This window comes from Pinus tabuliformis, chromosome 4_2, assembly GCF_031772625.1.
Source record: "Pinus tabuliformis cultivar Carrire ecotype Pingquan chromosome 4_2, CPIR1, whole genome shotgun sequence".
In the NCBI taxonomy this organism is placed as follows: Eukaryota; Viridiplantae; Streptophyta; class Pinopsida; order Pinales; family Pinaceae; genus Pinus; species Pinus tabuliformis.
This window is the reverse complement of record NC_142304.1, coordinates 1,055,057,730-1,055,346,087: the sequence shown is the minus strand read 5'-3', so window position 1 is coordinate 1,055,346,087 and position 288,358 is coordinate 1,055,057,730.

Genomic DNA, 288,358 nt, shown 5'->3' with positions numbered 1-288,358 from the left:
CACAGACTTGACCAAAACTTCCCCACAAATCGGGTTTCTCGATCAGATACAATGGAAGTGGGTAATCCAAAATGAACCCATACATGTTCAAAGAATAGTTTTGCAGTTTGTTTAGCTGTAATCTGTTTATTACAAGGTATCAAAATACACATTTTGTTGAACCTATCCACAACAACATATAGATAATAATGACCTTTCCTAGATTTAGGCAGTCCTCCAACAAAATCCATGGAAATACTTTCCCAAGGGTGAGAAGGAACTAGTAATGGAGTGTACAAGCCTAATTTTCTATTGTTGGGCTTGCTTTTAGCACACATAGTACACCCTCTTACATATATAGAAACTGTCTCATTCATTTTTGGCCAATAACAAAATCTTTGCAGCTATGTAACTGTTACTTACCCCAAAGTGACCTGATATTAGAGAAGTGTGCTTATCGAATTATCTTTACTCTCTCAGTTTGTGGAATGCATAACTTCCCACAATGATATAGGAGTCAATCCTTTACATGATAGTCCAATTCTTCTACTCATTTGCCTTCACTTAAAGTTGCATATACATCTTTAAATTCTATATCTTGAGCATATTGTTCAATGTAGCTCTCATGTAACACAGAATTATGCTTAAGTATAGTAGATGCATTTATAATGGGTCTAGATAACATGTCTGCAACTTTATTATGTATGCCCTTTTTATATCTGATGACTAAAAGAAATTGTTGTAGAAAACCCATCCATCTATAGTGTCTCGATTGCTAAAACTTAGTTTGGGAGTGTAGATATTGAAATGGTTGATGATCAGTATGTATTACTGTCTCTTTTCCCATTAAGTAATGTTTCCACTTTTTCACACTCTGTACTAATGCATACAATTCTTTATCATATGTAGGATAGTTAACTATTGTAGAATTAAATGTCTCAAAATGATAACATATGGTTTTACCGTGCTGTGTTAACACTTCTCCCATGGTATAGTTACTATCATCTGTTTGGATCTCAAATGGTCTTTGAAGATCAGGCAGTGCTAGTACAGGTGTTGTACTAATCTTTTCTTTCAAGGTATCGAAGGCTTTCTGCTGTTTGCCTCCCCACTGAGACACCTTGTTCAATCCTATTAAAGCATGTAAGGGAGTTGCAATTAAGGAAAAGTTAGAAATAAACTTCCTCCAATATTTTGCTGCTCCTAAGAAGCTTCTAACTTCTGTAGCAAATTTTGGTTTAGCCCAGTTCACAATAACTACCACTTTAGAGGGATATATCTTCAGTTCACCACCCACTACTATATGACCCAAATAATTCAAAGATTTTTTGCCAAATTCACATTTTGATATTTTAACATAAAGTTTTTCTCTTTTCAAAACATCTAGTGTCTGCTTAACATGCTTTAAGTGTTCTTCCCACGTTTTGCTAAATATCAGACTGTCATCCAGACACACAATAAAAAAATCATCAATAAAAGGTCTGAGTACAGCATTCATTAATCTCATGAAAGTAGCCAGAGAATTAGTTCAGCTAAAAGGCATAACCAGCCACTCATACAATCCCTGCTTTGTTTTGAAAGAAGTCTTCCATGCATCTTGTTCTACAACTCTGACCTAATGGTATCCACTGTGAAAGTGTAACTTGGAGAAATAAATAGCTTCCTTCAATTGATCTAAAAGATCATCTATGCGAGGAAGGGGATAACAATTTTTTATTGTTATCTTATTTATTGCACGGTAATCAATGCACGTTCTCCTCGAGCCATCTTTCTTTCTCACCAATAAGATTGGTGACCCACATGGTGATGTGCTAGGTCTAATGAACCCTTTCTCGAGCAACTCCTGCACCTACTTCTTGATTTCAACATTCTCTAAAGCAGACAACCTATACATTCCAATGTTAGGCATTGGAGCATCTTGCTGCAAAATAATATCATGTACTATTTCCTTTTTGGGTGGTAGACCTTTAGGTTCTTGAAACAAGATATCATACTCTGAATGAACCTTTTCTAAATCAGCTTACTATTTAGCATTATAGCCCTCAAATACATTGGTTTTATCAGGTTTCTTTTCCTTTACAACCATCAGTAAGAATTGTTTGCATGAATTTATCATTCTTTTCATTTGCCCTGAGTTTATGAGAGTATAATTATTCTTGAGCTTATGAGTTCTTACAAAGTATTTGATTCCATATTTAACAAGTAGATACTTGTTCTCAACTCTATAGAAAATAGCTTTTCTTTCATACAAGTAAGGACTTACTAAAACAATTCCACATATATCCAAAGGAATTATGTCTAACTCAACCTCATCTACAAATGATGACCCAAAAGAAAACTTGAGTTTGCACTATCTAGTCACTTGTAGTTGTGCTTTATCATTTAACCATCCTAATGGGTATGGTTTCTTGTGAGGTGTAGCTACTAATCCCAACTTCTTTACAATTTCTTCAGAAATTAAATTTACTTGTGAGACACTATCAAACAAAGTATCAATCTTTTGATGTTTGGAAATAACTCAAATATGAAAAATCTCATGTCTTTTTCTCTCATTTTCTTCATCAATAGATTGTGCAGAGTTACTAGTAGATGCTTCAGAATTCTTACCTTTTATACCTATGGCTGCAACAGTTGTTTCATCTCCTGAGTCTGACCCCAAATCTTTCTAAGTAGCTGCAGCAATATTCTTCTTCTTGCCCTCAAACTTCTTATGTCTCAGCTCTGGATGCAGAATCCAACAGTGCTCAGGATCATTCCCATCCTTTTTACAGTGAGTGCATGAAGCTTTGCTCTTCTACGTAGTGTTAGCCTTCCTTGCTTTCCATTTCTACTTTCTTTTCTCCTTATTCTTGCTTGCAGTGGGTTGGGATTCTCCCCCAACTTCTGGACTTCCATTCTTTCCTCTAGCTTCTAGATGAGTAGATTGTATAGATACCTCATCTATACTAGTGGGATTAAACATGAGGATAGTGTGCATCATGTAGCTGTGTAGACCACCAATGTACTTCAACAGAGTCTCAGGTGAGTCTAATGAGATTCCTAGAGTCAATGCTCTCTTTCTAAATTCTTGAGTGTACCCTTGCACACTTTGCCCTTTCAACTGTTGAAGAGTTTGCCAACTTATCATGGCTTGCTGCATGTAGGCCAATGGATAGAATTGCTTTTTGATTGCAGAAACAAATTCACTCCAAACAGAGATTGTCTTACCATGTCTTTTCATGTCAGCTTGGGTTCTTCCTTCCCACCAAACCAAGGCAATGCCTCCAAGGCGTAGGCTTGCCAGCTAAATCTTGTTCTTGTCTGAGTCAATATTATGCACTCTGCAATACACATTAATTTGCCTAATCCAATTGTCCAACTTGTCTGAATTCAACTCTCCATCATATATAGGTAAATCAAATTTAACGTCTAGTTTGATCAAATATGATTTATTTTTGTGTTTAGGGTTGTTAGGAGGTGTGAGAAAGCTTTCCTCTTTCCCTTTTCCTTTTGAGTGGTCATGGAAGTGAGACTTATCTTCTCCTTTGTCTTGTTTAGAGCCTGATGAATCTTAATTGTTATGGTTTCTAAAGTCCCTATACATTTCTTCTACCATGGACTTTATGGCTAGGAAACTATCGATGAATTGAGGGTCTGGTCCCATAGAACCTTCCTCTGACATTGTCTTCTGAGGATAGACTCTCCCAATTTCAGGATTAGTTTCGACCAACTCTCCTTCTCCTAATTTGAGCTTTGATCTAGTTAGCATTCAACACCTAAACCAACACAAGCTTGTCTAACCTTAACAGCCTAAAGCTCTAATACCACTTGATCTGAAAATCACTCATCAGTGACCACAGTTAACTAATTAATTAATGAAGGTATTACAGACTCATGTGCTCGTGTGTGTCTATGTTATTTTAGGCAATGGATCAATCAGATTGAAAAATACACACACACTGGAAAATGGAAAACAGTAAGGAAAACACAGTAAGAAAATGCAAAAACACAACAATTAATAAGGAGTTCACCCTATTCTCCAGGGCTATCTCCGGTCCAGCTTTCAATGGTGGCCTTCTTTTATTGTGTCTTTAAAGCAGATATTTACAATGAAGAGCTCAAATTGAGTCTCCTGAAACAGATAATGTTTGGTAGGGTGGTTCTTGGATCCCCTAAGCCACTAGAGTGCACAGACTCTTTTCCTTACCAAATCTTGACCTCTCTGGTATTTAATTGGAGGAGCCCAATGTGGTACTCAATTCCCGATAGATCCACTCAGGGATTGCTTGGACCTCTCAAGCTTTCTGTCTACTCGATGCTGCCTAAGGTCAACTCGACTCTCTATTTTCTGCTTCTTGCTTCACTATCTTTTCTTTGCTCTCGCCCTCCCTGTCTTCATTCTCTTCTCTGTCCTGTTCTCTATTTGTTCATGGATTAAAGCCAATTTGTCTTTGACTGTTTGCTTCCTCTTTTGCCCCTTCGGTTCACCCGTTGTTGTTTGCTTGGAGTTCCATGCCTCTGCGTCATTGCCAACATCCACAAGGAAGTTTCCACTCGTCCTCTCACAAACTGCGCCAGCTATTCCTCGACGATTTGGTATTTTTTGTTATGTTGTGCAATGACTCATCCACCAACTCAGCAGTCAAATTGGACCTTAGACTTTTATGTTCCGTGGCTCAATTCGCCTGTCAAATCTGGTTCCTCCATCAGGCGTAATCTCTGCCATCAGATCTGGAGCCCCCAAATCCTACGGTGTTCGCTCATTTCGTGCAGTTGACTTGCTCGACCATTAGCACGCGATTAGAGGTAGTTTTCTCTCTCATCTACTGGACACATGTCATGCGCTGAATGGAATCGCTCATTTTCTACCAAATCCACTTACCGCCCAAAGATGTCTCCAATATACCGTCTGTTTTGGAGTACGGGACTTGCCTTTTGCCTTAACACTTTCCCCATAGTTTCCTGGCTTCCCATGTGACTGAGTGCTTTGGGGATTTTCCTTCTCGAGGGGTTTTTCCCAGCGATGCACGATTAGTGCATTAGAAATGGCCTCCGTTTCCCGATCTGGGCTTCCCAGTTGCTAGTTTTGCCTCGTGTGCGGTCTCCATGGGCCTTGGTCAGCGTGCTTTGACTGAGGTTCTCATCATTCCTTGCTGGCTGCAAACTGCCACTGTCCAGAGGTCTTCCTGATCACTTTGTGTTCATAAATTCGAAGTTTTTCTTGTTTTGATACAGTCATGGCACTTCGATAATCTTCATGGATCCAATTCGGATCAAAATACTTCAAGTACTTACCTCGCCGACCTTTGAAAAAGCGTCGCTCTACCTCGGTGTAACTGACTGAGGTATTGGCTACAAATCCCCTTATGATACAATCGAGCCAATGTTCAGCAACATGGGCGATCTTATCCTCAAATGCTTCTAGTCTCTGTACTAACTACGGGGTTTAGACAATAGGACTGTCAAGCCTCCACCTTCCTTGACTATCCGCTAGCTCCGTGATCCACTTGTATAACTCAACTAGAAAGGAACAGAAAAAGATCTCATGGATTTATGTATACAGGTATCTGTCTAACCACTGTTCGTTCGTCAGCCATGGATTTCTATTCTCTTGTGCTGCGAATTCGTGGATCTTCCTATCCAACCAGTCTCTAATCTATTTCATAGTTGGATTCCAGTGATACGGCATCACACATCTCTCATGCAGATTTTGGGTCTTCGCAATGGAACCATTTGGTGGCTTAGGGGGCCTTGACCCAAGTTTAACATTAGTCAGCCAAACAAATCCCTACACTACTAGCCCTTTCGGCATTAGCCCGTGAAGCGCAGACCAAAGTCTCATCCGAAGCAGTATGAGGGGATGTTGAAACTAAGTTTCCGAACCCTGAGATGGTCGTGATGTCGATATGTACCCCTTGCCCTACCTTCACCCAGGTTGCTAAGTATTAGTTCTTGATCAATCTACCCTTTATTCCACCCTTTAGTACCTCTGTGAAGGTGTATGATTGACCTTCGTGCAGCCCTAACCCACGGTTCAAGTACTTTTGCGCAGCTATGACAATGTATTATATAGGTTCCCAATTTATCTCAAGTGTTCTACTTATCTTACCAATCAATTACAGTTAGTGTCGTGTAAACTGATATATTTACTTGCAGTCAATTAACATATATAATTACATACATTCGCACAATAAATAAACATTGTAAAATAAACACAAAATGCAATATAATTGTATGCATTAACGGAGACTAAATACACTATAATTGCAAAATACTTATCTTTGTTGATATCTTCCAGTTTAATATAGACTCCATCCACCCTGCGCACACAGTTGCAGGGGTCCGCGCACTCAGCTGTGGACTTCCACCCTATGCCCCTGTGCACTCAGCTGCAGAGCCTCTACCTATGCTAAGACCCGAAACACTTAGACTTCTCTAGCAAACTTCCAAGGCTTAATTGTTCTCTAACTACCTAGATCTTACTTACTTAGCTCCTTTTTATACAATCCCATGGTCTGACGACCATGGGTAGATCTTTCTAGTCGACTTGACACTTTACAAAAATAAGGGCGGACAACCCTTTATGACTCTTGTCACCTTCGCTCTCCGAGACCACAAAATGCAGAGACTTTACAACTTTATTACAAAATTGTCCCAAGAAATGGGCTTTTAGCCCCAAAATTGCTCTTGGGGGAACCCATTCCCAACATGTCCCTTCATTTCATGAATGGTATACCTATTTTCCTAGATTCGGTGGGAGCACAGCTAGAAGGCCTTACCAACACCTCAAAGAATTTCATGAATGCATGGAACAACGGGGTATTTTCCTTGAAGATGTACAAATGAAATTGTTCATGTATTCTTTAGAGGAGGGTGCTAGAGTCTAGTACAGAACAATACCTTGTGGTAGTATATCATCCCTAAGAAGTTTTCATATAGCATTCAATCACTATCGTAAAGGAATATATCCACCGAATGCTCTATTTGAATATTGTTGCATGAATTTTAATGGTGAAGACATTATTGAGGTCGAAGAGCCTACTGAAGATGTTTGTGGAGCTTTGCTCCATGAAAACATCCACTCGCATCAAGAAGCATCATCCACTGAGTGAGAAAATGAAGGAAACATCATTGAGCTGCCAAAAAACCCTCAGGGGTCAGATTCGGTCGAACTAGATGTTTCTCCTTCCTCTGATGAAAATGACTCTCGTGAAGAGTCAAGTGATGCAGAGCCAAAATCCTTCCAGTTATCGGAAGCAGCACAAGAATATGAGGCCCATGAGGAATTTAGTGAAGAGCCTCCAATACACAATGACAATCTTTTGCCTACAGAACAAGACCAAGACCCTCCTCCAATTCATGATTCGTATTATTCAGAGGAGGATGAGATGGTCCTAGATATTTAGAAGGATTTTTTTACCTGCAAGTGGGTACAAAAATCCCAACAACATGTTTCTCAAGAATATCCCAAAGATAAAAGACCACGCGGATTCTGTTGTTGCCTACTATAGAAAGATTCCTGCTAAGAATTCTCAACAAATTCTCAAATATATGACTCTTACAGTTCATACAAGGAATAATCTGTTGCAAATTTCCAAGAGGGTTGGCCCTTCGAAGAATACATAGTGAAAGATTAGCAGCAAGCTTTTCTTGAAAAAGTTAGAGTTGAGGAGTTGGACAATGTTTATGGCTGCCCTGGCCAAGAGGATATTGGGCAGCAGACTTCTCATGAAAAGGAGGCAGATGCAAACTTCCTTTTTCATTCCATGACCCTGTAGCTAAGTACATGGGCATATTCTTTGATCAGCAATAGAGGTTGTGTCTAGAGATGCATCAAGCTTTTCATTGGCAGACTTTTTATGGTGCAGGTCTGCTTTAATTTTTAAATTTCGGTAGCATGAAGGCATAAGGCCCAATACACTAATGCTAGCCTGGCTCTATTGGAGGGTTGAATGAACCTAGGTGAATTAAACTCTAGTTCAAAAGTAGGAATGTACGTAAATAAGCTCACGAGCTGAGCATTTTGTTTTCAACTATTATAATTTTTATTTCTGCATTTTTATATTGATGAGCAAAGTCCCGTGGAGATTTTTCTAGTTACAAAGTTCATATATTTCTGACTCCATGCCCAATGGTGAAGGATACTAGTCTATAGGTTCTCAACACCTTGCCAGCAAGGCACTGTCCCCAATAGGAGCCAATGTTGTCACTCACTGCTAAATATGCTTGCAACTGTGAAAATAGTGCAAAAGAGTAGTGATGTTGAAGCCATTTCCTAAGCCACAAAAGTTATCAGAGCTTAATCAGACCCTCTCCACTCCATAGTTCTCTGGAAAATATTTTCAAAGGCATATGGAAGTCCAAAAAGGGATTTGTGGAGCATAAGATATGTCATGATGACATTACCCATGGAAATCCATAAGATAAGGAGAAGAGAACTAAAGAAAATTGAAAATAGGAGGTCTAGGAGCTAATCTCATCACATATCATCCATTCTGAATTGCGCATATCATCCATCCCGTGTTCCACATATCGACCATCCCGCGATCCCGCATCTCGCAACATCACAGTAAATCCCGCATACTGGCAAATCAGCCATCAGCGTGGTAGTAGAGTTCTAACTTTAAAAACCTTGTGATATCGTTGATTTGCAATACAATGTTAAATCATCGCGGAGGGGCCAATTCTCTTTAACAAAGGAATTCACATAAAAACCAAGGCAAGGTAGACCCTTTCTCTCTCCTCCACATGGCAGTATGGAAGGTGATGTGGCCATACGGGGGACACGTGTCACACAATTTCAGAATTTTCAAGGGCCCTACAGGGGAATTTTTGAGTGAGATGTGTCAACACTCATAAGGTGACACATGGTAGTAATGGCGTCACCCGCCGCAGATCAGTCATCGACAATCACATAGGTTAAGGCACTCCTACACCTCAGTCTCTTTCGGCGTGCGATTTTGATATGTGGGAAATCCCCTCTGATGCGGTATATTATTTGATTTGGCCTATAAATCTCCTGCGTCTAGACAATTGACCAATGTTGAGAAAGATGGTAAAAGGTCCTCCTCTCTATGGTTGCGATTGCGATATCTTTGGTGGGCCTGATCCTGCAGATCGATGATCGCAAGTGTAAAGGGAAATTCCATAAGAAAAACACTACAACCCGCCTGGATGCGAGATTTTTCATTACAAAGAAACTAGTCTCAAGGTCTCAGCGCCCAATGGCTAATCCCCTCGTCGTAGCCCCTAGTCATATAAATAAAACAACGGTATAAGGGGCTAAACTCAGGGGGGCTAAGAAACTTTGAAACTTGTCGTTCTACAACGTCTCCAAGAGTGAAGGTCATGATTACAGCAAGGCTCTGAGAGCACAGTACAAGGCAGTAAAGGCTTATGGGTCAACACCTGGAGCATTGAATAAGAGTATGGTGCGGTGATGAACCAGTGTGGGAGGCTCAAGAAGACTTAATGGCTCGGCATGGAGCCTCACTCCTCTACATAGCTAAGGACTGCCGAGACAGGAACTTACAGTGACCCACTCCCTATTCCACAAAACTAGTCGTTCACATAGTAAAGGAATAAATGACAAAAAACGACTTCATAGTAGAGGAACACATCACATCAAGGGCCTCCACTTGAACAATAGAGGGACACCTCCTCCTTCATCTTTCCATTTTCTTCCTTATTTCATTATTTCTGCAATTTCCATTTATTTCCAAGAAAGGAAGCATATCCCTATTGTAATATTTTTGGGAAATAGTGTCATCGCAGGCCCATGCAGCTAGTCCATTGTACAGCTAACCCTGGACTGAGATATTTTGTAAACTATAATTCTAGCTCCCCCTCTTCTTATAAAAAGGGGGAAGCAACACTTTAACAGGGGTTGGCTGGTTTTGGAATTTCTCACCCGAGCGGTCTGAATTCTGAGATGCCATTTTGGTTCTATTTGCTTATTCATGGGGGACTTGACTGATGTTGTGCTGGATGTTAAGGACTGGTATGTTGGACTCATATTGGATGAATGAAACTCTCTGATGATTCCAAGCAGGATCGACATGTAGTATGTTTTCTCTTCTGTAACCTCGTATCATAAGTTGTTTTTCCTTCTCTAAAATAGTGTAATGAGATTGTTGGTTTCTTCTTGATTCATGGATTTACCTTGGCTACTAAATAGAGAACAATGTCTTTGTGTATTACAGATTTACTTGTGTTGTTCAATAGCCTATAATACCTGTAGTAACTACATATTTACTTGTGTTATTAGATTAAGTTGCAGTACCTATATGAGCACAACCTTTCTCACACTATTTGGTGATAGAGGTACCCATGTTATAGGCATCAAACCTCAATTAGTACTTTGTTGTTTCTATCACTCCACCTCCTTCCTATTCCATATTTTTGCTAGAAAATTTTTGCTGAAGATTCTGCTGCCCACAACCCTAAGCATCTATTTCCATCCTTCCTCTCTTCCTCTCCACCATTACTACAACTTTAGTACTGAGTTGTCTCATTATTGTGTGCCGGCCACCAGGAGAAGCCATTTCTCTTTGAAATTGCCCCAATATACTCCCTGCATTTGGATCCATCTATTAGCTTGAGTCTACCGTAATGAAGGCTTATTGAACCAAGCCCCTCTTATTTTTATTATGTGACAATTAGAGTGCACAAGAAACCCCACTTATAATCTTCGATGCACTCCTCTACTTAAGATGCCCTAGGCACTGGTCTACAATCAACCCATAGGCTGTCTATATGGAGCTTTCTATCTCTCTTGCAACACTTATGCTATTGGTGTGATCTGAAGCAACAACAGCTTCTATGACACCATATTGATTGATAATACTTATGTTCACATATTCGCAACCCTCTCGTGGTAGTATTACTTCTAAATATTCCAATATTTGAAGGATGCTTATGCCAATATCTTTTTGGTTTACTATCTTTCTCCGACCTCTTCTTCCCCAATACATGTATAATCTTTTTTAAGCCATCTTTTAATATAATACTAACATATTGTCCCTACTAAACGAAATTTAAAACTTTATAAAAATTATTACACTAAATAGTATTCTACATAAAAACTAAATAACTATATACCCTACTAAACGAAATTTAAAACTTTATAAAAATTATTACATTAAATAGTATTCTACATAAAAACTAAATAACTATATACACTTACACTCTATAAGCAAACCTTAAACATATATCTTTAAACTTTATTAACATAAAAGGCTTTTTGTAACAGAAAATAATTCGAAAATTAAACTACCAATACCTTTATCTCTTGCATGTTGCCATCTATCCCAAAAATAACATATAAATCAAATAAACAATTTTAATAACGCAACAAAATTCACTTTTATATATATATATATATATATATATATATATCCCCACTTATTAACAAAATTTTTATAAAATCAAATAAACAAAAACAATTATCATCTTCGTATAACCATAACCTCCCCTTTTTTTCCACAATAACAACACCATCCTAAGTAAAATCTTTAAATTTTTCTCTTAAAATTCGGTCATGTTAATGTTGAGTCACAAGTTACCATAATTTTATGATTATAGTAAGTTGGGCCCCCTATTTAAACCCTAAGATGCAACCATAACTAAAGGAGCAATCCAATGTATAACATACTTGGATGGATAGATTTCCAAATAAACGCAATCATATCTATGGTTATGAAGCAAAAGTTGTATCTATTTTATGTCTCTTATGCCACTTAATAAGATGCCTAAAATCATACACTTTACACTTGAAAAATATCTATGGTTATATACACAATCATGCACTTTACACTTCAAAAGGCTTCCACATAGACACAATCATATCTATGGTTATAAAGTACGATTTGTAGATCTTTATGTTTCATATGCCACATGACAAGATGTACACAATAATGCACTTTACACTTCAAAAGTTTAATAATAATGCATATGTTTTCATGTGTGAACATGAAGAATGGTGGACCTTGGTGGACCTAATAACCTTGTGAAGGAATCAAGTCCTTTAAAGATGTAATTTTATATCCATATTGAAAATGGCATGGTTTTGGGCCCCGAGGATATCAAAAGGCTTATCTTGATTATTCGGGTGGGTGGGGTACCAATGTAGCCCTGAGAGCTTAGTTGTATATTGTACTTACGTTTGTATGGCCCAGTGTACTTATGTTTGTATAACTATTTAAAATGAGAAAATAAGAAATGGATTTTAGTGTGATTTTTTAGATTTTTAGTGTTAGAATATAGTGGAAAAATTTGAGGTGGAATTTTGATTTGGGTTATTTAAACTAATTTTTTTTATTGTATATATGGATTCAGCGCTTTAAAAGATTTTTAAGGTATTTTGATTATGTAGGAGTTACCCATCAAAGTTGTGATTTTAATAAATTTATGTTGGATTTTAGAGAAATTAGACCAGAAAAAACCCACTAGAGAAACTTCCAAAAAAAATCACTAAAAAAAAACTCAAATTTTATTTATTTTTAAATGTATTATTATTTTTAATCCAAAATAATACTATATTTTTAATAATGATAAATATATTCAAAATTTAAATATTTTCTTAATTATATTCGTAAAAATTATTTTTAAATAAATATGTTTTTCAAATTTTGTAAAACTTAAATTAATTTTTTTATAAATATAATCTATATTTAAAAATAATTTTAAATTCTAAATGAAATATTTAAAAATTAATTCTCATGAATTTTTTAGTGAAATTGTGTATTAGTTTATCTCCAAAACATTTTGGGATGAGAAAATCTATTTTTTTGTGATATTAAGAGAGTTGAAGATGAAAATCACTTTCTCTTAAGATTGTTGAGCCTTTCCCTCCTTTATTTTTTATCATAAAAAACAAACATTAATTATGTTGATCTTTATGGAAATTAACCAATATCATCATCATTATCATATAAAAATTAATATAAATTTTTTTCCTATTATAAATTATTTATGTATTTAAATTAATCAAAATATTAATCATATAATAAATAAATAAAACAAAACTTTAAACTCCATAAAGTATAAATATAATTAAACTCTTGGAAAAAAGATGAAATTGAACCTTGTAAATGTAAATCCGTAGCCTCTTCCACCAAAATTTTTTTTTTACTTATTGTAATTATTTATTTATATGTATTAGTTAGAGAGTGAATTATATTAAATTTTATAGAAAATATATTTAAAGATTATATATATATATATATATATATATATATATATATATATATATATATATATATATTTATATATTTTTGTAAGAATATGAAAAAATAAACATTAAATATTCTATGTTTTTTATATTTTCAATTTTGTTATTATTATTTTTAGTTGATTAATTTTTATTAATATTGTAATTTTGTATTTTTTGGATTAATAAAATTATTTTATAATTTTTTGATAGTTTATTGGAAAATGTGTAAAAATATAAAGTAAATGTGAATACAAGGTTTTATGTTCAAAATTTTCGATTATCTAATATGTGGTTGTCTGTCGGGAAAAAGGACAACTTATCTAGATGTTATATTGGTAGCTATTAGAATCAATTTTATGGCATACTAGTATGAACCGCCTAGGTACCAATTCCTCTATCAAAACAAAAAATAAATACTACATTTAATCAAAAAATTAATTTAATAGTTTCATATTGTGATGAGATTATACCAATATAGATCCATCTTGACCATTGATGTAGCGAGATTGGAGAAGGATCAAACCTCCTTAGGTGCAAACCTTAAAGTTTTCACCTCAACATATTTGATTCCTTTGAAAGCTTGATAAATGTGTAATTAAGATTGATCTATACTAGTTATATCCACACACACCCCATGTGTAGTTTTTAATTATTTAAATTGCATTTTTGAATGTGAAAAATGGATTTAAAATGTCTTCAAAATTTACTTCAGCAATTGGATTGTGTACACTACAAAACTTAAACTTGTAATTCCAACACATATTTTCTCTATTTCAAATAAAACTAACGTAAAAATATACTTTTTTTTGTTATCTCAAACAAAATTGTGAGGAAAATAAACTTAAAACTAGACACAATGTAAAATAATGAGACTACTGAAAATGTTTTAACTATAAAAAAATAATTTTTTTCAACTGCTTTAAACAATGTATATATAGTTTGTTTAATCATCTATAATATATACATACTTTATATTTAAATATTTTAGTTGGAATATTTTATTTATGGACTACATTGTCCAGGTTAAAATGTTTTTTTATGTTATTAATATATTTTTAAATACACTTAAATATTATTTAATTCTCCATAATAAAATATTTTATTTATGATCTATATTTAATTTTTAATTCATAATCGATATTTAACGTTTTATTCTAATAATATTTATAAGAATATTTTTTAATGTTAATAATATTTCATTTTTATTTTAAAAGAGACATGTGTCAATTCAAGGTTGAGTATAGATGGAATAACACATCTCCCTCATATTAGGTTGTAAAATAGGCGATTCGTCTCAATAATATTAATGTAATATGCCATGATACTATTTAAATTTCTTGTTTATTCCAGACTATGGTAAATAAGGAGGCTTATGGAAGCCCAATGACATTTTGATAATAATTAAGTAGTATGCTATGATTAATTAAATCTTAGAATTCAAAAAGGGAAGACTCGAAACGAATTCCAACTTCTAGGAAGTTAGGAACACTTAGAGACAATTGCTCCTTCTTTTCTAGACATAAAAGGGAATCTCAGTGAAAGGAAGGGGGTTCAGCTAGTGATGAAAGAAAAAGGTTTGTCCGATTGAAAGAAGATTGCCAAGTGAGGATATCTTGAGCTGGTTTTGAGCCAGTGGATGACTTTGGTGCAGAAAGGAATCAGGGGTACACTAGACTGGACTGTAGTCCTAAGGTCTATTGCCTATTCTAAAAAACAAGTAAAGAAATGGTTACCTAATTTCTTGGAGTGGAAGCTCGGGGGAAGGAAGCAGACGTCATTTCCCTTCCTAAGGTTGGGTGGAGAAGGTCTCACCCTTGTTGAATTCAAATATTAAACATAGACAGATAAGTATTTTTTATTTTGTTTTAAAGTTTAAGTCTGGATTTCTGAATGAGAATCTATACTTACTGTATCTAGTCATTGAGTATGGATTTCAAGTTTAGATAATATCATGAACTTGTAGTTTAGGTAAATAAATTATCTACTAGAATTATATTAGAAACATAGAGTGAACTCTAATCGTATATTACTGTACTCAATATTTTATTTTAGAATTAGAAATAAGTACTTTCTCTTAACCAAGTATTTCATGAATTTGACTAAATATTGTGTTGCGTAAAGCAGAAAATTAAGAGTAGTTAAATCTCTAGCTTCATGCACTGATGCATAGTTTTAAAATAAAACAAAATTAAACCCTATGTTTAATACATTTATCTATGTTATTTAGAGACTAGGTATTAAATCCGAATAGAGGAAATGGAAAATGAACCTGTATGCATTGTATTAAAAGAATATATATATATATATACATATATAGCATGGACTTTGTACGCATAAGGAAGCTCGAATTCACAACGAAACAATGGTAGTCTTGGAGACACCTTGCTATTTCCATAGGAAATTGTAGTAAGAGGGTTGGAAGGGTTAGGGTGAGGTTGTCATTTACCAACTACCGAGCCCAGTCCCTCTCAAAGGTAATAATTAAAATTAGAGTCTCAACTGTGGGTTCATTCCTTGTAGCAACGAGAAATAAATATATAACTGCAGATTCAATGAAATTAATAAAAGTCAGGAACTCTTTAATAAGTTTTTCAAGAATAGTTGCATGCTAAAATAACCAAACAATCCAGCATAGAAAACCTTTACCATGCTCACAAAAAGAATATGTCCATATTATCAGAGACAATTAATTCTAAAACTTGTTATCTTGTTCAACTGGGAACTGATAGTATATTAGTTCAAAAAAATTTGTGGATAATTCAATAAACAATTAATGGGAAATAGAGAAAATAGCTGAGCCGATAGCCTTGTCGGGGCTGGTGTAACTGAGTGGAAAATTAAAAAAAAATGACAAAGTCTGTAACAAAACTGACACGTCCAGGGTTCGGTCGAGTACTAAATAAACGAAACAAGTTTTCATTACAGAAAATTATATTACTTGCTTGGGGAATGAATCATTTAAAAACCCTCGAAGGTCAAACCCTAGCTTTGTGGGTGCCAAGAGGGAAACCCTATTCAATTACATCATCATCGGTGGAATGATCGAAGGAATAGAACCTAACCTGTGTGTAGGATATAAGAAGAACCCTGCCACTTTCACTTGAGAATTCTTGTGAGACTTTGCCTACCAAATATAGCAATTCAAGTGACTAATTAATCACTTTATGTACACATGATGGAGGACAATGGAAAGCAAGTATAATACTGGGTTAATGGAGTCTTTACCCTTTTGAAAATATCCCGACCTCGGTGTCTGGGAATTGGGCTTTCCAGCCTCTGTGACCCTAAAGGAGGAACCTATAGAAAGAGAAGTAATTGATCCGGATTTAAACAGGAACGCAATAAAGTATAGAAATAAACACAAATATAGAGATACAGAAGAAATAATGCTTCATTTCATTAATGGAGAATACTTAAATATGCTTACAAACAAAAATGAAAATAAACTACCTCGAGCGATGGTAGCTTATCTCTGAGAAGAGATGTTGCAGCTACATGCCTTTGAACTGCCTTACAATGAGGCTCAAGGGAATTTTTATTTTTTAAAAATAAGAGCAAACCCTAAACAACCAAAACCCTAACTCGAGGAGATGTAACACCAAGAGTTTATGGGCCCCATTGGGGTGAGTTGGACAACCAACTTCCCGGGGTCGCAACTTGGTCAAGATTTTTCTTTGGTACAAGCAGTTTCTCACTTTAAACCCTATATTATCTTAGCACATATTATTTATTATGGCATTTTAGACCCGATATGGTTATTTTAGACCCGATTTTTAGACCCTATATGGTTATTTTAGACCCGATTTTTTTTTCTAAAATTATCGTCCTCGGAGAGATATTTCCAATGATAACTCATTGGAAAGATCTCTCCTATGACTACGATAGAAAAGATTATTCTAGACAAAAAATCGCTCGCAGTAAATTTCCAAAAAAACGTCGTTTAGGGCCTCAAAACGGCTCCGGAAGTTTAGGACCCAAAAAACAACTAAAAATAGTAAATTGTGCTACAATTAAGGAAACTAAAAAACTGAAAGAAGCAATGGTGGGAGTCCAAGTGGAATTGGCGGGTGGCCACCAATATCCACCTGGATCATTCCTCCCCCCTTAGGAATCAATGGTCCCCATTGGGTTGAGTTCCTCCATGAGATGAGGAAACTTCTGTGGACTTGGTCCCTAGTGAGCCACTTGCCCTGGTGAAGGAGTTGGCATGCTTTGACAACTCGATACAGTTGGATCTTATACTAGCGAGTGTGCTTGACCTGTGTGTCCATGATCTGATCAATTGGAGTTTGTTCCATGCAATTCGGATTTAACTCTATTTGTGTGAGTTGTTCTATAATTTCGAATGTGTCTAGTAATGGTGGAAAGTATGGCTGAAGGTGGTCCACATTGAACACTGGGTGCAGGCCAAGGAATGGGGGAATGCTGAGCTCAAATGCATTGTCCCCCACAACCTTGGTAATGGTGTAAGGACCATATCGAAGTGGTCTGAGTTTTCTATAGGCTCCAGTAAGGCATTCCTTTTGCAAATGCAACTAGACTTTGTCGCCCACCTCAAAGTTGTTTGGCACCCGATGTTGATCATGTTGCTGCTTGTACTTGGCATTTGATTTCTCTAGAATGTCGTGGACCTACTAGAGGATATGTTGGATTTGCTTAATGAAGTTATTTGCCTTATCTGTTTCAGACTAGACATGAGCCGAATCTGCCGAGTAGCTACAAATGACATGGCCACATCAATGGGACATAGTGGCTGGAATCCCAAGCCCACCTAAAAAGGGCTATGGCCAATCAAGCTATGGAGAGCCTGGTTATAGTTGTGTTGAACATAGGGAAGGCTCTCATCCCATGTGCATGGATTCTTTGAGTTGTACATTCACAGAGTATGTACGATCATCCTGTTGACAACCTCTGTCTGGCCATCAGTTTGGGGATGGAAGGTTGTGGACTTAGTGAGTTTGGTGTCCAGCATCGACCAGAGACTGGACCAAAATTTAATAAGGAACTTGTTGTCCCAATTTAAGATGATAGACTGTGGGATCCCAAAGTGTACACACACGCGTTCAAAGACGAGTTTAGCAGTGGTTTCTGCTATGATATTCTTCTTGTAGGCCGCCATAATGGCCATCTTCGAGAACTTATCGATGACCACAAAAACACAGTCGTTTCCATGCTTAGTAGAAGGAAGGCCCGACATGTAATCCATGGAGATGGATTCCCAAGGTCGACTAGGGGTAGGTAGTGAGGTATATAGGCCTTGCTTCTTGATGGTCAGTTTGGCAATGGCACAGGTAGGCCTTGCTTCTTAATGGTCAGTTTGGAAATGGCACAAGTAGGCCTTGCTTCTTGATGGTCGGTTTGGCAATGGCGTAGGTAGTGCAGGATCCGATGTAATTCTTGACATCCTATCAAAGATTCGGCTAGTAGAAATACTTCTGTAGTTCTCCCACCTTTATCTCGACCCTGAAATGCCCAACAACCCAACTGTAGTGTGCTTCCCAAATCATCTTAGCGCGGTCGCTTGAAGGAACACAAAGGTGACCCAAGTGGCATAACAGGGCATCCTGGAGGTGAAAATATGGAACATGCTGACCCTCTAAGAGTGTCTGGTATGTGTGGCCGAATTTTGGGTCGCTTTCATAGAGAAATTGCCAACCAGAAGTCTCGTGCCCACAAGAGTTGAGCACGGTGGTTAACGCCATGATCGGTGGCCGACTGAGGCAATCTGCAACATTATTGGTGCTGCCCTTCTTATACTTGATATTCAAATGGATCTGTTGTAGGTATGTTGACCACTTCTGATGGTGATCATTCTGAAGCTTCCCTTGGATCTGTATGAACTGCAGAGGTCAGTGGTCCCTTCCCCAAAATGTAATGCTTCCATTGTCGAGAGGCCTACATAATGGAATACATCTCTTTGTCATAAGTGGGATACTTCCAGACTGTTTCTGAAAGTGTCACTCTGATATGCCACTCGATACCTGTGTTGAGTAAGGACTGCCCCAATAGCATAGTCAGAGGAATTTGTCTCAATCTCAAATGGTTGTTGCAAGTCTAGCAATGCGAGAATTGGTGCCGAGAAGAGGCGATGTTTCAACTCAGTGAATGCCTTCTGTTGAGGTTCAGACCAAAATATTTTTTCTTTCGCTCCTCCCTTGGTGACTTGAATCATGGCCCAAGTGATATGAGAAAATCCCAACAAGAACTTGTGGTAGAAGTTGGGAGACCCAGAAATTTGTGGAGCTCTATCAAAGTGGTTGGAGATGGCAAATCCTGAATGACTTAGATCTTGGCTGGATCCACATGCACCCCCCTTTAATCAATAATGTATCCTAGATACTGAACCTGTGTCATGCCAAAAGTGCATTTCTCCAAATTGGCACATAACTTGTGTTGTCGCAGTGTTTGGAGAACCTGTCAAATGTGGTGGAGGTGCTCTTTCCAACTCTGGCTGAAGATCAGGATGTCATCCAAGTATACCACTACAAATGAGTTGGTGAATGGCCACATGATGTCATCCATTAGCCTCATTAAGGTTGCAGGAGCATTCGTCAAACCGAAAGGCATAACCAACCATTTGAATAGGCCCTCCTTGGTTTTAAAGGCAGTCTTCCACACATCGGAGGGTTTGATTGGTACTTGGTGATATCCTGACTTCAAATCGATCTTGCTGAAATATTTTTCCCCCTTTAGTTGGTCCAGAAGGTCATCAATTTGTAGGATCGGGTACCTATTCTAGACAGTGATATTGTTCAGTGCCCAATAATCAATACAGAGTCTCTAAGTCTCATCCTTCTTCTGTACCAACATGATCAAGCTCCCATAGGGTGATGAACTTAGTCGGATGTGACCTTTCTGCAGAAGCTCCCGAATCTTCCTGTTGATTTCATCGTTCTCCAGAACAGAGCATTGATAGATTGGTCCATTAGGCAGCATCGCACCTGGGGTCAGGTCAATGGAGTGCTTGACCTAACAGTGCAGAGGAACCCCAGCAGGGGAGGTGAAGATGTCCTCGTAGTCCTCCATGACTTTGTCCATCTGTAGTTGTCTTGCGAAGGGGCCCTATCTAAAGGTCATGGCCACCATCTTCTTCTTTCCTTGAGGGCATATCACCAGGAAAACAAATTTACCTATTTTGGAAATGAGCTTACTGGATTGTTTTGCAATAACCAAAGAGATGGCGGTAGGTGGTGCTACCTCTGGTATCTTGTACAACTTATTTCCCAAAGTAACAATAATAGCACGAGGCCTTGATTCATACATGGCATGTCACTTCCACAAGTATGGTTGGCCTAATAATACATCACAAACATCAAGGGGAGCAACGTCACACAATACCTCATCCGTGAAGGGCTTGATTTTGTATGGAAGGTGACACTACTGGCTCACGCGAAGATCCCGTCCTTGGTGAAGCCACCCGATAGTGTATGGTTATGGATGTGTTGTGGTCAGTAAGCCTAGCCTCTTCATGACCTATGCCGAAATGAGGTTCTTTTGGCTCTGGCTGACAACAATGAACTGTATCGGGGACCCCTTTACCCACATATGGGAGTGGAAGAGGCGCTTCTCCTCCTCTAGATATTCGGGTTCCTCCTTTTGGATCTTTGTGGTGGAAATGGTGGCGTTGGGCTTCGCATCAATAATCTGATTCCCTTTGTCATTCCCCTTGTTAAGTTCTGACTCAGAGTTGGAACATGCATCTGATTCTGATGCCTTTAGCTTGGCCACCAGTGACTGCTTGGCCCGACACTCACTTGTGTTGTGAGTGGAGCTCTTATGGAACTCACACCACTTTCCCATGTCCTTTTTCAGCTTCGCAGTGCTATTCTTTACTTGCAGCTTTGGCAGGTTGTCCTAGGCCACCCTACCTTGGCTTTGTCCTTTGTTATGCAGTTTGGGGTCACCTTTCCACTGCTTCAGATTCGTAGATCCAATGTCTCGCTTCTTATGTTTAAACTTTTGCTCGATCTTGATGGCATATTGGTATGGCGTGCCGAGTGAGGAGATGTTTAGGAATTCTATTTCAACCTGGATGTACCTGTGTAGGCAGTCATGGTATTTGAGTACCAAATGCTGCTCTGAATCCTTGATACCCAACTTTGTGCAAAGGGTATGAAAAATATTGGTAAACTCCAGAACATCTTGGTCCCTTCCCTACCGCAACGTGGTCCACTTTATGTACTGATCCTCATAGCTCCTGATAGGGTAGTACTGCTCCTTGATAGCAGCCTGGAATGAATTCCAAGTGGGTGCTGCTGAAAACAGTGAGGTCGTAGTTTCATCCTTCTACTTGCAGTAGGTTTCCCACTAATCCTTGATGTGCGGGGCGACTTTTAGAAGAGCGAAAGTAATCTTTTCCTGACCGGAAAAATCATGAACATAAAAATACCCTTATAGCAGATTTAACCATTTATCTACATCGTTTGCATCTATATGACCCTCAAATATGGGAATGTCAAAGTTAACTTGTACCTTAAAGGGTTTGGCGCTTCTAGAGTAGTTAGTGGAAGTTGATGTGTCACCCCTAGGTGGTTGCTAAAGGATTTGGGCAAAGTTGTCCATCATTGCATTCCTTTGTCACTCAAGGGCCTCTTCGAGCAAGATTTTGATAGGAGCTCTTGTCCCCTTGTCTTTCTTTTCATCTTCCATGGGAGGCCATCAGGATTTGCGAGATTGGTCATGCAAAGGTTCGACCAGTTCAAGCCCTAACTCCTTATATCTTGACCTCATTGGGGACATGCAAGGAAAAACAAAGAAAGAGCAGACTGCTCTAATACCACTGATCCAGATTTAAACAAGAACGCAATAAAGTACAGAAATAAACACAAATACAGAGATACAGCATAAATAATACTTCATTTCATTAATGGAGAATACTGAAATATGCTTACAAACAGAAATGGAAATAAAATAGCTCGGGCGATGGTAGCTTATCTCTAAGAAGAGATGTGGCAGCTACATACCTCTGAACTGCCTTACAATGAGGCTCAAGGGACTTTTTATTATTGACCAATAAGAGAAAACCCTAAACAACCAAAAACCTAACCTGAGGAGATGTGACACCAGGAGTTTATGGGCCCCGTTGGGGTGAGTTGGACAGCCAACTTCCCGGGTTGCGAGTTGGTCATATTATCTCCGTTTGAAATGCCTGATAACCCATTGGAAAGATATCTCCGAGGACTACGACAGAAAAGATGGTTTTAGACATAAAATCATTCACGGCAGATTTCCAAAAAAGACGTCATTTAGGGCCTCAAAATAGCTCCGGAAGTTTAGGACCTCAAAAACTGCTAAAATTAGTAAACTGTGCTACAATTAAGGAAACTGAAAAACTGAAAGAAGAAATGGTGGGGGTCCAAGTGGAATTGTTGGGTAGCCACCAATATCCACCTGAATCGGTAATTTAATTAACTGAATGGGAATTAAAGCAACCTGGAGGGTACAAAAACTAAATCAAACAATATGGAGAAATACCTCAGGGAACAATGTTACCGAGAAAGCGGCAATTAATGTTGTTTTGAAAATATTGATCAAACCTAGGATGACAACAGCCACATACCTGTGGAAAATTTTAAGGGGCTTGTTAAAACCTGTGTATGTTGGAAAAGCCCTGCTATAACCAAAAATTGCAGGTAATGGGAACTCATGGTCTTAAATTCTTCCTAAAGGTACTAAGATACCTGATTATTGAAGGCAAAAAACCCTCCAATGAGTTTTCATCGCTCATTTTCCAAGCGCTTCTCAATAGAACAACAATGAGTGAATGAACCCTACTAGAGGTGGAGTGACCAGGGTTTGGTACCCTAACAGAGTTGTGAGTCGATCTGACCGTCAGATTTACCTGGGGAATCACAACGGCTATGATGAGCCCATCTATCGCCCTAATGATTACCATTTGTAATCCAAAAAATCTTCCCGAATTTTCGAATGGGTCTGTAGTATTTGCATTAAGGGTATAGTTTTTGAAAAAATAAAAAAATAAAATAATAAAAAAAAATAAAAAAAAATAGAAAAATTTGCATGTTGATGATAGACATAGGATTAAGGTCCAAGGATGATGGACTGCAACCTTCCAAATTCTATTTAATCATGATAACATTTGATTCAATATACATATGGTAAGAATGTAGTAGAAGCCTAAGTTTAAAGCATAAATAACAGCAAATTTTTTTTTTCGGTGTTAAGAGTATGGTTAATTGTAGTTACATGTTACAAGTGGTATCAGAGCCACAGGTTCAAGCTTTGTGGCCTTGGGAAAGAAAATTGTTAATAACCAAATGTGTAAATGCACAAAGTGGAGAAAATGGAACAATATGAGAAGGGGACAAGGAACTACCCCACCTAACCCAGAAATGTGGGTTCAGCTAGGGGAAAACACGAAAAATGAGAATGATGTGTTGCTAGAGATTATTTAGCAATTACGAGCATAAATGATGAACTTGTGTGCTGATAATGAGAGATTGTGATTAGAACAAGAGAGAATTCTGAAAAGTCTCTCGAATCGATAGAATATGAGGGATCCAAATCCTAATGTAGACAATGGACATAGACAGGAGACAAGGTAGAAGTAGAGAGGTGTTCTATAAATAGAGGAAACTCAAATGAATAATAATGAGGCAAATCTAGAAATACTTCCGGAGGTAGAGGGACTAAGAAGCCAAGAATTGAGTTACAGGGAATTTAAGAAAATAAAACCTCCATTATTTGATGGTGAATCAGAAGAAGCAACAGAAGCTTGGTTGATTAATATGAACCAATATTTTTAGATATACAAATATGATGATCATTTAAGGGCCCAACTAGCTATTTATCAGTTGCGAGGTAAAGCCACCCTTTGGTGGGAAGAGATTAAAACGGTTTGAAACGTGGATGAGTAGGGGGTGACTTGGGATGCCTTCCAGAAATATTTCAAGGATAAATATTTGACAAAAAGGTTCTATGACAAGAAGGCGAATCAATTCCATGAATTGAGGTTGGGACAACAATCTATGGATGAATTTAAAGCCAAGTTCACTTCCCTGATGCACTACGTTCCGTACATGAGAGACAAAAAATCGAAAGTGCATTGCTTCTTAAGAAATTTTCCTACTCATATGAAGGAATGAATAGAATTTGACAATCCGAAAATAATGGATGAAACTATTCAGAATGCTCACATCTTCTACCAATAGATGCGGCAGAAAGGAGAAGGCAATAAAAGTTGGCCAAGCAATAAGGGACAGAGGGGATTTGCAAGAAATTATAAGGGAAATAAATTAGGTGGAATGAAATCTACAACCAGAAAATCAATGGGATAAAGTCTGGGAGAGAATCATCAGTGGAATAGAAATTCTTCTGAAGTAAAAATAATTGAAAACACCAAAACTGCCCCTGCTATGTTGGGTTATGGGGAACCACACTATTACAATAATTTTCCTCATCATTACAAGACCAGAATTACAACAAGTATTCAAGAAGCTTCCACGGTTGGTGATGTGGCTCGAAGTGTACTAAGGATAAATGCGGCCCTAGAGGATCACCAGGTATAATATCGGCTAGTTATGGTGGAATTTGAAGGTAAGATAGATAACCAGACTATGTCCATTTTAATTGATCCAGGAGCAAGTATTAGTTATGTTAGTCCAAAAACAGTTGAAATATGCCACTTAACAAGTATGAAATTTAAAAATTCATGGTTGGTGCAATTAGCCACAGGGGAAAAGTGTAGAGTATCATCCTAGGTAGAAAATTTCCCTTTGGTGATTATAGGTCAACCTACTAAAATTAATTTAAATATACTACCTTTGGGTTCGTACGATGTGTTAGTTGGAATAGACTGGCTAGAAAGGCATTGGTCTCTGGTAAATTGCAAGGACATAACCATTATTTTCCTCACAGAAGAAGCGAACAAACAAGAGATTCAGGGTATTACAAGAGATATCAACTTGCAATCCACTACTGCTATTCAGTTAAAGAAATGTGTACGAAAAGGTTTTCAAATCTATGTAGTACAGGTTGGATATGCCCACTCGAAGGATAAATTGTCATCTTTGGGAGATAAATCTGTTGTCCAAGAGTTTATTGATGTATTTCTGGAGACATACCTGGGTTACCTCCAAAAAGAAGCGTTAACTTCACCATAGAACTTATTCCTAGAGTTGCCCAAGTGTTAAAGACACCTTTCCATATGAGTACTTCTGAGTTGACTTAACTCAAAATGCAACTACAGGAATTACTTGATAAAGGGTACATCCGACCAAGTGTATCTCCTTGGGGAGTGTTTGTGTTTTTTTTTTAAGAATAAAGACGAAACGTTGAGACTTTGTATTGACTATATGCAATTAAACAAGCTAACCATAACAAACAAATATCCTTTACCTCAAATAGATGACTTGTTTGATTAGGTCAAAGGTGCCATCGCATGCTCTAAAATTGATCTGCGATCGAGGTATCATCAAATTCACATTAAGGATGAGGATATTTGTAACACAACATTTAGGACACGCTATGGCCACTATGAGTTTATTGTGTTACTATTTGGGTTGACTAACACTCTTACAACAGGCTTTATGAGTTTGATGAATGAGATTTTCCATTCCTACTTGGACAAGTTTGTTCCAATTTTTATTGATGATATTCTGATTTAATCAAAGAATGTAGAAAAACATAAGGAGCATCTAAGGATTGTTCTCCAAACCTTAAGAGAAAATCAACTCTATGCCAAATTCAGAAAATGTGACTTTTTTAAGGAACAGATACAATATTTGGGGCATGTGATATCTTCCGAACGTATTGTTGTCAACCCCGAAAAGATTAAACCCATTTAGATTGGCATATTCCTAAAAATGTAGCAGACATTTGGTCATTTATGGGTTTGGCAGGTTATTATCGTCAATTTATCGAGAAGTTTTCTAGAATTGCATACCCCATGACATCCCTACAGAAAAAGGGGAGAGATTTTAAGCAGATAATAGAATGTGAACTCAATTTTGAACGATTAAAGCATTTGTTAAAATCCGCCCCAATTTTGAAAGTAGTTGATCCGGAAAAGGACTTTACAATTTGTACGGATGCTTGACAATAAGGAGTTGGAGGAGTTCTGATGCAGGACAGTAAAGTGGTTGGTTATGAGTCAAGGAAGCTTAAAGAGCATGAGAAATGATATTCATCTTACAATCTAGAACTTAGTGTAGTAGTGCATGCATTAAAGGTATGGCGCCATTACTTGTTGGGAAAGAAATTTGTACTTATGACAGACCATAGTAGTCTAACTAACTTCGTTAAGTAGCCCAATTTAAATGTGCACCAAGCTTGGTGGACAACATTCCTTAGTGAGTTTGAATTTGATATAAGACACATTAAGGCAAGGAAAACCGAGTAGCTAATGCTTTAAGAAGAAATTTTTTGTGTGTGTACGAAATTTGATATCATCGTGTGAATTTTGATGTGATAGAACAACTCAAGGAAGTTTCCCTTAAGAATCCTAAATATAAATTCTTATGGCAGAAAACTATGCAAATGAAGGACTCAGGAGAACCAACTGATTATGGCATTGATGATCAGAAATTGTTGAATTTTAAAGGAAGGTGTATGTCCCCAATCAGGTAAGCTTCAAACAAATTTTGTTAGATGAGTTTCACCGCAATCCTTATGCTCTGCACCCAAGTTATCAGAAGTTATTCTCTGCAATCAAGAAAATATATTTTTGGCCTAGGATGAGGAAGGGAATCATGTTGTACTTGGAAAAGTGTTTGGAGTGCCAACAGGTTAAAGTTGAGCATCAACACCCTGCTGGACTACTCCAACCACTGCCTATACCTGAGTGTAGGTGGGAAATGATTACATTGGATTTCATAACTAGACTTCCAAGAACTAGAAAGCAACATGACTCCATCATGGTGGTGGTGGACAAGTTGAGCAAATTTTCTCATTTTATTCTTGTTAAGTCCACCTATAAAGCTATGGAAATAGCAAACATCTTTATGAAAGAAATATTTTGATTGCACGGTATGCCAAAAGTAGTAATTTTAGATAGAGATGTAAAATTCACATTTTCATTATGGAAAGCCCTTTTTACAGGGCTAGGCACTTAGATTCAATTTAGTACCGCTTATCACCCTCAGAAAGATGGGCAGAAAGAGCGGGTAAACTAGGTGTTGGAAGACATGTTATGGATGTACATGATTCAACAACCAAATAAATGGGAAAAGTACCTTCATTTAGTCGAATTCTTTTATAATAACATCTACCATGAATCATTGAAGTTGAGCCCTTATGAAGTATTGTATGGGAGAAGGCATAGGACCCCTAATAATTGGTGCAATCCAGAAGATAAGATGATCTTAGGATTGGAAACATTAGTAGAAATGGAACAAGAAGTGAAGAAAGATTGATAGAACTTGAAATCGGCTCAAGACAAACAAAAAATTTATGCAGGGAAAAATCAAAGTTTCAAGGAATACCAAGTCAGGGGTCATGTTTATGTCTGGATAAAACCTAAGAAAAGAACTTTACAGTGGGGTACTTGTGATAAATTGGCACCCCTTTACTATGGCCCTTTCCAAGTCTTGGGAAGGGTAGGACCAGTGGCTTATTAGCTTGCTCTTCCTCAACACATAAAAGTACATAATGTGTTTCATGTGTCACTACTCAAAAAATATGTGTATGACCCCAGGCACATTATTAGCTGGAAAGATGTACAAGTAAGTATGAATGAATTGAGTTAGGTAATTTTAAACCAAGATAAATGAACTAAAATGATAATGATGTGTTGGAAGGTCGAACCGGATGGGGAATTTCTGGTAGAACCACTACATATTCTCGATCGGAGAGAAACCACGTTGCGAAAGAGAGTTATCATCCAGGTTAAAGTGCAATGGAAGCACTTTAGCCCAGAACAAGGCACTTGGGAGGATGAAAGCCTTATGTGACAACCTTATCCTACCTTATTCAGTGCGCTATAGTAAACATCGAGGATAGTGTTTAACCAAGGGGGAAAGATGTAACACCCCAGGATACTATTTAAATTTCTTGTTTATTCGAGACTATGGTAAATAAGGAGGATCATGGAAGCCCAATGACATTTTGATAATAATTAAGTAGTATGTTATGATTAATTAAATCTTAGGATTCAAAAAGGGAAGACTGGAAATGAATTCCAACCTCCAGGCAGTTAGGAACAATTAGAGACAGTTGCACCTTATTTTCTAGAGATAAAAGGGAATCTTGGTGAAAGGAAGGGGGTTCATCTAGTGTTGAAAAAAATGTTTGTTCAATTAATAGAAGATTTTCAAAGAGGATATCTTGAGATGGTTTTGAGTCAGTGGATGACCTTGGTGCAGAAAGGAATCTGGGGTACACTAGATTGGACTGTAGTCCTGAGTTCTACTACCTATTCTGAAAAACAAGTAAAGAAATTGTTACCTACTGTCCTAGAGTGGAAGCTCGGGGGAAGGAAGCGGGCGTCATTGCTCTTCCTAAGGTTGGGTGGATAAGGTCTCACCCTCATTGAATTAAGAGATTAAACAAAGACAAATACGTAATTTTGATTTTGTTTTAAAGTTTAAGTCTGAATATCTAAATGAGAATCTATACTTACTATATCTAGTCATTGAGTATAAATTTCTAGTTTAGATAATATAGTGAACTTGTAGTTAAGGTAAATGATTATCTACTGGCACTGTATTGGAAACATAGAGTGAATTGTAATCGTATATTATTGTACTGAGTATTTTATTTTAGAATTAGAAATAAGTACTCTCTTAACAAAGTAGTTCATGAATTTGACTAAATTCTGTGTTGCGTAAAGAAGAAAATTAAGAGTAGTTAAATCTCTAGCTTCTTGCATCGATGCATAGTTTTAAAATAAATTAAGTAATTAAACCCTCTATTTAATACAATTATCTATGTTATTTAGAGATTGGGTATTAAATCTGAATAGAGGAAATGGAAAAAGACCCTGCATGCATTATATTAAAAGTATATATATATATATATATATATATATATATATATATATATATATATATATTATATATATATATATATATATATATATATAGCACAGACTCTGTATATGTAAGGAAACTCAAATTCACACCGAAACAATGGTAGTCTTGGAGACACCTTTCTATTTCCATAGGAAATTGTAGTAAGAGTGTTGGAAGGGTTAGGGCCAAGTTGTCGTTTACCAACTATCGAGCCCAGACCCTCTCAAAGGTAATAATTAAAATTAGAGTCACAAATGTGGGTTCATTCCTTGTAGTAACGAGTAAATAAATCTATAACTGCAGGGTCAAGGGAATTAATAAAAGACATCAACTCTTTAATAATTTTTTCAAGAACAATTTCATGCTAAAATAACCAAACAATATAGCAAATAAAACTTTTACCATGCTAAAAAAAAAGAATATGTCCATATATCAGAGACAGTTAATTCTAAAACATGTTATCTTGTTCCGTTGGGAACCGATAGTATATTAGTTAACAAAATTTCATGGATAATTCAATAAACAATGAACTGATAACAGAGAAAATAGGTGGCTTGATAGCCTTGTCAGTGCCAGTGTAAGTCAGTGGAAACTAAAGAAAAAAAAAACAAAGTCTATAACAAAACCAACACGTCCAAGGTTTGTTCGGCTACTAAATAAACCAAGTATTAAATAAACGAAACAAGTTTTGATTACAAAAAATTATAACCATTGCTTGGGGAATGAAGCATTTAAAAACTCTTGGAGGTCAAAACCCAATTTTGTGGGTGTTGAGAGGGAAACCCTATTCAATTGCATCATCATCAGTTGAATGGCCGAAGTGATAGAACCTGACCTATGTGTAGGATATAAGAGGAATGTTATGAAACCAGCTCACAAAAAGATAGAAAAGAGAGATCAACGCCTTATAATTCAGCCTCTTCGAGGGGGCAACCTCCTTTATATTACACAAATGAACAATTCTTCGATGATACAAATGAAAAGATCTCCTTTCTATATATAGGAGTCTAAGGGGTCATAGCATAATCAGAGCCGACATAACAATAATAATATAAGGGCACAATAATAACAATAGTGGGCTTCTATGGGGCACAATACTAATAACAAGAGTCTTCCCCTTCGGTAAGGTCGCCATTTTTTAAGTGCATGTAGTATTGCCAACATTTCCTTCTCATAAATAGCTTGCTTGAGATGTAGCAGTAAAAATACCCAACCACCTACATCAAAAACATTTTTCACTACGATGTTGATTTACCTGTTGTTTCATTTGATTTTGCACCAAAGTGGCGTTATCCTTTAAAAGTTGGAGAACTTGTTGTTGATACTCGATGTGATCTTTCACTGCTTGAACCTTTTTCTTCTTGATATGTCCTTCTATCTCTAGAGTTTGAGGAGTGGTAATTTCTTACAATCCTTTAGAAGATATGGTCAGATTCATTTCTTGATGCTCGATGTGATATTTCACTTCTTGAACATTTTTCTTCTTGATATGTCCTTCTATCTTGATAGTTTGAGGAGTGGTAATTTCGACCAATGAATTAAAAGATATGGTTCGATTCATTTCTTCTTTCTCAATGTGATCTTTCACTTCTTGCACCTTTTTCTTCTTGATATGTCCTTCTATTTTGAGAGTTTGGGGAGTGGTAATTCTTGCCAATGCTTTACAAGATATGGTCTGATTCATTTTTTCTTTCTCTGGGTGGGGTCCTGGCATATATCTTCTTCTTTTGATGTTTCTTGATCCTTTTCTTCCTCCTCTTCATATTCTATGTAAAATAATTTCTCCTCAGCACACTTATGACCTTTAGTGCATTTGTTATCACAATTGTAACAAAGCCATTTTTCTCTTTTTTCTTCCAATTGTTGTGGTGTAACCCTTGTAGGTTGTGGAAGGTTGGGAGAAACAACACTTCCATCTTTATAGTTGTGAGGGGTATGCTTCCTGGTTTCCATAATTTTTCTTTCCACTATGTCACAAAGCCCTTTTACTCTTTCCAATTGTTTTGGTGCTGCTCCAAAGAAGGTGTTGCTCTTTGTATCCTCATAATGTGCTATCATTTCCTCCGTGAAAATTGACCACGTAACAAGTTGTTTACGAGAACAAAGCCCTTCATACCATGAAAATTGATCCGATTCTAAATATGAAGATGCAATACATACCTTTTGTAACATTGGTACACCATGTAGATCAAAATATTACTCCATCTGAAGTATCCAATTTATCGGATCCTTGCCATCAAACTTCCTCATCTTGCTTTTTCTTGATTTTAGGAGCTTGATCTTGAAATGACTGTAACTTTGTACTTTCAGATCTTTAAGTTCTGAAATTGCGACCTGTAGTAGCCCTATGTGTCCTCTTTCCAATGCCACCAGTCTGATCCAAATTGGATTCTCCAAGAAAGAGTTATGCACAATCTTCCAAGATGACCTGATTATAGACCTTTCTAGAAGAGCGAACTTGTATGAAGTGCCACATGTCATTGTTTTCACATTTGGCTCTAAAAAATATATACAAGAAACTACAGTCCGTCCTCTTTCTGTACCTTCTTATGAAATTTCAATTTGATGCTCAAAGAGAAAGTTATGACGATTTTCCCCAGGTCACCTATTTGGAATGTAATTAAGGAGTCTACAAAAATACCAAGCTCCTTAGATCATATCTCCACAAATATAGCACGAAAAGCTCTGAAATTCGAACCTGAGATTCAACGCGAATTCTTATCAAATGGGTTTTTTTTTTGTTTCTGAAACGTCGCAGAAAAGAAGTTATAGCGACAATGCCACGATGACCTATTTGGAGCAGCGAAACCCTAGAATCCAAAGCTCTGATACCAAATGTTATGAAACCAGCTCACAAAAAGATAGAAAAGAGAGATCAACGCCTTAGAATTTAGCCTCTTCGAGGGGGCAACCTCCTTTACATTACACAAATGAACAATTCTTCGATGATATAAATGAAAAGACCTCCTTTCTATATATAGGAGTCTAAGGGGTCATAACATAATCAGAGCCGACATAACAATAATAATATAAGGGCACAATAATAACAATAGTGGGCTTCTATGGGGCAAAATACTAACAATATTGGCACTACATGGGTACATCAATATAATAAGTGGGTTGTACTAATAACAATAAGGGGTTACACTAGTAGTATAGGGGCCTAACAAGGAACCCTTCCACTTTCGCTTGAGAATTCTTGTGAGGCTCTGCCTGTCAAACATAGCAATTCAAGTGAGTCATTAATCACTTTATGTACGCACGATGGAGGAAAATGCAAAGGGAGTATAACCACAACTAATACTGGGTTAATGGAGTCGTTACCCTTTCAAAAAGTTCCCAACCTCGGTGTCTGGGAATTGGGTGTTCCAGCCTCCATGACCTTGAAGGAGGAACCTATAGCAAGAGAAGTAATTTGATTAACTGAACGAGAATTAAAGCAACCTGGAGGGTATGAAAACCAAATTAAACAATATGTAGAAATACATGAGGGGACAATGTTGCCGAGAAAATGACCATTAACGATGTTTCAAAAATATTGATCAAATCCAGGATGACAACGGTCACATACCTGTGGAAAGAGTTAAGGGGCTTGTTAAATCTTGCATATGCCAGAAAAGCCTTGCCATAACCAAAATTTGCATCTAATGGGAACTCGTGGTCTTAAATTCATCCTTAAGGTACTGAGATACCTGATTATTGAAGGCCAAAAACCCTCCAACGAGTCGTTATCGCTCAGTTGCAGAGCGCGGCTCAGTAGAACAACGATGAATGAACCCTAGCGGAGGTGGAGTGACCAGGGTCTGGTACCCTAACAGAATTGTGAGTCAAGCTAGCTATTGGATTTTCCTGGGGATTCGCAACGGCTATGATGAGCCCATCTGTCACCCTAATGCTTGCTAGTTGTAATCCATGAACTCTTCCCGAAATTTCGAATGGGTATGGAGTATTTAGGTTAAGAGTATAGTTTTCGAAAAAAATAAATAAAAAAATAAAAAAATGAATTACATGTTGATGAGAGACTTAGGATTAAGGTCCAAAGTGTGATGGACTTCAACCTTTCAAATTCTATTTAATCATGATAACAATTCATTCAATATACATATGGTAAGAATGTAGTAAAAGCCTAAATTTAAAGCATAAATAATAATAATTAATTTTTTAATGTTAAAAATATAGTTAATTATAGTTACATCTTACGATTAACATCTAAAAACCACAACATAATTAATTTGAAATTATTTTATAAATTAAACTAAAAATATTTATTTCATTTTTATTATTTTAAATAACTACGATATGATGATTCATAATACATTTAGTTTACAAATAGGAATCATTTTCCAATTTATATATAAACAAAAGTTAATTAGTTTTTCATTTTCAAAATATATTTAAACAATTAAGTAGTGCAATACATATTTTTAATTTACGATATGATGATTCATAATACATTTAGTTTACAAATAGGAATCATTTTCCAATTTATATATAAACAAAAGTTAATTAGTTTTTCATTTTCAAAATATATTTAAACAATTAAGTAGTGCAATACATATTTTTAATTTAAATGTTATAACATTTAAATAATATGTATTTTTTTATAATATTTTTTATTTTTTTAATTATGAAAAAAAAGACATTGTTTACTTTACCCACGCATTTAATAATTAGCTCACAAATAATGATCGGGATATTTATTTCCGCATAGATAGAACAACTTAAATTAAAACTAATTAACAAAATTCATCTTAACCTACATCTTACATTTAACCTTACCCTTATATTATAACACACTTTTTTTAATAAAAATAAGACTTCTATTTAATAAAAATAAGACTTTTGTAAGCCATGATGTAAAATAACTTTAATAAATACATTAAAACATTGCTTAAAAACAATATATAACTTAACTTAAAAACAAAATTATATATATATATATATATATATAGTTTTTGAAGTTATATATATATATATATATATATATATATATATATATATTACAAAACGATTAAATAGGATCATTCAAGTTCGTTGCCGAACCTTTATAAAATTGACATATTTATATATAAAAGGTTGAAAAGAAAATTACTAATTGCAAGGTGCCCATGATGATGGGATTTTTGATTGCATGTATACCCATGGTTGGCTTGGCTTGGCTTGCAACATAATGATGTTTCTCTTCCTTAAATGTAGAAATAAGGCTAACCTCACATGTGACTTCCACGAGACTTCCACGAGTATATCATTCTGAGAGAATAGTGTATCACTATGATCCTTCAATCTTTATATATTGAAAAAACTGGGTATAGGAAGAAGGTTCTTTAGATGGACTTGAGTCAATAAATAAGGGAAATGAAATGAATTCTTCGATATTGAAAATGGGGTAGAGGAAGAAGGTTTTAACCGGGTATAGGAGGAAGGTTTTAATTGAGTATAGGAGGAAGGTTGTTTTAGATGGATTTGAATTAACAAATGAGGGAAATTAAATCAATTCTTCTATATTGAAAATAGTAAGGTATAGGAGGAAGGCTTTAACTGGGTATAAGAGGAAGGTCCCTTAAATGGACTTGACTTAGTGAAGGAAGGAAATTAAATGAAATTTTCTATATTGAAAACATGATATAAAAGGAAGTTTTTTTAGACGGACTTGTCAACAAATGAAGGAAATTAAATGAATTTTTCTATATTGAAAACAAGGTATTGGAGGAAGGTTCGAACTCAGTATAGGAGGAAAGTTCTTGAGTCAACAAATAAGGGAAATTAAATGAATTCTTCTATATTGAAAACAAGGTTAGAGGAAGAAAGTTCTAACTGGGTATAGGAGGAAGGTTCCTTAGATGAACTTGAGTCAATAAATGAAAAAAAGAAATGAATTATTCTAAATTGAAAACAAGAATTATTCTAAATTGAAAACAAGGTATAGGGAAAAGGTTCTAACTAGGTATAGGAGAAAGGTTCCTTAGATGGACTTGAGTTAACAAATGAGGAAAATTAAATGAATTGAATTGAGGAAGATGAACTGAATTTTGGAACTAGGTCAAGATGATGGGTTATAATTCTAACAACCAATAACTACTTTTTAAAATGGGCTATTTTTAAAATTATTAATGTCCCCACCATGGTAGCTTTTCCGACTATTCCCTGTTTTAAAATTAAACAAACAAATTGTCAAAGTTTTTGGTAAACAAACTCACTGTTAGTTTCTTCCCTCTAATTTTAACGTTACTTGAATAAAGCGCACAAATGATGACATGGCAATATAAACACTGACATTTTTAACGTAAAAACATTCTTCAATCATTTTGTCGATATGTTTTCTTTACAGTGCATGCATCTTCCCTCTATGTGTAAAATTAAATCACTTAAATCAGAAATGTGGCATGGTACATAACGTGTGTCTGCTGAGTGTATGTTAGTCTAGTACTTGAATATAGATTTACGAGGTTAGAAATAATTGAACAACTTTTTTAAAATTTAGAAAGTTTATAGGTGAAGTATAAATATTTTGGTTTTTTTATTTTACTAAAAATGCGATAATACAATATTTTAATTGTATTTTTAAATATATAGATGATTTTAATGTCTTAAAAAAAATTGGGTTTATTGTTTTATAAATTTAATAATTTTAAGTTGAAATGTGAGCAAAATTTTTAAGAAAATATTTTTGGAAAAAAAGTCAAACATAGAACATCTAGATTACCTTATTTTTTGTGTTACCATTGGTGGATCAATTGAACATTTTATTGTAGAGATGGTGGTTACTTATTGAAACACTCTTTAGTGAATTGGGTTTTTCTCTTAGGTGGTTAGGGAGAATGATTGTTATCATTTCGATTTATGTTCAATGCCCACAAATGACATGACGAGCTCATATCAAGTATATTGTTGTAATGACTTCAAGCCGTGTTTTTAAATGACCTTCAACCCTAAAGAATATCCTACACTTACCTATGGGCTAGAAAGTGAGGTGCTTTGCTATATTTAAAAAGTAAGTTTATTTCAAGATTTCATGTTATAATATTTCATTATTCACCTTGGATGGGGTTTTTGGCACGATCCACATATATGAACTAGTCTTTGAACAACTACACTTACCTATGGGCTAGAAAGTGAGGTGCTTTGCTATATTTAAAAATTAAGTTTATTTCAAGATTTCATGTTATAATGTTTCATTATTCACCTTGGATGGGGTTTTTGGCACGATCCACATATATGAACTAGTCTTTGAACAACTGGTAGCTCCTAGTTGTTGTTGGGAAAAGTATCTACTCAGAACGCCCCTATCCCACTCTAAGGTGTGATAGTGCCTTAGCAACAAACAAGGAAAACTATTTTCGTATTCTTCTTTATGAAATGTAAACGAAGAGGAAGGATGAACTAACCTGTGTCTTGCGCTAGTTTGTTGATCCAATCGCTCTCCTCTTTGTTTGCTTCCCGCTACCTGCTCCCTTACTCACCCAGCTTCACCAAGTTCCTGCAAGATCACAGAAGAGGAAAACTACACAAAGACATAGATTTACATTCATAAATAGCTTAGGATCAGATTTAAGCTAAACATGCAAATATAACAAAACATCATTGATACACAAGCATGTAGGAGAAACTCAAATAGTTTTATTGATATAGTAAGAAGATCCAAGAGGAGATACAACCAAGTGAGTCCCGATCCAGCATCTACCTCCCAGCAAAGGAATCCCTTCTTCACCTCCAACAAAGCATAAATCACCCAATGCACTAATCTCAATCTCAAAACCAACAACAATTCTCTGCAAAGTACAAAATTCCAGCCTCTGGATCTCTGGGATGAGGGATCCATATATAGATGTATGCAAAGAGGATGAGTGAGCTTATGTTTTGACTTGTGGCTTCTCTCTGTCAGTTCTTGCTTCCACTTGGAGACTGAGAGCCTCTTACTCATCACTGGTCGAATTCAGTGAGGCAAGTGTCATTGGAGAAGATTCTGGAAGCTTCCATTGTCTTTCCACCTCGTTGAATGAATTTGCCATTTGTCATTTCCCGCTCAATGCACCCTGGTAGTGCATTCAAGTGCATTGCAACGCACCTAGCTAGTGTATTTGGGTGCTTTGCAATGCAGGTAGCTAGTGGAGCATCTGAATTGATCCTGATTTGACTAGTTTTGAGCAGTTTCTGGTGGAGAACTTCTGGGAGAAGCTGTCATTGGTTGACCTTATTCCTTTAGGGGCAGGAACAACACTTTTACAGACTTTGGATCCCTTGGATTATGGACATTTCATGCTTAAAGTTGTAAGGCACAAAAATGTCTATAACAGTTGCCCCCTAAAGTATGAGGCCGTTTATCGGGTGAAATGCTTTATTAGGAGGATCCAAAGTTCTTTCAATGCTGGGAGGAGACCTGTAATAAGATACAATACAATACATCATCTTCATACTATTTTCATGATCTAGCTGAGGCGGGCATTCCCATGCTCAGCTTTATAAATTCATTTTTATGTACATAGGGTAGACAATCGTCTGATGGTAGACTGATGATTCTGATGAAATCATCATCCTTTTGGTAGGATGATTATCTGTGCTGCAATGCTGTACATGTCAATGTTTTTATTTTTCCTGAATATATATCGCAGCCCGGATGGATGAAACTAGATCCAGGGTCTTCAATCTCGTCCAATCTTCACTCGAAGTACAAGTCGATCCATGTGAGAAATGTTTTGAAGTCAAACATGGAAAGACATCGCTTGATTACCAGTCGATGATGTAAACTGTTAACAAGCGCGAGAGGAATCACTGATAATGATAATGACCCTCAAGGTACTGCAGTACAATTCATGTGGTGTGAATAAAGGACTTGGCGTCGAACACCACAAAAAATCTTTCGGTCGAAGGTCATTGATGTATACCTGTCGCCGGAAGTGAGAAACTTGCCATTGAGGCATGCAAGCTTCAAAGTACTGAAGGGGTGTTCCTAGATCAACTTCTTGGATAATGAGCTGATGTCGACAAGAAGCGATCCGTCAAAGGAGGGCCTTGATGTATCCCACATCAATGACACGGAATAGAGCAAATGATTTTGATGGAGGTGAAAACGATCTGATGATATATGGTTCAGGGTGGCGGTCATGAAAGAATGAAGTATAATGTATGGTAGTGGATGGGACACGGGTGACTTCTCTGGATGACTTCTCTTGAACATGTCGGCGACACTTATATGATGGATTGGTAGGATTTACCCCAAAAGTGGATGGTATGGCAAGACCATGGTGATGTGACCGGTGAATGAAACAACCCAACCCGACTCAGGCACGGAGTGGAAGTGTCATGTTCAAGAGCGACTTGCTACCAATAAAGATTCTTTGAGTTTCTTCCCAATTTTTCCCCAGTCATTGCTGACCAGTACCTCTTTATTTTTGTCAAGCTTGAGGAGGATAACATATGCTTGTTCTATTTTCCCTTCGGACAAACCCATCGCTATGTTTTAACGAGCCTAGCGATAGTGAAACTCGTTCTCGTCTAAAGACAAGTTTGTCGCTATTAATGTTTTTAACGAGTTTAACGACAAAGATAACTCGATCCTTTTCATTTTTAGAGAGTCTAAAAAGGAACGTAAAGGTAACTCCGGAAGTCCTTTTTCGTCATCTAATCCCTTAAGTCCGAAAAAGTATAAAACAATATAGAAGGGATGAATTTTCGATAGTTTTAACGAGCCGAACAATACAAGCGCTTGATCTTTTTGTGCAATAATCCCTTAGGTCCAAAAAGATTAAAATCTAGAGGAGGGATAGTACTTCCGGTCGCTTTAACGAGTTGGAAGGCCAAAACTCGGCAATCTTTTCATATTTTACGAGTCAGATGAAAAGAGCTTAAAGAAGACTCGTCTTTTGAGGAACGAGTGATAAAATGGGTAGCATCTGATTCCAGGTAAGGGTTGGAATTTTCCAAGCACGACAGTGTCACAAGGATGGCTAGTGAAATCACTCTTCGTAGCTGTTCCTCAAAATGGGTAAACAATCAAATGGAGGTGAATGATCGGCCAATGGAAAAGTGGAGGTGACGGTGCAAACACGACCAAGGCTTTAATGGCTGATAATGTTACATTCACGGTGGTTATTTACCGGAGGATAGTTCATTTTTTAACGAGCTTAAACGCGGATTGAAACACTTGCTCGGTCTTATGTTTATTTTTTAACGAGCATGAACTATGTGCTAAAACTGCTTGATCTTATGTTTAGTTTTTAACGAGCATGAACTATGTGCTAAAACTGCTCGATTAATCCAGTCATATGATAAGAATGTCTCATATAAAACGGAAACTTTTAGATTTTTGCCCCACATCCTTTCTTTATGCAAGTTAGGTGACGACTAATCCTACGAGTTTAAAGGGTTAGCCTACGGGTTTAAAGGGAGGACCTAAAAATTTAAAAAATAAATAGTCGCCCTTTGCTTGCACTCCAAAAGGTTTGCATGCCCCCAGGTATAAAACAGAGTTTCGAGGTCTCCCTCTATTCGAGCTGACAAAACATTCATTTTATTAGGAAGGGTCATGCTTTATTCGAGCTGGCAAAACATTTGTTTTACCAGGAAGGGTACTACCTCTTACAGGTTACCCAAAGATTGTTCTATTCGCGGTGCAAAAAAAACACTTCCTCGGCGATGCCTACCGAAGCAGACAAAGGTGAGTGACAACGAGCGCCACACACATAACTTTGACAAGAGAATCTTATTCTAGAACAACCCCTCTTCCAATCACGGACGGGGTATGGACTAGTCATATTCTCCCGCGGAAACCTACTCTATACCCGAAGTTTTCCTGCCGAAGCAGACCAAGACGCATGCCCCCTGGGTTTTAGTCAGGGAAAATTTTAAGAACCCCCCTAAATTTATAAATATAATAAATGGGCGAATATCCATGGTATATAGGAAAAATGGAAGGCGATTTTATCAATAATATAATATGTATATACAATTTTTTTGTGAATCTCTCACCAGGCATGGCGAATATTTTACTCAATTATAAAATCTTGTAAGATCTTGGCAAGTCTTTCACTAAATAATAAAACTTTGTAAAGTCCTAGTGAATCTTAGCATAGGCTACATGCTCGTTTAATTCCCCCATTTAAATAGGCTACATTCCACGTGAATACCATGGGTCAATACCATGTTCCATTTTGGTGAATACCATGGGTCAATACCATGTGCCATTTTTATTTTTATTAATTCTAATATTAGGGTTAATAATGGTTTTTTGCATGGTATTAATAACAATCTTGTCCATGGTATTTGTCCCATAGTATTTTGGCCATAGGTTTCACCTAAATATAACCCATTTTTTGATTGTTTGTAAATATAAGGTGACTTATGGAGTAAATATAAAAAAATGTTTTATTTGTTTACCATACCTCTCGTTTATTTATATTTTTTATTAATTTACCATACCTCTTTTACAAATATGGTATTTGGCCCATAGGATTCACTTAAATAAAACCTCTTTCTTGAGCCTTCATAAATAGAACGAGGGTTATGGACTAAATATAAAAAGAGGTTTTATTTATTTACGCTACGTCTAGTTTATTTATATTTTTATTTATTTACCATACCTTTTGAGTAAGTATAAAAAGACGTTTTATTTATTTACCATACCTCCACTTTACTTATATTTTTATTTGTTTACACCCTTACATGTATATAAGGTGACTTATGGAATAAATATAAAAAATGTTTTATTTATTTACTATACCTCTCATTTATTTATATTTTTATTAATTTACCATACCTCTTTTATAAATATGGTATTTGGCCCATAGGATTCACTTAAATAAAACCTATTCTTGAAAATGGGCGAATGGAAGGTTGTAAGTCCTAATTTCAAGGGCTAAATTTACCTTTTTTACCCTCTCCCTTAAAATAAGGTGGGCTATTTGAGGTGATTTGTAAAAATTTACTATGATACAAAATATTCGCCCACTAAAAATTTAAAACCCCTTAATTTCGCCAAAGGGCGAACATTCGCCCCTAAAATTATCCTTGGTTTCAGTGATATCCTTCCGGATTAATCGCGCTCATCGGGAGGACGGACTGGGACTTGAGACATTTCTTGCGTGAAGAGACCATTTAGGGACGGTATATGACTATTTGCGATGCGTGATCCGGGAAATGAAAGCTAGTCCACGAGCTTGACCACTCTTCCTTCGTGCGGAAAACACATTACTCTAAAGAGTGAGGAGACGACGGCTCCCATGCAATAAATACAGTCTCGTCCAAGGAGTAGGTTATAATCCAAGGGTCCTTGAACGACCATGACATTCATTTGAACTGTCTTCCCTTTCAATGTTATGGGCACATTGGGGAGGATCCCTAAAGGTCGACTGGTTCCTTTATCGAAGCCTGTCAGATTTCTCATTTCAGGCAAAAGCGATGGCGAACCAAGTGCTTTCCAAGCAATAGAGGAAAGGATACTCACACAAGCCCCCTCATCAATGATGGTACTAGCCATGACCATTCTGTATATTTGGACGATAATTCTGAATGGTATGCTTGCCAGCAAATGGGGTCTGCCTAGTTGGTTCCAGTCGAAGGATACAACTAGGTTGCTTGGAGGTGGGACCGAGTAGACGACCAGGTATGGCTCTGATGAACTTCCTTCCTGCGATAAAGGAATGGGTGGATTGCCCCCGTGTTCGTCGGAGTCTGTGTTTATGAAGAGAATTTGGACGATGTCATCCTTATCCTCTTCAGTGACTGTATCATTCGAAGATAAAACCTCTGAAGGCAAGACCGGGTCAACTGCCGCCTCTACCTTTTGACTTTCGTCTAGTATGGATTCAGTCGGTTTATATTCAATGATAGGTGCTTAAGCCGACCACCTGAGTGGGCCAGCTGGGTTCTCAACTAGTGACGGACTCGGCAAGAGTTTTTTATATCCAGGAGGAAGTCGTAACGGTGAAACCGGACGATCATCCAAAACTCTTTTAGCCTCATCTAAGAAGGGACAACAGTGGAGGGCATGGTCGCCTTCGCACAATTTACAGGGAAATCTAGCTTTCCCTTTTTGTCCTGGGGCTTCACTTTCACTAGTTGACGGTGTGCTTTCAACATGGCCATCAGAGGTTGATGACACCGGATTGTGCAAACGAGGAGACCAGTCCCTTAGTATCCGGGGGATGCAAGGACAATCTCTGTGAAAGTGGTCTCCTCTACAAATGACACATGGCGATTTAGGCCTGGTCGGTGCTGTGTGTGGATTTTCATTAGACGACACTTGTTTTCCCTTATTTGCCTTTGGCTCCTTCTTCTTTTTCTCTTTCTTCTTCTTTTCCTTCTTCTCCTTAGGAACTTGGTTCTTAGCTTTACCAGTTCCGTTAAGCGAAGAGGAAGGAAGAGAGGAAGAATTAGAGGAAGTAGAAGGTTGGTGGGAAACTCTGGACTCGTCTAACTGCTGATTCGACTGTTCAGGAATAGTGGTGTTCTGAACGACATTGGTTGAGAAGAGCCAAACTGGCAAGCCAATTGTCAGTCCTGGAAGCGACAATGTGGCCATATGGGGCGCACCAACATCTCCCCAAGAGGAGAAGGGACTAGTATTTCTACCAAGGGGAATTCCTTAGTTGGTAGGCTCCATTTCTCAACCTAAAGATCAACGCAGGAAAAAGGGTATGAATATTCCGTTTAAAATAAATTTTAACACGCTTTGACACAAATTTGTTTTTTTAGTTTTAAAGAGTCGCGAAAAAACAAAAGATGACTCTAGTCTCCTTCAATTTTTAATGAGCCTGAAGTGACAAGTGCTCAGATGGACCTTTTCTGTTAAGGAGTCTGAAAAGGAACGAAAGGGACTGCTCTGGAGATCTAGGTAGAGGGTGTGCCAAACCAATCGCAAAACCACAAAATAATTTTTAGGGTACGGGCGGTCAATCTTCCTGAATGCTGTGTTTAGTGCATTGCGATCAGTAAGGCGGCCGACACGGCTTCCTATGGATAAAGGTTTTATGCCTATAGGGGTCTCCCAATATATACTCGACGGTACGTGGGAGCACAATCCGTACTTGCACTTATCGTCCCACAGTGGAGGAATCACCCAACCAACAATGAGGAGAACAGTTACCAGGCTTTACGACGTCGGAACATGTCTCTAGCCTAGACCTCTATGTTGTGCGTTAAGTTACAAAGCGTTGTTAAGTTCATTCAGTTTATTTTAGGTTGATCTTTCTTAGAAGTTTGCCTTTTTGGATCACCACGAGATGTAGATGTAATTCCTAAATGCAGTCTAAAGATGATAAGCAAGCTTTTATCTCTTTTCAACAATGAAAATCCTAGCTACAAGGGGAAAAGAAAGACACAATCTTTTCTCAAAGAGCAAAGAGCACACTGTAAATGCACTTTTCCTAAATCAAGCCATACAAACTTTCAATATGCAAATGCACTTGTGCATGTATTTGATTTTCACTTTCTTAATATTGATGCCTAAAAAGAAAGTTGTTGTACAAATTTGAATTCGATTTCAAGTGAAAAACACAAACAAGCTTCTTTTCGAAATCAAAAAGTAGAGACGATTAAGACACTTTATGATTTTGAAGTAAACACTTGTTTCGACACTAGAAATTCACAAATTCAAACCAAAGGCAAAAGTAAAAGTGCAATCAACTATCAACAACAAATAAACTTTCTCCTAAGATCAAAACGACACTTACGACAGATCTAGATCTAAGGGCGACAATATGATCAGTTTACTTTTGCAATGGGAAACTGTAAATGACGTAACAAATACACAAAAACAAATACAGTTTCTTTTATACAACTGAGGTGGGATTAAGGCATAGAAAAGGGGTTTTCAGATAGGTACACACACTGATAACAGGCTGCAAAAATCAGAGGTAAAACTGGAAAAAGTGAGCAAAGAACCTCAGCTAGGCAAGGCTAGGCTGATCAACGCACCTGCTACACAAAGAAACTGAATTGCAACACAGGTAGCCCTCTCGGGAACTGCGCTAAAATGCAGAGTCTCTTCACAGAGCCTGCGCTGAAGCAAAAACGAGAATTTCTTCTGGGTTCTGGGTCATGGTTTGCAGTTTAATCTATGGTTTTTGGCCGGATAAAAGCAATCATTAAGGTACAATCAAAGGGATGATTTAAAGGAGGACTAAGAGCTATCACAAAGGGCAATTAGAGCATTTTTGGATCAATTGTTCAGATCATAAACAGGCCCAGTGAATGGACTAGAGTAGCAGATCTCTACTTTGCATTTGTAAATGGAAAATGCAGTTCGATTCGCCACTCCTGAGTTTATGAGATGAAAAACAATAGAAACACAAATAAACTAACTAGACACGATCCCCAGCGGAGTCGCCATTTTGTTGTTGGGAAAAGTATCTACTCAGAACGCCCCTATCCCACTCTAAGGTGTGACAGTGCCTTAGCAACAAACAAGGAAAACTATTTTCGTATTCTTCTTTATGAAATGTAAACGAAGAGGAGGGATGAACTAACATGTGTCTTGCGCTAGTTTGTTGATCCAATCACTCTCCTCTTTGTTTGCTTCCCGCTACCTGCTCCCTTACTCACCCAGCTTCACCAAGTTCCTGCAAGATCACAGAAGAGGAAAACTACACAAAGACATAGATTTACATTCATAAATAGCTTAGGATCAGATTTAAGCTAAACATGCAAATATAACAAAACATCATTGACACACAAGCATGTAGGAGAAACTCAAATAGTTTTATTGATATAGTAAGAAGATCCAAGAGGAGATACAACCAAATGATTCCCGATCCAGCATCTACCTCCCAGCAAAGGAATCCCTTCTTCACCTCCAACAAAGCATAAATCACCCACTGCACTAATCTCAATCTCAAAACCAACAACAATTCTCTGCAAAGTACAAAATTCCAGCCTCTGGATCTCTGGGATGAGGGATCCATATATAGATGTATGCAAAGAGGATGAGTGAGCTTATGTTTTGACTTGTGGCTTCTCTCTGTCAGTTCTTGCTTCCACTTGGAGACTGAGAGCCTCTTACTCATCACTGGTCGAATTCAGTGAGGCAAGTGTCATTGGAGAAGATTCTGGAAGCTTCCATTGTCTTTCCACCTCGTTGAATGACTTTGCCATTTTTCATTTCCCTCTCAACGCACCCTGGTAGTGCATTCAAGTGCGTTGCAACGCACCTAGCCTGTGTATTTGGGTGCTTTGCAACGCAGGCAGCTAGTGGAGCATCTGAATTGATCCTGATTTGACTAGTTTTGAGCAGTTTCTGGTGGAGAACTTATGGGAGAAGCTGTCATTGGTTGACCTTGTTCCTTTAGGGGCAGGAACAACACTTTTAAGGACTTTGGATCCCTTGGATTATGGACATTTCATGCTTAAAGCTGTAAGGCACAAAAATGTCTATAACACTAGTCCTTCTCTAGATGCTAGGGCATGTGGTGCAATGATAACATCCCCATAACCTATAGTGAGTTAAGTTTATGAATTGGAAACCTTGAACTATTATGTTTATTCGAGTGTTGTTTCCTTCTAATTTGGGGCATGATTTCATGCTTCCCGATGAGCCTCATAAATGGCTAATTATATGGGATCATTTTACCTCCTAACCTAGTCAAATCAACCATTCTCTTAGCTTATTGTATGATTTTCTAATTATATTTATGCTTATAGGGTGAGTTGAGTTAGATATTATGCCATGTGGTCTAACATGTATTTAATGTAGATTATTGATGGATTTCGAGGTCAAAGTCAAGGATCCAGTGGTCAAATTGTAGCAATAACTCGAAGTAGACAAAGGAGAGGACTTATAGGAGGGAATCCCCCTCATTTATTACTCCTCACTTCGAATTCCCCTTCATTCAGCTCAGAGTACAAGCAACTGAATCATGCACTAGAAGGCAGCCGAGCAAAGTGGAGGATGACTGATAGTTATCTCGAGTTTTGGGAGCCAAGCCTCCCTGATTTTAAGGAAGCTATTGGTAGCTTCAGATGTATAAGTAGAGAGGCCTAGGGCCTCACTAGGGTTGACTTTTTGCTTATGTAAACTCTGCTCAAATTTCGAGCTTATTTTTGTGTGACAGTTTTATGTAATCTTGCTATTTTTTGATAATAAAGATGGAATCCTTTTTGAGCTAGCACTGAGTTACCTCAGAGGGCTAAAGCTCTTGGGTTAGGGCCCAATCCAAGCAGCCAAGCTTCTCTTCAATTGTATTTGTATGCTTTACTTCAGTTGTAGATTAGTTTTTTGTTAGACATATTTCTTTTATGGTTAAGAATAGGTTGCTTTTGATGATTTAGTCGCTTGCTTCCATTTGTACTTTCTGTAGCAGGTTAAGCAGTGATCAGAAAAGATTCAAAAGGCTAGCAGTAGTGCCTTGGCCTCTCTTCCTCCCTCTGGGACCATGATTTGAGGCAAAGACTCTCTTGCTGCCCCAAAAACACAGATTTTCCTCATTCATAGGACTTCTAGTGTTTGCAACTCTCTAGTAGATTGATAGTCTAGTTTTGCTTTGCTTTAGATCTTACTCATCATGTTCACTTCCTAATTTGCAATAGTCCTTTTGCATGCTTTCCTTACTTACATCATTTCCCAACATCTCCTTCTATGCATCATAGTCTAGGCCATTTTAATCCAAAACTCTGTTTTTCCTAGTATGCACTCATTTCATTGGTTACTTGATTTTCTTGGTTGACTGTCAGTTTCTATGTAGCAAATATCTTCCAGCAGTAGGCCAACTTACCAGCAATCATACCCTCCATTTTATCCATGCCCTATAGGTCTCCCAAACCTCACCTCAATTCTACCCTAGATTCCTTCATTTTTCATAGAACTTCTTCCTCTCCCCTTGAGTAAATCCAATCATCTTTTTGTCTCTTGGTGATTCATGGTAGACCTTAGGCACCCTAACACCTCATTCCAACCTTCATCCATCTTTTCCACCCACTCTCACACCCTCAAAATAGCGAAAATTGATCTTGGCCTCCTCCTGTAGGCTTCCTATAGTTTCCCTATTTTCCTCCTGTAGTTTTCATGTGTCCTCCTGTAGTTTTTCTTGTAGGCTTTATTTTGAAGGCCGAGTGTGGGAAAAGCCTCCCGAAGGCCACCTAAGACCTCCTAGGACCCATCCACACCATCCTACATCCTCCCAAGCTCCAAAACTTCCCTCTAACGCCACCTCTTCGCTGCCGCACTCACACACAATAAATTAGATGCATGTTAAATTCACATAAAAAAACATGAAAATCCAAAAATATGTTTTTTTCTTATTTACTTCCAGAAATAGCATGGTTAGATGTTGTTTATTTCCTTGAGTAGGTAATGGCATTTCTTTCATGGTTTTCGTAATGTTTTTGGCAAAAAGTAGAATTAGCTTTTTAATTAGGGTTTACTAGGTTTTGCTTTACATTCCAGTTTTTCTCCTTTCTGTAGTTAGAATAGCATCTGTAGAGTAATCTTTCTTTCCCTTCATCACACATAGAGATTCTTCTGAATTCTATAGAAGTTGGCTTGAGCTCTTAGTGATCTCGTGCCAGCTGACCAAGTGAAAACCTGTAGTGAGAACTAGTACTTGTGCATATAGCACCGACGCTTCCAAGTTTGTTACGAACTACCGGGTTGATAAAAGTAAAGTTGGCAGCCCAGGAGTTGTAGCATTCTTGCTGCAATACTGGAACTCACCACTTTTTGGCGACGTTGCTGGGGAAGCGTCAAAGTATTCTGTGATTTTTTTTTTTTTTACAAGATCGTCTACTCATATATTATAAAACTGCGCTATGAAAAAGCTATTACATCAGATTTAAGGAGAGAAAGTAGAGGAGAAGTCCAAAACCGGGACGCAGCCCTTGACTTCTGCAAGTTTAACTTGAGGAGAAAATGTTGAAATAGATATCTACTGTACTGTCTGACGAACAAGCCATCTATAAGACTTACTTTGTTATTCATAAGATTAACACCAGAATTGGTTTACTGTGTCTTCCATCTGATCATCCTTCTGCTGATCCTTTTGGCTTGCCTTTGTAGAGGCCTCCGCCTGCATGCTCTCCGTGAGGTTCTTGATATGGCTGATGGCCTCCTCCAAATGCTGACACTTCTCCTTAAGATCCTCGATTTCCTTCTTTTGTTTTTCAAGCTTTTTTCGTTTGGAACGACTGTCGGCTTGAAAATCTTCTTTGAGAGCATTATGGTGCTTTACAAACCGAGCAATTAGGAAACAGTGTTCCTTGCAGAGGGTACAGGTGTCATTTCCTAGCACCCTATCCAGAGGATTCCCTTGAGGCTCTGCTCCCTCCTGCACCGCTGGCTGCTGTCTGTTCTCTGCCATGACTGAGAAGAAGCTGGTTAGCAAACAAAGAGTTGAGTGAAAACTTGAGTTATACCTGAGGACTGCTTGGATGGCCTGCTGATCGAGGTAGCTCTGCTTTTTGCCTTGCTTGTTGCTGTAGAGGAGATCAGAGGAAAGGAACCGCAGTGGTATGAGGATGCTCTGATTGCTTTCTCTGTGGTGAACTGCGTTACAACACTCAGGACGCCCGACTCTTCCACTCTGAGACTGAAAATGCAATGTGTTTCTGATGAAGTCGGGGAAGGGAGAGGGGATATAAAGGGAAGGGGGGGACGATTCATGATGAGAGGGTGGGATATTTTCTTCAGCGAGAACTGGGATCGGATCCTGCTGCAGATTTGAAGTGCACTCTCCGGTTGGACGGAAGTGATGTTTACCTGAAAAGTCAGTGGGGAGATCACGAGAGGATTGAGGGTGCATTGCTTTGGGATCGAAGGGAGGGAAGAATGACGGCGGTGAGGAGGGGAAAGGAGAATCAAAGGGTAAGAGACCGATGAGATGATTGTTGATATGACAGAATTCTGAGGGGCTGTTCTGATGAGTTTTCTGACCATTTGATTCCTTATGGTATCGCCTTTTCATAAATTTTTTCATTCTCACGGACCTGACCATGCTGCCTGTTGACTGCCTTACTTGCTAAGGAGTCCACCTCTGTGTTATTTTCTCTTAGCACGTGCCTAAAGGTTACTTCACCCATACTTCTGATGTAATCATTAATCCTTATCCTTATGTTGTTGAGGCTTGCTTTACTGAATTCTTTGCCTGTGCTCATAGCTGAGATGATGATAGACGAGTCCCCAATAATGATGGCGTTCCTTAATCCCAATCTAGAAAGAATTGCGGAGCCTAGAAGTAAGCTGTAAGCTTCTGCTGCGTTATCCGATGCCTTTCCAAGTCCCCATTCGTAGCTACAAATGAGATTCCCCTTATGATATTTAATTATGCCTCTTGCTCTCGCTTCTCCGGGATTTTTCTTTGAAGCGCCATCGAAGAAGAGCAGGGGGCGATTTTGATTGGAGATCCATTGACTTATCTCTACTTTTGATCCCCTGAGTTTCCAGTTGGAATGCTTCTGAGGTGCTTTGCTCTGGGGGGGAGGACTCTGGGAGTGGGTGATGTTGAAGTTACTATACCAATCCATTTCTTCTTGAACCCAGCTTGACTGATCTGGGGAGGCAATGAAGTTTGCGCTGACAGCTTCAGAAATGTTAGCAATTGTTTTTTCTATGACATTGTCTAGTTTAGGCATTTTGTTGTTAAAAACGTGGTTATTCCTTGCTAGCCAGAGGTTCCAGCAAAGGGATGCAGGGATGCACTTCCACACCCTGATTAAATTATTTTTTCCTTTTCTAGGGTATGGGAAATCTTTCTTCCAGTTCTTCTGAAGATTGTGCATATGTTCGTGGGTTCCTCGGGTCTCCAAAGGGCTTGTTAACTGATTCCAACATCTTTTGGCGAAGGGGCAAAGAAGGAAGGAGTGCTGAATAGACTCCTCCTCTGCTCGACAAAAACAGCAGATCGATGGGCCTTGTATTCCTCTCTTTCTCAGATTCTCAGCTGTGAGAATTTTTCCTTTTAAGAGGGTCCAATTGAAGTGTTTTACCTTTGGAAGGCATTTTGTCTTCCAGGCAGCTGAGTGAAGGTTCCAATTTGCTACATGAGTTGTATTTTGTAATGATTTATATCCTTCTTTTACTGAGAAGAACCCTCCACTAGTGTTCCTTGCAGAGGGTACAGGTGTCATTTCCTAGCACCCTATCCAGAGGATTCCCTTGAGGCTCTGCTCCCTCCTGCACCGCTAGCTGCTGTCTGTTCTCTGCCATGACTGAGAAGAAGCTGGTTAGCAAACAAAGAGTTGAGTGAAAACTTGAGTTATACCTGAGGACTGCTTGGATGGCCTGCTGATCGAGGTAGCTTTGCTTTTTTCCTTGCTTGTTGCTGTAGAGGAGATCAGAGGAAAGGAACCGCAGTGGTATGAGGATTCTCTGATTGCTTTCTCTATGGTGAACTGCGTTACAGCACTCAGGACGCCCGACTCTTCCACTCTGAGACTGAAAATGCAATGTGTTTCTGATGAAGTCGGGGAAGGGAGAGGGGATATAAAGGGAAGGGGGGGACGATTCATGATGAGAGGGCGGGATATTTTCTTCAGCGAGAACTGGGATCGGATCCTGCTGCAGATTCGAAGTGCACTCTCCGGTTGGACGGAAGTGATGTTTACCTGAAAAGTCAGTGGGGAGATCACGAGAGGATTGAGGGTGCATTGCTTTGGGATCGAAGGGAGGGAAGAATGACGGCGGTGAGGAGGGGAAAGGAGAATCAAAGGGTAAGAGACCGATGAGATGATTGTTGATATGACAGAATTCTGAGGGGCTGTTCTGATGAGTTTTCTGACCATTTGATTCCTTATGGTATCGCCTTTTCATAAATTGTTTCATTCTCACGGACCTAACCATGCTGCCTGTTGACTACCTTACTTGCTAAGGAGTCCGCCTCTATGTTATTTTCTCTTAGCACGTGCCTAAGGGTTACTTCACCCATACTTCTGATGTAATCATTAATCCTTATCCTTATGTTGTTGAGGCTTGCTTTACTGAATTCTTTGCCTGTGCTCATAGCTGAGATGATGATAGACGAGTCCCCAATAATGATGGCGTTCCTTAATCCCAATCTAGAAAGAATTGCGGAGCCTAGAAGTAAGCTGTAAGCTTCTGCTGCGTTATCCGATGCCTTTCCAAGTCCCCATTCGTAGCTGCAAATGAGATTCCCCTTATGATATTTAATTATGCCTCCTGCTCTCGCTTCTCCGGGATTTTTCTTTGAAGCACCATCGAAGAAGAGCAGGGGGCGATTTTGATTGGAGATCCATTGACTTATCTCTACTTTTGATCCCCTGAGTTTCCAGTTGGAATGCTTCTGAGGTGCTTTGCTCTGGGGGGGAGGACTCTGGGAGTGGGTGATGTTGAAGTTACTGTACCAATCCCTTTCTTCTTGAACCCAGCTCGACTGATCTGGGGAGGCAATGAAGTTTGCGCTGACAGCTTCAGAAATGTTAGCAATTGTTTTTGCTATGACATTGTCTAGTTTAGGCATTTTGTTGTTAAAAACGTGGTTATTCCTTGCTAGCCAGAGGTTCCAGCAAAGGGATGCAGGGATGCACTTCCACACCCTGATTAAATTATTTTTTCCTTTTCTAGGGTATGGGAAATCTTTCTTCCAGTTCTTCTGAAGATTGTGCATCTGTTCGTGGGTTCCTCGGGTCTCCAAAGGGCTTGTTAACTGATTCCAACATCTTTTGGCGAAGGGGCAAAGAAGGAAGGAGTGCTGAATAGACTCCTCCTCTGCTCGACAAAAACAACAGATCGATGGGCCTTGTATTCCTCTCTTTCTCAGATTCTCAGCTGTGAGAATTTTTCCTTTTAAGAGGGTCCAATTGAAGTGTTTTACCTTTGGAAGGCATTCTGTCTTCCAGGCAGCTGAGTGAAGGTTCCAATTTGCTACAGGAGTTGTATTTTGTAATGATTTATATCCTTCTTTTACTGAGAAGAACCCTCCACTAGTGTCCCAGATGTATCTATCCTCGGTCTCCTTCTGTCGGACCATACCTTGGTGTTCTTTCCGTTGCCTGGGAGCTTGGAGACATTTTCTCTGAAGTGAGCCAAAACGTTTTTGATGAGGCGCCGCATTGGAGTGCAAGGCCTGTCTGCTATAGGTTCATTGAGGATGTTGGATTTTGGACCTCTGAGGTATTTTCTTTTGATTGTCTCCACCCACCACGAGCCACTTTCTGTGAGAATCCTCCAGATCAGCTTGAGCCCCAGCACCTGGTTGGAAAGGCTTGGAATTTTTATGGCAAGGCCTCCTTTTTCATATGGGAGAGTGACTTGGTCCCATTTGACGAGGCTGAATTTCTTTGTGTCCTGTTTACCTCCCTGCCAGAGGAAACTTCTCATCATGATTTCCATGTGTTTGTGGATGCTAGCAGGAGCCATAATAACCGCATATTGATAAATAGGGAGGCCTGAGAGGACAACCTTTATAAGGATGGTTCTGCCAGCTAGGTTTAGCCAGGAGGCGCCCCAGCTCTGGAGTAGTCCTCTCATCTTTTCAATGTGGTTTGTCCAGACCTCTGCTTTAATGTGTTCCTTTGCCAGAGGCAGACCCAAGTAAGAGAATGAGTTCCAGTTTTTTTGAAGTGGAATGTCGAGAATTTGGGCTATTCTTTGCTGAGTCTGATATGGCACATTCCAAGTATACAGTTTACATTTCCTGTTATTCAGTTTACCTCCGGAAGCTTGGAGGAATGCTTCCAGAACTCTTTTGAACCTCCTTGCCATCAAACTGGATGCTCCCCCAATTAATAAGGTGTCATCCGCGAATAACGAGTGATTTATCTCTTTTATTCCTCTTTCAATGCGTATGCCTGTGATTTCTTTTTTGTTGCGAAGATTTTCTAGATGAACACTGAGAGTCTCCGCCATGATAATGTAAAGGAAAGGGGAGAGGGGGCAGCCTTGCCTTAGCCCCCTAGAACTTCTGAAGGATTTGCTGGGACGGCCATTGATCAGTGGGGCAGTCCATGGGTTGGAGATACACCCGCTGATAATGTTGATAAAGTTGGAGGCGAAACCGAATTTTTTTAGGACTGCACATAAGAAGGAGTGTTCCACTCGGTCAAATGCGTTGGCCATGTCTAGTTTGATGATCATTCCACGATCTCCTCTGTTGTTACTGCTATGGATGGCTTCCTGTATTAAGATAACATTATCTGTGATCTGCCTCTTTGGGACAAAGCCACCCTGATTCTCTGAAATTAGAAGAGGGAGGAATTTCTTTAACCTGTTGGCAATTATTTTGGTTATGATCTTATATGAAACATTGCAGAGCGAGATGGGCCGGAACCTATCAAAAGATTTGGGGTTTGTTTCCTTGGGAATCAAAGCTATGTGTGAAGACTTTGTGTTGTCCCCCAACTTGTGATTTCTAAATGCATTTTTAACCATTCTCACAAAGTCCTTCTTTATGGTTTCCCAATGCTGCCTGTAGAATGCAACTGTGAATCCGTCCGGCCCCGGGGCCTTGTCTTGCTGCATGCTGAAGGTGGCTTCTTTGATTTCTTCTACTGTGGGTTCTTGCTCCAAGTTGTTGTTGTGGTCCTCTGTTATTCTGGTATCTATTACATTTAGAAAGGCATCGCTGTCATATTGTTGGGGGTCTGCCGAGAGCAGTGCCTTGAAATGGTTAAATGCTGCGTTTTTTATGTCTTCTTGGTCCTTCAGTTCTCTCCCTTCCACTTCGATTTTGACTATCTGATTGTTAGCTCTTCTGATCTTAACATTATTGTGGAAGAAAGAAGTGTTTTTGTCCCCAGCTTTCAACCATAGGCAGCGGGATTTCATTCTTTGCTCCTCTTCCTCCATTCGATTTTGCCGATATAGTTCTTTGTACATATTTTTTTCCTTCTCTAAGTCCTCTGCTGTATATTGCATCTGTTCTTTTTCTTTGTGCCAGCATTCCATCTCTGCTATCAGCTCCGTTTTCTTTTTCCTTTCCAATGTTGCCTTGTCCCTTGCCCATTGCTTTATAACTGTCCTGAGATTTTTTAGCTTTGATTCCCATACAAAGTGTGGAGAGCCTAATACTTCGTTAGCCCACTGTTTTCGTACAAGAGTTCGAAAATCTTCATAGGAGTCCCAGGCTTTGTTGTATTTGAAAGGAAGGGGACCTAAGTTTATTCCTTTGTCCAAGGTGAGGACCACGGCCTTATGATCCGAAGCTGTGCCGTGAATTATATGACTCCTGATTGCTTGGAAATTACCTGCTACACCTTCCTGGATGAGGAACCTGTCCAGCCTCTCTTTTATATTGTGTGATCCTGTTCTCTTATTGGTCCATGTGTATTTGCCATTCGACAAGGGAGTGTCGATCAGATTGAAGAGCTGAATGATGGCTTCTAACTTGTCTCTCGATGGATCTGCATGGTAGTTTCCACCGTATTTTTCTTCCACCTGCCTAATTAGATTCAAATCTCCCCCAAGAATTATCAAACTGCTGTTGATAGTGGTGAGATCCGCTTCTATGGAGTTCCAACAGCTGGCTTTGTCTCTGTAGTGGTTTGGTGCATATATATTATAAATGTAATAAACTTCTTGGGTGCTCTTGTTCTTTAGATCTGTTCTGATCCACCAGTTACTTAGCTGTGAGTTGATGATTTCCCACTTATTTTTGCTCCATAATGTTCCTATACCTCCTGAAGCCCCCTCTGAGCCTTTTGATATGCCTGTGTAGTTTTTGAATCTTTGAGTTTGGAGCAGGAAATCCTGCTCGGTGGTTTTGGTCTCCTGGATTAGAAGTATATCTGGCTGTTCCTGATTTATAAGGTCCTTGATTGCTTTCAGCTTTAAGGAAGAGTCGATCCCCCTACAGTTCCAAGAGACCAAGTTCATTATTTACTAGTTGTGGGGTGGAATCCTGATTTCTCCTTGGCTTTTTCGCCACTACCTTTTAGCTTGCCTAGGAATGAGTCCATGGGTTGTTGAGTACCAGTTGCCATCTCCTTTGCTGCTGTTTCATCCCTTAGCTCTTTGTTCGATTTTCGACCTACTTTTCTCGGGGGGTCGGATGGCTGATTTGCTTCTTTAGCTTTGTTTCTAGTGAGAATTCTTTCAATGGTGGGAGGAGGGGAGGGAGGAGGGTTGGAGCACGGAGAGGCTGGGCGAGGAGATTGAGGAGGGGAGGGCGGAACTTCAGCTGTCAGGGATTCGAAGGGGTTGGGGGAGGAGGGGAAAGCTGAGCCGGGAGGGGGAGGAGGGGGAGGATGACTGGTTGCCGGAGGGGCTGAGGAGCTATTGCCCGGGTTGGAGGAGGACTTTTTCCTTTTAACTTGTTCCCATGGAACTTCAGCATTTTCCTCATTATGTTCCACTTCATTTACTTTTAACTTGCTACATCTATTGGCAAAATGACCGTACTCATGACATACCTTGCATTTGAAGGGCAGCTGTTCGTAGTCCAGCTGCTGAATGTGCATCCATTGATCCACCTTTAACTTAATGGCTTCTGGCAGTCCTTTCCCAAGATCAACTTCAACGCAGATCCTTGCGCATGCGTGCATATTCTCCCTTGGTTCTGATCTGTCTATATATTTTCCAACTGCATTGCCGATCGCTTTGACCGATTCGTCCCCCCAGCAGTGCAGGGGCAAATGGGGGAGGCGCACCCAAACAGGGACCGCGTTGGGAATGTCCATTTCCGGGTCGAAGTCCGGGGTCCATCTGTTCAGATAAAGACCTCTTGTATCCATGAAGTAAGGTCCATTGCGGAAGATGAGGTGCTTGTCTTCTTTAGTCTCGAACAGGAAGGTGTAGTATCCTCGCCCGCAGAATCTGATGGCGATCTTCCCTTGGATCATTGTGCTCCAGTTGCGTTCCACCCATTTTTGGACCGTTCTTGGAGATGGCCAGAGGCCCGTGAACTGTCCAACAAGACCTCTTTCTGATAACGCTATTGCCGATTTCCTTGGGAGGGAAGGAGGTAGGTTTACCTCAGGGATCTCATCAAGCTTTTTTATGAACTTTGTTAAAGAGGGTCTAGGTCTGACTTCTGAAGGTTCTGACAGAAGAGAGGCAAAGATTTGTTCTGGACTCTCTGAAGCTGGAGGAGGGGAAGCGGATCCTGCCATTGCAGGCCCGCTGAAAACGACAGGGAGGGCAAACCGTCAAGCCGCAAGAGCCCCGTGAGAGGGGTCCGCGCTAAACGACGAGAACGCAGCGGGGGCCCGACCAGGCAGGGCCTGGGGGCGAGGGCAGAGGCGCAGGGCGATCGATCAGGGCACCATCGCAGCGTCGCAGTCTGTGACCAACGTCCTTCCGTCAAAGTATTATGTGATTACTACTTTCTTTTATTTCCTATTGCAACATTCTGCTAATAGTTTATTTCGGCAAAAGTAGACTAGTCATTTATTTTCTTTCAGTTTTGCATTTCTTTGCTTTCCTTTTCAATTCTGCAAATTTCCATTCAGCAAGTTCATTTCAGCTAGTTGCAATTTGTTTTGTTCAGTTCACAATTTCAGTTTTTGCAAGTACTTCCAGTGTGGGGAAAAAGAAAAAAAACCAACCAAAAATATTTCCTTTCATGCCTCGTAGGAATAGAGATAACTTAGGAAAAAAATTTCCCAACACCCCCACTGCTTCACACAGCGAACCTTCTCTCTTCTTTAGTGGCTGCAATCAAGAAGAACCTTTAGGTGAACAACCAGACATATTTGAAGAACCTATAGGGGAAGAAGAAGAATAAGAAGAAGAAAACATTCCTTCGGAGCTAATGGCTGAAAAAGGAAATGCTAGGGGAAATGGAGAAAGAATAGAGGGTACCTTCCCCATTCAGGAAACCAATGGGGACACCAAAATGAAGAATCTAAGTCCTTCAGCCCTACCTCACTTACACGGTCTGCCTACAGAAGATCCTGACACCTTCTTGTTCGAGTTTGTTGTCATCTGTCGAACCTATGACTATGTAGAAGACGAGCAAAAGTTGAGATTGTTCACTTCTACTCTCAAGGATGCAGCATTGTGCTGGTTCATGGGATTACCTAGCAACAACATCACAACCTGGGCTCAGATGCAGCAGGGCTTTAATGAAAAGTATCGAGACTATTGTAGGTCAAAAGATATTAAAGAACAAATCTTCTGAATGACCATAGGAAGTGATGAGTCCCTAGAAGATTATGAAGAGAGGTTCCAGCTTAGTTACAAAAGGGCCAGGTGTACACTTGACCCTGATTCTCTGAAGTTGGTCCTGCTCAGGGGAATTTGGGAAGACCTTTCTGACACCCTCCATCTATTAGCTAGGGAGACATCTACCAACTATCCTATGAGGACATAAAGAATGCTTTTAGAAACCATTCTAGGGCAGCCAGAAAGAAAGGTAGGGGGAGTCAACCCATAGCCAGTACCTCTTCTTCCAATTCATCCATTAAAGGTGAAATTGGAAGCATGATGGAAGACTTCAAGAGTGAGATGTTGCAGACTCTTGCCACACAAATGGATACCTTACATATCAAAAGAAAAAAAGAGGAAGCAGAGAGGGCTTTGGCCATTTTTTTCCCTAGATGCACCAGGAGGCATCCTAGGAATGAATGCCCGTTGAATTCTATAGAGGTTTGTTTAGTCTGTGAAGAAAATAATTTTACAGATAAGTGCCCTTCCTTGCCATGACTTAAAGCTGTATACCAAGGGGCTGAAGGAGTCACTGAACAAATCTATTACATAAACCAAAGGAGGCCGCATGGACCTAGACCATACTAGCAGCGGATGCAAGGGACATCTCAGGCATACTACAACCCCAACCAAGTCACCTCCATACCTTCTTGGGGTCCCCTTGCTCATCCTTCCTAGTCCATGCCTCCTCCTTGGTCCTTCACATCTCAATATCATGCCCAACCAGCCACCCATTCATTTTAATGCTATGCTCAGTCGCACCCTCAATAGAATGCATCTCATTAGAGGTGGAGGCCCCAATACAACTCTCTTCCCGCTCTTTTACCTCCACCACCTACCCAACCACAACCGTTACCTTCTGCTCCACCAAGGCAACCCCAAATGCCTGCCCAGCCAAATCTGAACCTGAACAACAGACAGGCTCAACAAGTGTATAGTGGGGAACCATCATGCCCAACTTATGTTGTGGAGATTCAAGAAATTAACTTGCAATCCAAGAAAGTTCTCCCAGATAGCCAGCCTCCACCCAGGGAGGTTGAGGAAGATAAAGAGGAAAGTGAACCTAAAGCAAATCCACCCTTTCCTGAGAGACTATCCATGACAACCTAGCCTACCCCAGAAGAGACTAAACTCCTGGGAGAATTGAAACATTTATGTGTGAAGATACCACTTCTCAAAGCCATAAAAGATGTGCCTATATATAATAGGTTGATCAAAGAGAAGTGCTTTATACATCCATGAAGGTGCAAGAGAGATGCCCCAACCATCAATGTTATAGGACAATTGTCCGACCCGATGTTAGGGCAGATAATCTATCCAAAGTATCTGGACCCTGGAAGCCTAGTAGTTGATGTCCACATCAATGGCACAATGGTCCTCATACCTTGACTGATCTGGGAGCTACCATTAATGTGATGAAAAAGGACACAATGCTCAAACTTAACCTCCAGGGCTCCTTGAGGAAGACCACGACAGTGCTGTAGTTAGTAGACCACTCCACAGTGACCCCTGAGGGGATTGTGGAAGATGTGATGGCTTCCATCGATTCTTGGGAGTACCCTGCTGATTTCTTAGTTCTCCAGCCAAAGGCAAAGCTTCACTAGGTATCCTCTCATTCTGGGAAGACTCTGATTGGCTACAGTCGATGCCTACACCAGCTTCCGAGCTGGGAACATGACCATAAAGAATGGGCACATGTCCAAGCAGTTAACCCTATATCCTCCTACCCAACCTTTGCTAGAACATGATCTACCTCTTTGGTTGGAGGAGGAGGATGAGGATGAAGTTTATTCTACACCACTTTGTACATTAGAAATCACCATGGGGGGAAACCGCAAGATGAGGATGATATGATTGAAAATTTGATTCAGAATCCACCTCCCAGTGTATCACCATTAGAAGAAATAATAAGAGAAACCCAAAACAACCCCTCAACTGATCTCTGTGTGGATGATCCCACTTCTCTCCTTATTAAAAATATAGATTTCGGCCTAGAAAGAACATTGAAAATCAATCCATCCCTATCTGCTTCCCAGGAGAAAGAGTTATGCAGCATACTGAGAAAACAGCTAGATGCCTTCACCTAGAGTTATAAGGAGATGAAGGGAGTGCACCCTTCGGTATGTACTCATCATATATACATCAAGGAAGAGTGCAAGCCAGTCAGGCAGCCTTAAAGGAGGATGAACCCAGCACTCAAAGATATTGTTAAGGAAGAACTGCAGAAATTGCTTGATGCAAGATTCATCTATCCCATCTCTGATAGTGAATGGGTCTCTCCTTTGGTTCTAGTGCCAAAGAAAAATGGTAAGTGGAGAACCTGTGTTGACTATTGGGAATTGAACAAAGTCATTAAAAAGGACCGTTTTCCTTTATCTTTCATAGATCAAGTGTTAGACGGTCTGGCAGGGAAAAAGTTTTTCTCCTTCCTAGATGGGTTTAGTGGGTACAATTAGATTCAAATCAGCCTGGAAGACCAAGATAAGACCACTTTCACTTGTCCTTGGGGTACCTTTGCATATTGGGTCCTTCCTTTTGGTTTGTGCAATGCTCCAGCCACTTTCCAAAGAGTGGTATTGAGTATATTTTCTGAACTGGTTCATGATGCAGTAGAAATATACATGGATGATTTTACTCCTTATGGCTCTGACTTTCAGGAAGCTTTATCTAACCTAGGAAAAGTTCTAGATAAGTTTATTGAGATGAACCTGTCCCTCAGTCCAGAAAAATGTGAATTTTTTATGACTAAAGGGACCGTCCTGGGTCATGCAATATCTCAACAAGGACTGCAAGTGGACCCCAACAAAATTGCCATCATCCAAAGGGTCCCACCTCCTAAAAAGGTGAGAGATGTCAGAAGTTTCCTAGGCTTAGCTGGATATTACAGGAGATTCACTAAAGACTTCAGCAAGTTAGCCTCTCCTTTGTTTGGCCTCCTAGGCAAAGACGTTGAGTTCATATGGTCGGAAAACTATCAAGAAGCCCTAGATACCTTGAAGAGTAAGCTAGTGACTACCCCAATTCTCAAAGGCCCAAACTGGGCCCTACCCTTTCACATTCACACAGGTGCCTCGAAAAAAGCAATAGGAGCAGCTTTAGGACAGATTGATGAAAAGTTACCTTATGCCATATACTTTATAAGCAAAAGCTTGTCAAAGGTAGAGTTAAACTATACAGTGACCGAGAAGGAACACCTAGCTGTCATGTATTCCTTAAAAAAATTCAAACATTATATCACAGGCTATCAAACCTTTGTGCACACTAATCATGCTGCAATTAGATATTTAATGAACAAACTAGATGTAAATGCTCGCATTATTAGATGGTTTCTTTTACTACAGTAGTTTGATCTGACCATTATTGATAAGTTTGGTAAAGAGAATGTTGTTGCTAACGTTTTGTCTAGAGTAAATTTGCCTGCAGGTGATGAAGGAATGGTGGATGACCAAATGCCAGTTGAGCACCTATTTGCCATATTCGTACTCTCTCCATGGTTTGCTGATATAGAAAACTACTTGGTTTTAGCATAGTTCCCACCACACCTATCCTCAAAAGAGAAGAGCAAGATAGTAAGGAAAAGTGCCCCTTTCACCTGGATTGGAGGCAATCTCTTTAAACTTGGCTGAGATCAGATATTGAGAAGATGCGTCGGGGAGGAAGAAGTCTTTGACATCCTCCTGACCTATCATGACGAGCCTTGTGGAGGTCATTTTGTAGAAAAAAGAACCGCCTTCAAGATAGTGCAAGCAGGCTACTACTGGCCCACTCTTCATTAGGATGTGAGGAGATACACAAGCCAGTGTGATCGGTGTCAGAGGATGGGGAAACCCATTCCAAAGGATGAAATGCCCATGCAGCCTCAAGTGACCTTTGAGCCATTTGAGAAGTGGGGCATGGACTTTGTGGGGCCTATCAAGCCACCTTCAAAGTAGAAGCAGTACATCATTGTGTGCACCAACTACCTGACAAAGTGGGCGGAGACAAAATCAATCAAAGCAGTGACAGAGGAAAATGTAGCTGAGTTTTTGAGGGAAAACATATTCTACAAGTTCGGGTATCCGAGAGAGTTGGTCATAAACCAAGGCAGTCAGTTCACTTCCAACTTGATTGAAGACCTGCTCACACATCATAAGATCAAGCACAGGACTTCCACCCCTTACCATCTACAAGCAAATGGGCAAGTGGAGGTCACTAATAGAGCATTGGAAGGGATCCTAACCAAGGTAGTGAGCAATAGAAGAAAAGATTGGGCGGACAGGTTAGTTGAGGCCACTTGGGCCTACAACACAACATGGAAGACCACCACCAGGTTCACACCCTATGAACTAGTCTATGGGAAGAAGGCTTTGCTATCAATAGAGTTTGAATTCAATACCCTAAGGATGGCAGATCAACTGGACTTAGACCTTAGCCATGCACAGAAGGAGAGATTACTTCAGCTCAATGGATTGGATGAATACAGATTGCAAGCCCTTCTCCACACAGAGGTAGTTCAGCTTCAGAGAAAGATATGGCATGACATAAACATCAGGGAGAAGTAATTATAAGAGGGAGATTTGACACTACTCTATGATTCAAGATATAAGGATTTCAAAGGCAAGCTGAGGACAAGATGGCTTGGACCCTACATTGTGGAGAAATGCAATGACAATGGTTTAGTTCTGATCAGAACCATTGATGATGAAGCCATCCCCATGCTTGTCAATGGACATTGGTTGAAAGTCTACAAGAAACCCCTCCAAATAAGAGTTTATTGAAGATTTGACTAAAACAATGATGGTAGTGGAGCATGTCTTAGCTTCCACTTCACCCACTCAGTGAAGAAAAAAGAAAAATAAGGACTCAAGTGAAAACCTCCATGAGGCACTTGAGTCCTAGCATTGGGTTGAAAACCTCTTCTGAGGCAGCCCAATGATGTCAAAAAAACAAAGAGGAAAAAATAAGATCTCTAGGTGAAAACCTGCCTTGGAGGTGCCCAGGGCAAGCAATTAAGGTGAAAACCTCTCTGAGGCGCCCTAGTTGGTTTCAAAATAATAATAATAATAATAATAATAATAATTTTGATTGCATTGCAGGTTTGCAGGAGGACTACAGGGAACAAAAGAAGGTGCCAAGGGAACCCTGACACTTATACCAGCACCCATCTCATCTTCTGCACACCTTCCTCCATAATTTTTGGCATCTCTTTCACCCCACTGTACCTTTTTCTTCCAAAATTGTGTTTTCTACAGGAGGCTCCTATAGGAATTACAGAGAGCCAAAAGTGTCTACAGGAGGAAGTTTGAGGGACCAGGAAAGTTGCATGAGGAACCTATAATCCCTATTACCATCTCCAAACCTCCTTGCCATCATTTCCAAGCTTGCATCACACTCCAAGCATCATTATTATTTTTTTCCTTCCCAAGAAAAGAACACAGAAAAATAGTTTTTCCTTTTTGAAAAAAAAACAAACATAAAAGGAGAAAAGGCACCATCAACTTCACCTGAAGCTTACCTACTATCCCTCCATATTTATCTCCACCTCTGGCATCATTCTCGAGCTCCAAGAAATGGAAATAACTGAAGTTTCAGAGGGAGAAGCAGTTACAGGAGCTGCTGTCGGAATTCCTGTAGCAGTTGATCCCATAGAAGTCCAGCACCAACAGCAAAAGAGTGCACATCTGTAGGTTGAAAAGGCACATGATGATCAGCTCTAGCAAAATAAGAACCTACAACAGTACACAACAACACATTAGATAGCAGAGATAGCATGCATGAAGGAAAATAAAGGCATGCAACAGAGAAAGCCACAACACCTCACAACAAATACACTTGGATCACAGGTAAGTAACTAAATCACTCCTCTATCTGCATCTGTGTAATTAGAAATCATACGAAGGCAATGAGATGGTTGAAATTGAAAGGTGGCCAGTTAACTTGGCCACCTTCATTTAGTTGACTCCACTTAATTGAGATGTCACCCACACGTGCGCACAGTCAACTCAAGCACAAGATGCCAAGGATAGGTAGTGGGAGGAAGAGTTAAATCTGATGCAATAATGAGGGATGATTACGAGGATGGGCCATGATGACCAAGCAGGTGGGGACCAACGGTCCTAATTTGGGCAACATACACCTTGCTAGCTCAGCACTCATAACTTAAAATATCCATAAAGGGTAATGAACACTCCTCCCCGCACATTCTCACCACCTTTTCTTCAAGTTTTCTCCTCGTAACTTAGCCACAACAGTATCCTTATGCCCCTACAGCCTCGTATACATCATCCTCCATTGATTACCTCCATATTCTTGCTCTCGGCATTTTCTATAGGAGCACCTACATCTCCCTTGTTATCTCATCTTGTTGTTATCACTATGGTTGCAGAAGGAATGTTTCATGGCTATAACAAGCGTATTTTCTCACCTCGAAGATAGGGTGCATCTCTTCTCTTTGCAAGTTCATTTTTATGGTTTATTTCAACTTAATTTTTTGTGTATGTATGTCTTTTTATCTTCATTGGTGGCCTAATGTCGGGTGTTCTTTGTCCCTAACTACTCTATCCTCTTTTCATGTCAACTTCCTTTCCTTAATCTACTCTGTCTAAAACCTCCTCTTATTGAGTCTAGATCACTTACCTCAACATTTTTTTCTCCTTCATGTACTCGGCCACTCCTTTCCTTCCTACTCTGCCATGTTTTCCATTATGCTTTGCGCTGATTTTATTCACGGTCTTCAAGGTCATTGAGGGTGTTTCAAACAACCCATTTTGCAAGCCCAACTAGGCGTAGAGGTATGTGTCACCCTATAATGGGAGAATAACCCTATAGAAACTAGACTAGAGATCAAATTCCAAAGGCCGAAGCTCAGGTGAAGAGGAACTACATTCACAACGACAATGTAGAGGAAAATGTGAGACATTGGGTCCCAAACATAAGAAACACTCACAACAAAAATTTTGGATACTTACAAGCGATGGATGTCTACCATAAATAAAAATGAGAAGTGGGGAAGTGCTTATGGAGAGAAGTGAATCACAATAGGAAATTATTCTTTATCTGGAAACCCTTTATCTATAGGTCAAAATGTTTGAGTACAAGGTTCCCTCCTGGACAAGAGGATTGTTGGTTTGAAGTTTCCTTCTTTGAGACATTTTTTCATTATTATTGTTAATGTAGGAAGGGTGTTGTTGGTTTGTGAAATTGCCCTTCCTCTATCATGCTTTCTTCCATGTCCTATAGTTGGTGTTGTTTTGTTTCCATTGTTAATTTGGCCACCTCCACATGTGGGAAGGATTGGGATTTCTTTGCTTATGTTATACTTTCCCAATTGAATTGATAGTTGGGGCTTCTTGCAAGCTTTGAGATAGGTAGGAATTGATTTACCTTTCCGTGGAGTATATTATTTGATAAGGTATTTAAATTCACTTGGGAAGGGAGTCTTTAAAGATCTCCATGGTGCTTTTTTTAGGGATTTCATTAAAGGAGAGGACCTCTCCTTTGCCACAAACTTGGGAACTATTGCATCATCAAAGACTAAAGGAGTTTCTAAGTTTTTTTATTTAGGGATATAAGCATGGCATTCTTTGTTAATTATGGAGTGTTGCTAGATGCTCCTACCCACTAGATATGGTTTTCATTTACTTCTTCCTACAGAAAATAGGATACAATGTGTTTAATACCAAAGCATGATATGAATCAAAATGCCACATACTCATCATCCAAAGGAGACATCCATGAATAGTATATGGCCACTAGGATGATCTTTATTGGGAAATCCTTGTAGAATTCCATTTCCATACAAATATGGGCATAGGTTGTGATATTCCATTAATATGTTTCTTCACTCTTAGGATAAAACTTACCAAAAGTATTTTCTATATATTTTAGTGACCCAAAACCTTCAAATTGGAGGAGGAGGTTAGTAAGCCTTACCTAAACTAACACTAATGAGAGATAACCTTGAGTTAGGTTGAAAGTTTGAAACCATAATTTCATGTAGTGCCTAGTGTTGGCCTAGAAATGATTTGGGATGATATTGAGGATAAGATCTCTTTTTTTTTTGTCAAACTCCACAATGAATAACCACTTCACATAGGGATATATGCAAGATTCCTCTTGGATTTCTAGTTGTAGAGATCACTTAATGGAGATCCACAATTTTAGGCCAAAGACCATTGAACATCCATATTAACACATGTATGTGAAGATACTTGGCCTTGGTGTTGGCCTCCTCATATATCACTCTGGATGGTGATGGGGCCTCTTGGATCATGTGAACCTATTTGGGATATGTTGAGGGTTTCCAAAACAACCAAGATTCATTTTGGAACCAACGATAGCCAGTATTGGAGCGGAGGGAACCATTCTTTTCCCAATGGATCTTCAGGTAGAGGCCACCTTTAGTAACACTTGAGGAAACAAGGTTGATTTTTTTTATATAGAGGTCAAGGAGTGAATAGGGGTGATCCTAGAATGGGTGGAGGGAATCCTCATCATGAAAGAGGAGGTGATTTATAATTGAGGTGTAGAGGTGTTGAACCCAAAAATAGTATAGGCTCGTGCAAAGGAAAATTTCATCTAAAATGTTTACATATAATATTTATCCACACTCCTTTCTCCATGTCTAAAACTTAGTTGATTTTCAAATATGATGAGAAATTACACACACCCCCTCTCCGAAAACTTTCCTTCCACACACCCACCTCCACACATAATAGTCTTGGACTTACTCATATCCCGCATAACATGAACCTCCACACAATTTATTCATCCATACTTTTTGACGTCACTTAGCATAAATTATGTAAACCACATGTCAAAGAGTCACTTCATTGCCTTTACTCTACTGCTTTGTATTTTTTCTCACTTTAAGGTCACTTAAAGCATAAATAAAGGAAATTTATCTCAAAGTAAAGGGGACACGATGGTTATCGTACTACAAGGTTTGTTCTCCATCACCCCTTGTAAAATGCGGTCATGAGTTATTAACTTCCACTTATTATTTTCCCTCGTCCAATGGAATGGAACAAGAGGAGATGATATATTAGAAATTTTATCGAAGAAAGAGGAGTTAAATACTAAGGGTCACTAAAATCTTAAAGGCTTCATTGATCAGTCATATATTTCTACGTAGAACAAACAAATGGCTACTAAAAGGAAGAAAGAGTCAGTTTGTAGTGACATGGTCAATTCATTTGCTCATCTAGATAGAAAATTCCACTAGTCCACTGTGTATGAGTGGTATTTGAATTAATATCATGACAAGAAGAAAAACAATAGGATTTGGACCATAAAATTGGAAAACATTGCATGTGTTCCTAAATTGTTTGATTTTAGTGAGATGGTTTATTTATGTGCACGACATTTCGATCCAAAGACCATAACTATTAAGCTTGGAGTGAAAAAGAACCCAGTCCCCCTAGCTCCAAAGGCATTTAGAAAACTACTAAAGCTACTAGAACTAACCAGATTACTTGAGTTATTTGAAGTTGATACCTTTTTGTATTTGTTATGGTATTTAAGGTAAACTTGAGTTGGTCAAGTTACCAATGGTTTTTGAGATTTAGGTTTATGAGAACCCATGGTATTGACCCATGTTATTCATGTGGAATGTAGCCTATTTAAAGGTGGAAATATTCAATGTTAATTTTTCCTCATGCCCATTGGCATCCCAAGCAATGATGTCTTTAGACACCACAACTTCTTTTGGCTTCATGGTTCTAACAACCGATATTAGAGCTCGGTGAATATTAGAGCAGTAGTTGAGCATAGATAATCTAGTGGAATATATGTGTAGATTAATCAAAGGTATCACATGATCCAAAGGTACTAGAGTGTGAGAGAGGCACATAAGTGTGGAAATAAGAAAAATAAAAGGATTCTTGTGTGAGTGTTAAGAAAGGATGAAGATTAAAGGTTATGGAGAAGTTTCTACGAAAATATTATGTATTGCTATGATGGTCATCATAAAGGAGAATGATGCCCATTAAACGGACATGATTTGTATTGATGAGATATCACATGGATTTAATGAGTGAAAATAATGTTGGAAGGTTAGGTCAAGGCATGGATTGACACAAGTAGAGGATATGGTAAGAGAGAGAGAGATGGCATAAACAAGAGAAATAATGAAGATGGAGTCAGTGGTTTTGAATTTTAGTGAAGAAGCCAACATGTGATACAATCCAAAGTGATGTGTGAACACCCTAAGGGTTTTTGGTCCAAGTTATGAAATATTTCCATAGGAAGGTGTATTCCCCAAGGAAGTTTTAAGACCTAGTGTTCAAGCATACATGTTGCACATGAGCAGGTGTTGTTGTAAGACCTTAAGCCTTTGATCAGGTAGTGGAAAATGGAGTTATCAAGTTTTGGAATGGACCACTTGGATAGGCATAGGGATGGAAGGGGTATTGGTATGCTATACTGGGGGGTTCGGGGTTGTGAGATGGTTGATTAACCATGTACATGAGAACATCTCCTAGGTAACTGGAAAATACAACCACTATTTAAATATGTATTTGGATCGACGGTAACTTTTTTATATGAGCATCAACAAAATGTGAGTGGGACCATGTTAATCTCCCCAAGTCAAGTTTAAGGGGGGAATTGTTAGGGTAGTTCAAGTACACTTGAATCGGTCAAGTTACCAATAATTTTTCAGCTCTAGGTTTATGATAACCAATGGTATTGACCTATGGTATTCATGTTAATTTGTGCTCATGGCCATTAGGATCCCAAGTAGTGGTGCCTTTAGACATCACCACATCTCTCAGTTTCATGATCCTAACAACATGATTCTCAAGTTGGTGGAATGAGCATCATCCATGAGTTCTTGTTGAAATTTTTACATGTTCCATCTAATATTTCTTTGTTGCACATTTCAATATTTATTGAACCCTACATATATTTCTCCTATAATTTTTCTCATATAATGGGGTAGGAAACTACCTCAAAAATCCCTAACTCAATCCTCTATGCATTATATTATTCTTTCGGAAGAGACACTTTTCTTAATTGGGCATACCTTATTTCTAGTGAAATATCCTTCCAACTAGAGAAATTATCTATGACTCATATATTTTTAATGACAACCTACTTAGTAATAACCCTGGTCTCATATCATACCTTCCATGGTCTGCCTCAAATAAATATTTTGAATCCAGAAACATAACCAGTATTTTCGTACCAAATATTATGGAAATATAAGGCCCCTTTCCATTTTTTTCAAGTGAAAGACTCCTTTGTCATAGGAATTAATTATGTGGTGACTAGGAGAGAGCCCAATAAAATCTCAGCCAAAGCACAATATTTCCTTTAGGGAAAGGGAATACATGAGGTGTTAACATAAAAGGTTGTCTAGGCTTGTGTGACAAAAAAGTTCATCTAAAGATGAAATTAAATATTTCTTCAAACTCCTCTCTTCGTGGATAATTCTTAGTTGATTTTCCAATGTACAGAGAAATTACACACATCACCTTTCCACACATCCCCCCAACACATATTTCTTCCACACACCAACCCTCTACATAATTCCCATCTATGCACCCATCTCAACACATTATATTCTCACACATGTTTTTGACACAAGATGGCCCTCTGGATAATATATTCATCAACATTTCATGTTGTTACTTCACATTACTTGCAAAAATCACGTGTCAAGAAAGTCACTTTTCCACCTTTACTCTGTTGCTTCCTCTTGATTCTTGCTTCGAGATCACTTAAAGGACCAATAAGGGAAATTTATCTCCATGTAAAAGGGACATTATGGGAATCATACTTTGAGATATGTTGTCCATCACCCCTCATAAAGCATGGTGATGAGTTAGTCAATTCTACTTATTTTTTTCCTCCTCCAATGGAATGGCATAAGAGGAGATGATATCTTATTAATTGTACCAAAGAATGGGGAGTTAATAGCTAAGAATCACTAAAGGAATTTATTTATTAATCATAAATTTCTAAGTACAATGAACAAATGGTCACTAGAAGGAAGAAAGAGTTGATTTACGATGACACATTCAATTCACTTTCTTGCTTAGATTAAAAAAATCACTCGTCGAATGTGTACCAATGGTATTTGAATTTTTCTATGGATGAGAAGAAAAACAACAAGATTTGGACCATTAGAATAGAAAACATTTCACGTGTTCCTAATTTTTTTTATTTAAGAGAGATAGTTTATTTATGTGTAGGGGATCTTGATACAGAACAAAACTATTAAAATTGGAGTAAAGAAGAAGCCAGTCCCTCTAACTCCAAATTCTTTTAGAAAAATTCTCATTCCAAAAACCACCAAGTTACTTAAGTTATTTGAATTTGGTACCGTCTTGTATTCTCAAGTTGACGGAATGAACATCATCTAGAAGTTCAAGTTTCCTTCTGTATAGGTTCCATTTGATATTTCTTTTCTAGATATTTCAATATTTTTTTAACCTTATAGAGATTTTTCTTAGCTCTTTTCCCATATAATAGGGTGGAAAACTACTTCAAATGTCCCTAATTCAATCCTCTATGCATTATATTATTCTTTCAAAAGAGATGTCCTTTTCAATTAGGAAAACCTTATTTATAGTGAATTATCCTTCTAGCTAGCCAATTCCAAGACAAATTTTTCATGACGATCTACTTAGTCATAGACCTGGTCTATCATACCTTCCACGACATAACCCACAAAAGTAACTTGAATTTAGACATATAAATAGTACAATTTTGGCACCCAGTGTTATGGAAACATAAAGTCCCTTTCCATTTTTTTCAAGTGCAAAATTTCTTTGTTAGTGAAGCTAATCATCTAGTGATTGGGCGAGATTTGAAAAAAATATCAAATGAAGCAAAATATTTCCTTTGGGAAAAGGGGATACATGAGAAAAGATAAGAAAACACCTCAGTTTGAATCTACAAATTCTAAGAGAAACCTCTTCTACTTCCAAATTTTGTATTGGACAGGTACTTCACTGCCGAGGTATGTAGATAGTACCTTCATTTGAAAGAAAGAAATATAAATAATTTATTTCTTTACCCTTTACTGTGGGAGAATTAATTGTGAGAAACAAATTCCACCTAGCTAAATTTTCTAAATCATTAAATCTTTCCAATTTAATAGAAGACGAGGCCATTTAAAGATTTGACCTAGAGGATATCTTTTCCATGCACCTGAACATAGTGAGATGGAAATTTATTGACAATAATTATTGAGGAAAGTGGAGAAAGCCACATTGACCAATCAAGAGAAAACTAAATTCATACCCTTTTTAAATAAGTTAAAAGTTCAGGAGGACACAACAAAGAAATAGGCAGAAATACTAGAAAAGCCCCACTAGCTTTGATACCTTAGGTTCATCCAATATTTTTCTTCAATTCACAATATGAAAGACACTAATGTGATTGGGAGAATGAGTAATGATAGGCCCTCGGGTGGGGTATATGGGGAGGAGCCATGTTCCCATGTGATCCTAGAAATATCAGACATTGTTGATTCATCATAGAGTAAAAATTATAAGGAAGCTCAACCTACAAAATATCCAACTAACATGGAATTTGATAGCACCAAACTACCTGAATGGTTTGCAACTCAAATAACAGAAACCCAATGAATGATTGAATAAATTACAGAGGATTTAGTCACCTTTGATGACCACTCACTAACTATGCAAGATGCACACTATGATAGGAGAAATAAAAATATGTGGGTGGAAAAGGTAAAGGTTCAAAACAAAGGGGTTACTAATCAATCAAGAATAGAAGTGGACATTTCTAAAGTAGGAGCTATTGGACTCCTAAAGTTGCACCAAACTACTTGTGAAACAATGACACACTCTTTTATGGAACACAAGGGAGAAAATATGATATTGAAGAAAATATAAATGAGCTTGAAGAATCTCTCAATATGACTCCTTTGTTCATGACCCCATTGGTCATCCAAGCACCCAAAGAAATGTTAACTACACCCCACAAATCTTTGAGTACAAAAAGTGACACACGTTATAACTAGAATCAAGTCTTATATTATAACTAATATCAATAAAGAATGGAAATTGTTGAGGAAATATGGGAAATTTCCATACACTTAAGAAATTTGGTGCAAAGAGTTCACTCATTTGTTGAGTATCTCAAAATGAAAATGATTGACAATTTGTTGATAATGAATTATCAACTTTTGTACATAAAATCAACTCAATCAACAAATTTTAGAGGACACAAGAAAGTCTCTTGGGGCCTAAGAGACTTAAGTAGATCAAAGTTGGTCGGTCTTCCATAATCAAAACATTTGAAGAGGCTATTGTTGATTGTTCAAGTATTGATGATAAAATATGTAGTGCTTTCATTAAGGTTTTTAAAATTGTCAAGGACCTTTAGGGTCGAGGAATGATTAGAGACTCTATGCTCATTCCTAATTATATACTAAAAGAAGATCTAGAGATTATCAAGGCATTGATGCCTAAATTCGACAACTTAATAGATTTCCATGAAGCTAAAATTAAAAAATGGTTAGTTCCGTTTGTGAACAATAATGAAAATTAATCATCCACAACGGCACAACTACAAGTGGTTGCCCAAGGTATTAGGATAAATTATTCCATCTATGTATTAGATATGATTTATCAATTCCCCCAATGTAATAATAATTTAGAAATCACAAAAAGATATTGTTAATCCTTAATAAATTCTAAATCGTTAGATTAAAAACCATTATTTTCAACCATAAAACAACAAACTTATTCAACATCTAGAGAGGTACTTCCACATAATTTATGTGAGTATTCAAATCCTTTGAAACAACTCCCCTCTTTCTTCCTAGTCTTTGGTCATCCAACTTTCTTGTTTGTTCTATATGTCATTTAAGTTGATCGCTGACTGAAGTTATTTCTTTCTTCTAGGTAGCTTAATATTTACTTGTCCAAGGGATCCCAATATTAGTCCCTATGGGATGAATAGATTTACTTTTACAATTTTAAGTATCAGGATTTTGAGGAGTACTTTAGGAACTTGAATTTTCCAAAACTTTAAATTTGTAAACTATTTATTAACTCTCGCAAAGAGCTACCTTTTGGGAAAGAAAATCATTTGTGATTTCAAGAAGTATTTTAAGGAAATGTGAATCTCGTGGATGTTTTCCTATGCCCTTTATCAATTAGATGAATGGAATTATTCTATCTCTTTGAATGTCTAGACCATTATGCATTTATATATCTATTGTATTGCTTCAATGATGCTTACTTCACAATAATGAATGGAATAAACATGATCAATTGAAATTCATATATATATATATATATGTATATATATATATATATGTATATATATATATATATATATATCTATATATATATATATATATATATATATATATATATATATATATATATATACATATACATATATATATATATATACATATATACATATGTATATATATATACATATCTACATATATACATATATATATATATACATATATATATATATATATACATATATATATATATATATATATATATATATATATATACATATATATATACATACATATATATATATATATATATACATATATATATACATATATACATATATATATACATATATACATATATATATACATATACATATATATATATATATATATATATATATATATATATATATATATATATATATATATATATATATATATATATTATGAATTCATTTTTTCCACATTTGGCCCACTCATAGGTGCATGTTATGAATTTTATGGTATTTCTTAAAATGTATTGAAAATCTGAGTTTACATTAAAAAAGGAGTACCACCTTTTTAAAAATGTTAGGCGACTTGTATCCAAGCCCTAAGAGGATGATTTTTTTCTTGATGGGAAAAAATATCAACATGATGAAAGGGAAGAAAACACCTTGGTTTGAATCTATGGGTTATAGGAGAAAACACTAATATTGCCAAAATTTGTGTTTGACAGATAGTTTGTTGCCAAAATATGCAGGAAGTACCATCCATCGTTAATATTGTTCGAAAGAAAGAAAAATAAACAATTCATTTCCTTACCTTCTACCATGGAAGAAGTAATTGTGAGAAACACGACTCATCTAGTTAATTTTTTTGAATACTGAAATCCTTTCAATTTAGCTGCAGTTGAGGCCATTCAAGGATTTGAGATAGAAAACATCTTTTCAAAACACTTGGTCCTAATCATATATGGAAAAATATTTACAATAATTATTTAGGAAAGTGGAGAAATCCACATTAACCCATCAAGAGAAAAAGGAATACCTACCCTTGTTGAAGAAGTTGTTATAGAAACTAGTGCTAGTTCAGGAGGATAGAACAAAGAAATAGGAGAAATGACAATAAATGCCCCACCAACTTGTACACCTTACAATTTCCCAAGTTCATCTTCTAGTCACCAAAGCAAGCATACCAATGTTATTGGGAGACTGAATAATGATATGCCCTAAAGTGGAGGAGATGGAGAGGATCCACCTCCCCACATGATCCTATAAGTTCATATTCAAGTCAGGAGAGGAAGGATAATAATGTGATTCGGAGAATGAATAATGATATGCCCTCAAGTGGACAAGATGGAGAGGATCCAGCTACCCACATGATCCTATAAATATAGGACTCTATCAATTGATCAAAGAGAAGGGGTTCTAAGGAGGCTCAACCTATGAAGGAGCTCATCAACATGGAATTCAACAACACCATGATACTTGACTAGGTTGCAACTGACATAGTTGAAACCCAAAGAATGATTCAAGAAATTGCAAAGGAGTCGATCACCTTTGATGAAAACTCACTAACCATGTAAGTTGAATTTTATGAGAGGATTAATAAAAATTTGTGGGTGGAATAGTTAAAGATTCAAAATAAAAGGGTTACTAATTAGTCAAGGACAAAAGTTTACATTTATGAAGTAGGAGCTATTAGATTCCTAAAGTGGCACCAAACTATTGTTGAATCCATGACACATTATATTATAGAACAAAAATTACGGAACACAATAGTGAATAAAAGAATAAATGAGCCTGAAGAATTTCTCGGTCTAACTCCTTTGTTCATGACCCCTTTGGCCATCTAAGCACTTGAGGCAATGGTAACTACACTCAACTATCCCCATCAAGTATAGAAAGTGCCACACCTTTTAACTAAATTTCAGCCTTATATTGTATTTAATATCAACAAAATAATAGAAGTTATTGAATACATATGGGAACCCACCTTACACTTGAGAAAAATTATCATAATGAATTCGCTCATTCATTGAGTATCTGAAAAAGGATATTGAAAATCATCGATGATTTGTCGATGATGAATTATCAAATTTTTTATATAAAGGTGGCTCACTTAGTGAGTTTCAAAGAAACTAACAAAGTCTCCTGGGACCTAAGAGAATTATGTATATCAAAGCTAGTTTGTATGCATGGATCAAAATGTTGGAAGAGGCTATTGTTGATTGTTCAAGTATCGATGATGAAAGAAGCAGCGATTTCTAAAGGATATTAAATCTTTTTAGGACCTCCAAGGACCAAAAATTATTGGAGAATCTATGTTGATCCCAAAACATATATTAAAAGAAGAGTTATAGCTTATTAAGACATCGATCGGTTCTAAATTTGATCACTTAACATATTTCTGTGAAGCCAAAATTAGGAAATGGTTAGTCATATTTGTCAAAGAAAACGAGGATAAGTCAATTACAACTAAATAGGTACGAGTGTATTCTCGAGACATTTTGGATGAAATTTTCAATCTACATGTAAAACAAAATATAATTGTTCATCCAATGAAAGAGTACATTGAAGATTGGTTGAAGAAATCATTGCAAGAAATCGTTAATCATTAATAACTATGAAAAAATTAGATTAACAACCATCCTTTCTAGCTATATAAATAGGAATTTCTTCAATGTCGTGCATAGATAGGTCCTTACGCAACATTTTCTGATTATTCTAATCCTTTGAAGAAATTCCCCTCTTTCTTCCCAGTCTGTTGTCATCCATGTTTCTTGATTGTTCTAGATGTCATTTAAGTTGATTTGTGGTTGATCCTTGAATTCAACTCTTTATTTCTTCCAAGAAACTTCAATATTTACTTGACCATGGGAGCCAAATTGCAGTCCATATGGGATAAATTCATTTTATTTAATAAAATAAGTAAATAAATTTGTAAAACTCTTTTTTTACCCTTGCAGAGAGTTCCCTTTTAGGAAAGCACTTCATTTGTGATTCTAAGACTTGTTTTAAAGTAGTGTGAATCTCATGGACATTTTCCTATTCTCTTTATGAATTATATGCTGGAAACATTATTAATACGGGGGGGTGAATAAGTACTAAGGTTAATTTAAACTTTTATGCCAATTTATCTTTACTCATTCAAATTTGGAATCCATTATATGAGAGAAACCATTAAAAAACCATAAAAATAATGGATTGTAGATTTCTGTGGTTCGATTTTTTAGAATTTACACTCAGATATTCCACAGTTTTCATATTTGCTTTGTCGACGTTTCGAGTCTAGACCAAGACTCATCATCAAGACTTGATTTACAACGGAGAGAGACAGTAGTGATATAAGGTTATGGTAGTGAAGATCCGACTCTTTCCTTTGTATTTTAACCCTTGTCTTTTCGGGATTACGTATCTCGTTCCATGTTTCCCCTCTGTACAGGGTCAAGATAATGGATTGTAGATTTCTGTGGTTCGGTTTTTTAGAATTTACACTCAGCTTTTTATGAAAACTATGGAATAATACAAAGGAAAGAGTCGGATCTTCACTACCATAACCTTATATCACTACTAGCTCTCTCCATTGTAAATCAAGTCCTGATGATGAGTCTTGGTCTAGACTCGAAACGTCGACAAAGCAAATACGAAAATTGTGTAATAATACAAAGGAAAGAGTCGGATCTTCACTACCATAACCTTATATCACTACTGTCTCTCTCCGTTGTAAATCAAGTCCTGATCATGAGTCTTGTCCTAGACTCAAAACGTCGACAAAGCAAATATGAAAACTATGGAATAATACAAAGGAAAGAGTTGGATCTTCACTACCATAACCTTATATCACTACTGTCTCTCTCCATTGTAAATCAAGTTCTAATGATGAGTCTTGGTTTAGACTCGAAATTTCGACAAAGCAAATATGAAAATTGTGGAATAATACAAAGGAAAGAGTTGGATCTTCACTACCATAACCTTATATCACTACTGTCTCTCTCTGTTGTAAATAAAGTCCTGATGATGAGTCTTGGTCTAGAATCGAAAAGTCTTGGTCTAGAATCGAAACGTCAACAAAGAAAATATGAAAAATATGGAATAATATAAAGGAAAGAGTCGGATCTTCACTACCATAACCTTATATCACTACTATCTCTCTTCGTTGTAAATCAAGTCCTGATGATGAGTCTTGGTCTAGACTCGAAACGTCGACAAAGCAAATATGAAAACTATGGAATAATACAAAGGAAAGAGTCAGATCTTCACTACCATAACCTTATATCACTACTGTCTCTCTCCGTTGTAAATCAAGTCCTGATGATGAGTCTTGGTCTAGACTCGAAACGTCGACAAGGCAAAAATGAAAAATGTGGAATAATACAAAGGAAAGAGTCGGATCTTCACTACCATAACCTTATATCACTACTGTCTCTCTCCATTGTAAATCAAGTCCTGATGATGAGTCTTGGTCTAGACTCGAAACATCGATAGAGAAAATATGAAAACTATGGAATAATACAAAGGAAAGAGTCGGATGTTCACTACCATAACCTTATATCACTACTATCTCTCTCCATTGTAAATCAAGTCCTGATGATGAGTCTTGGTCTAGACTCGAAACGTCGACAAAGCAAATATGAAAACTATGGAATAATACAAAGGAAAGAGTCAGATCTTCACTACCATAACCTTATATCACTACTGTCTCTCTCCGTTGTAAATCAAGTCCTGATGACGAGTCTTGGTCTAGACTCGAAACGTCGGCAAAGCAAATATGAAAACTGTGGAATAATACAAAGGAAAGAGTCGGATCTTCAATACCATAACCTTATATCACTATTGTCTCTCTCCGTTGTAAATCAAGTCCTGATGATGAGTCTTGGTCTAGACTCATAATGTCGACAAAGAAAATATGAAAACTGTGGAATATCCGAGTGTAAATTCTAAAAAACCGAACCACAAAAATCTACAATCCATTATCTTGACCTTGTACAGAGGGGAAACATGGAACGAGATACGTAATCTCGAAAAGACAAGGGTTAACATACAAAGGAAAGAGTCAGATCTTCACTACCATAACCTTATATCACTACTGTCTCTCTCCGTTGTAAATCAAGTCCTGATGATGAGTCTTGATCTAGACTCGAAATGTCGACAAAGCAAATATGAAAACTGTGGAATATCCGAGTGTAAATTCTAAAAAACCATAAAAATAGCCATGTCAACTAATACAAGCATACACATCATGAGAAACAAACAAATAATACATGGAGATTTAATGTGGAAACCCTTTCTGGGAAAAACCATGAAAGCGTGTTGTTGTTATTGATGTAAAAATGAGAGCACCTACTCTATTAGATCAATACGTTTGTGAGCCACCACTAACAGGAAGCACCAAATCCCTTTGATTTTTTGCTAGCACCCACTAGAAGGAAGCATCAATGATGTAGGAGCATGAGACTTGGAGGGAAAATCTTCAAATTTATTCCAAAAATACAAAAAAAATCTACAAGCAAACGAGTGGGATCCTTTAGCCATCAATTTTCATGTTTCTCTAGTTTAGCATAGAGATAGAATCTAAGACTAAATTATGTTGTAATAAATGTTAAATAGATAAGTTGTAGTGGAGGTTCTTGAGGAGAATACCTCGCTGAACTGATAGGATTAGTTAAGCATAGTGGAGGTTCTCGAGCAGGATGTTCCGCTGAACTGATAGTTGTATTAAATTAAGCCTCTGTTTTAGGGATCTGGCTGTTAAACGAACCAGTACAAATGTAATTTGGATGCTATTGTAATAGGATTTGGACCATGTGATTTTATCGCATATTTTTCAAAGGAAGAGGGATTTTCTCTGTGCATTTGGTCGATCCCGGCAAAGAGGAAACCCTTTCTGTGCATCTGAATTGATATTTACCTATTGACAAGTATTTATGTGTATATTCAGGTTTGTTTCCTTTCATCTGAGTTTTATTAATGGTGATTCGGCTTTGTTTTTCAATTAACATTTTGCTTAAAGCTTGTGGAGTGGTTTCCTTTATATCAGCGTGCATGTTTCCCTTATAAGCATGGTTGAGTTTTGCAGGCGGAAACTTTGTTTTACACTGGAAAACTGTGAAAAACCTTAGTCAGAACTAAGTTCCAGACTTGAAACTTTATTAAATATGGTCGATACCCTTTAGGGTCCGTAACCATTATCGCATCGCTGTATTGAAGTGAGGAGGGACTAACCTTTTGGAGCGCTGAAATCCGATAGTGCGATACTACCAAATCCGAAATATTATAGAGGAGAGTTGATAAGCTGTCGGGTCCACGAAGCTTATCGCATCGCAAGCTCGGAGCTGGAGGAACTTGGCATTGGATTGTTGGAATAGCCAATTGCGATTTCCGATAGCACTACGTCTTATTGCATCGGGGAAGGAGCATTGGAAGGGCCGATAGTTAAAGCACAGATAATGTTATTTGCATATAGCGCATTCCTTTGAAAATTTGTGCTGATAGTGTATCTTTGTATTAATGTTTCCTTTTGTAAAAAACCACCGATAGTATAATTTCTTGAGAAATAGCACTACGACCATTAATAATTTCCGATAGTGTATTTTTTTTTTTTTTTGTAAGCTGAGGTGGTACTCTTTCTATTACTGGATAGAAATTAAAACATTACATCATATCAAAAAACTTGCAGACCCGCCCACATGGGGAAACCGGGTGACTAATCCATCTATAGTTTTTTATAGCCGCCCAAAAGTAAAAGGCCCAAAGTCTAAAAATCTTAGCCAAATAAACAAGGCAGTCTTGAGAATTCCTAATGCTACTAGTCTGCAGAAAATACATATCTCTATTTACGTCATACAAAAAACTATAATCAAAAAGACTGTTAGATCTTCTAAACATATCTTATGTCAAACAGTGTCCATTGCCGGTTGCTGACTTGCTCCTTTCTCTGCATCTTGTTGGTCTCCCTTCAGCAGCTGATGAATTGCGTCCAGCTTCTCCTCTTGCCTCTCCATTGCAATGCGGATAAAGCTTAATTCCCTGTGCATGTCCGGGTTTCCCTGGGCCAGCTCAACCATCTCCTTAGCCACTTGCTCTAGAGACTTTGCCAGCAGCCCCTTCATAACCCAATATATGTGCAAAGATTGTTTAAACAGTGACATTCTCCCCCTTGTATGCCATGGATCATGAAGCAGGAACTCCCACTCCTCCATGTCCTCTTCAGATTGATCTTGAAGAGACTCCTCCTCCAAATACTACATAATTCTCCTCACTGCTGGGTTGGAGTTACGCTGGTAGGCCCTTTCTGCCCGCCGAACCCTGTGATTCACCGTCCTCCTTGCCTTTTTAGCCGGAATCTTGTCCTGCCTGGAGTTCTCTTCTTCTTCCCGCGTCCTCCTATTCTGTCCCCGACCCCTTTTCCTGTTCAAGTCCATGCCTCTGCTGGGGCCCCTCTCTCGTTTTCTCATACCATAACGTCGAAACTTAACCTCCCACGGAGCAGGGTAATTCTCTTCCGTCTGTTGGTGCTTGTCGTTTGCTGCCCTGCCCTGAGAGAAAGACCGCACATTCCCCTCGCCCTGTGGAAGCTCTTCCTCCGACTCATCCTCGATGTCCCAGAACTTGATTGGCTGGTCATCCTTCATAATTCTGTTTCCTTTCCTACCCTTATTCTCATGAGCTGCATTATACTGCTCCTCTGTCTCCTTAGCTTTCTGTCTTGTTTCCATACTGCCCGCGGGACTGGCGCAGAGAGATCTCGGGTTCTCGGAAGCTTTTACCTTTAGATGCTGTTTCTCAGCAACAATGTCCGCACTTCTCCAAATTGGGAAACAGCTTAGTAAGTGATCTCCCATCCCCGTTTGGGTATATATCGATTTCCTATCCTTATCGTACCTCCTTGGTTCAGTTTTCGTTTGCCGCCGGTAGCTTTCCGGGATGACGATTCCCCCGGCCATCATTCCCTGATTAATTCCCGCTGTCAAAGGATCTGACAGACCGCTCCGACCTCCTCTAATGTCTTGCTCATTTATTATTTCACCTCGGATGTCTTCCTGGGCCGTTCTCCACGCCCGCCGCCACTATACTAGCCTGTGTCTTATGATCATATCTTTTCTCTGTCCCATCTGATTTGGGATCATTACTCAGGACCTCCACGTCCTCTCATTGCTCCAGCTCATTGATCCTCGTGTTCCCGCTTGTGGCTTTATCATAGTCAGATTTAATTATTTCTGACAGGTCCTTCCACTCCCTGTGCCCGCAGACTGCTCTCCATTGATTATCCACCGTGCTGCCCCGACCTTTACAGCCCCAGTTTGCCATGAAATCGGTGTTGAGATTGCAACAAGATGATGGATCTTAGTGAAAAGAGTCGCCTTCACTAAGTGGGCCCGCAGGCTATTTTTGGCGCAAGTCTATTTTTAGACTATGTCTATTTTTAGACATATGGATCATGTCTATGTTTATGGATGATTGATCAAGTTGGGAAAAATAGATGGAATTCTATTTTTGATGAAAGTGTGAGTGATCAAGTCTATTTTTAGACTTGCTGTCAAAAATAGAAAAGTCAAATATTATTATCTCACAATAATATTTGGACTATAAACTTAATCTTATTCTCTTGGAGCACTTCAGTTTGAGCTACGGAAGTGGCACATGCAGCTGTCAGAAGGAAATTCGTTTTTCTTATGAGTCAGTTGAGTTGGTGCATGCATGACTTCAGTTAGAACTCAAGTGAGTTGAGTTTAGTGGACTGGAGGTACAATTGATGGAGTTGTGTTCAGTTTGACTTAGTTAAACTGGTTGTAGTTAGTCTAACTGCAGATACACTAATGATGAGTTGTTAAACTAATTATTAACTCATAATACAACTAAAGAATACATCAGTTAACTCAGTTGCATGTCAGTGCATGTTCAGTTCAACAGGGACAGGTGGTAGAGAATCAGATTGCTATCAGTTGTGACTATAGTTCTGCACCAGATCTTGCACAATCAAGGGATTGAGTATGCCAATGAGTTTGCTCACGTATTTGGCCCGCATTTCAGCCTTTGCTCACGTCCACAAAGAGTGAGTGACTATTTTGCAGGTGAAAATCGAGTTTGGGAAGCCATTTCTCATCAGTTCTTGAGCAGGTATTGAGCAGTGGAGGCAGGCAAGCAGTGGAAGAGATTTGGAGATCAGATCTGAGCTGTATTGTGTGTAACAGAGGTGGAGATACTTGTGAGAAGTATTATGTTGTGTAATGTTACATGACTCAATCATTAATATACAGATAGTGTGGGGTTTTTAGCGAGATGCTTTCCCCGTGATACATACTGTGTTAATGTGTGAATGCTCTTGATGTTTTATTGTTATTGATGCTGCTATATTCTTGATCAACGTAGAGGAGCTTATGTATTGTGTATGTTTTCCGCATTAGTACATGATCAGGATAATCTCCATTGAATATGTGTTAAATTATTCAAAATTTCTACATGGTATCAGAGCTAGATGATTTGTAGAAAAAATTTCTACATGGTATCAGAGCTAGATAATTGTAGAAAAAGTTTCTACATGGTATCGGAGCAGCTTGATTTGTAGAAGAGATTTTTACAGGATATCAAGTGAGGGTTGATCGGAAGCAGTTGAGTTTGGAGCTGGTGGAAAATCGAATTTGCAGCAGTGTTGTTGAAATGTCTTTCAACAGATTGCAAATGTTATTCCAAAGCAAGAGCGACCTGGCGCTCAAGGATAAACTGAGTAACAATAAAGGTGAGAATGGATCTTCATCAAAGGTATCTGATAAAGAGAATTGTGCTTTGGCTACCAAAGCAAAGAAGGGGAAGAACAGGAAAGCTTCTCATTCTGGTGCGAAAGGCAAGAAGCAGGATATGTCCAAGGTAAAGTGTTTTCACTGTCACCAGCATGGACACTATGCCACAAATTGTCCGCAGAAGAAGAAGAACAAGCAAGCTGTTGGATCTGCAGGGGGAGAGGCTTTAGCTTCTCAGTTTGAGCTTGATTTTTCATTGATCGCATGCTTGGTTTCAAGTGTGATGGGATCAGTGTGGTTCTTGGACAGTGGTGCGTCTTTTCACATGACGGGAGATAGAGATTTGTTCTCTGATCTGGAGGACAAAGATCTTGGAGTGCACATCGAGATGGGCGATGATGGTAGATACAGTGCGACCGGTATCGGTACCATTTCCTTTGAGAGGGAGTCTGGTAAACCCTTTGTATTGAAGGAAGTCATGCATGTTCCAGGATTGAAAAAGAATCTCATCTTAGTGGCGATGTTAGAAGACAAGGGGTATGCTGTTGTTTTCAGCGAGGGAAAGGCCTTCCTGCGCAGCAAGACAACTGGTGAGACCCAGAAGATAGGGGTTCGAGTGAGGAACCTTTATCAGTTGCATGTAGATGGATGCGCAGCAATGGCAGGCAAGGCAGAAGGATTGGTGAGCCGGGATGATGGCGAGTTGTGGCACAGGAGATTGGGTCACCTTCACCATGGAGCCTTGAAGATACTGCAGCAGATCACTACAGGGCTTCCTAAAGGCACACTTGCGCAGTCAGATCAATGCAAGGGGTGTACTTTGGGGAAGTTTGTGAAAGCCACCTTTCACGAGAAGGATAGTCGCGCCACGACGATCCTTGAGAGAATTCACACAGACGTGTGTGGACCTTTCTCAGTTGCTTCGACAGCAAAACACAGGTATTATGTGATTTTTGTTGATGATTTCTCTCGTAAGTGCTGGATCTTCTTCATGCAGAAGAAGAGCGAGACATATTCAAAGTTCTGTGAATTCAAAGCACTGGTCGAGAAGGAGTCGGGGAAGAAGGTAAAGGCTCTTAGGAGCGATAATGGTGGTGAATACATCTCGGACGAGTTCAAGGATTTCTGCAAGGCAGAAGGGATTCGTAGAGAGCTCATAGCTCCCCACAACCCACAACAGAACGGGGTAGCTGAGCGGAAGAACAGAACGATTGTGGGTGCTGCACGGGCAATGTTGCATGATCAGGGCCTACCCCTTCACTTATGGGCGGAAGCATGCAATACAGCAGTTTATGTGCAGAACCGTTGTCCTCATAGGATACTTGGCATGAGTACACCCGAGGAGGCTTATTCTGGTAAGAAGCCTGATCTTTCTCATTTGAGGATTTTTGGTGCTAAAGTTTACATGCATGTGACGAAGGATGCCAAAAAGAAGTTGGAGCCGACTGCAGAGGTTGGGATATTTGTGGGGTACACTGATACGCCCCACAACTATCGTGTGTACTTGCCAGACAGTGGTAAAACTGTTGTGCGACGGGATATAAAATTTCAGGAGGAGAAAGCCATGGAGTTTTCGCTTGAGAGGGAGCTACACTTGCATGCAAATGAGGAGCTATTAGTTCCTAAGGATGAGCTTCAGGACGTGGATCAGCCACAGGACGAGGTTCATGGAGTGGAAGAGACCACTCATGCAGCGCCAACCATCAGAGGGTGAAAGCGCTTGACAGAAGCTGAGCGACTGGCTCAAGATGCAGAGAAAGTTGTAGGACCACCTACAGCCCAACGCAGGCAGAGACAGTCACCTGATCGGTACACTGGATACATGGCTCTTATGAGCAAGTGTGTTGTGACTGAGCCATCCTCTTTCGAGGAAGCTGTGGAGGATCCCGCATGGGTAGACGCCATGGTGGAAGAGTATGATTCTATTGTCAGAAACAGTGCATGGGAGATTGTTCCTAGACCGGAAGGGAAATCAGTGGTAGGTTCGAGATGGATCTACAAAGTTAAGCAGGCAGCTGACGAGAGTGTGGAGAAGTACAAGGCAAGATTTGTTGCCCGAGGCTTTTCATAGATTGAGGGGATCGATTATGAGGAGACCTTTGCACCTGTCGCAAGGTATTCTTCCATACGGACGATTCTTGCTCTCTCAGCGCAGATGGGATGGCACATTCATCAGATGGATGTGAAGACTGCGTTCCTCAACGGAGTCATTGAGGAGGAGGTGTACATTGAGCAACCCGAAGGCTTTGAAGTCTTCAACAGCGAGTCGCATGTGTGCAGGCTCAAGAGAGCACTGTATGGGTTGAAGCAAGCACCACGTGCTTGGTACACACGGATAGACAGCTATTTTACAGGACTTGGATTCTCCAAGAGCGAGGCGGATCCGAACCTATACCAGATTGTGGTGGAGGGTAAGTTGCTTATCATTGTACTGTATGTTGATGATTTGATTCTAATGGGTGATGAGTTGTTGATACTGCCATGCAAGAAGGATCTTGCTACAGAGTTTGAGATGAAGGATTTGGGCCTCCTTCACTATTTCCTAGGATTGGAAATATGGCAGCGCAGTGGTGGACTGTTTGTTTCTCAGGGCAAGTATGCTCGGGAGATACTGGAGAAGTTCAACATGCATGGCTGCAAGCCTGTTGATACTCCTCTTCCTGGAGGTTGGAGGAAGGAGGATGCCACTTCGGGAGAAGAAGTGGATGCCACTGTTTATCGACAGTTGGTGGGGTCGCTGATGTATTTGGTCAATACAGGACTTGATATATGCTATGCAGTTAACCAACTTTCACAAGCTATGGTTAAGCCTACCAAGCTCTTCTGGAAGGCGGGCAAGCATGTATTGAGCCACTTGAGAGGCACATCAGAATATGGATCTTGGTACAAGCAGGAGGATGCAGAGTGGGTAGGGAGCCCAACGGACAGAAAGAGAACATCAGGAGGGGTCTTCAGTATCGGATCGACAGTAGTTTCTTGGTACAGCAGGAAGCAGAGATCTGTGTGGATGAGGATGATCTTGGTCGGGTTTTTCGGGTCCAAGCACATCAGGTACCATCATTTCAGAGATTGTGTGCAGCGGAGGATCATGTTACTTTCGTACATTCCAACGGAGGATCAGGATGTTGATATTCTGACGAAGGCTCTCACCAGGAGCAAATTCGAGTACCACCGAGGCAGGATAGGGGTTTCTGATAATCCATATCTTGTCGAGAGGGAGTGTTGAGATTGCAACAAGATGATGGAGCTTAGTGAAAAGAGTCGCCTTCACTAAGTGGGCCCGCAGGCTATTTTTGGCGCAAGTCTATTTTTAGACTATGTCTATTTTTAGACATATGGATCATGTCTATGTTTATGGATGATTGATCAAGTTGGGAAAAATAGATGGACTTCTATTTTTGATGAAAGTGTGAGTGATCACAGTGTGAGTGATCAAGTCTATTTTTAGACTGGCTGTCAAAAATAGAAAAGTCAAATATTATTATCTCACAATAATATTTGGACTATAAACTTAATCTTATTCTCTTGGAGCACTTCAGTTTGAGCTACGGAAGTGGCACATGCAGCTGTCAGAAGGAAATTCGTTTTTCTTATGAGTCAGTTGAGTTGTTGCATGCATGACTTCAGTTAGAACTCAAGTGAGTTGAGTTTAGTGGACTGGAGGTACAGTTGATGGAGTTGTGTTCAGTTTGACTTAGTTAAACTGGTTGTAGTTAGTCTAACTACAGATACACTAATGATGAGTTGTTAAACTAATTATTAACTCATAATACAACTAAAGAATACATCAGTTAACTCAGTTGCATGTTAGTGCATGTTCAGTTCAACAGGGACAGGTGGTAGAGAATCAGATTGCTCTCAGTTGTGACTATAGTTGTGCACCAGATCTTGCACAATCAAGGGATTGAGTATGCAAATGAGTTTTCTCACGTATTTGGCCCGCATTTCAGCCTTTGCTCACGTCCACAAAGAGTGAGTGACTATTTTGCAGGTGAAAATCGAGTTTGGGAAGCCATTTCTCATCAGTTCTTGAGCAGGTATTGAGCAGTGGAGGCAGGCAAGCAGTGGAAGAGATTTGGAGATCAGATCTGAGCTGTATTGTGTGTAACAGAGGTGGAGATACTTGTGAGAAGTATTATGCTGTGTAATGTTACATGACTCAATCATTAATATACAGATAGTGTGGGGTTTTTAGCGAGATGTTTTCCCCGTGATACATACTGTGTTAATGTGTGAATGCTCTTGATGTTTTATTGTTATTGATGCTGCTATATTCTTGATCAACGTAGAGGAGCTTATGTATTGTGTATGTTTTCCACATTAGTACATGATCAGGATAATCTCCATTGAATATGTGTTAAATTATTCAAAATTTCTACAATCGGCCGCCTGGTTACCTTTCCTTCTAACGTGGTTTATAATTTTGTAATTAATTCTTTTCAGAAGATCTGCAATTTCCTGGATAATTCCTGTTGTACGCCAACTATTCGTGACCTTCTCCCAATCCCGACCATTGCTAAGCTTTTTCAGAGTCTCGACCGCAATCTGAGAGTCTCCAACAATTTCTAAATTGGTGTAACCGTTTCTTACAGCAATTCGCAATCCCTGGTGGAGAGCCCAGAATTCTGCCTCGTTATTAGTCATTTATCCACCCCAGTCTGCGAAGATCCATCTTACCTGCTTGTTACTATCCCGGAAAATGCCCCCAAAACCATCTTCTCCTCGGTTCCCCTTCGAGGCCCCGTCGAAGTTTAATTTGATAAAATTTCCACTAGGGAAGCTAAATTTATCAGGGCTTTGAGTCCGCATATCCAATTGAGAATTCTTCTTGAAGTGAACCATCTCATACTTGAGGTTTAACTTGTTCAGAATTCCCTCCTCAACCGGGTTGGCCTTCCAATCCTCTCCATCCCACTTTTCAACCAAGATTGTTTCCCGCATTAACTTGACTGCTCTTTCCCAGATTACTTCAGGTTCTTTTTCTGTATTTTGAAATACCCTGCGATTCCTCTCCTTTCATATCATCCACATTACAAACCCTAAGATGAGACTCCACGCTCTTTTGACCACTCTACACTAGAAAACCTCCTTATTCCATTGAAATATCGTTTCAGGGAATTCGATAGGAACTATCTCAGATTTACCAAATGCTCGCTTGGTGTTCATCCACAGCTTCTTTGCGAACGGACACTTAAGCAGAAGATGATTTCTGGTCTCTGTATCAGTGTTACATAGACATCACCTCGAAGGACCATTGAAGCCTTTCTTCTGAAGTTGATCCCAGGTTAAAATCTTTTTCTTAGTTGCCAGCCAGATAAATATGGAGACTTTAGGCCACCAGTTACTTTCCCATATCATTTTCCAGTCTAGATCCTCTTCACCTCTGGTTTGGGTATCAGTTAATAAATAAGCTTCTTTGGTGGTAAAAGAGCCCTTCATAGAATTCCCCCACCTAAGGATATCCTTACCTGTGCGGGCTCTAATTTTCCTAGATTCAACCTCCTTCCTGTAAGCTTCTTGATGATCTTGACTGAGCTCTCTATCCCAGTCAGTCGGGTCAGTCCAAACTCTCCAACTTCCATCTGGGTCATTAGCTTTCCAGTAGTCTCTAACACATATTCTATCTCCTGCTATTCTATCCCGAATTTGATGGAGCCTCTAAATTTGATTCATTCTTTCTTTCTGTTGCCACCTATCTTCCCAGAAGTTGGCTTCTTCTCCCCCTCAGATCTCCTAGAAGGTATGCTTTTCCACCAGACCTCTGTTTTGACGCGCAAGGTCCCATATTGCTGACCCTTTAGGAGTATCTCTCTGATGTAAAATCTCAACTGTGGAGTTAGGCATATTGTATTTGGTTTTCCATATGACTTTCCAAAGATCATTGCCTCCCCTAAGCCAGCGCCACCAGAGCTTAGCTCCCAAAACTCTATTAAGAGTTTCAGGGTCCCTCAACCCTAAACCTCCTCCCTCTTTTCTCTTAGTTACCTGGTTCCAAGAAACTAAGGCCCACTTTTTCTTCTGGTTAGTCCCTCCCCATATAAAAGTTCTAATGATCTCTCGGATCTTAGCACATACTCCTAAAGGGGCAGCCATTATCGACAAGGGATAAATGGGGATAGCTTGAAGGACCGCTTTTGCCAGAACTATCCTTCCTGCTATATTTAAGACTCTGAAGGCCCAATTTGCTACTCTGTTTCTCAGCTTATCCAGAACTCCTTGCCAGTTTCTCATCTTTTTGGAGGTAAAGTCCAATAGATTACCCAAGTATTTCGTAGGCAGTTCTCCCCTCTTGAAGCCTAATAATCTTATAAGATGAGTTTTGACCTGCTCCACTGTATTAAATATGAATATACAGGATTTATCTCTGTTAATTTCCAGACCCGAAGCCTCAGCAAATAAGTCCAGAATTTTTTTAAGCTGTCTTACTTCTTTAACCGTTGGTTCCCCGAATAGCATTATATCATCAACAAATTGTTGATGAGTTAAAGGCAGATTATTTCCCCAGAGCTGTAAACCTTTGATTCTGTTTGCTTCTCTTTCTTTTTTAATAAATCGACCCAGACCTTCGGCTGCTAGGATGAACAGAAACGGGGATAATGGATCTCCTTGTCTAATCCCTCTAGAAGCATTAAAAGTTTTTGAGGGAGTACCATTAACCAAAATAGAAAAATTTGGAGAGGAAATCAAGCTATGTATCCATCGAATCCATCTCCTGCTAAAACCAAAACTTCCCAACACTTCTTCCAAATAATTCCAATTAAGCCGGTCATAAGCCTTCGAAAAGTCCAACTTGATCATCATACCCTTTTGTTTCTTTGTTTTTAAAGAGTGAATAACTTCTTGAGTTACAACCAGCCCATCAAGGATCTGTCTACCTTCAACAAAACCTGTTTGTTCAGCAGATATTAACTTGCCCAGAAGGGGTTTTAATCTCTTGGCGATCAGGGATGTTATAATCTTGTAAATAACATTACACAAGGCTATGGGTCTAAAACCATTAGCATCTTCTAAATTATCCCCCTTTGGAATTAAAGCATAAAAAGTAGAGTTAATGGCAGGCCATACCTTTTGGTTCATCCTGGACTCTTCAATCAGATCAAGGATCTCTTTTCCCAGGAAGTGCCATCCCGCCTGGTAGAAATCAACTGTGAAGCCATCCGGGCCTGGAGCAGTGCCTTTCTTCATTGCTTTCACCATTTCCTCTACCTCCTCTAAGGTCACTGCTCTCATTAACGCCATATTTTGGTCCTCTGTGACTAAACGAGGAATAGCTGAGCAGATCTCCTGAATTGCTCTCGATCTATCCATTTGAGGCTCAGTTAGAATTCCTTTATGGTGATCGATTAGGACTTGTTCTATCTCAGCTTGTTCCACCACTCGATTCCCATTCCTATCTTTGATGGATAGAATCCTATTGCTCTGTCTGTGTTTGATCATAGCCTGATGGAAGAATTTAGTATTCCTCTCCCCCTCATTTCCGATAGTGTATTTTATACACAATAGTGTTAATTCCATTTAAAAACCCCTCTGATAGTTTATTTTATAATTCCTATGGAATTATAGTCCCGATAGAGGAAAAGAGGCTCTATGATATAAATTGTGCCAATAACAAGGGTTGGGGCGATTAAGGGGGAGAGAGTGATGATTTTGATGAAAAGAAGGGAGACTTATGAATAGTCTATCTAAAATAGATGATTGATACTCCAGTGTAGGAATAAGAAGGAACTCCACCAGAATTAGAGGAAATTATATCAAGATTTGGGTGTTTGTCTATATTGCCTGCACCTAGGCCACCATTAGTGGTATCAGAGCAACCTTTTGACACTGAATTGAATCTCAGAAGCGGAAGAAGGAAAGTTAATATGGCTTTCAGATTTGGATGAGGACGTGGTAGAAGAGGACAACCAATTGAAAATGCTGAAGTGATGGAAGCTGTGCAACCGATGCAAGCAAGATTAGAGGCATTAACAGTAGGGAGAAATATAGATGATGGGGATGTTAGTGAGCCTGAGGTTGAAGCTAAAGGAGAGGAGGAAGTTGTATCAGTTACTTCTGAGATGAGATTCTTCTAGTTAGTGTTGAGATTCATAGCTAGGCCGAAGACTGAGGTTTCAATATATGAAGGAGGACTGAATCTAGAAGAATTGATAGACTGGATTAATGGCATGGAGAAATTATTTGACTATGAAGAAACAGAAGATGAGAAGAAAGTAAAGTTTGTTGTCACCAAGTTAAAAGGCCATGCAGCGCTTTGGTAGGATGGAGTGTAGGCAGAAAGAAAGAGACTTGGCAAGCAACCTATCAAAAATTGGAAGAAGATGGTAGCAAAGTTAAGAGGTAAGTTTCTACCAAGTAATTGTCAACAAATCTTGTTCAGACAAATGCAGAATCTTAGACAGAGGTCTATGACAATGAAAGAATACACATAGGAATTCTATAAGGTAAGCATAAGAGTTGGACAAACTCATGATACAGATGAGAAGGTGGCTAGATATGTGAATGGTGTTAGGATGGACATTCAAGATGAAATAAGCATAATGTCTCCTAAAACAGTAAAGGAAGCTTATCAGATGGTACTGAAAGCTAAAGAAAAACTCATGAGGAAGCAATTTTCTAGAGGGAGAGGTACTTTCCGAGGAAGGGGAAGTCAAGGTGGTAGAGGAAGATCTATAGCACCCAAAGATGGAGCTAGCAGTAACTCAACCCAGCATGGTGATGCGAGTGGGAGAGGGATTTTTTCTAGAGGTAGAGGAGGTAGAGGAAGAGGAAAAGAAGTAAGATGTTACAAATGTAACAAATTGGGACACAGAGCTTTTGAGTGCCCAAAGAATGTAGGAACAAGCTAGAGGAATGCAATTGTTGCTCCAGTTGAGGGAGAAGCAACAACAACAACAGTGGCAGAAGAAGAAAATATACCAGAGAGAGGAGAATCTTTGGTAATCAATAAAGTTTTGCTCAAGCCAGCAAAGGAGATAGTTGAACCATCACAAAGAAATAATTTGTTCAGAAGAGTGTGTAAGGTTCAAGGGAAATGTTGTCAGATGATCATTGATAGTGGCAGCACTGATAATTTGGTCTCCACAGAAGTCGTGGAGAAATTGAAGCTGAAGACAATGAAACATCCAATACCTTACAAGGTGTCATGGCTACAAAAGGGACGTCAGCTGTTAGTGAATGAATAGTGTGAAATGGAATTGCAGTTGGGCAAATATAAGGAAAAAAATGTATGTGATGTGATTCCAATGGATGTGTGTCACATATTTCTTGGAAGACCTTGGAAATATGACAGAGGAGCTATGCGTTATGGGAAAAGAAGCACTTACAATTTTGGTAAAGATGGTATCAATCATACGTTGTTGCCTATGGAAGAAGAAGATGCATTAGGAAAGAAGACTGATCCAAAAACTCTGTTATTGGGAGGAAAGGAATACTTGTAGCAGATTGAAGAGAATGAGGTAAATTTTGTTGTAATATGAAAGCCCAAGGTAATAATGACTTCCACTAAAGTTTCTTATTTACCCATTGAAATTCAAGAAATGTTGGACAACTATTGTGATATCATTGTTGATGATTTTCCTAATGAGTTTCCACCCATTAGAAGAATCATCCATCATATAGATTTGATTCCTGGAGCAAGTCTACCTAACAAAGTACCTTACAGAATGACTCGTACAAAAAATGAAGAGGTTAGGAAGCAGGTGCAGGAACTGCTTGACAAAGGGCTAATAAGAGAAAGCTTGAGTCCTTGTGCAGTACCAACAGTGTAAAGTCCAAAGAAAGATGGAGGCTAGAGAATGTGTACAGATTCAAGAGCCATTAATAAAATCACAATCAGGTATAGATTTCCTTTACCTAGAATTGAAGATTTAATGGATTGCTTGAGTGGTGCAAAGGATTTTACAAAACTAGATCTTAAAAGTGGGTATCATCAGATAAGGATAAGAGAAGGGGATGAATGGAAAATTGCCTTTAAGACAAATGAGGGATTGTATGAGTGGAGAGTAATTCCTTTTGGGTTATCAAATGCACCAAGTACGTTTATGAGACTCATGAATGAAGTTCTTAAAGAATTCATTGGTAAATTTGTGATAGTATATCTGGACGATATATTAGCTTACAACAGACATCTAAATTATGTCTTACAAAGGCTACAACAAGAGAAATTATTGTTGAATTTGAAGAAGTATTAATTCATGAAAGAAGAGCTATTGTACTTGGGTTTTTTTATTTCTGCTGAAGGGCTGAAGATGGATCCAGAAAATATCAAGGCAATCATGGAGTGGCCTTCACCTAAAAGTGTCTTTGAGGTAAGAATTTTTCATGGTCTTGCTAGTTTTTATAGAAAATTCATAAAGAATTTTAGTAAGATCAATGCACCTATTATTGAGACCATAAAGAAGGATAAACAACCATTTAGATGGATTGCTGAAGCAGAAAGGAATTTTCAGCTGTTAAAGAAGAAAATCACTGAAAAGCCTATTTTGGTTCTACTTGATTTTAGTAAACCTTTCCAAGTTAATTGTGATGCTAGCGAAGAAGCTATTGGAGGTGTTTTAAGTTAGGAAGACAGACCTATAGCTTATTTTAGTGAAAAGCTGAATGATTCCAAAAAGAAGTATTCTTCATATGATAAGGAGTTCTACGCAGTTGTGCAGTCATTAAAGAAGTGGAGGCATTATCTAATGTCAAAGGAATTCATACTTTATTCATATAACCATGCACTACAATATATTATGTAGCAACCAAAGCTTAGCCAGAAACATGCTAAATGGGTAGAGTATCTTCAAGGTTTCCATTTTGTCTTGAAACATATAAATGGCCAATCAAATAAAGTTGCAGATGCCTTAAGTAGGAGAAATATATTACTTCAAGAAAGTCAAATTCAAGTGTTAGGTTTTGATTTTCTTAAAGAATTATATGAGACAGATTCATATTTTAAAGAGGCATTTGAAACTTGTAAGAATCATGTTTTGATGGATAGGAGTAAATGGTTGGATTATTTCTTACAAGATGGATTGTTGTTTAAGAGAAATTAGTTGTGCTTACCAAACTATTCTATGAGGGAGATTTTAATCAAAGAAAAACATAGTGGAGGACTTGTAGGACATTTTGGCATAGAGAAGACTTATGAACAGTTGAACAGATTTTATTTCTGGCCAAAAATGAGATCTGATGTGGAAAATTATGCGAGAAATTATAAAATCTATCAATATGCAAAGGGAAGAAGCCAAAACACAGGTTTGTATGTTCCATTACCAATTCCAGATAGACCTTGTGATATGGTAAGTATGGATTTTGTTTTGGGCTTACCAAAGACTCAAAGGGGTAATGATTCGATTTTTGTTGTAGTGGATAGATTTTCAAAAATGGTACATTTTATTCCATGTTATAAAACTAGTGATGCTACTCACATTGCTTATTTGTTTTTCAAGGAGATAGTAAGATTGCATGGGTTTCCTAAGAGTATTGTCTCGGGCAAAGATTCCAAATATGTTTGACATTTCTGGAGAACACTATGGAAGAAATTGGGAACTAAACTAAGTTTCAGTTTTGCCTATCATCCACAAACTGATGGATAGACTGAAGTTGTGAACAGGAGTTTGGGTAATCTTTTGAGAAGTCTTACTGCAGAACATCCAAAATAGTGGGATCAAGTGTTGGCACAAGCTGAATATGCATATAATGACTCACCTAATAGGAGTACAGGACAGAGTCTATTCCATATTGTTTATGGAATGCACCCAAGAGGAGTATTTGAGTTGAGGAACTTGGGAAAAGATGAGATGAGAAGTGCAGAGGGAGAACATTTTGCTTCAGAAATGCAAGCAAAACATGAAAAAGTGAAACAAAAGCTACAGGATAGCAACATCAAGTACAAGACCAGAGCAGACATGAGAAGAAAAGAGGTAAACTTTGAAGTCAGATATTTGGTATTAGCACACCTCATAAAGGAAAGATTTCCAAAGAAGGAGTATAATAAATTAAAGGTCAAGAAAATTGGACCATGCAGAGTATTAAGGAAGTTTTCTACAAATGCATATGAGATTGAATTACGCCCTGATGTTGGAATATCCCAAATTTTCAATGTTGCTGACTTGTACAAGTATGAGGGTGAAAATGCATATGATACAGCGCAAGATCAAGAGATAAAAGAGATTGACTGGGTAAAACAGTTACCTACAACAAAAGAGTTACAACCAGAAAGGATTTTGGACAAGAAGTTGTTCAAGAAGACTAGAGGACATGAGTACTTTCAATATTTGGTAAAAAGGAAGGATTAATCAACTGCTGAAGCTACTTGGGTAATAGAAAGCAAGCTACAGAATCTGGCCAGTTCTGTAGAAGAGCTCATGGACATGAGTCCATGAGGAATTTTGTCCTCAAGAGTCTGATGCAGGAGCATGAGACTTGTAGGGGAAATCTTCAAATTTATTCTAAAAATACAAAAAAAATCTGCAAGCAAAGGAGTGGGATCCTTTAGCCATCAATTTCCATGTTTTTCTAGTTTAGCATAGAGATAGAATCTAGGACTAAATCATGTTGTAATAAATGTTAAATAGATAAGTTGTAGTGGAGTTTCTCAAGGAGAATACCTCACTGAACTGATAGGATTAGTTAAGCATAATGGAGGGCCTCGATGAGGATGTTCCACTGAACTGATAGTTGTATTAAATTAAGCCTCTGTTTTAGGGATCTGGTTGTTAAACGAACCAGTATAAATGTAATTTGGATGCTATTGTAATAGGATTTGGAACGTGTGATTTTATTGCATATTTGTCAAAGGAAGAGGGATTTTCTTTGTGTATTTGGTTGATCCCAGAGGCGTAGTGCCCTCCAAAACCCTTTCTGTACATTTGAATTGATATTTGCTTGTTGACTGTTATTTATGCGTATATGGGGTTTGTTTCCTCTCATCTGAGTTTTATTATTGGTGATTTGGCTTTGTTTTTCAACTAACATTTCATTTAAATCTTGTGGAGTGGTTTCCTTTATATTGGCGTGCCCGTTTCCCTTATAAGCATGGTTGAGTTCCACGGGCAAAAACTTTGTTTTACATTGGAAAACTGTGAAAAACCTTAGTCAGAACTAAGTTCCAGACTTAAAATTTTATTAATTATGGTCGATACCCTTTCGGGTTTGTAACCATTATCACATTATTGTGCTGAAGTGAGGAGGGACTAACCTTTTGGAGCATTGAAATACGATAGTGCAATACTACTGGATCCGAAATATTATAAAGGAGAGTTGATAAGCTATCGGGTCTGCGAAGCTTATCACATTGCAAGACCGGAGCGGGAGGAACCTGGCATTGGAGTGTTGGAATCACCGATTGTGATTTTTGATAGCACTGCGTATTATTGCATTGGGGAAGGAGCATTGGAAGGGAAAATAGTTAAAGCACCGATAGTGTTATTTGCGTATAGTGCATTCCTTTGAAAAACTGCACCGATAGTGTATCTCTGTATTAATGTTTCCCTTTGTAAAAAACCGTTGATAGTGTAATTTCTTAGGAAATAGCACTACGACCATTGATAACCACCGATAGTGTATTTTATACACAATAGTGTTAATTCCATTTAAAAACCCCTCCGATAGTGTATTTTATAATTCCTATGGAATTATAGTCCCGATAGAGGAAAAGAGGCTCTATGATATAAATTGTGCCGATAACAAGGGTTGGGGCGATTAAGGGGGAAAGAGTGGTGATTTTGAAGAAAAAAAGGGAAATTTATGAATAGTTTGTCTAGAAATAGATGACTGATACTCCAGTGCAGGAAGAAGAAGGAACTCCACCAGAATTAGAGGAAATTATATCAGGATTTGGGCGTTTTTCTATATCGCCTGCACCCAGGCCACCAATCAACTCCCTACTTTTGCAGACACTTGTAGCTTACCAGAAGCACCAAATTCAAGGATTTATTGCGAGCACCAACTTGCAGCTCCTTGGATTTATGTAAGCACCAAGTTGCAGGAGGCACCAACCCCCAAGCCTTCTCATACACCCACTAGATATGGAAGCACCAACTTCATGTATGCAAGATCCAACCCACATTCAATAAGGAACTAATATTATTTGTAGATGGAAGCTAGTCTTCCTGATATCAACTATTTGTTCTCCTCAACCCTTAGCACAAGCAACATTCTCTATCCTCTACTCACTTTGCAACAACCCATTGTTCTTCTCAACAATAGTTACTCATCACAACTCTCTTAGCACTTTTTCCACACCACAACATTAGAATATTCTCAACCCTCTTCTCTCAATAACAGACATTCGGCACTAGGCCCCTTCTATTCCATAGGCTCTCTTGACCTCTCACACAGCAACATAGGCTCACTTTAGGTCACTTTCCTTTGCATAGGCACTCTTAGGAAACACTGGCGGACTTGACCTCTCCTCGGTAGGGAACTCATGCACAGATCTCTCCATACATCTCACTAGAAACAATGCTGCTTCCCCCACATTGCTCTACTACAATCATAGGTTTTGCTTCACCGAAACACAATAATGGATGTTATCTCTATCAACCATCATTTTTCCATTCACATTGTCTGAGTGTACTCCTTCACTTGGAACTCCTTCATGATGTTGTGTCTCATTGCTTGAATTCTACCGCTGCAACATTTAAATCAAAGATTGTGCTTCATTCACTCACCAATTGTGGTTGCAATACAATTAATTTAGAGAATGGTTCACTGTGTGATTCTCCATGCTGAGAATTAAATCTCAGTCAATCAGTACTCCCAAGAGGTTCTTCCATGCTTATAAATTGCTCACAAAGCTTGAAATGTACTTTAGAATGGCTTCTCTGAACTGTAATTAGACCTCAAGTACCCGATGTTCTCTTCTTAATTTAATTCAATGAAGAGTGCACGGGAGATCAAAGGAAGATTAGTTAAACTCAAGATAGGCCCAACACTCTTCTCTGAAAATTGTGGTCTTATATGATCTTTGAGCCAGGATTTTCTGCAGTTGCCATTATTCCAGTGACCAACTCTTATGTGCACATTTAATCTTCGTTGTTGACTCATTGATCCTTCATGCACCTTTGTGCTGTAATTTCATAGCCTCACATATTGTAACTTTATTAAGGTGATGTTACAAAACTGTGAGATTTTGAAATTTTGATCCTGGCCTTTAACCCCTTTTGCTTCGCCTCTTATTGTTTTTCCACCATAGGATCGAATGTTGTGACCAACAACATAGAACTTAGGTGCTAAATCCTTCAAGATCGTGTCGGGGGTCTATTACCTTATGTTCTTGCTCTATGCCCTTAGTTATTTGTAGTATACCTAGGAGGGATATTATGGGGTACAGAGGAAGATACCTGAGGGAATAATGTCTTGTAGTGGATATGAACTAAAATTATATTAAAATGCTAAATACTCCCCAAAAAGGACAATATGTATTCAAAAATATAAAATAGAAATACTTCTCTTTATTAATATCAAAACCCTTGAGGTAGGGCAACACCATAAAACTACTCCTTAAGGAAGGAGATCACTCCACAAGCCATATGCTTGTCAATACAAAACAATACTTTACATCTCTCAGTGGGGAGTATCTAGCTTCTATATAGGCTTCATACATACAATACCACAGATCATTACCATGGGTCTCTCAATACCATACATCTAATTCAATGGACTTATCACATTATTCCTAACTACTTGTGGTCCCTTACATTATATTGGTTAACCACTTTATTTATTAATTATGGCCCATCACATTATTAGATTATTCCCTTGGGTACCTGCCTTTGTAACCCATAATATAGCCCCTAGGTATACTAGATTCTTTGGGCTCCACGACCAACCACTAACAACATCGGAAGCCCTTGGTATTGGAACTTTCTTCAAATTGAAATTATAGAGGAGTTACGAAAACTTCGACCTCCAAAATATACTTCCCATGTGGCATATCCATATCACATTCTTACTCTATTCCATTTGTTCTTTTGGCTCCACGACCAAATGATAACATCATCTAAAGCTCCTTGTGTCAGAAATTTTTTCAAATTGAAATTATAAATGAGTTATGAAAACTCTAACCCCCGAAATATACTTCCCACGTGACATCAGGAGCTCCCTATATCAGAACTTTCTTCAAATTTCAATTATAGAGGAGTTACAAAAACTCCAACCTCTGAAATATACTTCCCACATGGTGTCTCCATAGAACTTAGGTGCTAAACACTTTAGGATCTTCGCAGGGGACTATCTCTTTGCATTCTTGCTCCATCCCCTTGGTTCTTTCAGCTCCACAACCAAGTGCCAATGAAAATCAGAGCTCCCTGGTATCAAAACGTTTCTCAAAGTGCAATTATGGAGTAGTTACAAATCTATGACCTCTAAAATACTTCTAGGGTGACATCATTCTTGTGTCATCAACCCCATGTGGCATCTCCTTAGTGGTGACACGTGTCACCAAGATTTTCCCCATTAGGCCACTCAATAATGTTGAAACTAACTACCACGTGTCCTACATACAATCATGTCATGCTGATGTCATCTACCACCATCAAATCTTGAGGGCCAATCAACCACTGTCATGTGTCCTTTCCAATGAGAGAGAAAGGGTCCCTTAATCCTTTGGTTTTACAAATGAGTTCCTTTATAAGTCCCTACTCCCCACAGCCCTTAATGCTTTTAAAAAGGATTCATTAACAAGAAAATATGAAATTTTGAAATTCCAAAGTTCCAAAGTTCAAGGATTTGATATTCGGCTTACTTTTGATGAAATAAGACTCCGACCCTCTGAGACTCTAACCCTACGAAGTTATAGGGTTCTGAAATTCAGGTATCCAATATCTGGCCTTCTTTCGATCGACTAAGACTCTGACACTCCGAAGGTTCAAGGTTCCAAAATTTAGGGATCCGATATTTGGCCTGCTCATAAGGACTTGAATATCCTTACTTGGGCTATCAATAAATTGTGATCTTGAGATCCATTTATGGACTTCCACATACTGTTGGAAATCTCTTTCCGAGAAATAAATAATTGTGTTATCTCCAAGATTATCTGAGTTTATTTCTTGAAGAAAAATATCTTCTAAAGCATGGGACTGCCAACCACCATAGTCATCATTTTATGGCTTCTCCAATAGGCCTTCTACTATCATGATACTCTACATAGCACTGCAGGAATCATGGGACTCCCCCTGAACTTGATACACCAAGCACATCAATGCTATCATTTACTGTTATCACAACTAGCCTAGTGAAAATCAATGTTGTCTTGCCTAACATCACGCTAGCACATACATCCATGCCAATCTAGTTGGCATCAATGCTAATACACTTGATAACTATCAAAAAATGTGAAATTCCCAATTTGATCTCCCAACATGAATGTCGACATCAATATCGACACACTTACTGCCACTAGCTAGACATACAATGCTAATTCTCCAACAATCTCCCCCTTTGGCATTGATGGAAACACCTATTCACTTCTCCACATTTATGTCCAATCCTCATGCTACTTCCACACATCTCCTTGCATGAGCCACCAATGGCTTTATTTCCTCTTCTTGGGCCATCACAACATTTTCTCCAATAATCTTCTCTCCCCCTTTGACATCAATGGAAAAGGGATACAAGTTGCTTCCTTTCCCCCATGCAATCATTGACTGTCAATGATGAGGATCTAGTTTTTGTTGTGCATTCTACTCTACAGACTTCTCTTCAAGGGTTAATAGCTACTGCTACTCTATAAATGGACCTCTATGATATGCACCCTCTGAACATATACTTACTCTACTTTGAATGCCTCAATTTTTTGACACCTTATGGCTACTGACTGAATACTCTCTTTACCAATGCTTCTTTTGTACCAATTAAAAAAAAATGATACTAATCGAAATTTCTCATGTTATTATTTTTTCCGCAATTACCACCCATTAGTGATACATTGTGCTTGCTCTTCACTATTTTTGTTTCTGCCAAGACCGTGCTTACTTCTCTTGAGCATCTTAAACACTTCTCCCCTTGAGATCATACTTCTACAATAGGGACTGTTTCTTAAATAATACCATTGCACCAAGAAATTGATACAAATTGGATGTTATACTAGGTAACCTCTTATAGCTCTTTCTCAAAAAGAAATGTCCACTTACACAAAAAGGCTACTCCATACGAACCCAGACCATCAATTGACATAGCGATACCAACTAAAGACTAAGGGACATTGAAAGCTTATACCCATTGCGCTTTATGAACACAAGACTACTAGGAAAAATCAGATTCACAATCTTAAATGAAATAAGGGTATTTCACCAAAGATGCAAACCTTTCATTCCCTGTGAAATATTTCTTCCTAAGGCAGACAATTGTTGCCTGCTACTGCTATCAAAGCAACTCCTCTTGAGTCAATTCTCTTCAATCTCCTACATTTGCTTCCTTGTCTTTTCATGGGGACTAATCCTATGGACCTGAATTAACTATGGGCCTCTTCATTTCACACTTATTTTGTAGCTCATCTTCTTTTCAAAGCATAAAATGTTGTTGTGTACTCCCCCTAAAACCTAGATGGTTGCACTCCTCTTTATTTCAATGTTGATTAATTTTAAATAAACAAATACATTATTGTAATAAGTAAGGGGACTCAACCATACCTTCAACAATCAGATGAACCTTTCTATCTATTATTTCTATATTCTTGCATCTAACTTATTAGACCTACCTTGAGGCCATTCTATTCCTTTACTAAAGAGAAATAGAGGATCTAATCCCCTTGAGCATATCATCTTCCTTCTTCTTCCAAACTTTCAATGGTCGAGTCCTAACAGGAGCATTACTTTCCATATTTTTCTTTGCCCATGTTTGGGTTTTCTCTTGGCTACTCATGGCTAGAGGAAACTTCTCCTTCAAGTCCTCTTTCTTCACCCAAGTCCTCTTTCTTCCTTTTTTCCTTACATATAGGTCTGCTACAAGAGAAGGAGGATCATTCTTTTGATTTCTTCCTCCTCTTTTCATCTTGCTCTTTTGACACAAAGCACTAATGCCAAACTTGTATTCCTCTATTTATATTCATCCTTAATGACCGACTTTCTTCATTTCACCTCAACTTTTGGGATGCATTCTTTGAATTCTCATGTTTTTATCCTGCTTCCTTGATCCCAATATTTCCACAATTGTAGCATTCAATATGTCTTAAGAATGGGGAAAAGGAATTGCCATATCTTCTAGTAATCTTGTCAAAACCTCTATTGTTGCCAACATGCCTTCTGCTAGCCACTTTACACATTCTTGGGTTGTTTCTACCAAACATATCTTGTTTTCTTGCATGCCATCTAACTTATATGGATTTATGTCCAAAATTAGTGCAAGAGAAACAATAACCATGAAAAGGCTTCTGATAGATAACAATACATTTTCTTTGGAGGTGTTGTATTTGAGAGGGAAGTGACCTATGTTGGTTCTTCATGTGCCTTCCATGGATGTGATATTACCTTGCATTATTCCCTATTTCTTCTTAACTCTCTTTTGTTTATATCCTTGTTTTTTCTTCCCAACAGCTTCTTTCCCTTTTTGGTTGTTGGAACCTTGAATTGTATTTACCTGCGAAGTTGACCCTTTAACCTTCACATTATTGGAGTTTGGTTTTTCTTTGAAATCAAAACTAGCTTTGATGAAAGGGGATCTCTACTTAACAAGCATCTCATTCAAATCCTTTGTGGTCTCCTCAAGATTTTGATATTGAGACAACTCTTTATTTTACTTTTCTAAGTCATGTCTCAATGAGACTAGTTCAACTTGTAGTCTCTCACAGTAAGCTTATCTTTCATTTAGCTAAATGGTTAGCCTTCCATTCAATCTGCTAGCCTCTTATTGTTGAGTATTTATTTCAACTATTGTTTTTCTTAACTTCTCATTCTCAAGCTTGTACTTGTGCAACTACTCCTTTTTCTTAAGATTTACTTCTAATAGCTCCTTTTTATATCATATATCAACTTCTTCCTCAAATAAATCCTTTCGTCTAGATCCTTTTCTTCGCTATCAGAGGTGCTAGATGAGCCACCACAGAGATCTAAAACCATATATGTGTCCATGGAGTCTTCCACAGGTCTAAGGAGTATTCCATTTTCATCACTTCCAATGATACCCCTATTTTATTTACAAGATATACTCTCTTCTTCTTCAAAATATCCATCATTTTCTATTGCTACTAAAGTAGGTTTATCTTCATTACTACTACTAGATGCATGGGTATCTCTATCCTCAAGTGATTCACATAAAAATATAGATAATGAGTGATCTATTTCTTTACATTTATCACAAATAAATAGCTTAACTTTTGGAGTTGCATGGCCTCTCAACCAAGTCTTCTCCTTCACCATCCTTGTAATGAAGATCAACACTTTTCTCATAGGAAGAAACATGCTCAATCTTTTGAGCATCTTTCCTTTTAGATGCCATCTCCTTTTTCTTTCTTTTCTTCTTATCACCAGTAGCTACATGTTTTGGTTCACTACTTGAGTAGTAAGGTTCTTCATTCTTCTCTTGAGCCACATTGCAATCTTGTCCATACATAAATTTCAATATGTTTAAAATTTCCTTTGTTGTCTCATAGTTCCTTACTTCCTCAACATCTAATTTAGACAATCCTTTCATCATGATTTCCTTGGATTCTTCATTCTTCTCACTCTTTTCTCCATTCAATAAGGAGCACCATACATCAACATCCAAAGCCATTAAATAGGCTTCCATTCTAACCTTCCAGAGTACATACTCTGATCCATTTAAAAATGGAACTCCTTCTATTGTTAGCCAACCTTTATTAGCCATTTTTTCCCTTTGATCTACCTTTGAGTGATTAATTTGTTCCTGAAGGAACTTGGCTCTGATACCAATTGTTGGAAACAATGTTAATATTGGGGGGGGGGGGGGTTGATTCAGTATTAAGGCTAATTTAAACTTTTATTTCAATTTATCTTTACTCATTCAAACTTGGAATCCATGGTATGAGAGCAACCATTAATAAACCATAACAATATCCATGTCAACCAATACATGCATACCCATCATGAGTAGGAAACAAATGAGACATAGAGGTTTAACGTGGAAACCCTTCCAGGAAAAAACCACCATATCTTGTTGTTGTTAGTGATGTGAAAATGAGAAAAACTACTCTATTATATCAATCTGTTTATGAGCCACCACTCACAGGGAGAACCACATTCCTTTTATTATTTTCTAGCACCCACTAGCAGAGAGCACCAAATCTCTCCTTTTGCAGATGCTTGATCAACCTACTAGAAGAACCATATGAAGCACCAACTTCATGGATTTGTTGCAAGCACCAACTTGCAACTCCTTGGATTCATGCAAGAACAAACTTGTAGGAGGCACCAACCCCCAAGCCTTCTCAGACGTCCACTAGATATGGAAGAACCAACTTCTTGTATGTAGTCTCCAACACACACTCAATAAGAAACTTGTTTTCTCTGTAGATGTAAGCTACTCTTCCTAATATTAGCTCTTTGTTCTCCTCATCCCTTGGCCCACACAACATTCTGTTGGGTCCCTATAATACTAGTGATTACCCCATTACTATTGTAGTTATACCCCTTATTTATATTGTTGTGCCCCTATTACCCCCATATTGTTATTTCTGTGCCCCATAGAATCCCTCTATTGTTATTTTTGTGGCTTTATATTATTATTGTTAGGTCGGCTGGATTATATTGTGACTCCTTAGACTCCTATATATAGAAAGGAGGTTTTGTCATTTGAATCATCCAAGAATTGTTCATTTATGTAATGTAAAGGAGGTTTCCCCCTCGAAGAGGCTGAATTCTAAGGCGTTGATCTATCTTTTCTTGAGCTGGTTTCATAACATTTGGTATCAGAGCTTTGGATTCTAGGGTTTCGCTGCTCCAAACAGGTCATCGTGAAATTTTCGCTATAACTTTTTTTCTGTGACGTTTCAGAAGTCACAAAAAAAACCCATTTGAGAAGAAATCACGCTGAACCTTGGGTCCAAATTTCAGAGCTTTTCGCATGATATTTCGGAGATATGATCTGAGGAAGTTGGTCTTTTTGCAGACTCCTGAATTACATTCAAAACAGGTGACCTGGGGAAAATCGTCATAACTTTCTCTCTGAGGATCGGATTGAAATTTCATAAGAAGGTACAGAAAGAGGACGGCTTTAGTTTCTTGTGTGTGTGTTTCAGATTCAAAGGTTGAAACAGTGACTCGTGGCACGTCGTACAAGTTCGCTCTACTGAACCAGTCTAAAAGCAAGTCACTGTGGGAGATTTCACATAACTCTTCCTTGGAGAATCCAATTTGGCTCAGACTTGTGGCATTGGAAAGAGGACGCAGAAGGCTACTACAGGTAGCAATTTCAGAACTGGATGATCCGAAATTACAGAGATACATCAGATTCAATATCAGGCTTCTATAAAGTGAAAAAAGGTGTGTAGTTTTTTTTTAAATTTTTGTGTAAGCTTGGTTTAACAAAATTCAAAGGGCATAGTAAAGCATTATTATCGGTAACTGATGCCCCGAGGAAAGAAAATGCAAACACCTAGTAAGGAACCTGAAAGCTCTAGCATGACTCATGAAGAAGAGGAAGAAATGCTACATGATATATCAAAATTACAAGAACAAGTGCAACAAATGTCACGCTCACAAAAGCTAACAGAAGCTAAGATAAGTGGCGTGGAATCTAAGATAAATGGCGTGGAATCTAAGATAAAGGGCATGGAAGCTAAGATGGATGATTTGAATATAGATTTGAAGACAGATATGGAAGAATTGAAGAATTTGCTACAAGAAAGGGTCACTAATGGTGAAAAGGTAGTAAAGGAAACTCATGATGAGAACAAAAGAAATGTTAATCATGATTCCATAGACGCTAATGTTGGATCGAAGAATCACCATATTCCAAAAATCGATATGAGGAAGTTTGATGGCAAGGATCCCGCCACATGGATATTACAGATGGAGCAATTCTTCGATCTCAATAATGTGCAAAACACACAAAAGGTACGTATGGCAACTTTATATTTGGAACCAAATCAGTTTGTATGGTATCAATGGCTTTGCTCTCGTAAACAATTTATCACTTGGGCAATTTTTACGGAAGAATTGATAGCACATTATGAGGATACAAAAAGCAACACTTTTTTTAGCCAATTGATAAGTCTCAAACAAAAGGGTTCAATAATGGAGCACATTGAGGAGTTCCAAAAATTGAACATAAGGGTAAAAGATATTCCAGAGGAGCATAGGATTGATGTGTTCATAGGGTCTTTAAAGGATAATATCCAACATGATGTTCGCCTTTGGGAACCTGATTCATTAGAGAAGGCATTCAGGTTAGCAAGAAAAATGGAAAGCAAAATTATGGCAACTAGGAAGCATACCACTCACAACTATAAAGACGGAAGTGTTGTTGCCCCTAGTCTTCCACAACCTACAAGGTTGACACCACAACAATTGGAAGAAAAAAGAGCAAAAGGGCTTTGTTACAATTGTGATAGCAAATACACAAAAGGTCATAAGTGTGCTGAGAAGAAATTATTCTACATAGATTGTGAAGAGGAAGAAGAAAAGGAGCAAGAAAGGTCAAAAGAAGAGGATATATTCCAGGAACAAAGCCTAGATGAAGAACAAATAAATCCGACCATATCTTGTAATGCATTGGCGGGAATTACCACTCCTCAAACCATCAAGATAGAAGGACAAATCAAGAAGAAAAAGGTAATAGTGTTGATTGATTCAGGAAGCACCCACAATTTTATTCATTGTAGGGTAGCAAAAGAATTGAATTGCTTCCTATATCCAGCACCAGAGTGTCAAGTGATGATTGCAAATGGAGGAACAATAAATTGCTCTGGAAAGTGCCATAATATCAAGCTATCCATGGGAGAATATGTATTGACTAGCCCAATGCTTTCCATTCCAATGGGAGGTGCTGATGTTGTACTAGGAGTCCAATGGCTACAATCCTTGGGTACAATAGCTTTTAATTTTCAAGAACTTTTCATGAAATTTTCTGTGGAAGGAAAGGAAGTTGAATTAAGGGGTATTGCAGGGAAACCAGGAAAGATAATCAGCTCTAATGGCATGACAAAGCTTCTAAAAAAGGAGCAAAGAGGTGTAATTGCACAATTATGTTCGCTAGATGTTTCCACATTGGAATCATCTATTTCTCCAGATCTCCAAAAAGTCCTGGACAATCATTCCAAGGTATTTGAGACTCCCAAAGGTCTCCCACCTATGCGTGATCATGATCATGCTATTCATCTGATTCCAGGAAGTGTTCCTCCAAACATCAGGCCGTACAGATATCCCTATGTCCAAAAAAGTGAAATTGAACGTATGGTTGCAGAAATGCTAGAGGCTGGTATAATTCAACCGAGTCAAAGTTCTTTCTCAGCTCCAGTAGTATTGGTGCACAAGAAGGATGGATCATGGCGCATGTGTCCGGATTATAGGGAGCTCAACAAGCTCACTATTAAAGATAAGTTCCCCATTCCTGTCATTGATGAATTACTGGATGAATTGCATGGATCAATTTACTTCACCAAGTTGGATCTTCGTTCAGGATATCATCAAATCAGAATGAAGATTGAAGACATTCCGAAAACGGCATTTAGAACTCATGAGGGTCATTATGAATTTTTGGTCATGCCTTTTGGCCTTACCAATGCACCTTCAACATTTCAAGGTTTGATGAATTCAATTTTCAAACCATTCCTTAGAAAATTTGTGTTAGTATTTTTTGATGATATACTAATCTACAGCAAGTCTTGGAAGGATCATGTTGAACATGTTGACAGGGTGCTACAACTATTGGAGGAGAAACAATTATATGCAAAAAGATCCAAATGTTTCTTTGGAGTCCAGGAGGTGGAATATTTGGGTCATATTGTATCTCATGAAGGAGTTAAGGTAGACCCTAGCAAAATTAAAGCCATTAAGGAATGGAAAATCCCCACATCCATAAAGCATCTGCGAGGATTTCTTGGGTTGACAGGGTATTATCGCAAGTTTGTTAAGAATTATGGGAGAATAGCAGCACCTCTAACAACATTATTGAAGAAAGATTCATTTTCATGGACTCCGAAAGCAACAAAGGCCTTTGAACATCTTAAAGAGGCAATGTGCCAAGCACCGGTCTTAGCTACACCGGACTTCACAAAAACCTTTATTGTGGAATGTGATGCTTCAGGAAATGGAATTGGTGTTGTTCTAATGCAAGATGAAAGACCCATTGCTTTTGAAAGTCGTCCAATCAAGGGAAAGTTTTTAAGCAAAGCTATTTATGAGAAGGAAATGTTGGCAATACTCCATGCACTTAAGAAATGGCGACCCTACCTAATGGGAAGACACTTCAAGGTAAAAACGGATCATGATAGCCTTAAATACTTTTTAGAACAAAGATTATCCTCTGAAGAGCAACAAAAGTGGGTCACAAAGATGTTGGGTTATGACTTTGAAATCATCTACAAAAAAGGGAAGCAAAATGTGGTGGCAGATGCACTCTCAAGAAAGGATGAGGATGTGGAAGCATTGTTGTGTGCCATTTCTATTATCCAACCAGATTGGATAAACGAAGCAAGGGAGGAATGGAAGAATGACGAAGAAGTGTGGGCACTTATTCGAAAGCTACAACAAGATTCCAGTACTTCTGATACATTTAGCTGGCAAAATGATTCGTTATGGTACAAAGATCGCTTATACCTCTGTAAGAATTCCCAGCTAAAACAAAAGATTCTTATGGAATTGCACACTTCTCCCTTAGGAGGGCACTCAGGATTTTTAAAAACTTACCACAGGGTTAAGAAGGAATTTTTTTGGGATGGCCTTAAATCAGATATTCAAAAGTTTGTGGCGGAATGTTTGGTTTGCCAACAAAATAAAGTTGAAACAATTAAGACACCGGGTCTATTACAACCTTTATCCATTCCAAGCCAACGTTGGGAGGAGGTTTCAATGGATTTTATCACAGGTTTACCCAAGTCTGAGGGAAAGAGTGTCATCATGGTGGTAGTTGACAGACTTACCAAGTATGCACACTTTTGTGCATTATCACATCCATTTAAAGCCAGTACAGTTTCTACTGCATTTATGGAAACAGTTCAAAAGCTACATGGAAACCCAAAGATTATTGTAAGTGACAGAGATCCCATTTTCACTGGAAATTTTTGGACAGAATTATTTTCTTGTCTTGGTACTCAGTTAGCTCATAGCTCATCTTATCATCCTCAATCTGATGGGCAAACTGAGATAGTAAACAAATGTTTGGAAGGATATCTTCGTTGCTTTGTATCTGATAAACAGACACAATGGGTCAAATGGTTGCCTCTGGCTGAATGGTGGTATAACACTTCCTTCCATACAGCAACAAAAATGACCCCATTTATGGCACTTTATGGGTATCAACCACCATCCATCACATCATATTTAAGAGAAAATTCTAAGGTTCAGGCAGTGGAACATCACATCGAACATCAACAACAAGTCCTCCAACTCTTAAAGGATAACCTCGTGTTGGCACAAAATAGAATGAAACAACAGGCAGATCAACATCGCAGTGAAAGAAGTTTTGATGTAGGTGATTGGGTATTCCTACGGCTACAACCATATAAGCAAATGTCCCTAAAGCAAGCTAAGAAGGATAATAAATTATCACCAAAGTATTATGGTCCGTACAAGGTGTTGCAAAAGATTGGTACTATGGCATACAAATTGGAGCTTCCTGCAGCTTCTCGATTGCACCCAGTTTTCCATGTTTCATGTTTAAAGAAGGTTATAGGCGACAAGCTCCCAATTCAAACAATATTGCCAGAACTTGACGAGGAAGGAAAAATTATATTGGAACCGGAAGCAGTCACAGAAACAAGAACTCGACAGCTACGAAATCGATCAATTTCAGAGTATCTTATCAAGTGGAAGAACTTATCCGCTGAAGATTCCACATGGGAGGATGAGAATTTTATGCAGAAGTATCCAGAACTACTCAAGCGTTGAGGACAACACTTTTTTGAAGGAGAGGGGCATGTTGGGTCCCTATAATACTAGTGATTACCCCATTACTATTGTAGTTATACCCCTTATTTATATTGTTGTGCCCCTATTACCCCCATATTGTTATTTCTGTGCCCCATAGAATCCCTCTATTGTTATTTTTGTGGCTTTATATTATTATTGTTAGGTCGGCTGGATTATATTGTGACTCCTTAGACTCCTATATATAGAAAGGAGGTTTTGTCATTTGAATCATCAAAGAATTGTTCATTTATGTAATGTAAAGGAGGTTTCCCCTCGAAGAGGCTGAATTCTAAGGCGTTGATCTATCTTTTCTATCTTTTCTTGAGCTGGTTTCATAACACCTTCTCTATCCTTTGGTCACTTTGAAACAACCCATTGTTCTACTCAACAATAGTCACTCATCACAAATCTCTCATCACTTTTTCCACACCACAACATCATACTCTTCTTGGCCCCTTCTATTTTGCAGGCTCTCTCAGCCTCTCACACAACAACACAGGCTTACTTTGGGTCACTTTCCTCTTCTTAGGTACTCTTGGCCTCTCTCTATAACACTAGTGGACTTGACCTCTCCTCATTAGCACACTCACATATAGAGATCTCCACTTATCTCAACAGAAACAATATTTCTTCCCCCACATTGCTTAATTGCAATCCTCGATTTTTTTTCATTGAAACACAGTCATTGATGTTGTCTCTATCAGCGATCATTTCACCATTCATGCTACCAAAGTGTACTCCTACACTTGGCACTATTTCCTGTTGCTGCATATCATTGCTTGAATTTTTCCACTACAACATTTAAATCAAAGAGTGGGCTTTGTTCAATCAAAAAATGTGGCTATAGTACAATTAATTAAGAGAATGGTTCACTGTGTGATTCTCCATGCCAAGAATTAAATTATAGTCATCCTATACTACTAGGAGGTTCTTCCATGCTTATAAATTTCTCATAGAGCTTGAAATGTACTTCAGCATGGCTTCTTTGAACTATGATCAAACTTCCAGTCCATGAGGCTCCATTCTTAATTTAATTCAATGAAGTATGCATGGGAGATAAGAGGAAGCTTATTTCAACTCAAGACAAACACAACACTCTTCTTGGAAAATCGCGCTCCTATCTGTTCTTCGAGCCAGGAGTTCTTTTAGTTGCCATTATTCCAACAACCAACTCTTCTATGCACATTTAATCTTATCTATTGACTAATTCATCCTTTATACACCTCTATGCTACAATTTCAAAGCCCCACATATCATAACTTTATTAAGGTGATGTTACAAAAACATGAGATTCTGAAATTACGATCCTAGCCTTTAGCCCCCTTTGCTTCACCTCTTATTATTGTTCCACATAGGACCAGGTTTTGTGACCAACAAAATAGAACTTAGGTTCTAAACCCTTCAGGATCCCACCAAGAGCCTATCTACTTATGTTCTTGCTCTACTTCCTTGGTTGTTTGGGTTCCACGACTAACCACCAACGACATCAGAAGCCCTTGGTATCAGAAATTTCTATTGGGTGTGTGTTATATTCTTTCCACGACTAGTCGCACGTGTGTGGGGGTCACAAGGGGGGCGACAACCCCCCCTGTTTATTCCGCCGGGCGAAGCAAGGGGGTCACAGGGGGGCACAACCCCCCCTGTCGAGGGGTTTTAGGGGTAAGGTAGCCCCCCTATATGGGGTTTAGCAAAGCGCCCTAGCAAAATTTTTTTAGACCCTATATTAGGTGGATGAACCTACCCATGGTTTTGTGCATGGGTTTTGCACATGGTTTTGGGCATGATGGTTTTCTTCCCATGGTATTTTGTAGATGTGGTCAAGGGAACTACGATTATGTTCTAAGCTAGGGTGAATGGATTGGGGTTTATGAATGCTTTGACACGTATATATATATATGTATTGTAATATTGAAAGGAATATACTGAAAAATCAATCTGGTAGTCCCAGTTTTGGGATCTAGGGGAAAATATTTGTGTATATGTTTTATATTCTCATCATTGTTTATTTTATGTTTCTAGAATTCATTTGAAAGTAATTTTTGTACAGGGTTAAAATCTACATTTGGTATCAGAGTTGTTTCGGCTTCAAGGGGACGCCTTTGTTGCTAAGAGATTTTTCTCGGGCCTATGGTAGACCCTATTCACTGGGAAGTCTGTGAGATCAATTCTTGCGATGAATGAGGATGGCGATTAGTGTAAAGATAGAGATCAAGAAATTTAATAGTCAAAGTTTTTAGCTATGAAAACTCAAGATGGAGGATCTGCTGGTGGATAAATATCAGTGGATGGCGGTAGATCAGGGGTACTAAACCAAAAACAATGTCAGATGAAGATTCGACAAAGTTGGAGTGGAAAGAAAAGAGCACATGTTGGGAATGGAATCCCCCAAGGATAGTTTTGGGGCTAAAATCCCACATTCTGGGTCAAATTTTGTAATAAAGTTGTAAATTCTCTGCATTTTGTGGTCGTAGAGCATGAAGGTGTCATGAGTCATAAAGGGTTGTCCACCCTTATTTTGTAAAGTATAAAGTTGGCTGTAAATATCTACCCATGGTCCGCAGACCATGGGATTGTATAAAAAGAGCTAAGTAAGTAAGCTCTAAGTATCTTTAGAAGTAAGAAGTCTTGAGTGATAAGGAGGAAGTATTTAGAGAAGTCTAAGTTTCAGGTCTTAGTGTAGGTAGAGGCTCTGCAGCTGAGTGTGTAGAGGCCTAGGGTGGAAGTCCGTAGTTGAGTGCGCAGACCCTTGCAGCTGTGTGCGTAGGGCGGATAGAGTTTGTAATCATCTGAAGATATCAATAAAGAGAAGCATTCTACAAATTCTGTGTCTTTGTTTCCTATTAATGCATCTTGTCATATTGTGTATGAATTTCATTTACAATGCTTATGTGATGCGCGAATGTATGTAATTACATTGGTTAATTGAACGCAAGTAAGAAGATCTGTTTACGCAGTGCTAACTGTGATTGTTTAATAAGATAAATAAAACACTTAAAGATAATTGGGAACTCGTACAAGACATTGTCATAGCAGCGCGAAAATATCTGAACTGTAGGATAGGGCTGCACAAAGGCCAATCGTACTCCTTCACGGAGGTACTGAATAGTGGAATAAAGGGCTAGACTGATAGAGCCTAGAACTTAGCGACCTACGTGAAAGTAGGAACAGAGGATTTCAATTGACATCACAACCATCTCAGGGTGTGGAAACTTGGTTCCAACATCCCCCCATGCTGCTTTGGGTGAGACTTGGGTCTGCACTTCGTGGGCTGATGCCGAAAGGGCCAGTAGTGTAGGGATTTGTTTGGCTAACTAAAGCTGAACCTGGGTCAGGCCCCACACATCCAACAAATGGTTCCATTGCCGGGACTAGAATCTGCATAAGAGATGTGTGATGTCGTATCACTAGAATCGAACTAAGAAAGAAATCGAAGACTGGTTGGATAGGAAGATCCACGAATTCACGGCATAGGAGAGCAAAAATATGGGATTGAAAAAGGAAGGGTGGTTGGACAGGTACCTATATACAGAGATCCACGAGATATTTTCATGTTCCTTTTTGGTTGAGCTATACGAGTGGATCACGAATCTAGTGGATAACCAATGAAGGTGGGGACTTGACGGTCCTATTGTTTGGACCCCAGAGTTAGTATAGAGACTGGAAGCCTCTGAGGATAAGATCATCCACATTGTCAATCATTGGATTGATCGCATCATCAGAGGATTTGTGATTGAATTCGTGGTCGATACCTTAGTTAGCTACAGTGAGGCAAAGTGGTGGTTTTTCAAAGGTCTGTCAGGTAAGTACTTGAAGTCTTTGAATACGTAGATTAAGATGTTATTGTGCAAAAACGAGGTTATGCAGCTACCTTGATGTTTAGAGCTATGCCAAGAAGAAAGACTTACAGGAACGAAGGAAGAAAGGGGATTGAATATAGTCCATTGATTTCAACTCCACCAGGTGATGAGGAGGGAGTTGCGCAGGCTTCTCTACGAAGTGAAATTTAATTAATAAGACAAGGATTCTCACGACTACCACCTCCACCCACACCACCTCCAACTTTACCACCTGTTAGCTACCTATACCAATAGGTTTCATATTTCATGATTGGCTATGAAAGGACCAAATATGCTCTGCTTTGATAACTCAAAGATCACATATTTCCAAGAGAATCCAATCTATGTATATAGCTAGGTATGGACTTAAGATTTTGATGGATGGTCCAACAGTCTAATCTGGATCATTCCATGGTTTAAATTTGCAGTTGTAGAATAGAGAAGAAAGTCTGTCCAAACTGTTTAATCTTGGCAGACAAGTAGTTCAGGTAGAGAAGAAAAGGCTCCCAACAGCTTAATCTGGGACCTTGGAAGAGATAAGGGTAGAAGTAGATAGAAATAACAAAGAAAAAGCCAAAGAAAAGAAAAGGCAAGTAAGGGTCTGCAAGTCCAAGTGCACCCTCCAAGAAGAAATAAAAAATGTTAGGCAAATACTGGGGTAAGTAGTTGGGGGTTGCAGAAAGGTTATCTTTACCATTACAGATGTGTGAACTGTGTTTTCCAAGGCAAAGTTTATCAATTGACAAGGTGTTCACCTTCATCAAGTTACAACAAGGAGCATGACTAACCTCCCTCTTTCTCCCTTCCATTTCATCACTAACATCCCCTCTTCAGCTGAGATCCATGGAAGAAGATCATGGTTTCATGGTGGTTCTTGTTCATTCAAAAGCCACATTTCTTGTGTAAAAATCTTTTCATTTTGATCTACTCTTTAAACCAAGTGTTTTGCAAACAAATTCAGTGTTTTCCCCCTTCATTTACCCCCATCCATATTAACTTTAACTTTACTATGTAAATCCCTATATCACCTTTCCCCTACTAGTATTAAACACCATGGTGTATAAACCCCAAAATTTGTATAAATATCCCTCCTTTTGGCATTATAGCCAATAAGTTCTCTATCAAGGATCAAAGTGACATCTGGCCACTTGGATGAACCTACACCTCATCTACCCTCCCTTTCCTCAAGTCATTCCACTCACTAAACTGCTATTTGCCAAGAAAAACCTTATAAAACCCCTTTACCCATGAAAACCCTTTGAAACTACCAAAAATCCCGAAAAAACCCACTTTCTGTTGCCTAACCAAAGTTTGCGCATATATTCGATTTTCGAAATATATTGAAAAAACATTAAAAAATATATATTTATCCCTCCGCCCGCTGCCTTATCCACCTATCACGTCATCGCCCCGACAGCCGTCCGATCTGATCTAGAGCATCCAACGGCTCTTATCACATCGGAGCGGCCCCGACGTCCGCCGTTTACCCGCCGTATATACCGGTCACATCACTCCCCCGATAGCCGTTGGATCGAGCCCTCCAGATCCGACGGTCAGCATCAATATCGGAGCGGGTCTCACGTTCCATGGATATCATTTGATATCCATAAAATGGTTACGTAACTCGGCAGCCACGCGTCCTCGCCACAGCTCGTCGGAGGTACGTCTGACAGATTCCCCCCCGTACCATAAGCAGTGCGATATGAAACCGATGGCTGTTTCCGGTTTCAGCTGTTCCGCCTATGCTACGTCACCTCCGCGTCATCCCACGTCACTGCCACCATGCCGTCACGTCAACCCTTGCGCCCGACCACCTGCCGACCTGGCATGCCACTTCACCATCCCCGTGGACCAATCAGAGCCCGCCACCTCACCTATGACGTCAGCCGTCCCTGACCCCACCTATGACATCATGCTGACGTCAGCAGAAAAACGCGCCAAAAGTCCAAAAAACCAATTATATAGTGAAAATTCGCGTTTTTTCATACTTTTCGCTCATTTGCCATTATTTCTCCTGCATGCTACTTTCACGTCCAAAGTCCACCAACCTGCAGAACCCGACCAGGAGACCGGAGGAGCGCCATTTCCACAGTCATCCGTGACCATCGCCTATTCCTCACCAGGTATTTTCCGCCATAAATCCTTCACGTACCTGCTTTATCTGTTTTGTCCCGCGAAAGAGCTTAGAACAGAGAAAACTCTTAAAATTCACCGGCAGAAATCCCTGCACCTGCCCCTTTGACAGTTGTGGACTCGAAAACTACTAGCCGAGCCTTGTTTTACCTACATTTCATTGAAAAACTAAGTTCTGTCTGCGCAATCGCGACAGACTCATTCAAACCAAATTTAACTACTGAGAGAGACAAAGAGAGGCCAAACATTGATCCTAGTTGCACTATAAATAGTATTTCAATTGCTATTTAGTAGAACCACTCTCTGTTCCTGATAAATTTCACCTCCCTGGTACAGAGGCATTCCTCTGTACTGTCCTGCTCAATCAAAATCACTTTGCACTTAATTCAAAATCCTCCTGTGCAATGGAGACACCTGTAGTACTAAATGTTCAACCTCTGAATGCCCCTCAAAAGAACTTGAAATGGCAAACCTTGGCAGATATGGATTACCAAATTACAGAAGAGAAGCTTATGAGCAGCAAATTCCACATTCATCTGTTGAATGAGTTGAAAGCCAAGCATGAAAATGGGACAGATATATTGGGCTTATGGGACTCCTTCCTCCCTATTTTCAAGCTCCCTCAGGTCAACCAGTTCCCTGAACTAATCCACCTCTGTGCTGAACAATATGATGTTTCTCAGAGAGCTGTTGTTGACCCATCTGGTTCAGTACTTTTCTATGTTACCCCTCAAGCTATTAGAGACATGCTTTGCTTCAACCCTCAGAAGAAGTTGGTTCCTTTATCACTGGTAAACCTGATAAAACAAGGGGATAAACTCACAGATGCTCAAATTGTCAAAATCAATCAATTATACATCAAAACTAACATTGTGATGGGCCCTCCAATTCTTCATGTATATCTCAATGAGTTGGGCAGAGACCTTGCAGATATGATTTCTCCCATCTTGGGATATAGTTCAATTGAGCATATTGATGCAACTGTGCTGGTAATGATGCTTATGTTTGCTCCTGGCAAGTCACCAATCTGCTATGACTATGCCACCTACATATCAGACAAGATTCATGAGCAATTGATGAATTTAAGGAGAGATAGGATGTTCAGATACACTTCCTACATCTACCATTTGATCTTGTACCATCAACATGAGAAGTTTCATTTTTCAATCAAAAGAATGGATGCCCAAGGCAATCCTAGATCAGTGGTCTATTGGTCTTCTGTCTTCCACATCAGACCTGAGTCTCCATACACTTACTGTGAATTCATGGATCTGTTCATCCATCCAGCTATGGCAATGCTGATGAGCTCACCTCCTCCAAGACTCACTGATGACATGCAGAGGATTCTTCAGTTGTCCAAAGCTTACAGCATTGGGGATTGGTACTTCTACCAAAACCACACTGTCATCAGGATATATGGGTGTGATCTACCTCCTTTCAAACTACCCAAGTATGTGCCTATGAGGCTATTTTCCCTAGAGTACTTTAGGCAATTTGGCAAAGTTGATGTGCTTCACTTTTCAGGAAAAGGTAAAAAAGCACAGTTGAAGGTCAAAAGTCAACTTGGTCATTTCATCTATAACGAGAGAGAGCAAGGATGGAGGGAAGCAGAGAGAATGCTTGAGGCCCTTGGCCTGCAAACCAGTTTCATATGGGTACCCTATGACCCTAATCATTTCATATCTATAAGGAGGCTCAAATATAAGTTATCTACCTATGATCACCATAGCATCCCTCACATTGAAAAATATGCAAACCAAGACAAATGGAGGAGAGGGACCTTAGAAGAGCCCTTGTCACAAGAAGAGCTGAACAAGAGGGCACTAAGGAATCTAAAGAAGATGGCTGACCTTGAGCTTTGTTCACAGGTATTCACACTTCCCAGCACACAAACGAGAGCAGCTGAATCCTCCTCAACTGCCAAGCAGCAAACTACCAAGGCCACTGAGAATATATCTAGCAGAGGCAAAGAAAAGGAAATGGAGATAGAGCAGACACATCAAGAGAAGGAGCAGTCACCTCCAGTGACTCAAGATCAAACATATAAAGGAGGGCAGCAGCAGGCAGAGGAACAACAGCAACAAGATTTGCAGCAAGAAGAAGGGCAACATGACAGACAGTAGCCCTTACAGCAGGAGAGAGTAATTGATACTCCAACTTCCACTGAGCAACAGGCTCAGAACATAGTGCCTCCTAGGCCAGAAGTCACCACTGATCCCTCGGTCCTCCAAACTCCTCAAAAGGAGGACTTAAGCAGAAAAAGGGATAGAGAAACTCCCCTGACTTCATCTATTAACCAGGGAGAAAAAAGACAAAGATTGAATGATTTTTCAGAGGATGACATAGCTATCAGACAAGCATTGGGCATGGGCCCACCCAGCAGAGAAGCTTCAGCAAGTTCCTTCCAGCAGGAACAGGACAGGGCTATGGGAGGGGAGGTCAGCTCCTCCAGCCAGCAAAAAGAAGGACAAGTAAGCATTAAACAACAATTTATAGACATCAAAAGGAAGAATGAGCCTATCAAAATACAGCTGTACAATCATCTACTAAACATGGCTCCCACCAATCAGCAGAGACTTATGTCTGCTTTTGATGTAGGGGAAGGCAAGATGATCATGAGTCATTTTATGCCCACAGCACTGCAGCCCCAATCTGCCTCAGATTACCTCAGGACCAACCTGGAGGTCATGGCCAAAGACATACACCCAATGGACAAAATTGAACTGCATAAACAGACTGGTGAGATGGTGTATGCCTCCTTAGCAGATGAAACATTGGAAAATTATAAACTAAAGAGCAACCTCAATGCCATAGCCTCTCAACTGGAATTGGAGAAGGCATCATCCCAGGCAAAGGACAACAGAATAAGGTCCCTGGAAGACATAATCATTGAAATTGGGCATGATCCCAAAGATATTTCAGGGATACAGGAAATCTTGAAGTTGAGGGATGCTGACATGGCTGCCATGAGAAAGAAAATCAAGATCCCAGCTACCATTCACCCTCAGACAGATGAGGTAGCCCAACAAAGGCATGAGAAGGACACCACAGATTTGTTGATCTCCATTTATAAACAGCTGGTTCAAGCACAAGAAAAGTTGGGAGAATCAGAGGCTGCAAAGGCAGCATTATAGGCATCTCTGAAACAAAGAGAAGAAGGGCAGACTTCTCAGCCTCCTCCTCAGATCATCAACCTTGAGGAAACTGCTCCTATCACTGCCCCTCCTCCTCAACAGACCGAACAAACAGCAACATCTACTTCAGCAGTGCCAACAACTACAGAGCAGGCCCAAATCCTAGATATGCAAAAGCTGAAGAACGAAATCCAAGTCCTGGAAGCTCAAATGTTGGAGCTCAATTCAGCCAAAGAATCTTTGGCTAAAATCAATGATAGATATGATAAGTCCAAACAAACTGTGGCAGAGAAGGACAGGGAGGTGAAAGCCCTAAAAAACAAAATAAAAGAGCTAGAGAATGAGCTCAAGTTAGATAAAATGGTGGCCGAACTGAAAATAGTGCTATGGGCTAACATTGGTCAATCTATCAATGAGCAGTGGCCATATATTGAAACTATCCATGAGCAACTAGAGCTCATCCCAAAGGCACAGAGGGAGATTCACAGATCAAGAGCTCAATTGAGCAATATGCCTGAAGTGGCCACCAGAATGATCAATGTACTTAACCACAGAACAAGTTCTCAGTTAGCTGCCATGGGAATTACAAACAGAACTGACACTATCCAAATGGTCAAAAGGGTTCTCACACTGAGAAACTTTGTGCAGACCTTGGAGAGAAGAACCCAGGATATGCAGACTGAGGTGAACAAGTTTTTAGAAAAGTTTCAAGTGTTAGAAAGCAGAGGACTCCCTGGCTTACTGAACAACGCAGGGAGATTGTTCACACATGACCAGTATGCTAAAAGGGTCAATACATTTGCCACTAGCCAGATCAATGATAAGCCCAGCACCTCAGAGGAAACAGGGACAGCCACAGGACAGTCTCTTTACAACAGAGTCGAGAATCTGTTTTTTATAATGAATGAGATCAATCACCTGTTTGGGGTGGCTCCCAATTTCTTCAAGTACACAGAGGCAGAGGAAACAATGGAGGCTATTCTCAGGCATCAACTCCCTATGCAAGAATGGTGGACAAATGCAATACAGAAGATTTTGTAAACAGGGAGTCACTTAACAATTTTGTTTCTTAAAAATATCAGTTGTCATGCAAAGCAAAGTTTAACAAAATCAGCATGCATGGTGGATTAAAGCTGAGCCAACTCAGCAGATGGATCGGCCAACAAAGCAGAAATAGAAGACTACAGGTGGCAGGGCCGAGAAAATACAACGCATCAAGAAATAAGGACGCATTATTCAGCGTTAAAGCAAAACGGCTCAACCGACTCAATGACCTCCAAAGGTCAAATTACCCTCTGACAGACATAAAGAGCATTTATGCTGCATTCAAAGTTGCAATAACTTCTTTTCCTACTTTCTGTACGCATTTATGAAGATATTTTCTCTCTCAGATGACTCAATACCTGAGATATTTTGTATAAGCATTGCTATAAAGTCCCCTTCGCCTGAGCTTGCAAGGGTGGTTGTTGATTTCTCCTAAAGAAATTCTTATGCTGTAATCCTTTCAGAAGTCTAATAAAGAAAGTGATGGAATTTCTCGGATTTCTGAAGTGTTGAATGCGTTCTGGTGTCTGTTGATAACTGCTGGATTCCTGTGTATTTCACCATACAATAAGTCTCTGTAACTCTCTCTGTTAATTAGTTGTTTTGTTAAAATCCATATATGTTATCTGATTTTCAATACTAAGCAACAAGGAAAAAGAATAACTTTCAGGATTTATTCACTGAATACCCTGAGTTCAATCTGTGTTGTTTATGAATGTTTTCTTCAGCTGTAATCTAGATAAGTGTAATTCTTAATTGCTGCACTTTCAGAATACACCTTTCACAGTGGCCTTTGTCACAGGAATTCAAGTTATGCTCCTGTGCAGTGTGTTCACCTTCACCTCACCAACTTAATAGAAAATTCTTAATTGCTTTCTATTGGTTGACATACATCACCATTTAAGCTAATTTTGTTTGTCTAAAATACACAATAGGCCCTGCAGTTTGAACACCACCAATCCTGCATATCAAGTCATTTCACAACTCCAGACTCCATTGCCCAATGGTATTTCACTATCTAAACACTATATCATAAGACCTGAAAGAAATCCTTCAACCAAAACATAAACCAAAACCTGAGCATAATAGCTAGCCTAAAACACCATCATAACATAGACAAATCATAAAGAGAGAGCCCTCTCTGATATTCTTAATTGCTTTCTATTGGTTGACATACATCACCATTTAAGCTAATTTTGTTTGTCTAAAATACACAATAGGCCCTGCAGTTTGAACACCACCAATCCTGCATATCAAGTCATTTCACAACTCCAGACTCCATTGCCCAATGGTATTTCACTATCTAAACACTATATCATAAGACCTGAAAGAAATCCTTCAACCAAAACATAAACCAAAACCTGAGCATAATAGCTAGCCTAAAACACCATCATAACAGAGACAAATCATAAAGAGAGAGCCCTCTCTGATTACAGTTTGGCTAGAAACTGTGATCCAAAGATTGGTTAGTGGTTACCCCGGCCGTATTCCCTTGGGAGTCATAGGGAACAACCTGGGTGTTAACACCACCATCACTTGCGACTTCAACCATACCACCTCCACCTCCACTGCAGTTTAGCATGGCAAATTCATTGAAGCTGACTTTATTCAAAGGCTTGGGAAATGAGGACCCAGACTAGTTTTGGTTCGTTAGGAAAGTTGTGTGGGAATCTCAGGGCATTACAGATGACCACATGAAGAAGGAAACATTGGTAAGTGCTCTGCAGGATCGCACGCTAACCTGGTACATTAAGTACTCTAATAATAACCCAAATGTTGGAGTGGCAGACATCCAGACCGCACTGAATAAAGAGTTCAGTAGGCCTAAATCTGAAGCACAGTCGATTGTGGGATTCAAGGAAATCACGATGAAACTAGGCGAGACACCTTAGGAATTAGATTAGAGGTTGAAGTGTAAAATCCGTGAAGCTAACATGAACTTAACAGATGGAAAACACCGTGAATGGTTCGTGGCTTCACTCCTGCCACACCTAAGGGTTGCACTGTCACAATAGAAGATTACAACTTAGGTAGAGGCCTTGGAGATTGCAATGAGACTGCATGAAACACCGATGCAAGATCTGAATCTGGGGGTTCAGCAGATCCATGTACAGTTTCAAAATATTTGCCTTGAAATGCAAAGTTTGAAGAAAGACAAAACAACTCGACCGAAAGTGCGTGAAGAGGTATGGTACTTGAAATCCAAGGGTCAGGGGCATGAAAAATACCATTGCCTGATCTTTGAAAACTATATTGTAGGAGGAGGACCGATTCCTTTGAGGCTAGAAGCTCAAGCAGGACCAGTCACGGGGCCTGCGTTGTGGTGTGCTATATGTCAGCTAGTAGGAAAACATACGACGAATAACTATCATTTTCTGCAGAAGTTTGTACAAACACTGCAACAACTCTTCTGCAACTTTTACAGGTCGGTAGCGCATGATGAGTGCAACTGCAGAAGTTATGAATTGATGATGGATAGAAATCCTACCTAGAGGGTTCAAGCATAAACGTGGCCCCCTGACTAGAGTGCAGGGATAGTGCGAACAGGATTTCAGGGCACACATGAAGTAGAGGCGGAGGAGGACATGGAAGAGGTCAGGGAAAGCTAATCTGCTACAATTGCGGAGGACCATGACACTATGCCTGTGATTGCACTAATCTAACGTGTCTCTTGTGCAAATATTGCACTCTGTTTGATCACGAAAGGAAGGAATTTCCTACGCTGATAGCGAGGATACGTGACAAAGGGGCACTACCACCTCAGCTAACTCAGCACTTGCAGATGATGAGTTCTAAGCCTTGTGAAGAGGATACGAATGTGAATATAGTGCTCTGAGGTGGAATTGCAATAGGGGATGATAAGGGGAAACAACCTGAAGACAACGCATGGGTTCAAAAAGCTCCAGCAAAGGAGGCTTAATTTGATTTGGAGCACGTGCATGAAACGTTCATGGAAGCAAAGAAGAGCTTCATTGAGGCCTCCACCTCAGGAAGCAAGGATAAGCCTGATTAGGAAATGGACCCTTCTATGCTTACGACCTTTCTAGAGACCTGCATGAAGTTGTTGCATGATAGAAAGGCTGTGAAGGGGTTACATGAGCTTATAAATAGATATGCTAGAAAAACTCTAGGAGAACCACGCATGGTATGAAAGATTGGTAAGCATAAAACAAGGATAGGATGAGAGATGAGACTGACCAGGCAGATAGGAGAATATGAAATGGATCAGGTAATTTTGGATCTAGGGTCAAACATGAACATCCTACCAAAGCAAACTTGGGAATGGATGGGAATACCCATGCTGCAGTGGTCTCCGATTCAGTTAAGGATGGAAAATTAGTAAAAGATCATCCCCATGGGGTGGCTGCAAGGGTTGACCATAGATATTGAAGGCACGAGCGCATTGGCTGACTTTGAAGTAATAGAAATTGTGGATGACAACAACCCCTACCCTACGCTCCTTGGAATTGATTGGGCTACTGATATGAATGGGGTAATCAACCTAAAGAAGTGGAAATTGATATTTGAAAATAAATCGCTTCGCGTAATAGTACCCCTAGATCCTGTTGAAGGATCGCATTATACTGAACCGGTCTGCGACTATGAGAGCAATGACGATCTGGAATGTATCTATAAGATAACAACGCGAGACTAAGATTGGTTGAATCCAACAACGGATGGACGAATTACATGGGATCGTGAGAGTTCTTGCACCTCATACTCTGATGAAGAATTAGAGCACTGTGTTATAGACATTTTTGTGCCTTACAACATTGAGCATGAAACGCCCATAATCTAAGGGATCCAAAGTCCCTAAACATGTTGTTCCTACCCCTAGAGGAACAAGGCTAACAAACCACAGCAATTCACAGAAGTTCTCCACCAGAAACTGCTAAAAAACAAGTCAATTCAGGATCATGTCAATGGCTCCACTGGCTGTCTGCGCTGAATGTCAAAGCCAACACTGGCTACCTGCGCTGAATGTCAAAGCCAACACTGGCTACCTGCGCTGAGCGAGAGTGGACATGTGGCAAGCTCATTTCTCAAGGTGTCAAAACCCAGGAAGCTTCCAAAATGACACTTGCCTCAGGGAATTCGACTGGTGATGAGTAAGAGGTTCCAAATCTCCAAGTGGAAGCAAGAACCTCCAAGTGGAATCAAGAACTGACAGAGGGAGAGGACACTAGTCAGATCTCAAGCTGACTCATCCTCTCTCCAAAACATCTATATATGGATCTCTCCTCCATGAGATCTAGAGGCTGGAATTTTGTTATTGCAAAGAATTTCTGTTGGTTTGAGACTGGAATCATTGGGTGCTTAATGCTTTTAAGGGAGGTGAAGATAGGAATTCCATTTTGCTGGGAAGGAGATGCTAGATTGGAGCCCTCTCGGTTGTATCTCTTCCTGAACCTTGTTATTCATCAATAAAGCTATCTTGGTTTCTCCTATATACTGATGTATCTTTGATGTATGATTGCATTAGTATGTTTAGTTTACTTCTAATCCTGAACTAGTTATGTTTATGAATCTATGTCTTTGTGTAGTGTTCTTCTCTTGTAATCTTGCAGAGACCTGTTGAAGCTGGGCGAGCGAGAAGGCAAGTAGCTGTGAACTCCCAAAGAGAAGAGAAACCGGATCGAGGGATAAATGGAAGACACCGGTTAGTCCATCTATCTCTCTTCATTCTTAATTCATAAAGGAAGAATACTAGAATAGCTGTCTCTGTTTGTTGCTAAGGCACTGTCACACCTTTGGTGGATAGGATCGTCCTGCATAGGCATATTTCCCCACAAAAAATTGGCGACTCTGCTGGGGAGATTTGTTTTAGTCATTTTATTTGTGTCTCTATCATTGTTTGTTTCATAGACTCAACAGCCACAATCGAACCGCTTCTGTTTTTCTCAGTTGCAAAGTAGACAGTTGCTGCCTTGATCCAATCACTGGATTTGTCTATGATCTGAACAATGGACTCACAAATGATTTGATGATCCTTTGTGATAGATCTTAGTACCCCCTCAAAGCATCCCTTTGATTGTACCTTGCTTGTTGCTTTTATTTGGCCTGAAACCGTTGATTAATTAGCAATCTGTGACCCAGAACCCAGTGAGAAACTCTCGTTTCTCGTTCAGCACGAACCCTGTGAAGGGATTCTGCATTTCAAAACAGGTCTCGTGAAGGCCACCTGCGCTGAATGTCAAAACCCCAGTGTTGAGGTTGTACTGATCCAGTTTGGCCTTGTGCAGCTGGGGTTCTCTGCTCTCTGTTGCCCTGTTTTGATCTCTGATTTTTGCAGCCTGTAACCAGCATAGGTACCAGTCTGATAACTCCTTTTCTCTGCTTAAATTCCGCCTCCTTTTGTACAAAAAGACTGTGGGTGTTTTTATGTGTTTGTGGCGTCATTTACAGTTTTCCTTTGCATGAGTGAAATAATCATCCTATAGCCCTTGATTCAAATCTGTTGATTTTGATCTTAGGAGAGAGTTCATTGGCTGTTTACAATTGATTATACATTTTCTTTTGCATATTTGTTTGAGTTTGTCTCTTTTAAGTGTCGAAACAAGTGTTCATTTCGAAATTCGTAATGTGTTGTAATCTCTTCTACCCTTTCTGATTTCGAAAAAGTAAACTTGTTTGTACTTGTCATTTAAAAGAAAATTCAAAGTTGTACAAAAAGCTTTCTTTGTAGGCATCAATACTAAGAAAGCGGAAAACAAACACCTGCATTATGCATTTGCATTTTGATAAGTTTGCATGCTTGATTTAGGAAAAGTGCATTAGAGTGTGCTGATTGCTCTTTGAGAAAAGATGGTGTCTTTCTTTTGTTGGGTGTGGAGCCTGATTATCTTCTATAGTACCGGCATATTGGACCCCAGTTCAGAATGGGGAGGCAACGCCGCCCGTAAAATAATCGCTGCCGTGGTGGGTCAAACAGCTGTAAAATTGCCTTGTAAAAGTATAGTAATTTCTAGTCAATCTGGGCCGTTCATTAGGTGGATGATCTGACGGTAGAACTTATGTTTAGTTTAGGGTTTTTTGCCCTAGAAGGCAACCCCTCTCTTTATATGAGGGCATTGTATTTGAGGTTGTGAGATAGATGTGTATTTGGTGAGCGAGAAACATAGAGGTGAGACTGTGAGAGAAAACAGAGGATATTACAACGGTTTTGCTGTAGGTTGTATCTCTTCATTTTGCTGGATAATAGAAAGGAAGGACTGGCTGTTCGGGGTGGACGTAGCCCAAACTAGGTGAACCACGTATATCTGTGTCTCTCTTGTTTTGTGCGTTTTCTGTGTTTATATTTCTGCAATATTATATGTGTTCCATTGCTCCGTAATATATAATTTTCTAACAACTGGTATCAGAGCCGAAGGTCTATTTGGCTGATAAACTCGCAGGAAAGAAGGGTTCCTGGTTCGAGTGGGAGCAATGGTGGAAGATGGTAAGTTTAGGGTTGAGAAATTTAACGGCCAAAACTTCTCGCTGTGGAAGATGGAGATGGAAGATTATCTGTATCAGAAAGATCTATACCTACCATTGGGCGGAAAAACAAATATGCCGACGGGTATGAAAGACGAAGAATGGAACCTTCTCGATAGAAAGGCACTCGGAACAATACGGTTGTGCCTTGCTACGTCAGTCGCCTTCAACATTTCGAAGGAAACCACGACAGAGGGTTTGATGCAGACGTTGTCGAAACTATATGAAAAACCCTCGGCCTCAAACAAGGTATTTCTTATGAAACGATTATTTAATATGAATATGTCGGAAGGTGGATCTGTTGCAAACCATTTAAATGATTTTAATACAATTACAAGTCAGTTAAGTTCTGTAGGGGTAAACTTTGATGATGAAGTTAGAGCTCTATTATTCTTGTGCTCATTACCAAAAAGTTGGAATGGTTTGGTAATGGCCATTAGTAACTCCGTTTCTGGATCTAGTACTTTAAAGTTTGATGATGTTGTCGGTGCTATCCTTAGTGAGGAATGCGATGGAAAAGCTCCGGTGAGACATCGGGAAATGCTTTGAATGCAGAGTCTAGAGGAAGAAAAATGGAAAGAGGAAAGAGCTCAGGATATCGCAGTAAATCAAGGAAAGGTAGATCCAAGTCCAGATCGGGGATAGTGTGCTGGAAATGTGGAAAGAAAGGACACCTAAAGAAAGACTGTAGATCTCGGAAGGGAAAAGAAGGAGATGCACAACAAGAAAACAATCATGAAGCAAATGTGACAGGTGAGGTGTTACAAGATGCTTTGATTCTTTCTTTCGAAAATATTACTGATTCCTGGGTGGTAGATTCAGGGGCCTCATTCCATGCCACACCTGAAAAGAAATACTTTTATGACTATGTTCAAGGAGATTTTGGACAAGTTCGTCTGGGTGATGACAAACCCTGTAAAATTGTTGGAATGGGTAAGGTTCTTGTAAAATAGCAGAATGGAAACCAATGGCTACTAAAGGAGGTAAGGCATGTTCCAGATCTAAAGAAAAATCTTATTTCAACAGGGCAATTAGGTAGTGAAGGTTGTGTGACAACTTTCACGGACAAAGCTTGGAAGGTCACAAAAGGAGCCCTGGTAATAGCAAAAGGTGAAAAGGTTGGTACATTATATTTATGCAATGGTATTTCTGACTCTGTTAATGCTTTGACTTCCAAAGGAGCAGATGCAGCATTATGGCATCATAGGCTCGGACACATGAGTGAAAAAGGGATGAAGATTCTTCACTCAAGGAATTTGTTGCCAGGTTTGAAGAATGTTGATTTAGATTTCTGTGAGAACTGCATTTATGGAAAACAGAAGAGAGTCAGATTTCTCAGAGTTGGGAAAGAAAAGAAGAACGAAAAATTAGAGCTTGTGCATACAGACGTATGGGGACCTGCTCAGGTATCATCTCTCGGTGGCTCTCGTTATTATGTTACCTTTATTGATGATGCAACTAGAAAAACTTGGATTTATTGTATTAAGAATAAATCTGATGTATTTGATACTTTCAAGAAATGGAAAGCTTTGGTTGAGATTGAGACAGGAAAGAAATTGAAGTGTCTTAGATCAGACAATGGAGGTGAATATTGCAGCAAAGAGTTTGATAGGTACTGTTCAGAGCATGGAATTCACAGAGAGAAGACAGTTCCAAGAACACCACAAGAAAATGGTGTGTCAGAAAGGATGAACAGAACAATCATGGAGCGTGCAAGGTGCATGCGATTGCATGCAGGATTGCCTTTACAGTTTTGGGCAGATGCTGTAGATACTGCTGTTTATTTAATAAACAGGGGACCTTCAAGTTCCTTGGATGGTGGTGTTCCAGAGGAAGCATGGACAGGGAAAAAGGTAAACTACTCTCTTTTAAAACCTTTTGGTTGTGAGGCCTTTGTCCATATTGATAAAGAAAATAGAACAAAGCTTGAGGCAAAGTCAAAGAAATGTACCTTTATTGGATATGGTGTTAATGATTTTGGTTATCGCTTATATGATTATGAAAATCACAAAATCATTAGGAGCAAAGATGTAATATTCAATGAAAAGGTCTTGTATAAGAATCAGTTGCAGGAAAAGAAACAAGAAAAAGAAAACAAGGAATACGCAGTTCTTGATGAAATTACTGAAAAAGTAAAGGTGCCTGAAAATAATAATAATCAACAACCACAACATCAGCAACCATCACAACAACAACAGGCACCCCAAACACCTGAAAGTGGTGTTAGAAGATCTACCAGGACAAGTAGACCTCCTGAACGATACTCTCCTTCATTATATTATTTATTGTTGACTGATTCTAGTGAACCTGAATGTTATGAAGAAGCAATGCAGGTTGAAAGCAAGAAGAAGTGGGAGGTAGCCATGGAAGAAGAGATGGACTCCTTAATGCATAACCAAACTTGGGATTTAGTCAGGTTGCCTGCAGGAAAAACTACATTGAAGAATAAATGGGTTTACAGGCTGAAGGAAGAAGATGGAGGAAAGCAAAGGTACAAAGCTAGACTTGTGGTGAAGGGGTTTGCACAAAAGAAAGGTATTGATTTTGATGAAATATTTTCTCCTGTTGTTAAAATGACTTCAATCAGAACTATTTTAAGTCTTGTAGCAGCTGAAGATTTGCATCTTGAGCAGTTAGATGTAAAGACAGCCTTTCTCCATGGGGATTTGGAGGAAGAGATATATATGCAGCAGCCACAAGGATATGAGGTGAAAGGGAAGGAGAAACTTGTGTGCAGGTTGAAGAAGAGCTTGTATGGTTTAAACAGGCTCCAAGGCAGTGGTATCTAAAATTTGACAAGTTTATGTCTGAACAAGGTTATACTAGATGTCACTCTGATCATTGTGTTTATCTGAAAAAGAAAAATGATGGTAGCTATATTATATTGTTATTGTATGTAGATGACATGCTTGTTGCAGGATCTAACATGCAGGAAATAAATGTGCTCAAAAGAAAATTGGCAAATTCATTTGCAATGAAGGATTTGGGTGCTGCAAAACAAATCCTTGGTATGAGAATAACTAGAGACAGGAAAAATAGAAAATTAACATTGTCTCAGAATGAATACATACAAAAGGTGTTGAAAAGATTTAACATGCAAAATGCAAAACCAGTTAGTACACCTTTTGCTAGCCATTTCAAACTTAGAAAAGAAATGTGCCCAAAGACCCAAGAAGACATGGATTATATGTCTAAAGTTCCATATGCATCAGCAGTTGGAAGTTTAATGTATGCAATGGTCTGCACAAGGCCTGATATTTCACATGCAGTGGGAGTTGTAAGCAGGTACATGAACAATCCAGGAAAGGAACATTGGATGGCAGTGAAATGGATTCTCAGATATTTGAGAGGTACCACAAATCAGGCATTATGCTTTGGTGGTTCAAACATATCCCTACAAGGAAATGTTGATGCAGATATAACAGGTGACAGAGATAATAGGAGGAGTACTATAGGATATGTATTTACTGTCGGAGGAACAGCTCTCAGTTGGGTTTCAAAAATCCAAAGTGTTGTTGCACTTTCAACAACAGAAGCAGAGTATGTTGTTGCTACAGAGGCTAGTAAAGAAATGATTTGGTTACAAAGGTTTATGGGTGAATTGGGTAAGGAGCATGATATGGGCACGTTATAAAGTGATAGTCAAAGTGCCATTCATCTTGCAAAGAACTCAGCATTTCATTCCAGGACAAAACACATACAGCTCAAGTACCATTTCATACGATCAGTGTTGGAAGATGGAGAGTTGAAGCTGGAAAAGATACACACTAGCCAGAACCCTGCAGATATGCTAACAAAAGTTGTAACCAAGGAGAAACTGAGAATATGCTCAGTTTCAGTTGGTCTTCAAGGATGACGATGAAGATGAGAAACAACCAGGTCCAAAGAGGAGTCATTGTCCAGCAAATGGAGCAGCGGTGGAGTTGCTACAATCAGTCTCCAAGTGGGAGATTGTTGGGTGTGGAGCCTGATTATCCTCTATAGTACCGGCATATTGGACCCCAGTTCAAAATGGGGCAGCAACGCCGCCCGTAAAATAATCGCTGCCGTGGGGGGTCCAGGGGGGGCGGCAGCGACTTTTGGGAGCCCCCCCTGGAGGGGCGTTTCGGGGGCAGCGCCCCCGAAGCTAAAAACAACTGTAAAATTGCCTTGTAAAAGTATAGTAATTTCTAGTCAATCTGGGCCGTTCATTAGGTGGATGATCTGATGGTAGAAATTATGTTTAGTTTAGGGTTTTTTTCCCTAGAAGGCAACCCCTCTCTTTATATGAGGGCATTGTATTTGAGGCTGTGAGATAGATGTGTAATTGGTGAGCGAGAAACATAGAGGTGAGACTGTGAGAGAAAACAGAGGATATTACAGCGGTTTTGCTGTAGGTTGTATCTCTTCATTTTGCTGGATAATAGAAAGGAAGGACTGGCTGTTCGGGGTGGTCGTAGCCCAAACTGGGTGAACCACGTATATCTGTGTCTCTCTTGTTTTGTGCATTTTCTGTGTTTATATTTCTGCAATATTATATTTGTTCCATTGCTCTGTAATATATAATTTTCTAACATCTTTTCCCTTAGTGGCTAGGATTTTCAAAGTTGAAAAGATATAAAGCTTGCTTATCATCTTAGACTGCATTTAGGAATTGTACCATACATCTCGTGGTGATCCAGAAAGGCAAACTTCTAAAAATATCAACTTAAAATAAACTGAATGAACTTAACAATGCTTTGCAACATAACGCACAACATAGAGGTCTAGGCTAGAGACGTGTTCCGACGTCGTTAAGCCTGGTGACTGTCGATCTCGTGGAAGGTGGGTGATTCCTCCTGAGGGACGATAGCACCAGTACGGATTGTGATCCCATGTACCGTCGCGTATATATTGGGAGACCCCTATAGGAATACAACCTTTATCCTTAGGAAGCCGTGTCGGCCGCCCTACTGATCACAATGCACTGAACACAACATTCAGGAAGATCGACCGCCCGTACCTTAAAAAGTATTCTGCGGTTTTGCGAAAAGTTTGGCACACCCTCTGCCTAGAACTCCATAGCAGTTTCTTTTGGCCTTTTTTAGACTCTATAACAGAAAAAGTCCATCCGAGCATTTGTCACTTCGGTCTCGTTAAAACATCGAAGGAGACTAGAGTCATCTTTAGCTTTTTCTCGACTCTTTAAAAGTGAAAAAGTAAGTTGTGTCTAAAGCGTCTAAAAAATTCATTCAATTCGGAAACGCACTTTCCCCTTTTGTATTTTAGTTGATCGAGTAATCCGCAATCGTGGAAGAAAGTCAATTGAAACCCCGTCGTTCGCGGAGGCTTACGAGTCAACCATCTTTGTCTCCGGAATCGAAAACAGTACGGACAAAGCGAACTCGTTTAACCGGTTCGAAATCTCCTATCAAAGTCAGAACAAGTGTTCCGACAACATCTGAGATTCCGGTTACTCCAAACATTTCTGGAAACCCTGCCTTATTGAAGAAGTTTAACAGCCACAGAGGAACAGTGACACTGATCCTAGTCTGAGAACAAATACTTGTGTTACTGAACCAGTTCCATCTGTAACCGGTCCAGAGAGTCTTGTTCCTCAAACAACTGTCGCTGTCAATTCAACCCTTTCTTTGGCACCAGAAATATTTTATGGACCTGACGGTCTTCCTCTTCCACCTGGTTTGATTGCGATAGAGGAAATTGTAGAAGATCCGCAATCAAGTACTCCAACCCATTTTGGAGTAGGGGTCACTCTATTTCCTTCTACATCAGAAGTTAGTCTATCACCAGTGGAAGTTCCTATAGAATCGCTAGGCAATCTATTGGATAGACTCAAAATTTTTGAGCAACCGTCAACATCTAGGACTGTGTCGAACGACACTGCGACAGCAGACCTCCCTGCCGTCACTCCGACGATGTTTGCCGGTGTACCATCTGTCCCAACTAGCTCGCAACCGCTAGAACGAGTCCACCCAGGGACTATTTCGACAGTATGGTCTGTTCCAGTTTGTTCCTCTGGAATAATATCTGGCAACTCTTATGTTGAAACTCGACAAATTGATCCCTATGGAGGTCAATTTGGGCCATCCAGTCCCCAAGGGAAAACAATCCCCTTGAGTTCCGGATTGCTACCGTATGGGCGGCAGTATGCCCTTTCATTACCCCCTCCGGGAGGATATCCATACGGGAGTTCTCAACAGTATCCAGGTTATACTGGAGTTACGAAAAGTGGTTGGGTACCTATGCTACCCCAACAACCAAGAGTTGTGTATTCTATGCAACAATGTGTACCTATGTCGAACATCCCGACAACACCAGCTATTGTAACAGTGTCACAAGTTCAAACGATGCCTGTTGTATGTCAACCTCAGATTTCTCAGGTTGTAATGCAACAACCCCTTGACCTTGTGACACAACCACAATCGCCAACTGGTGGGGCGACATAGGTCCAAACGGGTACAATTACCCCACATCTTGGTCCTACGGTTAGTATAGTGCAGCAGAACATGGCTTCACAACCGTGGCTGGTGCAATACCAACAACCACAATTCCAGCAAGTGCACCAAGGTTCTGAGCAACAGATCTTTGTGAACAGTGGACAACCGTACATTCAAAACGGTCAAAACCAACTGCTTTACAATGGTCAAGTCCACCAACCGTATCAATCATACCAACATCAATTACATTATGCTGGTATGCAAAGACCTACTGCTCAGGCGATTCCATCATATCCTGGGTATGCTTCACCTAACCTGAATCAACAGTTACCATTTGTGGCAACTTTAGAGTTACCTGATCTACACCGGTTAACAAACGATCCAATTGCTTATGCCCCTTGGTGGCCAGCGATTCCTCACAAACTTCCATCAGACATTCCTAAATTCAATGGAAATCCAGGTGAAGACCCGTCGAATCACGTGATGACTTTTCATCTGTGGTGTTCATCAAACACCCTGAACGATGATTCGATAAGGCTTCGCCTTTTTCAGAGGACGTTAACGGGATGGTATATTGAATTACCTAGAGCCTCTTTCGACAATTTCAGCTCCCTAGCCATGACTTTCTTAACCCATTTTCAATTACCGATAAGGTATGAAACGGGAACGAAAATCTTAACCAACTTTAAGCAGACAACGGCAACTCATATATCCGATCATATACATGAGTGGCGTCGTCGTCATAGGATGGTGAAAACATACGTTCCCGATCAGCTATTAGCTGAATGGTTTATCAAGTCGTTACTTCCTGCCATAACGGAAGACGTGTCCAAGGGGGGAGTCGTAACAGAGGAGCAAGTTATTGCTCGTGCACAATATCTAGACTTAGTATACACTCAGTCTGACACGCTCTATGACAAAATACCTGATGCCCCTAGACCGGAATTCTCAATTCCTCCTCCTCCTAAATCGAATAGTGACTCTCATGCTGGCGATGGTGTGATTGGCACAGCAAACGCGAAATCGACAAAGGCTTCGTCTAAGAAAGCCCGTAAGACTTCAGATCAAAATGTAAAAGAAGAAATTCTTGCTTCGGAAGTAAATGTCGTATCAGGAGATAAAGGCAAAGAAACCAATCAACCAGGAAGCAAGAAGAAGCAAAACAAAGGGAAGAAGAAGAAACAGGGTGAGTCATCCCCTGAGAAAACTTCTTCAAACCCTCCTAGGAAAAGGAAACCAAAAATTCCATGCATGATATGTGATGAGGATCATTGGACACAAGATTGTCCATACCGAGCTGAACTTAAGAGGTTCTTCAAAAGTTCGCAAACCTCAGCTATGTTAACTGATCCGTTTCCCAATCCAGGTCAAAATCTGGTTGATAGTGGAAATGCTTCCCCGTCGCAAGTGCTAATGTTGTCTATCTCCAAGCAACAAAATGATACTTTGATTTCGACAAGGAACAAAGATTACGGGAATCCGCAGCTGTTGAACGACAAAGGTAAAGATCAACCAAGTAGTTTGACAACGACTTCGACAAAAGTTGTACCACCCATCATTCCTGAATTAACAATAAAACTGCCGAAGGGAGTAGTACACAAGTCGACATTTAATCCTCACGCCAAAGCGGCGCAACATTATAACATAGTGGAAGATTTGGCCCAATCGCCATCCGCTATGTCGACTCTTGAAGTACTACAAAATTGTCCATCCCAAAGGCAAGCTTTGTTATCGGCTATTGGTGGGGTTGATCCTAAGGATTCCAATCTTGTATCCTTCGACCACAAAGGATATGATCCTCAGTTACCAGCTCAACTAGCTTTCCTTATTCAAGTGAAAGCCCTCAACAAAACTGTTCACCGAACAATTATTGATGAGGGGGCATCTACATGTATCATGTCGATGAGTTTCTGGAAAACTTTAGGGTCTCCAACCTTGTCGCGGTCTTCGACGACACTAAAAGCATTCGACGGAAGGACGTACACCCCGTACGGTATCCTAAATAACTTGAAGGTTGAACTAGGGGGAAAAACAGTGGAAATAGATGTTGAAGTCATCGAAGGGAATCTTGACTAAAACATCCTACTGGGAAGACCGTGGATATATGCCATGGCAGCTGTGGTGTCGACTTATTTTAGGAAGATCGCATTCCCTTTTCAAGGAGGGATTACGGTCGTCGACCAACAGAACTTCCTCCCTAATGGTTCACAAGTTACAGGAAGCATTCCCATGATCCATGGAAGCAACCATTCGCTTCAAGATATCAGAGTAGGCCTACTGAAAGACCCCACATTGATGGGAACTTTCGCGCTTCCACCTCCCATCTATATAGGAGAAATAGCGTTAGTAGCAGCCTGCAACATGATATCTTCTACGAAGGTCGCAGAAGACGATATCGACATGGATCATGCAATGGTTTTGCCCCCAAGCCCAATAGAAATATTGTAGCAATCAATGTTTCGGGCATGGGAGGCGAACCCAAATCAACGCTCCTCAAGCGTTTGGGTAGATAGGTCTAGAGAATATGGTACCTCATTAGATCCTTGGTCGAAAGTGCATGGGATTGACGAAGGAATCCTACAATCAATGTTGATTGAGGGGACACCATGGAATGATCACCACCATCGTTCCCTTCTTCCAGAATATGAAGAAGATACTCAACATGACCTTTATCACCCTTCAATTTTTTAATTCCTATCAAATACTGTAAATGCGGTGGATTCCGAGCAGTTTTAGCCCATAGTTCATGCTCGTTAAAAAATAAACATAAGTTTGAGCAGTGTTTTTCCGCGTTCAAGGTCGTTAAAAAACGAACCTATCCCGGTAAATAACCACTGTGAATGTAACTTTATCAGCCATTAAAGCCTTGGTCGTGTTTGCATCGTCACCTCCACCTTTCATTTGGCCGATCGTTCACCTCCATATGATTGTTTACCCATTTTGAGGAACAACTGCGAAGAGTGATTTCACCTAGCCATCCTTGTGACACTGCCGTGATTGGAAAATTCCAACCTGTACCTGGAATCAGCTGCTAACCCTGTTTATCACTCGTTCCTCAAAAGACGAGTCTTCTTTAAGCTCTTTTCAGCTGACTCGTAAAATATGAAAAGATTGCCGAGTCCTTGGCCTTCCAGCTTGTTAAAGGGACAGGAAGTGCTATCCCTCCTCTAGATTTTAATCTTTTTGGACCTGAGGGATTATTGCACAAAAAGATCGAGCGCTTGTTTCTTCGGCTCGTTAAAACTATCGAAAACTCATCCCTTCTGTATTGTTTTATACTTTTTCGGACTAAAGGGAATAGATGACGAAAAAGGAATTTTGGAGTTAACTTTATGTACCTTTTCAGACTCTCTAAAAATGAAAAGGACCGAGTTATCCTTGTCGTTGGACTCGTTAAAATCACTAAATAGCGACAAACTTGTCTTTAGACGAGAACGCGTTTCACTATCGCTAGGCTCGTTAAAACATAGCGATGGGCTTGCCCGAAGGGCAGGTTATAGAACAAGCATATGTTATCCTCCTCAAGCTTGACAAAAATAAAGAGGTACTGGTCAGCAATGACTGGGGAAAAATTGGGAGAAACTCAAGAAAACTTTGATGGTAGCAAGTCGCTCTTGAACATGACACTTTTCCTCCGTACCACAATCGGGTTGGGTTGTTTCATTCACCGGTCACATCACCATGGTCTCGCCATACCATTGATATTTGGGGTAATGCTACCGATCCATCGCATCAGTGTCGCCATATGTTCAAGAGAAGTCGTTCAGAAAAAGTCAACTGTGTCCCATCCACTGCCATACATTATCCTTCATCCGTTCATGACCGGCACCCTGAATCATATGTCACAGATCGTTTTCACCTCCATCAAAATCATTAGCTCCGTTCCATGTCATTGTTGTGGGATTCATTAAGGCCCTCCTTTGACGGATCACTTCTTGTCGACATCAGCTCATTATCCAAGAAGTTGATCTAGGAACAACCCCTTCAGTACTTTGAAGCTTGCATGCATCAATGGCAAGTTTCTCACTTCCGGCGACAGGTATACATCAATGACCTTCGACCAGAAGATTTTACGTGGTGTTCGACGCCAAGTCCTTTATTCACACCACATGAATTGTACTACAGTACCTTGAGGGTCATTATCATTATCGGTGATTCCTCTCACGCTTGTTAACGGTTTACCTCATTGACCGGTAATCGAGCGATGTCTTTCCATGTTCGACTTCAGAACAATTCTCACATGGATCGACTTGTACTTAGAGTGAATATCGAACGAGTTTGAAGACCCCGGATATAGTTTCATCCATCCGGGCTGCGATATATATTCAAGAAAGATAAAGACATTTGACATGTACATCATTGCAGCAGATAATCATCCTACTCAAAGGATGATAATTTCATCAAAATTATCAGTCTACCATCAGACGATTATCTGTTCTATGTACAGAAAATGAATTTATAAAGCTGAGCATTGGAATGCCCGCCTCAGCTAGATCATGAAAGCAGTATGAAAAATAATGTATTGTATTGTATCTTATTACAGGTCTCCTCCCCAGCATTGGATGAACTTCGGACCCTCCTGGATAAAGAATTTCACCCGATAAACGGCCTCATACTTTAGGGGGCAATTGTTATAGAAATTTTTGTGCCTTACAACATTGAGCATGAAATTTCCATAATCTAAGGGATCCAAAGTCCCTAAACATGTTGTTCCTACCCCTAGAGGAACAAGGCTAACAAACCACATCAATTCACAGAAGTTCTCCACCAGAAACTGCTCAAAAACAAGTCAATTCAGGATCATGTCAATGGCTCCACTGGCTGTCTGCGCTGAATGTCAAAGCCAACACTGGCTACCTGTGCTGAATGTCAAAGCCAACACTGGCTACCTGCGCTGAGCGAGAGTGGACATGTGGCAAGCTCATTTCTCAAGGTGTCAAAACCTAGGAAGCTTCCAAAATGACACTTGCCTCAGGGAATTCGACTGGTGATGAGTAAGAGGTTCCAAATCTCCAAGTAGAAGCAAGAACCTCCAAGTGGAATCAAGAACTAACAGAGGGAGAGGACACTAGTCAGATCTCAAGCTGACTCATCCTCTCCCCAAAACATCTATATATGGATCTCTCCTCCATGAGATCTAGAGGTTGGAATTTTGTTATTGCAAAGAATTGTTGTTGGTTTGAGACTGGAATCATTGGGTGCTTAATGCTTTGAAGGGAGGTGAAGATAGGAATTCCATTTTTCCGGGAAGGAGATGTTGGATTGGAGCCCTCTGGGTTGTATCTCTTCCTGAACCTTGTTATTCATTAATAAAGCTATCTTGGTTTCTCCTATATACTGATGTATCTTTGATGTATGATTGCATTAGTATGTTTAGTTTACTTCTAATCCTGAACTAGTTATGTTTATGAATCTATGTCTTTGTGTAGTGTTCTTCTCTTGTAATCTTGCAGAGACCTGTTGAAGCTGGGCGAGCGAGAAGGCAAGTAGCTGTGAACTCCCAAAGAGAAGAGAAACCGGATCGAGGGACAAACGGAAGACACCGGTTAGTCCATCTATCTCTCTTCATTCTTAATTCATAAAGGAAGAATACTAGAATAGTTGTCTCTGTTTGTTGCTAAGGCACTGTCACACCTTAGGTGGATAGGATCGTCCTGCATAGGCATTTTTCCCCACAACACACTGGAAGAATCAGTTACATGATGTAACCACGCTAAGTTGTAACATGATGACCCGGTCGCTGCACTGTGTGTCGTCAGAGGTAAGAAATCTACCCACTTGCAATGGCTTGAATGATGTATATGTATTTCTAGATGCATTTGAGAGGGAAGTACCAGAGAAGCAGCGCTTCCAAGCTTTGGACTAGGCACTGCGCGCTACGTCCACAAGATGGTGCGGTACACATAAGGATAGATTTGATGACTGGCGCGGATGTAGGAGGATGATGAGAACACACTTTGGGAAGCATAAGGTATGAATGACAGACAAGTGTGATGGGAAGGATGATCCGCATGCACACTTGGCCAAATGGGCCGTGGGTTATGGAGTGAAGCCCCAAATTGAATGGGTGCACTTGTTTTGTCACACCTTGGATGTCATCCTGATGAACTGGTACTTGGAAACAGAGCTCCGCCATGGTAAAAGTGAATGGGATATTCTGCACGAAGGATTCATAATGACATTCATCTTTGAATATGGGTTTGACTGTATTGACGAGGTGCTACAAGAAGTGAAAGCAGCAATATTTAGGATACCGCAGGATCCTTTGGACCTGATTCAACCTGATTGGACTACTCAGCTGAGCCACGCACTGGAATTTTATAGCATGACTGCTGAAGAAGAATATGAGGATCCGTGAAAGGTTAACATCCCTAAAACAGAGGGTCACCGAGAGGTTTAGGGACCACATATTGAGAATCCTGATATAACCGCACCACTGAAAACGAAACAAGTAAATATTGGTACAGAGGCATAGCCCAAATTTTCGAAGATTGGAGATTACTGGGATGATGGGACAGTGGATAAGGTCGCTAAATTGCTCCATGAATACTAGGATTTGTTTCCTACCAAGTTTATGAATCTAAAAGAGATAATAGGAGACCTGGGTGTTATGAAGATCGTGTTAAAACCCGATGCGAAGCTGGTTAAGCAAAGACCTTACCACCTCAATCCGAAGTATAAGGAGAAGGTCTGCTTAGAGCTAGACAAGATGCTCGCAACAGGAATCATTGAGCTGGTAGAAGAATCTGATTGGGTAAGCCCGATGGTGGTACAGGAAAAGAAGCAGAAGGATGAAATAAGGATATGTGTAGATCTCAGGAAGTTAAATGACACTTGTGTACATGATCCTTTCCTAACTTCGTTCATTGATGACGTGTTGGATAATGTAGGTGGTTTGGAAGCGTATTCATTCACGGATGGATTCTTTGGGTACCATCAGATCAAAATCATGCTAGAGGATAGAAGCAAGATGACCTTCGCGATAGAGTGGGTATGTTTTCAGTGCAATGTAATGCCTTTCGGATTGAAGAATGTGCCTGTGATTTTTTCACGCATAGTCATTGCTGCGTTCAAGGAATTTATTCACAAGTTTTTGGAAGTGTACTTTGATAACTAGACTGTGTTTGGGCTGGTGAAACACCATGTGGCAAGTTTCCGCCTGATGCTAGATACATGTCAAAGAACCAGATCGTGCTCAATCTAAAGAAATGCCTATTTTGTGTTCCTTTTGGGACCCTGCTGGGTCATGTGGTTTGTAGATAGGGACTAATGGTAGATCCCACAAAGATCGTGGTGATACTTAACTTGGAAGTGTCGAGGAGTGTGAAACAGATGCACACAACCTTAGGACATACTAGATATTACAGGAAGTTTATCAAGGGCTATGCCCAGATCACCACACCTATGGAGAAGTTGTTGAAAAAGGATGTCACATTCTACTGGAATGAGGAATGTAGGAAAAGCTTGGATGTATTGAAAGAAAAGATGGTCACTACACTGATTCTAGTCTTCCCAGATTGGAAGAAGGAGTTTCATATACATGTAGATGCATCATGTGTAGCACTGGGAGCAGTGATGACACAGGTTGGCAGTGGAGAATTGGACCATCCAATAGCATTCACAAGAAGAAGGTTATCCAAAGCTAAGAATAACTATTCCACCATCGAGTGCAAGGGGTTAGCCATGGTATACGCACTCCAGAATTTTAGACACTATTTGCTAGGTGGACATTTTAAGATGTATACAGATCATTCCACATTGAAATACATGGTCAATAAGCTTGTGTTGGGGGGGAGAATCCGCAGGTGGCTGTTATTGTTCCAGGAGTATGATTTTGAGGTTATTGTGAAGCCTGGACAACTGAACATGACACCAGACCATCTGTCACGCATCGAACAAGGGAAGAGCTCACTAATTTGGTGGAGGGATTGCATGACACGCAGCTATTTGTAGTGCGCATCGCGGATGGTCATTTTGAAGATATCATACACTTCCTAACAACAGGAACTACCCTGAAAGGTTACACCATCCAGCAGAAGAAGGAGTTAGTGGTGTGCACGGAAGAATTTTCTGTCATTGTTGGGCATCTGTACAAAATGGGGTCCGATGAGATATTGCAACGATATGTACTGAAGTTTGAAAGGATCAGTATCCTCGCGGATGCTCATGGGGGCGTCGTGGGAGGACATTATGTAGGGAGAGAAACCATGCAGAAGATTCTACACAGAGGGTTATGGTGGCCAACCCTCCATTAGGATTCAAAATCTTACTGCAAAGCATGTGATGTGTGTCAAAGGACTAGCAGGCCATTGCAGAGGGATGATCTACCTCTAAATCCACATATGACGTTACAACCCTTTGAAAAGTGGGTGATAGATTTTATGGGACCCATTCAGCCCCAAGGGAAGAAGATGGAAGCGCAGTACATTATCACCGTGACTGAGTATTTGACTCGATGGGAAAAGGCACAACCTTTGAATGATTGCATAGGCATGACCACTATGAAGTTCCTCTTTGAGTATGTACTAATGTGATTTGGGTGTCCAAATATTTTGATGAGTGATCACGGTATGCACTTTCTGAATGAGACGATCAGCGCACTAACGGAGGAATTTCAGGTATATCACCAGAAGAGCACGCCTTATCACCCGTAGGCTAACGGGATGGTGGAAACATTCAATAAAGTGTTGGAGAATGTGTTGACCAAAGTTTACAATGCTCAGCGAAGTAATTGGGACTTGTGCATGCCCGCAGTACTATGGGCCTATCAAACGACATGCAAGAAGTTGACTAGACAAACACCCTTTAGGCTTGTATATGGTGTTGAAGTAGTGATGCCCATGGAATACATTGTGCCTAGTTTACACATAGTGGCACTCATGGGTATAATGGATCGCGAAGACCTAGAAGAAAGGCTCGCGTAGCTAGCTGAGCTTGAGGAAGAGAGATTTCTAGCTAGATTTCACCAACAGGTCCAAAAGTAGTGCTAAAAAGCATGGCATGATTGGCACATTAAGTTGCACACCTTTAAGGTAAATGACCTTGTTTTGTTATATGACAGCAAGTTTGATAATTTTCCAGGGAATTTCAGAATGCACTGGTTAGGGCCCTACGTCATTAAGGATATTATTGACAAAGGAGCGGTTCAGTTGGTCAAATTGAATGGAGATCCCTTCCCATGAAAGGTGAATGGCAGCCAATTGAAGACATACACTGGTGGTCTGGTGCTATAGGATAAAATGCACAGTGTATGGAGAATGGAGATACCCTCAAAGGTCATCTCGGGACCTTTGGAAAACTGTAAGATTATCTGCAGCTGTCACAAAGTTACATGCATGTCCATAAACAATAACTAACTATAAAGGAAAAACAAATTGATTACCTAAAGCCTCTGTGTAGATTTGCTGGAGAGCGCAATGCAGCTACATGGAAGTCCCCTGAGCCAGCTCCAGATCAAGTCCTGCACATAGAAGAGACAAGCATAATCACATCATTCCACCTTGATAACTAATACATGAATACATAAAAGAAATCTAGTTAAATATAACTAATCTACTCATGCTAAAAGATATTGGACAAACAAGCAAATGAATGATAGTACCAACACCACGAAGTAGACAGTACAACTGTAGTTCTATATTATTGTCGAAAGAGTGATTACAACCATCTGTTGCATCAGCCTTCCCTTACCCCTCTAGCTTCTCTCTCTCTCTCCCTTCTTACCAACTTCTTATGCTTAGATTTGAGACTATGCTCAACAATCAAGTAAGCTATCCTTTCAAATGATCTGACCTTTATCAACATAGCCCTAGCTTTGCCTATGTAGCAATTGAGTTAGGGTTGCCAAGTTCCTCCATGAGTCTCTTAAGGTAAAAGAAATGATTTTGCCATGCTTTTCAGCTCTTTCCCATTTGCCTCCTTCGTTAGGATTTAGAAATCCCACAAATATATTGAACTTGAGATGCTTCCTTGCTTTTCTGAGTAGATTTAGGAGGGAATATAGAGATATTTATGAGTCAATTCGCTCCTTTGACCTCTAGATGCTCATTAGGATCCACTAACATTGTTCAAAAACCAACAACTAGAGTTAGTAGGGTCACTAATTCTCCCTTAGGCTTATAGAGAAGCTTTATAAAGCATGTTGTCAGTGTCAGTGATTTTGGTCTTTGCTTCAGATATCATGTCTTTCCCCTCTGAGCTGATGAGAGGGTCATTTTGTTGTATAACAAATTCCCCCTAAAGTGTGAGATTAGAGGCTGCGATGATGGCCGAAATACTTTACTTAACTGTAATTTTCCTTCTTCGACAAAAAGAGAGAGAGGATCGGAGCTTTGGGTGGTACGAGAAACCTGATACAACACATATATATAAAACAACTAAAATCATGTCCTAAGTTGGGCATTCCCATTTTCAGTAGCTACGTCAGAGTGATTATCTCATGAAAGAGATATGACAACGCTAGTTGCCGATAAGTACAATGCGTATCTGGTGTCATAATATGATCACTCTGATGAGCTATCTCCAAAAAACAATATATGCAACTTGGGAGAGGAAGCAAGGCTGAGTAATGCAAGCCTCTACCCAAGGTCTTGATTTCCACTTCACCGAACAACATAGATCGATACATGTGAATATATGCATTGATGTCGAACATGCATGAAATCATCTGATTACCATTCAATAATGGATACCATTAATAGACACGAGGAAGGCCACCAATAATGGTGATGGTCTCCAAGATGCATAGTACAATCTAACGAGTGTGAAAGATGTTTTTTTCATTGAACACCCGTAAAATCACTTAACCAGGATCCAATAATGAGAACCCCTGACTAACACAAGGTGACCTGCCACTGATGTCTATGAGTACCAAGGCACTGAATGTGTTTCTGGGTTGTCTTCCCAGATAGACTGTTGAAGTCAATAGGAAGATACCTGTGAAAAGGTAGGCAATAATGTGTCCTACATCAATCGACATGAAATGGGACAAGAATGATTTGTTTTTTGAGGAATCTTTGAGCATTGGGTCTAAACAACAGAGGTCATGATGAAAGGATATGCTTGATGGGTTGATGGAGGAAACAAAAGGTTAACCCTTGAACAATAGAAGGCACGACAATGGTTTTAACCATGTAGCACTAGACTCATGAACACCAAAGAGTGTTAGGATACAGAGATGCAAGAACATCGGGGTATTTAGGCTAAAACTCATAGGATGGTAGGATTCATATTAAGAGGCCGTCGTAAGGAAGGTTGATCTGAGGGAGTGCCATGTTCAAGGGAAGGACTGCTGCCAAACCAAACTTTCTAATACTGAATCCATTTGTATTGTCTACTTTCCCTGTTTGATTAGTTTAGTGAGTCCAGGCAGGTAAACTCTTCGATATTTTCATATTTTAAGAGTCTAAAAAGGATCACAAAAAGAGAGACTCTATGCCCTGTCTGATTAGTTTAGTGAGTCCAGACAGGCAAAATCATCGATCTTTTCATGTTTTGAGAGTCTGAAAAGGATCGTAAACAGAGCGACTCTGTTCCTTGTCTATTTAATTTAATGAGTCCAGACGAGACAACTTGGTGGTCTTTTCATATTTAGAGAGTCTAAAAAGATCGTAAAGAATGACTCCAGGGTTTTCCCTTTGTCATAGTTGTTAACTGGGTGCGACAAAAGGTTAATAGTATACCCGGATTGGTTACTTTTTTGTGAGTTAATCTATTGAATCTGGATAAAGAGAAACCTATGTTCAATAGATGTTGACCTCATTTTGTTACGACTACGAGGAGACGAACTAAACTCGTTTTTCGTCGTGAATTTTTAATGAGTCGCACGACGATAAACTCAATACCTTTGTCAAATTTTAACGAGTCAAATGAAGAAAAATCAAGGTATCTTTTTCAATTTATTGAGCAAGGAAAAAGAGGTAAAATAACTGCTCATTCCTTCTTCGTAGATTTAACAAGCCCGAAGAAGGGGAAAAACTCACAGATTTTTTCGATTTAACATCAAGAAATGGTCCCAAAAAATCAAGTGCTCTGGTGGCTGTCGTAGATCTTTAACGAGCTCGGTGACAAAAACTCAGGATTTTTCAGGTTAATGAGCGAGAAAAGTACCTAAAATAATGCTCAAGTCATCTTTATAATGCTTAATGAGCCTAAAGAAAAAACTCAGGATATTTTTTATTTATTTATTTTTTCAGTTTTATGAGCGAGAAAAAAGCGCCTAAAAAGAATGCTCTAATGATCTTTTTTAGTTTAATGATCTAGAAAAAGAGCGAAAAAAGAGTTGCTTGGACCATCGTCGTATGTGTTTAACAAGCCCAATGATGAAAAGCTCAGGGATTTTTCAGTTTTTTGAGAGCGAGAAAATATCCCATAAAAGAAAAGTGCTCATTGAAAATTTCATGCAGTTCTTTACTGCTTTTCATTCCTAAGGGTACTTTCATCAAAGCAAAAAAAGGTATAAAAAGGCAGCAATTCCTATCCATATGGGTTCATGCATGATAAAAAATCATGGGGAATGGACTACTTCCTCTTTAATGATTCCAAAAAATCATGTCTCCAAAAATAAATATAAGGAAGTTTTTTGAGCTTTCACATTCACCATTTTCACTATTTGAGAATTGTGAGAGCGTTTTGGAGCCAAAGAGGAGCAGATTTTCCACAGACCATTGCAGGAGATCCGAGAAACCATTCGACGTGTTGTTAGTCCCAGGTAGAGGCCAAAACCTTTCTCTATGCATTGCTTAACCTTTCTTATCAGTTTCTGGGGTGGATTTTTGCAGATCTGAGGTGCCCTAAAGCAGTATTTGCGCACTAACGCCCTCTGGCTGGCCTGTAGGGAGCATTAAACGCCCTATACGACCTGCTGGAGGGTGTTAATCCTCCTTGTGTACCACTAGGGGGAGCGTTAGAGCTTGAGGGAACAATTTAAAACCTCATGCAATGATTCCTGAAGTTGTATTGCCCCATTTTGACTAATTTTTGGGTTATTTTGCACAGGTTTCAAGCCATAATGACTAGCCTATGGAGAGAATGAGCCCATGATAGCTAGGAATTGATGATGCAAAATGATCCAGCATGCATACTTGCTTTGCGCCGCTATAGTTTATTGAAGTATGCAAAGTTGGAGATGATGAAAGGGCAGGAGGATTTATTGAGATGGATTATCCAGCGCTGGGATGAACACGAGCAAGTATTCAGGATTGTAGATCATGAGTTGGCTATTGACTATGATGACATATAGTTTTTAGCTAGTCTGTCATTCCGTGGGGCATATGCAAACCACACCAGGGGTAGGCGAGATCCACAATCTACCCTAGAGCTAGTGCAATCCTACTGCATCCATGAGAGTGGACTTGTCAGCAACAGGATCCCCATAGAGAGGATAAGTTCCAGGTCTATGAGGGCCATTTTATGGTTGATTGTGCAGTTGGTAGGGTTAAATAATCCCCATGTTGCGACAAAGGCCCAACTATTTCTTGCAGTTGACTGTGTCTAGCCACAGATGTTCAACTGGTGTGAAGCGGTGCTTCACCAGTTGAAGGTAGAATTAACTGCATGCAAGACTTGAACCCAAAAATGTTTTGGGAATGGTACTCTCATAGTCTCATTAATTCTTGAGAGGGTACTTGTTATGCGCCCAAGGATGAGCTTAGGTCCCTTTGATCCGAGGGAGTCGAGACAGGGCCGATGGTCATCACTCAATCCTCGCATAGGAGAAGGAACGATCCAACATTTCTTCGAGGAAGATTTCTTCCAATGGCTTCGTGGCCAGATCATGATGATTGATGACTATGCTTATGAGGGCATGGACTTCACCGGCGACCTTGACTTGATGTTGCCGCCCAGGACCAACTGGGGTCCTCAAGGTGAGAATGGTTTTTTGAAAGTACTTCAAGTATTTTTTAGCTTTTGAATGTTTATGTAATGTTTTTATGGGTGAACAAGTACTGACATGAAGCTTTATGCTTAAAATAGATGTGGCGCCATTACGACCTGCAGACAAACCCCGCCATATGTGGTGAGGAGGCCAACTACCTGCTAGGGGGGTGATGCCGATAGTCTTCGAGAGGTTTTGAGGAACCTAGAGGGCTTGAGCATGGGTGTCTCCCCCCTTCCTATGAGGGAGATTCCTGCTCATATGCAGCGGCACACAGTTGGTGTACCTGAGCGGTTTCTGGTTCCTCTTCGGAGGATAGCTAGAGCGGTTTTAGCATTTCAAGAGTAGTAGGCTCTTTTTAGTAGGTGTTTTGGCGTAGCCAATGGGTGTTTGTAGCTAGGCTTAGTAGCCATTTTGTACTTAAAACATCCAAGTTTTGGAATATTTCAATGTAAAAGACTGGATTTATCTATATATATATATATATATATATATATATATACAGACATTTTGGTATTTTGATGGCGTAAATGTTTTTTAAATGTTTCGTAAAATTTTTAACTCTTTAAATTTTTACTTTTCATGCATGCTTCTATAGTGAATGAGACAGATGCCAATCTAACATATAGTTTGCTAATGAATCAGCAACCACATTAAATTCTCTAGGAATGTGTTCATATCTAATTATTTCAAATTGACGTTCCAAGAGTCGTACCCTTAAATAATTACATAACAAGGTTGGATTACAAATGTGATAACAATTTGTGAATTGCATAACAACTAGCTGGGAGTCTAACCTGACCATTAGATTGGAGATGTCCCTTGATGACTCTTCCGTGAGAAGTGAAATTAGAGACATATACTCAGCAATATTGTTGGTGGCGGTACCAAGAAAGACTTCTTTGGAACAAAATAGTTCTGACTCATGGTTGTAGATGACCCAAGCAGCTCATGCAATGTGCCATGTGTGATGATCGACACCATCAACGTATCCTACGTATGCTAAGGGTAACGAAGACATCTGCATTGCGAGAAGGATGTATGAGAAAAATACTCCAATAAATATCAAAACAATCTAATCACACCAAAAAAGGAAGAAAAACTTATAAATACATAAAATTATAAAACACATGCCTAGTGAAATACTAGGCATAATACTTTTTCAGATAGAGCCCAGTTATGGGCTTAGTGAGCAGGACTCCTTCCCAATCATGAAGTTCATATGCCCCTTTTGAGGGGGATTTCTTGACGACATAGGGACCTAGCCATAATGGTTGAAGTGTTCCTGCCCCCAGGAGGTCATCTTTTTTTATCATAGAGCAAAATAAGGTCTACCTCTTGGTAAGAACGAGGCTTGACCTTTTTGTCATATTGGGTTTTTACCCGGTGCTTGTGAGCCTCGAGTGCCAATTCAACATCTCGATGGGTTTCGTCTAGTTGATTGAGGTATAGTAGGCGCTCTTCTTCGGCAGTAGTGTCAGGAAGGAGTTCAACGACTATTTTTAGGGAAGGGATCTGACACTCGATGGGTAAAACTGCTTCCAGGCCGTAAGCAAGTTGAAACGATGTAAATCTTGTGGCAGTTTTTACTAAAGTTTGGTATGCCCATAGTGCTGAATATAACATTCGATGCCAATTGGTTTTATGATTTCCTACCAACCTACGAATCATGGTCTTTAAGACACCATTGACAGCTTCTACTTGACCATTAGCTTGGGGGTAGTAGGAGGATGATTGATCCTAGAGAAAAACTAGCATCGATGTTAATTCAGACATCATGTGATTCTGGAAATGAGAGTCGTGGTCTATAATGATCACGCGGGGTATACCGAAGCGACAGATAACCTAATTAAATAGGAATAGCGCCGTGGTTTCCCCATCGGCCTGGTAGGTGGGAAGGGCTTCAGCCCATTTCATGAAATAGTCCACAGCTACTATGATATAGTTGTGTCTAGCAGAGGAAACGGGATTGCAAGTTACGAAGTCTATCCCCCATTTGGAAAAGGGGCCGACGGATATAACCGGGCGTAGTAGGGCTAGAGGAGCGCACATTTTATTTGTGACCACTTAACAAGGATGGCATTGTTGGATGGCCTTGACACAATCTTTGAATAAGGTCAGCCTGCAATAGCCTGTGCGCAAGATTTTCTATGCAGTAGATATGCCAGAAAGATGACTGCCACATGCCCCAGCATGGCAGTGATTTAAAACATGATCCACCTCTTCATGAGTGAGGCAATTTCGAAGAACTATATCCGAACCACGAAAATTTAACGTATCGTTAATCACTAGATAGTGTCGCGCTTGGTGGCGGATGCGATGACGGTCACCTGTTGATAGTTCGGGGCAAAACCATTGTGCTTGGAGATAGACAAGAATGTCATCGTACCAAGGGTCAGTGGTGTCAATAAGATAGACAACTTCATCCAGAAGAGGATCGTGGGCTATCTTGTTAGGATCGACGATGGGAAGGTTCAACAAAAGTTCGACGAAGACTAAGGAGTTCTTTGCCTTGGTAGCTGTGAAAACCAAATCAAATTGTTGGAGGATCACTATCCATTTTGAATATTTTCCTCCAATTACTTGACGAGACAAAATATGTCTCATGGGATTCTCCAAGGTGATGACAGTAGTCTGTTGTAGTAGGATGTAGTGGATGAATCGATTGACAGTAAAGATGACTGCCAATGACAACTTTTCCACATGTGAATATCTGAGTTCGGGCCCATCCAGGCCTTTAGAAAGATAATAGATCACATTTTCACTCTGGTCATCATGAGTTTGAACGAATACCATTTCAAGAGAGGATGGCGAGGCTGCTAGGTATAGAAGAAAGTTGCGACCGTAGTTGGGAGCACTAAGGAGTGGGGCTAATATAAGCGCCTTTTTCAAGGCATAAAATGATCGTTGAGCTTGATCATCCCATAGATATGGCACTCCCTTCTTAAGTAGGCGCATAAAGCCTTTCATCAACTTAGCATAGTTTACGATGAACCATCGTAAAAAGTTTGCTTTCCCTTGCAAACATCGGAGCTATAGAACATACTGTGGTTTGGGAAATTGAGTAATTGCCTTTACCTTATCGGGATCAACCCTAATCTCATAGTTGGAGACAATGAATCCAAGTATGCATCCAGACTTGATAAAGAAAACAAATTTATCTGGATTCAGACGGATGTTGTAAAACTTACATCTAAGAAAGATGGCTCTTAAATGGTTTAGGTGTTGCATTTGTTGCTTGGAAGGGGCTAGAAGGTCATCCAAGTAAGCTTGAACGATATGTCTGATATCATGAAATGTGTAGTCCATGGCTCTTTTAAAAGTTTCTCCTGCATTCTTTAAACTGAATGGGAGTTTTCGATAGGAAAAGATGCCCCATGGGCATATGAAGGCGGTTTTGTGCTGGTATTTTGGTTTTGTAGCAATCTAGTTGTAACTTGAGAATCCATCCATGAATGAAAATGATTCACAACTAGCATAGTCGTTGATGGTTTAATCGATGAACAGTGTTGGATAATTATCCTTGGGACACACAACATTTAAGTCTCGGTAGTCGACACATACATGGATGGTTCCTTGTTTTTATCGACATGAACCAAATTGGAAACCCATTCCATTAATGGAACAGGATATACGAAACTAGCATGTAACAACTTTTCTACTTCGTTTTTGATTGCTGCCGTTTTCTGGGGATGGACCAGTCGAAGTCTTTGACAGAATAATTTAGCATTGTCGTAAAGATTGATCTCATGCTCGAAAATAGATGGATCTATGCCAGGCATTTCCTCATAAGACCAGGTGAATACATCGCAAAATTCCTTGAAAAGCTAGGTGAAGCTTGAAATTTTCTCAGGATTGCAATCCGCTCCAATTTTGATGTTTTCCACGATGCCTGTCTTGACAGAAATATTGATGAGAAATGTCTTTGAAATATTTACCATGTTTCCTTCCACCTCCAAAGTTTGCATAGTCATATAGGGTGAGAAAATGATTTATGGTATGTCAGGTGATAGGATTTGAAGAGGCATCATGTCCGAATCAGATATCGAAACACGATTGTGCAAGTCCTCCCAAGGTCACTCTTCTAAACTCATGATTTCTCAAATAGCTTTGTCCATAGGTAGGACTTGATTGAGTGGATCGAAAGAAGGAGCCGTTATGGGAGGGGCAGTGATACCGTTGGCTGTAACCAAAGTGATCAAAGATGCGGGTACAGATTGAATGGCTTGGTAGGCCAATTCAGCTGGTGACAGTGACATTTGTTCTCCGTAAGTGTCAATGTCTGAAGGAGCCAGTAGTATCCATGGATCGATCTGTTCATGCGGAATATATGAAAGCATATTCACCATCTATGAAACCTTGGGCAGCTGTTGCACAAAAATATCGTCACCATGATTTTTTGCAGCCAGTATGGGTCTATCATCACTTGTACTTTCCTCCTAAGTAGGTCTCAGACCTCAGCTCTTCAAATAAAGCTTTGGAAATGAGAGAAAGACATTAAAAATCAATGTAAATCTGGTTCCGCACTTTCTCTCATAGTCACCTGCGGTCCCGCACCTTTTGTGTACAAAATCTGCGTACTTGACCGCTCTGTCCCTAACGGTGTAGGTGCGGACCTCTGTGAAAGTCAAAAGGCACAAGTTTTATCTTAAAAAACTCACTTTGGGTTAATTCTAGAGGTTTCTAGAAGGAATTTTGACATGGATTGTTCGCTCTGAGGTGGTTCATGCATCCCAAAAGAGAAGGAGCTAATCCCTTGATGAGAGGAGCTATCCCTTTGAATGAGGGCTTTATCCCTTTGAAGGAGGACCTAGTAACCTCCCTCCATTGCACTATAAATACAAGCATTGGGCTGGTTGCTGAGGAGGTTAGAACCTGAACATTTTTTAGGGTAAATTCTAGTGAAATCAAGACTTCCTAGTTAAGCCTAAAGACGAGAGATCACATACTTTTTTGGTTTCATTGGGGAGTGAGTGAAACTTGTCGAAGTAGAGGAGACTTCTTGCTGGACCCTGGGAGGAGCTTGTACAGCATCAAGGCAAAGGTTGTAAGGTTCTTCTTCTTTTGAATTAATACAATCAAACTCATTTTTCTCAACAAGTATCTTATGTTATTTGTTTCATGGACTCCTTGACTTTCATGTTAAATATGTTTTATGCAATTGGCTTTTCAGGTGCTATTTAATTTGTTTGCCTTGTTTGTGTTTGCAGATTCACGAAGAGGAGCTCATTTGGATCAAAGGAGCGAAGGCATCCAAAAGCTAGCGTTGGACCTAAGGTAGGCCCTAAAAACACTTGTTTGCTATTGTTTATTAAAGCATATTTAGAGAAATATAGTGTCTGGTTGGTTTGCTTGCCATTAGGTCTTCTTTAGATTCTAGGAAGGTCTATCTTGTCCGCAAGATTGACTTATTCCGTGTGACAAAATGGCGACTCCACTGGGGAGCTTGATTGTTTTCCTTGTTTATACTTTGACCTGAGAAACTCTATTTTTGTTTCTGTTTTTGGCTTGATGATTGTGGGATTGGGTGGATTTAGTTAATTTTGAGTTAGATTTTATTTTTCATAGTTTTGGGAGAAGTACGCGCCCTCTAAGTTAAGCAGAGTGCGTACCTGTAAGCGCTTTTGCTTTGTGCACAGAGCATGAATGCACCTGTGTAAACAGGCTGCCTGCATACCCTGTCAAAATTTTGAGAAATTTTAATTTTTTCTCTTTTTTATCAGTTTAGAATTTGTTTATAGGTTTTAGCCATTGCCCAGACCTGCGTGTACCCTGTAAAAAACTTTCCTTGGTTTAATTTCACTAGTGTTAGGGTTTTAGGTGAAATTCCTAGGAGTTTTGCTTGTTGGGTTTGTTTTTCATTTTGGTTGTGTAGTGGCTCTGAGCTTAGAAGCTGTAGGGACATCAGATCACCTTAGTGTCTACCAACCTTCTTATGAGTCTGACCATGTATGAAATCTCCCCTTGTTTGAGGAATCTGCTTTGAGTTTTCTCTTTACAAAACTTTGAAAAGCTTGTGTTTGAGAGTTTGGATGTTCATTTTCAAAAAGAAAACGAAATTGGTTGTTCTTGACTGATTTGTGATTCTGCATAAATTATTCCTTAGCTTTGCATCTAGCTGAGTAAAACATCCTTAAAAAATACTTTTAGTAGGCTTTGACTTCAAATAGGTTTTTATAATTTGTAGATCTCAAAGTTAGTCATTTTCATTAGTTTTGAGTGTTTTGAAAAAAAAATATATAAAAAAAATCTCTTTTGGAAAAGCTTGTTTTTTGTAGTGATTGAGTGCTTTGACATGAAAAAGGGAAATTTTTGTGAAATAATTAGTTGTCTCGTTTTGAGTGCTTTGGAAAGGAAAAGCTATTCTTTTAATTTGTTTAATTGAGAAAGATTTGTGTTTCTAAAGTATTTGCATTCTCAAACACTTTTTTAGTTTAGAAATTCATCGAAGAGAAAAAGATTGTTTAGATCATCTTAGGTGCATTTTTAGTGATTTTGAGTCGAGTCTTCATACCACGAGTTTCATCTCCACACCTTTGGACTTAAACAAAAACCACTAAAATTAACGCTTAAAGTAAAATTTACCTAGTAACATTTTTATTTCGAGGGCTCTGATACACCAACTTAGCTTAGGCTAGTGTCTTAGAGTAGGAAAGTAATTAACTCTCCAAGACAGTAAAAACAAACAAGTAGCTGTATCTTGTGGTAGGGAAGAAATCCAATTGTTGCATTTATGCTCTGGGAAAGCTCCTCTTAAAGGAGAAGCACGAGATCATGTCCAAACTAGTGTGGGAATCAATCCTTCCTCATTGGGAACGACGCCAGATATTCACGTATTAAAAACGGTAAACCTCAGATTAACCATTATCGAGGAGCCTGGGGTCACTTGTTGGTAAACCTTGAATGATGTCAAGGAGCCTTCAAGGGGATTGAGCTTGCTACTCTGCCCTTGCGTGCGTATCGGATCTTAGACTATTCCCCCAGGTGTATTTTTCTTAGTTGGTAACCTTAGTGGCCATATTCTTTAGGACTCTTCCTGAGGTGACAGTGGTGGGAAGATCCCACTGTACCTGGAGCAGACATCGGCTAGACTCACTTGGATTTTCTTGGGAGTTCACTTCACTCGAGACGGTTAAGTGGAGGAACTTGTGCCAGTCTATTCATTAAGCAGGTTGCTGGGGTAACTATTCCAACCGCCATTTCTGTACTGAACTCTGCGAAGTTGGATTTCATCACCAACTAGTGTTTTCGGTCCGGAAAGTTACTATTTGTGTGTGTTTGATCTCCTAGATTCTTTAGGCATGTGATTCAAATTTGTTTGGTTCTTTAGAGACCTTAGGTACTTTTTATTGAGATTTTACTTTGTTTGCGTGTGAAGTAGTTAAAAGTCTTTAACTGTGGCTGAATTACCAAGACAGTCCCGTAGACTTCAGGGCCAGTCTCCTGATATTATAAACGTGGCTGAGTTACTTTGGAAGTCCCGTAGACTTCGGGGCCAACCTCCTGAGGAAGTACCGAGCCAACTTGTAGGCTTAAAAGTCATCGTAACTCCTAGAGACAGTAGATTTGGGTCACCGGAAGAAGGAGAATCTTCTTTGATAGTACATCCTGATTTTCAAACGCCAGTAGCAGGATATCATCCATAGTCAGTGTCTATCTCCGAAATCGCTGATAGCTTTTCACCTACTAGTGATATAGGTGAAGAACCCGAAATATCCGAGCCTGAAAGTGAATTTGCTGCTACTCCGACATCGGGGTTTTTTTCTCCAACTTTTAGTGGTCCTGGTTCACCTAGGGTAGAAAGAGTAATCACTCAAGATCTTCCTTCTGGACTTATTTCTATTGAAGAACTTGCTCCGGAAGAAGAAGAAGTAGGCATCCCTATCCTTGAAAATCAACCTGTCATTGAACTAAGGGAGCGTGAATCAATTTTTTACAGTCCACCTAGGAGTAGTTCTTGGTATCTTTCTTTAACTAATTATTTAGAAAACTCAGGGTTAAGTTTTTCACCACCTCATGCTCTTTATCACTCAACACCTAGAGGTTTTTATACTCCCGTAAATATGTCTGTATAGTCGTCCATGTTTACTCAATCGCCCGAATCTTTTTTGTACGGCGGTCCATCTGTTCCCTCTGGGTATCAGTCTCTTTCTGGTACTTTTTTGGGAGCATCTCCTCAACCCATTGAGCAAGGGTTATTAACTGGAAGCAACGGTACAAAGTCGTTGAGCGTAGAAGACATTCTTATGATGTCAGGTTCTATTCCCAATCCTCAACCTCAAGGTGGCTAGTTACCGCCTGGGGGGCAGCCTCAATTAACGCCTGGGGGGCAACCTCAAGGTACACAATTTGCATCTGTGGGGCAACCTCAAGGACAGTACATACCTATGGGGCAGTACGTTCCTCAAGGTCAACCCCAGACTCAATATGTACCCCAAGGTCAACCCCAGTATCAATTTATACCTCAAGGTCAACCCCAGTATCATTATGTGCCTCAAGGGTATCAACCCCAAGGTCAATACTCGAACCAAGGTTTCCAACCACCCCAAGGTCAAACGTATGTTCAAGGAACAAGAAATGTACCTTTCAATTATCAATCCTACCCTCAACCCGGTTATGGTCCTCAGTATTCTCAACCTGTTATGGGTCAGTACCCCGGAATGAATATAGTGTGGGATCCATCACAAACCCACAGGTGTTGCAGCCAAGTGTACGGTTGTCATCTCAAACTGGACAACCCCTAGTTTCTGGTACATCCCAGCAACCAGTCCAGTCTAACATTCAAACTTTTGTACCTTCGGTAGTTTCTCAGCCTAGGCCCAGTACACCTCGTACTCCGCCTCAAACGACTGCTACAACTGCCGCTACATCTGTTCAATCTACCCCACCTACTTTTGGAGTATCGACAACTCTGGTTTCTATTGTTCCTATATCTACTCCTCAGACATATTTACCACCATCTGGATCTACGATTCAAACTTCGATTTAGATGCCTGTAGGACAACCTGGTTTAAGTACGGTTGTCACAAGTCAACCACAATTCACCTATCAACCGTACCAGGGACAGTACCAATTCGGTCCTGCTGTCCAGCAGCCAGTTTATCAGTATCAACCGTATCCTGGGTACACTTATCAACAACCTCAACAACCCTAGTACGGTCCGGTTAATCCTGGTTTTCCAGGAGGATACAATATCCCGAACACGATTCCTATTCCTAGTTATCCTGGATATCCTCCTCTTGGGGCTGGTCTCATGACCCAGAGTTTTAAGGATCCTAATTGGCAGTTACCGTTTATCACAACTTTGGACTTGCCTGACTTGTCGCGCCTAACAAACGATCCCATTAATTATCTTCCGTTTTGGCCGCCAATGCCGAATAAGTTGCCCAGTGACATTCCCAAGTTCGAAGGTAAATCAGGAGAGGACCCATCGAACCATGTGATGACTTACCACCTCTGGTGTGCATCTAACTCCATCACAGATGATTCAATCCGTCTTAGACTTTTCCAGCGCACTCTAATTGGTCTCGCGACCAAGTGGTACATTGAGTTACCGCGAGGCACTTTTTATAATTTTAGTCAGTTAGCTACCTCGTTTTTAACTTATTTTCAATTGCCAGTATGATATGACAATGGCACAGAATTGTTAACTTTGCTAAAAAAATCGACATCCACGTACATTTCAGATCATATTCATGAGTGGAGACATCGACGTCGTTTAGTGAAGGTATTTATTCCGAATCAGATCTTGGCTGAGTGGTTTGTAAAATCTTTGTTGCCAAAGATCACTGAAGATGTTTCTAAAGATGGAGTGGTTACTGAGGAACAAGTCATTGCTCAAGAACAGTACCTTGACTTCGTCTATACTCAGTCAGGTACGTTACATGAAAAAATCCCCGATCTTCCCAAGCAAAATCAAATCGCTGCAGCTCCTTCGGGATCTCATGCCGCCGATGGTATGATTGGCACGGTTAACACTAAAAGTAAGAAGAAGTCTTTGAAGAATTATTCCCCTATCATAACCTTGCCTGATTCCCCAATAGGAGATTCTTCTGCAGAGATTTTCGTCGATATTCACGTTGTAGAATCATCTACAGCCAAATTAAAATCCGGTGGGAAGAAGAAAGGAAAGAAGAAGAACAAAACGGACAAAAGTTCAAAGGAGAAACCTGAAAAGGCGGAATCCAATGACGAAAAGCACAAACCTCGTTATCCTTGTCTCATTTGTGACGATCAACATTTTACAAGAGACTGCCCTCATTGTGCAGAGGTTGCGAAGATTGTCAAAGGTTCCCAAACTCCTGCTGTTTTGAAGGATCCTTTCCCGGCTCAAGACAGTAAGATGATAGGTTCATCCTCGGGTGCCAATGAAGAACCCATACTGATGATGTCCCATGTTAGGATTGCGACTTGATCGCAAGATTATGGTAGTAAGATTCCTGTTGATGGTAAAGAAGCAGAATCTTCCCATTCTAATCCATCAACCTCAGCTCCCTGTTCCGATCCACTACAGATCGAGAAACCTAATCCAGACTTGGTAATCAAACTTCCCACCAAGGGTATACTTCGAAAGTCAGCTTTCAATCCACATGCGAGAGTAGCTCAGAATTATAACATTGTTGAGGATTTAGCTATTTCACCCTCAGCAATGTCCGCTTTGGAAGTGCTACAATCATGCCCAGCACAACGTAAATTACTTTTGTTGGCTATAGGAGCTGTTGATGTTCGGGACCCGAACCTAATAATTTTTGATCTAGAAAATAGTACACCACGTTTGCCTCATCAAATGGCTTTCTAGATTCTAGTGATAGTAAAAAACAGGCCTATTCATCAGACTGTAATTGATGAGGGAGCCTCAACGTGTATTATGTTGATACAGTGTTGGAGATCGCTTGGTTCTCCTTCACTAAATCAATCCCCGACGATTCTAAAGGCCTTTGTTGGTCGTGGGTTTCATCCTTTTGGCATTCTACAGCAAGGAAAATTTTAAGGATGGAAAATTTTCTTGAAGTTTAAAACATTGGCGAATCTCACTAATCCCTAATATGCAAATTATAAATGTTTATTGATATATTTGTAAAATTAATCAAATTTATAATTATTTTATATATAGTCTCTCTATAATGTTGGCGATTTTTAAGGTAAAATAATTTTATATTCTAAAATTTGGGCGAATTGTCTTTTGTAAAATTGGAAATTGGCGAATCTTTTTTGTGGAAAAATCATGGAAAATTAGCCCACTGGGCGAACATTAGCCCCTAAAATTTTCCATGTTCTACAGGATTTACCTATAGGGGTTGAAGGAAAAACCGTTAGTCTAGATGTGGAGGTGGTTGATGCCCCTCTAGACTACAACCTTCTCTTGGGTCGAAGTTGGTCTTACGCTATGACAATGGTGGTTTCATCGATCTTTCGAGTAATAAAATTTCCACACAATGGGAAGATCATAACAATAGACTAGTTGGCTTACTTTTCATCCGACCCAGCCTCTTTAGAGAGTATTCAGCATGTTGGTAAAATGACTATCCCATATAAGGATGTTGGAGAAGGATTAGTTAAAGATGCCGGTTTACTGTGAACTTTTCCTTTTCCTCCAATCAATGCATCATCTTCATTTGCAACCATTCATATGATTACATCAGACACCATTATTTATGATGATCCTTGGATCGTCCCTTCTGAATCTGAGATAGACTCATTTGGCAATTCCATGCCTTTGAGTCCATATGAAATTGCCTATGAAGCCATGCAGTCTTTTGCCAACCCATATTCAACCAAAAAGGACTTAATGAATGTGGTCCGTGAGGAATCACTTTTCACATCAACCTCGGATTTGACTACGTTTTCTGAACTTGTTCACTTTGATGAGAAAATTCATGAAATCCTATGTGTAGATGATTTACCATGGGAATATCTCCATCACATATCTTCATTTTTACCTGAGGATGATCGTTTTGAAAATGATTTCTCATCAATTTTTACAACTGAATATGTCAAGGAACCTCAGAATCCAATGAAACATCCCGATTCAGAGTTAAATTTGGGAAACATCTCTTGAACTTTTCTTATTGACATTTCGGTTAAGCTGGGAATTTTTGAGAACATTCATATAGGTGCCTCGTGTACAGATGATGAAATTCAAATATATAAGGTCCTATTTCAAGAATTCCGCGATGTGTTTGCTTGGTCCTATGAGGAAATGCCAGGAATTGATCCCATGATTGTTGTTCATGAGATCAAGACTTACTCAAACGCTAAACCCGTCTGGCAACGTTTGCGTCAGATTCACTCACGAAACACTGTTGCAATTAAAGCAGAAGTTGAAAAACTGTTGAAAGCAGGTTTCATTTATCTGATCCCGTTAATGGATTGGGTATCGAATATTGTTCCGGTTAACAAAAAGCAGGGAACAATAAGAATATGCATCGACTATAGGGACATTAATCGAGCCTGTCTAAAGGACAATTACCCAACCCCCTATATCGATCAAATCATTGATGATTGTGCTAGCAGCGAAATATTCTCCTTTATGGACGGTTTTTCCGGATACAATCAAATCAACATTGTACCTGTCGATCAACCAAAAACGGCTTTCATTTGTCCATGGGGGACATTTGCTTATTGCAAATTACCTTTTGGGCTTAAGAATGCCAGAGAAACTTTTCAAAGGGCGATGCCTTATGCGTTTCATGACATCAAACACATTGTGCAACCGTATCTCGATGATTTGCCTGCTCATTCATTACATCGAGCTGATCACCTCGTCCATTTACGAGCAATATTTATGAGGTGTAGGCATTATCATATTCGGTTGAACCCACACAAATGTGTCTTCTATATAGAAACGGGTCGATTGTTGGGATTTGTAGTTTCGAAAGCCAGCATTCGCGTTGATCCCTCGAAGGTCGAAGCTATCATCAAATTGCCTCCTCCTTCGAGTCTTCGCCAACTCCAAAGTTTACAGGGGAAAGAAATTTTTTTACGACAATTCATTCCTAACTACACCGAGGTTACAAAGGGTTTTACCTGGTTGTTGAAGCAAAACACTCTATTCTATTGGGATGAGATAGCTCAGAAATCTTTTGATGCACTCAAACACGCGTTGACCCATGCACCGTTGTTGCATCCTCCCAACTACAACCAGGATTACTTCTTGTATCTCGCCGCCTCCCATTCCACCATTGGAATGGTCTTAGTTCAGGAAGATGAATCAGGAACTGAACATGTGATATATTACCTTAGTTGAACATTAAATCCAACTGAGCTAAAATGCTCACATGTGGAGAAATTGGCATTGGCAGCCGTCCAAGCTGTCCAACGTTTTCGTCACTACATTCTACTACGTAAAACTACGGTAATTTTGGATTGCAACCCTATGATCTACATTTTGACCAAGAAATTGCTAGGGGGCAAGTACTCTAAAAGGATTTTTATCCTGCAAGAGTTCGACTTGGAATTTGAGAAATCTAAGTCTAAGAAATCTTTAGTTTTTGCAGAGTTAATGTGTGACTTCCCGCGTGCTGACACGGAAACTGTGGCAGAGGAGCCCATTGCGAACGAATCCTTGTTTCTAATCAGCACTTTAGATCTGTGGTATGGGGATATCATCGCTTATCTCCAGACCCAATCCTTTCGGCCAGAAATTTCAAAGTCAGAACGTCGGAAAATTCGATTCCAGTCCCAACAATTCAAGATTATCGGAGATACTCTTTATCGTCGTGGGGCGGACTCTATTTTTTGACGTTGCTTAACTCACGAGGAAGCTGAAAGGGTTCTAAATGACTGCCACTCTGGAGCGTGTGGCGGTCATATGTCTGGGTATACCAGAGCCCAAAATATATTGCACGCTGGTTACTTCTGGCCGTATTTATTTAAAGATTGTATTACGGCGGTCCAAAAATGCCACAACTGCCAGATTTTTGATTGTAAGATGCGCGCTCCACCTGCTCCTCTCCACCCCATAATTTCCGCTGGTCCTTTTGCCAAATGGGGTATTTATTTTATTACATGTAACCCTCACTCGACCGGCGGGCATGCGTATATCATCATTGCGGTAGATTATTTTACTAAGTGGGCCGAGGCGATGCCTACATTCGAGGCAGATGGCAAGACAACTGCAATTTTCGTGTTCAATCATATAATTGCTAGGTTTGGTGTCCCACAAGCGATAATCACTGATCATGGGCGTCATTTTCAAAATGTTATGATGACCGAACTTACAGGCCAACTTGGTTTACGTCACGATAGTTCAACCCCTTATTATCAACAAGTGAATGGTTTGGTTGAGTCCATCAACAAAGTTTTAGTTATCATGATCCGACGAATCATTGGGATTCATTGGTTGAATTGGCACAACATGCTATTTTCACCGCTTTGGGCATACCGAACTTCAGTAAAAACATCAACAGGGTTCACTCCTTTCCAGCTAGTCTATGGTTTGGAAGTTGTGTTACCCATTGAATGCAAAATCCTGTCACTGCAAATGGCCATCGAGTTACTTCCAGCCACTTACGAAGAGGAAAAGCGTTTGTTATACTTGGCTCAATTAGATGAGAATCGACGTGATGCTGCATTGGCGATCGAGACTCACGCAAAACGAATGAAAGCTCAGTATGATCGAAATGTGACCCCTCGAAATTTTTCGGAATGGGATCTAGTCTTAGTTTATGATCAAGCTAATGATAAATTAGGCGCTGGAAAATTCGTTCCTATGTGGCATGGTCCCTATGTTGTCAAGTGAAAGCTAGCCAAAGGGGCTTATGAATTGGTAGACTTTGATGGGGACTCTTTGGGTAAACCCAGAAATGGCCTTTACTTGAAGAGGTATTATGCTTAAAAGAATGGGTATGGAGAATTTTAGTTAGGATAGTTTTTCTTTCTAGCTGGTGTGTTTTAGTTTAAACAGTGTGCTTAGCATAGAGACTATTTTTTCGTCATTATTCCTGCTTATCTTGGTTTTACTCTTGATATTGCAGATGTCGATGCCTCTCCAAACATACATTGGTTTCACTGATGGTGCTTGTTGTAATACACGGAACATCTCTTCCGCAGCTTGGGTTATCTATTCGCCCTCTGACGAGTTAGTATCTATGCATGGGGTAAGCCTCGGTCAAACAACAAACAACATTGCCGAGTACAGTGCAGTGATTGAGTTATTGTCTGAATCTATTTCATTTGGGATTCGGAGTTTGATAGTGAGGTTAGATTCTGAACTCGTTGTATTACAGCTTAATAGAGTGTATGCCATTAGAAATCCAGTGTTATTAAGATTATTTTTGAGAGTGCATCTCTTGGAACGTGAATTTGATTACATTGAATATCAGCATATTCTGAGATCTTTAAATACATTAGTAGATGAAATTGCTTCTCGAATGTTAAATAGACATTTGCAATAATAATACATGTAAATTTAAAATCATTCCATAACATGATCAACAAGATAAGTCGGTAATAGTGATATATATATAGGAGTGTGTCAAAAAATACATCGTCCTCGATCATAGGTTGAAAAACACCTTATGATCGGCAAAAATGATAAGTACAAAAAACAAAAATGTCACATGTGCCCACAATAGGCGATCATCCTATCACTGGTGATGATCTCTATAAGAAACCACTGCACCAGCCACCTTACAAAGAAACCTCCTAAAAGGTCCCGGGACTCCAATCACATAGCGCTGAAGTCGACGAGGAATGTCGTCTATAGTGGTCTCAAGGATATCTCCTGTCAAGCGCTCAATATGACCCTCCAACTCGGAAAAAACCTCTGCTGATTCGTCCTGTGGGGCTGGCGCGGGTGCAACTGGTTGCCTCCTCTCGAAAGGCCGGAGAGCAGCTGGTCGCTGTGGACCCACATCTGCATTTTAAAATTTTTACTATCAGTTTTGAGACGATGGAAAAATATAAAAAAAAAAATAAAAATAAATAAATAAATAAATTAAAATAGGAAAAATGTTGAAAAGGATTTTACCTGACTCGTCCCACTGCTCTCCTGGTGGAAGAACCATGTTTGGGTCACCATGAAAATCTATCCCAGCGTAAGGGAAATCCTGAATGGAAAAGACCTGGTTTTCCAACCATTGGAAATACTCAGGTTTGAAGCGAGCAACCTCTGTCCTCTCGTCCAGGTGACGGGCCATGACTGCGACCCATCGCATCAGCTTGGGCTCTCGAGGAAGCCCAGCTCCAACAGTAAGGTGTTGTGGGATCAGCATAGGAACCCTCTCCAGGCAAAAACTCTTGACCAAAGCCCCATAACCAAAGGTCTTTAGTCGTCCATTCTTGGCCCTGGTAAGTTGGCCTTTTACATTGGCCAACACGGCATTGGCAGCTCCGAAAAGTCTGGTGACAGTGAATGCAATCACCATGAGCTCAGGACAGGATATCATCTTTATGTCTATCCCTTTATCTCTAGCCTGGCTATTGTAGTACTCTAGCCGGAGGTTATCGACAGACTGGCCACCTGGCCTAGTCCCGTGCAGAGTCAAGTTTTCGCCTCTCTTAGGCAAACCAGTCAAGAAATAAATGTCCGCCGGCTCGATTTCAAGCTAGTGGCCGCCAATGAATAAGAATTGGTCCTGTATGCTCCATTTGTCAACCAACCACTGTAAGAAATCCACCTGAGCCCTCATGCCAGGAATGGCCCATAATTTGTACAATCTGCATGCCCTCAAAGCATCAAGTGAAGGCTGATGATTCCATGAAGCAGCATCTACGTCCTCGTGCTCTCGTTCACGCCAATCTAGCATGATGTACTCTCTGCATCAAGTATAAAGATTAATTAAATTGCTAGAAAATATTTTGATTGGTCCATTTTTTAGAATTTTTGGGTTCAAAACCCTTGCGGTGGGGTACGCACCCTCCGGGTTAGGCACAGTGCGTGGGACCACAATTTGTCTACACGGAAGGTGCGGAACCTGAGCTTTTTCCCAATGGAGAAAAAGTTGGGGTCCGCGGGTCCGCAATGGTAAAACCTGCAGGCCTCCGCGCGTGGGTTTTGCGCCTAAAAACCCTCCCAAAAGTGAAAATAAAGGACTAAAACAAAAAATTAAACAGTTAAAAATGAAGAGTAGGATGATGTGGATTACCTGGAGAAGACGGCGCTCGATTCCGATGGTTGGATTTTCCGCAATCTTCACGGGAAGTTTTCTAAGCAAAAGCACTATTTTCTCACCCAAACTCAAATGGTAAAAATGATTTGACAAAGGCCCTTTTTATAAGTTTTTTGAGTAAATAAATCACAAATTTGTTTATGTTTCACTTTGAAAAGGTATTTTGCGATGTTTTTATCCATTTCAAACAGGTATGAGTAATGTTTGTGTTTTTGTGCAGAATAAAGGATTATTCAGGCAAAATCTATCATTTTCAACAGAAAAACATGTAGAGTCATCTTTAAGCTCTTTTCTGACTCCTAAAACATGAAAAGATTGCCGAGTGTTTCTTTTAAACTCGTTAAAACAGAATTAAAAGACGGTCCACTTACCGCTCTTTTCCGACCGTAAAAACATGAAAAGATTGCCGGATTTTTGTCGTTTCAAATTCGATATTGGTTATAAAACGACGTGTCATTGATCACTTTTTTACTTTTTCGAGTCAAAGGCACTAATGACGAAAAGTACTCCTTGGTCGTAAAAGATCAAGCAGTTCTCTCAAGTATTATTTTATAATCTTTCGGGCTTGGGAGACACAAATTTACGAAAAAGGTCAACCTTGGAGTCTTCTTAAGTTTTTTAAACTCTTTAAAATTGAAAAACGCCGAGTTTCTCCTATACTGGACTCGTTAAAATTTCACAGTAAAGGACCTGTTCAATTACAAACAGGAACGAACCACTCCTTCTTAGGGTTCGAATTTAAACTAAGTTGGACTCATCCGAAGGATGAGCTTATAATCAAGCAAATGATATCCTCCTCAATCTTGTCAAAAATAAAGAGGTACTTGCCAAAAATGGTGGGGGAAAAGAGAGAAAAATGAGCCTGTTTGTCATACTTTGTAACCACTCTTGAACACGACACTTTTATTCACCTAGGTTTAGAAATCCTTTTCCTAACAGTTGATCAAACCACATTGAAAGTCTTTAGCCGGTTTTTGGGTATTAACTTTGGGTCAATTATCACCAAACCATCTGTCGTGTCGTTATGTGTTCAAGAGGTCACTGCCAATAAGCCATTCATCTGCAAAATATCTGTCATCCATCTTGACCATCCCTGAGTCAGTTCTTGCAACTAAATTTCTTCAACTTGATCTATGATTTCATGTTGTGGGCTTGCCTACAACGGATCGCTTTCTATCGAAATCATCTCATTATCTAGAAATATGATCTAGGAATCGTCAGTACCTTGAGATCTGCATGCATCAATGGCAGGTTTCTCGCCTTTGACGACAGTTTACATCATCGAATTTCGATCAAAGGATTCCGTGACATGCTCGACATCAACACATTTATTCGCATCTCATGGATTGTACTGGGTACTTTGAGAGCCATTGACATCACTGGTGGTTTCTCTCACACTTGTTAACAGTTTACATCATTGACTGGTAATCAAGTGGTTTCTACAATGTTCGACATCAACACATTCATTCGTATGGATAGAATCATACTGTTTCGGGAAGTAGAAATGAAGACCCTGGATCTAGTTTCCACAATCCAGGCTACGAGGAATTTTGTATTCATTATATAATGGACTATTCATAAACAGATGGTTGCGCCCATACTGTGTCCACATGAGTCTATACTTGTGATGTTTTACAAGATCATTCCTGTATCAGAAAAGTAGTTAGTTTCTAGACAGTTTTTATCTGAGTCTGGGAATGCCTACCTCAACGATGATATGATCTCATATATATATCTTGCATTGAATGTTTTTACAAGTTCCGACCGGGTTCTCCACAAGATGATCCTCGAAATTATAAATTACTTCACTCTTCCTAAATGATAAGAAATCCTCATCTACTACAGACTTTGCACTTTAGGGGGCAATCTGTTACACAAAAATATCGTCACCATGATTATTTGCAGTCAGTATGGGTCTATCATCGTCCTCCTAAGAAGGTCTCAGACCTCAGCTCTTCAAATCAAGCTTTGGAAATGAGAGAAAGACATTAAAAATCAATGTAACTCTGGTTCTGCACTTTCTCTCATAGTCACCTGCGGTCCCACACCTTCTGTGTAGAAAAGCTACGTACTTTCCCACTCTGTCCCTAACGGTGTAGGTGCGGACCCCTGTGAAAGTCAAAAGGTGCAAGTTTTATCTTAAAAAACTCACTTTGGGTTAATTCTAGAGGTTTCTAGAAGGAATTTTGACGTGGATTGTTCGCTCTGAGGTGGTTCATGCATCCCAAAAGAGAAGGAGCTAATCCCTTGATGAGAGGAGCTATCCCTTTGAAGGATGGATTTATCCCTTTGAAGGAGGACCTAGTAACCTCCCTCCATTGCACTATAAATACAGGCATTGAGCTGGTTGTTGAGGAGGTTAGAAGCCGAACATTTTTTAGGGTAAATGATGGTGAAATCAAGACATCCTAGTTAAGCCTAAAGAGGAGAGATCATACCTTTTTGGTTTCGTTGGGGAGTGAGTGAAACTTGTCAAAGTAGAGAAGACTTCTTACTGGACCCTGAGAGGAGCTTGTACAGTGTCAAGGCAAAGGTTGTAAGGTTCTTCTTATTTTGAATTAATACAATCAAACTCATTTTTCTCAACAAGTATCTTATGTTATTTGTTTCATGGACTCCTTGACTTTCATGTTAAATATGTTTTATGCAATTGGCTTTTCAGGTGCTATTTAATTTGTTTGCCTTGTTTGTGTTTTCAGATTCGCGAAGAGGAGCTCATTTGGATCAAAGGAGCGAAGGCATCCACAAGCTAGCGTTGGACCTAAGGTATGCCCTAAAAACACTTGTTTGCTATTGTTTATTAAATCATCTTTAGAGAAAGATAGTGTCTGGTTGGTTTGCTTGTCATTAGGTCTTCTTTAGATTCTAGGAAGGTCTACCTTGTCCGCAAGATCGACTTATTCTGTGTGACAAAATGGCGACTCCACTGGGGAGCTTGATTATTTTCCTTGTTTATACTTTGACCTAAGAAACTCTATTTTTGTTTCTGTTTTTGGCTTGATGATTGTGGGATTGGGTGGATTTAGTTATTTTGAGTTAGTTTTTATTTTTCATAGTTTTGGGAGAAGTATGCACCCTCTGAGTTAAGCACAGTGTGTACCTGTACGCGCTTTTTCTTTGTGCACAAAGCGTGAACGCACCTGTGTAAACAGGCTGCCTGCGTACCCTGTCAAAATTTTGAGAAATTTTAAATTTTTCTCTTTTTTATCAGTTTAGAATTTGTTTATAGGTTTTGGCCATTGCCCAGACCTGTGTGTACCCTGTCAAAAACTTTCCTTGGTTTAATTTCACTAGTGTTAGGGTTTTAGGTGAAATTCCTAGGAGTTTTGCTTGTTGGGTTTGTTTTTCATTTTGGTTGTGTAGTGGCTCTAAGCTTAGAAGCTGTAGGGACTTCAGATCACCTTAGTGTCTACCAACCTTCTTATGAGTCTGACCATGTATGAAATCTCCCCTTGTTTGAGGAATCCGCTTTGAGTTTTCTCTTTACAAAACTTCGAAAAGCTTGTGTTTGAGAGTTTGGATTTTCATTTTCAAAAAGAAAACGAAATTGGTTGTTCTTGACTGATTTGTGATTCTGCATAAATTAGTCCTTAGCTTGCATCTAGCTGAGTAAAACATCCTTAAAAAAGACTTTTATTAGGCTTTGACTTCAAATAGGTTTTTATAATTTGTAGATCTCAAAGTTAGTCATTTTCATTAGTTTTGAGTGTTTTGCAAAAAATATATAAAAAAAAAATCTCTTTTGGAAAAGTTTGTTTTTTGTAGTGATTGAGTGCATTGAAATGAAAAAGGGAAATTTTTGTGAAATAATTATTTGTCTCGTTTTGAGTGCTTTGGAAAGGAAAAGCTCTTCTTTTAATTTGTTTAATTGAGAAAGATTTGTGTTTCTAAAGTATTTGCATTCTCAAATTCTTTCTTAGTTTAGAAATTCATCGAAGAGAAAAAGATTGTTTAGATCATCTTAGGTGCATTTTTAGTGATTTTGAGTCGAGTCTTCATACCACGAGTTTCATCTCCACACCTTTGGACTTAAACAAAAACCACTAAAATTAACGCTTAAAGTAAAATTCTCCTAGTAACATTTTTATTTCTAGGGCTCTGATACACCAACTTAGCTTAGGCTAGTGTCTTGGAGTAGGAGAGTAATTAACTCTCCAAGACAATAAAAACAAACAAGTAGTTGTAGCTTGTGGTAGGGAAGAAATCCAATTGTTGCATTTATGCTCTGAGAAAGCTCCTCTTAAAGGAGAAGCACGAGATCGTGTCCGAACTAGTGTGGGAATCAATCCTTCCTCATTGGGAACGATGCCAGATATTCATGTATTAAAAACGGTAAACCTGGGATTAACCATTGTCGAGGAGCCTGGGGTCACTTGTTGGTAAACCTTGGATTATGTCTAGGATCCTTCAAGGGGATTGAGCTTGCTACTGTGCCCTTGTGTGCGTATCGGATCGTAGACTATTCCCCTAGGTGTATTTGTCTCAGTTGGTAACCTTAGTGGCCATATTCTTTAGGACTCTTCCTGAGGTGACAGTGCTGGGAAGATCCCACTGTACCTGGAACAGACATCTGCTAGACTCACTTGGATTTTCTGGGGGGTTCACTTCACTCGAGACGGTTAAGTGGAGGAACTTGTGCCAGTCTATTCATTAAGCAGGTTGCTGGGGTAACTGTTCCAACCGCCATTTTTGTACTGAACTCTGCCATGTTGGATTTCATCACCAACTAGTGTTTTTGGTCCGGAAAGTTATTGTTTGTGTGTGTTTGATCTCCTAGATTCTTTAGGTGTGTGATTCAAATTTGTTTGGTTCTTTAGAGACCTTAGGTGCTTTTTATTGAGATTTTACTTTGTTTGCGTGTGAACTAGTTAAAAGTCTTTAACTGTGGCTGAATTACCAAGACAGTCCCATAGACTTCGGGGCGAGTCTCCTGAGATTATAAATGTGGCTGAGTTACTGAGGAAGTCCTGTAGACTTCGGGGCCAACCTCCTGAGGAAGTACCGAGCCAACTTGTAGGCTTAAAAGTCCTCGTAACTCCTAGAGATAGTAGAGTTGGGTCACCGGAAGAAGGAGAATCTTCTTTGATAGTACATCCTGATTTCCAAATGCCAGTAGCAGGATATAATCCACAGTCAGTGTCTGTCTCCGAAATCGCTGGTAGCTTTTCATCTACTAGTGATATAGGTGAGAACCTGAAATATCCGAGCCTGAAAGTGAATTTGCTGCTACTCCGACATCGGGGTTTGTTTCTCCAACTTTTAGTGGTCCTGGTTCACCTAGGGTAGAAAGAGTAATCACTCAAGATCTTTCTTCTGGACTTATTTCTATTGAAGAACTTGCTCCAGAAGAAGAAGAAGTAGGCATCCCTATCCCTAAAAATCAACCTGTCATTGAACTAAGGGAGCGTGAATCAATTTTTTACAGTCCACCTAGGAGTAGTTCTTGGTATCTTTCTTTAACTAATTATTTAGAAAAATCAGGGTTAAGTTTTTCACCACCTCGTGCTCCTTATCACTCAACACCTAGAGGTTTTTATACTCCCGTAAATATGTCAGGACAGTCGTCCATGTTTACTCAATCGCCCGAATCTTTTTTGTACGGCAGTCCATCTATTCCCTCTGGGTATCAGTCTCTTTCTGGTACTTTTTTGGGAGCATCTCCTCAACCCATTGAGCAAGGGTTATTAACTGGAAGCAACGGTACAAAGCCATTGAGCGTAGAAGACATTCTTATGATGTCAGGTTCTATTCCCAATCCTCAACCTCAAGGTGGCCAGTTACCGCCTGGGGGGTAGCCTCAATTAACGCCTGGGGGGCAACCTGAAGGTACAAAATTTGCATCCTGGGGGCAACCTCAAGGACAGTACATACCTATGGGGCAGTACGTTCCTCAAGGTCAACCACAGACTCAATATGTACCCCAAGGTCAACCCCAATATCAATTTATACCTCAAGGTCAACCCCAGTATCAGTATGTGCCTCAAGGGTATCAACCCCAAGGTCAATACTCGAACCAAGGTTTCCAACCACCCCAAGGTCAAACGTATGTTCAAGGAACGGGAAATGCACCTTTCAATTATCAATCCTACCCTCAACCCGGTTATGGTACTCAGTATTCTCAACCTGTTATGGGTCAGTACCCCGAAATGAATATAGTTTGGGATCCATCACAAACCCAACAAGTGTTGCAGCCAAGTGTACAGTTGTCATCTCAAACTGGACAACCCCTAGTTTCTGGTACACCCCAGCAACCAATTCAGTCTAACATTCAAACTTTTGTACCTTCGGTAGTTTCTCAGCCTGGGCCCAGTACACCTCGTACTCCACCTCAAACGACTGCTACAACTGCCGCTACATCTGTTCAATCTACCCCACCTACTTCTGGAGTATCGAAAACTCCGGTTTCTACTGTTCCTGTATCTACTCCTCAGACATCTTTACCACCGTATGGATCTACAATTCAAACTTCGGTTCAGATGCCTGTAGGACAACCTGGTTTAAGTACGGTTGTCACAAGTCAACCACAATTCACCTATCAACCGTACCAGGGACAGTACCAATTCAGTCCTGTTGTCCAGCAGCCAGTTTATCAGTATCAACCGTATCCTGGGTACACTTATCAACAACCTCAACAACCCCAGTACAGAGGTTAATCCTGGTTTTCCAGGAGGATACAATATCCCGAACGCGATTCCTGTTCCTAGTTATCCTGGATATCCTCCTCCTGGGGCTGGTCTCATGACCCAGAGTTTTAGGGATCCTAATCGGTAGTTACCATTTATCGCAACTTTGGACTTGCTTGACTTGTCGCGCCTAACGAATGATCCCATTAATTATCTTCCGTTTTGGCTGCCAATGCCGAATAAGTTGCCCAGTGACATTCCCAAGTTCGAAGGTAAATAAGGAGAGGACCCATTGAACCATGTGATGACTTACAACCTCTGGTGTGTGTCTAACTCCATCACAGTTGATTCAATCCGTCTTAGACTTTTCCAGCGCACTCTAATTGGTCTCGCGGCCAAGTGGTACATTGAGTTACCGCGAGGCACTTTTTATAATTTTAGTCAGTTAGCTACCTCGTTTTTAACTCATTTTCAGTTGCTAGTCCAATATGACAATGGCACGGAATTGTTAACTTCGCTAAAAAAATCGACATCCACGTACATTTCAGATCATATTCATGAGTGGAGACGTCGACGTCGTTTAGTGAAGGTATTTATTCCGGATCAGATCTTGGCTAAGTGGTTTGTAAAATATTTGTTGCCAAGGATCACTGAAGATGTTGCTAAAGCTGGAGTGGTTACTGAGGAGAAAGTCATTGCTCAAGCACAGTACCTTGACTTGGTCTATACTCAGTCAGGTATGTTACATGAGAAAATCCCCATACTTCCCAAGCAAAATCAAATCGTTGCAGCTCCTTCGGGATCTCATGTTGCTGATGGTATGATTGGCACGGTTAACACTAAAAGTAAGAAGAAGTCTTCGAAGAATTCTTCCCCTATCATAACCTTTCCTGATTCCCCAACAGGAGATTCTTCTACAGAGATTTCCGTCGATATTCACGTTGTAGAATCATCTACAGCGAGATCAAAATCCGGTGGGAAGAAGAAAGGAAAGAAGAAGAACAGAACGGACAGAAGTTCAAAGGAGAAACCTGAAAAGGCGTAATCCAATGACGAAAAGCGCAAACCTCGTTATCCTTGTCTCCTTTGTGACGATGAACATCTTACAAGAGACTGCCCTCATCGTGCAGAGGTTGTGAAGATTGTCAAGTGTTCCCAGACTCCTGCTGTTTTGAAGGATCCTTTTCCGGCTCAAGACAGTAAGATGATAGGTTCATCCTCGGGTGCCAATGAAGAACCCATACTGATGATGTCCCATGTTAGGATTTCAACTCGATTGCAAGATTATGGTAGTAAGAGTCCTGTTGATGGTAAGGAGGCAGAATCTTCCCATTCTAATCCATCAACCTCAGCTCCCGGTTCAATAAAGAGAAGCATTCTACAAATTTTGTGTCTTTGTTTCCTGTTAATGCATCCTATCATATTGTGTATGAATTTCATTTACAATGCTTATGTGATGTGCGAATGTATGTAATTACATTGGTTAATTTTACGTAAGTAAGTATATCTATTTATGTGGTGCTAACTGTGATTGTTTAGTAAGATAAATAAAATGCTTAAAGATAAATGGGAACTCGTACAATACGCTGTCATAACAGTGCGAAGGTATCTAAATTGCAGGATATGGCTGCTCAAAGGCCAATCGTACTCCTTCGTACCAAAGAGTGGAATAAAGGGCTATATTGATAGAGCCTTGAACTTAGCGACCTGCACGAAAGCAGGAATAGAGGGTACAAACTGACATCACAACCATTTCAGGGTGTGGAAACTTGGTTCCAACATCCCCCCATACTATTTCGGGTGAGACTTCGATCCATGCTCCATGAGCTGATGCCGAAAGGGCCAGTAGTGTAGGGATTTATTTGGCTAACTAATGCTGAACCTGGGTCACACCCCACACAGCCAACAACACAATATGATTTTGTATATTAGATTCAATATTGTTGAATGTATCATGGGAATCTACGACGAAGGATTTGTGGGACAAGTTAGGGACTTTGTACCAGTTTAAGTCTTTGGTGAACAAATTGTTCCTACGAAAAAAGTTGTCTAACCTAAGGATGAAGGATGGAGACTCGGTGATAGAGCATCTAAACGCCTTTAATATTGTGGTAAGCCAGTTGTTATCTATTGATATTAAAATTTTAGATGAAAATAAGTGTAACAACCCTTGTGAAAATTCCATGTAAAAAATATATAAATACCATAGATGATGGGACATGTATTCCAAAATGAATGGTGGGCAAGGCATCCTAAGGGGTGTTCATTTGGTCGTTTATGGCTAAGGAAATTGGCAAAGGAAATGGCTAAGGCATTAAAGAGGAAAAAAGGTATTTTGGCACATTTATTTATGAAAATAATGGAAATTAGGAGAAAAGGAAGGTTAAAGGTCACATGTTGCATGTGAGGAGGAAATTGAAGGAAAATAATGGAAAATGAAGAAAATGGAGGCCTCATTAATAAAAAGGCTTATGAGGATGAGTGGGCGAGACTTGTTTAGTTTAGCTTTGGAGCTCTCTCATTATTCTCTCTCTCTCTCTCTCTCATAATATTCGACACATAGATATTTCTTGGAGCCTTTGGCATTGGATCGAGAAAGGAAAAGAAGGCAAGAGGAAGCAAAGATCAAAAAAAGGAAGGTAGGATCAAGCAACTACAATAGGCTTCATTGCAGGTATCAACTTGCATGTATATTTTCCTTGCTAGATTTGGCATGCATGGGATTGTATGTGTTTATTTTCTACCATGGCATGGGTTTTTCCAAGTGTGACAGTGTCTTCAGCCTAGCCTTGCCATTTCCTGATATCTTTGATGAGATGGGTTCTCTCATGCGTTTTGTGGGGGATGTCCGGATTGGATTCGAAGCTGAGTGGGCTAGATCTCCGAATTGACAAACACATGGTAGTAGTGGTCCCTGAACCGGACTGAGGATGCATGAAGCCACTAGCCTAGTAACCCCTGATCTAGATGGTGGGTTGTGGTAAAGCCATATTGTGTGCCTTAGTGAGCCTAGGAATCCTTGCCAATGAATGGAGGGATATACAGTAAAGCTAAGAGGTGGATTTTCTCTCCGTTGAGCCTAGTGATTCTGGGATGGAATTCATGGTAAATCTTGGAGAGTATGCCTTAGTGTAGGGCCTAGTGATCCTTGGATCAGACTACAGATTCATGGTAAAGCCTAAGAGAATAGGAGGCACTCAAATTCCTCACGGTGTAGGCGGAGAACTCCGGTGACATCCACATTGATTGGTGTTTTTTGATATGTTCTATGAGTCCCACATTCATGCTTGGAATATGGCATGGGGGTGATTGGATGAAGAGAGGCTTGGCTCAACCAATCTATGGTCAGGTGGAACGTGGTAGTCCTATCACTGGTTGGTTCATTGCATTTATTAATGAAAAATTCATTTCCTTGATTTTCATGTGCAAATGTACTGATATATATATGGATTTTGATGGCTGATATGTTTATTTTATTTATGTTCCTATTATGTTGTTTATATGAAAATTTACACTGGAGGGTGTTACAGAGTGGCATCAGAGCTTCTAGGTTCAAACACTTGGACTGGATGGGCTCTATCATAGGTGAAATGAAGAACAAAGGTTAAATTTTGGACCTTTATGTCATACCTGTTATAACTCTTTTTCTATGGCATATTAGAAGATGAAAATTTATCCATATTGAAGGTAAATACAACTGATAATGTGGTAAAAAAATTCAGATATTGGTTCACAATACTTTAGGAATTATGATCTAAGGAAGATGACCTTCCTGAATGCACCTTTAAACAGGTCATGTTGGAATTTCTGCAATAACTCATATTTTTTCGGCTTTTAGAAGCTGAAAAATTTTATACATTGAGGGGACATAATACTTATTATGTGGTAACAAATTCAGATATTGGTTGCAATATTTTAGGAGATATGAGTAGAGGGAGTTGAGCCTTCTGAATGCTCCTAAAATCAAGTCTCAAACAGGTCACGCTAACAGTTTTATTATAACGTTTCTTCTGGAAACTCTTAAGAGCTTAAATTTTTTCAACAATGAGGGGAAATCCTACTAATATTGCGATAAAAATTTCAAACATTTATTCGCTATATTTTAGGAGATATGACCAGTGGAAGTTGATATTTCTAGATACTCCTAGAATTGTGCACAAAATATGACTGTGCTGGTATTTTTGCTATAACTTTTCATCTATGAAATATTAGAAGTTGAAACTTGAATTATAGAGATGAAAACTACCACTGATCATACTGTTCAGTTTACATGACTTGGAATACTACAGTTTAGAGTATATGCATTGAATCATTCGCTATATTAGTTTGCATGTAAAGTGTTTGATGAAATGCTTAAATGGTTCAATGATTAATTGCATACAAACTGTTGGATAAAATGCCCCAATGAGTATGTTGTTTGTGGTTGGGGATAGTATTGATGTGTAATAGTATTTCTGTAGTTGATATATGCCTACTTGTATGCAAATAGTTTGCTATATTAGTTTTCATATAAAGTGTTTGAAGAAATGCTTACATGCAAATGTAATAGTATAGTAGTTGTTTGAAGAAAAATGTAAAAGTATGGTAATCATTTAAAGAAAATGCTATTTTTTTGGAGGGGATAGTATTGTAGTATGATAATATTGATGTAGTTGATATATGCCTATTTAGATGCAAATAATTTGAAGAATTGCATGTAGGGAATTTGAAAGGTTGCATACAAAAAATTTGAAAATTTGCATCTAAGGAAATGGAAAAGTGGCATGTTTCTAGTTATTATGTTACAAGTGGAATAAGTTAAATGTTTTTGACTTAATCTCATACAAATTGTATGAGAAATGAAAATCAATTTATTTTCAAGTGTGGTTAAATTTAGTAGAGATTTGGAGATCCCATTTCGATAATTGGACATTGGAGATCGGGCCATTATAGTAGCTTCCTCCTTCTAACTTAGTGTGGACCATGGATAGTAAGGGGCTATGCTTATAGGTTGTTAGTATTGGTGAAAGCCAATTTCAAATTAATAGACATGATGTCTTGATTTTTGGAACATGTGACTGACTAAGTATGAATTATATGTTGCTTACATGTTGATTTCATGATATCTACTTACATCATTATATGTTAGGTTACATTCTTGAATATTTTGGATTACATGTATCAGTCTTGTAGGTTGATTACAAGATTTGATCGCTTATGTTCGACTACATGCGGTTATGCATATTGGTAGTTGGTTTGGAAATGCTTATGCATATTGTTGGTTGCATGTGACAATGTGTGCAATGGAGTAATGGTTGTTGTCATGCATAAGGTCATGGTTTGTGTAGTTGATATGGTCATGCATTGATCACTGGACTTTAGCTAGAATGATGTGTGTATAGTTTGGTACTCATTTGTTATATGTCTATATATGGTTGTTATCCAAGTATGGTCTTGGTTATAGCATGCATGAATAGTAGGTCAAACATGCCTTGTGAAGTCATGGTATGCAAGTTCGGTCATCATAGTTCTATTGGATGTTATGATGCTAATGTGTTGGCTAAGATATAGAAGGAGATGTAGATCATCATAATGAGGTTGCAACATTGGACTTTGGTGTAAGAGAAGATCGTCATACATGTATTGTATGTTCGGCATGTAGGTATGTAAGTTAAGGATTTTTATATGCATTAAGGTTACATCAATTAGGTTTATGTACATGCATTTGATGTTATGGTTGCATTCATGATAAATGTTAGATGATTAGTGTAGTTATATTCACATGTGTCAGATAGTCATGAGTGATAGTAACATGTGGTTGTATGCATTGATTTTGTTGTTTATGTTAGATAAATTTATGATTTTTTTTATATATTGTTGTTGAGTATGTTCAAGGATAGTTATCTTGATGATTAGGTTTTATGTTGTGATGAACATGATATATAGCTTATTATTGTTATGTGTTATTAACTTGATCATTAGGGTTATTTCGTTGAGATATTGATGTTGTAATTTGGATTCGTCATATGTGTGATGGTTATGTTCATTGCATTAAATATCTTGATGTTATATGTATTGTGTTAACCTAGTTTGACCTATGCAGATGGTTATGGTTGTGATACTCAAGTATGAGATGACATATTTGTGATATGGTGTCATACTAATCTAGACTGATCGTACATATATGATTGTTATGCATGAACAACAAATTCTTATGAGCTTATGATGTGAACATATTAGTTAGTTACTATTATGGATATCATGATTTATGTTTGAATTGATATGTTTTGAAGTTATATCATGCTCACTAGATTGATTGTGCAAACAAGATAGCCTCCCCTGAGATACATTAAGGTACAAACTTGATTATGCCATATATGTGGTGCTTGGCTGTTGATTATTTCACCTAGTTGATTTATTTAACATGGTATGAATGTTTGATGAATTGCATAATATGAGTATGTGTTCAAATGATCGTGTTTTAAGATGATTGTACTAAAATATATTTGTTGAGACAGTTGATATGTACTTGAGTATAGTAGGTGATAGTTGTAGTATTATGGCTAATGACTACGAGTTGACTATGGATTATGAAATCATTGTTAGTCTTGGTAACGGTTGATTTAAAATTGATAAATATGATTGTATTCATATTTGGAACATGTGCTTGACATGTGTGAGTAGTTGCGAGGTAACATGCTCGGTATTAGTATCACAAGGTAATAATTGATGTGTTTACATAACTAATAGTTGGGTGATGTGACAACACATAGTAAGCCTTGATTGCGACAATGTAAAAATGGTAAAGGAAGGGAATCGGGCAAGAATTCCTTTGGCTATGTTTGGAAAACTTAATTCAAAACGAACGAGTGCTTTGCATACATGGAGTTTTCTTAACCTTGATTTTGTTTGACATTATGTGGATATGTGCTAGATTCATGAACATGTACTTGACAGGTATATTACCTAGTCTTTAGCTATAAGTGGATCTGTTAAAGGATTGGAGTCCCTTGAGAGATGACGTGGATGTGTTCAGTTGCAAGTAGCATGCTTGGCACAATTAGATGAGGTAACTGGTATATTATTATTCTTAATTGTAAATTGACAATTATGTGTTAGTTGCATGGCAAGACATGATGCCATGAAATCTTGAAGGTGGCTCAGGTTGAGCTTTCCTTGGGAACCATGGGGATTGATTCATGGTGTCAGTCTTGTGCTTTTGATTTTTTGAGCTTGATTTGCAATTTTTTTTATGTCTGGATCAAGGCCTTGCCACTTTGTTGTAGCGTCATATCATTATGGGCTTTCGTGGTCTTCTTCTTGGTATTTTCTTGTATTCTCTTTTATTTTTTTGATTTTTGGGAATTGGTTGGGAAAGAGGAAAGCTGATGGAAATCTGGAGAGATGTGTGGTACCCGACTAATGATATAAGACCCAAATGAAGCTTTGTGCATGAGTAAGCACAGCGAAACGTAAGACTATGACAGTTGGTTGGACTAGTTGGGTCCATTGTGGTAAATTAATAGTAGCAATGCAGACACAAGAAATGTAACCAGAAAAGGTAAAGTAAATGGATTTAAGGCATCATATGCCTTGGCTATGTTGGGAACTGTTGTTCTCAATGTTGCACATGTGTTGCATGAACAAAGAAATTTATCTTAACCTATACCTTATGTTATCTGGTAATTATTTTATGATCATGATTACATTGAAGTTTATATATTTTTACATGTCTGTGTGTACGTCGTTGTCTAACAGAATCATGATTGTTTTATGCTAATGTTTATATATGTATGTATGTATCCACGTATCTATGTTACTGTCTGACAGGGTTGTCAGGGATAATTCTTATGGAGGAATGATTTCTTATGCAGGAGAATGACATGAAGAGGTTCCTGGTCTTACGAGGAATCAATTGGGAAGAGTAGTCACAACAAATATACGAGGTCAGTATCATGTGGATATGATTTGATATTGTATACTTGTATTATGCCTATGTCTATGTTATAACAGGTAATGTTGAAGGATACATCAACAAAGTGAAAGTAGTGTGGTCTGCAGCATGCTAGGATAAGCATGGATGAGATACCGGAAGCAAGGTTTCTTGGTAAGGAAAGTGTGGTTTTGGACGTGTGGTACTATTGTTGAGCATACATTGTTTATGTTGTACATGTTGCATCTAGGATGTGTGCACTTGTGGTGTTGTGTATGCATAGCATGTGTAAATGTTATTTATGTAATGTTATGTACATGATGGTACAAATAAGGTTGTGTGAATATTTCATATGGGGTGTTGTATACATATTGTATTGTCTTCATGATGTATATGCGGTGTGTGTGCATATGGTGCTCTGTGCATGTTGGATATGCAGTGTTGTGTACAGATGATGCTATGTACATGTTGGATATGCAGTGCTATGTACACTTGGTGTTGCGTGCATGTTGTACATATGGTTCTATGTACATATGGTGTTGTGTGCATGATTGTACAAGTGGTGTTGTGAGCATGTGGTGCCGTGTACATGTTGTACATAGGGTGCTATGAGCATGCGGTGTTGTGTACATGTCATGCATGTGATGCTATGTACATATGGTGTCACGTACACATCGTGTGTGTGGTACTGTGTACATGTGGTATTGTGTACACATTGTATAGTGGTGTAGTGTACATGTGGCGTTGTGTACATGTTGTGCAGGTGGTGCCGTGTACATGTGATGTTGTGAACATGTTGTGCAGGTGGTGCAGTGTATAAGTGTTACTGTGTACATGTTGTACATATGGTACTAATGTTCTTGTGGTATCGTGTGCATATCATTGATTTTGTGTTATGGGCATGTGGTATTATGCATCATGTAGTCATGGTATTGCGGTGTGTGTACTCGTTGTGTAGTAATTTGTGTAGGTACGTGCATTAGGTGGTATTTCACATCAAGTATAGATGGATGCATTGTATTGTATACACTGGGTGTAGGTGTATGTGTTGTATGTCAGGTGTAGATGCATGTATTGCATGGTGTGGTATGCCGTGTGGTTGTATGTGTGTGATGCACACTATGCGTCTATGCACATGGTTGAGGAGAAGGCACTGGGAGTTCGTTGGGTGTAGCAACTGTTGGGTCCCTATAATACTAGTGATTACCCCATTAATATTGTAGTTGCACCCCTTATTAATATTTTTGTGCCCCTATTATCCCCATATTGTTATTATTGTGCCCCATAGAATCCCTCTATTGTTATTTTTGTGGCTTTATATTATTATTGTTAGGTCGGCTGGGTTATATTGTGACTCATTAGACTCCTATATATAGAAAGGAGGTTTTGTCATTTGAATCATCTAAGAATTGTTCATTTATGTAATGTAAAGGAGGTTTCCCCCTCGAAGAGGCTGAATTATAAGGCGTTGATCTATGTTTTCTATCTTTTCTTGAGCTGGTTTCATAACATTTGGTATCAGAGCTTTGGGTTCTAGGGTTTCACTGCTCCAAACAAGTCATCATGGAATTTTCGCTATAACTGTTTTTTGCGACATTTCAGAAGCTAAAACAAAAACCCATTTGAGAATAAATCACACTGAATATTGGCTCCAAATTTTAGATCTTTTTGTGCTATATTTGTGGAGATATGAGCTGAGGAAGTTGGTCTTTTTGCAGACTCTTGAATTTCATTCCAAACAGGTGACCTGGGGAAAATCGTCATAACTATCTCTTTGAGGATCGGATTGAAATTTCATAAGAAGGTACAGAAAGAGGACGAACTTTAGTTTCTTGTGTACCTTTTTCAGAGCCAAAGGTCGAAACAGGGACACGTGGCACGTCATACAAGTTCACTCTACTGAACGGGTCTATAATCAGGTCACTATGGGAGATTTGACATAACTCCTCCTTGGAGAATCCAATTGGGATCAAACTAGTAGCATTGGAAAGAGGACACAGAGGGCTACTACAGGTCACAATTTCAAAATTGGATGATCCAAAATTACAGAGATACGTCAGAGGCAATATCGAGCTCCTACAAAGTGAAAAAAAGGTGTGTAGATTCTTTTAAATTTTTGCTTAAGATTGGTTTGAAAATTTATTTTGAAGGAATTCAAAGGAAATAGTAAAGAATTATTATCGGTAACGGATGACCCGAGGAAAGAAAATGCAAACACCTAGTAAGAAACCTGAAAGCCCTAGCATGACTCATGAAGAAGATGAAGAAATGCTACATGATATATCAAAATTACAAGAACAAGTGCAACAAATGTCATGCTCACAAAAGATAACAGAAGCTAAGATAAATGGCGTGGAATCTAAGATAAAGGGCATGGAAGCTAAGATGGATGATTTGAAGATAGATTTGAAGAGAGACATGGTATATTTGAAGACGGATTTGAAGACAGACATGGCAGATTTGAAGATAGATTTGACAAATATTCTATAAGAAATACTTACTAATGGTGAAAAGGTTGTAAAGGAAACTCATGATGCGAAAAAAAGAAATGTTAATCATGATTTCATAGACTCTAATGTGGGATCGAAGACCCACCATATTCCAAAAATCGATATGAGGAAGTTTGATGGCAAGGATCCCGCAACATGGATATTACATATGGAGCAATTTTTCGATCTAAATAATGTGAAAAACACACAAAAGGTATGTATTGCAACTTTATATTTGGAACCAAATCAGTTCATGTGGTATCAATGGGTTTTCTCTCATAAACAAACTATCACTTGGGCAATTTTTATGGAAGAATTAACAGCACATTATGAGGATACAAAAAGAAACACTTTTTTTAGCCAATTGATAAGTCTCAAACAAAAGGGTTCCATAATGGAGCACATTGAGGAGTTCCAAAAATTAAACATAAGGGTAAAAGATATTCCAGAGGAGCATAGGATTGATGTGTTCATATGGTCTTTAAAGGATAATATCCAACATGATGTTCGCCTTTGGGAACCTGATTCATTAGAGAAGGCATTCAGGTTAGCAAGAAAAATGGAAAGAAAAATTATGGCAAGCAGGAAGCATACCACTCACAACTATAAAGATGGAAGTGTTGTTGCCCCTAGTCTTCCACAACCTATAAGGTTGACACCACAACAATTGGAAGAAAAAAGAGCAAAAGGGCTTTGTTACAGTTGTGATAGCAAACACACTAAAGGTCATAAGTGTGCTGAGAAGAAATTATTCTACATAGATTGCGAAGAGGAAGAAGAAAAGGAGCAAGAAAGGTTAAAAGAAGAGGATATTCTCCAAGAAAAAATCCTAGATAAATAAGAAATGAATCCGACCATATCTTGTAATGCATTGGATGGAATTACCACTCCTCAAACCATCAAGATAGAAGGACAAATCAAGAAGAAAAAGGTAATAGTGTTGATTGATTCAGGAAGTACCCACAATTTTATTGATTGTAAGGTAGCAAAAGAATTGAATTGCTTCTTATATCCAGCACCAGAGTGTCAAGTGATGGTTGCAAATGGAGGAACAATAAATTTCTCTAGAAAGGTCCATAATATCAAGCTATTGATGGGAGAATATGTATTGACTAGCCCAATGCTTTCCATTCCAATGGGAGCTGCTGATGTTGTACTAGGAGTCCAATGGCTACAATCCTTGGGTACAATAGCTTTTAATTTTCAAAAAAAATTCATGAAATTTTCTATGGAAGGAAAGGAAGTTGAATTAAGGGGTATTGCAGGGAAACCAAGAAAGATAATTAGCTCTAACGGTATGACGAAGCTTCTAAAAAGGGAACAAAGGGGTGTAATTGCACAATTATGTTCGATAGATGTTTCCACATTGGAATCATCTATTACTCCAGATCTCCAAAAAGTATTGAACAATCATTCCAAGGTATTTGAGACTCCCAAAGGTCTCCCACCTATTTGCGATCATGATCATGCTATTCATCTAATTCCAGGAAGTGTTCCTCCAAACATCAGGCTGTACAGATATCCCTATGCCCAAAAGAGTGAAATTGAACGTATGGTTGTAGAAATGCTAGAGGCTTGTTACACAACAATTTGTCACCGTTTGTCACTGTCCCTGTTACCCCTCACCCACACACTGGAGGACTCATTCCGGGACCTATGAGAAGTGACATGACCTGAAACCACTTGCATCATATTCCTCTTAGTATGAGCTTCATTTGCCCTGAAGACATCTCCTGCAACATATCCATGAAAACAACTCTTTTTTCATTAGCGCGGGTCTACAGTTCACTGCCCGCGCCAATGAGGGAAATCCTCTAAAAAGGGCGCGCCATTGGCGCTCTGTCTCAGAGTCGCACTCGCGCCAACCAAATTGAGTAAATTTTTTAACCAACAAGCTCTCGAAGGTTCTCTTCAACCCATTCACCAACTGAATCTATGCTGAGCTAGGATGGTTTGGCTTCGAATCTCCATAGAAGGGAAAGTGGTTTGCCACCTTTCATGGAAGTTTCCAAGTGATAAAGCCAATCCCATGAATAATGTGGTTGATCCTATCTCTTTCCTCTCTATCTATAAAAGCTTGTCTCTATGCCTTGAGCAAGCTAGTAGTAGTTCTAGTTTCAGCATAGTGATAGAGAGTTTGAAGCTGCAAGAGCCTTCTTTGCACCCATAAGGCCAAATCTAAGTAAGGAGATTCTTGTCACCCAAAGAGAGAGAGGCTTGTTCCTCATCCCAACAAGCTTTGCAAGACTTGTGTAGCTGACTACCTGGCCAAAGGAGGATTTGACGTCAGAATAATGGTTGTATTCTTCTTTGTTATTTATTAATAATAGATGACTATCATTATGGTTCCACTCTCATTGTCTTATGTTTGATGTTGAGTTATATCTTTTCTGACTGATATATAATTGCATCTACTAGATTTTATGCTTGTATTCGTGTCGTTCTTTGCATGTGCAGGTTTCCAATCACGGAGATCGTGGGGATCGTGACCGGCCGAGGCAAAGGAACGAGGGCGACATCTCTTCTACGAACACTAGCGTTGGAATCCAAGTAGGTTCTCACCATCCACTTTTTATTTGCAATTAGGAACTTGCGTGATAGCATTGTGTGATTGTTGCTAGACCCGGTCTGGGCTAGTAGGGATCGTCTCTGTCCGCAGAGAGGATTTACCTCCACAACAAGGCTAGTATAATTCAACCAAGTCAAAGCTCTTTCCCTTCTCTAGTAGTATTAGTGCACAAGAAGGATGGATCATGGCGCATGTGTCCAGATTATAGGGAGCTCAACAAGCTCACTATTAAAGATAAGTTCCCCATTCCTGTCATTGATGAATTACTGGATGAATTGCATGGATCAATTTACTTCACCAGGTTGGATCTTCGTTTAGGATATCATCAAATTAGAATGAAGACTGAAGACATTCCGAAAACATCATTTAGAACTCATGAGGGTCATTATGAATTTTTGGTCATGCCTTTTGGCCTTACCAATGCACCTTCAACATTTCAAGGTTTGATGAATTCCATTTTCAAACCATTCCTTAGAAAATTTGTGTTAGTATTTTTTGATGATATACTAATCTACAGTAAGTCTTGGAAGGATCATGTTGAACATGTTGACAGGGTGCTACAACTATTGGAGGAGAAACAATTATATGCAAAAGATCCAGATGTTTCTTTGGAGTACAATAGGTGGAATATCTGGGTCATGTTGTATCTCATGAAGGAGTTAAGGTAGACCCTAGCAAAATTAAAGCCATTAAGGAATGGAAAATCCCCACATCCATAAAGCATCTGTGAGGATTTCTTGGGTTGACAGGATATTATCGCAAGTTTGTTAAGAATTATGGGAGAATAGCAGCACCTCTAACAACATTATTGAAGAAAGATGCATTTTCATGGACTTCAGAAGCAAAAAATGCCTTCAAACATCTTAAAGAGGCAATGTGCCAAGCACCGGTCTTAGCTACACCAGACTTCACAAAAACCTTTATTGTGGAATGTGATGCTTCAGGAAATGGAATTGGTGCTATTTTAATGCAAGATGAAAGACCCATTGCTTTTGAAAGTCATCCAATCAAGAGAAAGTTTTTACACAAAGTTATTTATGAAAAGGAAATGTTGGCAATACTCCATGCACTTAAGAAATGACGACCCTACCTAACGGGAAGACACTTCAAGGTAAAAACAGATCATGATAGCCTTAAATACTTTTTAGAACAAAGATTATCCTCTGAAGAGCAATAGAAGTGGATCACAAATATGTTGGGTTATGACTTTGAAATCATCTACAAAAAAGGGAATCAAAATGTGGTGGCAGATGCACTCTCAAGAAAGGATGAGGATGTGGAAGCATTGTTGTGCACCATTTCTGTTATCCAACTAGATTGGATAAATGAAGCAAGGCAGGAATGGAAGAATGGCGAAGAAGTGTGGGCACTTATTCGAAAGTTACAACAATATTCCATTACGTCTGATACATTTAGCTAGAAAAATGATTCTTTATGGTATAAAGATCACTTATACCTCTATAAGAATTCCCAACTAAAACAAAAGATTCTTATGGAATTGCATACTTCTTCCTTAGGAGGGCACTCAGGATTTTTAAAAACTTACCACAGGGTTAAGAAGGAATTTTTTTGGGATGGCCTTAAATCGGACATTCAAAAGTTTGTGGTGGAATGTTTGGTTTGCCAACAAAATAAATTTGAAACAATTAAGACCCCGGGTCTATGACAACCTTTATCCATTCCAAGCCAACGTAGGAGGAGGTTTCAATGGATTTTATCACAGGTTTACCCAAGTCTGAGGGAAAGAGTGTCATCATGGTGGTAGTTGACAGACTTACCAAGTATGCACACTTTTGTGCATTATCACATCCATTTAAAGCCAGTACAGTATCTACTGCATTTATGGAAACAATTCAAAAGCTACATGGAAACCCAAAGATTATTGTAAGTGACAGAGATCCCATTTTCACTAGAAATTTTTGGACAGAATTATTTTCTTGTCTTGGTACTCAGTTAGCTCATAGCTCATCTTATCATCCTCAATCTGATGGGCAAACTGAGATAGTAAACAAATGTTTGGAAGGATATCTTTGTTGCTTTATATTTGATAAATAGACACAATGGGTCAAATGGTTGCCTCTAGCTGAATGGTGGTATAACACTTCCTTCCATACAGAAACAAAAATGACCCCATTTATGGCACTTTATGGATATCAGCCACCATCCATCACATCATATCTAAGAGAAAATTCTAAGGTTCACGCAGTGGAACATCACATTGAACATCAACAAAAAGTCCTCCAACTCTTAAAAGATAATCTCGTGTTGGCACATAATGAAACAACAGGCATATCAACATCACAGCGAAAGAAGTTTTGATGTAAGTGATTGGGTATTCCTATGACTACAAGCATATAAGAAAATGTCCCTCAAGCAAGCTAAGAAGGATAATAAATTATCACCAAAGTATTATGGTTCGTACAAGGTGTTGCAAAAGATTGGTACTATGGCATACAAATTGGAGCTTCCTGCAGCTTCTCGATTGCACCCAGTTTTCCATGTTTCATGTTTAAAGAAGGTTATAGGCGAAAAGCTCCTAGTCAAACAATATTGCCAGAACTTGACGAGGAAGGAAAAATTATATTGGAATCATAAGCAGTCACAGAAACAAGAACTTGACAGCTACGAAATCGATCAATTTCAGAGTATCTTATCAAGTGGAAGAACTTATCCGCTAAAGATTCCACATGGGATGATGAGAATTTTATACAGAAGCATCTAGAACTACTCAAGAGTTTGAGAAAAACACTTTTTTGAAGGAGAGGGGCATGTTGGGTCCCTATACTACTAGTGATTACTGATGAGCCCCAAAAATGTACAATTATTTGGGCTCATTCAACCTCCTAATTTGGCTTAGTCCACCATTCTCATTTGTTTATTGCATGTTTTTGATTATTTTTATGTTAATGGAGTGAATTTGGTTAGTCATTATGCCAACAAGTCTAATGGGTGCTTTGTGTAGCCTTGTTGGTCAACTTGGAGACAAAATTGAAGGTCTTAATGAGCACTTGGCAGCCAAATTCGTGGGAGAACAAGCTAGAGGATTTGTAGGAAGGTGTCCCCCTCATTTATGGACCCTTACCTCGAATTCTCCACCATCAGCTCGGAGTTCAAAGGCCACCAAATCAATGAGCTCAAGGGCAGCCAAGCAAGTCAAGTTGGACTGCTGTTAACTACAAGTGTTGGGCAGCCAAGTCCCTAACTTTTAGGAGGACTGTTGGGTCCTCAAATTGTATAAATAAGAAGGCTTGGGGCCTCATTTTGGTTAGCTAGTTGGTAGTCATTTTTGTAGCTAGTTAGTCATTTTGTTTTAGCCATTAGTTAGCTAGCTTGTAGTTCAAATTTTAGGCCATGGATTAGCTTTGCTTTCAGCTCATTCTCAAGCTCTCCTTATGGACAGTTTTGATGTACTTTTCATTTCTCGATTAATAAAGATGGATCCAGCTTTGCACCAGCTCTAAATATTTCTTGGGAGGCTGTAGTTCTTGGGGTTGGGCCCATCTCAAGCGCCCAGTACCTCCCTTGTTCATCCTTATGTGTCTTTGATGCACTCTCATAATAAAATCTGCTCTTTAGATTTAAATATTGTGTTGTTGTTTTGGGTTGCTTTTGATGATTAAGAAAAGGTTTTTAATGTTCAGATTTGCTTGAGCGGTTAATCACAGGGAATATATTCAGAAAAAGGCTACCAAGTACTTTGGATCTCACCTCCCCTTCAGTGGAATCATGAGCTGGGACCAATGTAACCTTGCTGCCAACAAAAACACTTTCTTTGCTTCACCATGCAATCATTTGTGTTTGAATCTCATTTGCAGAACTCGATATCAGTTTGGATGCATGTTTAGGTTTATAATCACTTAGTTTCATAATTGTTTCACATAGGTTTCATTTCTTGTTTTCCATTTCTGTTCATAGGTTTCATGGCACAATTATCATAGGTTAATGAATTTCTCGTTTTGATACATAAGTCATTTGTTTCCTTGGCGCTGCTCCTTCTCAAACCGTTTTCTTCTTCTTCTTCTTGATCTATCCTCAAGTCCTATTTAACCTCTGTCTCACTCATTTACCCTCCAAACCTCTCATTTCCCACCTAGCTCCATCTCCTTCAACTTTCGTTGACATAGCCCTTTATCTTCCAACCTACTCCCTACACTCATTTCCCATCCTATTCCTTCACTTCTAAAGCCATCACCAGCCTTATTCCTACCTTACACATCTCCCCCTACCATTCCATTACTCCTCCATCACTTCAAACACTCACGGTAGGTCATCCTGTAGCCATTTGTAGACATCCTGTAGAAACCAGAGTATCCTATAGGACCCCCTGCAGCCATCCTGTAGGAGGCCACTCTCTCGGTTTTTGAGCTTCTGAACGTGAGGAACCTCTGTGGATGGATGCTAAGGATCCCTAGGGACCTCTCCTAGCCTCCCCAACCTTTCCCACGCTTTCCTTCCTTCTCCATCCCATCTGCACAACCAAACCCTAGTTAGCACAAAATCACAATCATCCCACACACTTAAAGAAAAAATACAAAAACATGTCTTTTATGATGCCAGCAGCTTAGATCCATGCATTTTCACTTATTAGAGGTAACAACAGCATTGGTAGAGGTTTCATTCATATTCTTTGCATTGTAGAGGTTAGACTAGTTAAATTAGGGTTTCCTGGGTTTACATGCTTTGATTTGCTTTCAGTCCATTTTGTCAAGTAGAGTAGTTCTCCTTTGAGAATAGCTTTCATCCATCAATTAGCAAGCTTCTTCTGAGAGCCTATAGAAGTTGGCTTGAGCCCTAGCGGACTTGTGCCAGCTGACCAAGTGACAGCTGCGACAAGAGCTAGTACTTGTGCATATAGCACCTCACTTCCAAGTTTGTACGAACTACCGGGTTGATAAAATGAGAGACAGGAAGCCCCAGGAGTTGTAGCATTATTGCTACAATACTGGAGCTCACCAATTACCCCATTAATATTGTAGTTGCACCCCTTATTAATATTGTTGTGCCCCTATTATCCCCATATTGTTATTACTGTGCCCCATAGAATCCCTCTATTGTTATTTTTGTGGCTGCACTTAATGAAGAGAAGAGATCAAAATCAGAGATCGAGAAAGCTTCCTCATGGTCACCATCAAATCCTCCATGTACTCAAGAGAAAGATAAACAAAAAGAGGAAGATCAGAAGGTCATGATAGAAGGTGACATGAAGAATGATCCAGATCAGCAAAAGAACCAAGGATATCAAAGCTATATTGAGATATGGTTTCAGAAGGTCACTAAGTTGCAGCAGTGCTTTCTTCCTCAACTTCGTTTGATCCCTTCAAAGTCAAATCATTTTGTCTCTGAAATTTGGATAGTTGTCAAAGCATGCATTCCGAGCCTTCACATCATTTTGTCTCTAATCTTGATGTGCACATGGCTCCATTGGAAGTATTCTTATACTTGAAAATGATTTTGTTTTTCAAGTAGGGTAGGGTAGGAAAAAAAAAAAAGGAAAAAAGAAAAAAAATGAAAAAAGAAAATAGAAATCTAAGGTGAAAACCTCCTCGGAGGCGCCTTAGGTTGGCTCATTGATTGAAAACCTCCATGAGGCGGTCAATGGGTTGAAAAAAAAAAAGAGAAAAAAGAAAAAGATCTTTGGGTGAAAACCTCCCTTGGAGGCGCCCAAGGCAGGCAATGAGGGTGAAAACCTCCATGAGGCGCCCTAGTTGTTTTTCAAAAAAAAAAGGAGAAAAAGAAAAAAAGGAAAAATAAAGCTAATCTCCATTGAATAAGTTCATGTTGCAGCAATGACATTGTAGGTTAAAGGAGGACGTTTCATGATAGGAGGAGCACTCAAATCAAAGACAAAGGAGTTTTTGTGCCTTCTACAGGAAGTTTCGTATCTTCTACAGGAAGCTTACAAAAAAGCCAAATTGATCTCCAAAGAGGACCTGAAGGCTTGGAATATGTCCATGAGGCCTACACTCATCTATGTTTCCACTCCTCACCCCTTTTCCATCATTCTTTTCATGTCATTATGCTTCTTTCCTCAAAACTGTGTTTTCTACAGGATGCTCTATATTTCTACAGGAAACATCCTGTAGAACCTTTGGACGAGCCAAATTCAATCTCAAAAATGAATCTAATGGTGGGAATCTGTTGATTAGGCCTACAAGCACTTGTGTGTCCATCCCTTGCCTTCATCCATCATTTTTTCCACCTCCTTGTGCCTCTCATTGTGCTTCTACAGGATCTTCCTGTAGAAATTGTGGGAAACTAGGCATGCATTTCAAAAAGTGGTTGGCGAGCATGGTGGCTTTCTCAAGGGTTCAGAAGCCCTTATGCAATCTTCCAACTCATCATCCATCATCTCCATACCTGCATCACAGCAAGAATTCATTTTGCCATACCATGCAAACACATGCAAAATGCCTTGAAGCCAAAAACACATAGAGCAGAATTTGTTTTTGCCATAACTTGAGAACCATGCATCCATTTGACAAACCATTTTATAGGGGATTGTACAAGGTCGATGAAAACATGCCTGAGCAGTTTCATGCAATTCCGGTGCACGGTTTCCATGAAATCAGCCTCCATCACCATCAGCCATTTTTGCATTTTCTCCATAACCGTGCATCCGTTTCAAAACCTGTTTCATGGGAAGATGCACGTGGGTGATAGTAGCCTACCCAAGCAGTTTCAGCCAATTCCGATGCACGGTTTTCGAGAAATCGAGCTATGAAATCTTCAGCCATTTTCCAATTTTCTCGAAATCCGTGCATCCATTGATCACGAATTTGCTATGGGAGATGCATCATGATGGTAGGAACATGCCCACCAAGTTTCAGCTCAATCTGGTTTGCCGTTTGGGAGAAATGGAAAAAAGAAGTTCTGGTCCTGTGAAAATTCAATGGCAGCAGGTTCAGGATGCAGATCTGAACGTGGAAATGAATTCTTGTTGCATGCATCTGGCCAGAGGACACCTACACAAGAAAACCAGCCATGGATTAGTAGCCCAGCCATCATGCAACCATAAAATCAAATGCATGCAGCAATGACAACCCACAGCAGCTCACGGCAGCCATTCAACTTCGAGGTATGTGACAAACCCATTCTTCTATTGCATAAAATTAATTTGGAAACTGCATGAATGAATGAAATGGTGAGATTAAGCCACGGATTGGCGAGGATCAACCGATTTTCTTCCCTAGCACTCAGTTGGAAGTCACGCAATACACGTGGATAGCTGACTTACGTGGAAATTAAAACAACAAGGAGTGTTGGTTGTTTAAACTTCAGTTCAATTCACGGTAGTGATTACAGGGGTAAAACATGCAGTTCGGGGACAACACTTCCAGTTGCATGTGGCCATGTACACTTGGCCACTTCACTCTCTCACGTGGATCACGCAACAATTAACGAACACTCAGCTGAAACTCACACTACCTGCTGTCCATTTGCACTTGACTGAAGTATGCATCCTCCGCTTCCACAAAATGATGAACTAGTCATCCTCCACTGGTTTCTACCTGTTTTCAAAATTATCCCACGTATCAAGCTCGCTCAAAGGCGCAGAGACTCTACAGGCGTTTCTACAGGGACACAGTTCTACAGGAACGCAGTCTACAGGAAGGCGTTCTACAGGAAAGTACAGCAGAGCCTCCTAGAGCAGAAAAGCTTGGATTTTTCTTCGACAGATTGGAAATCCTGAAAGTGGTAGGCTTGAAGAAACCCTCCTCCATGCATGATACATCTGAAAGGTGGTGAATTAAAACTATTTTTTGAATAAGAAAGTATGAAACAAATCTGCTTGTGAATCCAGAATAGTAGTTGTCCTGTGTGTTACATGGAATGTTTTAGTTGGTCCTGCGTCAGATTCTCTTCCACAGTTCATGTTAAGAAATTCCTCTGCTAGAAACGATAAACCACCATGAGGGTTAACCTATGCATGAAGAATACGAATTTTATGTGATTGTATGCATGCTGAGGATGAAGCTCTACACTTTGTCTGTGGGAGCCTGATTCCCTTTTGACAGTCGGGTTTGGGCACCAAAAGCATTATAACCAGGGAATTGGTGCAAAGTTGAAATACAAGCACCCGAGAAATCTTGTCCTGAGGATCAAAAGAGGAAAGCATAAAAAATAAAAAATAAAAAAAAACAGTCCCTTTCTGCTCAGAGCATTGAAACAGGGCACTCTCACCAAACCAGACCAACCAGCTTACATCCTTTTTGGTAGCAAGGTCAGCCTTCAAGTTATGAATTCACCTCATCCAGCAGCACAGACAAGGAAGCATCTGATGAACATCAGAGAAAAGACCCAAGATAGGCCACCATAGGAAAAGAAAGAAGAGAAACAAACAAAGGCCAAGCTACCAAGACCAAAGTTGTGGGTAGAATAAAGGCATAAATGCCAAGGGAGAAACAATTGCAACGCAGGGTAGAGAGGACTGAAAAAGTCCAAACAAGTGAAGACAAAACCAAGGCAACCACAGCAAAATTGAAGAAGAAAACACCCCAGCCATGCAAGCCAAATCAGGAAGTGTAAAAACGGGTTCTACAGGAAGCCAGAAATCAGCTACAGGACTTCTACAGGAAGTCCTGAAAACACTATTTTGGCTTGGTTTTGATCGAGTGTCTTGTGTCTCCTTGTTTCACTGATGTTTGTAAAATTTATAAAAGAGGAAGGTCTATTTTTTTTGCTTAAGCACAATAACCTGCTTACCAAAGCCTTTGAAAAGTGGGGTGATTTGGTGATGGCTTCATTCTGCTAACTGGTCCAACTTAGCATTTGAGGAATTGTTGGCAAGATGTTCATCTTTGATGATTTCTGTGAAGATCTTACTTTGGAGCTGAGAGGTGATAGTTTGATGGTACATTTTCTTTCACACAAAATGCTGGTGAATTGTCTTTGACAGAGAAGAGGGCACCATTTCTTCCATATGATTGTGCACTCATAACAAGGCTAAATACTCAGTAAGAAAAGCAGCAGACAGTGAGGAAGAAGAGCAGAAAGGGGGAGGAGATGAAGGTTGCCACAGCAAAGCTGAAAGGAGAAGGAACCCCCAACCAAGCAGACCAAAACAGTTGAAACGATTTCTATAGGAAGCCAAAACTCAGCTACAGGTCTGTTTCTACAGGAAGATAGAGTCTGTTTCTACAGGAAGACAGAGTTTGTTTCTACAGGAAGAAAGAACAGTTTCTACAGGAAAGTTTGAAAAGAGGGAAGCCAAAGGAGAAATCAGCCGAAATTCTAGCCAAGAAAGTCACCAAGGCCATCAAAGACAAGGGGAGAGATTTGGTTGCTCAGAGGATGAGCAACACTTTCAGTAGGGGGGTGATGATGAGCCCCAGAAATGTACAATTATTTGGGCTCATTCAACCTCCTAATTTGGCTTAGTCCACCATTCTCATTTGTTTATTGCATGTTTTTGATTATTTTTATGTTAATAGAGTGAATTTGGTTAGTCATTATGCCAACAAGTCTAATGGGTGCTTTGTGTAGCCTTGTTGGTCAACTTGGAGACAACATTGAAGGTCTTAATGAGCACTTGGCAGCCAAATTCGTGGGAGAACAAGCTAGAGGACTTGTAGGAAGGTGTCCCCCTCATTTATGGACCCTTACCTCGAATTCTCCACCATCAGCTCGGAGTTCAAAAGCCACCAAATCAATGAGCTCAAGGGCAGCCAAGCAAGTCAAGTTGGACTGCTGTTAACTACAAGTGTTGGGCAGCCAAGTCCCTAACTTTTAGGAGGACTGTTGGGTCCTCAAATTGTATAAATAAGAAGGCTTGGGGCCTCATTTTGGTTAGCTAGTTGGTAGTCATTTTTGTAGCTAGTTAGTCATTTTGTTTTATCCATTAGTTAGCTAGCTTGTAGTTCGAATTTTAGGCCATGGATTAGCTTTGCTTTCAGCTCATTCTCAAGCTCTCCTTATGGACAGTTTTGATGTACTTTTCATTTCTCGATTAATAAAGATGGATCCAGCTTTGCACCAGCTCTAAATATTTCTTGGGAGGCTGTAGTTCTTGGGGTTGGGCCCATCTCAAGTGCCCAGTACCTCCCTTGTTCATCCTTATGTGTCTTTGCTGCATTCTCATAATAAAATCTGCTCTTTAGATTTAAATATTGTGTTGTTGTTTTGGGTTGCTTTTGATGATTAAGAAAAGGTTTTTAATGTTCAGATTTGCTTGAGAGGTTAATCACATGGAATATATTCAGAAAAAGGCTACCAAGTACTTTGGATCTCACCTCCCCTTCAGTGGAATCATGAGCTGGGACCAATGTAACCTTGCTGCCAACAAAAACACTTTCTTTGCTTCACCATGCAATCATTAGTGTTTGAATCTCATTTGCAGAACTCGATATCAGTTTGGATGCATGTTTAGGTTTATAATCACTTAGTTTCATAATTGTTTCACATAGGTTTCGTTTCTTGTTTTCCATTTCCGTTCATAGGTTTCATGGCACAATTATCATAGGTTAATGAATTTCTCGTTTTGATACATAAGTCATTTGTTTCCTTGGCGCTGCTCCTTCTCAAACCATTTTCTTATTCTTCTTCTTGATCTATCCTCAAGTCCTATTTAACCTCTGTCTCACTCACTTACCCTCCAAACCTCTCATTTCCCACCTAGCTCCATCTCCTTCAACTTTCGTTGACATAGCCCTTTATCTTCCAACCTACTCCCTACACTCATTTCCCATCCTATTCCTTCACTTCTAAAGCCATCACCAGCCTTATTCCTACCTTACACATCTCCCCCTACCATTCCATTACTCCTCCATCACTTCAAACACTCACGGTAGGTCATCCTGTAGCCATTTGTAGACATCCTGTAGAAACCAGAGTATCCTGTAGGACCCCCTGCAGCCATCCTGTAGGAGGCCACTCTCTCAGTTGCTAAGCTTCTGAACGTGAGGAACCTCTGTGGATGGATGCTAAGGATCCCTAGGGACCTCTCCTAGCCTCCCCAACCTTTCCCACGCTTTCCTTCCTTCTCCATCCCATCTGCACAACCAAACCCTAGTTAGCACAAAATCACAATCATCCCACACACTTAAAGAAAAAATACAAAAACATGTCTTTTATGATGCCAGCAGCTTAGATCCATGAATTTTCACTTATTAGAGGTAACAGCAGCATTGGTAGAGGTTTCATTCATATTCTTTGCATTGTAGAGGTTAGACTAGTTAAATTAGGGTTTCCTAGGTTTACATGCTTTGATTTGCTTTCAGTCCATTTTGTCAAGTAGAGTAGTTCTCCTTTGAGAATAGCTTTCGTCCATCAATTAGCAAGCTTCTTTTGAGAGCCTATAGAAGTTGGCTTGAGCCCTAGCGGACTTGTGCCAGCTGACCAAGTGACAGCTGCGACAAGAGCTAGTACTTGTGCATATAGCATCGTCGCTTCCAAGTTTGTACGAACTACCGGGTTGATAAAATGAGAGACATGAAGCCCAAGGAGTTGTAGCATTATTGCTACAATACTGGAGCTCACCAATTACCCCATTAATATTGTAGTTGCACCCTTTATTAATATTGTTGTGCCCCTATTATCCCCATATTGTTATTACTGTGCCCCATAGAATCCCTCTATTGTTATTTTTGTGGCTTTATATTATTATTGTTAGGTCGGCTGGGTTATATTGTGATTCCTTAGACTCCTATATATAGAAAGGAGGTTTTGTCATTTGAATCATCCAAGAATTGTTCATTTATGTAATGTAAAGGAGGTTTCCCCCTCGAAGAGGTTGAATTCTAAGGAGTTGATTTATCTTTTCTATCTTTTCTTGAGCTGGTTTCATAACAACAACTGATCCGAAGTGCGTACGGATGAAGACAAAGGTAGAAGCTAAGGATTGATGAAGGATACGTATCAAAATTTTTATTTCAATTTTATTATGCATGTGATTTATGACTATGGTATATGATGATTATATGTGATCTATGATTTTGGTTTATGATGGTTACATATGATTTATGATTTTGATCTATGATGGTTGCGTTTTGAGATAACCTGATGTGATATTTTTATACATGTTGATTTGGTCAAAGATGCTAAATTGACTTCTTGTGACAGGAAGCAAACAACATTCCAAGTGTACCTTATTGATGAACTACCAATGAGGTATGATTTGAAGTTATTTCAATTTATTTTAAATATAATGGAAGTTATGTGCTTGGTAAAGGAATGCATGAACATGCTCAGTTTGAGTGGATGAAATTGACTACAAGAATTAGCAGAAGAAACAAAGGAATTGAAACATGCAACAATATGTTGGTAAATCACTTCAGGAGCAGGGCCATTATGGGACATTGGTACCCAATAGTGTCCATTGATTTCCATGAGCATGCTATGACCGATATGATGTGTTGAGGTAGGTATATGCCTTGCTTTTTGTATCTTTCTATGCGAGGAGGCCTTTCCAAGGGATGAACTGCTCAGGATGGGGGTACCAGTGGAACTTGGAAGGTTAGTGATTTCACGAAAGAGGTGACCGAATTCCCGAGGGACTGTGTAGAAGAGAAGGGAAGGTCACGGATTAATTTTTTTTGGTCATTAGCATTTCCAGATGGAATCAGATGCACATTGAGAATGCACCTTGGAACAACGAGCCGGTAACTGTTCATTGAGAGGACAAGTGGTGTGAGATTATAGCGTACATTGGATGCAGATTTGACTTTTTAGTGGATTCCAGACTTCTTGAGAAGGAGGTGATTCCTGATATTACTTTGAGGATGGAGGTGTGAGCCTCTGGATTTCCTTGTTTCAGATATAGGCATCGTATTTTTTTGTTTGTTGTTTGAGAAAATGTGCATATGTGTATATGTGGTTATTTTAAATACCGTAATGAGCTATGTTATAAAGCTCCAATATGCGGTATGGTTTTTATCTGGTCATGTTGTCATGATGTTTTGATTTTGAGCAGGCTTTTCATTGTAAATACTGCAACGAGCTATGCTATAAAGCTCTATGGGTAGTATGTATTTTCTCAACAGTCATGTTGGTTATAGGTGTCATTGAACACCGAGGATGGTGTTCCCCCAAGGGGGAGGGTTCTCTAACATCCCTGATTCCCTTGTGAAAATTCCATGTAAAAAATATATAAATACCACGAATGATGGGACATGTATTCCAAGCTGAATGGTGTTAAAGACATCCTAAGGGGTGTTCATTTGGTTGTTTATGGCTAAGAAAATTTGAAACAAAAATGGCTGAGGCATTAAAGAGACAAAAAGGTATTTTGGCACATTTATTTATGAAGATAATGGAGATTAGAAGAAAAGGAAGGTGAAAGGTCACATGTTGCACGTGAGGAGGAAATTGAACGAAAATAATGGAAAATGAAGAAAATAGAGGCCTCATTAATAAAAAGGATTCTAAGGATCAGTGGGCAAGACTTGGTTAGTTTCGCTTTGGAGCTCTCTCATTATTCTCTCTCTCCCTCTCATACTCTTGGACACTTAGATATTTCTTGGAGCACTTTGGCATTGGATCAAGAAAGGCAAAGAAGGCAAGAGGAAGCAAAGATCAAGAAAAGAAAGGCATGATCAAGCATCTACAACAGGCTTCATTGCATGCATCAAATTGCATGTGTATTTTCCTTTCTAGATTTGGCATGCATGGGATTTGGGTTTTGCCAGGTGTGACAATATTTTCAGCCTAGCCTTGCCATTTGCTAATATCTTTGATGAGATGGGTTCTCTCATGCATTTTGTGGGGGATGGCCGGATTGGATTCGAAGCTGAGTGGGGTGGATCTCCGAATTGACAAACACATGGTGGTAATGGTCCTTGAACTAGACCAAGGATGCACGAAGCCACTGACCTAGTAACCCCTAAACCAGACTGTGGGTTGCAGTAAAGCTAGATTGTGTGCCTCGGTGAGCCTAGGAATCCTTGTCGGTGAATGGTGGGATATATGGTAAAGCCAAGAGGTGGATTTTCTCTCCATTGGGCCTAGTGATTCTGGGATGGAATGCACGGTAAAGCCTGGAGAATATGTCTTGGTGTAAGACCTAGTGATCCCTGGATCAAACTATGGATACAATATAAATCCTGCGAGACTAGGAGGCACTCAAATTCCTCATGGTGTAGGCGGAGAACTCTGGTGGCATCTACATTGATTGGTGTTTTTTGATGTGTTCTATGAGTCCCACATTCATGCTTGGAGTATGGCAATGGGGTGATTGGCTGAAGAGAGACTTGGCTCAGCCAATCTATGGTCAGGTGGAATGTGGTAGTCCCATCACCTGTTGGTTCATTGTATTTATTAATGAAAAAATCATTCCCTTGATTTTCATGTGCAAATGTACTGATATATATATATGGATTTTGATGGTTGATATGTTTATTTTGTTTCTATTCCTATTATGTTGTTTATATGCACATTTACCCTAGAGGGTATTACAATAAGTGCATCAGTTTGTTGTGTTCTCTACCATATTCATGGGATATTCCTGTTGTTGTAATAGGTAGCAATACAACTACCTTGAAGTTTGATGAAATAGTCTCATCCTTATTGTCGGAGGAGATGAGACGAAAAAATATGGAAGGCCAGAATGGAGATGCCTTGTTTGTAGAAGGATGGTCCCAGAACATAAACAAAAATAAGTCTTCAAGTGGGAGATCTAAATCTAGAGGGAGAATAAATCTCTAGGAAAACTTGTAAAGGTGTGCTCGAAATGCGAAAAAGAAAGGAAATTCAAAAGGGACTGTAGATCTAAAGATCCTAAGAAAGGAAAGGGATCTGATGATGCTCCTTCTATAGGGGAAAAAAACACCTCAGATGAATGTGGGGATGTGTACTTGGCTTCTTCTTCAAGTACACATGTAGATTCATGAGGCATGGTTGATTGACTCATGTGCATCCTTTCACTTCATTCCCCATAGGGAGTGGTTCTGAAAGTATGAGAAATATGATTGTGGTGATATCGTCTTAGGGAATGACATGAAGGATAGAATCGTCGGATGCAGAAAAGTTAACCTGGAGTTGCAAGTTGGAAGGATTAGAACACTTCCAGGTGTTTTTCATTCCTGCATTGGCTAAAAATATGGTTTTTGTAAGGAAGATGGATGATGTAGGTGTAAAAACAATGTTCAAGAAAGATACATGCAATATGGTTTAGGGAGAACTGGTATGTGGGGAGTTTGAATTGGAACTTTGTACAAGCTTCTGGGTAGTATTGTTATTGATGGGTGCAATAGTTCTTCGGTTCTTGAAAGTGGAGCATAAAATCTAGTGGTCTCTGGAGAAAAGGCCATGCTATGGCATCAAAGGCTTGGACATATTGGAGTGAAGGGCATTCAAATACTTCATGGTAATGCTATGGTAGAAGGTATGTCTAATTTCTCTCTAGATTTTGATTTCTATGAACATTATGTATATGGGAAGCAGAATCGGGCAAGTTTCCCCTTTGGTGCTAAGAGGGCGAAAGGGATATTAGAGTTTGTGCAGAGTGATGTGTTTGTACCTATTTCAGTTCCATGATTGGGTAAGTGTATGTACTATGTATCATTTATAGATGATTTCTCAAGGAATGAATGGATATATTTCTCAAGAAGAAATCTAAAGTCTTTGACAGGTTTAAAGAATTTAAGGCTCCGGTGGAAAACCAAACAAAGAAGAAGATAAAGGTGTTGAGGACAGATAACAGTGGAGATTTATGCAAGAAGGAATTTGAAGAGTTCTGTAAGAAGTGTGATATAGCATGGCAGAATACTACTCCATACACACCTTAGCAAAATGAAGTTGAAAAAGGAATGAACATGACATTAATGGAAAAGGCAAGAATCATGCTCAGTGGTGTTGGGTTAGGACAAGAATTCTAGGCAGAGGTGGTGGAGACTGTGTTGGCTACCTATACCAATAGGTTTCATATTTCATGATTGGTTATGGAAGGTCCAAATTTGTTCTGCTTTGATGACTCAAAGATCACATATTTCCAAGAGAAACTCAATCTATGTTTATAGCTTGGTATGAGCTTCAAATTTTGATGGATGATTCAACAGCCTAATCTGGATCATTCCATGGTTTAAATTTGCAGTTGTAGATTAGAGAAGAAAGTCTGTCCAAACTGTTTAATCTTGGCAGACAAGTAGTTCAGGTAGAGAGGAAAAGGCTCCCAACAGTTTAATCTGGGACCTTGGAAGAGATAAGGGTAGAAGTAGATAGCAAAACAAAAGAAAAGCCAAAGAAAAGAAAAGACAAGTAAGGGTCTGCAAGTCCAAGTGCACCCTCCAAGAAGAAATAAAAAATGCTAGGCAAGTAGCTGGGTAAGTAGTTGGGGTTGCAGAAAGGTTATCTTTACCATTGCAAATGTGTTAACTATGTTTACCAGAGCAAAGTCAATCAGTTGACAAGGTGTTCTTCTTCATCAAGTTGCAACAGAAAGCATGACTAACTTCCCTCTTCCCTTTTCATGTCATTTACTAACATCCCCTCATCAGCTGAGATTCATGGAAAAATTATGGTTTCATGATGGTTCTTAATCATTTTAGAAGCCACATTTCTTGTCTAAAATCTTTTCATTTTGATCTACTCCCTAAACTAAGTGAGTTTCAAGTAAACTTAGTATTTTCTCCCTCCATTCACTTCCCCTTTCCATATTAACTCTAACTCTACTATGTAAATCCCCTATATTGCCTTTCCCCTACTAGTATTAACACCATGGTGTATAAACCCCAAATTTTGTATAAATATCCCTCCCCCTTGGCATTATAGCCATATGTTCTCTAAAGGGATCAAATGACATCTGGTCATTGTAATAAGCCTAAGCCAAAACCCCTTTCCACTTTACAAATCCATTTTCTCACTTTTAAACCCCCATTTACACATAAAACCTCCTAAAAAAGCCTTGTTTATACCCTTACCCGCTTCAAATGGCTAAAAAACATCAAAACCCACTTTTTCCCTTTTTACCTAAAGTCCAAAGGGCGGGCGCATTTCCACAGAAAATTCGCGAAACCCACTAAACCAAAGTTGTCCGCCCAATGCACAGATCCCCAGAATAATTATTAAAATAATCCCCGCCACTCCCCTTACCTGTCGATCCCTTCGTCCCCCCGACGACCGTCCGATTAAAGAAATGAAGATCCAATGGCTCTCAAGGCATCGGACCCTTTCCGACGACCGTTGGTTACCCGCCCTATCCCCCTATCACATCAACCCTCCGATAGCCGTCCGATCATGCCCCCCAGATCTGACGGCCATCACTGCATCGGAGCAGATCCTCTGTCCGAGCGATATCTTCCGACGGCCGTATTTTGGGCTACGTCATGCGGTAGCCACGCGTCCCCTCCACGGCTCATCGGAGGTACAACTGACACTTACCGCTACCGTACCGTAAGCGGTGCGATATGAAACCGCCTTCGGTTTCCGGTTTCCCCCATTCCATTTGCATTACGTCATCGCCACGTAATTTCCCCGTCACCCCACGTCACTGCCACTTATGCCGCCACGTCTACCTCCCGCTCAACCATTGGCTGACCTATCCTGCCACCTCACCATCCCCGTGGACCAATCAGAGCCCGCCACCTGGCCTGATGACGTCATGCTGACGTCATCCGACCCTGACCCCACCTATGACGTCATGCTGACGTCAGCACAAAAACGCGCCAAAATCGCCAAAATCCATATTTAGACCGAAAATTTCGCGTTTTTTGCTATTTTTGGCAAAAGCTGCACTGTTTGTTCTGCATGCAATTTACGTATCAAACTTGCACCAGCCTGCTGAGAAAATTTCAAGACCGCCAGAGCGTCCATCACTCGCGCATTAGCAAGATTGAGCTGACGAAATTAACCAGGTATTCTCCATTTTCACTCTGCAAGTCCATTTTTCTGTGAATTCCGGGTATAGCCTGTGAGCAGACCTTAAAACGCCAATTTCACCATTAAAACTCCACCGCACCAGCATTCATACCAAACCAGTGCTACCATTACATGTTTAGGAGGCCACATTGGGCAAATTTAGTGGAAATTCCTCGTTGGTTCGCGCAACCGTGAACCAGCTACCTGCAAGAAACAAATTCACCACAAAGCTAACTCTGCTCAGTTCTGCTGCTGCTCTATTTTGTTCAAAAGCAGTATTGCAACTGCAGTAACCTTCCCATCCACTCTCTGTTCCTGATAAACTTCACCTCCCTGGTTCGAAGGCATTCCTCTGTACTGCTTTGCTCAATCAAAATCATTTTGTACCCGATTCAAAATCCTCCTGTGCAATGGAGACACCTGTAGTATTAAATGTTCAACCTCTGAATGCCCCTCAAAAGAACCTAAAATGGCAAGCCTTGGCAGACATGGATTACCAAATTACAGAAGAGAAGCTTATGAGCAGCAAATTCCACCTTCATCTGTTGAAAGAGTTGAAAGCCAAGCATGAAAATGGGACAGATGTATTGGGCTAATGGGAGTCTTCCATTCCTACTTTCAAACTCCCTCAGGTCAACCAATTCCCTAAGCTAATCCACCTCTGTGTTGAACGATATGATGTCTCTCAGAGGGCTGTTATTGACCCATCTGGTTCAGTACTATTCTATGTCACCCCTCAAGTTATCAGGGACATTCTCTGCTTCAACCCTCAGAAGAAGTTGGTTCCTCTGTCACTGGTAAACCTGATAAAACAAGGGGATAAACTCACAGATGCTCAAATTGTTAAATTTAATCAATTCTACATCAAAACTAAGATTGTGATGGGCCCTCCAATTCTTCATGTATATCTCAATGAACTGGGCAGAGACCTTGCAGATATGATTTCTCCCATCTTGGGATACAGTTCAATTGAGCATATTGATTCAACTGTGCTGGTAATGATGCTCATGTTTGCTCCTGGAAAGTCACCAATCTGCTATGATTATGCCACCTACATATCAGACAAGATTCATGAGCAATTGATGAATTTAAGGAGGGACAGGATGTTCAGATACACCTCCTACATTTACCATTTGATTTTGTACCATCAACATGAGAAGTTTCACTTTTCAATCAAAAGAATGGATGCCCAAGGAAATCCTAGATCAGTGGTCTATTGGTCTTCTATCTTCCACATCAAACCTGAGTCTCCATACACTTATTGTGAATTCATGGACCTGTTCATCCACCCAGCCATGACAATGCTGATGAGCTCACCTCCTCCAAGACTCACTGATGAGATGCAAAGGATTCTTCAGCTGTCAAAATCTTATAGCATTGGGGATTGGTACTTCTACCAAAACCACACTGTCATCAGGATATATGGGTGTGATCTACCTCCTTTCAAACTACCCAAATATGTGCCTATGAGGCTATTTTCCCTAGAATACTTTAGGCAATTTGGCAGAGTTGATGTGCTTCATTTTTCAGGAAAAGGTAAAAAAGCACAGTTGAAGGTCAAAATCCAACTTGGCCATTTTATCTATAATGAGAGGGAGCAAGGATGGAGGGAAGCAGAGAGAATGCTTGAGGCCCTTGGCCTACAAACCAGTTTCCTATGGGTTCCTTATGACCCTAATCATTTCATAACTACGAGGAGGCTCAAATATAAGTTATCTGCCTATGATCACCATAATATCCCTCACATTGAAAAGTATGCAAACCAAGACAAATGGAGGAGGGGGACCTTAGAAGAGCCTTTGTCACAAGAAGAGCTGAACAACAGGGCACTAAGGAACCTAAAGAAGATGGCTGACCTTGAGCTTTGTTCACAGGTATTCACACTTCCAAGCACACAAACGGGAGCAGCTGAATCCTCCACAACTGCAAAGCAGCAAACTACCAAGGCTACTGAAAATATATCCAGCAGAGGCAAAGAAAAGCAAATGGAAACAGAGCAGACACATCAGGAGAAGGAGCAGTCACCTCCAGTGACCCAAGAGCAAACAGATAAAGGAGGGCAGCAGCAGGCAGAGAAACAACAGCAACAAGATCTGCAGCAAGAAGAAGGGCAACATGACAGTCAGCAGCCCTTGCAGCAGGAGGGAGTAATTAATACTCCAACTTCCACTGAGCAACAGGCTCAGAACATAGTGCCCCCTAGGCCAGAAATCACCATTGATGCCTCGGTCCTCCAAAATCCTCAAAAGGAGGACTTAAGCAGAAAAAGGGATAGAGAAACTCCCCTCACTTCATCTATCAACCAGGGAGAGAAGAGACAGAGATTAAATGACTTTTCTGAGGATGATGCAGCAATAAGACAAGCATTGGGCATGGTCCCAACCAGCAGAGAAGCTTCAGCAAGTTCCTTCCAGCAGGAACAGGACAGGACTATGGGAGGGGAGGTCAGCTCCTCCAGCCAGCAAAAGGAAGGACAAGTGGGCATCAAACAGCAATTTATAGACATCAAAAGGAGGAATGAGCCTATCAAAGTACAACTGTACAATCATCTGCTAAACATGGCTCCTTCTAATCAGCAGAGACTTATGTCTGCCTTTGATGTAGGTGAAGGCAAAATGATAATGAGCCATTTCATGCCTACAGCACTGCAGCCCCAATCTGCCTCAGATTACCTCAGAACCAACTTGGAGGTCATGGCCAAAGACATACACCCAATGGACAAGATTGAACTGCATAAATAGACTGGTGAAATGGTGTATGCCTCTTTAGCAGATGAAACATTGGAAAACTATAAGCTAAAGAGCAGCCTTAATGCCACAGCCTCTCAACTGGAATTGGAGAGGGCATCATCCCAGGCGAAGGACAACAGAATAAGGTCCCTTGAAGACATAATCATTGAAATTGGGCATGATCCCAAAGATATTTCAGGAATACAGGAAATTTTAAAGTTGAGGGATGCTGACATGGCTGCCATGAGGAAGAAAATTAAACTCCTTGCCACCATGCACCCTCAGACAGATGAGGTAGCCCAACAAAGGCAGGAGAAGGACACCACAGATTTATTAATCTCCATTTACAAACAGCTGGTCCAAGCACAAGAGAAGTTGGGAGAATCAGAGGCTTCAAAGGCAGCATTACAGACATCTCTGAAACAAAGAGAAGAAGGGCAGACTTCTCAGCCTCCACCTCAGATCATCAATCTGGAGGAAACTGCTCCTATCACTGCCCCTCCTCCTCAACAGACCGAACAAACAACAACATCTACTTCAGCAGCGCCAACAACTACAGAGCAGGCCCAAAGCCTAGATATGCAAAAGCTGAAGAACGAAATCCAAGTCCTGGAAGCCCAAATGTTGGAGCTCAATTCAGCCAAAGATTCTTTGGCTAAAATCAATGATAGATATGATAAATCCAAACAAATTGTGGCGGAGAAAGAAAGGGAGGTGAAAGCCCTAAAAAACAAAATAAAAGAGCTAGAGAATGATCTCAAGTTAGATAAAGTGGTGGCTGAATTGAAAGTAGTGCTATGGGCTAACATTGGAAAATCTATCAATGAGCAATGGCCATACATCGAAACTATCCATGAACAACTAGAGCTCATCCCAAAGGCACAGAGGGAGATTCACAGATCAAGAGCTCAACTGGGCAGTATGCCTGAAGTGGCCACCAGAATGATCAATGTACTTAACCACAGAACAAGTTCCCAGTTAACTGCCATGGGAATTACAAACAGAACTGACACCATCCAAATGGTTAAAAGGGTTCTCACACTGAGAAAGTTTGTGCAGACATTGGAGAGAAGAACCCAGGATATGCAGACTGAGGTGAACAAGTTCCTGGAGAAATTTCAAGTGTTGGAAAGCAGAGGACTCCCTGGCTTACTGAACAGCGCAGGAAGATTATTTACACATGACCAATATGCTAAAAGGGTCAATACATTTGCCACCAGCCAGATCAATGATAAGCCCAGCACCTCAGAGGAAACAGGGCCAGCCACAGGACAGTCTCTTTACAACAGAATAGAGAATCTGTTTTTCATAATGAATGAGATTAATCACCTATTTGGGGTAGCTCCCAACTTCTTCAAATACACAGAGGCAGAGGAAACAATGGATGCTATTCTCAGGCATCAACTCCCTACGCAAGAATGGTGGACAAATGCAATACAGAAGATTTTGTAAACAGGGAGTCACTTAACAATTTTTTGTTTCTTAAAAGAGTATCAGTGGTCGTGCAGAACACAGTTCAACGAGGTCAGCATGCATGATGGATTAAAGTTGAGCCAACTCAGCAGATACATCGGCCAGTAAAACGGAAAGAGAAGACTACAGGTGGCAGGGCCGAGAAAATACAGCGCGTCAAGAAATAAAGACGCATCATTCAGCGTTAAAGCAAACCGACTCAATGAGCTCCAAAGGTCAATTTACCCTCTGACAGACATAAAGAGCATTTATGCTGCATTCAGAGTTACAATAACTTTTTTTCCTACTTTCTATACGCATTTATGAAGATATTTTCTCTCTCAGATGACTCAATACCTGAGATATTTTGTATAAGCTTGCTATAAAGTCCCCTTCGCATGAGTTTGCAAGGGTTGTTGTTGATTTCTCCTGGAGAAACTCTTACGCTGTAATCTTTTCAGAAGTTAATAAAAAAAGCAATGGAATTTCTCGGATTTCTGAGGTGTTGGATGCGTTCTGGTGTCTGTTGATAACTGCTGGATTCCTGTGTATTTCACCATACAATAAGTCTCTGTATCTCTCTTTGTCAATTAGTTGTTGTGTTATAATCCATATATGTTGTCTGATTTCCAATACTAAGCAACAAAGAAAAGAATAACTTTCAGGATTTACTCACTGAGTACCCTGAGTTCAATCTGTGTTGTTTATGAATGTTTTCTTCAGCTGTAATCTATATAAAGTGTAATTCTTAACTGCTGCACTTTCAGAATACACCTTTCACAGTGGCCTTTGTCACAGGAATTCAAGCTTTGCTCCTGTGCAATGTGTTCACTTTCACCTCACCAACTTAACAGAAAATTCTTAACTGCTTTCTGTTGGTTGACATACATCACCATTCATGTTAACTTTGTTTGTCTAGAATACACAATAGGCCCTGCAGTTTGAGCACCACCCAGCGTATCAAATCATTTCGCAACTTCAGACTCCATTGCCCAATGGTATTTCACTATCTAAACTCTACATCATAAGACCTGAAAGAAATCCTTCAACCAAACATAAACCAAAACCTGAGCATAATAGCTAGCCTAAAACACCATCATAACAGAGACAAATCATAAAGAGAGAGCCCTTTCTGATCACAGTTTGGCTAGAAGTTGTGATCCAAAGATTGGTTAGTGGTTACCCCGGCCGTATTCCCTTGGGAGTCATAGGGAACAACCTGGGTGTTAACATACTGCATGTTACCTGGTTAATAGATCACCTTCATCAGCATTGGAGGATAAGAATCCACATGAGGTATGGACTAGTAAGAAAACCTCTCTTTCACATTAGAGTGTGTTTGGTTGTGATGCTTATGTACATGCTCCAAAGGAGAAAATAACCAAGTTGGATAGTAAATATGAAATGTGCATCTTTATTGGGTATAATGATGGTTTAAAAGGTTATAAGATTTAGAACCCAAAAACAAGGAAGGTTGTGTACAACTATGATGTGGTGTTTAGAGAGGTGACATATGTTACTAAACATGAATCCCTACCAAAGGAACCTAAGAAGATAGAGTTTGAGCTAAAGGAGGAAGAACCAAACTCTACAATTGAACATGAATTAGAAGATGAAGAGCTACAAACTCCAGTTGTGAGAAGATTAGTTCGAGAAAGAAGGCATCTAGAATAGTATAGCCCATTTTATTTTTGTTCAAATTTTGCTTTATCTATTACTAATGATGATCCCATAACCATCAGGGAGGCAGTGGATTCAGGGATGGAAAACTATGGAAAGAGGTCATGATTGATGAAATAGCATCTTTGGATAAAAATGAGGCTTGGCATCTGGTGGAGTTGTCGACTGGAAGGAAACCCATTGGAATAAAATGGGTGTTTAAGAATAAGATGAATGAAGAAGGAAAGGTGGAGAAACACAAAGCTTGGTTGGTAGCAAAAGGTTATTCCCAGGTGTCGGGAATTGATTTTGGTGATATGTTTTCTCCTGTTGCCAAGGTAGCTTCTATTAGATTACTTTCATATGGTGTTGTTGCTTTTGATTTTGAGGTAGAACATATGGATGTGAAGAATGTTGGTGCACTAAGATGTATTTTTACAGACAATATTAATTCCTAAATTAATTTTCAACCTGAGGCAAGTATTTTTATTTCAAGAGTGTCAACACTATATATGAAGTGAATTCAGAGGTTAGCTAATAACAAATAGTTGGAACTGCTAATGACTATCTTCTTTAAACTCAATCCAATCAATTCTAAAAGAAATTCATAATGCACTCTGCAATGCTACTTAAACTATCATGGAGGCAAACAAATCTGAATATAAGTTGGAAAGAATCATAGTTGGCAATTTTAACTAAAATTGAAGCTAACTTGCTCACTCATGAAAGAGAACTGTAATAATTAACACTAATACTATTTGAACAACAAATCCTAAATAAACAACAAATCCTAATTAAGCAGCAATTCCGAATTGAACAATAATTATGAATTGAACAACAATTCCAAATTGAACACCAATCCTAGATTGAACAACAATTCTGAATTGAACAGCGATTCCAAATTGAACAACAATTCCGAATTTAACAGAAATTCTAGACTGAGTAACAAATATGAATTGAACAACAATTTAGAATCAAACAACAATTCTGAATTGAACAACAAATGATACGGGAATATCAATAGTTATCTAATAGCAAACGATTGTAGAAGCATAAAATAGTTAATTCTATCTCTGAAATAACATTACTTGAAAGGAACAATGATCTGAGCTAGAACTATCATAACTGATTCAATCGAAAGTATTACGCAGATATACACACATATCAATCTAAATCTTGAATGAACAGCAAATGCAAACTGAATCATCAATCTTTACAATAATCACAAGTAATATTAACTTAACATTAACAAGCAATCAATGTTGAAAATAGCAACAAGAAATGATAAAAATAGAATCCAAAATATTCCAATTTTAATTTGTCCTTGAATTAAAATTGTGAATTAAAATCGAATTTCGTCTCACCAACTACTTGGAAATAATTAATTAATTCATTATGGATTAATTATTTGGAGAAATTAAAGTTAAAAGTCTTTCTGAAGTCATGCAAGATTTCCCTTAAATTAAGGAGATAAGATTGAGTTATATTTGAGTTGTAAATATTTAACTCAGTTTACTGAGTTAAGTCCAGTTAAATTAGTTCTAAACTGTTTGAGGAACTAATTGTGATTTATCAGTCAGTTGATTCATGCATGCACTCAACTAATGTACTCCAAATAACTGAAGATTCCCTCATCAGAAACTCATGCATGTCTATTATGTGAAAGACCTAGTTGAGATTAGAGTCAAGGACAATGTACTATCAGTTGCATGTGTTTTCCTATAAAGGAAACTCATGCATGCACTCAAGGTAAGGTTCTGTTGTGGTCACCAACAACCCCCCTTCTTCACTTGACATTAGCAATAACGTCAAGCAAAGAGGGGACCCTGAACAAAAAATCCCAAAAAATATTTTTCTAAAGTTTTTATATTTCTCTCCCCAAGGCTTAAATCGCATCGCAAAGAAAGGCCGAAGCATTACTCGAGCGCGAAAAGCAAGACCGCGAATGAAAGATGCGAAGTTCATCGCGTCGCATACATCACACGCGCCCCTTTAAAAGAAGACCTTCGAAAACCGCCGACCGCCGATATGCGAAACCGCAAATCGCAAGCATCGCGCTATACGACATAACCATTAAACAAAATTTGTGATCTGCGATGGCAGCGATTTGCGATCTGCGATCTGAAAAGACGTATCACACGACAAGCCCAAGATTAAGTGCGCGCCTTGAAGGAATTTAATGACCTCATGCTTGAGTATCAAGGAATGATTGCATCGCATTTATCGAAGAGTCAAGTCATGATGCATGTTAGGATTACGCATTCATTAGAGTTTAATGCTTTCATGTCAATCTTTTCATTTCCCTTCTTCTTTGCGTAGACTGCAAGACACGCAACTGATATAAATCTATATGCAGGAAACATCTGAGAGAAAGGGGAAAGCGCCAATCAAACAGCAGAGAGAAGATGCCTCCGCAAATGAATGCCGCATGCAGCAGGACCGCGGATTCCAGACTATCAGACAACCGACACTGATGAAATTAGACTATCCAGGACTCAGAGTCAAAGGCACACAAAAGCAGCGTGTTCAGAAAAGATCCTGAAGCTCAGACTTGGTAAAGCAGAGAAAGAAGCACATGAGAAGGAAGACGCTTCAGGAAAACCTGGAACAAAGAATGGAAACAATTCTTAAAACAGGGGGATGTCCATACAGCACGACTCCTAACCCACTCAGTCATTCGCACGACCGGAAACTGAAAATAGCAACAGCAAAATCAGTTCGAGAAGAACCTGGGTTATGCTAAGTATACACGTGGCGAATACACCCAGCTAGAGAAAGGTTTTCGAAAATATCTTCTGGTCTGCCGGTAGGAAGTGCCAGCTCTTGTTATTTCCACTTTTATCTCCCGAGCAAAAGAAGAAGGCAGTCAGCCGACTCTTCCTAGGAAAACGTTGCGCTGTTGACAGCACTAAAGAGAATATACAGAAACGGTCAGAAATTAGATTTAAAAGTTTTAGAAATAAATTTGCTTTTAGTAAAGGGCGGTCATTTGAAGCCGATTCCCTAGATTCGTGTAATTAATGTCAATTAGCTAGTAGTATTTAACCCTTCTCATGGCATTTGGAGAAGGGTCCGGAAATCTGTCAAAAAACTTATCCTCAGAACATGCACTTTTGCACCCTCAGAGGAGGTTTTTGATGAATAGATGGATCAAGATTTATTTATGTTTGCATTTTAATATCTGTTACTGATGTTGCACTTCTGTACTCTTAGCAGATGTTAGAACAAGTAGAAATAAATCATTATTACTTGAAGTTTATTGGTGAAATTAGTCATAAATGGTACTTTTATCTCTTGACTAGATTCTGCTAGTATCCCTAAAGTGATATGTAGCTGAGTTCTTTATATGTTATTGTATGAATGTCTGCATTACCATTTGGCACTTCTGTACGGTGGGATCATTTAATCATGCTTAACATATAGAAAACTGATTATGCGATATGCTTTTCACAACTACTCTGCCTAACTTCTTATGCAGAACGGTTTATCTTTATTGGTTTATATTATGATATCAGTTGAATGATCTTTATTACCAGCTATTGTTAGAAATCTTTCTAGATCGCATAAACAAAAGAAAAACACCCTAGGTTAGCATAGATCAGATGTATTTCTCTTCATTAGATTACATTAGCATAGAGTTAGTTTAGCAGTTAAAATCAAGACTAGTTTAGAAAAACCTCTAGATTAATATCATCAGACTCTACGCACACACACACACCCATCACATTGGGAAACTGGTCCCATTACCCCCAGTCGGACCCGCTACTCCAAACGGGCAAGGAGCCGCCAACCAGGTTCCGAACCGGGTGGGTATCCCCCTTGTTATTGACCCGACTTCGGGGCCCTCAACAGGTTCCTTGAGGACTGCATAGTTCTGACAGTGTGTTAGAGAAGTGTGTGAGAGCAGTGTTCCACTGGGTGAAGGAGATCGTCCCAGAGGAACTGCGCAAGGAAATAGGATCTTGGAGGGTAGAGGAGAAGGCTTGTGAGAAGCTTTGATTGCCTTTGAGTTGTTATCACTCAGGTTGTTCCCTGGCTCCTAAGGGAATATGACCAAGGTAACCACTAACCAATCTTTTAACTGCAGGTCCTGGCCTACTTGCAACCAGAGAGGGCTCTCTCTTTATGTTTTAGCTTTGTTTTGGAGTAATTTTAGGCTAGTTATGATGTACAGGGTTTTGTTTTAAATTTGGTTGGATGATGATTTCAGGCAGAACTGGTATGAAATCTCAGAACAATCTAGACTATTGGGAAATGGAGTCAATGATGGTGTACTGCTGAAAGTATTTCTTGGGGAAAAGGTAATGCTACAGATCCAGGCAGGAATCTATGGAACAATTCTTCAAATCTGGGAATCGATGGCATGAAATCAGGGAATGAAGGGCATTCAAGGATCTTTCACTATGCTGATGGAGGGAAAGTGTAAGAATATTATCTAGGAGCAACTAAGAATTCCTAAACAACATTCATAATGAAAGAATCGGTGCAAACATGAGCAAATAAGAATTCATATTTATGACCAATTTTAAAGAAAACACAATTAGAAACAGAGATTGAGTAGAGGGTGCATTCAAACAAGTCCTGAGCTATTCTTCTTCTCTATTGCTAAGATCATGAAACATATATGTGAATTTTGCAAACACAGAAAGACAAAACATGGTTTAGGAAAACTTATTGTTCCATTAAACAACATAGGAATTCTGTAGCAGAACGTAGTTCATCACCTTCACATCCAGATAGTGCAGAGACCATGAACTTCACCAGCCATTTATATTATAAAGTCTAAAAATTTACAGCGTAGCTCTTAGAGAGGAAATCACCAACCCCAAATACGTTCTATGGGGAGGTATATATACAAAAATGAGATAGAAAACATCTAGTTGATGAGTCTTCATGCAATAAATTACATCACCAAATTTTCCAAGGAAGTAAAAGTAGAATTAAATGTTGCAGTAAGTATTAGCTTGCTAGCTGTCCATTTTGTCAGAAAATTTGGACTTTTGGGATCAACTGAGTCAGCTGAGGCTGCGCTTTTAATTTGCGTTTTTTGGGCCTGCTGTCCCAATGCTTTGCTGAGTCATTGCTTTGACTTGCTCTGCCTGTTGTCTTCATGCTTTGTCCGGTGCCTGCGTACTCAGTTTTGCTGACCTGTAGTTGATCTGTAGCTGACCAAAATCTAAAGCTGAACGAAGAGGAAAAAGACCGAGATTACTTGGGCAAAATTTTCAGCATTTCTTGCCACCAATCTTCTCTAGGCAGTTGATGTCTTTGTATCTTTGTTAATGTCTCATCTGCCTCGGTATATCTGTAAAAATTGGGCGAGACCTCAAACAAGTGATTGATCTCATGCTCAATGTAAAATAAGTTTTCCAGCTTGTCATAAAGGCTCTATCCTGATGGAGGTCCTTGTTGGGACTCACAATTGACCTATTTTTGACCTTATCTTTTGCCGTATAATTACCCTTTTGCAGTCATAAGTTGAAAGCTTTTATTTTATAATGACATATTAACCCCAAGGTATGAAGTAACCTTCCGCATGTCTATGTTTAATTGTTTATTTCATATTCATGAATATCTTTATACTTATCCTTGGAAATGCTGACTAAATTGTCAAATAATTGTCTTAAGCTTGCAGGAGTTATAACGAATAGTTGCTGTAACACTAAAAAAAGCAACTACGCAGTTGCTGCAACACCAGAAACAACAAATACGCAGTTGCTGCAACACCAGCAACAACAATTACCTAAAGCAAGCTATTTTGTAACAGCCACGAACAACAGATGGCAGCTATCTAGAGAATTGTGACGTGGCATAATCAAGTGGAAAGTCTAAAGAAAGAAGAACACAGTCAGCATGAACAGCATGGGGAAATGGCGAAGGAATATGAAGATCCCGAGAAGACAGTCAAAGTCAGTACCCGCCGTGTAACAGCTAAAGCTCAAGAAAAGAATGTATTATCATACTGTTGTAACAGCACTCTGAATTGCTTATTTTTGACAAAATGGGTTAACTGAACAGGCTGTAATATTCTATTGTAATAGATGTCTCCTCTATAAAGAGGAGACATCTACATGAAACGGGAGTTAGTCGGTGTCTATGGTCAGTCTGTAACTGAGATTCTGAGAACATCAACAAGTCTGAACTCTATTGTATTTAATCTTTTTGGCAGATGAATATAAAACTGTTTTGAGCACTTAATTCCGTCTTCGTTTTCCTGGGGAATCTTGTGAGAAGGACTGGGCCCACCTTCCTCACAAGATTCACCCATTTACTTTCCTGTCAAGTGTGTAAGTGTGCAGTAATTTCTCTTTGGTACTCTGTTTGGATTTGATAGCATTACCTCTGGCATTCTTTGTTTTACTAGTACTCTGTTTCATTGATCTTTGAGTTTGTTTCTCATCGGTGAATGAGAGTGCAGTGTGCATCAGTAATTCTGATTACAGGGGCAGGTGCTGAACGTCCCCATCTGGAGGATAGGGTCCTGATCCTCTGCCAACAGAGCGTCCATTATTTTGCTTTTCAGATTTGTAGTTTTACTTAATTGTTTTCATTTTGACAAGTACTGTAATGACATAGCGTAAGAATTACGTATACTACAGCTTTCGATGCTTTTAGACTTTAAGTACATACAGTACGCAGTGCCTTTGAAATAAAAAGACTTTCCCTGGTCGACAATTAATGTGGTACTTGAATGTTTAATTCATAAACAATTCAACTAGCCAACATTTTGGCGCCGTTGCCGGGGAAGGCAACTAAAGAACTCTAAAAGCATTAATGGTTTCTTTGTGAAATAACAGGTGTATGAGAGGACGCAAGAAACCTAATTTTACAGGCGGCAAAGGAGGAAGGAAGACTTTCATCGACGAAATCATCTCTAAGGCCGAAGCATCACAGAGGACGAGTTCCCGGAGACCCCAGATCCAATACTCCTCACAAACAGACCAGCAGACGGAGGAAGTGATAGGACCTGAGAGGAAGCTGGAAGCACCAGAGTACACCGAGGGACCGGAAGAGGAACCTGAAGAAACAGAAGACACAGAAGACAAGGCAAGCGATTCAGGGAAAAACCCGATGGAAGATAACAGAACGGAAGGGAGAGGGGAGAACTCGCTCTCTACCCTGGAATTCCCTATTGGGGAACTTCCGAGAGGAACGACCCCCATGAAAAATATTCCACTCTCGGCGTTACCTAATTTCCATGGGTTGTCCTCCGAAGATCCGGACGAATTCCTCTTCGAATTCGACATACTGTGCAGAAGCTATGATTACATAAGTCCTAATCAGAAGCTGAAATTGTTTCCAGCAACACTAAAAGGGAACGCCTTAAGGTGGTTTATGAGCTTGGGAGCTCAGGAAATCACCACCTGGGACCAAATGAAAGAGGGATTTCTGGCTAAGTATCAAGACTACTGTCGGACAAGAGAAAGAAAGGAAGAATTGTTTAAAATGGTCCAAAAAGAGGACGAGAATTTAGAAGATTTCGTGGAAAGATTACAGTATAATCTGCAGCGGTTTGATCATCCTAATATGAGCAAAGATATTTTGAAGACCATACTGCTAAAAGGGGTAAGAGATGATTTCCTGGACATGCTGAACATGCTTGGAAAAGGGGACATTTCTAAAGAACCCTTTGATGAAATTATTAAGCTCTCTATGCGGTGTTCAAGGGGAGCGGCAGGCAGATCGAAAGGCAGAGATAATGTGTATTCAAGGGTTCAAAATTCAGCCAGTGGAGGAGCAACAAGAGCAGAGATAGGTAACTTATTAGAAGAATTTAAAACTGAAATGCTAAGTTCTTTTGCTTCACAGATTGACTCTCTGCAGGTCAAGAAGAAACAGGCAGAAGTAGAAGCTGCGCTGGCGATTTTCTGTTCAAAATGCAGAGAGAAACATCCACTTAGAGAATGCCCACTGGACAGGATGCCTATATGCACAATCTGCGAGAAGGATCATGAAACACAACAATGCCCCTCTTTTCCTGGAATCAAAGCAGCACTGCAAACAACTGAGGAAGAAGCTGAAGCGGTGTATCTAATGACTCAGAGGAGGCAATGGCCGCAAAGACAAGGTACGAGCTCTAATACAACATTCAATCGTTGGAATAATAGTTCTCCTTTTTACCCACCCATGAATCAGATGCAATACCCACCCTTCAACACAATGAACTTTCCACTTATGCAACAACCTTTTCCTGACCCTACTATGTGGAATCCTTGGGCCCCCCAGCAACCATACTTTAATCAATGGAACCCAAACTGGGCAGCCCAACAAATACCTTTTCCTCAACAACAACAATCTCTTTCCTTACCACCTAATAATCCTCCGAATAATCAGGCAATGAGACCACAGCTGCCTGTACAACCTAACCCTAACCCGAATAATAAAGCCTTGCAAGTTATTGACATTCAGAGTCAGTCTATTCCTCCCCTGCAATGTAATGACATTCATCTCCGCTCAGGGAGAATAGTTGAACCTATTATAGATGATGTCACGGACTCTGATAAAGAAGAAACTAGAAAAGAGAAACCAGCTAACCACAATACTGAAACAGTAGAAACAACACCTAACAATAATGACCAAACGGTAGACCCACCATTCCCTGAAAGATTAGCTCTCACTAAAGTACCTGAACAGCCTACCTTCAATCTGTTAGGAGAGTTACAGAACTTGTATGTCAAAATCCCACTATTGCAAGCACTGAGGGATGTTCCTATATACGCTAGAACCATTAGAGACATCTGTGTAAAGAAACCTGGAAGGAAGGCTAAAGACCCCCTCACAGTTCATGTGATGGGGGAATTAACTGCCTTAATGACTGAAAAAGATTATCCTGTCAAGTATGGTGACCCTGGTCACCCTACAGTAACAGTCCAGGTAGGAAAAACCTTTATCTCTAAAGTTTTAGTAGACTTAGGAGCTGCAATAAACATCATGACTCTCGAAACAGCTCAATTGCTCCAACTGAAAAATTTTATCAGGGAAACTCCTACCATCTTAGAACTAGCTGACCGTTCTACGATCAAACCTGAAGGGGTCATTGAAGACCTTATAATCTCTGTAGAACCATGGAACTACCCGGTTGACTTTGTGGTCTTACAAACCAAAACAAAGTTGGGGGGTCATTCGTTGATTCTAGGGAGACCTTGGTTGGTTACAGCAGATGCTTTCATCAGCTGTAGATCTGGATCGATGACCATCTCCAATAGACAAGAAACTAAACAGATGACCCTCTATCCCCATGCCACTCCCATGATTAACAGTGATAATTCTATATGGGTAGACTATGAGGATGAGGAGACCCAACCAATATTAACTGTTGGACAAGCTTTGACCTTTAAAGACTCCACCGAAGATGAGCTAATTAGTAGTTTTATTTCTGAACCCTCTTCGGTTAACCCAGAAACATCTAATCACTTCGCTGCAATCCTAGAACCAGAATCCCAGCAGAATATGAATGATGAAAACTTATGCCAAACAGCACTAGGTAACTCTTCCAAGAGCACAACAGTTGAAATCGAACCTGGTAAAACGCTGAATATAAATCCTGATTTGACTGAGGATGAAAAACGGAAAGTAATAAAGTTACTCCAAGCAAACAAAGAGGCATTCGCATGGGACTACACAGACATGAAAGGAATCTCCCCTTAATTATGTACTCATCGTATATATATTAAGGAGGGATCCTGACCAGTTTGCCAACCCCAACGAAGAATGAACCCTAACCTCAGAGAAATTGTGAAGGAGGAACTCCAAAAACTCCTAAATGCAAGATTCATATACCCAATATCTAACAGCGAGTGGGTTTCTCCACTCGTAATTGTACCAAAAAAGAATGGGAAATGGCGAGTATGTGTAGACTATACATCATTAAATAAAGCAACGCAAAAAGATCATTTCCCTTTACCTTTTATTGATCAAGTATTGGATAATTTAGCAGGTAAGAAATTCTTCTCGTTCTATGATGGGTTTAGTGGTTATAACCAAATCAAGATTGCGCCCCAGGATCAGGACAAAACCACATTTACCAGCCCATGGGGAACCTTTGCCTATAGAGTACTGCCATTTGGGTTGTGTAATGCTCCAGCGACATTTCAGAGAGCGGTGATAGGAATTTTTTCTGATATGTTAAACAATTCATTAGAAATATTCATGGACGACTTTACTCCTTATGGAGTGACCTTTGAAGATGCCCTGCAAAACCTTGAAAATGTACTCAAGAGGTGTATTGAAGCACACCTCGCTTTGAGCACTGAAAAGTGCCACATGATGATGAACCAGGGCATTGTATTAGGTCATTTCATTTCATTTTTAGGAATCCAAGTCGACCCAGCTAAGATTCAGGTGATTCAGAACCTTCCTATCCCCAAAACACAAACAGAGGTGAGAAGTTTTTTAGGACATGCCGGTTATTACAGAAGATTTATTAAAGATTTTTCTAAAATAGCCTCCCCTTTGTTTGTGCTATTAATGAAAAATGCTGAATTCAAGTGGACTGATGACTGTGAGACTGCATTTAATAAACTTAAGCATCAGTTGTCCACAGCTCCTATTTTGAGAGGACCAGATTGGGCATTGCCCTTTCACATTTCCTCTGATGCCTCAGACACGGCAATTGGAGCTGTCCTGGGTCAGGAAGAAAACAATCTCCCCTATGCTATCTATTTCATTAGCAAAAACATGACACCAGCTGAGTTAAATTATACAGTAACTGAGAAAGAATTTTTAGCAGTTATTTATGCTATTAATAAATTTCGGCACTATATCACTGGCTATACCACCTTTGTGCATACAGACCACTCGGCCATCAAGTATTTAATGAATAAATCAATTACTAATGCTCGAGTCACCAGGTGGTTATTACTACTACAGGAATTTGATATCACAATAGTAGATAGACCAGGAAAAGAAAATGTAGTTGCTGATTTTCTTTCTCGGTTAAAAACCAATGAAAATATTCCAGTAGATGACTCTTTTCCTGATGAGTATCTATTTGCAGTATCTGCTCACTCACCTTGGTATGCAGACATTGCTAATTATTTAGTTGCAGGAAAATTGCCATCCCACCTATCACACAGAGAAAGAAGAAAAATCATCCAACAAAGTGCTAGGTACAGCTGGATAAGCGGGTGTCTGTTCCATACAGGGATAGATCAAGAAATCAGGAGATGCGTTGGGGAAGATGAGATTTATGACATATTGAAAGCTTGTCACGATGGTCCTTGTGGAGGACATTTTGCAGATAAAAGAACAGCTCACAAGGTACTTAGAATGGGATATTACTGGCCATCACTTTTTAAAGACGCAAAAAAATATGTGAAGGCTTGTGACAGCTGCCAAAGAATGGGCCAGCCCAACCATAGGGATGAAATGCCACTCAACCCTCAGGTAACTCTCGAACCCTTTGAGAAATGGGCATTAGATTTTGTAGGTCCTATTAACCCTCCATCCAATCAAAGAGTTTACATTTTAGTATGTACAGATTACATGACTAAATGGGTAGAAGCCAAAGCACTCATCAAAGCTAATGAAGAGGCAGTATTAACATTCCTATTTGAAGAAATCTTCGTTAGATTTGGACTACCCAGAGAATTAGTCACTGATGGAGGGCCTCCTTTTAATTCCCACAGTTTCAAAGATACGCTTCAGAAATATCATATCAAACATAAGATGACCACACCTTACCACCCCCAAGCGAATGGGCAGGTGGAAAGCACAAACAAGGTCATAGAATCTATCTTAACAAAAACAATAAAGGAGAATAGAAGGGACTGGTTTCAGCGTTTGCCCGAGGCTCTTTGGGCCTACAGAACCACCTGGAGAAACACAACAGGATTTTCACCCTATGAATTGGTTTTTGGAAAGAATGATATTTTTCCTGTAGAATTTGAAATTAAAACCTTAAGAACTGCTTTAGCTGTTAATCTTGATTTAATTGATGCACAGACAGCCAGGTTGCAGCAGTTGCAAGAATTGGACGAGAAAAGACTGGATGCTGTCCACCAAACAACCATGATAGAGCAAGAAAGGAGCAGATGGCATGACAGAACCATTAAGCAAAAGCAGTTCCAGAAAGGTGACTGGGCTCTTCTTTACGACTCACGTTTCGAGAACTTTCAAGGGAAGCTGAGAACAAGATCGCTGGGACCGTATGAGGTGGATACTGTTTTCCCAAATGGAACAGTTAGACTAGTAACAATCGATGGAAGCAGAACACCACTGTTGGTGAATGGCTATCGACTTCGGTTGTATCAGCGGTCGGTTTCCAAAGAGGACTTCAAAGCTACTTGCATGGCAATAAAACAGTATTCTTTTCTAGGGGAACTTGTTGTCCCTCAGAACACTTGAATTTCTATTATTTATGTAATTATTAGGATTAGAATTTTTTTTTTTTTTTTTTTTTTTTTTTTGTTAGGAACTAATAAATCCTGCCAAGGATTGCAATATTATATTTCCAGATTTTGCAGATGTAGCATGGGAAGTAGCTGAGAGCAAAGGCTGCAAAAGGAACTATGGGGCGGACTCCGAATTCCTGTTGCTGCAACACCATTTCCGGTTGCTGCAACACCATTTCCTGTTGCTGCAACACCATTCTTCCGTTGCTGCAACACCACTTCCAGTTCTCCCAACATTTTTCCTGTTGCTGCAACACCATTTCTTGTTGTTGCAACACCATTCTTCCGTTGCTGCAACACCACTTCCAGTTCTCCCAACATTATTCCTGTTGCTGTAACACTAGTTCCATTATTCCAGCACATTCCCCGTTGCCCAACGGTAATTCTCTGTGGCTGCAACACCAATCTCGATGCCACGACAGTGCTCCCTGATCCGAAATATCCTTTCCACACGAAACACATCACCTTTCGTGATGATTACAGAACCTCACCGTCATTTTCCGTCATTATCATATTCCCGTGCTTTCAGATCCGCAGTAATGATTACAATTTGACAGCAGACGAGAAAAGACTTTTTGACGCAGCGATCCAAAAAGGTAAAGGACAAAGGTACGCACGTTTATGAATAAGCATTAAATAATAGATAAGCGGAAAAAGGGTGATAGGTCCATCAAATGATTACATTCCCCAATCATATCATTCACACGTAGGAAAGGGGGGGGGGGGTTACCAAAGCAATTTCCATAATGGATAACCACGCCAACCACTGCCACCCTTAATTCTCCCGGTTGTATGTAAAAACTACAGCACGTTACCATTGTAATGTATACTCTGAGTTAAAATCGGTAGCTCGGCTCCGAATTCTGAAGATTTACCGAAACAACAGCCATGGGAGGAACCCTTATCACTCATGAACCAGGCACGACAGCAGTTCTGGAGCTCTTTCCGGAAATTTACCAAATTTTCCTGCAAGCCGGATGGATAGAATATTTCAGGAGACTTCCGGACTTTGACGAGCAGCAAGTCCTGGAATTCACATGCAATTTGACAGAAGGATTCTCTGTCGTCCAAGGAATTCAAATTCCGGTTACGGAAGAATTCATAGCCGAAGTCACCGGACTCCCAACCACTGGTACGAGATGGTTCAGCAGGAAGCACTTGATTCTGAACGCGCAGCAAGACTTTCTCCGTCCGGGCGAGGAAGTAGAAACCAAGGGCAGAGGTGTAGCATTGCGGTCGCCACCTCAACCATGGCCAAGAGTCGCCGAATTCGTCAAGCAGTATCTAACATGTGAAGGTCGTTACCAGGTAATCTACCAGCACGACTTCGTTCTGTTAAATCACTTAAGAAATGGCCAATTATTGAATATGCCATATTATTTGCTGGGTTGTCTTAAAAATATGGCACGATATGATATGAAAGCGAAGAATCCAGCCCTCTCCCTAAAACACCATCACCTAGTTCAACTGCTGATTAACAAAGCTCTTCCTCTGAACATCCCTCCACCCCCCATTAATCCCTGTCCAGAGGAAAGAAGTCCACAGCCTGTGCAGGGTAGTCCTCATCAAGAAGAGGAAACCCCTCGTCAAGCTGAGGATATACCTCAGCAAGACCAGGAGCCTCCTCAACAAACGGACGACACCCCTGAGCAAACCCCTTCGGAAAACCCTCAGCAAACAGAGCATACCCCCGAACAACCCCAGCAAAAACCTTTGCATGTTACAGAAAATGAACAAGAAGCAGTGGAATTAACTGTGTCACCCAAAAGAACCAATTCTCCCACCCCCATACTCAGTATCTCCACTGATGATTCTGAAGATAATATCCCAATTATGCAGCTTAAACGGAAAAAGCAGCAGGCAAATAAAACCCCAGTAAAAAGAAGAAGAACGAGGGTTTCAACCAAAGCACCCACCACCCCGACTACTGCTCCGGTCACAAGAGCCAGCAGGAAGAGAAAAACACCTCAATTCCCTGCCTTTTTACCAAAACGAAAATCGACAGTAGTTGGATCCCCTGAGCCCTCCAGCCCACCATCCATTGTTTTAAAACCCCGTACTTCAGCCACTTCCCGAAACCCTTCTCCCTCACCCACAGAGGCTGAGATGCAGAGCGTTCATAGCTTCGTGGCATCATATCTTAAGACAGCTGATACACAAGAACCAGCTGCCGACACCCAGAATGATAGTGAGCAAGTGGCTGCAACACAAGAACCAGCCACTACCCCAGGTGACACACAAGAACCACCTGTGGGAAATATTGACCAAATTGACGTAGCAGAACCTCTGCCTCCACTGGAATCCACCGTCTCAAAGGATCAGCCTACTATACCCGCCCTGCAAGAGGAAATTGAGTTTCTGAAAGCTCAGATTCAGGATTACCAGGAAGAGATAATAAGAATCAAGGAAGCTTATCAAGAAGAATTCAGTCTGCATGTTTTAGCAAGAGCAGCCTCGGCAGCAGAGAAAAGCAAAGATATCGAATATCTGTGTACAAGTTGTGGCGAGATATATGCTCAGGCAGGGTATAGGTTAGTGCAGGAACCAATAGAGGAAGCCCCCGAGGCTGAAAATGAAACAAAGGAATCTGATGATGCTGAAGTAAAAATTTCACAATTTTCTGCTGAAACAGAAAGACCTGTTGCTACACAAGAACCAACAGGATCTGTAGAAAAAGCGCAGTCAGCAAGCCCTGTTGACACACAAGAACCAACAGGAGCTTCAGAAAAAGCACAGTCAGAAAGCCCTGAGAATGTGCAGATGAACGAACCTGTTTCAGAGGAAGTGCAGAAAGAGAACCCTGTTGACACACAAGAACCAAAAACCAGTTTCAAAGGAAGTGCAGAAAGAGAACCCTGTTGTTACACAAGAACCAACAGGATCCTTAGAAGAAATGCAGTCGGTAAGACCTGTTGATACACAAGAACCAACAGGCCATCCAGAAAACATGCAAGACCAAGAACAGGAACTTACTGATACACAAGAACCAGTAAGTCCACCTGAAGCTGTACAAGATCAAGAACTTACTGACACACAAGAACCAGTAAGTTCTTCAGAGGCTGCACAAGAACAAACAAAGGAGCTTCCCGATGCTATGCAGGAGAAAAAGGAAGAAGATACAGATTCACCCCGGCCTACCCAGACTACTATGGAAAAAGAGCAAACAGTCTCAGAAGGAAACAAGGAAGAATTGAAGCAAGGAGCAGAAGAAGAAAAACAGACAGATTCACCCCGGACCACCAAAATCAATCTGGAGAACAATGAATTAGACCAGCAAGAGGAAGAAGTTCTGGTGGAAGATGAAGAAAAAGATGCTGGATCATCCCAGCCCACTTCGACAGAACAGATGATTTTGGTTGACGCCTGTATGCAAACAGAGCCTCCCACTGTTAAAGATGCATGTGTAGAAACAGAAAGTTTTCTGGAAGTGAAACGCATATGGTGGAGAGAATATCATCAATCCCAATGGAAAGCATTTGAACAACAGAAAGGGACCTGGTTTGATCATGCCTATAGGAACTGGGAAGCACTGGAACAGTGCAGGGCCCAGTATAAAGAAATTAAGGAGCTGAAACACAAGATGTCCCTGATGTTTGAGTTATGCCAAAGGATGCTCGCCGCAAGGAAACCCTCCTTCAACTATGCCACATTCTTAAGGGAAAGGCTTGCATTTATTCAGCTGAAGGCCATCAAGGAGGGGAGGCCTTATCAAGTGGTCACAGCAGATCAGTTTATGAAAACTTTTGCAGAAGCACCCAAAAGTGACCAAAACCTGCTATGTGAATTATACCTCCATAATGAGGCAGTATCTGAAGAAAGAAACATGAATATGACACCTGTAGCAGGTGATATACAACTGAGAGCTTTCATTTCCTTTTTGGAAAATCAGCTCACCTGGCAAAATGCCTATGTCTCAGGCCTCCAAAACGAACAAAATTGTCTTTTGTGGATTCGGGCTGAACCACAAAACGCTGCCACTTTCATTTTGCAACATTTAAAAATGATAGAAAATGATAAGATGAAGGATCATGTTATGAGACTGCGAACAGAGGTCCTAACAGACTGTCAGCAGTATATAAAAACCAAAGCATCATTGGCTGTGAAAGCAAATAAACTATTTTGGGATAACTGCCCCGCAGAAAGGAAAGAATATCACCCGTATAACCCAGCAAATCTGCAAGTAGCATTATCAAGGGTACCTCGGTATGTTGAAAGCATGCAAATCTGTGCAGAAAACTGGATAGGTTACAAATTCAAGTTCCCACTTTTATGGTTGCCGGGTGATCAGTATAAGGGTCAGTTTGGACTTTCTAACAGAGAAGAGGCAGCAGTATGGAAACAGATGCGAACTGTTGGTGGTTTCAGAGACAAATTCGATGTTACTCCCTACAGCTATTGTCTTAGTAATCTTCATTGTTCGTCCCAGTTCTCCGACTCAGACTCAGAGTAGACATTGCATGGGGACATGCAATCTCTTCAGTTGGGGGGGATGTTGGGACTCACAATTGACCTATTTTTGACCTTATCTTTTGCCGTATAATTACCCTTTTGCAGTCATAAGTTGAAAGCTTTTATTTTATAATGACATATTAACCCCAAGGTATGAAGTAACCTTCCGCATGTCTATGTTTAATTGTTTATTTCATATTCGTGAATATCTTTATACTTATCCTTGGAAACGCTGACTAAATTGTCAAATAATTGTCTTAAGCTTGCAGGAGTTATAACGAATAGTTGCTGTAACACTAAAAACAACAACTACGCAGTTGTTGCAACACCAGAAACAGCAACTACGTAGTTTCTGCAACACCAGAAACAGCAACTACGCAGTTGCTGCAACACCAGCAACAACAATTACCTAAAGCAAGCTATTTTGTAACAGCCACGAACAACAGATGGCAGCTATCTAGAGAATTGTGATGTGGCATAATCAAGCGGAAAGTCTAAAGAAAGAAGAACACAGTCAGCATGAACAGCATGGGGAAATGGCAAAGGAATATGAAGATCCCGAGAAGACAGTCAAAGTCAGTACCCGCCGTGTAACAGCTAAAGCTCAAGAAAAGAATGTATTATCATACTATTGTAACAGCACTCTGAATTGCTTATTTTTTACAAAATGGGTTAACTGAACAGGCTGTAATATTCTATTGTAATAGATGTCTCCTCTATAAAGAGGATACATCTACATGAAACGGGAGTTAGTCGGTGTCTATGGTCAGTCTGTAACTAAGATTCTGAGAACATCAGCAAGTCTGAACTCTATTGTATTTAATCTTTTTGGCAGATGAATATAAAACTGTTTTGAGCACTTAATTCCGTCTTCGTTTTCCTGGGGAATATTGTGAGAAGGACTGGGCCCACCTTCCTCACAAGATTCACCCATTTACTTTCCTGTCAAGTGTGTAAGTGTGCAGTAATTTCTCTTTGGTACTCTGTTTGGATTTGATAGCATTACCTCTGGCATTCTTTGTTTTACTAGTACTCTGTTTCATTGATCTTTGAGTTTGTTTCTCACCGGTGAATGAGAGTGCAGTGTGCATCAGTAATTCTGATTACAGGGGTAGGTGCTGAACGTCCCCATCTGGAGGATAGGGTCCTGATCCTCTGCCAACAGAGCGTCCATTATTTTTCTTTTCAGATTTGTAGTTTTACTTAATTGTTTTCATTTTGACAAGTACTGTAATGACATAGCGTAAGAATTACGTATACTACAGCTTTCGATGCTTTTAGACTTTAAGTACATACAGTACGCAGTGCCTTTGAAATAAAAAGACTTTCCCTGGTCGACAATTAATGTGGTACTTGAATGTTTAATTCATAAACAATTCAACTAGCCAACAGTCCTGTTTCCTCTGAGGTACTTGTGGATGTTGTAATCTAATTTGAAATATAATTATTCATCCTGGTAGCATACTGTTCACGGGTCAACAGTCTTCCAGCGCTGGTCAATAGGCTGGGAAATCCTCTGCTCTACAATGCTGCAAGCTTTAGCTTGAAATCATCTACTTCTGCCTACATTTCCTGACACTTTCTTTCTAGACTTTGGACAAAATTTCTTAGGGTCAGCACCTTTTTTGCTGTCAGAACAGTATCTGTCCTGTTACTGATGTCTAATGCTGCCAATTCTTCTTTGGTATGAGTGTTCAGGAAATGAATCATTTTAGTAGCCTGCTCAGGCATATTTCCCAATGCTGTCGTAGCCCTTTGATTCTCGAATTGAGCTAGGCCTATTAAATTTATCTGTTCATGCATGGTTTGGATTGATTTCCATTGTCTAGTGATTGATTGGCCAATTTTGGCCCACAAAATGTTTTTTATTTCAGCTAGAGTCTTTTCCAAATTCAGCTCCTTCTCCAAGGCCTTTATTTTGTTGTTCAAGACCTTAATTTCCCTTGTTTTTTCAGCTACTTTCACCTTGGACTTATCGTAGCTTACTTCTAGTTTAGCCAACTTTTAATTGGCCTCTTTTACCTCTGTTGCCTAAAGTTCTAGCTCTTTAACTGCTTTCATCATTTGTTCCATGCTCATGCTAGATTCAGGTGTTGTTTTTGTTGCTGTTGCTGTAGCATCTGTGGTGGATGAAGCTGTTGTGGATGCTGGGATGATAGGAGGGATTGTTGCTACTTGTGTAGGAGGAACAGGGACATCAGTTGGAACTATTTGAGGTGGCTGGAAGGTCGGCTCTCCCTGCTTGCCTTGGACTGTTCTTTCAAATTCTTTCTCCATCTGAATTATTCTTTGATTCATTCTCATCAGTAGATCCATCACATCCTCAACATCTTTTTCTTGTACCAGCTCTGCAGTTTGAGGGTGCATAGTAGAATGCAACCCCAATTGTTTTCTGAGGGAAAAAATATCATCTCTTTTTTATTCATAAGGGCTCTGACACCCTTAGGATCCTTAGGATCATGTCCTAGGTCCACAATAATGTCCTCCAATGTTTTTATTCTGTTGTCTTTGGTTGAGGAGGACATTGTTTCCAAATCTAGCTGAGTATTTGTATTCTTCAAAGATTCCTTCAATTCATGTGCCAGCATGGCCTTATCTGCTAGAGTGGCATAGACCATCTCACCTGTTTGCTTGTGTAATTCTATTTGGTCCATGGGGTGAATGTCCATAGCAAGGACCTCTAAATTTGTCTTCACATAATCTGCAGCTGTTTGTGGCTGCTGTATCTTCGGCTTGAAATGGCTAAGAATCATTTTTTCTTCCTTGAAATCATAAGCTGCCATCAATCTTTGTTGTTTGGCAGGTGTTGCCTTGAGGAATTGATCATATAATTGTATTCTTAACAGTTCATTTTGAGCTTTGATTTCCATAAAAGCAGTTTTGATACCAAGTGGCCGCTTTCTCTATTGTGTTGAGGAGGACACCTCCATGCCATGCTGCCTCTCTTGCTCTTGCTGGAAAGAGCTAGTAGGTGTGTATTGGCTTGCTTCCCCTTCTCTCCTTGGAATTTCTAGGACCTCTTCACTCATTTCCTCCTCAATTGGAGGATCAACTCTTTGCCTCTTGGCTTCAGGCTACTGTGTAGACCCACTAGCAGGTGTGGAGTCTTCTTGGTCTCGCTTCTTACCTCTTTCTTCATTAGCAAGAGTTTGTAAAGCTGGCACTTGTAGTGCCTCTATTTGTTGTGGAGGAGCTTGTTCTTGAGTTTGCTCCTTTGAGGTGGTAGGTTGTTCTATAACCATTTCTTGCTCTGCATCCATTGGCTCCTTACCTTTTGTTGTACCTGTTGCTAATGTAGATGGTTCTTGGGCAGCTTGTGAAGCTGCAACAGTGGATGTGCCCTCTCCAACTTGGTGTGGCAATTTGAATGTTACCAGGTCAAAAGAACCCAAGTCAAGAGTTTTTTCTAAATATTTGACATTTTGCTCCATAATTTCTTCTTGGGTAAATTCCTCAGCTAGTGTCCCTGCCACCCACTCATCTTGGTTGGCATATTGTTCAATTTGTGGGACTCTACAATGCTCATATGTTGTCAGCCTATATTTAACTCTTCTGGCACTAATAAGGCCATCCAGGTCATAAGGAACCCACCAGAAACTCCTTTTCAACTTGAGCTTCTACCCCAATATTTGGTCAGCATCTTGCCAACCCTCTTTCTTGTTCATAATAAAGGGGCCTAGATGGTCTCTAAATTTCAGAAGAGCTTTCTTCTTGGCACTATGGAAATGAGTGAGATCAGAATGAATGAGTTGCCTATAGTATTCCAAGGCAAAAAGTCTCATTGGTACATACCTTGGGAGACTGTAAGGACAGAGCTCACAGCCATAGATTCTAATGACAGTGTGATTTTGGTAGAGATACCAATCACCTATTTTGTAATTCTTGGACAGCTGCAAGATCTTCTGCATGTCATATGATAATCTAGGAGGAGGATTTCTCATTAAGAGACAAGAGACTAGGTAGAAAAATTGGTCAATGAACTCACAGTAGGAATATGGAGAGTTTTGAACCTCATGAAAAGCTGATGACTAAAAGATAACAGACCTTCTTTCACCCTTTGAATCCAACTTTTTGATGGGGAATTGGAAGCATTCAGACTAGTAATACATGAACAAATGATAGATATATGATGAATATTTGAAGATTCCCTCCCTATCCAGCTTCACTAGTTGGTCATGCATTTTATTGGCTATGAACTTGGCATAGTTATACTTGACAGCAGGGGGCTCTCCTGGGTTGTATGCAGACAACAGAACCAACACTGTTTCATCAATGTGCTCACTTGTTCTAAAACCTAGCACAGAGGAAATCATATCTACAAGCAGCTTTCCCACCTCATTGAAGTTGACATATAGGAATGGAGGTGGCTTAGTAGGTTGGCGGTCTGCGCTCATGAATGTCTTGGCAATTATTGCAATCTCAGAGCTAGAGAGCTTGGAGCCTTCATCTAGCAAGTAGTTCATAGAGAAAGGAAACAATAGCTGAGTCTATTTGAAGTTTAACATCTGGTTGATAGAGTCAGGAGTAATATGAAAAAGTATGCTCCCATACGGAGACTTGACAGCTCTCTGAGTTGGCTCATAGTTCTCAGCACATGGATAATCTCAGGAAAAATATTAATTGAGGGGAGGAAGTAAAAAGGAAAATTAGACTCCCGTATGCCATGCATGTCACAGTTGTTTAAAAAATTGTTTCTCGACTCGCAGAAGGTCTGCAAGTGATTCCTATCCCCAACCAAATCTTGAATGAGGTAATCTTTATCAGCTAGGGGCATTGCTTCAAGCTCTTTGTTGGGTGGGTTCATAGGAGTGATGTTTAGAGCTGTTGGAGTGGCCATTTTTAAAGTCTTTCTGAGCTTGAGCTTGGAATAATGTTTAGAACAACAACAGATGAGGAAAACTGCTTGGGAAAATTTGCAAAGGAGTTGCAAACTAAGTTCAAATGAGGAAATAGCTTTGAATGTCTGTAGCTATCATAAAAGAGGCAAATTTGCAGAGTTTTGAAAGGCTTCTCTCTTCTCTCATGAATTCACTGGATTAAAGACTGTAAGGGAAAATTGCAGAAGGAATGGGGATTATTTTGGCCAAATTATTGAATTTTTTGCAGTGGAATGCGACAAAAGGGGATAATGCATGGGCAATATGAATTTTTGCCGGGAACATGAACTTGAAAATGATTTTTCAACGGTGAATTTGCAAACAGGTGCAGGTTTACAGGGTTCCTTTTGAGCTGGGGGTTTATCAGTGAATTTTAGGCAGCATTTAGGCATGGTAGAGTATTTAATTTGGGAATTTTCAGGTAATCAAGCAAGTGAAATGGAGAAAATGGTGAAAAAATAGGTTTAACTGGAAAAATTCGACAAATACCTGGTTTGTAGGAGCCGAGGGTGGTCGAGCTGGTACAATGGTGAACAACGGGGGCGAATCTGCAAGCGACAGTGGCTTGATTTTTTGAATTTGAACTTTGGTGGTAAAACAATGCAAAACAGTGTGCGTAGCTCTCCAAACTTGACCAATAAAATTGAACTAAAACGGTCGAATTGGCCTATTTTATGAAAATTTGAGAATTTTGCGCTTTTGGCGCTTTTTTGGGATGACATCAGCATGACGTCATCGGGCGGGTAACGAGTACAGTGCGATGATGTGGCAGCTGACTCAAGTGGTGACGTGGCTCAAGACATGCCGGCGAGGCAGGGATGCGAGCGGGTGAGGTGGCAGTGACATGGGGGAGTGGCGGGTTGACGCGGAGGTGACGTGGTGCTGACGCCATCTAGCGGAGGGTGGTTTCAGGTTTCCTCCTGCACCACCTTTCGGCATGAGCGATATTGGGGAGGGGGCCTCCGAACACGCCAGGAGGATGACGCATGGCGGGGGTATGGCAGGGAAACCGCCCATCCCTCGGACGCTAACCTCCGGCGGATCGGGATATGAAAACGACCGCTCACCCTTGGATCTGGGGAGCGAGAAATCGGATGGCGAACGGGGCAATCGGGGTGGTGTGCAACTTTGGAGTGGGGCGTATTTAATATAATATTTAAATGCTGACGGGAGGGGTTGAAAAATTTGGAGATGTGGGTTTAATGGGTTAACACGGTTATGTGCTCGGGGTATTGTTTATTTGTTTAATCGGCTATTTAAACAAAAACCCGAAAATGTGAGCGTGGAGGGTAAAATAGTAAGGTTTATGAGTGAAGGGGGGGGGGAAGAGGTTATTAACTTAACCAAATGCTAAGATAACTCCGGATTTAGGATGCGGAAGGGTTCATAATAGTCCCAAATGGACTATTATATCCCAAGACTATGTTAGAAAGCTATAGTGCTTTAGGGTAGGATATTTAGTATTTTTTTGGGGTTTTTATATGATTTTTTGTAGAAATAGGGATGGGAAAGTAGTTTAGGGAGCTATACAATAAGATTAGAAGTTAATATGACTTTGTGAAGTGAAAGTGTAGGGAAGAGGCTAAGTTTATGAAATAAAACTTAGGCAGAGAAATTGAATGGAATGTGGAGAAATGACTTTTACACAAGAAATGTGGCTTCCTTTTATTGAAGAAAGTCAAAGCTTGACTTAGTATTCTTCAAAAATGAAGTGAAAGCAGGACTTGTTGGGCAGATCCCAAGGTCCTTCAGGGGATGTTAGTGAGTGATTTATGGGGGACTGAAAGGGGAATTAGACATGCTTCCATAGTTATGCCATCAAACAACTACTTTGAGATTTCTGTCATTGATGATATGGACCTTGTTTGACAATACAAAGGTGATCCAAACCCTGTTGCTGCAACCTCAAACTACCTACCCAGCCTAATACACCGAGCATTTTTTCTTCCTTTTGAATGGGTGCACTTAGACTTGCAAACCCTAATTATCCTCTTTTCTTTTGACTACCCTCCTACCTAAATCTACCCTTATCTCCTCCAAGGGCCTAGATTAAGCAGTTGGGCTCCTTCATTTCTCTACGTAGCTACTGATCTGCCAAGCTTGAACTATTTGGACAGATGCTCTTTCTCTATTCTACAACAGAAATTTAAACATGGCATGGTCCAGATTGAACTGTTGGGCCACCCATCAATTGTGATAAAGAACAATACTTGCACATTGTGGACTTGCAAATAAGATAGTAGTGGCATTTTGACTGGCCACTTTCCTGGTCTTTCTTTGGGGTTCATTTTTATTTTTCTTTCTGACCAATTTACTCTTTTTTCCCTTTGATAATTCTTTTAGGGCATACCCTCTTTACATTTTTTAATTTTCTTCTAATGCTCTTACAAAATATGGAACCTTTGCAACATGAAAAGATGAACATATTTGGCACTTCCCAGGTCAATAATGAAAAATGAAACCTATTGGTATAGGAACCTAACAGTGGCTCCACTTGGGGATGGCCTTTCCTTGTGAAAGGCCAAGAACAACAGGTCAGATTGCCTTATTTTTCAACTTTTTCTATGGCCTAAAACTCCCTTCTCTTGGAGACAAATAAATTGAACCTTTGTATCCTGTACGCAGTCCTTATGAGCTGATCTGTGCAAAATTACAGCTCTGTATTTGTTGGTTTCTCTGAGTATTTATCATCATCTTCATACTTCCTAAGTGTTTTTCTTGATTTCTTCTAGTGGACTCAAAATACACATCAAAAGGTGATGCATTTCCCTGATTTTTCTTCAAAATTTTCTGCATTTGGTTCCTTATCTAACCACTGTAAATGAAAATGCTGGAAATACAAATATTTATATACAATATATAGTCATGTTATGTTGATCAAAGGGAATCAAAATAGTGTTTGAGCATTTTCCCATTGACTGGGCCTTCTTCAGTATTTGTGCCATCCAAACTCTTCAGAAAATAGGTGTTATTACCTTGTACAACATGAATAACATAAGGTCCCTTCCATAGGAAATCGAATTTTCCATGTTTCCCTTTATCCTCTCTTCTAGAATCCCATCTGAGCACTTTGTTTCCTATGAAGAAATCTTCAGCCTTTGTTCTTTTGTCAAAAATCTTGTTGAGTTTGTCTTGTAGAATCTGGGTTCTCTGATATACTTCTTCTCTTGTCTGCTACAAGTGAATAGTTTGATTGGTCCTTCTTTGAATATCATTAGGCTCTGCTTTTATTTCTTGCAGCAATTTGATTACAGGGATTCCCAAAGATGAAGGGAACCTTGCCTCCATTCCATAAACCAATTCATATGGATTTGTACCAATAGATCTTTTAGTGGTCAATCTGTCTGCCCATAGTGCATTCACCAGTTTTTTATGCCAATTCTTTTTGTTCTCCTCCAAGACCTTTTTGATGATGTTGATGAGGCTTTTATTGGAGGACTCAGCTAGGCCATTACCTTGAGGGTAATAGGTTGTGGAATGGCCTAGGGTAATGTGGTATTTGTGGCAAAATTTGATCATTCTTTTGGATTTGAAAGCAGCAGCGTTATCTATAATAATTTTTTCTGGACAACCAAACCTTGACAAGATGTTGGTTTCTAAGAATTGCATGATAATAGAGTCATTGGCTTGCCTACAAGGGATGGCTTCTATCCATTTGGTAAAGTAGTCTGTGGCAGTCAAAATCCACCTATGTTGGCTAGAAGATGAAGGGTGGATTTCACCAATGAAGTATAAACCCCATCGCTGGAATGGTCTTTCAGTTGAAATACGTTTGAGGGGTAAAGGTAACAACCTTCTTTTTCCTTCAAAGATTTGGCACTTGTGGCATGAGACAACAAATTTTTTCACATCAGCAAACAAGGAGGGCCAATAGAACCCAGCCCTTAGGATTTTGTTAGCTGTGGATTTCTAGTATAAGTGTCCTCCACAGTCCACTGCATGAAATTCATTGAGTACATTGTTAGTTTCATTCAATGTTAAACAACTAAGCAAAATACCTTCATGATTTTTCCAAAACAAGGCACTGTCTAAGATGCAGAATTTTGATGCCTTCATTTTCAAGAATCTCTTTTTTGTCCTGGACAACCCTGGAGGAGCTTGCAGATTTAACAATACAAAACATATGTCAGCATACCAGGGAGATTGTAAAAGGCTTGATTGATCTGTGGAGTCGCCATCTCCTCTTCGTTGTCCAGTTCATTGATGTCAAGGGCTTCGAAATTGGTTTCAGTCATTAGTTTGGCTAGTCCTTGTCCGTTTATCAGTTTTGTAGGCTTGATTTCAATGTCATATTCTAAGATATTGGCAATCCATTTGCCCCTTTTGCCTTCAATTCCTTCTTGAGTTAAAATTTCCTTGACCACTGCATTTGGAACATAAGCTATCACATTTGAGTATAAAATGTAAACTTTGAAATCCTTGATGGCTTTTACAAGGGCATATGCTTGTTTTTCCATGACTTTATATTTTAAGGGAGCACCTCTAAGAGCTTTGTTGAAAAAGGCAATGGGTTTCTCACACACTTGGTCATATTTTTGCAATAGGACAGTAGCAATTGTATTTTCAGAGGCAAAGGAAAAAATTATGAAATCTCTATCAAAATTGGGGCTGGTGAGGACTGGTGTTTTTGTTGGGGCTGTTTTGATGTCCTCAAAGGCTTGTTTGGCTTCCATGGTCCATTTGACTTTAGAATCTTTCTTTAGCATATTGTTTAACAGTCTTATGAGCTCGGCCAAATTAGGAACGAATCTTCTCAAGAAGTTAATATTCCCTAGAAAATCTTGTAGTTCTTTGATGTTTCTTGGATGAGGCACTTGAAGGATAGCTTGAATTTTGTCCGGGTCGATCCTAATGCCATCTTTTGAAATGATGTGACCTAGGAGCTTACCTTCCTCTAGGCCAAACAATTATTTCTTTGGATTCAATGATATGCCATATTTTCTGCAAATTAGGAACACTTGCCTTAAATGTTCTAAGTGTTTTTGGTCTGATTTTGAAAAGGCAGTGAGATCATCAAGGTAGATTACTAGGAAATCATGGATTTCTTTGGCGAAGGATATATCCATTGCTCTTTGAAAAGTGGCCCCTGCATTTTTTAGTCCAAAAGGAATTTTGACATATTTAAAGGTTCCCTAAGGTGTTGTAAAGGCAGTTTCGTCTTGATCATCCGGGTGGACTAAAATCTGATTGAATCCTGAGAATCCGTCTAACAATGAGATCCTAGAGGCTCCCACTACCCTTTGTAGGATATGATCCATTTTCGGTAAAGGGTAATGGTCTTTGAGAGAGACTTTATTCAAATTTCTCAAGTCAACGCACAGTCTTATCTCTCCCATTTTATTTCTAGTAGGTACCAGATTTGAAATCCATTCTGAGAACCTGATAGGTGCAATAATTTCAGCCTCATACATTCGTTAAAATTCTTTTTCAATCAGGGGAAGGAGGACGAGATTCACCCTTCTAAGCTTCTATTTAAAAGGCTTTTGATTCTCTTTCAAAGGTATAGTATGTTGGATGACTAAGGTATCATAGGACTTGAGGTCCTCATAACTCCAGGCAAACACATCTTGGAATTCCTTAAACAAGTCAATGTATTTCAATTTCTGATCAGCAGGCAAGGCTTTGGAGAGTTTTACCATTTTGGGATTTTCTGTGGTTCCAATGTTGCAGTCCTCAATTTCAGCATTCAGTGGTTGCATTTTCGGCTTCCTTGAAATATCATTCGAATCGAATAAATCCTCCAACGGGGTCAAGCCTGTGGGCAGAAAATTGTCTTTTAGTTCAATTACTTCAGCTTCTGCCTCAGCTAATTCATCAAAGTCTGTTTGCTTCAGTTCTTGTAAAAAAAATTATCAAAAATTGTTGGATGCAAGATCAGATTTGTTGTTTCAGCTGATATATTTTGTTCAATTCTGGTTGTCTATTGTTGATCATCCACAGTGCTAGTATCAATGTTCATGCTGGAGAATTCCTCCTTCAAAGTCAAGAAATTATTTATTTGTGTGTCATTTTCAAAGATCTGCCAATTTTTTACATTGTCTGGGACAACAGGCATATGTTTAATTTCAGCAGTGAAATTGTGGTTGGGCTCAAATGGTAGCTTGCAAGTGCTAGCAAAGGTTTCCAAGCTATGTGCATGTAAATTGTGCTTTCTATGAATTTTAGTTAACTGAGATTCTAAGAAGGTGTTAAGTATTTCAATGGCTGCCCCTCTGTAAGACCTCAACCTAGGATCATTTGTGACAAAATTTCCCTTCATCTGTTGTATGATCAGATCTGAATCCCCTAGAATTGAGACTTTGGTTGCACCTAGATTTTTGATGAGTTTGAGTCCTAACAAAAGGGCTTCATACTCGACCATATTGTTTGTGCACCTGAAATTTAATCTATATGCATGACCTTCAGCATGGTCATTCTGCATGTTGTGTATCCAAACCCCTGCCCCTGCTCCTAATTTGTTTACTGAGCCATCAAACTCTAAGTACCATAAGGTTTCTTAGTTATGACTTCTCTTAAAAGTTTTATAAGTTTGTTCAATGGGCAGATTTGGATCTTGTATGTCTTTTGATGTATCATTTCCATTTATTACATCAATCACATCAACCATTTTTTGATCTTGAGTAGAAGATTGTTCATTCATACCCTCTAGTTGTGTTGTTATCAGGAGTTTGACATCCGTTTTGGGACACATGTCCCCCTTATATAAAATGAATGAGTCCATATCGAAATGTATTGAATATATGGGGAAGTTTTGGGGTTTTTCTTGACTACTCACCACATATTTCATTAGTGTTTCATGATACAATCTCTTTGGTTGTCCAAAGACCGAAATAGTGGAATAGGACATGTCTAGTTGCAAAGATCCTTGGATTTTGGCCCCCCATGATCTTGATAAAAGCATATCATACTTGGGTGGAATATCAGCTACCGCCACATCCATCAGAAATTTTTTGTTTGGGTATTGGACCAAGGAGACACACAAATCTTTAATTAAGCCTAGGCACTTGACTTGGCTGGAATCAAATGAAAACAAATCTTTGTATGGTCTTGTGATATCTAGGTCTAGTTTTTCCATCACAGATTCAGGCATTAGGTTATGGGAAGCTCTTGAATCAAACATTGCATTGTGTAACACCTTGTCATGAATGTTTAAACTGACATAAAAAGGTGGAACTCCTCCATTCACTATTTTTCCATTAACCTCAGGACCAAAATGTAATTCAGGTTGATCATCTAAAACATTTACAGCATCCCTATTGTCTGGTATTTGGAGTGACCTATTGATTTGTTGTCTATATACTTCATGTTTGGCCAACTCAGAGAGAGGAATGGCTATTTTCAGCTTACCAATTTCTGCTTCTAGATTGAAGGGTTTCTCCATTTGAGTTCTTGTGTTGTGACCAATAGACTTTTCTTTTTCCGCTGAATCTTCAGTGATCTTCTCTTGATTTTGAATGTTGTTTTGAGGTACCTCTGTTTTGGAAATATTTTCAGGAATACTGTTTGAATTTCCTTTTGTGGGAGGACATGTGAATGTCTAATTTTTTGTGGGCTGTACATTTGATATATCTTCCACAGTAACCTCTCTTAGGTTTGGGTATGTTTTATCAGAGGATTCTGTGAGAGCAGCTTTGTCTTTTGTTTTCTTTGGCTGTTTGGTATCCTTGACCTTGGCAGGTTCAGGTACATCTATGGTTCTACTTCTTAATTTATACTGTTTGTGAACCTCATAGACTGTTGCATCATAGCCTTCTCTAAAATCAAATGACTCTCTGGATTTGGTTTGAAATTGATTGATGTTATGAGCCTCTTGGTCTTCTTGAGTTAAAAAGATTTGTTGCTCATTGTTCAAACCCATCAAGTTGATGTGAGGGTCCTCTGTTGGTTCACTAGATGTTGAGGCTTCAACATAGTTTTCTTGAAACAGAGGTCTGATGTTTTGATCAGGGCCAAGCCTCCCGACGTTTGGATTTTGATTCTTTCTAAAGTTTGGGCTTCTTGCAATACTTGGTTGACCTTCCCATGATGACTTTCTTTCGATGGTTTCCACCCTATCCCCAAGTCTGTCCATACCTTTGATGATTGCATCAAGTTTTTGCTCAAAAGCTGAAGGTTCTTCTTTAAAAGTAGTTCTTCTTTCAGCTCTTGCCCTATTTCTTTTAGCAATTAGGTTTGCCTCCACACTAACAGCTATATTCTGCATGTCTGCTAAGCTTGGAGGGGCTCTTTCCCTCAATTGGTATGCCATGTCAGAATCAAATCCATCAGGGAATTTGATCAGCGCTAAATTAGGTGGAGGTCTAAGGTTTTGAGGAATAGCATTGTAAACATTGTTGAATCTTGCACAATAGTCTAGGACAGTTTCTTGTGGGCCTCTTTTTATAGTATCATACTCAGATAAAATGTGCAGTGGATCTTTTTTCTTTTCCCATCTATTGAGAAATGTCTGGTAAAGAGCATTCGGACTGGCTATGGAATTTGCAGCAAGTGCTCTAAACCAAGTTCTTACTTCACCTGTTAAACTTTGGATGAAAATCTTCATTCTTACATCATCATCGTCAATTTCATAATTCTCAAAATAATCTTGCATTTTCTTAGTGTGTTGCTGGGTTGTGTCAGAGCCAGTTCCATCGAAATATGTGATCTTACTTTGATAATCCTGAGGCATAGCCCCTAGATTTGCAGGTAGCTGTAAAGGGGCATATCTATTTGCCATATTTACAGGGATAAATGGGACAACAGGAAAAAACGGGACAGCTGGAACTGCAGGGAATGGAGTTGAAATATGTGCAGTGGATGGAGGTGTAGGGAATGTGTTTTGAGAGGTGGATGAAGAACTAGGGGAAGCAGCAGTTGTGTGAAGATGGACTGAGGGTTTAGCAGGAGTTGGGATATAGCTCTGCTGAACTGTTTTAAGGTGTAAATCGGCAGAACTTTCTTGTTCCTCTTGTTTTCTAAGGATCTTTTGTATTAAATTGGGATTTTCTAAAACAGCTGGAGGATCTGGGTCAGGATTTGACCTAGTATACCGAGTTTTTCTCTTTGGAGCCAGCTTCTAAACCTGTTTTTGGTATTTTTTTGGGAATGCTTTACAATTAGAAAGAAACTTATCAAATTTTGGAACAGCTTTTTGCAGCTTAAAACTAACATGAAGATTGACTGAAGCAGCTTTTATTTACTCTTGTAAATGCAAAGCAAGAACAGTTTCAAAGGCTTCCTGGATGACATTCAAGCTTCATCTGTAGCTTTAAGGGATAGACAACGATTGAAAAAATTCATTCGGCGTTCCCCAGCCGAGTCGCCAATGATTTTATCACTCAGGTTGTTCCCTGGCTCCTAAGGGAATATGGTCGAGGTAACCACTAACCAATCTTTTAGCTGCAGGTCCTAGCCTACCTGCAACCGGAGAGGGCTCTCTCTTTATGTTTTAGCTTTGTTTTGGAGTAATTTTAGGCTAGTTATGATGTACAGGGTTTTTTTTAAATTTGGTTGGATGATAATTTCAGGCAGAACTGTTATGCAGTCTTAGAACAATCTAGACTATTGGGCAATGGAGTCAATGATGGTGTACTATTGAAATTATTTCTTTGGGAAAAGGTAATGCTACAGAGCCAGGCAGGCATCTATGGAACAATTCTTCAAATATGGGAATCGATGGCATGAAATCACAGAATGAAAGGAAGTCAAGGATCTTTCACTATGCTGATGGAGGGAAAGTGTAGGAATATTATCTAGGAGCAACTAAGAATTCCTAAACAACATTCATAATGAAAGAATCGGTGCAAACATGAGCAAATAAGAATTCATATTTATGACCAATTCTAAAGAAAACACTATTAGAAACAGAGATTGAGCAGAGGGTGGTATCAAACAAGTCCTGAGCTATTCTTCTTCTCTATTGCTAAGATCATGAAACATATATGTGAATTTTGCAAACACAAAAAGACAAAACATGGTTTAGGAAAACTTATTGTTCCATTAAACAACACATGAATTCTGTAGCAGAACATAGTTCATCACTTTCACATCGAGATAGTGCAGAGACCATGAACTTCACCAGCCATTTGTATTATAAAGTCTGAAAATTTACAGCGCAACTCTTAGAGAAGAAATCACCAACCCCAAATACGTTCTATGGGGAGGTATATATACAAAAATGAGATAGAAAATATCTAGTTGATGAGTCTTCGTGCAATAAATTACATCACCAACTCTTCCAAGGAAGTAAATGGAGAATTAAATGTTGCAGTAAGTATTAGCTTGCTAGTTGTCCATTTTGTCAGAAAATTTGGACTTTTGGGATCAACTGAGTCGGCTGAGGCTGCGCTTTTAATTTGCATTTTTTGGGCCTGCTGTCCCAATGCTTTGCTGAGTCATTGCTTTGACTTGCTCTGCCTGTTGTCTTCATGCTTTGTCTAGTGCCTGCATACTCAGTTTTGTTGACCTGTAGTTGATCTGTAGCTGACCAAAATCTGAAGCTAAACGAAGAGGAAAAAGATCGAGATTACTTGGGCAAAATTTCCAGCAATGCTTGCCACCAATCTTCTCTAGGTAGCTGATGCCTTTGTATCTTTATTAATGTCTCATCTGCCTCAGTATATCTGTAAAAATTGGGCAGGACCTCAAACAAGTGATTGATCTCATGCTCAATGTAAAATAAGTTTTCCAACTTGTCATAAAGGCTCTGTCTTGATGGAGGTCGTGTTTCCTCCGAGGTACTTGTGGATGCTGTAATCTGATTTGAAATATAATTATTCATCCTGGTAGCATACTGTTCACGGGTTAGCAGTATTCCAGCGCTGGTCAATAGGCTGGGCAATCCTCTACTCTGCAATGCTGCAAGCTTTAGCTTGAAATCATCTACTTCTGCCTGCATTTCCTGACACTTTCTTTCTATACTTTGGACAAAATTTCTTAGGGTCAGCACCATTTTTTCTATCATAACAGTATTTGTCCTGTTACTGATATCTAATGCTGCCAATTCTTCTTTGGTAGAGTGTTTATGAAATGAATCATTTTAGTAGCCTGCTCAGGCATATTTCCCAATGCTGCCCTAGCCCTTTGATTCTCAAATTGAGCTAGGCCTATTAATTCTATCTGTTCATGCATGGTTTGGATTGATTTCCATTGTCTAGTGATTGATTGGCCAATTTTGGCCCACAAAATCTTTTTTATTTCAGCTAGAGTCTTTTCCAAATTCAGCTCCTTCTCCAAGGCCTTTATTTTGTTGTTCAAGGCCTTAATTTCCCTTGTTTTTTCAGCTACTGTCACCTTGGACTTATCGTATCTTACTTCTAGTTTGGCCAACTTTTCCTTGGCCTGTTTTACCTCTGTTGCCTGAAGTTCTAGCTCTTTAACTGCAATAATCATTTCTTCCATGCTCATGCTAGATTCAGGTGTTGTTGTTGTTGCTGCTGCTGTAGCATCTGTGGTGGATGAAGCTGTTGTGGATGCTGGGATGATAGGAGGGATTACTGCTGCTTGTGTAGGAGGAACAGGGACATCAGTTGGAACTGTTTGAGGTGGCTGGGAGGTCGACTCTCCCTGCTTGCCTTGGACTGTTCTTTCCAATTATTTCTCCATCTGAATTATTCTTTGGTTCATTCTCATCAGTAGATCAATCGTATCCTCAACATCTTTTTCTTGTACCAGCTCTGCAGTTTGAGGGTGCATAGTAGAAGGAAACCTCAATTGTTTTCTGAGGGCAGCAATATAATCTTCTTTTTTCTTCATAAGGGCTTTGACACCCTTAGGATCCTTAGGATCATGTCCTAGGTCCACAATAACGTCCTCCAATGTTTTTATTCTGTTGTCTTTGGCTAAGGAGGACATTCTTTCCAAATCTAGCTGAGTATTTGTATTCTTCAAAGATTCCTTCAATTCATGTGCAAGCATGGCCTTATCTGCTAGCGTGGCATAGACCATATCACCTGTTTGCTTGTGCAATTCTATTTGGTCCATGGGGTGAATGTCCTTAGCAAGGACCTCTAAATTTGTCTTCACATAATCTGCAGTTGACTGTGGCTGCTGTATCTTCGGCTTGAAATGGCTAAGAATCATTTTTTCTTCTTTGAAATCATAAGCTACGATCAATCTTTGTTGTTTGGAAGGTTTTGCCTTGAGGAATTGATCATATAACTGTATGATTAACAGTTCATTTTGAGATTTGATTTCCATAAAAGCAGTTTTGATACTAGGTGGCCGCTTGCTCTGTTGTGTTGAGGAGGACACCTCCATGCCATGCATCCTCTCTTGCTCTTGCTGGAAAGAGCTAGTAGGTGTGTGTTCGCTTGATTCCATTTCTCTCCTTGGAATTTCTAGGACCTCTTCACTAATTTCTTCCTCAATTGGAGGATCAACTCTTTGCCTCTTGGCTTCAGGCTACTGTGTAGACTCACTAGCAGGTGTGGAGTCTTCTCGGTCTCACTTCTTACCTCTTTCTTCATTAGCAGGAGTTTGTAAGGTTGGCACTTGTAGTGTCTTTGTTTGCTGTGGAGGAGCTTGTTCTTGAGTTTGCTCCTTTGAGATGGTAGGTTGTTCTGTAACCATTTCTTGCTCTGCATCCATTAGCTCCTTACCTTTTGTTGTACCTGTTGCTGATGTAGATGGTTCTTGGGTAGCTTGTGAAGCTGCAGCGGTGGATGTGCCCTCTCCAACTTGGTGTGGCAATTTGAATGTTACCTGGTCAAAAGAATCCAAGTCAAGAGTTTTTTCTAAATCTTTGACATTTTGCTCCATAATTTCTTCTTGGGTAAATTCCTCAGCTAGTGTCCCTGCCACCCACTCATCTTGGTTGGCATATTGTTCAATTTGTGGGACTCTACAATGCTCATATGCTGTCAGCATATATTTAACTCTTCTGGCACTAATAAAGCCATCCAGGTCATAAGGAACCCACCAGAAACTCCTTTTCAACTTGAGCTTCTGCCCCAATATTTGGTCAGCATCTTGCCAACCCTCTTTCTTGTTCATAATAAAGGGGCCTAGATGGTCTCTAAATTTCAGGCGAGCTTTCTTCTTGGCACTATGAAAATGAGTGAGATCAGAATTAATGAGTTGCCTATAGTATTCCAAGGCAAAAAGTCTCATTGGTACATACCTTGGGAGCCTGTAAGGGCAAAGCTCACAACCATAGCTTCTAATGACAGTGTGATTTTGGTAGAGATACCAATCACCTATTTTGTAATTCTTGGACAGTTGCAAGATCTTCTGCATTTCATATGATAATCTAGGAGGAGGAGTTCTCATTAGGAGACAAGAGACTGGGTAGAAAAATTGGTCAATGAACTCACAGTAGGAATATGGAGAGTTTTGAACCTCATGAAAAACTGATGACCAAAAGATAACAGACCTTCTTTCACCCTTTGAATCCAACTTTTTGATGGGGCATAGGAAGCATTCAGACTGGAAATACATGAACAAATGATAGATATATGATGAATATTTGAAGATTCCCTCCCTATCCAGCTTCACTAGTTGGTCATGAATTTTATTGGCTATGAAGTTGGCATAGTTATACTTGATAGCAGGGGGTTATCCTGGGCTGTATGTAGACAAAAGAACCAGCACTGTTTCATCAATGTTCTCAATTGTTCTAAAACCTAGCGCAAAGGAAATCATATCTACAAGCAGCTTGCCCACCTCATTGAAGTTGACATATAGGAATTGAGGTGGCTCAGTAGATTGGCAGTCTGCCCTCATGAATGTCTTGGCAATTCTTGCAATCTCAGAGCTGGAGAGCTTGGAGCCTTCATCTAGCAAGCAGTTCATAGAGAAAGGAAACAATAGCTGAGTTTGTTTGAAGTTTAACATCTGGTTGATAGAGTCAGGAGTAATATGAAAAAGTATGCTCCCAGACGGAGACTTGACAGCTCTCTGAGTTGGCTCATAGTTCTCAGCACATAGATGGATAATCTCAGGAAAAATATTAACAGAGCGGAGGAAGTAAAAAGGAAAATTAGACTCCCATATGCCATACATGTCAGAGTTGTTTAAAAAATTGTTTCTCAACTGACAGAAGGTCTGAAAGTGATTCCTGTCCCCAACCAAATCTTGAATGAGGTAATCTTTATTAGCTAGGGGCATTGCTTCAAGCTCTTTGTTGGGTGGGTTCATAGGAGTGATGTTTAGGGCTGTTGGAGTGGCCGTTTTTAAAGTCTTTCTGAGCTCTAGCTTGGAATAATGTTTAGAACAACAACAGATAAGGAAAACTGTTTGGAAAAATTTGCAAAGGAGTTGCAAACTAAGTTCAAATGAGGAAATAGCTTTGAATGTCTGTAGCTATCATAAAAGAGGCAAATTTGCAGAGTTTTGAAAGGCTTCTCTCTTCTCTCATGAATTTAATGGATTAAAGACTTTAAGGGAAAATTGCAGAAGGAATGGGGATTATTTTGGCCAAATTACTGAAGTTTTTGCAGTGGAATGCGCAAAAGGGGATAATGCACAGGAAATATGAAGTTTTGCCGGGAACATGAACTTGAAAATGATTTTTCAATGGTAAATTTGCAAATGGGCGCAGGTTTACAGGGTTCCTTTGAGCTGGGGGTTTATCAGTGAATTTTAGGCAGCATTTAGGCGTGGTAGAGTCTTTAGTTTGCGAATTTGCAGGTAATCAAGCAAGTGAAATGGTGAAAAAACAGGGTTAACAGGCGAAATTCGACAAATACCTGGTTTGTAGGAGCCGAGGGTGGTCGAGCTGGTACAATGGAGAACAATGAGGGTGAATTTGCAGGCGGCATCGGCTTGATTTTTTGAATTTGAACTTTGGTGGTAAAACAGCGCAAAACAACGTGCGTAGCTTTCCAAACTTGACCAATAAAAATAAACCAAAACAGTCGAATTGGCCTATTTTTATCAAAATTTCGGACTTTTGCGCTTTTGGCGCTTTTTTGGGATGACATCATCATGACATCATCCGGCGGGTAACGGGTACGACACGATGAAGTGGCAGCTGACTCAGGTGGTGACGTGGTGGAGGACACGTTGGCGAGGCAAGGATGCGAGTGGGTAAGGTGGCAATGACACGGGGGAGCGGCGGGTTGACGTGGTGCTGATGCCATCTAGCGAAGGGTTGTTTTTGGTTTCCTCCCGCACCACCTTTCGGCCTGAGCGGTATTGGGGAGGGGGCCTCCGAACATGCCGAGAGGATGACGCGTGGCGGGGGTATGACAGGGAAACCGCCCATCCCCCGGACGCTAACCTCCGGCAGATCGGGATATGAAAATGATTTCCCACCCTTGGATCTGGGGAGCAGGAAATCGGACGGCGAATGGGGCGATCGGGGTGGCGTGCAACTTTGGAGCAGGGACCGTTTAATATAATATTTAAATGCCAACGGGAGGGGGTTGAAAACTTTGTAGATGTAGATTTAATGGGTTAACACGGTTATGTGCTGGGGGTATTGTTTATTTGTTTAATCTGCTATTTAAACAAAAACCCGAAAATGTGAGTGTGGAGGGTAAAATATTAAGGTTTATGAGTGAAAGGGGGGGGGAAAGAGGTTATTAACTTAACCAAATGCTAAGATAACTTCGAATTTAGGACACGGAAGGATTCATAACAGTCCCAATGGACTATTATTTCCCAAGACTATGTTAGAAAGCTATAGTGCTTTAGGGTAGGATATTTAGTATTTTTTTGGGGGTTTTATATGATTTTTTGTAGAAATAGGGATGGGAAAGTAGTTTAGGGAGCTATACAATAAGATTAGAAGTTAATATGACTTTGTGAAGTGAAAGTGTAGGGAAGAGGCTAAGTTTATGAAATAAAACTTAGGCAGAGAAATTGAATGGAATGTGAAGAAATGATTTTTACACAAGAAATGTGGCTTCTTTTTATTGAAGAAAGTCAAAGATTGACTTAGTATTTTTCAAAAATGAAGTGAAAGCAGGACTTGTTGGGCAGATCCCAAGGTCCTTCAGGGGATTTTAGTGAGTGATTTATGGGGGAATGAAAGGGGAATTAGACATGCTTCCATAGTTATGCCATCAAACAACTACTTTGAGATTTCTGTCATTGATGAGATGGACCTTGTTTGACAATACAAAGGTGATCCAAACGCTGCTGCTGCAACCTCAAACTACCTACCCAGGCTAATACACCTAGCATTTTTTCTTCCTTTTGAGTGGGTGCACTTAGACTTGCAAACCCTGATTATCCTCTTTTCTTTTGACTGCCCTCCTACCTAAATCTACCCTTATCTCTTCCAAGGGCCCAGATTAAGCAGTTGGGCTCCTTCATTTCTCTACCTAGCTACTGATATGCCAAGCTTGAATTGTATGGAAAGATGCTCTTTCTCTATTCTACAACAGAAATTTAAACATGCATGGTCCAGATTGAACTGTTGGGCCACCCATCAATTGTGATAAAGAACAATACTTGCACATTGTGGACTTGCAAATAAGATAGTAGTGGCATTTTGACTGGCCACTTTCTTGGTCTTTCTTTGGGGTTCATTTTTATTTTTCTTTCTGACCAATTTACTCTTTTTTCCCTTTGATAATTCTTTTAGGGCATACTCTTTACATTTTTTAATTTCTTTCTAATGCTCTTACAAAATATGGAACCTTTGCAGCATGAAAAGATGAACATATTTGGCACTTCCCAGGTCAATCATGAAAAATGAAACATATTGGTATAGGAACCTAACATGAGCATCTAGGAGGATTGTACTGAGAGCTGGCTAGATGTGAGAGCTAAGGCTTTGTATAATTTTGATATATTTCCACCTTGTATGATAATACAGATAGTGGGATTTTTAGCTGAGACTTTCCCCTGAGTATTTTCTGTGTTTCATGTGCATTGATTCTTCTTCTTATGGTTATATGTGTTCAACTCGATCTTGCTCAATCTTTAAGCTTTCGCAAAGCAAATTGATAGTAGAAGTAGGTTATAGTATTTTTCTTTGGTATATTGCATTATCGGGTTAATCTACAGTCAGATTTTCTACATGGTCTTAGAGCGAGATTTGTAGAGAATTTGCAGAATTTCTACATGGTATCAGAGCTAACTGATCTAGAGATAAATTTCTAAATGGTATCAGAGCCTAGTTTATCGAAGCCAATTTTATCGAAGTTGTGAATAGTATATGGGGAAGAGAATTCGAAGTTTGAAGTTCGAGGTTGCAGGTGAAAATCGAATTCTTGTCATACTTGAAAGTTGGCCAATGGCATTCTATGGCTTGAGACTCGAGTATGCCTTGGAAGGTAGCTCAAATTACATAACATGGAAAGATCGCATGGAAGCTGTATTAGAAGACAATGGCTTGAAGGATTTCATTGATCAAGAAATCCCAAAGCCGGGCTCCACTAATGCACAAGAGTTGGCTGAGTGGAAGAAGTGTGTGGCGAGGATGAGACAAATCATCCTTAAGGGAGTTTGAGACCATATTTTCTTGAGTCTCCATGGGAAGGATACTCTATATTCAATGTGAAAGACATTGAAGCACCTCTACCAAAACAGTAGTGACCAGAGGAAAATGGCACTCAAGGATAAGCTTCGAAGAATCAAGATGGAGAACGACGATACTATTTCCACATATATGAACAAGCTCACCACTTGCAAAGATGAGCTTGGTAGTGTGGGAATAACTATTGCCGATTGTTAGGTTCCTATACCAATAGGTGTCATATTTCATGATTGACTGTGGAAATGCCAAATATGATCATTCTTTCCATGCTGCAAAGGTTCCATATTTTCAAAAAATCAAAAATTTTAAAAATGAAAAGAGGGTATGCCCTAAAAGAAAATGAAAGGGAAAAAAGAATGAATTGGTCCAAAAACAAAGAAAATGAACCCCAAAGAAAAGACCAAGAGAGTAGCGCTAGTCCAAAATTCCACTGCTATCCTTTCTTTACAAAAAACTTCAAAATATGCAATCAGTGACTTCTGTCACACTTCATGGATGGCCCAACAACTCAATCTTGGCCTCCCCATGTTTAAATTTCTTGTTCTAAAATTAGAGAATAAGATCTCTCCAAATATTCCAAGCTTGGCAGATCAGTAGTTAGGTAGAGAAGCAAGGGTGCTCAACAGCTAAATCTGAGCCCCTGGAAGAGATAAGGGCAGATTTAGATAAGAGGATAGTTAAAAGAAAACAAGAGAGAAAGGGTTTGCTAGTTCAAATGCACCCAATCAAAAAGGAAGAAAAAATGTTAGGTGTATTAGGCTGGGTAGGCAGTTTGGTGTTGCAGAAGCAAGTTTGTGATCAGTTTTGTCTTTTTGAATATGATCTATCTCATGGATATCACAAGTACCATAGCAAGGTGGCTGCAAAACAGTTGAAGCATCACTAATTTCCCCCCTCATTTCCCCAAGAACATTTACTAATTTCCCCTCAAGGACATTGGGATCTGCTCAGTGGTCCTAGTTCACTTCATTTTATGAGAAAGACTAAGTAAAACTTTGTGTTTACTTAGGCAAAGGAAGCCACATTTCTTGTGTAAAAATCCTTTTTCTTCCATTATGCTAAGTCTCTAAAAAGTTCATGACTTGGATCCCTTTATTCCCTAAGCCTAAGTTTCACCTTTTGCTTAGTGCTTTGTTTGAAAACATTTCTCATATTAACATCCCGACTCTACTATATAACTCCTACGTAAAGTTCTCCCCGCCCCTATTATATATAAAATACACATAACCCCATAGTTTAAAACTCCGCCCCGGGCTTCAATAAAGCCATATATTAATGTTTAAGGGGGTCTAAGGTTTACCCAAAACCTTGTGGACAACCCTCCCCGTGTGCATATAACAGTGGAATTCATTTAACATTGGTTAAATGAATAACCAGCCCGCAAGCCGAAAGTTTGTTTTCATTGCAAAACCCCGCGAACATTACAAAACATTAAATATGTCGCATGGGTCCCATTTACTAGCCCTCCGCCTGTTTTGTAGTACGCCATTTGTCGGATCATCACACGTAGAACTGATGATCCACGTCGATATCGGAAGCACCCCGATGACCGAATGATAGGCTCTGGGAAAATGACGGTTTTGCTTCCGTACATAATCCATGCGTCGCCACCACGCTTTATCACATTCGCTCCGCCCAAAACCGCCATTTTCCAACAAGCGGTGCGATAATACCATAAACCACTCCGCTCCCCGCCACTGATGTCATTGCCCACGTCAGCACCCACGTCAGCTACCACCTCACCACTGTATCACCCGTTGTGTCTGCCATGTCACTGCCAGGTCAGCTTCCGTACCCCCGCTACTTGACAAAGATGAAATCATGCTGACGTCATCCGACTGAAGTGCACCAAAAACCCACCAAAATCAATTTTTTGTTAAAAAGTCGTTAAAACGTCGGTTTTCGTCCATTTCACTTTGTTTCTTCTGCGCATCTTCTGCATCGTTTTTACGTTCAAAATGCCATTTCTTCTGCACAGTCCGCCCCTCAGCTCAGTCTGCAGCCCACATTTTGCACAAAGCGCCCATTTGAAGCAGGTATTTACTCAATTTCTCCCGAACCCTGTGTATTTCCAGTTTTTCTCTGAGTTTAAATCCGTGAAACCAAAAATTGCACAAATCTAGTCCATAGCTCTTGAGAAATATACCACAACCATCCCTGTTTTTAACATTATTTCCACAGAGCAACCTGTTTTATCCATTTTTCGCAGTAAACCAGACTTCCACAACTAAAAACACAGTTCCACTTTCGAACCTGCGCGTTGTAACCTTTGTTTTTATCCATTTCACCGGAAAAATTCCTCAAAATCCATCTCCCTCTGCAATTTTTCCCATTTAGCTAAAATTCAAGCTTATTTTGACCTGCAAATTCTCTAAGAAACCCCCAAAAACTGTCATTTTACCTATTGTTGCTGCAAAATCCCTAACTCCAAGTTGAAAGGTCATAAAATAATTTGAAAAATGGAGGCTCTAGTGGCCCTGAATTTTTCCCCCTTGAATGCACCACATAAGGAATTGGAATGGCTGCCCCTTACTGACAGGGATTTCCAAATTAAGGATATGATGGGTGACAAGTCTCACCTTCAAGCTTTTTGTGAAATTAGGAATAGCTACAGAAGCAATACTGATGTATTTGGAATTTGGGGGACCAACATACCCATTTACTACCTCCCTTCAGTAAATATGCTTCCTGATCTCATCCATTTATGTTGTGCAAATTATGACCCCACACAAAGAGCATTTATGGCTCCATCTGGGACTGTCCTCTTCTATATTACTCCTCAATCCATAAATGAGATGCTGCACTTTAAGCCAACTCAGCCTCTGGCTCCTCTCACTATGGAATTCTTGCTTGACCAAGGTGCCAAACTGCCCAATTCAGAGATAACCAGACTAGCTCAATTATTCATGAGACCAGAAAGCCAGGCCAGGCAGCCACCTCCTTTTAATCAAGTCTGGTTCAATGAAGCTGGTATATTCATTACCGATATGATTTCCTATATCTTAGGATTCAAAACCAGTGAGTATATTGATGAAAATTAGTGTTGATGTCCATATTCACTCCAGGACAACCCCCTGCTATCCAATATGATTATGCCACCTCCATAGCCAATAAAATCCATGAGCAATTCATGAGCCTGGACAGAGAAAGAGTGTTCAAATACACATCCTACATATATCATTTGCTATTGTACAATCAACCTGATAGTTTCCAAATTCCTCTTAGAAAGCTAGACCTCAAGGGAGAAAGGAGGCCTGTAATTTTCTGGACCTCAGTATTCCATGAAGTCCATAACTCTCCTTATACATATTGTGAGTTCATTTACCTGTTCATATATCCAACCACTTCTTTATTGTTGACAACTCCTCCTGCCAGACTCTCTGCTAAAATGCAGAAAATTTTGCATCTCTCAAAAGACTACAGTATAGGTGACTGGTATTTTTACCAGAATCACACAGTGATCAGGATTTATGGCTGTGAATTATCCCCCTACAAGCTGCCAAAGTATGTCCCTATGAGACTATTTTCCCTGGAATACTTCAGGCAATTTATTAGTTCAGATTTGACTCATTTCTATGGTGCTAGGAAAAAGGCACAGCTCAAGATAAGAAATCAATTGGGCCCTTTTATCTTCAACAAAAGGGAAGCTTGGGAGGAGGCAGATAAGATTTTAAGGGATCAACTTTTGCTGAAACAAAGCTTTTATTGGGCACCATATGACCCTGAACATTTCATAAGTTATAGGAAGGTGAAAAACAAGCTTACAACATATGTTCACCACAAAATCCCTGAAATTCAACAATATGCTAACCAAAAAGAATGGGTAGAAGGCACATTAGTTGAAGAAATTACTGAAGAAGAAAAATTGGAAAAAGACATGAAAGACCTTGAAAAAACACTTTACCTAGACTCTTTTGGATAGGTATGCTTCAAACTGACCCAGCACACAGGAGGTGATACATCTTTTGCAGGGACTTCTCAATAGCCCACACAAAAAGCCAGCACAGGGTCAGCAAAGGGCAAAGAGGTAATAGATCCAGAGCAGGAGACAATGATAGACCAGCTAACTACATCAAAGGAACAAGGACAAGGGCAGGTCCCCCCACCACAAATAAAGGCCCCAAAAATCCCTATACTACAAACTCCTCTAAATGAGGAGAGAGGCAAGAAAAGGGATAGGCAAGAAGGCACACCGAACAGTGGTCCTGAAGACCAACCAGGGGAAAAAGGGCAGAGATTAAATCCCCATTCAGAGGAGGAATTCATTCAAGAAATCACAGACAGCCCAAGGGAAGAGAGAGCAGTTATCCAGGATACATCTCCAGTCACAGAAACATCGGCCAGTTCACACAAGCAGGAGATTGGAAGGCAACACAGTGTCGAATTCTCTTCTGCCAGGCAGCAAAGTGTTGGCCTTCAGTTTTGGTCTATTTTTGCTTAGGGAAACCTACTTAATCTTTATATTTTCCATCCATTTTCCATCATATCCATCTCATTTTGATTTATTTTATGCATATTCAGGTGTTTAATTTTAATTTTTCAATTTCTAGAAGTTTTTATGAAAATTGAGTTTCAAGTGCAATTTTGGACTGAATCAGAAATTCCCGTAATAGCTATGTGGATTACATGTTTGCAGGACACTTGGGCTCGAGTTTGATGCATGGATGGTCAGCTTGGGAACTAGGACTAAGCTAACTCCACTTGTTTCGGCCAGAACAAGCTTTATTAGGCTCGGTCAAGGCTAGTCAAACATGACTAGTCACCAGAAAATCCCTAGGAAATAGGGCAGTTTTGAGATTTTATGGGATTGACCATATTTATTGGGATGAATTGGATGAGTTCGACTTAGATAGGTGGATATGAGTAGATATGAGTGTTAGAGATAATATAGATCAGTTTGTTTCATTAAACCTCTATTTAAAGCCAAGACTTTGATGGCTTTTGGAATGGAATTTGTATGTAACTTTTGTATAATTGGAGTTGGGAGCTAATTTGAAGAACTTGTTTCATTCCAATTTGTTGTACATGCTTGGTTGATTTACTGAAGTTGTTTTAGCTGAGATTTCTTCAAGTGTGCAAGGCAAGGGTGGAGGGCCCCCACACCAAGCTAAGTGCACTTCTTAGTTCAATTTTCATAGTTTTCATAGACTAGATTTTTGTTTCAAATGTATTTAGATGTGTGATGATTGTTGAATGAATGTTGGTTTAATTCTAATCTAAATATGAAGGGACACAAAGGAATTTAAGTTAAATTCTCCTTCTATTTGATCTTGAACTAAAACTGAATTTCATTCTCCATTTCTCATTTGAAGTTATTTCTGCATTTCTGGTTTGAAGCAATGGTGATTGTGATATAGTAGGATTGTGAAGAAGGAAAATCTGGACCTCCTTAGTTAGGAGCCTCTTCTTTTACATCTTCTGCATCATAAACCATTGTTAATTAGTGCTCTTAGATTTATCTTCATGAAAGTAGTATTGTATGGAAGGACAACCTAGTTCTCCTAAGTTAGGAGCCTCTTCCCTCATATATTACATAAGTGAATTAGAAATTGTTAAAATAGGTTTATATTTGTAATATGTACTTCTTTAAATCTTCAAATTTTATCTTCTAAACTTGATTATATATGATGTCCATATACAATGGATTTGCCTCCAAGTTTTACAAACCCGGATTGATAATTAAATACTTGTGTTAATTTAGTCAATAAATTAGCCCAACATTTTGGCGCCGTTTCTGGGGAGGTAATTATCAGCATAGTCAAATAGAAGATAAACAAAAACACTAAAAATTTAGTTAAGATACATTTCTCTTAGTTATGTTTCTTTATGCCTAGAAATAGAGATCCTAAAATTAGGTTTCCAAAACAAAACCCCCCAACAAAAACATAAAATAAAAAAATAACTACAAAATCCATTTTCAATAACAAGATCTAAAAGATGATGCTAAAGAATAGGCTACAACACTACTCCATTCTTCAACATTCTTTCCCATCAAATCTTTATGATCAAATAAATTTTCATGTCCAAAATTTCATTGAAGTATATTTTTCAAATTTGGATATGAGTTTACTTATGATCTTGTTACGAAAATGGATGCACTGGAAATTTTCTTATACTTGAGAGAATAAATTTCTTTTCTAAAATAGAATAGGATAGAATAGAATAAATAAACAAGTAGAATAAATTCGCAATAAGACTTCCATAATAAATTTGTTTCAAACAATTTCTTCAAATCATTGTTCAATATTCATTTAAAAGGACTACATGGCAAAATGCAGTAAGAACAAGCCTATTTTGGGTAACCATATAGGATCATTTTGAAATCATGTTGTTTTTTTACATATCTCTTGAATTCTAGTTTTGGAATCCATTTTTAAGTTTTCAATTTATATCACAAATAAAAAATGTGATCAAAATCAAAACTAGGTCTCAAGTGACATGTTAAGGACAGAGTTAGTACAACCTATATTTGAAGTGTCTAATGGAAACATTTTTATTTGAAATTCATAGGGAAGATAGCCCTTGGAACCTAGTTTCAAAATCAATTTGAATCAATTCAATCAGGTATCGTATGAAAAATTTATTCTTGAAATACTAACTACTTGTCGAAACATCTTCAAGGTGACAATTCTAGGTCTTGACTGTTCATTGGCATATTTGAAATGGAAAATCATATTATTTTCAAAACATGTTTATACGGAAGATATATATTCAAGTCTAGTTTAAGACACAATTTGAATCATCCCATTTGGAGGTGAAATGAAAAATTTATGCCACATTTAGTGACTGCATGTCTTCAAAACAACGTAGTAAAACTCTGACTCCTAGGTCTATTCATCACCAATTTTGTGATATCAAGCCTAAGAATTTTTAAAACCTGTTTCTACTGGAAATACAAAAATGAATATACGTTAATATCCAAGTGGAATCACATTGATCTGATCTTTATCAAGGAAGTTACGCTTCAAATAGTGACTGTTGGTCTAGTTAAAAATTAACAAGCAGCTCTATCACACATGGCACTCCTTATAATATTTACCATATCATTTTAAACAATTTTGAAAACCTAATTATACTGGAGGCAGCCATATGAATTCACTTCAACTTGGCTTTGGAATCACTCTAATAGCATATCAAGCGAATATTATAAACAAAATACCGCTAGGAGGTCTAGGCTGGCCACCATTCCTCAAAGGGGTAAATAAATGCATTATGTTTGTCTATCATATTTGGACTTGTTTTCTAAGCAATGCTTGTAATGATTTACATGTTTATTGGAATAAGAGAGATTGTACACCTCTCTTCCTCCATCATCTAATGTTGTATTGCAGGCAAGTGTTATGTTTTTGCAGGTCATAGGAAGAATGAAGGAGTGAACTCCATGGATGAAGTAACTTTCCAAGTCAAATTCATATTTCAGAATATGAAAACAAATGTTCAAGTCAAAGAAAAGTGAAGATACACCTGATGTTGAGTTCATTCAATGAAACTCAAATTCTTGAATCTTGATCTTAGATGTTGACCAACAACACCAACAAACCCTATAACATGATCGAGATCAAAGACAAAAAGACATGAAGATAATCATCAGAAGAAACAGTCAAGTTCAGTACCATGTCAAGTCACATCAATCTTCAAAGAAGCCTTTCATATTGAATTCATATTGTTCATGATTTGATCATCATCATTTGTTCATGATTTGAATTCATATTGTTCATCATCCATACTGTATGTTAAGCTCCATGACCATGCATGTTGAAGTCCAGACTTATTATCCATCCATTTACTACTAAATCATGACTTCGATATAACCTATTTCCATAAGCTTTTCATACTTCCCAACTCCATTACACCCCACCTCCATCTAGAAAAGAAAAAATAAAAAAAGATCAAAAATAATAAAGGAGTTTGGTTGTGAAAATCCACGAAAGTGGCACAATACAAACTCGAATTCATATTGGAAAACCAACCAGCTTGGCCAATATGAATTCTATATTTTGTTTTACCATTTTTTTTCAGTTTGAGTTTGCACGAATCATCCTCCAGAATAAAGAAGACTTGAGGACAAGTCTTCCCATCAACAAGGGGGAAGGTTCGAAAAAGAAACTTAGTTGTGCAACTGAATTGACGATGGAACTTGTATTGTTGGCAGTTGGGACCTGAAATATTTTTGAAATCAATTGCAGAGGGACCTGAAATGTTAGCAAAAACATGTATATATTTCATAAAAATGTACATGACAGAAGGGACCTAAGTTATTATGAATCAATTGCAAAGGGACCTGAACGACATCAACAATCAATGGACCAGAACCAATGAAGGATGCTAGAACAGAAAGCATAAATAAGCTATATCTTTCTACGATATTTGATCAAGACAACTTCATCCAATATTGTTAAAGAAAAACAACATTCATCCAATACTACAGGGAAGTACAAGAATAGTAAGTACAAAATTTTTCTCTTGTAAATTCAAATTTTTGTAGAGATTTTTAGACTTTGTTAAAATTGAGTTAATACCTGAATGCATATTTTATACATTTTCCTCATCCTATACCCATTATCCTATATTCTCCATTTACATTTACCCTATACCTAATCCAATGTACATATGTACATATTTTTCATTCCATAACCCTAATATGTCATTATCCTTATATTCTACATTCCCTTCATATATTCCATATTCAATTCATAACCCTAACCCTAAGTATTTTTCCATAAAGCAAAAGGGATCAAAGTGAGGATTGAAAAAAGTTGAACCTGCACAAACAAAGCAAGCATTAGTCCTATGGAAACAATTTTAAATATGACCTAAAAATGGTCATTTTAAAATTAAGGAAATCATTGCAATACATATGGAATATCAAACAAACAAAATTGAAATGATATGATGCAATAAGGTGAAGTTATAATGGCAAATTGAATACAATATGATGGCAAACCTTATGGAACTATGCAACGATATCAAGCATATGGTAAAGGGTAAGAAATATCAAACATGCACATTTTTTTTTAAAAGGAAATGTATTAAACATTATATGCGCATACCAAAAGGGAATACAAAAAGGAAATGTAATGAGCATAAAAGCTTTGAGCGCATGACAAAAGTGGCAATCATAGTATGGCGCATAAAAAAATAATACTATTGGTAATGCACTGAAATACGATGGTATATATGTCAGTTAAGGGTAAGGCCGTAAACAGTATGGTATGGATGGCCATGATGGAAGCAATCAAACAACAGCGAGAATGGTAGGAATTAAGAGCTATTTGCATTCAAATAACAAACAGTCAAATATGTATTTGAAACAACAGAGAAATAAGCCACGGCAGCAAACAAAATGGTTAAAATTTTCAAAAGGAGAAGTCTGTTTTGAAACCCCGTGAGCTGTAGTTACACAAAACTGACAGCAACCAAACAATAAAATGGTAAAAACGTTTTGAAAAAAACCTTGTGGGAAGTAAAACGTTTTAACAGAGCTACAGCTACAGTCAATAGGTAAAAACGTTTTGAAATAAACCCTGTGCATATTAACAGAGAAGAGCTTTGCCATTGATGCTCAGAACCGTAAATTTGTTCCCATCACAGCCATTTGAGGCTCTGGAAAGACGATAGATGCGAGAAGCAAAATGTTTTGACAGTGGAGGATAAAAATAGCTAAGTCTGTGGGTAAATAGCGCCAGTTAGTTTCCCGGAATCTCGGGAAAGTTCAGGTAAAAACGGGATTCGATTTGCTTACAAAGATGAGTCGGGATTTCCAAAACTGCCTGTCATTTAATTGTTAATATACCTGTTCTTGCCACCAGTCAGCAAAACGAAGATACAGGGATATGGAGCGCCATTAAACAATCCTCAGAACTCGCCAATAGCCAGGTAAACGCCGAAAGATCTTGATTCCAGAAATTAATAAATACAAGGGTTAGATGAACAACAGTATTAATGAAGTAAACGACTATGTGATAAGGAAACACGATTTGTTCATCAATCAAGGCGCTGAGTAAGGCACTAAAATCATGCAAAACAATGCGGCAATCTAACCATATTTCGCATGCAAAACATGATCATTCAGATATCTTTGGGATCATATGCGTATTTTGTAAAGTCGAAACAAAGCTTTTGTAAAAAATGACTTTGTATAGCAAAGGAGGCAGAGTGTTATTGTTTAGAGCCGAGGATGCGTTTTTTTTAGTGTTGTTTCATGACATAGGATTTGTATGGCCGATACGTTTGTTTCCATTGTTACACAAGGATATATATTGCATGATTTTGATTAAAAGAGAACTGTAATGTGTAACAAAAACGTATACTGTGTACATGAATGAATTTTGGTTGTTGCAGGGGATTGGATTGTATTAACAATCAAGGTAGTATATTGTGCAGCGGAGGTTGTCAAAGGGCCGAGTCATTTGAGTTTTTGTAGGAAATGCGTTGATTGTTTGAAGAGCTATTAACGATGAAAATCCTTTAGTTTTTAAACAATGCAAGGGTTGATACAAAAAATTGAACAGTGAGCAGAAAGTTTCTTTATGATGATTAGCACAGCGCTGAAGATTAGGTATTGATCATGGTTTGCATAATGAATTGTACAGAGAGCAGGAAAAAATATTTCTATTTCAACGCAACACTAAGTTTTTTTACAGGGGTGTTTCTTTTCTACAAAGGGTAATGCTTAAAAAATAGTGACTTATTGTTGCTTATTGGAGAAAAATTTGAAGAGAAAAAAATTGATTTCAAATTAAATGAGCATTCAATCTCAGGAATGCATTTGAATTTTGATAAGCCATTATTTTTCATTGCCTTTTTCTGAGTAAAATAAAATGAAATTTGAAAAACGGAAACATGGGTTTTCTTCAGAACGAGCATAATTACACTCCATGTGAACAGTTTTCTCAAGTTCATTACTGTTTCGGGATATTTTTATGGTTCTTTCAACCTCTATTTCGTAAATTGCTTGGGAAAAAATGCTGAAGTCAACTTTGAGCTCAATGGCTCTCTTGGTTTGGTTAATGGAAGACCATATGATGGTGGATGGATTGAAAAAAAAACATGAATAATGCTGCAAATATGGAATCATTGTTGGATGTAGATCAGTATATGACATTATGTGAAAAGGAGGGACTCTAGTCATTAAGCAACAATTTCTCTCCTTGATGAATCATAATGATTTTTGAAAGTCCTTGTTTCAGTGGGTTAGAATCCAGAATTAAATAATATTGATTTGAGAATGCTTTTCTCAGAAGAGTTTGTTAAAATCTCTGAAGGCAGAATAAGATTTGATTTGCAAAAGCAGAGAGGATTAAAATTCAATTTTTGAAACAAGTATGGTTTTGATTTTTAAAGGTTGAAGGCATAGATATCCTTTTTACAGGTAGCTTCATCTTTAAAGGGACAGAGTCATAGGTACATTAGTACATCAGTCAACATACAGAGGCAGAAGATCAACGAGACAAAGACAAGCATGAGGACATGCTTGAAGATTAGCAAGGGGGAGATGTTGGCCCTCAGTTTTGGTCTATTTTTGCATAGGGAAACCTACTTAATATTTTATTTTCCATCCATTTTCCATCACATCCATCTCATTTTCATGTATTTTATGCATATTTAGGTGTTTAATTTTAATTTCTTAATTTCTAGAAGTTTTTATGAAAATTGAGTTTCAAGTGCAATTTTGGACTGAATCAGAAATTCCCGTAATAGCTATGTGGATGACATGTTTGCAGGACACTTGGGCTCGAGTTTGATGCATGGATGGACATCTTGGGAACTAGGACTAAGATAACTCCACTTGGTTCAGCCAGAACAAGCTTTATTAGGCCCGGTCAAGGCTAGTCAAACATGACTAGTCACCAGAAAATCCCTAGGAAATAGGGCAGTTTTGAGATTTTATGGGATTGACCATATTTATTGGGATGAATTGGATGAGTTCGACTTATATAGGTGGATATGAGTAGATATGAGTGTTAGAGATAATATAGATCATTTTGTTTCATTAAACCTCTATTTAAAGCCAAGACTTTGATGGATTTTGGAATGGAATTTGTATGTAACTTTTGTATAATTGGAGTTGGGAGCTAATTTGAAGAACTTGTTTCATTCCAATTTGTTGTACATGCTTGGTTGATTTACTGAAGTTGTTGTAGCTGATATTTCTTCAAGTTTACAAGGCAAGGGTGGAGGGCCCCCACACCAAGCTAAGTGCACTTCTTAGTTCAATTTTCATAGTTTTCATAGACTAGATTTTTGTTTCAAATGTATTTAGATGTGCGATGATTGTTGAATGAATATTGGTTTAATTCTAATCTAAATATGAAGGGACACAAAGGAATTTAAGTTAAATTCTCCTTCTATTTGATCTTGAACTAAAACTGAATTTCATTCTCCATTTCTCATTTGAAGTTATTTCTTCATTTCTAATTTGAAGCAATGGTGATTGTGATATAGTAGGATTGTGAAGAAGGACAATCTGGACCTCCTTAGTTAGGAGCCTCTTCTTTTACATATTCTGCATCATAAGCCATTGTTAATTAGTGCTCTTAGATTTAGCTTCATGAAAGTAGTATTGTAGGGAAGGACAACCTAGTTCTCCTAAGTTAGGAGCCTCTTCCCTCATATATTACATAAGTGAATTAGAAATTGTTAAAATAGGTTTATATTTGTAATATGTACTTCTTTAAATCTTCAAATTTTATCTTCTAAACTTGATTATATCTGATGTCCATATACAGTGGATTTGCCTCCAAGTTTTACAAACCCGGATTGATAATTAAATAGTTGTGTTAATTTAGTCAATAAATTAGCCCAACACAAAGTAAACAAGGCTCAGACATTAAGAGAACATTCACTAAAATAAAAGCAAAGAATGAGCCAATAAGGATTCAACTTTACAATCATTTGATGAAGATGGTACCTACAAATCAACAAAGGTTAATGTCATCATATGACATCCAAGAAGGAAAGATGATCCTGAGTCACTTCAAGCCTAAAATGTTGCAGCCACAGTCGGTTGTTGATTACATCAGGACCAATCTAGAAGTATTAGCCAGAGATATTCAGCCAATGGACCAAATTGAACTACATAAGCAAACAGGTGAAATGGTATACTCCACATTGGAAAATAAGGCACTGCTGGCCCACAAATTGCAGAATTCTTTAAATAATACTTCTGCCCAATTGGAATTGGAAAAGGCTTCCTCTTTGGCTAAGGATAACGGGATTAAATCATTAGAAGAAATTATTATAGAGTTGGGACATGATCCCAAGGATCCCAAAGGCATCCAAGCATTAATAAGAAAGAAAGAGGAAGATATTGCAGCTCTTAGGAAGTAGCTTAAGCTGGCCATTACCATGCATCCCAAAACTATAGAGGTTGTTGAACAAAAATCACAGGAAGATGCAATGGAACTACTGATGAAAATGAATGAAATATTGGCAGAAACAGAGAAGGCATTAGAGGAATCACTACAAGGAAAACAGGGAGAGTTGGCTTCTCATCCATCTCAAACAGCTCCAATTGTTACACCTACTCCTTCTACAGTCACAACGGTAGCCCCTCCTACTGTCCCGACATCAAAAACACCAAGCACTTCAACAACAACAGCAGTAGGCAGCAGCACTACCATGACTACTGAAGAACTGATAAAGGCCATGGAGGATCTAAAACTCCAGGTGTCAGAGTTAAAAGGTGCCAAAGAGAAATTGGAAAAATTGGAAGTAAGTGATGATAAATCCGAGTTGACTATAGTAGAAAAAACAAGGGAGGTGAAAGCATTGGAAAGAAAAATAAAGACATTGGAAAAGGACCTCTTATTGGACAAACCCCTGGTAGAAATCAGGAGCATTCTATGGAATAACATTAGCCAATCCATCACTGATATGTGGAAATCAATATAGATAATTCATGAGCAGATTGATTTGGTAGCAGCAACTCAAGAAGAAATGCAAAAGGCTAGGGATGCATTGGGAAACAGGCCAATACACTAATATATTTCATGAACACCCACACCAAAGAAGATCTGGCAAAGCTGGATATTAGGGATAGGACAAGCACTATTTTAATAATTAAAAGGGTCCTGACCATGAGGAATTTCATACAAAATCTAGAAAGGAAGTGCCAGGAAATGCAAATGGAGATAAATGCTTTCACACAAAAGTTTAGAGTCTGGGAGGAAAAGGGTCTGCCCAGTTTGTTAACTAATGACTACAGGCTAATGTCACATGCAACCTATGTTCACAGACTAAATACATGTGTGGATACTCAGGCCACATCATCGTCAAGTTCTACAGGAGAGAAGGCACTCCCATCTGGACAGAGCCTATATGACAATTTGGAGACTTTGTTTTTTACTGAACATGAAGTCAAGCATCTTTTCACAGTCCAGCCCACTTTTTTCAGGTACACAGATGCAGATGAAACTCTAATTAAAATGTGCATGCACCAATTATCAGATAATGAATGGTGGTAGAGTATTCTGGAGATTTTGTAGGCATATATGAAATTTTTGTTCATATTCCCAGAACTCTACAGATGCTATAAAGTGAAGGAAAGAGAAGATAAAACATCGCACTGGACAACAGTTAATGGAAGCACAGAAAAAAAGCACCTAGGAAAGCAACGCCAGCAGTGCAGAATTTCACTAATATCCATCGACCGACTTACTGGGCAAACAATCAATGAATCTCACCAAGAAAATGGCCAGCAAAACATTTCTTATTTCTGCATTCATTTCTCTCTGTTCCCGAGAGCATTTACTCCTTCTGTAGAGTAGGTGAAAGAAGTTATGACAAGATATTATCTCCTTTGAGATATTTTGTAAAAATTTTGTGCAAATGCCTCCCCAATCTAAGTATTAGGGGTTGGTGAATATCATTTTGGACCTGCGCTGTAAATTTGAGAACTCTTCTGAATAAAGATTGCTGGAATGCTTTGCTGATAAACTCTCTGGTTATGGAATTGATGGCAGAAGCCCATGTTGCAGAATTCTTCAATTATCTCATGGATCAATAAGTCTTCTTAACTCTTGTTTTACTATTTCTGTGTTTTATATATCATTTATATACCATGTTCTAAATTTCAGGAAGAAAGAATAGCCCAGAATTTACTTAACTGCACTCTGTGTTCAATTCCTCTCATTTTTATGTTTTCTCCAGGACTAGCATAGGCAAGAATTCTTAACTGCTCCTGTCTCCCTGGTTCTTACACCCTGGATATAATTAAGGAATTCTTAACTTCTCCTTGGTAATATTTACCCACCTTCCCTCTATTAGCATGGTGAAAGATTATTAATTTCCTTTCATCCCTTGTCTCCATTTCACCTGATTCCATCTTAAAAATTGTTCCATGACTAATTATCTTGCTCTGTAGTTCCTCCTTTTGCCAAAGAAACCATACCCAGAATTTTATTTTCATTGACTCCATTAACCCAATGGTCTGAACTTCTCATATTTTGCAGCCCTGTTTTATCGAATGTCACCATCCAAAACTTAAACGAATACTTGTACTTCATAACTATTCTAACATATAGCAAAACAAAGCTAAATCATAAAGAGAGAGCCCTCTCTAGCTACAGATTGTCTAGAATCTGCATCTAAAAGATTGGTTAGTGGTTACCTTGGCTGTATTCCCTTTTCTCACTGCTTTTGGGGAACAACCTGAGTGATAACATCATTGGCGACTCCACTGGGGACCTGAATGACTGTGTTTGTTACTACTGTCTATTTTCTAAAGCTACAGGTGGAGACTGAAGTTAGCCAGGTAGCCTTTGAAACTGTTTTTGTTGTGCAATTACAGGAGTAAATAAAAGTTGCTTCAGTCTATCTCCAGTCTAGCTTTAGGCTTTAAACAATCGTCTCAAAAATTTGATCAGTTTCCTTTGTTTCAAAAGATCTTTAGGAAAGTTCAAAGATCCTATTAAATTTATAATTTCCTAGAAAGATATTGTCAAAAGCAGTGTTCTTCAAATACTTCCAGAAAATACCAAAAACAGATTTAGAAGCTGGCTCCAAAGAAGAAAACTCGTTACACTAGATCAAATCCAGTTCCCAATCCTCCAGCTATTTTTGAAACCCTAACTTGATCTGTAGAAATATTAGAAGACAAGAAAGTCTAGAAAATTCTGTTGATTTAAGCAGCGATACACCTCAGCAGAAATCCATCCAATTTGAGCTTACTCCCAAAAAAGCAGCAATCCTTTCTATTGTTGCTGCAACTTCTTCTAGTTCACCATCATCACTTCAAAGTATCTTTTCCACTCCTCTTATCACAGTTTTTATCCCTATGCTTCCAGCTGTCCCATTTATACCTGTAAATATGGCAAATCGATATGCTCCCTTGCAATTGCTTGCAAATCCAGGGGCTATGCCTCAAGATTATCAAAGCAAAATCACTTATTTTGATGGTATTGGCACCTACACAACACGACAACATACTAAGAAAATGATGGATTAGTTTGAGAACTATGAAATTGATGATAATGATGTTAGAATGAAATTTTTTGTTCAAAGCTTAGCAGGTGATGTAAGGACCTGGTTTAGGGCACTTGCTGTAAACACAATTGCTGATCCAGATGCCCTGTATCAAACCTTTTTGAACAGATGGGAAAAGAAGAAGGAACCATTTCATATCCTATCAGAAACTGTCCAAGGCTATTGTGCTAGATTCAATAATGTGTATAATGCTATTCCTCAGAACCTTAGACCTCCACCTGACTTAGCTTTGATCAAATTCCCTGATGGATTTGATTCTGACATGGCATATCAACTAAGGGAAAGAGCTCCTCCAAGCCTAGAAGACATGCAGAGCATAGCTGTTAGTGTAGAGGCCAATCTGATCTCTAAAAGAGCTCGAGCTAGAGCTGAAAGAAGGACTCCCTTCAAAGAAGAGCCTTCTGCATTTGAGCAAAAACTAGATGAAATTATCAAAGGAATGGATAGATTAGGTGATAGAGTGGAAACCATTGAAAGGAAATCTTCTTGGGAGGGTCAACCAAGTAACACCACTAGAAATCCAAACTTCAGGAAAAATCAAAATCCTAATACCAGAAAGGTTGGTCCTGACCAGAACATCAGACCTCCATTTCAAGAGAACTATGTTGAAGCTTCAACCTCTAGTGAGCCAACAGAGGATACTCAAATCAACCTAATGGGTCTAAACACCGAAAAACAATTTTTTTTAACCCAAGATGACCAAGAGGCTCACACTTTCAACCATTTCCAAACCAAATCGGGAGAATCATTTGATTTCAGAGAGGGATATGATGCAGTTGTCTATGAGGTTTACAAACATTGAAATTGAGAAGTAGAATGGTAGATGTGCCTGAAACCAACAAGCAAAAAGACACCAAGTAGCCTAAAAAAGCAAAGGATAAAACCTCCTCTACAGAATTCCCTGCTAAAGCAGACCTCAACCTAAAAGAGCCCACAGTTGAGGATATATCAGACTTAAATCCATCAAATAATTAGCCATCCACCTCCTTTCCTCCAAAAGAAAATGCAAACAGCTCTCCTAAAAGTAATTTTAAAGCAGATGCAGTGCATAACAACACTTCTGATGGAGAAAAAACCACTAAAAATACAGCAGAAAAGGAAAATCTTGCTGCCCGGAATGCAAAAATTCAAGTGGAAAAAGCCTTCAATTTGGAAACCGAAATAGACAAGTTAAAAATAGTCATTCCACTGTCTGAATTGGCTAAACATGAGGTTTACAGAGAACAAATCAGCAGGTCACTTCAAATATCAGAGAATAGAGATGTAGTGAATGTTTTAGATGACCAACCAAAACTAATTTTTGGTCCTGAGGTAAATGGTAAAACAGTAGATGGAGTCCCTCCATTCTATGTAAGCCTAAACATTCATGACAAAGTACTACATAATGAAATGTTTGATTCGGGAGCTTCCCACAATCTAATGCCTAAGTCTGTGATTGGAAAGATTGGACCTAAATATCACAAGGCCATATAAAGACTTGTTTTCATTTGATTCCAGCCAGGTCAGGTGTCTAGGCCTAATCAAAGATTTATGTGTGTCTCTAGTACAGTACCCTGCCAAGACAATTTTAATGGATGTAGTAGTAGCTGATATCCCACCAAAGTATGGAATGCTTTTGTCCAGATCTTGGGGTGCAAAACTCCAAGGATCTTTGCAGCTAGACATGTCCTATGCCACCATTACAGTCTTTGGCTAGCCAAAGAGATTATACCGGGAAACATTGATGAAATATGTGGTCATCAATCAAGAGAAGCCCCAAAAGTTCCCCATCTATTCCATGCATTCTGATATGGATTCGTTTATCTTATACAATGCTGAAATATGTTCCAAAACTGATCACAAGCTTGTAGAATCAGCACAAGCAAGAAACATGAATGAGGAATCTACTGCTCAAGATCTAGAAATTATTGAAGTGATAGATGTAACACATACACAAGGAAAACTATATGAGTTACAAAAGCCAGATCCGCCCACTGAGCAAGTTTTTAAAACTCCTAATGCTAGTTGTAATCAAGAAATCTTATGGTACTTATAATTTGATGGGTCAGTAAATAAACTAGGAGCAGGGGCAGGGATTTGGATACACAATATGCAAAATGATCATGCTGAAGGACATGCATATAGGCTGAATTTCAGATGTACAAACAATATGGCCGAATATGAGGCCCTTTTGCTAGGTCTCAAATTGATTAAAAATCTAGGGGAAACTAGGATTTCAATTTTAGGGGACTCGGATTTGATTATCCAACAGATGAAGGAAAAATTTGTTACAAACGATCTCATGCTAAGAGCTTATAGAGTGGCAGCAATTGAAATACTTGATACCTTTCTAGAATCAAAGCTCACCAAAATCTCAAGGAACCACAATTTACATGCTCACAGTTTGGCAACATTTGCCAGCACTTGTAAGCTGCCATTTGAGCCCAACCACCACTTTACTTCTGAGATTAAACACAGACCCGTTGTTCTAGACAATGTTAAAAATTGGCAAGTATTTGACAATGATACACAAATCAATCATTTCCTTACTTTGAAAGAGGAATTTTCAAATACAAACATAGACACAAGCACCATTTGTGAAGAACAACAAATAGACAAAATAGAACCCAATATATCAGCTGAAACAACAAATCAGATTTTGCATCTGACAATCTTTACCATAAAAGATTTACAAGAGCTGAAGCAAATGGACTTTGATGAAATTTCTGAGGAGAGTCTGAAGTAATTGAGTTAAAGGATAATTTTTGACCCATAGGCTTGACTCCTTTGGAGGATATTTTTGATTCAAATGATATTCCAAGAAAGCCAAAAATGCAGCCTTCGAACGCAGAAATTGAGGACTGTAATATAGGCACTGAAAAAAATCCTAAAATGATAAAACTGTCCAAAGCCATGCCTCCTGATCAAAAACTGAAATACATTGAATTGTGTAAAGAATTCCAAGATGTTTTTGCATGGAGCTATGAGGACCTCAAATCATATGATACTTCAGTAATCCAACATACAATACCCTTAAAAGAAAATCAAAAACCTTTCAAACAAAAACTTAGAAGGGTGAACCTAATCCTCCTTCCCCTTATTGAAAAAGAAGTCAAGAGAATGTACCAAGCTGGAATAATTGCACCTATCAGGTTCTCAGAATGGATGTCAAATCTAGTTCCTACTAGGAAGAAAACGAGAGAGATAAGATTGTGTGTTGACTTAAGGAATCTGAACAAAGTTTCTTTGAAAGACCATTACCCCTTACCCAAGATGAATCACATTTTACAAAGGGTAGTGGGAGCTTCTAGGATTTCACTGTTAGATGGATTCTCAGGATTTAATCAGATCTTAGTTCACCCGGATGATCAAGATAAAACTGCCTTTACAACGCCTTGGGGAACTTTCAAATATGTAAAAATGCCTTTTGGACTTAAAAATGCAGGGGCCACATTTCAACGAGCCATGGACATAGCCTTTGCAAAAGAGATCCATGATTTTCTAGTCATATATCTTGATGATCTCACTGTTTTTTCCAAATCAGATCAAGAACATTTAGAACATTTAAGACAAGTGTTCCTAATTTGCAGAAAATATGGCATATCACTTAACCCAAAGAAATCATTGTTTGGCCTAGAAGAAGGCAAACTCTTAGGTCACATAATTTCAAAACATGGCATTAGAATTGACCTGTACAGAATACAAGCTATTCTCCAAGTGCCTCACCCAAGGAATATCAAAGAACTACAAGCCTTCCTAGGAAAGATCAATTTTCTAAGAAGATTCATACCCAACTTGGCTGAACTAATAAGGTTGCTGAATAACATGCTGAAGAAAGATTCCAAATTAAAGTGGACAATAGAAGCTAAACAAGCCTTTGAGGAAATCAAAATAGCCTTGACCAAAACACCGGTCCTTACAAGCCCACAGTTTGATAGAGACTTCATTATCTTTTCCTTTGCATCTAAGCATACTATTGCTGCTGTCCTATTGCAAAAGGATGATCAAGGATGTGAGAAGCCCATTGCTTTCTTCAGCAAAGCACTTAGAGATGCACCACTTAAATATCAAATCATGGAGAAACAAGCTTATGCCCTTGTAAAAGCTATCAAGGATTTCAGAGTTTATATCTTGTACTCTCATGTGATAGCTTATGTCCCAAATGTCGTGGTCAAAGATATCCTAACTCAAGAGGGACTTGAAGGGAAAAGAGGAAAACGGATAGCTAACATTTTGGAATATGACATTGAAATTAAACCAACACAGCTAATAAAAGGACGAGGATTAGCTAAATTGATGACTGAAACTAATTTTCAAGCCCTTGACATCAATGAATTGGATAACGAACAGGAGATGGCGACTCCACAGATCAATCAAGCCTTTTTACACTCACCTTGGTATGTTGATATAGCCTATGTATTGTTAAACCTGCAGGCTCCTCTAGGGTTATCCAGAACTAAAAAGAGATTCTTGAAAATGAAAGCTTCAAAGTTTTGTATTGTAGACAATGTTTTGTTTTGGAAAAATCATGAAGGCATTTTACTAAGCTGCCTAACAAAAGATGAAACTGACAAAGTGCTCGAATAATTTCATGCAGGGGATTGTGGTGGACACTTGTATTGGAAGTCAACTGCTGATAAAATCTTAAGAGCTGGTTTTTACTGGCCCTCCCTGTTTGCTGATGTAAAGAAATTTGTAGTTTTTTGCCATAAATGTCAAATCTTTGAAGGCAAGAGAAAACTGTTACCTCTACCCCTAAAACCCATTTCCACTGAAAGACCATTTCAACAATGGGGTTTAGATTTCATTGGAGAAATTCACCCTTCCTCTTTTGGCCAGCATAAGTGGATCTTGACTACCACAGATTATTTCACCAAGTGGATAGAAGCCATCCCTTGTAGGCAAGCCAATGACTCAATCATCATGCAATTCCTAGAAACCAATATCCTATCTAGATTTGGTTGTCTGGAAAATATCATAACTGACAATGCTGCTGCCTTTAAATCCAAAAGAATGATCAATTTTTGCCACAAATACCACATTACCTTAGGCCATTCCACAGATTATTACCCTCAAGGTAATGGTTTAGCTTAATCATCCAATAAAATCTTGATCAACATCATAAAGAAAGTATTGGAAGAAAACAAGAAGAAATGGCACAAAAATCTTATTAATGCACTATGGGCAGAAAGGTTGACTATAAAAAGGTCTATGGGAACAAGCTCCTATGAGTTGGTTTATGGCATGGAGGTTGTATTCCCTTCATCCTTGGGAATCCCTGTGATAAAATTGCTGCAAGAAATACAGGCAGAACCCAATGATATTCAAAGAAGAATCAATCAAACAATTCACTTACAGTAGACTAGAGAAGAAGTGTATCAAAGATCTCAAATTCTATAGGAGAAACTTAAGAATATATTTCACAAAAGGACAAAGGCAGAGGACTTTTTCATAGGAGACAAAGTGCTGAAGTGGGATTCAAGGAGGGAAGACAAAGGAAAACATGAAAAATTTGATTTCCTATGGAAGGGACCTTTTGCTATTCAGGTTCTACAAGGAAACAATACCTATTTTTTGAGAAGCCTGGATGGTACAGAAGCAGAGAATGGGCCAGTCAATGGTCGGATGCTCAAGCATTATTTTGATCCACTCTGTTGAGATGACAACAATGTAATTTGTACATAATAGTGTTTATTTTCTGCAGTTTATTTCAGCAATAAGATAGGGAATAAGATGCAGCAAATTTTGAGAAAAAGGCAAGGAATTGTGCCATCTTTTTGTATTACATTTTGAATTTATCAGAAGACTTGAAGAAAAAGACTTGGGAGCTAAAAATCTGATGGAAAACACTCAGAAAAACTACCAGAGACAGAGCTGTAATTGTTCAAACCAGCTTATGGGAAAAGCATATATGTTACAAAGATACAGTTTTGTTTGTTTACAGCAAAAGGAAATTTCAGATTGCAGCAAAATTTGAATATAAGGCCATCTAACCTGTTGTTCTTAGCTTTTCATCTGGAAAAGTCATCCCCAAGTGGAGTCACGGTTAGGTTCCTATACCGATAGGTGTCATATTTCATGATTCACTGTGGAAATGCCAAATATGATCATCCTTTCCATGCTGCAAAGGTTCCATATTTTCAAAAAATAAAAAATTTAAAAAATGAAAAGAGGGTATGCCCTAAAAGAAAAATCAAAGGGAAAAAAGAATGAATTGGTCAAAAAACAAAGAAAATGAACCCCAAAGAAAAGCCCAAGAGAGTAGGGCTAGTCCAAAATGCCACTGCTATCTTTTTTTTACAAAAAACTTCAAAATATGCAATCAGTGACTTCTGTCACACTTCATGGATGCCCGAACAACTCAATCTTGGCCTCCCCATGTTTAAATTTCTTGTTTTAGAATTAGAGAATAAGATCTCTCCAAACAGTCCAAGCTTGGCAGATCAATAGTTAGGTAGAGAAGCAAGGGTGCTCAACAGCTAAATCTGAGCCCTTGGAAGAGATAAGGGCAGATTTAGATAGGAGGACAGTTAAAAGAAAACAAGAGAGAAAGGGTTTGCTAGTTCAAATGCACCCAATCAAAAAGGAAGAAAAAATGTTAGGTATATTAGGCTGGGTAGGCAGTTGGTGTTGCAAAAGCAAGTTTGTGATCAGTTTTGTCTTTTTGAATATGATCTATCTCAGGGATATCACAAGTACCATAGCAAGGTGGTTGCAAAACAGTTGAAGCATCACTAATTTCCCCCCTCATTTCCCCAACAACATTTACTTATTTCCCCTCAAGGACATTGGGATCTGCTCAGTGGTCCTAGTTCACTTCATTTTATGAGAAAGACTAAGTAGAACTTTGTGTTTACTTAGGCAAAGGAAGCCACATTTCTTGTGTAAAAAGCCTTTTTCTTCCATTATGCTAAGTCTCTAAAACGTTCATGACTTGGATCCCTTTATTCCCTAAGCCTAAGTTTCACCTTTTGCTTAATGCTTTGTTTGAAAACATTTCTCATATTAACATCCCGACTCTACTATATAACTCCTATGTAAAGTTCTCCCTGCCCCTATTATATATAAAATAAACATAACCCCATAGTTTAAAACTCCGCCCCGGGCTTCAATAAAGCCATATATTAATGTTTAAGGGGGTCCAAGGTTTACCCGAAACCTTGTGGACAACCCTCCCTACGCACATATAATAGTGGAATTCATTGAACACTGGTTAAATGAATAAACAGCCCGCAAGCCGAAAGTTGTTTACATTGTAAAACCCCGCGAACATTACAAAACCTTAAATATGTCACGCGGGTCCCATTTACTAGCCCTCCGCCTATTTTGTAGTACGCCATCCGTCGGATCATCACACGTAGATCCGACGATCCACGTCGATATCGGAAACCCCCTGATGACCGAACGATAGGCTCCGAGAAAATGGCGGTTTTGCTGCCGTACATAATCCACGCGTCGCCACCACGCTTTATCGCGTCCACTTCGTCCAAAATCGCCATTGCCCAATAAGCGGTACGATAATACCATAAACCACCTTCACTCCCCACCGCTGACGTCATTGCCCATGTCAGCACCCACGTCGGCTGCCACCTCACCACTGTATCACCCACTGTGTCCGCCAGGTCAGCTTCCGTACCCCCGCTACCCGACAAAGATGACGTCATGATGACATCATCTGACCGAAGCATGCCAAAATCAAATTTTTGTTAAAAAGTCATTAAAATGTCATTTTTCGTCCATTTCCCTTTGTTTCTTCTGTGCAGCTTCTGCATGGTTTTTATGTTCAAAACGCTATTTCCACTACACAGTCCATCACCCAGTGAAATTAGCTCCACAGATTGGCCCCTTAGCTCGGTCTGCAGCCCACATTTTGCACAAAGCTCCCATTTGAAGTAGGTATTTACTCAATTGCTCCTGAACCCTATGTATTTCCAGTTTTTCTCTGAGTTTAAATCTGTGAAACCAAAAATTACACAAATCCAGTCTACAGCTCTTGAGAAATATACCACAACCATCCATGTTTTTAACATTATTTCCACAAAGAAACCTGTTCTATCCATTCTTTGCAGTAAACCAGACTTCCACAACTAAAAACACAGTGCCACTTTCGAACTTGTGCACTATAACCTTTGTTTTTATCCAGAGCAGGAGATGAAGAAAAACCAACCAGCTACATCAAAGGAACAAGGACAAGGGCAGGACCCCCACCACAAACAAAGGCCCCAGAAATCCCTATACTACAAACTCCTCTAAATGAGGAGAGAGGAAAGAAAAGGGATAGGCAAGAAGACACACCGATTAGCGTCCTAAAGACCAACCAGGTTAAAAAAGGCAGAAATTAAACCCCCATTCAGAGGAGGAATTCATTCAGGAAATCATAGACAGCCCAAGGGAAGAGAGAGGAATCATCCAGGATACATCTCCAGTCATAGAAACATCGGCCAGTTCACACAGGGAGGAGATTGGAAGGCAACACAGTGTGGAATTCTCTTCTGCCAGGCAGCAAAGTAAACAAGGCTCAGACATTAAGAGAACATTCACTGAAATAAAAGAAAATAATGAGCCAATAAGGATTCAACTTTATAATCATTTGATGAAGATGGCACCTACAAATCAACAAAGGTTAATGTCAGCATATGACATCCAAGAAGGAAAGACGATCCTAAGTCACTTCAAGCCCAAAATGCTGCAGCCACAGTTGGCTGCTGATTACATTAGGACCAATCTAGAAGTATTAGCCAGAAATATCAAGCCAATGGACCAAATTGAACTACATAAGCAAACAGGTGAAATGGTATACTCCAGATTGGAAAATAAGGTACTGCTGGCCCACAAATTGCAGAATTCTTTAAGTAATACTTCTGCCGAATTGGAATTGGAAAAGGCTTCCTCTTTGGCTAAGGATAACAGAATTAAATCCTTAGAATAAATTATTATAGAGCTGGGACATGACCCCAAGGATACCAAAGGCATCCAAGCATTAATAAGAAAGAAAGAGGAATATATTGCAGCTCTCAGGAAGCAACTTAAGCTGCCCATTACCATGCATCCCAAAACTACAGAGATTGTTGAACAAAAATCACAGGAAGATGTAATGGAATTGCTGATGAAAATGAATGAAAGATTGGTAGAAACAGTAAAGGCATTAGAGGAAGCACTACAAGGAAAACAGGGAGAGTTGGCCTCTCAGCCATCTCAAACAGCTCCAATTGTTACAACTGCTCCTTCTACAGTCACAACAGCAGCCCCTCCTACTGTCCTGACATCAACATCACCAAGCACTTCAACAACAATAGCAACAGGAAGCAACACTACCATGACTACTGAAGAACTAATAAAGGCCATGGAGGATCTAAACCTCCAGGTGTCAGAGTTAAAAGGTGCCAAAGAGAAATTGGAAAAATTGGAAGTAAGTTATGATAAATCCAAGATGACTGTAGCAAAAAAAACAAGGGAGGTGAAAGCATTGGAAAGCAAAATAAAGGCATTGGAAAAGGACCTCTTATTGGACAAACCCCTGGCAGAAATCAGGAGCATTCTGTGGACTAACATTAGCCAATCCATCACTGATATGTGGAAATCAATACAGATAATTCATGAGCAGATTGATTTGGTAGCAGCAGCTCAAGAAGAAATGCAAAAGGCCAGGGATGCATTGGGAAACATGCCCGAACAGGCCAATAGGCTAATATATTTCATGAACACCCACACCAAAGAAGATCTGGAAAAATTGGATATCAGGGACAGGACAAGCACTATTTTAATAATTAAAAGGGTCCTAACCATGAGGAATTTCATACAAAATCTGGAAAGGAAGTGCCAGGAAATGCAAATGGAGATAAATGCTTTCACACAAAAGTTTAGAGTCTTGGAGGAAAAGGGTCTACCCAGTTTGTTAACTGATGACTACAGGCTAATGTCACATGCAACCTATGTGCACAGACTAAATACATGTGTGGATACTCAAGCCACGGCATCATCAAGTTCTACAGGAGAGAAGGCACTCCCATCTGGACAAAGCCTATATGACAATTTCAAGACTTTGTTTTTTATTGAACATGAAGTCAAGCATCTTTTCACACTCCAACCCACTTTTTTCAGGTACACAGATGCAGTTGAAACTCTAATTAAAATGCGTAGGAACCAATTACCAGATAATGAATGGTGGCAAAGTATGTTGGAGATTTTGTAGGAAGATATGAAAGTTTTGTTCATATTCCCAGAACGCTACAGATGTTAAAAAGTGAAGGAAAGAGCAGATAAAACATCGCGTTGGACAGTAATTAATGGAAGTGTAGAAAAAAAAGCACCGAGAAAAGCAACGCCAGCAGCGCAGAATTTCACTAATATCCATCGGTCGACTTACTGGGCAAACAACCAATGAATCTCACCAAGAAAATGGCTAGCACAACATTTCTTATTTCTGCATTCATTTCTCTCTGTTCCCAAGAGCATTTACTCCTCTTGTAGAGTAGGTGAAAGAAGTTATGACAAGATATTATCTCCTTTGAGATATTTTGTAAAAATTTTGTACAAATACCTCCCCAATCTAAGTATTAGGGGTTGGTGAATATCATTTTGGATCTGCGCTGTAAATTTGAGAACTCTTCTGTATAAAGATTGCTGGAATGCTTTGCTGATAAACTCTCTGGTTATGGAATTGATGGAAGAAGCCCATGTTGTAGAATTCTTGGATTATCTCATGTATCAATAAGTCTTTTTAACTCTTATTTTACTATTTTTGTGTTTTATATATCATTTATATACCATGTTCTAAATTGCAAGAAGAAAGAATAGCCCAGAATTTACTTAACTTTACTCTGTGTTCAATTCCTCTCATTTTTATGTTTTCTCCAGGACTAGCATAGGCAGGAATTCTTAACTGCTCATGTCTCCCTGGTTCTTACACCTTGGATATAATTAAGGAATTCTTAACTGCTCCTTGGTAATATTTACCCACCTTCCCTCTGTTAGCATGGTGAAAGATTCTTAATTGCCTTTCATCCCCTGACTCCATTTCACCTGATTCTAGCTTGAAAATTGTTCCATGACTAATTATCTTGCTCTGTAGTTCCTCCTTTTGCCAAAGAAACCATACCCAAAAGTTTATTTTCATTGACTCCATTAACCTAAGGGTCTGAAATTCTCGTATTTTGCAGCCCTGTTTTATTGAATGTCACCATCCAAAACTTAAACAAATACTTGTACTTCATAACTAGCCTAACATATAGCAAAAGAAAGCTAAATCATAAAGAGAGAGCCCTCTCTAGCTGTAGATTGGCTAGAATCTGCATCTAAAAGATTGGTTAGTGGTTACCTCGGCCGTATTCCCTTTTCTCACTACTTTTGGGGAACAACCGGAGTGATAACACCGATGATGATATGGTGAGCCTCGTTCTCCTTGGCCTTCCAAAGAGCTGGAATAGCTACCAAGACTCTGTGAATGGAACGAAGAAACTATCAGATTGGGAACGACTGTGGTCAGATCTCATGCAGGAGGAGATTAGGAGGAGCACATGAGATGGTTCTTCATCCAAGGATGATGATGAAGAAAACCTTGCCTTAGCGAGTAAGTCAAGGAAAGGAAAGGGGAAGGATTCCCATTCTGAATTGAATTCTTCTCAGGGAGGGAAGAAGGGTGACACGTCTAAAGTGAGATGCTTTAATTGTCATGAGATGGGACATTATGCGACTAATTGCCCATCGAAGAATTCCAGGAAGGGATCCTCAGAAGGTTCGGAAGGTGAGGCATTAGCCCCTCAGTTCGAAATGGACTTCACCCTCATCGCATGCATGGTGTCAGCGATGATGGGTTGTGTTTGGTATCTTGATAGTGGAGCCTCATTGCACATGACTAGCGATAAAATTTTATTCAGTACCTTGGAGGAGGAATACCTCAAGATGTGGATAGAGATGGGTGATGACGAAAGGTATAGTGTTTCAGAAGTGGGCACAATTTCTTTTGAGAGGGAGCATGGAGCTCCTATCACCTTGACAGATGTGAAGTATGTGCTTGGACTGAAGAAGAACTTGGTATCGGTCGTGATGTTGGAGGAAAAAGGCTACGATGTTGTCTTCAGTAAGGGAAATGTTTTTCTTAGACACATCACCATGAGACGAGTGAAACAGATCGATTCACGAGTTAAGAACCTGTGTGCTCTTAAGGTTCAAGATGCATGCAAAGCCTTGAGGAGCAAGGAAAATGTCAGAGACTTGGTGGTTGAGAGGGAGAGTAAATTACCTCTCAACATGCAGTCCCAAAAGAAGTCTCAGACAATTGTGGAGGAGACACAATTGGAGAAGTGGGCAGAGGGATCACATGCAGCCATACCTCCAGGTGTGAGGTGGGGCAATGTGAAGTGATAGTCCCAAGAAGGCTAAAATTGGGCAGGGTCCATTGAGAGGTTTTAACTCATGGATCGTACCTTGCTATGGGAGCCCAAAGTACATAGTAGCCGGAGGAATCAGTGGGATTGATGCAGTCAGAGATTAAAGTGACAAAGGCTAGAGAAATTAGATGCTGAAGAGCACAGAGAAGGATTGACAACAGTGTAGAAACGTAGAGTTAGCAGAAGCGCAAAGTTTTCAGTTGACAGAGGCAATAGCAGTTAGAGACATTGATGACAGATGCATCATACTGATTCAAGTTGGATGTTTTGTTTGTTTTGGGAGTTGCTGGAGCAACAACACTTGAGAGAAGTGTTGCATGCATAACATTCCAAAGTTTCACAATCGGTATCAAGTTGAATTCCTTTCTTGTTGAGAGGGAGTGTTGAAAATAGAAACAAGAAATTATAAAAATATAATCCAAAATATTCCAATTTTAATTTGTCCTTGAATTAAAATCGAATTTAGTCTCACCAGCTGCTTGGAAATAATTAATTAATTCATTATGGATTAATTAGTTGGAGAAATTCAAGTTAGAAGTCTTTCTAAAGTCATGCAAGAGTTATCCCTTAAATTAAGGAGATTATCCCTTAATTAAGGAGATAATATTGAGTTATATTTGAGTTGTAATTATTTAACTCAGTTTACTGAGTTAAGTCTAGTTAAATTAGTTTCAAATTGTTTGAGGAACTAATTGTGAGTTATTAGCTAGTTCATGCATGCATGCACTGTTAAGGGATAAATTCCCCTAGGGTCTTGGGCTGATACCCTAGTAGATTAGAGGTTATTTACAGAGAGAAACACACATTCCATACAACCATGATGCTAATATAAACAAACAATATGAAAAATGGGTGCACCTGAGGGTCCTTCGTTTGAGAAGATCCAGTTAGGGTCCAAACCCGCTTTGAGTTCCTTTTAGTCCTTCAACCTGTAAACCGAACAATTCCAGAAAGTACAACAGTATATTGACCAAGCATCATAAAGAAATCATCTTCATAACATAAGGAAAGGTAGTTAGTTATACAATTAAAAACAACCATTCACATATGAATTATAACATTGACATCATGAACATGAAGAAGATTTATATTAGGAACAAGGCAAGTGTTTCTTTTATTATAAATAACTAAAGTACAGAAAGGAATGATTTCACCTGATTCGTCCTTTCGCAGGCTCCAAGCAGAACCATCCTCTGGATTCATCCAGTATCAAGCCTTCAACAAACTCCTTCCATGACTTACTCCATGATCTCTCAAGTAGAAATACATCATCACACAAGGAAACAAGGGTTTCCTGTAAATGGGGGAAGTACTGGAAGCACAAGGATCTTCAGACCTAGTCAAGGAAAATCTCAACAGAGTGATCTTTCTCTCTATTCTCTCCTCCCTTAGGCCTTCCCATTGAAGCCTTTTTATACTTCTCCCAAAGTAGTTTTTTAGTTGGGAATTCGTTGGGAACAGTTGGGCCACGGGCACTAATAGGTAATCAGCAGGTAAAACCCGCGATCTCCGCTCGAAATTAAGGAGTTTTAATTTTGTTTTAAGTGTTTTAAGACATATACGCAGGTTGGGTATACACATACCCATGTACACATGCGTTTAGCTTAGGGCAATGTCGCGTATAGGGAGTAAAACACTGTTTTTTGAATATTTGGACCAGGTCTGGAAGGAGGGGTTGCCCTAGGCCATGAGTGCAGCATCACACACATCAAGAGTGAGGTTTGGAGCTATAACATGCACTCAACCAGTGCACTCCAGATAACTGAAGATTCCCTCATTAGAAACTCATGCATGTCTATTATGTGAAAGACCCAGTTGAGATTAAAGTCAAGGATAGTGTACTATCAGTTGCATGTGTTTTCCTATAAAGGAAACTCATGCATGCAGTCAAGGTAAGGTTCCTTGAGGATTGTGTAGTTCTGACAGTGTGTTAGAGCAGTGTGTGAGAGCAATGTTCCACTGGGTGAAGGAGATCATCCCAGAGGAACTATGCAAGGAAATAGGAGCTTGGAGGGCAGAGGAGAAGGCTTGTGAGAAGCTTTGATTTCCTGTGAGCATCCAGGGGGATTGTACTGAGAGCTAGCTAGTTGTGAGCGCTAAAGCTTTGTATAACTCTAATGTATTTCCACCTTATATGATAATACAGATACTGGGGTTTTTCGCTGAGGCTTTCCCCTTAGTATTTTTTGTGTTTCATGTGCATTGATTCTTCTTCTTTTCGTTATATGTGTTCAACTCAATCTTGCTCAATCTTTAAGCTTCCGCAAAGCAAATTGATATTAGAAGTAGGTTATAGTATTTTGCTTTGGTATATTGCATTATTGGGTTAATCAACACTCAGATTTTCTACATGGTCTTAGAGCGATATTTGTAGAGAATTTGCAGAATTTCTACAATCAAGAATGAAATAGAAATGATAATGACACAGGTGAAGTAGTAGATCTTCTCTTAACCGGGTCCAAAGTTGCCAGAAGTCTCCGCTAAGAGGTACTCAGAATATAAAGATGAATTAAACACAACCTTTCTTCATTAATGTAAGTAACCAAGTTACAACATCCAAAATAATAGTATTATACGTCAAAAACAATAGTTACAAACTGTGTAATTATGAACTTTTTGTAGTTTTGCCTTTCGACCTTATATATTACATTTAGAAAATAAATAGATAAAAGTGAATCCTTAGGATCAGGGGATCTTGAGGATTTCACTATACTTGATCTGATTTTGTCATAAAATAGCCATTGGTTTGCCTGTTCTTTCATTGTCTTGCCTTGCCTCTGACATTGTCGCTTTCCATTATGAGATGCTATCGTTCTGTTGATTGGGCAACCATTGCTAAATTCATGATTTCTGCACATAAAGATAATAAAAATCAATTTTTCCTACTTAGATTCGTCAAATTGGTTACTTATTACGTTTAATCGACTTTAGCTATTATTTCCCCTAATTTTATTCATAAACAGAGATAATCATGTGAGGATGAGTGCTAAATAAAGTGATTACCAAGGAGAAAACATACCTTTTTCTTAACTCAACAAAGCCAAAATTTCTTCACGGAGATCTGGAAGAAGAAATTTGCATGAAGCAACCTAAATGCTTTGTGGTGAAGCGAAACAAAGAATTGGTATGCAGGTTAAAAAGGTCTATGTATTGTTTAAAATAGTCACCAAGGATGTCATATCCAAAATTTGATACATATATATGGGGAGTTGGCTTCACCAAAAGAAAAGCGGATCACTGTTTGTATTTTAAATTAATTGGTGACCGTGTTATTTATCTAGTCTTGTATGTTGATGATATGTTGTTGATTGGAAATGACAAAGAAGTTATGCATGATTTGAAGACCAAATTTTCCCTTAAATTCAACATGAAGGATCTTGGGGCTGCAAACTATATTTTGGGAATGGAAATTAAACGAGATCAGGTAAAGAGGAAGCTTTGGTTAAGCCATGGAAAGTATGTCGAGACAATACTGAGAGGTTTAATATGGAGGATAGTAAACTGGTGAAGGTTCCTATTCATGTAGGTGTAAAGTTATCTATTGAACATTGTCCCAAGACACAATAAGAGGAAGAAGACATGTCTCATGTTCCATTTTCAAGTGCAGTCGGTAGCCTAATGTATGCAATGGTCTGTACTAGACCAGAAATTGCACATGCAGTGGGAGTATTGAGCAGGTTTATGTCAAAACCAGGGAAGGAGCACTGGACAATAGCGAAGTGGATTTTTAGGTATTTGCATTGCACTAGTGATTATGGTTTGTGTTACCAAGGAAAACTAGGATTGGACAAAGTGTTGGATAGTCGTGGCTTTGTTGATACAGACTGGGTTGAAGATATGGATCAGAGAAGATCTACAAGTGGCTATGTGTTTAAACTATTTGGAGGTGCAGTCAGTTGGATGAGTAAGAAACAATCTGTAGTGCCACTATCAACTACAGAGGCAGAATACATGGCAGCCACTCATGCAAGCAAGGAAGCAGTCTAGTTGCAGAGATTGTGTTTAAGCATGTGGTTAGTATAGGGAGCTATAAGGATATACTGTGATAGCCAAAGTACAATTTTCTTGGGAAAGAACCCTTCTTATCATTCATAGATAAAGCACATTGATGTTCAGTATCACTTTGTGAGGGATATGGTTGAGGAAAAAAAGGTGTTGCTGGTAAAGGTGGGCATTTTGAAAAATATTGTAGATGCATTGACGAAGTCTATGAGCACCAAGAAGTTTTATTGGTGTATAGAAATAATGGGTGTTGTAGGGTTGGACCAATGACTAATATCTCTTATGACCCCCTGTGTGGAAAAGAAAACAACAAGTGGGAGAATGTTGGGTGTGTGTTATATTCTTTCCACTACTAGTCGCACATGTGGGGGGGTCACAAAGGGGTGATAGTTCCCACTATTCGTTGCACCAAGTGTAGTAGGGGGTGATAGGATGTGTTGTTCATTGCATTGGCCGCAATAGGGGGGTCACATGGGGGGTAGTAGCCCCCTTCTATGGGGTCTAGGGCAGCGCCTCAGGAATTTTTTTTGGACTGTATATTAGGTTGGCAAACATACCTATGGTTTTGTGCAAGGTTTTGGCACATTGTTTTGGGCATGATGGTTTTCTACCCATGGTATTTTGTAGATCCGTTCAAGGGAAATATGGTTATGTTCTAATCTAGGGTTAATGGATTGGGGTTTATGAATGCTTCAACAAGTATATATATGTATTGTAACATTGAAAGGAATATAATAAAAAATCAATCTAGTAGTACTAGTTTTCGGATCCAGGGGAAAATATTTGTGTATATGCTCTATATTCTCATCATTGTTTATTTTATGTTTCTAGAATTTGTCCGCAGGTAATTTTTGTACAGGGCTAAAACCTACACTTTCTTCAAATTGAAATTATAGAGGAGTTACCACAACTCAAACCTCAGAAATATACTTCCTACGTGGCGTCTCCATACCACTTTATTACTCTATGCCCTTGGTTCTTTTGGATCCATGACCAAATGGAAACAACATCAAAAGCTCCTTGTATCAAAAATTTCTTCAAATTTCAATTGTAGAAGAGTTACAAAAACTCTGACCTCTGAAATATACTTTCCACGTGACATCAGAAGCTCCCCGTATCGGAACTTTCTTCAAATTGAAATTATAGAGGAGTTGCAAGAACTACAACCTCAGAATATACTTTTCACGTGGATCTCCATAGCACTTAGGTGCTAAGCCCCTCAAGATCCTGTCGGGGGCCTATCTCTTTATGTTCTTGCTCTATGCCTTTGGTTGTTTGGGTTCCTCGACTAAGTGCTAATCAACATTGAAGTTGTTTGGTATCAGAACTTTTCTCAAAGTGAAATTATGGATGAGATACGAAATCTCTGAGCTCCGAAATACTTCTAGGATGACATCATGCATGTGTCATCAACCCCACGTGGTGTCTCCTTAGTGATAATACATGTCACCAGGATTTTCCCCATTAGGTCACTCAATAATGATGAAGCTAACTGCCACGTGTCCTTCGTACATCCATGTCATGTTGATCTCATCTTCCACCATTATCTCCTAATGGACAATCAACTATTTCCATGTGTCCTGTTTAAGGAGAGAGAAATCATCCCTCGATACTTTGGTTTTGCAAACTAGTTCCTTTGTAAATACCTGCTCCTGACAACCCTCAACACTTTTAAAAAGGATTCATTAACAAGAACTTACAAAATTATGAAAGTATAAAGTTCTAAAGTTTGGGGATCATATATTTTTCCTGTTTCTGATTGAATGAGACTCTAACCCTCCCAGCATCTAACCCTCCCAAACTCTAACCCTCTAAAGTTCCAAGGTTACGAAATTTGGAGATCTGATATTCAGCCTCATTCCGATTAATTGAGACTCTGACACTCCGAGACTCCAACCCCCGCAGTTTTGAGGTTCTGAAATTCGAGGATCCGATATTTGGCCTTCTTCCGATTGACTAAGACTCTGACCCTTCAAGACTCCAACCCTATAAAGTTCTGAGGTTTTCAAATTTGGGGATCAAATATTTGGCTTTCTCCTAAGGACTTCATGATCCTTATTTCAGCTATCAATAACTTTTGATCTCGAGATCCATTTATGGACTTCCACATACCATTGGAAAGCTCTTTCCGAGAACTAACCAAATGTGTTATGTCCAAAAGTATCTGAGTTGATATCTTGAGGTAGAATATATTCTAAAGCATGGGACTCCCAACCACCATAGTCATCATTTTATGGCTTCTCCAATAGGCATCCTACTATGATGATTCTCTACAGAGCACTGCAACAACCATGGGACTCCCCCTGAGCTTGATACACCAAGCACATCAATGCTAGCATCTGTTTTTATCACAACTATCCTATTGTACATCAATTTTGTCTTGCTTAACATCATGCTAGCACATACATCCATGCTAATCTAGTTGATATCAAAATGATGAACGCACTTGTTAACTATCAGGCAATGCCACCTGGCCAACTTGATCTTCGAGCATGACTGTTGACATCAATTCCAATTGTCCAATGTTATATGAATGAAATTATTCTATATATCTTTGAATGTTTGGACCATTATGCCTTTATCTTGGTCTATTGTCTTGATTCAATGAAACGTACTTCACAATGATGAATGGAATGGAAATGATCAATTAAAAATTGTATATTTACTTTTCCATTTAAAGGTGCATGATTCTTTTTACTACACCTAGTCCATTTAGAGGTGCATGATATGAGTGTTATATTATTTCTTAGAATATATTGAAAAATATGAGTATGCACTTAGTGAGGAGTACCACCTCTTTAAAAAGGTAAGGTAACCTATATCTAGGATCTATGAGGTTGAATTTTTCCTTGAAATGAAAAGAAATCAACATTTTCGTGACCATACTAGAGATTCAAATAATCCAACATTCATTTCCTAGAAAATTACTCACCCAAACCCAATTCAAACTTATCTGGTTGAATGATCAGAGAAGTATATTGAATCAATTATATGATATTGTCTTATAATTTGTTAGACATAAAAAGAGAAAAGTTAAAATATATTGGAATGTTCTAGCTTATCAAGAAAAACTAACACCTCAAAATCCACATAAGTGACTCCAATAAAAATAAAGCTTAAGTTGGAGAAATACAAGAGCTTTAAATTCCCAATCACAAGAAGCTAAAGTAAAAAAATCATATAGGAATTTCATGCTTCCTTGAATAAATTAGTATCTATTTTATCTCCCTCTCATAATGACAAGATGGAACAAAGAAGAGAAGAAAGAAGAGAGGAAAGAACAGAGGAATTAAGAGAAGAAATAAGAGTGGAAAGGAGAGAACAAATCAAAGGAAAAAAACCAGAGGAGAAGACTCAGAGTAAGTCCACATTACTTGCAAGGGTAACAATACCCCCTTTCTAAGCCCCACGGGGGTAGGCGAGTTAGTAATCACAATGCGGTGAAGTTCATTAGAAAGGCAGGCTTCGTACTGAAGGTCACGAGTTCAAATCCCTCGGACTAGCCCAGAAGCTGTGGAGAGGGGTGGGCGTAGTTTCCCAGGGGTTATAGTGGTAGCAGTCAAAATCGACCACATGTAATGCGAGTTGCGAGGCTACTCCAATTTCCAATTCCTCTGTAATAAAAAAAAACAATACCCCCTTTCTACATTTCCCACCAGCGTTTTACCTATATTTAATGGGGATGATGCCATGGATCCTGATAAACACATGGACCAATTATTGGAAATTTGTGATATTTAGGGGATTGTGCATGAAGATCCAATTATAAGAGTGTTTCTATAGAATTTGAATAGACCCATTTATGATTGGTACTTACGCTTACCCACTTTTTCCATTACTTCTTTTGATGATATATAAAATTCCTTCATTGATGGTATTCTTAGCCTATATGATATGAAACATTGCTTACTCAATTCACACAAATTCATCTTCAAAGAGATGAAAATATTTGGGACTTTAACCTTAGGTTTATAAATCCCTACTTCTAATGCCCCAATAATCTTATCCAATCGACCTATGATTTTTGGAAGTAATGTGAATACCATTCCTTCTAATGTCAAATATGTTGTAAAATTTTCCCGCGTGGATACTCTAGATGGAGCTATGAGAAGAACCCAAGAATTGGAAGAAGATATGTTGCAAAGCAACGCTAACCCTAAAATTATTGTAGGAAAGTACTAGAGAGATTTGTGTTCCCTCAATATTTTAGAAATAAAATGGCCACTTAGTCAGAATACCCAAAAAACTACAATTGGGAGAGGCATCTTTCATGGAATTTCTCCACATATAAGAAATTTTCTAGTACTTAAAGAAGTGTCTACCTCAAAAGTTATTTCTAAGATTTCCCAATTAAATAAAATGATGAAGTAGATGTAGAATGAGATCTTAGACTTAGACAAACCAATGAATAAAATCCATAACAATAGGAAAAATATAGGTAATTATGGTATTAGGAATCAAAATGTTTGTAATATACCACCATGGGGGCCTAGACAACAAATATATCAGAATCCAAGTTGCCTTACCATATAAAATCAAGAATTTGCAGAAATAAACCTTCCTAAAGTGCTTGAAGGCATTACTCAAGAGAATACCTCCATTTTCAAATCAATGGAAATGGGAGATAATATGATATTCTCTTTTGAAGAATAATGACCATAAGAAGATGAAGAATTTGTATAAATGAAAACAATTTATACTAAGGCATAATTGAATAAAATGAAATGTAAAGCTCCAATGGGTCATCCCAAAGAATATCAAGGGGAACAATAGTCCAAAGGAACATGCGTCAAGAAAATAATCTACTATATCAATACAAAACTGAAGATGACATGATAATAACTTACAATATAATGGATGATTCTCATAAACTTCATATTGCCTTTCCCTTTTCAGTGGTTTTCAAGATTCCTCAACAAAAGGAAACTCTTATCAAATATTTCAAAAATGAAGAATCCTGAAGTATAATAATATAAGTTGTTGTTATTAATTGTCCATAAGTGAATCTTCTAATCCAAACTAAGCCATGTGGTAAGGTCCCTCCTTTATATATATCACTTGAGACTCATAAATTCATGTTGCATAATGATTTGATTGATATAAGTGCTACCAATAGCATTATGTCACTTCATATCATGGATACAATATAATTGGACTACACTAGGCACTATGAAACAGGTGAAAGAATATGTGAAATATAAATGAGAAAGGTACTTTCTTATGGAGAGATTAAGGATTTGTGTGCAACAATAGATTTAGCCTTCATATTACAACAATATTCACAATAATATAGCCTTCATATTACAACAATATTCACAATAATGGTAGTTGATTTACTTGTTGCATATTGATTGGTTTTAGGAAAAGGGGATATTAATGGTAGTTGATTTACTTGTTGCATATTGATTGGTTTTAGGAAAAGGGGATATTTGATGAATGGCAGAATTGCATGGTGCTTCCAAAAAAAGATGGCTGAATTATATGAATACCACGAGGATCCAAAAATCTCGTCTTCCTTGAAAAGAAGAAAATTAATGCTATGGTTGAATATATTGACACAGGTCTTGGAAATTATTCCATTCTCAGTAATTAGATATTTTATGGAATAGTGATCAAAATTCATTTTCAAATATTTTGTAGATGTTCTTTTATGGTGCCGCATCAAACATTGGATCAGGAGTTAGAGTGATTCTAGAAGCCCACAAGGTGAACATTTTCCAAGTTCCTTTCTTTTGAAATTTATTTGAAGAAACAATGACGTAGCATATGAAGCATTAATCCAAGGTATATTGTTAGCCCATCAAAATGGAATTAGAAATATTTCAGTTATGGCAGACTCTGAATTAATTATCAATCATGTCAGCAAAAAGTATAATACCAAAAAGGATAGGTTGAAAGTTTACATAAGAAGAGTTTGGGATTTGATCAACAAATTCAAGTCATTTGAAATATCATTTATCCCAAGGGATCTAAATCATAAAGTTGATTCTTTAGCTATTTCATCCTCACTTTTTCAAAATAACTCAGTGCTTGATTCATTCTAAGTTGAGATGTTGTTTTTATCATTTGTTACTGATAATTAAGAGTATTGGAATGTTTTCAAAATGAAGAAAATATTCTTCAAATTTATTGTTGATGATCATGATGAAGAGAATAAAGAAAAGCCCACCGATAATAAAATACCAATATCACTCAAATCACTCTTGAACTGAAATGATCAAATATAAAGGTCTCAGTTTATAGAATAAATATCTATTAAAGGGGTTTATGATACCAAAAATATAAATATCAAAAATCCAAAAAATCCCATATGGTTAAATCTTGGAGTTGATTGATCTCAAAGTGAAATTGATCAGTATTTAGTTTTATTTTAAAAAAATCAAGATTTCTTTGCATGGACCTACCAATACTTGAAGGAATATGATAAGGAGGTCATTCATCATGTGATTCCACTAAAAGAAAATGTTAAGTCATTCATACATAAAATGAGACTAATCAATACAAAACTTAAACCTTTGGTTAATTTGGAAATTGATAAAATGGAAAGAGCTAGAGTCGTCTTCTAAATACTACATTCTGAATGGATTTCAAACCTAGTAATAGTTCAGAAGAAGAATGGAGAAATAATTATTTGTATTGACTTTTGTGACCTTAACATGACTTCACTTAAGGGCATATACCTACTCCTCAACATGGAAAGATTGCTTCAATAAGTTATTGGATCAACAATAATGTTTATGTTATATGGATTTTTGTATACAACCAAATTTTAGTTGTCGAGGATGATATGCATAAGAAAGATTTTATCACAGCATAGGGAACATATGTATATGCTCATATTACATTTGGATTGAAGAATGTTGGCGCAATATTTGAGAGAGATACGGACTATGCATTTGAAGATTTAATTGGAAACTTGATTATCAAGATTATTTAGCAAATTATTCCAAGCTAAGAGCCTCTCGTTGGGCGCATTTACAGCAAGTTATTCCACTATGTAGACAACACAAGGTATCACTTAATACTAAGAAATTATTTTTTATTGTATTAGAATGGAGGTTGCTAAGCCACATTGTAAGTCATAAAGAGATACACATTGATCCCAAGAGGAATAGAGCCATAGTTGAATTAAAGGACCCAACCACATGCAAAGGAGTATAACCGTTATTTCCAAATATTAATGTTGTCAGATGATTTGTACTATATTATGTATATATTGTCAAACCTATCAACAATTTATTTAATAAGGATGAAAATTTTGAATAGACAAGCAAGGAGTAGATGGAATTTGACAACATTAAAATAGGAATAGCCTTATTTTGAGAACTAGTTAGTGTGGATAATTTAAAGGAATTCATTATTTATAATTTTTTATCTAATTAAATGATAAATTTGGTTTTAAATCATAAAAGGGAATTGAAGGAAGAGCATCCAATTCCTTTCATGAGAAAATCTATGCAACATGAGTTGAACTATTCCCTGTTAGAGGAACAAGCCTTTGTCCTATTTAAATCCATGGCATACTTCAAAAGTTATATCTTGACCTCACATACTATAGCATATGTACCATATCTATAAGTCTAGATGATGTTGAATCAACAACTTAGAGAAGGTATATGGGAAAACCAATTAGAGAAATTACAAGAATTTGACATTGAGATAAAACCTTTAAATTTTATGAAGGGGAAAGTTCTATGTACATTGATAGGACAAGTCAAAGAAGTTCATATTGAATCTCATAATGAATATTATGATAATTATTCATTGGCCATATCTAAGTGGTACAAAAACATAATCTTCTATTTAAAATTAAGACAATTTCTAGATGGAATGACATATAAAGAAAGAAGAGCATTAAAGATGAAATCCAATTCTACTATGAAACCAGCTCACAAAAAGATAGAAAAGATAGATCAACGCCTTAGAAATATGCCTCTTCGAGGAGACAACCTCCTTTACATTACACAAATGAACAATTCTTAGATGATTCAAGTGAAAAAACCTCCTTTCTATATATAGGAGTCTAAGGGATCACAATATAACCAAAGTTGACCTAACAATAATAATATAAAGGCACAAAAATAATAATAGTAGGATTCTTTGGGGCATAATAATAAAAGTATGGGGACAATAAGGGCACAACAATAACAATAAGGGATACACTGACAATAGTAATGGGGGAATACCTAGTATTATAGGGACCTACCATGCCCATCTCCTTCAAAAAAGTGTTTTCCTCAACGCTTGAGTAGTTCTGAATGCTTCTATATAAAATGCTCATCCTCCCATGTGGAATCTTCAATGGGTAAGTTCTTCCACTTGATGAGATACTCTGAAATTGATCGATTATGTAGCTGTCAAGTTCTTATTTCTTTGACTGCTTTAGGTTCCAATATGATTTTTCCTTCCTCATCAAGTTCTAGCAATATTGTTTGAACTGGAAGCTTGTCACCTATAACCTTCTTTAAGCATGAAACATGAAAATTGGGTGCACTCGGGAAGCTGCAGGAAGCTCCAATTTGTATGCCATAGTACCTATATTTTGCAACACCTTGTATGAACCATAATACTTTGGTGATAATTTATTATCCTTATTAGCTTGCTTGAGGTACAATTGTTTATATGGTTGTAACTGTAGGAATACCCAATCACCTACATCAAAACTTATTTCGCTGTGATGTTGATCTACCTGATGTTTCATTCTATTTTGCGCCAAGGTGAGGTTATCCTTTAAGAGTTGGAGAACTTGTTGCGGATGCTCGATGTGATCTTCCACTACTTGAACCTTAGAATTTTGTCTTAAATATGATGTGATCGATGGTGGATGATATCCATAAAGTGCCATAAATGGGGTCATTTTTGCTGCAGTATGGAAGGAAGTGTTAGACCACCATTCAGCCAGAGGCAACCATTTGACCCATTGTGTCTGTTTATCATATACAAAGAAACGAAGATATCCTTCCAAACATTTGTTTACTATCTCAGTTTTCCCATCAGATTGAGGATGACAAGATGAGCTATGAGCTAAATGAGTAACAAGACAAGAAAATAACTCTGTCCAAAAATTTCCAGTGAAAATGGGATCTTTGTCACTTACAACAATCTTTGGGTTTCCATGTAGCTTTTGAATTATTTCCATAAATGCAGTAGAAAATATACTCACTTTAAATGGATGAGATAATGCACAAAAGTGTGCATACTTGGTAAGTCTGTCAACTACCACCATGATAACACTCTTTCCTTCAGACTTGGGTAAACCTAATAAAATCCATTGAAACCTCCTCCCAACGTTGGCTTGGAATGGATAAAGGTTGTAATAGTTCTGGGGTCTTAATTGTTTCAAATTTATTTTGTTGGAAAACCAAACATTCCACCACAAACTTTTGAATATCTGATTTAAGGCCATCCCAAAAAAAATACTTCTTAACCATGTGGTAGGTTTTTAGAAATCCTAAGTGCCCTCCTAAGGGAGAGGTGTGCAATTCCCTAAGAATCTTTTGTTTGATTTGTGAATTCTTACACAGGTATAACCGATCCTTGTACCATAATGAATCATTTTTCCAGCTAAATTTATCAGATGTACTCGGATCTTGTTTTGTATTTTGAATGAGTGACCACACTTCCTCATCATTCTTCCATTCATCCCTTGCTTCATTTATTCAATCTAGTTGGATAATAGGAATGGCGCAAAGAAATTCTTCCACATCCTCATCCTTTCTTGAGAGTGCATTTGCCACAACATTTTGCTTCCATTTTTTGTAGATGATTTCAAAGTCATAACCCAACATCTTTGTGACCCATTTTTGCTGCTCTTTTGAAGATAATCTTTGCTCTAAAAATCATTTAAGACTATCATGATCTATTTTTACCTTGAAGTGTCTTCCCATTAGGTAGGTTCGCCATTTCTTAAGTGCATGTAGTATTTCCAACATTTCCTTCTCATAAATAGCTTTGTATAAATACTTTCCTTTGATTGGATGACTTCCGAAAGCAATGGGTCTTTCTTCTTGCATTAAAACAACACC